This window comes from Opisthocomus hoazin, chromosome 4 (assembly GCF_030867145.1).
Source record: "Opisthocomus hoazin isolate bOpiHoa1 chromosome 4, bOpiHoa1.hap1, whole genome shotgun sequence".
NCBI classification, from domain to species: Eukaryota; Metazoa; Chordata; class Aves; order Opisthocomiformes; family Opisthocomidae; genus Opisthocomus; species Opisthocomus hoazin.
In genome coordinates, this window is record NC_134417.1 from 51,443,371 (window position 1) to 51,699,112 (window position 255,742).

Genomic DNA, 255,742 nt, shown 5'->3' on the forward strand with positions numbered 1-255,742 from the left:
CCACCACAGAGACTTTTGTGAAATTCAAGTCACGCAAACTGAGGGCGTTTGGGAGCTCCTCTGAGCCTGTGCAGCAGAACAGGCACCACGGCACGCTGCCCGTACGGAAGGGCAAAAACGTTCCCTCCACGGCTGCGCGCATCGAGCAGCGGCTCCATGCGGGTGCACTGGCTGGCTGGGAGCTTTCGGGTAGATTCCCTCCACTCGAGATATTCAGGGCCAAGTCTGTGGGATAAGACAGGTCTTTCATTTTGTAAGCGAACACAGGAACGCGATTCTGGTCATTTTTATTTCTATACTTTCGAATAAAATCATCATTATAGAAAATAGTGTGACAGTCTACAAGGAAGCATGAATAGCAAAGCTTCAGACCCTACTCCAGAGATTGTTTTTCATTATGCTGGGCCTTGTCTACTCTAACATACTTCCCAGCTCTTCCCAGTTCCAGCCATTGTGTCTTCCTATCTAGTTCTTTAGCACAGAAAAAATAAAACCGCATCAATAGTAAAATCCGGTATAGATCAGATACATTCTTTTGCTGCTGGATGGAACTAAGGAGATTCCACAGAAAACTAAAACCCTTAAAATGTATCTCAAGAAAGGTCCTGAAGACACTCTGGCTACACCACCCCCATTGAGCATTAAGCTGGCTTCCCTTGCCCTGCCACACTAAGCTGAAGCTGATGTCCTCGCTTGCCTCCACCTTCCTCCTTTGTCACTGATTTTTTTATTTTATTGTCATTGCTCCCCCCATCTTTTGTCACGCAACAGTACAGCCTCATCAGATCTTTTGCTGGTTTATCGCAGCCCCAGCCTGCAGACCTTCTCCTTCTACACAGAGCGACTGGAGTCAAGGGACAAAGGTGGTTCCGTCACACCTTTTGTATCTGTGCCAGCTGAAAAACTCTACGTTTGTATAAAAAATGAGTGAATGTCATTCAGTTCATTACCCCGAGCTATTGTGAAGCATGTACTTTTTTTCCCTAGAGCTGAAGCAGTCCTCCCTAGTGTTTCCAGAATACACCGAAGGTTTCTTAGAGAACTGTTTGCCAGAGTGGGATCCTAATTCGATAGATCCATGGGCACGAATTGGGGAGCCCCTCTGCAATGTGCTACCAGGGGGCAGAGCCAAGGTATCGGACGGTCGGAATAGCGAAGCTCATTTGCCTTCCTGCCCGGTTCCCTGCTCAGTCCAATTCACAGCTGTTGAGTTTTGCTGTCGCTTGTTAAGCTACCTAACTAAATTAATTTAAACTTTAAATGCATAGCATGTTTTAGCTGGATTATGAAGAGTTATACTTTTCTTTTTTTTGGGTAATCATAATGAAGTCTTCACAGAATCACAGAATGGTAGGGGTTGGAAGGGACCTCTGTGGGTCATCTAGTTCAACCCCCCTGCCAAAGCAGGGTCACCTACAGCAGGCTGCACAGGACCTTGTCCAGGCGGGTCTTGAATATCTCCAGAGAAGGAGACTCCACAACCTCCCTGGGCAGCCTGTTCCAGTGCTCCGTCACCCTCAGAGTGAAGGAGTTCTTCCTCATGTTCAGCTGGAACTTCCCGTGCTTCAGTTTGTGCCCATTGCCCCTTGTCCTGTTGCTGGGCGCCACTGAAAAGAGTCTGGCCCCATCCTCCTGACACCCACCCTTCAGATATTTGTAGGCATTGATAAGGTCCCCTCGCAGCCTTCTCCAGGCTGAACAAGCCCAGCTCCCTCAGCCTTTCCTCGTAGGAGAGATGCTCCAGTCCCCTCACCATCCTCGTAGCCCTCCGCTGGACTCTCTCCAGTAGCTCTTCATCTTTCTTGAACTGGGGAGCCCACAACTGGACACAGCACTCCAGATGGGGCCTCACTAGGGCAGTGTAGTCTTGCAGGTATTGCGCTGTGTACAGCAGAAGTCAGACTTCCAACCTATTTTAGTGCACCGTCCTTGAACCATCATCCTACCAGCTGAAGAGCAGAGCTCAGCTGGCTTCGCAGGGCCGTAGCTCCGTGGCTACATCTCTCGCTCGTGAACCGAGCCCGTGACACAGCGGGCACGGAGACACAGCCAGCGCGTCCCCCCGCGCTTTCCGAGCAGAACCGCGTTATGGAGGAGCAGCGCTCGGGAAGCTTTGACGCGAGCCGGGGAGCAGCTTTAATCCCCTGCCTGCCTCCGAACCCGCTTCTGCCCCGGCGGTGCGGCTGCCAGGCCGGCTGGCCGGAGCCACCGCGGCCCCGAGCAGCAGCCACGTAAGGGCCGATCTTGTTTACACATTTCTAAGGCGGGCGCGTCCCGTGTCCCCCCCCCCGGGCGGGCGAGCGGCGGCGGGCAGCGGGGCTCCCCTCGGGCCGGGCCGCGCTGCCGTGACAGCCGCGGCGCCGGGGCGGCCACCCGGCCCCGCTCGGCCCCGCCACCGCCCTCCCCGGCGGAGACGCGCCCGCCCGGGCCGGCCCCCGCCGGGTCAGCCGGGGACAGCGCCCGCCCCCCGCCGCAGGAAGCGCCGCGGCCGGCCCGGCGCCTCCCGCTCGGCGCTCGCCTGTGGCAGGTGAGACTCCCCGCGTCCCTCCCCGCTCCCGCGGCGGCCGGGGCCGGGCGGGCCGGGCGGCGGGTCCGCCGGGGGACGGGGGCCTGGTGGGGCGGGGAGGCCGCGGCGTGTGCTGCCGCCCGGGGGACGCCGCTCCCGCCCCTCCCGGCCCCGGGGCTCCCCGCGCCGGCTGCGGCCGCGGGGACGGGGCCGGAGCCGCAGCGGCGGCCCCCGCTGTGCCGCGTCCTCCGGTCCGCCGGGCGCCTTTACCGGTCACACGGGCAGCAGGCGGGCGCTGGGAAGGGCTGCGTCGCGTCCACCCCGGTCCCCCGGGCCTGGGAGCCGCAGGCGCTCGGCGGGGCCCCGGGGCCGCTTCCCGGGGGGCCGGGGGAGGCCGGGGGGTGCGGGTCACCCGCGGCCATGTCCCCGCGGGGTTGTCGCTCCAGACCGTACCCGCTGAGAGCCGGAGACAGACTGTGTGGGAGCCTCTCCGTGAATGCGGTAGCGCTGGGTGCTGGTCGATCAGCTCCTCCTTGCTGAGGCTGCGATAGATTAGTGAGATTCATTTATTATTATTATTATTATTATTATTATTATTATTAGACTAGGAAGGCACTTCCGGGCAAAAAAAAGAAACGTCCCTGTAACTTGTGCCCAAACCTTCTGACCAGAAAAGCAGTGTTCTGGTGAGAAAACGGGGCTTCCCCAGTTCCTGGTACTGCCGTGTGTTTTTTGTGGGGTGACCACTGTCATGACAGAAGGGTGCTCTGCTAGGTTGTGCCCCGGAGCGATGAGGAGGCAGCAGAAAGCAGAAGGAACCTCGATGAAGAGAAAGCACTGCAGAAGGTATCTGTAGGATAGTTAAATCTCAGCTCTTTCACATATTAAAGATTTTTCCCCCAGAAGCTATACCTGAAAGAAAATACTTCAGGGGACTGAGGCACTAAACCGGTTGCAACAGAAAGTGGAAAGATACTGCGTATCTTTAAAAAAAGTTAGTAGAGTCTGTCTGTGCAAGGAAGATTTCCAAAACGAGTAAGACTTGGTTAAGAATTCAGAGCACAACATCAAGCATGTTGGGCTGCAGAAGTTTCAGGTCTTGGTCTTTTTCATTGAATCAACAAACATAAAATGAAAATATACAGCTTCTAATCCAAACTTACACTGAGCAGCTGAGATAAAACTTGAACAGAATGAATGAGAAGGCATTGTTAGTAAAAAAGGGTTGGGAAATGGTATCAGGATTTTTTAGGGAAATGAAGAAAGATATATTGTCTCAGATTTTAAAAGGAAATCTCTTAAAAAATGAGGCCTCGCAGAAAGAAAGAAAGAAAGAAGGGGGGCCTGCTAATACGACAATGCTTTGCTTTCATGGAAGAAGCTGAAATGGAAAAGTTTTGAGAAAAAAAAGGCTGGGGAAAAAAGTGAGATCCAAAGAAGTGTCTTTGATAATGGTAGAAGCCTCTTATTAAAAAGAAGTTGAAGTGCTCCAGGTAACAAACATTTTCATAAGGCAATACTGGAGTTAGTTGACCAGCCTAAAAAGAGCCAGACAAAAAAGACAGGCACAGGTTAGTATTACTCAGAAAGCAGCTGAGACAAAGGAGATGAATTATGTTTATTTTCATGACACGAACTGTCAAAATCTGGATATCAGCCTGAGTAAGGCACAAAAAGATAGGTAGCCTGTACGAAAGTTGTGGATAGGGTATAGGGAAAGAGAGTGGGGAGCAGCGTAAGGAGGTGGCTGAACTGCTGCAGACCTTCCCGGAGACTTTCACCTGGGAGGGAGGGATGCAAAGCTGCCGTCCGAGGGAACTGTGGGCTAGTTCTGCTGTGTGGATGGCAGATGAAACTGGAACCCCAGACCCTGAGATCTTACTGGTTTGTTTTCTGGGCAAATGAAGATGCACTGGAGAAACCCGGGAAATTCTGGAATGTGCGAGGGGCTGCATTTCCAGGAAAGGGAAAAGGACTGAGGAGGAAAACAGCCGATACAGAACCGTGCATCTGCGCCAACTGGGGGATGTCAGGGTGAAGGCCAAAAAAGTTAAGGAGGGAAAACGGAAACTCCCTTCGGGGGCACTGCAAACCAAGGGTACTTATAGGAAATGCAGATTTTATATACATCTGAAAGAAAGACAAAAGATGGTGAGACGATTTCCTGGGGAGTGTTACCAACAAAGCAGCAAAGTGGTGCAGTTACGAGAGTATAGATGATTGAAGAAAAGGCGTGACATAAATAAAATGAGAGGAAAACCAAGATGTATGGAGTAAACTTCCTGACCTTTCCAGGTCAGCAAAGCAATCCAGTCACATTGGCAATCCGTCATAAATAATGGCAGTCATTCTAACAAAAGATATCCTTACATTAGGATATATCCTGACATAGACCTTACACTTAGGTCTGACCTTGGCTTCCTGAATACACACCAGTCTGTTTTTACTCTTTTTTGAAGTTCTTAATACTTCCGTTACAGTTCTTCAATTTGCATTTCAAAAAATGTGCTACAGAAGTGAAAACAATAATATCATTCCTAATCAGTTAATCTTTTGTACCTACTAGTTTAGCAAAATGTAAGGGAGAACATGTGAAAGCTATGAACCTGTGAAACCGGAGGAACCTATGAAACTCAAGCTGAAAGAGGGTTAGAGGTATGCAGGATTGTCCAAACATTTCCTGGTTTTTATATTAATGGATTAGTAAACAAATAATGGGAGGAAGAAAAGGATCCACACAAAGCTTTCCACCTATTAGCTAGAACATTGCAGTTGTCTGCCCTGTGATGCTGTAAGTCAAATGAGATATTGGGGGCTGTAGTATTGAGTGTGTTATATAAACGGTATCGTGAATTTGGTTATCTTTCTTCTGCAAATTAAAGCTTTAGCTGTAGGTAATACATGTTAAGAGGTTCAGTCTAGCCATTTTTGGGAAACAACAGCATACAAAAGCCGTGTGGTTACTTCAGACAGATGTTTTCCTTCAGGTTGCTAGAGGTGGGCACAAGAGAAGCCGTTGACTTTATTCTGTATGGCTAGGTCCTGGTGGTTACCCTCGATCGAGCTCACGGTAAAGTAAAATTCCTGGAAGTTTACCTGTCCTTCTGGTGAAGGTAAGGAGATTTTTGTCGAAAGGTTTGACTTCTGAATGACAGGCGACTGTTTCAAGCATGAGTTGAGGGAATGTAATACTTTGTGCTAAGATGAACTGATGAGATCTGATTTGTAAACTAGACAGTGGAAGAACAAATGGCAGGGAAAACTGAGCAACTAAAAGAGACAGGAAAAAACTTAGAGGGTTCTGTGTCTCAACAGTGTCGGTAAAAGGGCACTGGAATGGAAAACACTAGAAATAACTTTTGTGGCACTGGTGAAAGAATGCTGTATAACACCACCCACTTAATTATGTTAGTAGAATGACAGGTTAATAGAAAAAGGTTAATGAAAAAAGTAAAAGGGAACTGTAAATAAGTAAATCAATCAATAAATAATAAAATAACCAACTAAATAAATAAGTAAAGTGGGGACCATTGTGTTATGAAATTGCAGAACAAGTGCACATCTGGAATAGAAAACACAAAACCTATTGATTATATGCATGCACATTCTGTTCTCCTTCAGTCTGGGCAGGGTGTATGGATTTTGGTTCCTTTACAGTGTTATTTTTTCAATTTTTAATGACTGGTCTTCACAATAAGGATGCATGAATTATTTACCATTTTGAGATGTGATAGGAGATGCACTTAGGATCTGAGATCTGTCCAGTCCCATGGGATTTAGTCGGATCATCTCATTAGGTTCAGAGTCACTGCAGTAAGTCTAGAAATGTGCAGATGCTAAACATAATGCAGAATTTTAATTATTGTTTACAGTTCATTAAAATGCTGGTTTTGTTTGTTTTGCCTCCCTCTGGCATCTTCAAGTCCTAATTAATTCTTAACTGTGGGTGGTGGGATTGGGATTGGCAGCAACCCACACCGCAGGCAGCCCACCAGCCCACCTATGGCCGTGCGTGCGGCAGTACTGCAGAAGCAAAGGCCACGTTCTTGAGAAGTTAGATAAAGGTCGCTGTTGTTCTTGCCGCCAAGATTATTTTTATCGCGCTGTCAACATATTTGTTAATGTACAAACATGCAGGTGAGATGCAGAACACATGAAACTCATAAACAGGTGAAGACTTTCTATACGCATGAAATTAGAGCACTGAAGATGAGATGTATAGAAAAATGCTGAAGGGGAGCGAGTGTTCGCTTGACAGATTCAGGAACTGGCTGGCGCTGTTCCTCATAGCGAGCTGCTTAGTGACATTTATGACACTGATAAAGAAAATGTGTGAGCAAATATCATTGATTGGTGTGGTTCAAGGAGTGGCTATTTGGCACGTTTCTATGGAGGTGGTATTTCAGGTGCATAACCAGATCGTGATGGAAGGCTTTGGTTTTTTCCAATAATGCTGCAGTTGTTTCAGAGTACAATGAGGTTTTTTTTGGCTTAGAAGTGCTGCTGTAATTGGTTTCTAGGGCTTTCTTGATTTGACCTAATTGGACATGTTGAAAGGTTGCCAAAGTACAGGGTAGGATTTTGCCAGTTTTCCGTCACTGATTAATAAAGCTCATTTGGAGGATCAATTAGAATTCAAAAAATAAGATTTTGAACTGGAATTGTTATAAAACAAATGAATGCTGTTTTATTGATGGACATTTTCAATGTTGAATGATGAAACATGGCACTGTAACAGACAGCAAATACACTTTTTTTTCCTGGAGAATCTCCTCCCTTCAGATGATTATTATGTTGTTTCAGAAGTTCTGTAGTCAGGGTGGAGGAGTTTGTAATGAAATTTTGGGCAAAATTCGAATTGTTGTTTTTAAAAAATCATTAGACCATTAAAAAGTGGTTTTAACAGGTAAGATTTCCTCAAAGGTTTATTTCCTCTTCACAGCACTAAAAGTGAAAGTGCCAGCTTTCTAAAAGTATTTAGAAAGAATAAGTAACTGCTCTTGGTGTGTCTGAAGACCTAGTGGACTGAAAGAAATGAAATGATCTGTTTGGAGGAAGGAAAAGGACGCAGTGTGTGCCATCATCGGTTTCTGATCATACCCAGCTCCTCCCCAAGTTCTCCTTTTTATAAAGATAATTTAAAATCAACATGCAAGTTGTTCAGCCTGTCTGTGCATTTCTCATTTGTTTATTGCCCTGGTACATGAGCATAGATTTGGTGGAGAGTTTTTTTCTGTAATCAGAGGGCTGATTAGAGTGGGTAAGTTAACAAGCAGGAGGTTCCTGCGTGTTGGAATCAACTACCTGTCTCATCCATTGCTTGTTTATTCATGTTTCGCTCATTCAGATGTATCCTAAAGAAACGAGATACCCAGCTATTACGGTAGTGCCGGTTTCTAATTTGTTCCAGGAGTTTATAGCTGTGGGTCTGAGAGCACCAGGTAGGATCTGTAGGTGTTTCCATAATATTTCTCATTGCATTCCAGTTATAATTAGCTTTTTAATTTTGATGTGACTGGGTTTTGGCTGACCAGGTAACTATAAAAAAGTATAGCACTGCCGAGTGTTATGCTATGACTTGCTGTACTTACTCTTTAGAAGTCAAGCAAGAGCTTTTGCTGAAGTACTTCCGTCTTCCAAGATTTATGCACGCTGGGTGACACTGCCACTCTGCTGCAGCACGTTTGTACTGGGTAAGGTCACTTGAAAAGCGAGAGTTTTAACTCAGCTTGGCAAGTCCTACAGAGAGATTTTTCAAGCTGGCCTCCAAAGCATCTTCTGGGATTCCTGGCCCATCAGGTTTTCTAGTGGAAGGAACTACTTCTTTTTTCAGACACCATTAGCGTAAGGATCACAATGTGAAGCCCATAATCACACTCAGAAGACGCTTTCCTCTTGTATATTAGGCAAATTGTGTTTAAATCGGCATTTACTCAAATATGACTGTTGGAACTGTACCATGCGCTACACTTGGAGCAAAAAATGGCAACGGCCGTTCTAAAATAATAAAATCATGGTGCTATACCATTACAGCATTTCTGCTAGCACCGTGGTAATTTTTCTCTTCCATACCTTTGAAGACAACTTAGGAACCCAAATACTTCAGTGAAAACTCTGTGCACGTCTCTGAGTTATTCCAGAAATCCAGCTATTACTGGATTCAGGATGAAGATGGCAAAGTGATCTCATTCACTCTGTGTATTAGGCCTGCTAAAATAAAGCTTAGCAAAATACTGCTAAAGAAGGAGATGGGGAACGAATGAAAGGATGATAGTGCATTGTTTCACGTGCTTTCACTTACTGAAGGGAGTAGATGTCCTCATCTTCTCCAGAGAAGAGATACCAGGCTTCTGCGTTCTGTTCTGAGCTTAGTACAAAGGTGGAATCTCAATTCCTGGTTTTTGTTATTTTTACTTAGAGGTGGAGCTTGTTTCCCGGCATCTCTAGGTTTCTTGCTGTGTTTTCCATAGTAAAGCTCAGTTATGAAGAACAAGTTGATGTAGAATACGACGGGCTGCACGTTCCCTCTATTAATCCACCCACCCGCCTGGTAGTTGAGCTCCATATGGTCTTAGATTAGGAATGAGAGAACTTGCAAAGCTCTTGCTTCTGTCAGGGCTCCAAAATCAAGCCTCTCCCCAGTGGGTTTTAGCCTTCCCTCAGAGCAACCCAGTTACAATTATTCCAACTGCAGGAGCCTTTCCAAGCCCTAATCTTTTAACTGAAACCACAGTGGTTTGGGACAAGGGATCTGGTTTCAGTAGGACTTCTAGCCATCTCCCTGCTCTACCTCCTGTTGGAGCTGCAATCCCTCTTGCTTTGATTCTTCTTGGAAAAGATGTCCCTTATCCACCACTGAAAGGCAACTGCATGCAAAGCCTTTGGTGCTGTCCCACCCTTTCCAACTAGAGATTTTTCTGCAGGTCAGTTAAATGCTATTTCTTCTTGCCTGACCAGCTGTCCTTACTGGTGTGTCCATCTTACCTTGCGTCCATCCCATTCAGTATGAAGGAACAGCAACAGCTCTGAGCTAATGAAGCCTGTCATTTGTCACCTAGTTTTTCTATTAATATTAATTTATTAATGTGGCATTGCTTCTGCCGTGTAATTTTGTGAAATTCAAACTAGGCCTGTCATAATTTTTATGAGTTTTGGAGCCATGATTTCGATCACAAATTTTTCATCGCAGGTAGCAGTGTAATATGGCAATAATGGCCTCGATCATCTCTTTGGAGCGTGAGAGGTGTGAACTGCCGGTTTTAGCCCATCTAGCCCGGTTGCCTTTGACTGACTGACGAGTAGAGGATGCTTGCAGAAAGGCTGGAAGAAATAGGACGAGCGTAGGATTTCCTAACTTCTGGCAGTCAGAGGTTGTGGGAGTTTCCTAAGCCAGAGATTTCACTGGATTGCATCACCATGTTTACTAGCCATCGATAGACTTATCGACCATAAATTGTCTGATCCGTTCTGAACTTTCTTGAACCTCCACGTCATCCTTTGATGACAGTCCAAATAGCCTTTTTTAGTAAAAGAGCTTTTGCAATAAAAAGGAGAATATGCACAAATGCCTAGTCTAGAAGCCTGCCTCAGTGTAGGAGGGCTTAGACTGTTTTCTCCAATATTTTGTTGTTGCAATTTAGAAATGCAGATCTTAAAAATAATTTTTGGTGATAATGTAATCCTGCTGTTTCTCTTTCAGTTCGGATTTTTTTGCCCTTGTTCATTTGGTTTTGTGGACTGAGCACTAATGTCCTGTGCCATGTGTGTGCATCCCTGCATAACTTGAAAAAATCTCCCTGCTGTGTTTTTGCATGGAAGATCAAAAATGGATATGAACTGTGCATTGGAGGTTAGATGGTGCCTCTAGGTTTGTTTCTCTCTCCTTTGCTTTCCTTCCCTTCTGCTTATTTATTTTTCTTTCCTATTTGTCTCTGTTTCCATTCATTTCTCTTCTGTTCTCACACATCCGCTGTGGTTCCCCTCGAATTCTGATGGCGGGATGGAATGGGATCTCTGTGCAAAAACAAATTACTATTACGTTAGGTTATTTTTATGTTCCCCAGAAATCTCGAAACAGACATATATTGCACTGTATAGTAAAATGGAAATTGAAGAGGAGAAGAATTAAACAGCGTATAGTGTTGATGGTTTAGTATCAATTTTTCACAGGAGGCAGATGTTTGCCCCAGACAAAGACTAGAGGATGGTGGCCAGATACCTTCAGTTAACATGAAAATGTTTCAAAGTCTTTCATGGCATTTAGAGATGATTAGCCTTAGCTACCACTAATAATAAATGGAAACTAGTTTAAAGTCATTATACTCGCATACTGCCCGCTAGTTTTGTTGTGTGTATAAGCACTGGTTATCCGTGGTTTAAAGAGGGACCCGACAGGAAGCTTTCCTGCCGTACCGGCTTGCTGCTGGTAGTCTACAAAACGAAAAGGGACATGTATGCTTCCTGATTTCCACATTCCTTGTGAGGCTTTTAAAACAAAACGCTTTGAATTTTCTTTGTCTGCCAAAAGGTGAGATCCTCACTTAATCAGCAGACTCCAGAGTGATCTTAAACTACTGACGCGTTGTCCTGCTTTACCGTAACTGTTTCCGTCTTCAATCGCCATTTTCCCAGGCACTGCAGTACATGCAATTTCAGAGGACTGAGGAAATAAGAGGCCTGAGAAATTACAGATAATAAGAAAACCTGCATGTTTTGTAAGACCTTCCTTCAGAAAGCGGTTAGGAGCTCCTCTGTCCACCAGATAATGCGTGCTAAGTGGCCAAGTGATTCAGCTGCGTCCTTAGCTCATGTTTCATTGCCTGTGCTATCTGCCTGCTTGCGTATAAACGAATTAGTAACACCCTTCCTCAAAAAAAAGAGCAGATGAGACGTGTGAGAAGTCTGAGAAAAACACAGTCATTTGTATGTGAACTGATCTGCCAAGCAACCATTCGAAAATCAAAGGGCCGTAGGGAAAAACAATCAAAAGAACCAGTAACGAGGAAATCTGCCCGTTGATGGCAGATGCAAGATGTCCGTTATGATTGGAAAGCCCAGCTGAACTGAAGTTCTCCCCTGCCTGCCCACCCCCCAACTGTGAAAGCCAGACAAATAATACCTAGGATGAAGAGTAACTTGAGAGCAATAAGGGATAAAAAGCTGAAATCCACCAAGATACCAAGTTATGTCTTTGTGTTAAAACGCGAAAGAAGAAATACTGTTTCACTGAGAAGAGCCTTACGCCCTGAAGGACGTACAGATGCTCTTCCAGTTCATCGCGGAGCTGGGTTACATCCTACGCGCTCCTGGTCCAGCGCTCAGTCATTTGATGAGGTCAGTGGTGGGTTACTTTTTAACTGAAGGAAGTTTCCGACTCCTGTGTTTGTGAACAAAGTCATGGCCCGTGGGTCACTGATGCAGTGGGAGCTCAGTGCCTGGAGATGCCCTGAACCTCTGTTCTCAAGGAGGAGGAAGACGTGGTCGTTACATTCGTGGCTGTACAGGCCGTGCGCTCCCTCGCTCCGCTCCTCCCTCCCTCTTCAGTGCCAGCCCCGGGTCGGGCGGTACCGACGGCTCTTCTGCACGCCCTGCTGTTGTGCTGAACCCTCGTCCCGCGGCCTCTGTGTGAGAGAAGCGTTTGTGTGAGCGCGCGGTAGACGCAGCACAGGCCTGGTAGCAGCAAGGCAAGCAGAGATTCCCTCAAACTCCGGAAGGGGACAAGAGGACCTCTCTTTCTGCCAGGCGGGACTGGATGGTGAAAGTCACAGAGGGGTTAGGGTGCTGGGTTGCCTAAATCAGGGGCCCTCTGCTCCACGGGTGTCCACCATGCGCTGGACCTGGGCAGCTGCATTGCCCGAAGTCCAGCCCCTTGCCTGCTTACCGAAATGTGGTCGAGTTCCCTCCCGTTCCCTCACCGCTGCTGTCCTTCTGCACACAGGGGGGACTCACAGTCCACAGGCAGCAGCATCTTCTGGCCGCGCAGGTGGACAGGGGACCGTGTTCGTGTGAGGACCCCGGGGCACCCGTCCTTGTGTCAAAACACGGAGTAGGTGGCTAGAGGAGCGCTTTGAGATACTCTTGACGTGTCTTGTCCGAAAGACGCGTTGTCTGTTGCAGGGAGCTGGCGTCAGAACATACTACAAAGCCGTTCCTCTCATGTCCACAAGTACCTGCCGCCGCCACAGTGAAGGCGCTGGGGATCGGTTTCAGGCGGCGAGGACGATGATGCATTTCAACGCTCCCGTTCTCACCATCAGATGACTTTGTTCCCCTGCATTTTAGTCATTTCAGAGCGGTGCATCACCCCCCCCCCCTGCGGCTCACGCTGTGCTCTGCGTTTCGCAGCACATATTTATGAGATGGGGAGCGAAGAATGAAGTTTAACTCACGTCCTCAGCTAACCCCTAAGCGAGGGATTAACTGCCTACTGCATCCCAAGTATTAATCACTTCACATTATTTTCATTTTTCTGAAAAGTCTTTTACTTCCTTCGTGTGTCGGTGCACAGCTCGGTTTGAAACCACGGCCGTTGAGGGGCTGCCGACACCTCAGTCACGCCGTCGGCCGGACAGGGGACCTGTTGCGCTGCTTTGCGGGTGAAGGAAACGCCAGACGTCGGCGGGCTGCAGCTCAGCTGTCGAGGTTCGCTCTGGCTTCACGAACCTGTCTTCCTGGCTGTGGTAGAGTTAAAAAAAATAATGACGAGTTTTTCAAAGGATCACCCACATACACATGGTATGAGAGCTCTTTTCTTTGTTGGTTTCATTTTATTTGTATATGACTCACTCTTGGCAAAATGAGTGAGCCTCATGAGCCTGTAAAAATTCTGTTTGGATTAAATGATTTGCATTAAATGATTTATAACTGCAAGAAGGGTTTAATATTCCTGTAATTCCTTAAGGAAAAACAAACCGATCTTATTCTTCCAAGCAGCGATTGCTTTCACGCCTGTGACTCCAGGCGCCATCTTGCTCGCCCAAGCCGACAGCCACTGATGAGACTCCGGGTGCTTCTCCCTCCCCGCTCTCCCTGCCGCAGGGTGAGGGACAGACGGCAGGGATGCCTGGCCATCCCTTTCCTCACCCCGCCATCCCTTTCCTCACCCGTCCTTCCCAGCGTGGCCGAAGGCCGGGGAACGTACGGCCCTCCCAGAACTGCCCGCCGGGCTACGGGCAAGCGGCCGCGCTTGTGCTGGGCCGAGGCACGGGGGCCGCGTCTCCGGGTCTCGGTGTGTAGGACGGAGGCCCCGCTCGCCATCGTTCTCCTGTCAGAGTCGGGGTGCGGGGCACACAGCCCGCCTCATCCCCGCGGACTGCGGCGCCTGCCCGGGGCTGGGCTGGTTCCCGGGCCCGCAGACGCGGGGTCAAGGGGAGACCGGCACCGGGCGTCCCCGCAGAGACGGGGCCTCGGGGCGCCTGGCGGAACCCCCCGGGGCACGGCGGGCGGATCACCGGGGCATCCCGGCGGGACGCGCAGTCCAAAGCCCTTCGGGTGTCCGCGCAGAGCCACCACCCGCCCGCTGCCCGGGGCCGAGCCGCGGCCCCCGCGCCGGCGGACAGCTGGTAACGGGGCCGCCGCCGCCCGCGCCCTCCGTCAGGGCGACCCGCGGCCGCACGCTGCAGCTCCGGGCCCCCCCCGCACCGCGCCCCCGGGGTGACTCGGCGGCGCCCCGGGGCCCGCCCCGCCGCGGGGATCCCGGCCGCGCCACAAGTGGCCGCCGGGGGCGGTTCGGGCTCTCCGGCCCCGGCCCCGGCGCGGTTTCCCCCCGCCCCGCTCCCGCCTCCCGGCGACCCTCTGCGCGGCGCGGCGGGGCCGCGGGGCGCGTTGCGTAACGCCGCGCGGCGCGCGGGGACGCGCGGCCAGGCCAGGCCAGGCGGGTCGCCGCGGCCGGAGGTGAGCGGCGGCGGCGGCGGCAGCGGCGGCGCGGGCGGGGCCGAGGGCGCGCGGCGCGGCGTGCGCGCGTCCCCGCGGGAGGCGGCGGCGCGGGCGGGGGGAATCCGGGTCACGTCCGCAGGCAGACGGCGGCTGGCGGGAGGGACGCGGCGAGAAGCACCGCACCGCGCCCGGGCGGGCTGGCGGGCGGCGCGGGGCAGGCGGGCCGCTCCGCACCGCTCCGCTCCGCACCGCCGGTAAGTCAGCGGGGCTCCCGCTCGGCGGGCGGGCGGGGGTTGCCGGCGCCGCAGGTCGGCGTCCCGCGGTGCCCCCCCCCCCCCCAGCCCTCAACCACGTCGGGGCCGTTCCCCCGGTCCCGGGGCTGTGCGGGGCGCGCGAGCCGCGCTCCCCCGGCCCCCTTCTGTATTTAGCCGTCACCGGCGGCGGGGACAGCGGCGGCAGCGCAGTCAGACGCCGCCGGGGAGAGGGACCCGTCGGGGCGCCGGGCCGAGGGGTCCGGGGCGGCGGGAGGGGAGCAGGGGGGTGGGGGGAGCCCCGGCAGTCGCCGGTGTTCGAGTTAAAAAGCCGAACGCGTTAATTGTTAACGAAGCGCAGCGGGGGGAGGCCGGGGAGCGGTGCCGGCCCCGCGGAGCCGGGTGCCGGCGGCGAGGGTCGCGCCCGTCCCGGCGAGGGGCCGGGGTCCCCCGCGGCCTCCTGGGCGGTGCGGGTGGGGGGCACCGGGTGGAAATGCCGCAGAAACGCCGGCCCTGGCTCAGGAGGGCGACTCTGCCTGGGTGGGTTTTCTCTTCCCCGCGGTACACGCGTGTTCCTTTTATTATTTAGCACAAAATTCAGACGTTCGAACTGGGCCATCTGCCAGCGGTAGTGAGACAGTTAGCTTGTATTTACAAAACTTCGCCTGTCATAAATATACGTTTGGAGAATTGACAGACTCGGGATTTTTTTATAAAGCGTTTTGTTTTCCTTCTGCAGTTCGGTGCTGCTTGTGCGTTGAGGCCGTTTACTGGGTTTTGTAGTTCCTGTTTTCCCAGCTCCTGCTTCTGAATAAACATTTGAAGGGGGGGGGGGGGGGGGGGAACCCAAACAGAGCAAACCCCTTGCTCTTGATAAGAAATTTCCGTAGTAACAAGGTAATTTTCGGGAGACTTTATCATAATAAATGCAGTTGCATTAGTGAGCAGTATTGCCTTACCGTGAGAACCTTGAATTCTCTCCCTTACGTTGGGCTGTAAATAATAGAAGTATTTAAATGCATAGCCTTTTTTTAAAGTGAAGAAGCCGTGCTAAGCCACTGGAAGGTATAGCCCTTCGTTTTCCCATAGAACAGCTGTTCCAGGCACAATGACAACAAAAGTTTTGTGAAACTGGATGTGCCTACTTCCTTCCTCACAAGAATTTTTTTTCTTTTCTACTGACTGGCTCAAAATCACCCTTAACATTAGTCCCGGGACCCTTAAATCAGTTTCAGCCTGCCTTTGGTTTATTTCAGTGGATAACCTTTGGATGAGCTGATGTGTTCTGTTGTTACTTGCTAATGATGGAATAGTCTGCTCCTGACGTACCAGTCATGAAACTGAGGGTGCTGCTGCCGGATGGTCTCTGGGAGATTTAGATGTCCTAGGGCTCCGTGCTGGAAGGGGGAGGGTTTAGCTGTGGTTTGCATCGGCTTTTAACTGTGCAGACTCTGATGTTCAGAGCTGAAAGGGCTTGAGCCAAAGTCTGTTGAAGTCGATGGAAAATCTCCCATTGATTTTTAGTGGTTTTGGATCATGTCATGTATGAGCGAGTGTTGAGCACATCATGGCTACTCCAGATTGTTCGGTGCTTTTGAAATTCTTTGCATATCCAAGTCATTATGTAAAGTCAGGTTTGTTGTGCTGTCTCCTTCTCCTGTGTGGGAACGTTCTTTTGCTGAGTAGGAAGTTGTGGCGGTGTTTTTGTTCACTCTTTTATTTGCTACAGCATTAATTTTATTATCTGATCGTTTCCTGTTATGTGAGGACAACATGTATGCTTTTTCCAAATTCCTCCCAAAATGGGGGATTTTGGAAGAAGTGAATCTGCTTTTGTCGAAGGTTACTTACCCTGCAGACAGGTTTCTTCGGGTATTTTTCAAAGAGTTTTCGGTAGTGGGACATCAGAAGTTGTAAGACATGCTTTCTCTGATGTGCATATTGTACTTCCCTTGTTCAGTATATGGTTGTTTTCTGCTGCTTTTTTTTTTTTTAAAGGTGGAGAGGAGAAAGTTGTTAGTGATAACAGATGCTGGTGTTCCATAAAGAAGCTTGTAGAAAACACATACCTGTGGTAGGCATGTATCCTCTCCTGGCTTCCCTGTTGTTGATGGTGAGCTGGATTTTTCCTCTTGGCTATATGTAAAAACCCAGCCAAGAGAAAAGTAGGGAGGAGAAGGATTCCTAAACTTAAATCATGGAAGTTTGTAGGGAGTTCATTGTCTTGTGTAGCTTGTCTTGAAATTTGATTCTATTTGGATGGGAATCAAGAGATGAAACCTCAAAAAAGCCACCTTATTTGAGGCAGGACATCCTCCAGCAAGAATCTCGTTTGCTGCCGGAAGGGTGAGACCAGGAATTTTGGCTCCTTGGAAAAGGAAATTCTGTAGCTCATTATCTCTCCTCCATCATATTCTGGATTACTGATTTGGGATTTGCTTATTGCTAAAAGTTGAAGCAGGCAAAAGAGGCGTGCATATGAAAGAAGCTCAGGTGAATAGCCTGCGATGGGGGAAGGCATGAGAAGGAAGGTAGCACAATTTCTGGGAGTCCTTGTGTCTTGAGTTTCCTTCTAGGACTTGGGAAGTGCTAATTCTTCCAGGCAAGCTGATTTGCTCTTTGGTGGGAGATGGCTGTCGTGGCAGAAGGCAGAGCTGGAGTGTGGGACACAGGCTAGCTGTGCAGAGCTGCCTGTTTCTTCTCTCTTGTCCTTTGGCATGCTGGATTTCCAAAGTGCATGGGAATGTGGCCTCATGGGGAAGGGAGGAGATACCACTGGGTCCGCCTGCCCGCATGGGTCAAGGCAGCTCATCCATCTGTGGGTTTCCGAGAGCATCACCAGGATCTAAATTTATGAATTTAGGAAAGATTTTCTTGATATTTCCACGGTTTGTCTTTGTTCCTTCCTTTCCAAACATTGGAAATGGTTACATGTACCATTCTCTCCCGCGTGACCCCGTTCAAATCAATCAATCAATCAATAAATGTCATTCAGTAGCTCCTCAGGTTTAGGACAGCAGAATTCTGCTAAGTCATGAAGGTGCTCCCCTCCTTGTATCTGCTTAACTGAAGTAAGACCTTTGTGATTGAGGAGGTCTCTACTGGGAAATGCAGGATAGGCGTGTTAGTCCGGGGCTCTGCTTGTGTTCATTGATCCCATCAAAGAAGTTAGTAGGATAATTGACATGGCCACTAGTGTGGCATTACTGCTGCTGACACTTTTTGGACTTGTCATTGTGCAGTGGAGGAATACTCTGTCTTCTCAGGAATGAGCCAGGATTTTACAGATTTTACAGGGATAACCAAACAAGTAACACATGTATTACAAGAACCTTTGTTATGAAAATCAGGAGCGGACTATAAATAAACTTAATTTCTGTGTAAAGATTAAAGAATTGTATTTCTTCAGTTCTCTGTTATTTTGTTGGTTGTATGTGGTCCAAGAGGGCATTTTGAATAAAGTAATTGAATCTTGCAGAAGTTGTTTCTCTCATTTAATTTGCAACACGTGAAAGCATTCGTTTCCATTGCTAACCACCACTACTTTTACTTTAAACATGGTTATGGTGGGTGGACACTGCAAGCTAAAAGATCGGTTGAAAAAGTTGGTTCTGTTATTAAGCTTTTCAGTTTATGGTCACACTGCCAAAGTGCGTGTAACAGCCTGCAACTAGACAGGACAAAATTGTAAGCAAATAAAATGCCTTTTTAAAATAAGAAAATTAAGTTGTGTATTCAATTCTGAATGCTTTTGATCATAAAATTTCTCATTTTACTCTGACCTGTTGTAGCTTATTAGAAATTGAAGGTCCTATGAAACTTAAACCAATGAATTAGTCGAGAATAAAGGAATAAACTGCAGTTTAAAAAAATCCCTGTATATCCTGAAGTGTCTTAAATATACAGAATTGTAATATTTTTTACTGATGAACTAAACAGGCAAATACTCTTATGTTATAATTGGATGATGCGCATGAAAGCATTGTGATCATTCTAGATTACAGAACTCTTCTGTGTCCTCTGGTGAACCTAACCCAGTAAATTAGGGTTCTGTTTTCCATTGGAGGAAATAAAAGGACTGATTGTCAAGCTGCCTGATAGGAAGGTAGAAAACAGGGCAAGAAGATCAATGTCTCTTCAAGTGAATTTAAAGTCAAATTGTAAGCCTTTCCTTTGCTGGGTGAGGAAGGAGTGAAGTTAGTACATGTAGAACCAAATTACTTATATATGTATGCATACACAATGCATACTTTTTAAGCTTGGGTAGAAGATCATTAATTCTGCTCACCTGCTAAATGTTTTTGCCTATTCTAACACTGATGTTTGAATGCCTTCTGGATTACTTCATGGGAGGTGGTAGGAATGCGCTGTAAGCCACCGGTACAGCAACAACGTTCCTTGACTGTAGGATGTGCTTTGGATCAGCTGTGGTGTAGGAAAATGAAGGAGCTCTTTGAAGAAAGTTGGAAGTACTTTTGAACTCCATAAGTAGTTGAATCATCGGACACTTGCTCAGTAACTGATATCTTAGTGACATGCATATGGATGAACCATTTAAAAAATATTCACCAAAAAGATACACTTCTGGGGGGAAGAACAGCTGCTTTCATCACTATCGCAAGTCTGCTTCCTTGAGTCCTGTGTCACGTTTGCTGTCATTATCCGCATCTGTACAATGTTCTTGAACTCTGAGCCTTTTCCTTTCTCATGCTTCATGGATTTGCAGACCTTCACGTCTTTCTTCTACTGCCTTGGTCTTGCACCTCAGTCTCCCTTCGTACACTGTTAACTCCGTGCCTCCCGCCCATGACTTCGTGTGATTTCCCTCAACTCACCTTTGGCAGCTGCTTGCCGTGTGCTCCAGCCAAGCTGTGCTTCAGCAGGTATGGAGTGCTGCTGCTGCTGCTTGGTTTCCTAACTATACAAGGAATGAGCGCTAATAAGTTGAAGGTGTTTCTTCATTAGCATTGTTTGTTCCTCTGGCGTCTTGTCATTCCTGGTCCATTTGCCTACCTCCTTGACAGGTAGAATTGCCCTCATGTGACATCATACCATCTGTTTTCTAGCTTTACATTAAAATAATGTTATTTCCATGGTTTATTAACTTATGCCTGGCTCCTTTTTTTTTTTTTTAATATTTCAAGCATCTTTGTAAAAAATGGGCTGTGTTTATGTGCAAGGTGCTTCAAAGTGTAATTAGGAGCTGTAGCATTTCTTAGAATAACTTTGTTCATGGCTTCAGGAAATGGAAGGGTTTATCTTGAGCCTTCTCTTTTAAGTTAGGCGTCTTACTTGCCATACTGCAATTATTCTCCTGAAAAAGATAAGGTGAAACACATTATCCAGTTAGATAAACAGGGAAGGATTCTGTACAGAGTGGTATCCGTGTAAATCTGGAATGTACATGCCCATGCACATACGCTCTAAAAGAGTATTAGCCTATAAAATATTTGTGACAAATTTTGTTTTTAAAGCAAAATAATTACTTCTATTAAATATTAAAGTATAATTTTATTTCTGCGAATGTAGAGAAAATTGGATCACAGAGTACTTCCTACGCAGCGTTGAACTGCATGTAATGTATGTAATGTATGCCCGTTGCACTGATGTGACTTACTGAAGTGATTTTGTTTATTGAAGTGCTCTATGTGACCAGAATAAAACAGCTTAATTGGGCCAGAGGACTTGGATCCGCTGTTTAACTGCCTAAGCTGCTGATTATTAAGGTTATAATGTCAAGCACTGAGGAAAAGAAATACCGGAATCAAGGTTGATTATGCAGCCTTAATTCAGGTATCTTGGAGTATATGCAGATAAACCGAGGTTTAGAGTCCGCACATGGCACTGCTTCACTTTTCAGGGTGCTTAGCGTTACGGAGTAACAGTCATGTTTGAAAACTACAGTTCCTCATAACTTTATGTGAAACTATGAAACTTCTGAACATCAGATCACAGGGAATGCAGTTGGTTACCTAGAAAATGAGGAGCCTGCGGTCCTTGCCTGTAAATTGTACACACGTAACAGTAATTTGTCACTGGTTATTGTGAATTTTGAGTTGAAAATCACTTAGCTCTGCATCATGAAGGGATCAAACCTGATTATTCAACTGTTGTAAACTGTTCAGCTCACCCGCCCGACCCCAAAGTCCCCTGCCTGAGATACTTCACACTCTTCTCCTTTGCCAGAAATAGGATGGAGATGCTAGAGACATTTTGTTTCCTTGAAGAGTCCAGTGCATGGAGATGCCATCCTCGACCTCCCTTCCCCGTAGTATGTCCTGTCAGTCGCCCTGCTTGCTGGCTCTGGCGGATGTTGAAGGCAGCTGCCATGCTCCTGCTGCTCGCAGAGTGGTTTGCACTGTCCTTGGCTCCCTCTGACAGGGCCTTCTTGCCACCAAGAGAGATAAGTCAGTGACAAGAGTGTTGCTTGCCCTTGTGTTGACCGGATCCTATGCTTTTGTCTTCTCATCTTGCCGCGTTAGTGAGTGTTGAGTTCTGTGGTGGTGGTTTTTTGTTCCCTGTCCCACTGCCTTTTGGCATCTCCCTCCCTCGCCCCCCCCCCCACTCGGCAGTCATGCTGCGTACGTATATGACCACTGGCACGTGCTGTGAGGCAAAAATGGTGATAACCTACAAAATGTATGAAGCCTTCTTTGTTGCCAGGTAGGTTGCTGCACAAGGTACCATCTTGGTGGCAGCTGTGTTCATTTGCATTGAAATGTGGGAGAACCCAGAGACTGCTCCTGGGAAGCCCTTTTGCTTTCATCCTCTGCCCAGGGAAGAGGAATCTCACCCACTGTCACTCTCCCGGTAGGATGCAGGGAATGTGTGTGCAGCCATTCTGGCCATGCCTTTCCATTCGGTTGATGGTGGGGATGTGTTTTGCGAGGCAGAAGGATCTTCTACTGTGATCTCTTCAAGAGGCTTCATATCGAAATGCTCTTCAGTTTTGTGAAGGTGGAGGTGCTTTCTCTGCTAGGAGGTGAGGCGTGGGAGGGAATGGTGTGGCCTGAGCGGGCGAAGTGCTGGATTCCCTAATTCCCAAGTGAGGGAGGGCTCTGGTAGCACCCTCTCTCTGGAGCTGTTCCCTAAGCTAGCCCTGCTGGTCTCCGCATCCTGCCCCCAGTGATGTGAACAGGACAGCTTGCTTTGGTGTATGATACTTGGGAGGGGGACAGCCAGGCTAAGGTGCTTCTCTTCCTCTGCTTCTTCCATCTCCTTCTCTCCTCTTTCTCGCTTTCTCTTTAGGGCAGTTTGCCCATTTCTTCCATGGACCTGCAGATGTTTGCCTTCAGCCCTCCTTCTGGGGCACAGCTCAGAGTGCTGTCAGTGTTCACTGTTTCTGGTCAAACCTGGTTACGAGCGAACCTGTCAGCTGTGGTTGTGGGGTGTTTCAACATTTCCCCCCACCTGTCTAATAATAAATCCTTCATTGTCAAGCCCTGGTTTTGCCTTCTTCATGAGGGACAGAAGGGGTGGTGCTCAGCGGCCAGGCTGTGAGAGTGCTCTCATTGGTGTCTGTTGGTGAGGGGCTTCCATAGCTCCAAACCAGAGGATGTGGCGTGGATGGAGCCTTCCCAGCCCGTCCAGGTCACGGTTCTGGTCTGGTGACTGGTGGAGGGGGGACAAACAGGCTTTCCCCAAACTGCCCCAGACCAAGGGTTGACGTGCCAGGCAGCTGCTCTCCCTTGGCGTCTCCTGCTTTGCCCCAGTGCATCTCGGTTTGCCAGACTGCGGTCTGAGGGGCATGGGGTGGGCACTGTGGCCAGCTGACTGGCAAGGGGCTGAACTTCTGTAGGCTCGCTGGGCTGGCCTGGGGGAGAGGGCAGACCTGGCCATACTAGTTTGTGCAGCCAGGACCATACATCTGGCCTTCAGGCTCTGCACTAGCTGCTTTACAGTGGCTGCTTTACCTGCCATGGAGCTATGTACATAGAGAAATGTCTGTATACATAGCGTGCTTCCTTCTGTTTTCAGATGTCTTCAGATCTTCTAAAATACCTGATAGCTGGTAAATTGAAGAATCTGAATGAAACAAGTGTTTTTTTCCCAAATACTATAAAAATTTTTGTGGAGCACAAATAAATGTGGGCAAACACCTCTCCCCTACCTTCCCTTTCTGACTAGATTTTCACAGGGATAGCAGGGTTGATTCTTGTTGTAAGGTCCTTGCTTGCCAAATCACAGGTTCTGTTCCAAGGAGTAGGAGGACTCAAGTAGCTGAAATAAAAAGAGTCTAATATTTTGCGTATAGGAAAAAAACAGCCTTTGGCTACGTCTGCAGAAACAGCAAGACCATTTTGACTGGTTGAACACCAGCATAGGTTCCCCAGAGAGGCTGTGGCATTCTCCAGACTTGGAGATACTAAAAACCCAGGTGGACATGGTCCTGGGCAACCTGCTTCAGGTGACCCTGCTTGAGCAGGGGGGTGGACTAGACAGTCTCCAGAGTTGCCTTCCAGCCTCAGCCATTCTGTGACTGAAGCTTTCTGAAAAAGTTCATCTTGAGATGGGCAGTCTGATATGGGGAATTGCAGTTCACTTGGGCAGAGACGAATGAGGTAAAAAATAATTTTAGGTAGATTCATTTAATGGGAAGTGTAGAGCACACTTCAAAAAGAAGCTGGTCTGCCAGGCTTGCCCATAATAAATTCAGGAGAGTCAATAAAAATGTTATGAATTCATACTGAGATGTCAGAGCGCAGATCTTACTACTTCTGTCTACACAAACAACTTAAGCTGCTCTGTAGCTTCAAAAAGTGCCCTAAATGCATTTTCCATGCACACATCAAAGTTATGAGCTGACTTAGAACCAGAATTTGTGCTCTCACCTTTGCAAGTAAGGGGCCAATGGTCAGGATCATTGCCTTTGATCCTTCAGGAAGAGTCATATGGGCATAAAAAGTAGCCAATACTTGGCTGCTGTTTAGGAGTCATTTTCTGATCATGCTTTGCTCATAGGAATGTTAAGTGTAAAAAGCCAAATTTACATAAGCAGACTACTCCATGAACCCTTGCCCTCGCCTCTCCTTTGACCTTTGCTGCTCAGTTTGGCTCCCAGAGCTTTTTCAGAGATTGCTTTCTTGGGTTAGGTGTTTTTCCAGCAAGAAACCCAAATTCTGATAGCAAGAATGTGGTGGAATTGCAGCCACAAGACCTGAACTGAAGCAGACAGTCTTCTCTCTCCCATTACTACTACGCCAACTCACGAGGCAGCCCTGTGGGGATCGGTGTGGACGCTGGCTGGCAGCCAAGGCATGTACCAGACATCTCCTTACCTTTGCTCGTAGCTCAAGCTCATCCACAAATAGCAGCTGAAAATTCATGCCCATAATAGAAGTTCACGTCAGTTTAACCTGTGTATTGCAACAACACTGCAGGCTGCCTTTATTCTAAAAGTTTTCTGTTTATCAGTGTTTTTTACATGTTTTATTTTCTCAGCTTAGGAAGACTAGCAGGAAGGCTTGTCAGCAATTTACCTTGGAGATAGAAGGCAAAGGAGAAGTGGACTGCTGACAGCATATTGCTCGCTGTCTGGGCAAGCGTAATGTGCAGTAAGACAAAAAGCTTGGACTCCCTTTTGTGATGTTCAACTCCAAGCCAAGTTATAACTTGAGCTCAGTCTCCTCAAAACATGTCTGCGTTGATATAGCTGTAGTCCATCTCAATAGTCATAAGACTGCAGCTAAATTAATTGATTGATGGTGCAAGAAATATGTTTAAAGGCAGACCTTTACCACTCATAAGTCCAGATGTACAATATCAAATCTACAGTCCGTTTTTTTTTTTTTTAATGTTTTGTTGCTAAGGGTTTCTTGATACATCATGCCTAATCTTGTCAATATTTCTTTAGGTCTTGCTTCTTTAAATAGCTTTGGATGAGTGGAACATCCCATACTTTTGCAAAGATCTCCTGAAGTCAGTGAAAGCCATTTGTGGACATGGGCAGCTGAGAGAAGCAAATGTGTTGTGTGCCCTGCACAGCCGTAAGCCAGTCTGTGTTTGGGAAGGGAGAGTAGTGTAGTATTACTGTGTTTGCTTTAGAAAGTAATCTAATCTAAAAGAGCTTGAAACAATTTGCAAATTAGGATTGTGAAAACATAAACATTATTTTTTTCTTCTTTAAGCGAACAAGTATTTAAATGCCGAAAGAGCAGTATGCAGTCAGAATTGGAGAGATTCACCTTGGCAGATGTTGCAAGGCATGGGGTAGAATAGGGCTGAGCTTTACCTGTTGCTGTGTGAAGGTTAAGAGCTGCAGTCTCTGTTAGGAGATCCAAATTTCACAACACTCGGGTGATGGTGTAACAGGAAGAAGGGTGTGGGCAAAACTACAGAGCGACATATGAGTAATTCAAGACCTCACCTGTTTTCCCATCTGGAGAGCAGGGCTAAGTGGGGAAAGCAGATGGGCAGATCCGAAGTTACAATTTAAGCACTTACTTTTGCTGAGCTTATCTGTATTGAGGATAATCTTTGGGGATTCATGTTTCTTGCATGCTTTTTGTGGTTTTGGATGGATGTTTTTTAATTGAGTCAGAAAAAATGGTATGTGGTGTTACTGCCTTTATATACAATAGCAGAACGGCAAATCTGAGCTACTAGGATATAGCCAGCAGATGCCAGCAGTCTTTGTGATACCTTAGTGTTCATTTACTTTGGATATGTTTTCTTCGGTCGTGTTCCCAGTAGTGAATGAGCTACCTTTTTAATAATATGAAAGGGCTGGAATTACTGTCTCACTTCCATGTGAAAAAGTCTCCGTGAGTATCAAAGGCAGATTATGACCTTAAGTAGTGCCCAGAATTGATACGTCAGGAAACAGAAAGTTACGATCACAGCAATGATTTTTGAAATTCCGTCAACGTTATGTGCTTTGAATAAATACACATCTTCCTGCGGTGTTTGAAATCAGGGGTCAGGACACCAGGTATAAGTACAGCTGAGATTGACTTCAGTTGTTATTACTCTGAGAAATGAGAAAGGCAAGAAGAAGGGTAGGTGATACAAGCTTAGTATTTTCCAGAGTTCAGTAGTTTTGTGAGGAAAATTATCTGCTTACAGTGTGTTTTTAAGATAGAAATAATTTTATCTCTAGTACTAAATTTGGAATCAGTATACCTAGCCATCTACATCTGTTTATGTCAAGCCTAATATCTTGATTTAGGGATTAAATTTATACTGTGCTCTTGTTTGTGTTTCTTCAGACTTTGCTATATCCCTTGTTTTTTGGGGGTTTTTTTGCATGTGATGTGAAATCTCACTGGTGAATTTTGTTGTGTTCCTTGTTTACTAATGTCTTAGTGAAAAACTTGGCGAAAGTTTGTGAAAACTCAATATGAGAGTCCTTTTCTTATACCTTTATATGTCAGTTAGCCAGCGGTATTAACATTGAAAGCAATTAATGCTCTTCCCTTTTTAATCCAACAGTCTTCTAACTTTACGTAATTCAACAAATACAACAAAACCTACCAGATTAAGATACTGTACTCTTTTGTTGTCTCTGGCTGTGCAGCACAGCACATATTTTTGTATCTTTTGAACATTTTGTAGATCAATGTCTGAGTTTCTGGTAGTAAATACATTATATTTTTGAGTCAATAAATTTGGTTTTCTGTCAGCTCTTACCTTCAAGTTATGTTTCTACTAAATTGCCTGTGGTTAACATAAGAAATTAGGACATTATTAGGGTGTTGGCCTTATGTTTCCGTAACAGCTTAGCTACTTTGGTCTGGGTGTGTTGGCAGTAAAATTTGGTCTTCTTCTTGGACGTATAGGAGAAATAAGTGTTTTATTAGACCGTTATCAAGTTGGGGGAAGTAACTAGAATAGGTAAAACAAAGTAATAAAAAAAAAAAGAGGGAAAAAATTCAGCAATACAGGGTCATGCAGAACACTGTCACTTAGATGATGTAATTTATGGCTGTCAACAGAGGTCAATGACATCACTCTACGGCGATCCCAGCTCTTCTCAGCTTCGTGCAGCTTTCCTATGGCTCACATAAGCCCAGTCCTAGAACACTGTGTTCCTGTTTGTGTACCCCTCATTATTTATTTTTTTTTCTAACCAGAAGAGATTAAAGAGAAGAGAGTTCAGGAAGGAGTTGGAAAAATAATGGAGTGAGTGAGAGTGACATTAGCGAAGACTGCGAGATGGCTGTGTACATGTGTTGAGGATGGGTGTCTGAATTGTCTGAGAGTAGTTGTAAAGAGTGACTGTAAAAAGTGAAAGTTTTTTTTTTTTAAATTTAAAAAAAGGTTTGACTTACTGGAAGCGGTAGATCCAAGACTTTGGTCTGTGTGTGATGGTGTTTACCACCTTGGAAGTGATCGTCAGGAGTTTAAGTTGTGTAAAGCACCAGCAGCTGTAGAATACGGAATGGTACAACTTTGGTAGGATGGGGGTTAGGCAGCTACTGGAGTCCCCTCTTGTATGATCATTTTCTGTAGGTGTGACATGTGCTAGTTTTGAACACCTTTGACCTAATTTAACTCTAGTATAACAACATTGAGAACATGGGCCATTTACATCATGAAAAGAAAAAGGACAATACTCATATTTAAGTATTTCCTATTTTCAGTGTAATATTCTTTCTTAGTTTAACATTTGCAGTAAAGTAAACCAAAGTACAACAAAAACAGGATTCTGTTGTATTTGCCGAATGCAGGTGTATATAATCCTGTAAGTGCCATATGACATTTTAGATTTTATTTCATTTTTCCTTTAAGCTTCAGACTGGCATTAGAAGTGCCCTAAAGGAGTCTTTATTCTAGTTGAAGTGCTCCGATTGCACTCGTCTTTTCTTCCTTTTCCTCTTCTTTGTGATGATATGTTAAATTTTGACGATTGTTGGGGAAGAAGTACCATCTTTTCTATTACGATCACTGGCAGCTAAAGCTACTCAGTGCCTTTTCAGTGATCTTAACAATCATCAGTCAGCCAAAAAATGAGGAGTACCTCGTAGAATTGCAGGTTACGTGCACATGTGACCCTGATTCAGAAGTGTCTATAATTTAAGAAACTTGTAGGACAGGTTGTGTGATCCGTTCTGTGGTTGGCCATCTCTCTAGCTGTCTGGATTCTTCTCTAAAAAATGCTATTTAAAATGTTATGACAATTTTTTAGAAACTTGTGATTTAAAGTCACATAATTTCAAAAAACCTGAACTGTGAATAACTATATGGAGGTTGTAGATTGGTCAAAGCATGAGAGATTACATTTCAAGACCAATATGCTAGGAGAAGTACACAGGGAAGAAAGGGGAAAAAGCACTGCTGTCTCCATGTCAGAACCTCCGGGTTTGGTATATGTTCCTCTAGTTGCTCGGTACCCCAGTTGGGCAGCCGTCCCCAAAACCTGGTGGCCGTACTCAGCCTTGAATGAAGGTGTCATGGTAAAACTTCAGTGCTCTTCCCAGCTTCCCAAAGAAATGTAACGTTACTATTTCATCCTCATGAAATTTGCAAATATATCCTGGCTTCCTTGACTTCATAATGTAGCATGTCAAGTAAAGAGCGTTAGTCCTCACCTTTGGACAACACACACCCCTTTCAACTTTCAATCTTGATCTTTTCTAACACAGCAGTGTTTACAAATAGGGCAGGTTAGGTGCATGGTTCTTCCTATCTACACATAATTCCTTATTGTCCTAACGTTGTTTTTTTTGTTGTTTTTAGAATCGGAGTTGTTCTACTTTAGTCCTTACAAGTAAACATGTCAGAAGGGTATATGAAAAGCTGCAGTTACAGTAGAGTATGTTTATGATCCTATAGTCACTCCAGAGCCACTACTCTGACAGCTGCTGAGATGTCGCAAGGATCATTGGCTGTCGTTTAATTTTTCTTTTAAACTGCCGATGACCTTCGCAGGTGTCTGGGAGGCTGTGTAGAATGGCAGGGAACAATGTCTTGTATGCAGAGTCTTTAGAGATGGATGGTGTTTTGAATGGACATGATAGAAGCATATTTTTTAGAATCTTTATTCTCCCTTCATACTCTGCAAATGAACTTTTGGAGCCTAATGGTGAACTTAGAAACATATAAGGTAGCATTAGAAATAAGATGTGGATGTAACGTAGCAGTAATGAAGGGGAGAGTATTTTATCACTGTCGGTGATTGTCTGGAGGTGGATGCCCCAGCAGCAAATTATCAAAGCGCTAGGAAGTCATCTGACAACGTATGGTAAAAATGAGCAGTTTACCTGCATGTTATAATTACAGTGTTGGATTTGCAGTCCTGCTTTCCTGCCTGCTTGCCGATACGTAGGGTTTCAATGGTCTGCATTGCTTGTAAGGATAGTGTAGCAACCCATCAAGAATGACAGAATTGCTGTGGTGTGTTCGTGTTGTGTCATCCAAATAAAAATCCCTCTTCTGTTTGTTCCTGCATATATTTAAGATTGTATTTACCTGTTTGTATGCCTGTAAATGGTGCTTTACAGTCATATGTAAAGAGGTGATACAGTCTTTCCAAGATCTTCTAATGTATTTTTATCTAATTGTAGCTATTTTCTATAGCTTTTCTAAATTTTAACACTTTATTAGGAAAAAATACATGTAAGTGATTCAATTTTCAGTGCCGTCTGTTTACCCATGCTAGCAATTATTCTTTAACTCTGCGTGTTTGCTTTTTTAAGGATATCATGACTCATTATTTACTCATGGGTAATCATCTTTAGTAAACAGTGCATCTTGTGAGAGCTAATACAGAGCTTTGTGTGTATCAGTTAGACAGAGACCCTTCGATTCAAAAGTTCCTGCCAGCTGTCACCCCCACAGCTAATATCACTTCATAATATAGAGCTAGTTACAAAATACCAAAAATAATGTCTGTGTTTGGAGAAGCAGGAAAGCTTGAAAATAAACCAGAACTCAAGAACATGTGTGACTTCAGGGCTGCAGCAAAATATCCTCGGGCATATAATACTGCAGATTTCTATTTTGTATCTGGTATCTTACTGCTATGTTTGGTTGGTATTTTATGCTTTTTCGATTAATGAAAGCAAAAAAATTACATAAAATTATTTAATCCTGTCATTTTTGTGTTGTGAGCAGGAAATATACTTTGTCTCTATTATGAGTTACTTTCCTTAAAACAATATTCTAGGTTTAGATTTTGAATCATTCCCTGGCTGGCTAAGTCGTGACTCTCTCGTTTTGTTTCCTAAAGAAGTGAAAAGATTTAGCTCATGAATTTTTCACATAAACTACAGACATGCTGTTTGGGGCCAAATGCTGTCCTCAGTTACAAGTCGGTGTCGCCGGTTAGCTGTCTGAGTCAACGGCAGCGTTGTGAATGTATTTCAGCGTAGTATGGAGACTTAAATATTTTGTTTCTGTCGTGCATACGGGGGTAAGAATTAAGCAGATGATAGATAAACTGATTATAAAAATAGATAGGAAGTAGAGGTTCATTTTCCAGTCCAACATGCTGCTGCCAGTACTAAAACAAGAGTAAAACCATTACTCACTGCCCTGCGGGTACTGCACCCTGCAATGAATGAGTACCATATTTTTAAATATCTAGTAACATCATGAAAAACTGAAGTCGAAGCTGAAGTTCAGATCTTAATTAGTGAAACTGCCTTTCTTCCTTCGGTGCTGCCAGCCAGAAATATCTGATTGTATTTTAAACTTTCCAAAATGGACTTTGCCTTTTCACTGCTTAGGATCTGTCTGTGAAACCAAGAATGAGGGAAGGTGTAGTACGGGAGGAGGCTTTACGTTCCTTCATTGCCTGGTTTTGGGTTGGTAACATCCCTCCAAAGTTTTACTTTCAGGGCAGCCCTGACTCCTGTGTTCTTTCAGCCTCCCAAGATTTTTCTGTACTTTGAAGTTAGAAACCAAATTAACCTTTGACCAAGAATTTCAAAATCACCTGATGGAAAGCCCTTCCCTTTCTGCTGCCTGATAAATGAAAATCTCTCCTCTGCTTCTACGACTCAAAACGCCTCCGTAGGAAGGGCCCGAGGGTTTATTAATTCTGCGTAGCAGTTTTTCTGGATATTTCTTCTTTGGAGGCGGCATCCCCGTTAGGTGTTTGAAGCTCTTCCTTGCTTTTTCACCTGGAGAATTGAAAACTGGGCGAAAACAATTAGAGGGAAAATGCTAGTGGCACTACCGTGATGTGAGGGCCTTACCCGCAGCTGGGGTCTGCTGGGTAGGTACGAGATTGCTCTCGGCCTTACTAGCTTGAGACCTGTCTCAAAGAAAAGAAGAAAGCAAGCCCTAAGAAAACTAAATGGAAATACAGCCCCCCCCCTGTGTTTTTTATGCTGTAATGAGGAAGAAATTCCTTTTGCAGTGAGATAGCTGAAGGTTGTTTTGCTTCCCATTGCTTGTCTCGTTCAACAACTGTTTTCTGAGAAAGGGCAGAGCATCGGCTGTGGCTGGTTTCGCCGTCCTCTCCAGCCGGTGGGCACAGGCAGTCTCCTCAGCCCCTGTACAGAATCTCCGTGCAAGACGGAGAGCATTGTCTGGTATAGGGGAGCTGCTGTATTTTATATTTGAAATTCCAGTTACTGCTTCCCTGCGTGAGCATCGTGAGGTTTCTGAATGGGTTTGTTGGCGGTTTCATGGATTTCTGTCCTCCTTGTGTGATGCTTTTCCAAACTGTCCCGTGGTCCTGTCATTGGATGCTCACGGGCATGCTCGCGTGCTCTGCTCTGTCTCCGGGAGGGTTTCGTGTCAAGGGGAGAGCTGGGCATGTGTACCCACGCCTCGGCGAGCCGCCCCAGGCTGCTCAGCCAGCTGGTGCGGGAAAGCCAGGGGTTTCTGCTCATGATCCGGCTCCGAGAGCGTCGGTGTAGGGCAGCTTTAGTACCCTCTCAGGAGACGATGCGTACCTGGAAGGGACATTGTGTCCAGCGTTTGTTGTGGGACACGCAGCGTGGGAAGGCAGGCGTGACACGAGCGAGCTGTCGCCATCAGGAAAATGCAAGACAGGTCTTTTAAGAGAAATCATAAACGTGTTTGGTGTATAGACACGATAATGTATCTCCTGTAAGACTCATTTTCCCACTGTTGCCTAATCAATTTGGTACGTTGTTTTTGAAGGTTTGATTTCTTTTATGCCTTGCGTCTCCTTCTGATACTCAGATGTCTGGCTAATGAGATCTTCTGATGCTATGTTCTGTATTTATAGCCCTTATGAACTTGTCTTGCAAAATCACTAGATTTTAATCACTCTCTTCTTTGAGTACTGAATCCTAAATATGCAGACTTGTTGGCACTTAGAGAGCTTTATTTGACTATCAAAATATGTTAAAAACAAGTCAGTCTGTTGGAGCTGGCTGTCTTGAAAGGGTTAGGATTAAGGTGTCAGCTTTAGCTGGTGGCAGCACTGATGCTGTAGATAGATGGACAGAAAGATTGGGGAAGAATTAGCTGTTAATTTAAGTATCTTGGAGTTATAAACGGATGTTTTACCGGAGCTGGTCTGTCATTATCTGTTTTGCTGTTTCTGCGGGCAGTTCCTGATGTCTCTTAGTCTGCTGCTGAATGCCGTTCTCAAAAGCTTTTCAAGGACATTTGCTGCTGTGAAGGTAGCTACTCGCAGGTTCTGTATGATGCCTGGGTTATAAAAATGTTGATGTCTCTAACTACCCATTTCCTTGCTTTTTCACTTATTTCCTGAAATTTAGAAGAAGAAGTATTAGGGAATGACACTGGTAAAAGGGATTGACCATCGTCGATTTTTGAAATCCCAGCTTTTCTTTGTGGAATTTCCTGAATTTTTCTTCACCTTTTAAATTATTTTCTGTGGAGAGTTAAACTTGTCGGAGAAGTTGTTAAACATAGAATATGACCCATGCTAACCAAACAAATGAGAATTCTCATTGAAGCCTCTCTGAATTCATATCTGCATGGCAACATAAACATGGAACGGAAGAAAACAGGAGTTTTAGAAAGAATCTCAAGAATCTGATGTCCCCTTTCTTTTGCTGCTAAAATGTCTTCAAAATGGAGAGAAAGCTGAGAGGATGCTGGAGATAGGCAATATACTGTACAAAAGCAAAAGTTTAGCTTTTGGCTTGCATAAGAGACAGGGGAAAATGTCACTGCAGATTATATTAGTTGCACTAAATGCTTGACTATTAAAAGCAATTGATTTTTTTTTTTTTCCTGCTGTGCTGGCATATAGAGCTGCTGTCTTCTGTGCTGTACCATTAAACCAACACAATTCCAGCTACACTGAATATTTTTTTTCCCAAAAGTGTACATCCGTCAGTCACTTTACAGAACTTGCTAGGAATTACAAATGTAGAGGTTGTGCCATGAGGAACTGGGCTGCTATCGCACCGGTCTCTGCTTTTCAATGTCTTTCAATAAATGCAGGATTTTGTGCTGTGCAGTAGAAACGATCATATGTAAACTCAGGGCAAAGCAGAATTTAAGAGTTTTGAAATGTCAATTCTTCACGCTTTGTGCAGGCAAACTGCTACTTATGATAGTTTTGCTGGGTACTTTTTTTTTTTTATTTTGACCCTTAGCATTTGTATTCCATGGTATAAATATGATACGTTTGGTTTAAACTCCTGGAGGCACATTGCTTGAAATGGGCTGTGGCATACATGCCACCACGTTAAAAAAGTAGACAAGCTTTTGTTACCACTATTTTCATTTTTCTTCTAAAATACAGGCAGATGTTGTTTAGTTTGTGTGAAATCTAAAATATTACTTTTTTCCCCCATTGAAGAAGGAGGCTTATTTGTGTGTGTGTGTGTGGTTTTTTAACCTCTCAGTTGAAAATCTTTGCTGTGGTGTTTTGTTTTCGGAAAGAAACCAGCCAAAGTGGGCTTTTCGTTTTCTCGAAATCATGGTGCTACTCTGATAATACTTAAGGAATTTATTTTTTTCTGGTTTTTGATACTAGATACAGAATCTTAAATTTTCAAAAGTGACTCATGATTTGACATACGGCCATTTTAGAGTGCATAACCTAAAACATCTGAAAGATGGTGTTTAGTTCTTACTGGAAACAAGGTTCCATTAAAGACATTTCAGTTTGTTCAGCAAAATGCCCAGGCATCCAAAATCACCACTTGCATGTGCAAATACAGCTTATTAGATTTCCTTTTGGGCTGTGACTGAAAGCTTTTCATAGTTTGGAAAAGTTAGAAGATTAAAAGCAAACAAATTTTTACATCTATCCATAATTGCGTAACACAATGTGATGTGTTGATATTATAAATTGTGATATAATCTAATTTATTAAAAAACAATTGCATTATTGTCTGTATTCTTGCAAAGGGAAGGCAAACAGAATAACTGATGGCTAGACAGCATGTTAGACTTTGCTAAGTTTTATGCTACAGTCGGGCAGATGGTGTGGTTGCATAGCTGTAAGCTGTTATGATCTTGGTTTCCTAACCTCCAGACAATTCTAGCTGGATGACAGAAATCTTTAGAATTTTCTCTTTACAATCCTTACAGCACTGAATGGTTTTAGTGGCTGTTGCTCCTTTTTTGCTTTTAGCCAGTGTTGGTGCTGCTACCACCAGGTGATTAGGTGACAGCAAATGTCAGTTTTTCAGCCTGTGATTCCTTGGGACTGTGGCAGGGGAAGGCAGCAGGAAAGAAGTTGCCGAGTGTCCTGACAGAAAAGAAATGGGTAAATCTTAGGGAGCAAAATGTAAAACCTAGGAAGGGTTCTCAAAACAGCAGCGCCGAGATCGCAAGTGCCATTGAATGACAATTTATATATCAATAGGGAAAAGCGGAGCGCTGTGTTTATTCCTGCCAAGGAGACATTTTTCAGATTTTTGTCATCAGTAAATATCTGCGAGGATAATCTGAATCAGTACCTTGTCACCAAAATACAGCTACAAAGACCGTGTGTAAGCATGAGCTTGTTATGTTTCATTCCCAAACACTGCCTTTTCTCTTCATGCTAAAACAATGGAGAAAATCATTTGAACATCATCAGTAAAAAGGTCTGATTTCAAATAGGTGAGACTATCACAGACATCTTTTGTGTTTACAGCATCACTTTCAGCATAGCGTAAAATGAGAAATTAACAAATTAGGAGTTCACCATGGATACATCCTAAGGGACAGGTTTACAGTTCCTTATTGTTTTGACTAAAGAAACCAGGTAAAAACCACAAGGAAATCTAAAATCGTTCCATGAAACAGGCAGATGTTCATCAAAATAACCTGACAATAACTGTCAGCATTTGGTGGAAGACATGTTCATAGTTAATCAGTTTGATTCTTTGTTGATGAGGAAACCACAGAACACTCTGTCCAAGTTGTTAAAGATGCCATCCAAAATGCCGTCCAAGATTTTGATTAAAACAAAGTATGCCTTTTGCACAATGAGATGTTATGGCTGGATCTAATTAACAATGAACAATTGGAACCATGGGAGAACAAAATAATAATGATTCAGATTAGTTAGAGAGCTTTTCCATTACGTAGTCCATATGACCGAACCCAAACACAAAAGTCATGGATTTAGCCTGAAATAAAAAAGCCTGAAATATATTATAGGGAGCAAAAGCGCTTCTGGTTTGTAAAATGGAAAATGCAGAATTCCACCCCATTGTAACTTAGCTGCAATATTTAGTTGCTTTGTCATATTGTACTTCTGATGCATTTGCAGAAAAGATTTCCTTCCTTATAGCCAGGAAGCAAAAGAAGCATGAAAGCTGTTTCTGAACGAATTGGAGAAAAGAGAAAGTACGATATTTTGCATCTAATATTGCCAGTGGACATGGACTCACTCATCAGAGTGATGAGGCTGGAAGGCGATGAACCGCTGCCTCTCCCCTCTGTGCTCTCCGAGTTGCTTCTCTGCCCCTCTCCTCTACCAGCGGGCTTTGAGCATCTCCTTTCGCCACCAGCTCTATGCTGACATGGAAGGATAAAGGAGGTGATGCTACCCACTCCTCCACAGGTTTGCTGCACGTGCCCCATCCCGCTTCATTTCTCCCTGTGCGTTCCTCTCGCACTGCCTTCATGCAGCCCTATCTGGTTCAGGGATCCATGCCAGAAGTCAAAACCTTGTAATTAATGTATTTAAGAAAAAAAGGTTCTACACAGGAGACATATTACTCAGGGTATTGGCATCTGTTGCATTGGATCTGGATTTCTCTTGACCATCTAATTAATTATAGTGCCTGTCTCCATCAAAGCAATTAATAATAAACTAGTGTATTTTTTGATGTATATATAGCACTAGTAACTATTTTTGTGTGTTGAAAGGTAACCTTAAAAAATCAGTACATAACTCTGCGTGCTACTGCTGCCAATAATTAATAAATTACAAATTTTAAGCTATGATAACATATCACTTAGAGAAAAGGTTTGGGAAAGTAATTCCAATTTTTTTAATAACTAACAGTCAGATTCTCCCATTTTCAGTTAGTTTGACAATAAGACAGTGGGATGAAAAGGATCTCAGGACAACTTTATACAAAATGTTTTAACTTTGTTTGTGATTCCCAGCTCAATATTTTACTGTAAGGAGATGTAGAAATCTGCCTGACTTAACAAGAACAGAAACTGTGGTAGGCATCGATAACTAAATAAAGAATGTACACTGTATCATAAGATAACTTCTTGGCTAGATGCTGCTCATAGAATCATAGAATTGTTGAGGTTGGAAAAGACCTCTAAGATCATGAAGTCCAACTGTCAACCCATCACCACCATGCCTGCTAAACCATGTGCTGAAGTGCCACATCTACACATTTTTTGAACACCTCCAGGGATGGTGACTCCACCACTTCCCTGGGCAGCCTATTCCAATGCCTGACCACTCTTTCAGTAAAGATATTTTTCCTAATATCCAATCTAAACCTCCCCTGACGCAACTGGAGGCCATAACATGAACTATATCAAAGTGAGATATATCAAAGTGAAACTTAACATCCTCTTTAGTTCAGACAGTGGGATGCTTGAAGTCATCTTTGCTTTTGCATTTGTCTAGTCTGGAGTCGCACAAGCTGGCAGTTCGCTTCAGGGCATCCTCAGACACAGCTGTAGCTGGTGCAGGTCCCCTGGGGAATGCCGTGCAGCCAGCCACAGGTCTCCAGTGTGTAAGGAGTGCCTGTCCTTGGGAGGCTGCCAGTGAAGCAGTGCAAAGGCCCGACCGTGGTCTTTGTCCTTGGTGGTGCTCCTTGCTCAGTTGCTCTCCTGCTCGTGCTTGTTGCGCAACACGCGGCTGCTCGGCGTTGGCTGGTGGGGACTGCAGGCACCAGCTTTCAGTCTCTGCTCCCGTTTGCTGCCAGGGCTCGCGGCAGCTGACGTGCTTTGGCTGGTTGCTGGAGTACATCATCTACCTTTAGTGTGGTTTATTGCTTTGGGCTCAAAGTTTGCTCTGCTCATTTATCATCATTTGCTGACCGTAGAACAGATATACGCTACCATCTTCAGCCTACGTAGGAGAGCTTGGCAGAGGCTGCAGGCATCCTTTAGGGATGACAAGCATTTAAAATCCCTTTTATGGTAACGTTATTAAAGGGTCCTTAGTGTAAGTGGTGATAATGCTCAGAGGATTTATTTAAAAAAAATATTTTGCATGTAGTATTTCTTTTAATACATCGTTATCTGTAAACCCTCTCAGTATAATTACTGCTTTGTAAATCCCCGTTATTTGTTCTCTGTTTGTAACAAAGAATTTGTCTTTTGAGTTACAACTGCAAATACCTCACAAACCCGGCAGATGAGTATTATCTGTGATATACTGGTGGATAAAAAGAAGCAAATACCATTGTTTTTCTAAAAATACAGAAATGTAAAGTAAGCTTTTTTTAATGGAGCATCAAAAATGGGGAAAATACCACTTTTCCCTTTCCTACTAGTCGTGTATTTAGAAGTTTTCAATGTGCAAGATTGCAGTTTGAATTGGAGTACTTTGATAGATTTTTTTTGTTGTTGTTGAAATAAACATAAAAGGCAATTGTGACAGATTGGCTTTGATACATTACTACATAGTTACTAAATAAATGTCTAAATCTATCAGTTTTTCTCTTAATTGGAGTTTAGCCCAATTCCACCCTTCATAAACACTCTGGAGCTTCAGCATTCTTGACCTTAGCTCCAGAAAATAAAGCAAATATCATTTCTTAAGGCTTTTATCCTGTTAGCTTAGCCAGAAAATCTTCATTCTACAATGTTTTGAATTTAGTCATAGCTGGTTATCCCTGAGAAGTCACGCCATTGTCACTAGTGGTGTTTACCACCACCTCGTCACAAATGATGAAGAGAAGTTAGGCAGCTGCAGAGACTGCTTAAACGTAGCTGTGTTTCAGTGAAGATTTATATGTGCTGTATACACTGGGCATAGGGAGACATTTTGCAAAGCCCTGCTTAGAAATACCTGTTTCTATTTCATTGTCTATTTATCACATAGGCAACCAAACCTGCCATCTGAAGACCACTTCCCAGCAGAATTGCTGGCCTTATGATTGTATAGTGGTGTTGTACAATACTCCTTAAAATCTTTAATGTACCATAAATAAGAAATTATTCTCCTCTCTAACCTTGCTTTGCATTGACTTTCAAATGGCAGATTTCAATTTTATTTATTCTTAGGGTATTTTTCGTAGCTTTCAGAATGTATGCAGAGCTTAGGGACGTATCCCTTGCTCAGATCATGTGGTCTGTGGCCACAGTTCTGAACTGCATGGGGACAATTTACTGGGACACGTGCTATACATGGCACTTCAATGAGGGGCACGTGCCACACAGGTAGAAGAAAACAGAAGAAAGAAATGTAAAAAAAAGAGATCTGAAAGTCAAAACAATTAATGTGCTATGGACTAGTTCACTGTAATTTTTAATGTTTTTTTTCATTAAATGCATGTGCTAAACCTCTGCTTTCATAGAACTTTCTTGCTTTAATTTTTGATGGGAATTGCTATGAGAGCTGCATTCCAGCGTGCAGGTGTGATGGGTGTCATCTGCCATCCCAAGGAGCACGTGGCACCACCAACTTAGTTATTAGAAAAAGTGTTGGGGGAAAAAATAATGTGTTCTGTTGGACTTGGTGGAGGCTGCCAGGCTTTAAGCTCTGGGATGTGTTGGGCTGGGATTGGCACCCTGGAAGAGATGCTAACGTGACAAAAGCCTGTTGTGTTTTATTCCGGGACTCAGTAATGACATTCACTGGCTGGGGATATTGTGCACCAATATTCACTCTACATTTGTCCTTGGAGATATTAGCCTTTTTAATTCTGCTATCCCACAGAAGACAAACTAGGGGCAATTAAGATAACCATAATTGTTCTCGTGTCAGTGGGGTGATTACAAACAGCAAAATAACATGCTTTCTGATGCAAGGTTTGAAGATCCAAGTCTTATCTCTGCTGTAGTTTATGCTTACCCAGACATACAGACAATGATTAAAATCAGGCATCTAGTGTAGAACAGTCTGAATGTAAGGGTGAAATGTCTCCCCTTGCTTTGGCTGTCTCAGCTTGTCTGCCCTCTGGGTTCCTCTTCAGTAAGCTGAAGGAGGAGAGGAGAAAATCCCAGGGTGCTGTCTGCACCACCAGTCTTAGAAGAAGCAGCTTCCACCGATAACTGCAGTATATGGTGAAACACATGTGGGATGAATATCCCTAAGTCCCCCAAACTTTCTGTTTCACCACCTTCATATGTTGCATTTAAAGCTTGAAGGTTCTTCTCAGATTTGACTATTTTTAGGTTTTTGTGAAGTTTTGGGCAATACTCAGAAAAATGATGAACATTGATAGTTCAAAAATATGGATGAAGGCTGCTTTTCAACATCTTGATGCCTTTTCTAATTAGGTTCTTGATCTTTGGCGAGGTTTTCAATCCTAAGGGGAACAGAATGTTTCTCACTGGCTGAACTGTGAATTGTTGCACTTTGGTGTCACTGGGCTGGACCATGGAGAGATGAGATCCTTAAATACCTTTCAGAGGGAGAAAAGAATTGGGTTTAGGGCATATGATGATGTTATGCACAGAGAGAATAGCTGTCGTTTTCTGAAATCTGCTTAGCTCTCTTGAATTTTATGAAACTGCTGTGTTAGAATAATACATTAGCTTCTCTTTTTAATGGCACAAATAATGTAATTTTAAAAAAGAGTAGAGAAATAAATTTGTGGATTTGAAACAATATTTTGGTACTTTTTTTTTTAAAGTCAATTTATCTCCATCCTTTTTTAAGTCAAGGAAAATTGTGACATTAACATTCAGAATGTAAATAAAATGTACTGTAGTAGAACTTAAAGGTCTAGTAGCCAAAATATATTTTGATCTTGTTAATTCTTCATTCAAACAGAGAATTGTAATGGAAATGCAGGCAAAACAGGACTATGGACATTGCTGTCTGTGGGCTCACCATTTATTGGAGAAGATAATAGCTTCTGCACAGCGTATTTGTAGCATTTCCAGTAAAGCAGCTGTGAGATTTTGTTTCTTTAGGCTGGACTCAACAAACACGCAACAGCAGCAGTGGTGATTTTTGCTTCCTCGTTATTCTGCCTCTGAACAGTTAGTTTAAGCTACTTAGCTGAAATTTAAGACTTCTTAGACCCAGGCGGAGGACTAGCTTCCAAAAAATCATTGAACTTTATGATTTATATGACAGCCAGTCATCAAGAGCAATAATAAATGGTGAGTGAAGAAACTGGAACGTGCCTGCGCATTCAGCACTTCCCTGGGGAGAAGGACAGACATGAGGAAGTGGCTCTGTGACTGATCATGCTGGTGGGGCACTAGAACATGGACCACATGTTCCTCCTACAGCTGGCAGTTATGTGTGGGCATGTATAGCTGTGGGTGGGGTTTTATGCAGCTTTTTGGCAATGATGGTTAATTTTTAATCTGCACATATGCCTTGTATGGAGCTATTTTATGTGTTTTCTCCCTTCCAGCTATGATCTTGTCTTTGCTGTCCAAACATGGGCTTTCTTCTAGCCTTTTATCCTGCAAAGAGCATATACCCACATGGTAATTATGATTAGTGTTGCACTGGTAGTAGACATTCTCAGGCTGCATCTGTATGTCCTGGATTTTAGACTGTGCACATAGGTACATCTACAGCCTCCCTGCACCCACAGAGACTGAGTCTCCCTGAGGAAGCACCAAACAATCCAAGGCACGCTGTGTAGAGTTTCAGAAATGAAAATGCCAGTCACAGTTTAGACTTTGGCATGCTGCAGTCATGGCTTTTCACTCTACAAAAGTGCATGGCACAACTTGCTAACTACTGCAAGTGCTGGAACTGTGAAATCAAATGGCCTTGAGCCAAGATGGGGCAGGAAGAATTAAATTACATTTTTTGGCAGCAGAGTTCCTTGCATCTTGAGGAATAACTTTGCTGAGGAAGTTCAATGAGATTTTCTCTGTTGTTTTTTTCTTTTTTTCTGACTTTTTTTTTTTTTTAACTGACATGCATTTTAATTCTTACTGGGAGCTGCTAAACAGCAGAACTGAAAGCCAACTTATTGGAGTGGCTTTAGGAATTAATTTATTTCCAGATTGTGATTCTTGGTCCCCCACCCCTTTCTTTTTCCTTCCTCGGCTCTGATGGAGTGAGAACTTCGTAGCCTGTCGGGGTTTAACCCCAGCCGGCAACTTCACACCATGCAGCTGCTTGCTCACCCCCTCCCACCTGGTGGGATGGGGAGGAGAATCGGAAAAAAAAAGTAAAACTCATGGGTTGAGATAAAGACAGTTTAATAGGACAGCAAAGGAAGAAAAAATAATGATAATAACAAAATGTAGAATACGAGTGATGCACAGTGCAGTTGCCCACCACCTGCTGGCCAATGCCCAGCCCAACTCTGAGCAGCGATCGCAGTGCCCGGCCAACTCCCCTCAATTTATATACTGAGCATGACGTCGTATGGTACAGAATATCCCTTTGGCCAGTTTGGGTCAGCTGTCCTGGATGCCCTCCCTCCCAGCTTCTTGTGCACCTCCTCAGTCGATAGAGTGTGGGAAGCTGAAAAAGTCCTTGACTTAGCACAAGCACTACCTAGCAACAACTGAAAACATCAGTGTGTCATCAACATTATTCTCATGTTAAATCCAAAACACAGCACTATACCAGCTATTAGGAAGAAAATGAACTCAGTCCCAGCCGAAACCAGGACATAGCCTTTCCAGGCCTGATTGCCTTTCTGTGATCTTTTGTGAAAATGGAAATTGTGGTTGCTTTGCTCAGTTAGTCTCCTTGTGGACCTCTGAACATCACAGCATCCTGTGGGGACTACAAAAGTAAACTAAATTCAGGGATGATGACGAATCTATCTGGAGGACTGAAAAGATTTGCATCTTTTCATAACATTCCCCTTAGTTGTTTCTTTCCAATGGAAGAGGTCTGTGAAGGATTTCAGTAGACTAAAAGTAATTTTTAATAGGATTAATAGGATTTTGTTGGATAGTAATATATGTAGCAGAGCAGTGCCCTCATCCCTAATATGGTGTCTGTTCAAAGACTTAGGCAGAATATGTCATGTGTATCTAAATTTTGTGAAGTGCACTTGGATGCCTTTTCTCCTACTGTGTACTAGGCAAGTGCTGAATTGTTAGGAAAAAACTTGGTTTAGCTAATTGGGTGTATTCATTATAGGGATCAAACCCATGTTTTGGTTAATGGCAAGGTATGTTGCTTTATCTTCAGCTTTGCAATTTCTGCTAAAAAGCATGCAACAGAAAAGGTGAAATAATAATGACTGAAATGAAAAGGAATGCTTTTATGTGTACAACTCTGTGCAGTGAAGAATTTTCGAAGTCTGGTAAAGGAGGAAATTTTCACCTATGTCTATTCTGCTGTCTAATCAATTCGGCAGTATTAGTTTTCTGTAGTTCGACTGGAGTCAGTGTTGAGTCTTCTGAAAGAAGACTCGTGAACAGCATCCAGTAGCAAGGTACATTGTTAACACAATCTCTGTCAGTAGGATTTCTTTTAGTGTCAATTTTAGTATTTACAAAACAGAGTCATAAGGAGTTGTTCTGAAAAAGATGGAGCTTGCAAAAATATTTATGATTTTTTTGTCTGAATTGAAAGGATAATGTCAAATACCTTGTTGAAATTGCAGAGCGTTTGGTCACTGAGTGTAGACAGTTGTCTGCTTGGTTTAACTCAATTGTATTGAAGTGCTCTTGGGGCAGTCTGCTAGAATCCCTCCAGAGTGCATCCAAAGTTATCACATTTGGTGACTGGCAACAAGTACTGTTTTTACTGTAAAGAGTTTTACTGTATCTGCTTAGAGATATGACACATCTGAATATTGCAATGAAAATGTCTTTTTTTTTTTTCTAGAGATCTTCCCCTCCAACTAAGCAAGGAGGTCACAAAGCATGAAAGCAGTGCAAGCAGTTAACAGGAAACATATTTTTACGTGAAAGCAAAGAGCGCAGGTGAAACTCTCTGCCCAGGTGTCACAGGTAGATCAGGCAGGAAGCCTGACAGGTCTTCTGCAGGGACTGTTGAGTGCTTGGAGCTTCACTTACCTGGTGTGGTTTCGGGCACGCAGGGGTGGACGTTATCTCCAGTTCGACAGAAGAAGATAGAGAGAGGCTTCCTGCTGCCTGATGGAGAACAATAAAGGGTTGTTCTTTCTCTAGGGCATGGTCCTCTTGGACAATCGTCTACTGAGGCCATCAAGCTAGGCAGGCAGCAGGGCCCGTGAGAACATGTGATGGGAGGTGCTCGTGGCTCTCCTTATAGCTTGTCCTGTTATCAACAGCTAGATCAGATAAGGGAAACTTATGCAAACTGTTTCTTTAAGCATGCTAGGACTTTTTTTTTTTTCTGGGAGTCCTAAACCCTGCCAAAGTCAGCTTTCATTCTTCTTTTAAAAATACGTAGGATGAGTTAAATATGCTTCAAAGCAGCCTATGCTGTGAGTGTTTCTATCACAGAAATACTCCGCTTCAAAAGCTGTGGATCTTGTCACAAGTCCAGGATGACTTTTAGTCTTCTTCAGACTTGCCTCTGTACCTGCTTTGTGGTTAAAGCAGGCTATCCTGTAAGATATTCCTTTCCCTTCCCACAAAGAACCATTCTCGTCCCATAAACTTTGTGCGGTGAACCTCTGTAGCATTGGGACAGGTGAGTAATAAAGAATCAGTGTCATAGTATGTCCTCAGTTGCACTCTGGCTAGCTTCAATGGGTGTTTTGCATGAGAAAAGTACGAAGGATTTGGCTTGCGCTGTAATAGATCCCGCTCAATCCTGTTGAAACCCTGCGTAGCATTCAGTGATACAATACCTTGTGGTTCTGTCCCTTGATTCCTGCATGAAAAACCTTTCTTAAGTTACCTCTCGTGGGTGACCCACACCTAAAGCCAGACAGGTAAATGTGAAGTAATCTGGTGCTAATGCATGTTTTAGTAGCTGATTATCAGAAAGAGCTGTCGAAAATTAAACCTGTGGGGTTTATATGTATTTTACTAACTAATGAAATGACCGTATAGTTATTCCTCTTCCTTTGAAAGTATACATATGCAGATACTCCGCTGTGGGAAATCAGACATTGCAAATATCAGCTCTGATGAGCTGATTCATAGATACGAGATCTCATGCCTTTTCTCAAAATGGATGGTTAATCTAATTAATTTCTGCACTTTGGGAATGTCTCTTTTTTAAGTTTACGTGTTCCATTTCTGAAATAAGCTTATTTTATAGGTTTCTCATAAAATATCAGGTGAACACACACTAAACTAAGGGAAGAGGCACTCTACTATTCACTTAAGCTTTGCTTCCCTCAGATTGACAGCTACTCCTAGAAGACTCTTATTAACCCACCTGTCCCCCAAAACACAGTATTTTCATTGTAAAGCAGAGATTTCATCTCTTCAGCCATTGCATTGATCACGTTTTGAGGCCAAGCTTCAGGTTTGTCCTTGGCAAAGATGAACAAGGTCTCCTCTTGGTTTCCCCTCATCTGTAAATTTCTAACCCTACTGACTGATGGCTAATGAAGTGTATGGCAAGTGCTAGAGGTTGAGATTCTTCGCCTGTGACTCGGCATGATTTTCTCTGCTTTTCAACAAATACCACTAATAACTGTCAGATTTTATTAGACTTGGCTTTTTGTTTTCTGTTTCATGCCGTCTATTATGCTAATTTAGAAAATTAAATAAGATAAAGTGTGATTCTGTTCTTGCATATATTAGTGGCAAAAAATTCCCATTTACTTCAGAGTTACCAGAATCCAATTCCCAATTATAATGCTGATGCCTGCAAATAGTTCTCCTCGGTTGTAAAGGACTGAACAAAAGTCACAAAGAAATGAAAGGTTAATTAATATTTCTGCAGGCCTTGGAATTCATTGATTGTTCTGAATCATGCCAGAACTTTTTCGGAATAGTCTTAAGGCTTTTTTGTTTTTCGGGTTCCATGATGTACGTTAGTGAGCTATTGGCAAATGTGCTATTTAGAATAGCTTAGTTGAAGCAAATGTTTAATGAAATGGCTTGAAGCTTTCATTCTTCTACAGCTGCCACTGACCCTACCTGTTTTGGGATCGAGCAGAAAATAGCTGCTTTTAAGAAACCTTCCGGGCTGGGCAGCTCTTTGGGTAGGCATACTGCAATGCGAGTCCATCTTACAACAGGAAATACTGTGTCCAGTAAAAATAACAGCAATACAAATACTGGTCATAAAATACTGCTTGCAGTGAAAAGAAACCTAGAAAGTGTGCCTAATCAGCCTGCAGTTTGGGTGACAACTTAACTAGATCAGTTGTTTGTATTGATATTTCCAAAGCATTTGAAAAGTTTGTTTAGAACAGCTAGCTAAGATAGTAAATAAATAAAGGCCTCCACTCCAGAGTGTTGAGAATGATTAACTCTCCAAGCTAATGGAAATTTATTTCAGTTATGTAAAAAGAACCCCAGAGTTTTGGTGTTGATTGAAGTGAAACTAAAATAATAACTTCAGAAAGTACTTTTTACCAAATGGATCTTTAATACAGATTTCTTTATTCTTTTTCAGCAGAACAGAAAATGGAGCTCTAATAAGGTAAGATTTTTTTTTTATTCCACTTTAGTAAGATATTCAAGTTAATTGGAGGTAATTTTTAACAAATATGCTCAACATTTCAGAGTAGATCCTAGACAATCGTGTGGGTCAGTATGTCAAAGCACAAAAAGGAAAGGAGACAGTATTGCAGAGTGAGTGCAATGCATTTGCCTATTTTTTATTGTTACTAAGCCACTACTTGGTCTTTTAATCAAAGTAAGATACCTGCATAGATTTGGAAACTTCTTTCTGCCTATAAGCAATTTACAGGTAATTATTTTTCAGCAGAGTCTATAGTTTTCACTACTCAGTTGATTAAATTCTTCGCATAGAAGGAGAACTTTTTTGCAGTTTGCAAATGAAATATTAGAGTATGCGCCAATAAAATAAGTAGCTTTGTAGCAAATTTTTGGTTTTTGAGATGTGGTGGTGGGAGTTTGAGTTACACCGTTAAATAAAATAAATGCATCTGTAGAGGAGGAGTGAACTCTTCAAGGAATGAATACATCTTTTTCTTCTGCATAACGTGATTCAGGCTGCATTCTGGAAATGGGTTCTCTATGCATCTGCCAGATAAGCAAAAGGCAGGAGAAGTTTTTTCAATACATTACCAACAACAAGGGGTATTTAAAAAGGGGGCGTTATCTTTTAATGTCCTTCATTGCAGTGAGGATGCTGACATTCACGTGCAGTGTTATCTAGAAAATGAAGCAGCTATGTCAAATAACATAGCCAGGTGTAAGATAGCAAGTTGTTCTGACAGGCAGCTGCAGTGTGAACCTGTTCAGAGCATTACAGAAATACATAATTACTTTTCAGACACAGGTAATACTTTCAGTTTTAATAGCCATTCACAGGATACTGAGGACGGTAGGTGGTGTTGGCTACTGTTTTCTTTTCCTCCCATATTTGCCTGTTATGGCTTTTATAGATGGTTAAAGTAAAAGCTTGCAGAGCTGTTAGCTGGATTTCGTGCACCTATTTCAAGTCAAATGCCTTCCAAATGGAAGTGTGATTAGAAGGAAGGTTTTTTAAACCTGCTGACTTCTTAAACCAGTAAAAGTTGATACATCTGCATAAACTGGATTCCTGATTTGCAGAGGGGCATCCTTGGACCAGGGAAGAAGGAGGCTAAAAAAAAAACCAAAACAGTTAAGCTATGCAAAATGTAAACTGTCTGAAACCACAAGTGAGTAGAAATGTGAAAGATTAATGGAAAAATCCAGAAGTGTTGTGAAAAAGTAATGAGGTGTCGTATCACATTTTTTTGTTGTGGAAAATTTTAAAGTGATGTTGTAAATCGCAGACAATCTAGCTTTGCATATTCTTGCTCTGTATTAGTACATGGAGAGTATGTGCATGTCTTTGCAGTTACAGAGGTGTGTGCATATATAATGCATCTCCAGGACAGTGAGATGCTGCTGTTCTGCACCAAATCAGGGCAAAGGACTGAAAGCCCTTCTGGAATAGTCTGCTGAGGAACTTTATAATGTGTTGAGAATTGCATGGGTAATACAAGGATTTAGTAAATGCCAGAAAAACATCCTAGTTCTGAGCAGTCTTTGTACACTGATCTCATCAGCGTCTGTGATCCAGGGAGGACACAAGTCCTCCTTCTGTCTCCTTACCAGGATTCAGCCGTACAAGAACTGGGCAAACATTGCAAAAACAAATTAAGCTCGCTCTGTTTGTAGTTGATCACCTAACACAAGAGAGCCTTATGTGGAGCCTCTGAATGCTACAGTAATACAAATGTCGAAGTAATATGCCCAGGTAATATAGCATCACAGCAGTAGTGGAAATTTTGTTTCCCAGAGTCACAACTGGAAGTATTTTAGGGTACATATTGCTCACTCCTGAATTTCTGCCTTGGCAGTGCCTGCAGAAGTACTGGGTCATTCTGTTAGCAGGGCTTTTATGTGATTTTGGCGTGTGAGTAGTAGAAAACCACCTGCCATCAACCAACTATTTCTTTATGAGTTAACTACTGTATTTAGTAACTACTGATCCGGTTTGAGCTGGAATTTGTCAACTAAGTTAAACACTAAATTCTCCAGATTGTGGTGCTATTTATTCCAAATTTCGAGGTCTTACAAATGGATGACTGCTCTGAAAGCTGGAAAAGCTTGTTAAAGAAGATGCTCAGTGCCTTCCTCTTGCACTTGAATTGACTTTTGTCTTGTAGTGTCTGTAGTCAAAAGCTATCTACAGTACCACCGCAGCTGCTGTGCGTTGGATTCAGGAATCCCTATTTTGGTTTGCCAAACAGGCAAACTATTTATCTTGAATAAGAGAATTTTGAGATGTGATGTGGTTAGTATCTAAAAATATCTGTGTAGGGAGATAGGATAGGGCTCCAACAGACAAAAACACAGCAAGATAAGCAAGAGGAGTTCACGTTGCAAATACGATACCGTAGGTGTAATTAACCATTGGAAACGCTTAGAAAGGAATGTGGTAGATCACTCAGAGTAATTAAATCAAGATTACATCTCATTCTGAAATATCTTCTAGCAGAGTTACAAGTTCTTGTGCTTTGAAAGAAATTGCTGCATGAGGCATTATGCCCCGTGCCAGGCAGGAAGTCAGACCAGATTATCTGAAGAGTTGCTTCAGGCCTTTTAAATCCACATCTCCACCAACAAAGGCTCTTATGTGGTCCAGGCAGACACAGGATTTCCAAAATCAGAGCTGGAAGCAGGTCACTCTTGTTTCGATGGTGAAAGTTGAAAAGTCTTTGAGCAGATCCGTGAAGAATTGCCGTGGTGGGTTTGGCGCCTCTGAGCTTGCAGGTTTTGTGTGCTGCAGTCGTATGTACTAGTACCAAGCCAGTTTCTGCTCTTGTCTGATCGGTCCATAGACATGTCTTTCTCCATAATCTTCTAATATTTTGTCTGATTTATTTAGTAGCTTACATTTTGTATTGAGTCCACTGAAAAGTAGTAATTTATCTATGACGTTTATTGAATGCCTTCTGTGATATAACTCCAGTCCTGAATGAATGCAGAAATTTCTTCAGTTATTCAGTGAGCATAATGCCATCATCTTTAACATAGGCTCTAGTATAACCAAACTTAATATCCATATGACTAAAAAGGTCAGGGTAAATTTTTAGCAGACTATATAGAATTCCTAGTATAAAATAGTCAACTTTCCGCAAAACTGAAAAAGAAATAACTTGTATGTTTGGTTTGGGACCTACATGGGATACTGAGAGCGAGTGGAGGACACTCATCTTTCAGTTCTCATCAGCTACAGGGAAGTGCATCCTTGTTTTATTGGATAAGAGGCAGCAGTTCCTTTTCATAGAAAATGCATAAAAATCGTTGATCAAAAAAGTAATTTTATACCCGAAGAAGCATGAAACACTGTGTTGAACAAAAATAGTCATGACTCTTTTTTGTTACTTTGATAAACTCATAGATTAGAACATCCAAAATTAATCAGGAGTTACTGTGCAAAATCTTGCAAATGGAAGAATCTATCAAGCCGAGATCAGAATTATGCCATCCTATGGCACTTATGTAGCGTAGCGTCTATTGCAGGAATGTAGAATGTAACTCCACGGTAGTATGACAGGAGCAACAGCTAAGTCTAGTGCAGGCCATATGCATGCATAAAAAATTGTTCCGGAGAGTTGTCATGCAATTCTGGCTCTGCTGAAAGACCTGTGAGAAAGGTATTCTGTAAAAAATTAAGAAATTTAGTGGGGCCTGTGGCAATAGGAGAAGGGATAACGGTTTTAAACTAAAAGAAGGTAGATTTAGACTGGATATAAAGAAGAAATTTTTTTACAATGGGGCTGGTGAAATACTGGCACAGGTTGCCCAGAGAGGTGGTAGATGCCCCATCCCTGGAAACATTCAAGACCAGGTTGGACGGGGCTCTGAGCAACCTGGTCTAGTGGAAGGTGTTCCTGCTTGTTGCAGGGGGGGTTGGACTAGGTGACCTTTAAAGGTCCCTTCCAACCCAAACTATTCTATGATTCTCTGAAATTAGAGCTATTCAGGATAATTTGAGGGTGAGCTGTGGCATGTCCCAGGATTTCGTGTCCTGTATCCATGATACCCAACCTGCTAGCAGGTGGTGGGCACTCTGTAGCTGACTTGTCATTCCTGTACTTGGACCGTCCCTACTCCTCTCCCTCCCTGGACTAACCCATATGTATGGTTTATACGTGGCTGTGGGTCAGTTAGAGCAATGGCATCGCCCATTAATTGTAGTGGCAGGTAGGGCAGCCTGACGCATCGCTGGTACACGGGTGCCTGGGATAATGCAGTCAGGTGATGAAGGCACAGAGGTGATGAGTACAAAAACACACACAAACTCTTTCTGATACTTCAGGTGTCACTGGTAGAGGTTGACTTTGACACCTGCAGTCTAAACTAGAATCAGAAAATTATTAGATTAAAACAACAGGAGGGCAAAAATAGAGAAGAGAGATACCCTTGTGTTTGATAAGCCAAGGTAAGGTGGCTGAGATAAGCAAGTCTGTGTTCCTGTGCATGGAGGCTACATGGACATCCAAGGAGAAGAGAAAGGTAAGGGAGGGCAAGAGGTTGCAAAAGGATAAAAAAAGGTTAATTACACTTGCTGGTAGGTAAGGGATTTGCGGCTGTGGGGAAGTGGAAAGGAAAGATGGCTTTAGTTAGTCAGGAATCAAACATGTTTGGCTGGTTGCTGTGCAGTAACAGTTGTGATTTTTTAGTATGAAATTTCTTATGCACCATCTCTTTTGAAAATATATTACTTACCTACGGTTTTCACAAATTCCTGATAGCCATAATACTGACTGTGGAGAGTATTTAAAAACAAACTTCAGGTTGTTTTTTTTTCACATGGTTTTGCTACCACTGAGTCACTCTTAATGGATACTTCATTTCTGAGAAGGAGTAGAGGCGGCTGTGCCATGGAAGAAAATTGCTGTCTCCACTAGTAAATGTATTTGAGCTGTCAAACTGCTGCTGTTTTCTTCCGTGTGAAAGCTTGTGGCTAACTCATTTAATGTAAAGGAAAACAGTCTTGCGTACCACAGAAGAAACGCCTCTATGGACAGTGGTACACAAGGCTGCAAAATGGATTTTGGTTATCGCTGAGAGCTTCCGTGGCATTTCTTTCTATTCAGGCAACGCTGTAAAAGCACTCCTGATGACAAAGAGGAGGAGTTGTACTGAGGTCTGGGGAGTTCCTTTGGCTTGTTTCCAATGCACTGCTAGAAGAACTGCACTTGCTTTAAAAGCTCAGTTTTACTCCATTTAAAAGCTATTGAATCTTGTTTCCTGCACTTTGTTTACTTAATAACCCCTATACAAGAATCCGTGATTTTGCCTGGGTAACTTGCTGTTCTCTTCCAAGAAATACATATACCTTGTTTTTTATTTTTTAAATTCACATGCTGGGTTGGAGCACAGTTCGGTCTAAAGAAGTACCCTGGTGCTTACACTGTGCTGGCAGTGTCTGCTCGGATGAGAGTTAAGCGTGCTGTGCTCACTGTTACATAACTTTGCAAAATGTGTCGATTCAGTGAAATTCTGCTGCCGTGAGAGAACGGGAACATCGGGAATGTTCTCTCCCGCTTAATGGGAATGTGGCTTTTGGTGACTAGTACATGTGAAAAATAGCAGATTGCGTGTACGTGCTCGTTGATGGGGTCCAACTTGAACATCACGATGATGTTCAGGGCAGCAGGTCCTGCTGCTTGCTGCAGCCCTTGGAGGACAGATGTGGCCCCGGTAGCAGCAGGCTGGTACAGCATATGTCTGTGTGCTACCAGAAGGGATTTGCTGCGGGACAGGGTTTTGTTTTGAGTAACCTTTAGAAGACTGCTGCTGAAAATTTGCCAGGTTGGCCAAACAGGGCAGTTCCTGTCAGCAGAAGAGCGAGCCGTTCACTTTGCTACATCTGCTTCATTTGGCTGTGTGGTTTGTCCCACTGAACGGAGTGGGCTCCTAGGACCTACCTGTGGAGAAGAGAGGCAGGTAGGACAATGTGCGCTGCGTCAGAAATTCTGTTCGATTTTTGGCATTACGGAAATGGCCTTGCCCTCTGAAGGTGGTGGAAGGGTAGGCTGCTAGTCTAATTCTCCTACTTTTGTCATTTCACACGTAGCCCCTCTATTTCAGCCCTGAGGGATCCTGTTTACTACAGAATATTTCAGATTACTGTACCCTGCTACTAGCACTTGCCAAAGCCTCACACCCCCCCAACATATATTACTGTGAAAATAAGGATAAGAAAGTAAACTGAAGGCTGGGAAAGTCAGTGTTGACTGGATATTATTAGTCCTAGTCTCTCTGAGCAACTTGTATCCATTCTCTGCTTTTTGCCCACTTTAGGAGTCTGAGACTTCGTAGAAAGCCTGTCTAGAAGCTGCTACGGATCTAAATGGTGTTAGCTATATTTGCTTCTAGGTCATTCTCATTCAGCAGCATCCTCAGAGCAAGCTCTGCTTCTGTAGTTTGAATTTCCTCATCTGTGTCTTTAATCCAGTGCTCGCTCTTTAGTCACATCCTATGTCCGCTTGTCCTTTGAGTCCCACAGCTCTCCCCCCCCCCTCCAAGTCCAGGGTCTCAGTTGTTTGCACGGTTGTGCAGCTGACTCTGAATGATTTGATTTTGTCAATTGAGGTAAACAGACAGTAAAAACATACGCTGCAGCACAAAATGTTCTCTAATCACTTATTTGACAAGTGCAGTTTAATTATTTAGCATAGCTTGTAAAAGTAATGAAGCCCTAGTAACATGAGACTTAACACTCTCCTATTAATTTTTCCCTGAGAGGTGGGAAAAGACTGCTATGTTTTTGTGTGGAAACTGAGAGCGTGCAAACTAATGAGATTCGACGGAGAATATGTAAAAGGGGCTGGTGCCTTTCAGTGCTTCTTAATAGTTTCACTAATAGGTAGCAAATCCAAGAGCATCCCACAGTTAGACAAGATTCTGCCTGTGTTGGCAAACCAGAAGATACCGTCTGATGCTTTGCCAAAACAAAACAGAGTTTTCTTGGCCCAGCTGTATTTTTATTGAATGTGTAGCTTAGTAAGAGAAAAAGCCGTAAGTCACAGCGTTGCTGAAGAGGTATCATTTAAAATATTTTTCTGTAGTGTGATAAATTTCATGTTGCTACAAAATAAATATTTAATCAGTGCTAATATTTTTGGTTCCCTCGGGCAAGGAGAGATGTAGAAGTTCTACCTTTTTACTCAAGTAAGTGCAAATGAAATCTAGTAGGAAGTTCAAAGTAAAATGTATGTATGTCCTAGAGGTTTTTTTAAAATGGATTTTAGGTGCAGCCAGCCAGGTTTGATGGCTAATTTTGTTCTTGACAGAGAACAGTTTATCTCAAAGTTAAAAAGCCCTCCTCCCCCAAAGAATAAAAGAACCCGAAAAGATAAATGTAAACCAAACTGCAAGCGAGCATGCTTGTTTGATTGATTTGAGCTGTATGATCAACTAAAAAAATTACATTGGAAAAAAAAAGAAGAAATACAACCTCAAGTGCTTTGCTTTTCAGTCGCAAAGCTGCCTCAACCATGCCAGCCCAACTCAGATGACTGAAGGGGAAGGTCTAGTGACTCTCGAGAATGGCACTTACTGGTTAGTTTCTCATTCCTTGACCTTAAGTGATATACTGCGCTCTTTATTCAGGGGTCTGGCTAGTGCAATACAAAAGGATGTTTTGTGCTAGGAGTGTTTCATATCTGCGCTGCTCTGTGAAGGGCAGCAGCAGAGCTTGGCCCTTGGAGGGCAGGAGTTCTGTGAGCTCTGGGTACCACTGAAGTCGGAGTGCAGTTGGGGGTCAGAGATGGCTTCTGCGAAAGCCGCAGCTCCCGTGATCCTGGTCAGACAGGAGCATGGGAGATGAGGACTTAAATTTCTTCCTCCTCCTATGTTTTGACTTGGGATGATTTTGTTTGCAGAAGGAGCAAGGACTAAATGGATTCTGCTGTATTTTTTCCTTCAAATGTAAACTGCTGACTGGAGCCTCTTCTGCTGTTTTCCCTTTCTACTCAAGAGTCCGTAAGAGCTCTTCCCCAGTGCTGTGACTGGCAGACCTGTATTTGTAATGAATCAGTCTTGAGACAGTCATCATGCTTGCATTAAGAAAACTTTCAGGACACATCTGCTCATTAATGCTCTCTCTCTTCTGATCTCTTAGAAACTTGTTCTCATCCATCTAGGCATCAGCGTCTTTCATTGTCCTTTCACAAATTAATTTAAAAAACAGTCATCCCTTCCTTGATTTAATAATCACAGACAAAAAGCAGAGGTAAAACTAAAATAATAAAATTTCAGGGAGGGGGATTTGTACATTCTGAACTTAGACTTGAATTGCATGTGCACCTCACAGGAAAGCAGCAGATTTCCGTAAAGGTCACCCAGAAACCAAGGAAAATGTTCTCTGCCACGTCTGACTGTCAGCATGGAAAAGAAGTATTGAATTTTTGCTGATTGTGGGGATGTCAGGTTAAAACACGTCTTAGTCCTTTAGTTGTGGTAGATGTGTAGAGAGAGAGTCCTATTGAGCAGTTATGACAAGTTTTGACATTTCTGACTTCCTTTATATTAAGATGCTAATCATACACGCTATTAGTCTCACCCTGACTGGGGCTGGTTCAGAGGGCCTTACTTCTCACAGTTACACAGTGGGTTTGGAAAACATACAGACATACAGGGTAGTAAAAGATTCAGTGTAGAGCCACTTTAAAACACAATGACAATACAGTGAGCCACTTTAAAGTACAACGATGTCAAGACTTCCCGATAAGTAGCCACAATGCAGACGTTCACTAGCTCTGAATTTCTTGAGATATCGGAAGTTGTATTTTTCTTGCCAGAATTCCATTTTTGAAAATCAACTGGTTGGGAATTACTGGGATTTATGGGAAGAGCTGCGGCTTGGCTGGCAGCAAACGAGGAGTGAAAATGGCAGGGAGTGCTCACTTCTTTTGGCAACCTGTGCTCAGTGGGAAAATGGCAGGCTGACCCTGGTGGGTTCCCATTCTGCATGAGTGGATTCAATGTTCTGTGTTTCCAAAAGTTGTCTAAGGGTAAAGCTTTCACATATAGGAAAAAGCAGAGGTTAAAGGAGAAACTGATGCAAAATGTATTAGCATTCATAATTCTGTTTAAACTTCATTGTTCCCTGCTTGCTTGAAAGAAAATTAAAAGAGAACCTGCAGTGATTTCTTATTCTTAGGGGATCCTAAAAACTGGTTGATTGGCATAATATCGTACTCATTGTGTCGAAACCCTTTAGATCCTCTTAACTTTTTCTGCCTTCCTTAGAATGCCAGTACAATTTGCTCCAGCTATTTCTTAAATTAAGTGGAAATTACACAAATAGGTCTTAGTTGAAGCTGCAGAATGATTTTCACTCAATGCTTATGCAATGAGCTGGAGCGGCACAGCTGACCGGAAAACAGACCTTAACTCACATTTCCAGCCTGCTTTTCACTTCAGCGGCTTTTTAAACTTCCCTCTAGTCTTTGTGCATCATTTTATGTGGTTTAACTGAAATTCGGAGAAGAGAAAGGAAAATGAACCATGGACATGAAGAAATGTGCAAGGACAGATGAAGAGAGAGGTTTCGTGTAGGAGAGGGGCATGGAGAAAGCAGTGCTGTAAGAGCAGTTTGAGCAAAATGCTTGGGATGGCAAAGTGGCGTATAGGAAAAATCAGATTAACTGAGAAAGAATGCATGACAGGAGAGATGCGGTTTATTGGACTGGAAAAGTCTTCCTCAAGGACAGCAAGTGGCAGAATTCTCCAAAGGAAGTGTCTCTGTTCTTTGGAATTGAACACTTGGTTGAATGAACACTAGAAAATGCTGGTGTAAAACCTGCGCTGCTAGGGGTGAGCGCTTTCTGAACAGAAAGCCTCTTCTGCCTCTGTATTCTGACTTGCTTGAAACAGCTCCATGAGTCCGGATCAGACTTGGGATGAAACCATAAGGTATGTTTTCTCTCCCCTCTTTCTTTTTCCCCTAAATGTCGTTATGCTGCAGCTTGGCTCTGTCCACATAGGCTGCAGCAGACTGTGTTGCAACTTGCTTTAGCCGCCGCTGAATTTAGCAGCTTTTGGCTTTGTAAGCAGTGCCTTAGGAGAACTCTTGCTCATCTGTTCCCCGAGCCAAAGGAAAACTCCTCCAGTAGCTTTCCCAGTGTTTTCTCTGGCTGGAACACATAGTTACCAATTGCTAGGTGAAGATACATTATCTTTAATCATCTTTTATTTTTGTATTTTTAGTTTGTCCAGCTGACATATTCTAAGACATCCACTTTGACTAGAATGGTGAAAGAGACCTTTCACGATGGATTTTTTTTTTTCTTTTCCCTGTACCCCTTGTAATTAAATTCTCCTACTGGTGAGAAAACTACTGCTTTTCCTTGATATACATGTGTGGCAGGTAGTTGAATACTGAACCAGTTGGTCACATTTCCCTGTTAAGCATACTTCTTGTATTTTTCATAACAAAAGGATTTATCTTTGGAATCTTGTTCAGAAATGTCTTAGATGGGTTTCCTAGCCCTTCACAATTGGCTCTCGGGAAATCTGATCCTATTGGCGTTTAATCCGTTGCTAGAAATATGTCTGCTGGGAACTTCTTAAATAGGATCACAATAAACATTTGGATTATATTTTGCAAGTACAAATCAGTAGCAGATATTTGCATATTTGTTTGTTGAATTTCAACTTCCACTTCAGGTTAGATGAGACCTAAACAATTATACAGCACCTCTGGCAAAGAATTATTTTGGAAAAGCAAGTCAAAGCAACACTAGGAATTCAGAGGAAGATTTCCAAAGTTTTAAAAGGAACATGTGAAAGTCTTGCACTTTGTTTTATCTCCATAAATTTTATATGAAGTATTGAATTAATGTTGCAGGCTTTTACTCTGATACATCTTCTTTGTTGTTTTACTCTAATGTATCTTTCTAAACAATATTCATGGCAGCACTGGTCAGAGGCAGGGACTGCACCTTCATCTGCATTGTTAAGGGCAAAAATGACCTGAATTTAAAGCAAGATAAAAGGTTGTTATTTTTTTACTAGGGTATGTGGGTCAGTCTCTTCACTGCACTTGGTAACAGAGGCCGCATATAAATCTTTGATCTGACAGAAAGGTGTTAATAGGTTTTCTGCCACTGGTCCGGGTGAGGCTGGTGCAGTCAGGTTAAGTGAGACTCCCTGTACGGCCAACCTGACAGGTGGTGATGCGCTGTTAGGGACTCGGAGACGTTTTCTGGCAAGAAATGTCTAACTGTTTCAGACTTCATGGTGGTTTTATGATGATTTGAAGGAAAAAAAAACACCCCACCTTTCAAACTAATTTTCGCTTACAACCTAAATCAGTTTTAGGCACGGGTCTGCCAAGATTAGTAGGCCAGGTACAGCCGCGTGCTTCGGTGACCTAGCCAAGGAAATACCCATTTGGATGTATTCTTGGCCTACTTCGTGGTAGGAAAATCACCGCGGAAATTATGAGAGAAAATTAATGTAATTAATTATAATTAGTGTAGTGTTTATAGTGGATACATGTTCCAAAATCTTTAACAGCAGTGAAGGAGACTTCAGAGCTTTCAGGAACTGTAGATTTACAGGAGCAATTAGATCACTTAGGCCAACCTCAGATATCTTTTGGCATTTACTGTCCATTTGCATCTTTGAAAATCCACCCAGTTATTGACAATTAAATTTGATACCTGGATGCTTGTTTGCATGAAAGCAGCTGGCATACTCTTTCTGTTTGTGTCTCGATGTGCCTTATTTATTTAGCATCATTGCTGGATTTTAAGTCCTGGAGATAAACCAAAGTATTAAGGGCACAAGGCTTTCCTACAGTTCGTTGCTTGTCCTTTCTTGCATGTGTGGATATGCAGGAAAGCCGTGCACTGAAAGTGAAACTGATAAACTCCCAATTCTGAAAACAAAGTGTTATTTTTATTATATAATAGAAAAGTTCAGATGACACTCTGCTTTGTACTCTGTTCCTAGACATCCACATGTCCTTTGAAGATCTGTCCTTATTATTTGTTCTATAAAATCTGTGTTGTTTCATGGGAAAAAAACAATAAAATGCAGTTTAGATTGTATACTCCAACTCCTTAATATGGTTTCACACTTTGATGGGAATAAACAAGGGTTGGAGTCTGTACTTTGGTTTGCAAAGAGATATCCTTATTAAATCCTTGACCTGTGTTTTCTTTTTGGTCGCATGCTTCTGTGATCATTTCTAGTTTTGCAGAATACTCCAGTAATTATATTCTGTATCTGAGGTTCGTGTAAACTTTTTTTTTCCTATTTCACAAGCGTGAGGAGTTACCCTTTAGTACCTAGCCTCTCATCAGAAAATGAAGATTACTCGAACTGGGCTTATTGATCTCTGACATGAAATTCCTCCTATTACTTCTTTCATTTTCTTCTGTTCGGGTAGGCATCCGTTTTTCTTTAAGCTGTAGTAAAGCTTCAAGTACAAGAATTCCTGCCCTACATTGTAATTACTCTTTCTTCTTTTCCTTTCTTTGGTGTTTGCAGGACCAATTTGCAGTTGTCAGTTAATTAAATGTCTTATAGCTGAAGAAGATGAAGGAGGTTTTCTGCCTTTGGTCACAACTACAACTTTTCACCTAAGAGAGCTTTATTTAGGCTGGGCAGATAACTGCCTTTCAGATGTGGCAAAAAATTTAACAAGTCAGTGGCCAGAGGAAGCCAGCATTTAATTGAAATTTAGAGTCTGGATGGGTTTTATCTGGGCTGTTTGTTTTTCCTTGAAGGCAGAGACAAGGAAGGATGTGCAGTGATGCCGCACTGAATAAAGGATAGCAGAGAAGACACTGAGACTGGATGCAGGAACAGAAGGAGATTTACTTTATTCAGTGTTACCTGATAGGATCTATTTTTACATAGAAATGTCACCTGATAGAAGTCAGGAGAGAGAATATCCAAGTAGTTTAGACACAGCCAGAGGCAGACAGCTGGTGACATGAGCGAAGAGAGGAAGCAGTTCAGGTGATCTGAATGCACAGCTGTATATGAAAATAGTAGTTGGAGGGGAGAGGTCTTTGAGGAAGCTGACCACAGATGCATGTGGCTGTAATCACAGCGTAGAGGCTGGCACTAATTGGTCGTGGAGAAATCAAGTGAAAGACTGATTTGTTATGGTGGAGAACTCCTGAGAAAAAGGGAGAAACAGATGACAACAAAAAAGAAGCATGGAACCAGAAAAAAAAAGGCGGATAAGATGGAGATAACTAGAGACGTGAGGCTGAGGAGGAACAAGGATGTGATTAAAGAACTGGGGAGAGAAAATAGAAGGTAGTTGGGCAGCAGGGGAAAAAGGAAAAAAACACCCATGAAGATCTGTGATTCCTAGCAATGTGAGGAAGATGCAGATGTGTGTGTCAGCAGAGTGGTCTTCTGTAGGTTGAAGGACACGTCCATCTGCAGAACTTAGCTAGGGTAAAGAGTGGTGTTTTGTTTTCCAGGAGCAAAGGAACACCATACGGACACAAAGAAAACGGTCCTGAAGAAGAAACTTGAGACAAAGATCTCAGCATCCCTGTTGGAACAAAACAAAGATTAGTATGTCAAGCCAGAGAAGGGTCTCCTGAAAGCTGTGGCTGGTGTGGTGTCAGTAGAACTGTTTTGATCTCTGAGAAGGAAGGTGAGTGAATGACAAGCTAATGAAGATCTACAAATAGTCATGAGGAACTCAGGGTTGTGCATGCATTAAGAGGTCTTCCTGCAATGGCCATGTCTGTACAAGTAAATTAAACGGTGCTAGGAAGCATTCCCAGACCCTGGAAATCAATTGTCTCTATTGTTAACTGTCCCTGGCCTAGTTTTGGTTTATGTTTATGGGAACTCACCTGAACTGTTCCCAGGTGAATTTTGAAAGTTCCCTTGGGATTATTCCCACTAGGCAGTTTGGAAGCAGCCAATCTGCTTTGGAGGGTGATAGGATTTAATAGCATGGCACCTTTCTGTGCCAGTTGACCTCAACAGTCTTGAGCATGTTTCTTTTGCTTGTAGACATATGGCTGTAAATGGCTCAGTAGATGCAATCCCTTGGATACTTAGAACACCGACTGTCTTGGGTGCAAGCTGTGACAGGTAATGAATATGATTTCTTCTAACAAAAGGTTACTGAACTGAGTTGTTGATGTGCTCTCTCAGATTTTGTTTTGATGTAGCATGAGGACATTATGGAAGAGTTGGTTATACAGAATAAGCTTGGATGAAGCATGCATTTAACTATTTCCATTTAAATTTAATACAAGCATAAGCAAACGTAGGTCCATAAATAAGCACCTCTCTTTCTCACACAAGAACAGGCTGTGAAATTAAGGAAACAAGGCAGTGAGGTTGGTAGGTAGTTAAGTTGGCTGGACTAAAGAGCCTAGACATTTAAAAGGAGAGAAAATATTTTTAAAAGTACTCAAAACTTGTATCATAACAAGGCAAATATCCAGACCTGAATGGATAAGTAATGCAGCCACTGGAAAGATAAATAGGGATCTAGAATGGAATAGGGGTAATGTGAAGGTGATGGAGGCATGGAAATTTTACAGTTGTTGAAGAAAAATGTACAGAATGAAATTCCATGTGTTGCACTATATAGTTCTGGGCTTTGAGTTCAAGAACAATTTGAACTAGAACAGGTGCAGAAAGAAAAGCATTCCTGAGAGCCTCTGTCTTAGCAGAACAGGCTAGCAAAGTAAAGCCTGAGGCATGATAAGGTAGTTCCTAATAAATACGTCGGGGAAAGGAGTCCTAGAGAGGAAAGCTAGCTAATTAAGCTAAACAGTGTTGACACATGAACAAAGCTAATAACAGATGTCAGTTCTAGCAGAAAGCAGTCAATTGACTCTGAAACTAATCTAGATCATCCAGGTTACTAGAGGAGCAGCATGCATCTTAACGTGCGTTTTCTAAATGGGTTCACGAATGTGAGCTGTTCTTAACTAAACGCGCAGTTGGTGTTTTCTGAGGAACTTTAGAGACGCGCAAAGAGGAGTTACACGTTCCTTTCAAATGCCTTAGCTTCTGAAGAGCCAAATGCAACATTTTGGGGAAGGACTATACAGGGTGTTTCAGTGGTTCTCCTCCAGCATATCACCAGTCTTTCACCAGTGATCCCACTCGCGGTTCCTTTCCTCTTCACTTCTGCCCTTCAGATTTGCTCTGTTGTGAGTTGGTATTTTATAGGTTCTTCATGGCCCTGCCATCACAGGTGCTGATGTCCTGAATGACATGAAGTGTTCAGCTCTTTGGGAAATCAAGCCCACACAGCAAGCTGATCTGAAAGAGCTTATCTCCAGGCGATGTAGGTTGTGTCAGACCGTGTCAAACTGTTGCATTAGTTTTTTCACGGTGTGCTGTGTTGCTCGAGCAGGATTTCATGGAGAGCATTCAAAACTTGTATCAGTGTAGTGTTGGGAAATGTTTTGTTTGTGTGTGGCTGAACTTGAATGTGAGGTGATGATAATAATCCCAAATTGTGACAGAAATTAATTTTAATGTATTTTTTATTTCTGTTGGCTTTTACATGTTTCTATAAATACTGTGTATTTAATGAATACCAGACTGATGAATGTGGAAGCCCGCCTGTTAGTGTCTCAAAGGGAAGGCTTTCAAATAGAAATTGCCTTAAAAGTATAAATAGCAAAATCTCTATGCTGTATTTATCACTGACTACTTTATTTTTTCCTTTCATTGCGTCTCCCATTTTATTTTTAGTGATGCTTACTTAAAATAGTTTCCCTGCTTTCCTGTTGGTGATTAGAAGGCCACTCTGGAATCCAAGTGATTTCTAAGCCAGACGGTGAAGAACGTGTTCCTTACTTGACCAGTGTGAGTTTGAAGTCTTGTCTGTCCAGGCCTTCTTTACTGAAACATCAGCATAAAGTGAAATACATTTCTTTCTAGCTTTGTCTGTTCAGCTGATTTCACATGCATATTCTTGAGTTGGTTTAAAAATGTGATTCCAGTCTTGTTCAGGACTTCCAGTTCTTCTTATGTTGATGTTATTCCATGTCTGCCCAAGTTTGTAGCTCTGGTTTTACCTAACTTACTAGAGTTGATACCCTTCACTAATGTTACTATGTTGGCAGCCACAACATTTTAAATTTTTTTTTTATTCCACAAATTCTAGAATGTGCATGTGCTAGCGATCAGCTTAGCTGCACACGAAGTGATATGAACAGGTTAAAGTTTTGATGACCCTTAGGCCTTAGCTTGACTTCGCTGTTGCAACTGCAGCCTATTGTCTGCTTACTATTTGTGCTGTTACATCTTTACACATTTTTGTGTGTGTTAGCATGTCCAAAGAAGAGCAACAAGGGTGGTGAAGGGTCTAGAGAACAAGTCTTACGAGGAGCAGATGAGGGAACTGGGATTGTTTAATGTGGAGAGGAGGAGGCTGAGGGGAGACCTTATCACTCTCTATGACTGCCTGAAAGGAGGTTGTAGTGGGGTGGGTGTTGGTCTCCCAAGTAACTAGCGACAGGGTGAGAGGCAGTGGCCTCAAGTTGCATCAGGGGAGGTTTAGATTGGATATTAGGAAAAATTTCTTTACTGAAAGAGTGGTCAAGCATTGGAACAGGCTGCCCAGGGAAGTGGTGGAGTCACCATCCCTGGAGGTGTTCAAAAAATGTGTAGATATGGCACTTCAGGACATGGTTTAGTAGGCATGGTGGTGTTGGGTTGACGGTTGAACATGGTGATCTTAGAGGTCTTTTCCAACCTTAATGATCCTATGATTCTAAATACGTAATTTTAAAGTAGGGTTGAATCTAGCATGAGCCACACCACTGTTTGCTAGGGTTTGCAGGCCAAAGCTGATCCTCCAACACCACTTGCTGGAAGAGGTCTCAAATACATCACTTGGTTCTTTTCTCCTAAACTATCTCAGGAGAGGTAAATAAGTCTCAGCAAGGACCAGCTGGTTATCTATACGCTGCTTTAACCATTTCTGCCTGAAAATGGCAGGGCAAGCTGAAGTAGTTACACAGGAGCTTCGCGCAGGAGTGATGTTTACCAGACAGCGGCGTGGTCAGCCCAGTAGCTGCCAGTGAGGATCCACACTGGAGCATTCCTAGAAAAGGGTCGTACGGAGGGGCATGGGGTCTTAGAACAGAGCAGGACAGTGCCTGCTGCTTGGAGCTCTGCTGCACGGCCTCGTGACGTGGGCACTGACAGCCAGCAGCAACTCCTCATGAGCAGGAGACCAAGCACAGGGTCACCCAGATTCCTTACTGGTAGGTGTCCCCAGGGTCTAAGGTTCTGCTGTGCCCCATGGCTGCTTGGGCACTGTGACCAGACAGTGTAGAAATCCAGTTATTTAAGGCAAATAAGGTCACAGCTGGTTCCTTGTATCTCTGCACACTTTGGCCTCAGCCTGAAATACTGCCATGGGAAGGAAGTGGAAGGACGCAAAATGGGAAGTCTGATGGCAGAGAAGTAGGAAGCAAGTGGGCTGTTTTGGGTCCACATCAACAGCAGCAACAGGCTCCCTGGCACTTCAGTGACAGCAGCAGTTCCCTCTCATACCAAGAGAGATGCCTTTTCCCGTGTCACCTTATCCCAGCAGCCGGTAGGGCTACCTGTACAGGTGGGTGAGCTGGGCCCAGTGTGCACGTCAGCCATGCCCAGGTCTTTGCTTCTGTTTCATGCGGTGTTGCTGGAGTCCCAAGAGCAGCGGATCTGGAAGCTGAAAGTTGTTAGGATGAGCGATGGTGTTCCTGTCTCTGCCCAACCCTTTGCTACTGTAGTCACCCCCATGAGACCACTTGAACCTTGAAATTGATGCAGCTGTGGAGAGACAAAGAAAGGAGCAGAAGTGTGTTCTGCAGCTGCCTTTGAGAGGTGCAGGAGGCATTGCCTTTAGCTGGTTAGGAAATCTGTGAAACGGCCAGCTGCTGCTCCTAGACTGAAGCTGTTTTCCTGCCTTCGTCAGGGGGGAATATTTTTCCTGCCAGTAGGCTGTCATGGAGATGCCTCAGCTTTACGTCGAGCAGATTGCTAATGCGTCCAGGCAATGACAGGTAAAACGGTCTGTGTTCACGTGGCTCCGAGACTTTGGGGAATCGTGGAGTCATTCAGTCATTGATCTTTATATTTATACTTCAAGGCATGCCAGCGTCTGCAAGCTTTTCGTTAGTTTTAAATGCGATTTGTGTAGTTTTATTTTTATACAGCACCTTGGTATGCTTACTGTAGAAGGCTCTTAAAATAGGTGCAACTTAATGTGCTATTCAGACTTCTCATTAATCTGCTTGTCTTCACTCTTACCCAGAGGTAAAATACAAAGCCTACGGAGTGAGGAGTTTGGAATAAAATGATAGAAAATGGGGCTCTGGAATAAAGACATTTAACACTGAGGACTCAGGCTAGTGGTGGAGGAAACAGAACAGGATGTTCAGAAAGTCCAAGCCCTTTGGCATGAGTTAAGGAGCTTGGAAAATAAGCAGGGCTACAGTGAATTTGTGAAACAATGTTTGTCTTCCTAAACTGAATGCTGGAAGGCATCCATTTCACACTTCGCCTTTGCCAGCGCCCTGATATCTATTGTAGCACTCATCTTCTGGCCTCTTAGTTTTCAGAGAAGTATTTGACTTTGTGTTTAGAAGTTTTTTGTGCTTCCCACTCTCTTGTGGCGCGAACATGATCATGTTGTGGCTACGGGACTAAACTTTGGAGTCTTACTCTTTGGTCCTGCTGTTCCGCCCCGTTTCTGAGGTTTGTATTTTTATTGCAGCGATAGGCTTGAAAGACTCTGCTTCCACCTTGCTTCACCATTGCTTTATCTCCATTGGTAAATTAAACAGGGCCAAGACATTTTTCTTACCATTGTCCATATTGTTTAATTTCTAGCACATTCCGTGACATGGTTTTGGCCTGTGCCAGCTGGCACACTCCCAGATGACACCTGTGGCAGGATGGCATGGGAGAGGGACTGTTCTCGGCAGGCATTATTGAAAAGGTAACCGTGTTTTGCAGTGGAAAAAAGGGTGGAGATGCAGATTTGAGCTGGCAGTGACATTTCCCCCCTGAGCCTCTGGATCCTGGTGCATTTTATATGCCAGACCACTCTCTCTTGGGCTTAGGGTTTGAGGAGGATGCTGAAATACAAGTGTTTGCTTCCTAATTGCATCACTAGCACTGCTATCTGCAACAATATCAAGCCTCCTCCTGCTCCTCCCGGTGGGTCATCTGCTCAGGCTTACAGCACCACTTCCATAGCGCTAAGGTCTTTTCTCTTTGAGTAAGAGACAGGCTAGGGGCACAACTCAAGTTTTATATCGGGCTAGCAGCACAACGAAACCAAACCCTGTGAGCTCGAGTGAGCTTTCTAGAGAGCGGTCGTCCATCGATCAGCCCATTTGCAAGCAGAGATATACTAATAGCTCGCAAAGCAAGTGTTGTCACAGGCCCACAACAGCAAGTTAGATAAATAATCACAGTTCTGGTATGTATATGTTTACTTATCACACAGGGCCACGGTAGTTGCACATACAGATCGTACATTTCCTTGCACGCATGGATTTTTTTTGAACTTCACACCTACACTCTTCAGGCTTCATTTTTGACACTTAACGTGAAAATAGCTAGTGTTTACTTGCCTCGGTGGGACTTTTAGTTTGTAAAGCCCTCTGCAGTTCTGTGTTGGAAGGTATCGCTGAATTCCTGAGCACTGCTGGTGCTTTGGCTGAATGTGCTGTCCCGGAAATTGTGTGTATAACATACACTTATATAAGCAATATTCTTTGTTATCGTTGGTTGCTGTCTTTCTGACTTTGTTTTGTGTTGTCAGAGTTTTTAGTTGCAAATGGAGATGTTATTAAAACCATGGTCTGCCTCACTCACCGTTCAAAGTGTTTTTTCATTTAGGTAGTACATGATGTACTAGTAGGATGTACATCACTAGTAGCTGTAGGCTATGCAGACTTGGTTTTTTGTCCGGAAAAAGATAGGATTGGCTGCACAGTGAACGTGTATTTGGCATCAAGATTTAAGCTCCTTGAGCCGATTCTTGGTGCCTCTGGAGCAGCAATGGAAGAAGTCCTGAGTCGCTGGACTAACCAATATAGCTTTTCTTCATCGTGCCGCCTTGTGTACAGCGCTGTTGCTCTGAGGATTAGCCACACTGAGCAAAAAGGATTTTGTTGTGTCAGTGCTTGGGGAAATAATGTTTTTACAGGCTGGTTTGGTGGGCAGGTTTCTTTTGAGGCTAGCGAGGGCCACGATGGTAACAGTTATGCAGAAATTGTTACGAAAAAGAAAAGGTTGAGAGAGGTGCAGAGCCTCCCATGTAAACTCTGTTTACAGTTGTTGCCAGTCTATGCACTGCTCTCAGTATTTATTAGCTGAAGAGACTGAAAAGTCAATCTGGAAGGGATTGTGCTGACTACAAGTTTTTGTAGCCTTTGGTGGTGCCAGCTGCAAAAATAGGCAAATCCGGCTGCCGTGGGAGGACGTGATGGGGCAGCTCCAGCCCAACTGCTACCCTGGGGGCGTTCTGGAGGTTTTGGCTGGGAGCCCTGAAGTGCATCTCCCTGGGGAGGACTGTGTTGCAAACAGGCCTTGCCCTTCCCTATCAGTGAATTCCTTTGGCAGTAGGCTGGCACCAGAACACCTAAAAATATTTATGGTAAAGCTGCAATGATTTTTCCCCCCCTTTGATATGGGGATAAAGTTTGCATTGTGTTCATTGATTCATATCTCACGTATGAGTCTTTCAAAAGGTCTCGTTATAGCAGCCACTCATTAGTGGTGGCACTGTACCTGGCTGAAGGCCAGGTAAAAACATGTTTCTCAATTTCTTGCTCTTACATGGCCTAAATCAAACACTTAACAGCTCCCCGTTGACTGAAGAGGCTGTTTGTTGGTTGGACCAAGCCACTCTGTTTTAGGAAAAAGAAGACTGGAGGAGTAGCTCCTACTTTTCCTTGGAGTTTAGCTTTCTTAAAGAGCGGGAGGAGAAGAACTGAAAGGTCGTCTGCACCCCAGCCCAAAGGAATACCTTTGAAATAGGATGCGTGTTTACATGTATGAAGAGATTAGCGTTAGCAGTAACTTAGAGGTGATAAAATAGCCTTTGTGAATGCTTCCTAGCACTTTCTCTTCTCCCGTGGAATTACAGTCCTTGGTAGCTTGGTCAACGCACTGTGTAGGAAATGTTTTTGTGGGAAGGGGTTAATGCACAGGGAGAAGAGTCTGCTGAACAGAGCAAGCTTTCTGCTGCAAATTAAGAGTTTAAAAAAATTAAAATTACTTTATCTGTCATCCTTTTGCACTTTCTTAAATTGAGTTCATCTTTTGAAGTGAATAACTAATCTTTCCTGTTCATTTTATTTACTGAATTTACATAAGAAGGGGGAAGATGTTGGGATCATAAATGAGAAGTCTCAGTAAGAGCCAAACGCTGCTTCAGGCAGAAATTGGACCACAGCGAATGTAGATGGACCAGTGTTAGTTCACATGAACTAACATGAACTCACATGAACTATAATGACACTTAAATTGATGCTGAACTAAGTATGCAGGTCAGTGGGTAGGTCTCTCCGTCCCATACTGGAGCTCGTACTGGTGTATGATTTATTGCTTTTAGGACCTGTATTAGCAAGATTAAAGTCAGTGCTGCTTTGCCTGCCTAGCTCCTTCCTGAATGCAGGGAAAAAATGCTTGTGAAATCCTAAGCACACAAAAGACAATGAGAGATCCACACGCATCTCGTTGCAGTGGTTTTTGGGCTTTTCTACGCTTCCCTGCAGGACAAATTGCTGTGTTGCCTCAGCTTCATTAGTGTTGTTCAGGCATCAGTTACTCAGTCTCTACCCTTGCACAAGTGCCAAAAATCACAGATGTGGAAATCCTGGACGCAGTGATTTTTCAGTGTTCATGACGAAAAGGCAGTTGGCTTCAGAGATCAGAGGCATATTTGAATAAGAAAAAGCTCTTTAAGTGTATGCTTTCTTTGTAAAGGCAAGTGCTAGTTCAGAAGACCACAGTCAAGTGGAAGTACCCTCCGCTGGAATACTGGTCCCTCTGCTGCAGTGTGGTCTTGCTCCTATTCAAACGTGATGGGGTTGTTTGAGCCATTGAAGTTCATTACCCAGGGTTTTCATCAGCTGCTGAATTTTATTTGTTTTCCAGAGTTTGCTTCCTTAAAAATATGGTAGCGGTCAGTAGAAAAACAATTGAAATAAGAAGTGTTGGACTTGTTTTCTTTTTTAGGTGCTGTATGGTTCTATAACAGAAAAAAGGGTACAGATTATTTATTTTTATTCAGACAAGTAACTTGCAACAGCTGGAAAGGAAGGGGCACAGCCATGAACTGAAAATAAAATTTACAGCACAATTCCGCGTACGGTGTCGGGGAATCATTCCCATGCAACCCAGCAATGGCACAGAGATTTCAGGGATTATGTTCAGATTAAATGTCAACAAGACCTGAGCCTTGGCAGTGCGCCAGGAAGGCCATATGAGGAAAGTCCCAAACTTCTCCACCCAAATAAAATGTGTTCTCCTTAATACCCAAAATATGCTGCAAATGTTAACACAGCTAATGACCTGAGTTAAGAAATCCCATCATAACTTGATTTTTTAAATTATTTTTTAAACACAGATTTGAGACTTTTTGCAGCTTTTTGGTATTTAAGACTGTCACCAATTTTATTTGGGGGTTATGTCTCTACTGTAGAATTTTTTCCTCAGTAACATGATGTAAAGAAACATTAGTCTAAAACTTCTACAACTCTTTTAGACTTTTTGTTTTCAAGTTCCACATAGATGGAACAATAAACTGCTAATACTTCCTCAAGGATGATTACTTCCCAGAAATATGCCTGTTGCTTGTAACATGAAAACCAAGATATTACAAATCCACAGCATTTATGGGAGAATAGCTTATTATTGGGAGGGAATTTAAAAATAGATATAAATACATAGTTGGGAATTGTTCTTTCTTTTTTTGATCTGTGGTTGGTCTGTGGGTTCCAAAATACCTGTGGAATTATGAAGGAATATGCTGACAGTCTTGTACTGCATTGAGACTGTCTTCTTTTGGTTTAATTTGATCTCTGTTTACAGTAGATTGATTTTAACTAGAAGAGGACATGCTTACTCTGGGGGATAGCTACACATGGAGTTGTATGGCCTTATCTATAACACTTGAAATGAACACTCTATTAATCTATTTGCCATCTTTGAAAAAGCTGGAAGTATTTTAAAATTGATTTATTAATCCCTTTAGTACTCTAAATGTGATCCTACGACTGGATACAGTTAAGGGTATATGATGCTTTTTTACGTATCTTGTCATTTGCTCCCTAGCCCCAAACCCTGCAGTGGTGTGAGCACACCTTCCCCAAGCCATTCATGGGCATCGGGTTTTACGGAGAGAAGTTTAATACGACGTTTTTTGGATGCGACCAACGTGCTGAATCGCAGCTGTTGGGTTTGGTTTGCCAGCGAGCTGCAATATATGCTGCTTTCCTCCAAAATTGCCTCGTGTGAACAGAAGCAGAACTTGGGAGTCATTAACTAAAGCAGCTGATGGTTCCATGCATTCAGGACTCTGCCTTTCATTTCTAATTGTACATACATCCCATATTTGTAAATCTGATTTTAGGTATACTGTATACACATAAATACATATTTATGTATACATGTATGCCAGCGTGTGTAAACATATGTGTGTACGTGCATGCTGAATTTTATTTTCCCCGTTGTCCTCCTGTCTTTCCCCTCCTTGCCGGCTGCAGTGAGGCACAAGGGAAAGGAGGAAACTGTTTTAGCTGACCAAGGCCAGCGCTGCCCTGGGCAGATCTACAAACTGACCGGCGGTTTATTAAAGATGGAAGTTGGGGGATCACAATTAGAACTGTCAGGTTCTGGAAAGTGTCCTGGTGGTAATGGTGGGGTCAAAAAGGGGACTGAAAAGTCCCGGGAAACGTGGCTGGCTGCAGGAGCCGGGCGGGTGGCCGGGTGACCACCGGGGTCCCGACGCAGAGCCCCTGCTGAGTGGGGCGGTTCAAACAGATCCAGTCAGTTTGCTGTTTGTCAAGGGTATGGTGTGCAACCCTCAAGGGGTCAATACTTCTTCAAAGTGCAGATTTAGGAAATTGCAGTTTGGAAGTCAGTCCTTTAAATAATGTAAATGAATAAGGTAAATTCATAAATTATTTTAATGAAGTTAAAACACCTTGTGTCGTAAGACTTATTGTTCTGAATTGTGAAATTGATAGGATGTTTTCCATGACTTTTACTAGACCGTTTTTTAAACTACAGTCAGTGGAATTTTACCATCCTACACCCCGAGACACACAGCAATAAAGCAACCCTTATTTCCTTGTTGGTGTGAAGCTAATGTGACAACAAATAGTCTGTTAGCATAGGTTATTTCTTTGTACTACAAAACATGCAAATATTTCAATGATTATAGTATATCTCTATAATATTTTAAAAACATGATACAACATGTTTCTTTGATAAATTGAGTTACATAAAAGCAGCTTCACATATACATAATGCCTTTACAAAACACTCCCTCTATTTCAAGTTAAGTGTTCAGCTTGGGAATGTGTTCATAAAGAAACTTCATTTACCTTATTAAGAAAGACTTGTACATTCTCTTAAGTTTCAGATTTATTTTTTTTTTTATTAAAGAATCATTTTATCACTGTCTGGACTCCTGCCTGCCCAGGCTGCCTGAGGCTGGTGCAGGTTTGGTAGTTACAGTGCTGCTGAGTTCTGCAGTTTATTTGTGTTGGTTCATTGTTTATGAAGGATGCAGTTTGACTCCTTTGCACTTTTTTTCTGCTTCTGTGAATATTTTCCGTAACTGGATGTTTGTTTTGTAGTGTTAATCCTTAGTGGCTTGACAGTGACATGTTTCCCTCTAAAGGCTGTAAAACCATCAAAACTGGCATTAGCCCAGCAGGGCTCGCCCAGCGTTGTACCCGTGCCGCACTGTCTCGCCAGCATTTATTTATGCAGCATTGTTTTAAGGGACCGCGAGGGCTTTTGGCTCGGCAGCCACGCAAGCACGGTGCAGCCTCACGTTGCTGCGTGCCGGTACCTTGCTCAGAGGGGCCGGTGCCGCGGTGCCCGTGGTGCTCATGAGGAACACGAAGGCAGATGTGCTGCTCGGTACCTGCGTGCCAGGGCGGATGCGGGAACCTGGCCTGGGTTCCTCAGGGCGCAGGTCAGTGCTACCTGAGTACTGAGTACTTAGGGCTGCGTAGGTTTGCATTGGTTGTATCCTGAATTATTTGAAGTGTTTTATCCTGATACGAAAAGCAAAGTATGCTAGGGAGGGGTAGATATGTCTCCCACTTTCCCAGAGAAGGGAAAGATAGTTAAACACATACTAATAGCATAATTAATTTCCTCTTAACTCTGCAGCTCTGGCTGCACTGTCTCAAGGCTCTCTCTTTATAAAACCGCAGAGCGTTACTAAGCATCTGTTTGCTGGGTGAAATAGCCAGGTGTGCTTTGTGTGTGAGCAAGTGATTGTAGCCTGAAACATTGCTTCAGATGCTTCATGAGTCAGATCATTCATGATCGCAATAACGAGGTTATTCGTGGCAGGCTCCTCATTGTGAGAATGGTCCTTTGTTTGAAGTCTGTGTTGCGTATGTGTTACACTTCCGATCTGCAGATCGCTTCTCCGCTCGAAAACAGCACTGCAGTGGGGAACTGAAAGTGAAGGTCATTGCTGCTAAATTCAGGATGTTACTCAGTGCTGGAAATAATTGGGAAGGTTCATAGTTGAGTTATAAGCTTTAATCATGACTTTCGTTGAGATGGTACTGCTTCCTATTGTTCCTGAGGTTGACTTTTTATTTGTTTTTTAATGTGTTGGTGTTGTTTTTTTTTTAAACTCTGTCTGCTGATTAGAACTGGGTGAATCCTGCTTAGAGCGTTTAATTTCTTATGACCATGTAAGGGGTGTTCTCTCTTGATAGTGGTGGTCCTTTATGTGCACATACTTTTATTTAAGGAATGAGAGAAAAATCCAGTATTTCTTGAGTGCTTGGACTCAGCTTAATTTTAACATTTACCGGTAAACTTAGTTTTTTTGTAAAATGATGCTTGTTTGCATGGAATAACTGCTGTCAAGTCCCTATGTTACCAGGTGAGTATCTCCCACACCAAGGTGATTACGCTGTGTGGTGGAATCGTGACCAGACTATTTCAGGCTTAGGGCGGTGTTTTCTACTAGCTTATGGCTAGGACTTGTCTCCTGTAAGAGTAGACGGTCAGCCTGAAGCCAAGGTGAGTTTTGCTCCAGGCCTTTCCCCGAGGGGAGCATCCCTGTGTGATCGTCGTGTGCCTGGTGCCCAGAGCGGCTGGGGAGCTCGTCCCTGGCCAGGCAGGCTGGGGAGTGGGTGCCACCGGAGACTTCCTCCGCTCGCGGCATCCCATGAAGTTTGCGGGCAGGTCTGGTGGCTGCGTGGAGAGGAGGCAACCTCTGCCACCGCTGGAAAGTTGATGATGGTGATGATGATGGTGATGAGTCAGTGACGATAGCTGTACACAATATTCCCGCTTTCCTCTGGGAGAAGGGAGAGGCCATCCCAGCGTTGGGCCAGCACTTCAGCGGGAACCGCCTGAGCCGTTTGCTGCGGTAGAAGTCTAAAATAACCGTGTTTCCCGTGGAGAGTGTCAACAGCTTGTAACGAAAGCACAGAGCAAGCCTGGTTCCTGAAAAGCACATCAGAAACCAAAATAGTCCTTTTGTTTTTAATTCTTTGATGCCAGATTTTACTCTTGGAGCTCAGAGATTTCCTGGTGTTTTCATTTGAAACTGTACTGCTTCATGCAAGTGAACATGACTTAAAATAAATCCGGTCCAAGCGTTGCAGGGAATCTGTCCTGTGCTTGGGCATGTGATTTTAAATTTTTCCCACCAATTAATTACTTAATATCTTCTACAGGAGAAGATTGTTTCGGTTATCTGTGTTAGCTGTGAATTTTAAGCCCTGGTGCAAATTTGAATTCCAGGTCATTTTGTTGCAAGTTACCATAATATTTATACACTCAATTTCAATGATAAAAAAGCAACAGTTAATTGTCTGACAGGAAGAATAAGGCGTTTGACTGTTCTGTATTGTGTGGGGCGTTATGACAGATTTCTTTTGATTGTGTGGCATTGAAATTACACATCAGTAAGGTAACGTTACATTGTGTTATCTGTCTGCACTTCTACAAGCCATTTCATTATTGTAATAAAAGTCTACAGTAATCTGAAAGCCATTTTGTTATATATATGGTAATAATTACACACGTATGATTTTGTGTAGTTATACAGATCTACATTTTCTGCATCCTGTAGCAAGAGATAGGCTACTGTTAATCTTGAGATACTTTCCAGTTAACTGAATATAAAAATTGAATTTTTTACTGAAGGTTTTGGTGATCTCTGAAGGTATTCAGATTTTACCCATTTCAGTTTCAGCTGGCAAAAATGCTTTCACTGTCATTGCTGAGACAATCAAATTGGGTTTACTGAAACGGAGGTCAATTTTTTGAGGCTTACTTATTTACAAATGAGATTAAACGTGAACACGACTTAATAATATTGTTTGCCCTAAACAGTTGAAGGGTCAGTGTTTACTGCTTAGCTTTTCCACACATCTAGATCAGGGCTGCTTAAATTTCAGACTTTCATCTAGATTTGGACCATGAGTATATTTGACCTTGCTATGATTACATAAAGTTTCTCAGATGTTGTTGGAAATGTGGCATTTCTTGCTGATTTTTCCAGTATCTTGGAGAGTGGATTCACCATTCCTACTTGTCGAGATTGTGCATGACTCTTGGATGGCCAAGAAGACACAGATCGAGTGCACTACAAATAGCTGAGCAGACCTTAGTAAATTAACAGAGTAATGCAGATTAATATAGTGTTATCTTGTTATGTAGTGCAAAAGATTATTTTTCTCATGAAAGGCAAAAAAATGTGAACTGCCGGATCCTGTTCTCAGTGAACTCCTTGATATGACTGTTTTATTTACAAAAAAAATCCTGGTGTATTTGAGGAGAAACAATTTCTGTGTCAGTGTATCAAACCTTTGGTTTTTGTGATCAGAACTTAGTTCCCTAGTTTAATAGATATTAATTTTTTTGTTATGCTGTGCTGGAGGAAGCCCTGAGGATCTTACGTTGGTTGTAAGCATTGTGAATGTCAGAAAATATATTGGGAGTCAGGGATACTGACTTCTGACATTGTCCTCTATCTGTAAAAGTGAAAAATGAGCAATAATTATGTTGTGACTATAATAATATGTGTAAGCTTTAATTATAGAGATAGGAAAAGATCTCTTTGGAGTTACTAAGTATCAAATTTCAGTTGTCTCAATTCTTCTTATGTTTTGAGAAGTTCACAGATTTGCATTTGCAGTTTTATAGCAAATACCAGATTTTAAACTCTTTCCAGCAGGACCACTAACACATTCACTATGTGTTCACAACAGAGAAAAAAATCCTGAAAGAAAATCCTCCAATTTCCAGTTTCTGCAAAACTCTTAAAAGGAACAGTCACATGAAAATATTTTCTTAAAATTATTTGACAGTGCCATTCAGAAATGAGATGGTTTGTTGTCCTACTTGTTAGCTCAAGCACTACCAGATAATGATAATTCTTAGACCCGTGAGTATTAACTGCTAAATTTATTAAAAATGCTAGTATTTTATTCTGTTATTGTAGCTCTCCAAAGCAATCTATGTATTGCAAGGCAGTCTGCTCACGTTTTCTCTTTTACCATCATACTGTGCCTTTTTTTTTTTTTCAATTATTGTGTAGAAAAGGAGATGAAACTTTAATACACACCCTTAGTAAGGAAGTGTAAGGGAGAGAATAAGAGAAATTAGCCGTAAAAGCAGAAGGCAAAATTAAGTCTAAAATCTAAATAAAGCTCTTAACTGAACTTTGAAATATTTATCTAGATCAATGTGGTAACAATTTCCTCTATTAGCACTGTTAAAAAAAAAAATCTGGAATTATTTGCCCAAGGTTGAAGCATATCTTTGCTAGAAATGCGACATTGCTGTCTCTGGACCATTCAGTGGTCAATGTGGAACAATCATCTTATTCTTTACAATGGGCAGTTTATCTATATCAAAATTTGCTCCTTAAGATCTTCACAAATGCTGGGGAAAGAGGGACCTTTTCCTGTGTTTGGGGTTATTCCTCCCATACAGAAAGACATCAAAATATTTGTCTGCTGAAGTGTTTGTTCTCAAGACCTCTGGAAACCAGTCTTGCCGTGAGACTGAATTGGTTCATTGTTCCGCTTAGCGCTAAATAAATAAAACATCTTCATGCTTAGCAGGAATGGAAATGTATTTCCATGCTCGTGAACTTCTACAGAGAAATCCATTTGCTCTATCTTCAGTATAACAACAATGTTGACAAAATTTCTGGATGCCTGGCATCATTGTTTGCCATTACCAGAAGAATTTAGAACTCGTGGTAAAAGGCCATTACACCACCCCACAGTAAGGCTATGTTTCCTTATATTCCTCTATTGGAATTGTTCTGACTTTGAACAAGGGATGGTACCATGCTTCTGTATCATACTGGTGAAATATTTAAACAAAGTTACAAATGGGAAGAGCGGCTGTTCCAACTAGTTTGGCTGGGAGGCAACATTATTAAGGCTTCTGCATGTACACACCCTTCTTAATCACTGAAAATTTCGTAAGGTATTTTTGGCTTAGTGCACGAGCTTGGCTGTAGAGCTGGAGTAGCTGACCTTCAAAGCTGAAGAAGACCTTGAATTATAGCCAGCAGATTATGTTCTGTACACCGTAGAGATGGCCTGAATCGGAGCTTTAACCATCAGAAGATTTCAGAACAACGAGTAAAAGCAAACTGAATGCAGTTTTTGAACGTTTAGTCTTGATTTATTTTGTTAAACTATTGTGCTTGGAGAGATACTGGCCAGTCCATTTACGACAGCGCCAAAGTGCACATGGTCGAGGCAGATATCTTGGTAGGCAGAGTCACAAAAACCTTTTGGAAGCATCCTTTCATCTTGTGGTGCAGTGTGGGTGGAATCACCAAGAGATTACTGTCATTAACTACTCTCACGAGAGTCCTAACGGAGACAGCTTTTCAACACCAAGCCTGAATCATGAAGCATGCCTTTGATTGATTGCAGTCTCATGCTGGGGAATGTAACCAACGTCTCGGTTCAGCTGCCAACACACTGATGCCCAGCGATACTTGAGATGTTGCTGAGGGTGTTCCACTTGGCCTCCAGCAGTGGCTCTAGAAGGACGTCTCCTGCGGGAGGTGCACCCTAATGAATGTTGGGATGGTAACTGGAAACAGAGAGTAGAGTGTGGTAAGCCTTCTGTTATTTAAATTCATCTGAGAATTTGTTGGGGTTTTTTTTCCATTTTCAACCTCCTGCCTTTGACTTTTTCCTCTGATATAAAGAAGACTTAGAATTTTATGTAAAAGGGTACCAGACTGACAGCAAGGATATCAGCCACTTCTCACAGAAGTGGTAGTCTTGGTCTTCATCTCGGGCAATAACGGCCAGATGACCAAAACTTCGTATTCTTTCTTTAGTCTGTTTGACATGAAGATTAGCAAATCATAAAATGTCTTTTACTTTGGTGATCTCCTCATTATAAAATTGAAGGCTTCTTAGGGCAGTTCAGCGAAGCTTGCGATGCATTTCCTCTTGGATGAGAGCCAGAGGATTCCAGCATGGTCGTTCTGGCACAGTTGGTATGTTTTATAAAACAGGTGTCTACATGTGTGTAATAAAGCTAGTTATGCTGATAAATCCGAACAGATAATTTAAAAATATGTGTTACAGTGAACAAGGCTGGTGATTTACCGTGTCAATAAAACAAAATAGAAGCAGCATTTCTGTAATGTGTGTAATGTACAGTAATTCTGTCTGTAATGTAATGGCTTCATTGTGTGAGCCGTTTTTAAATTCCTGCTCAAGATGTTCTGAATCCAGATGTTCATGTATTTTTCTTTTATCACTATCTGTCTTTCAGTTAAAATCTGTAAAACTGATTCTCTTCTTGCTTACAGTGGTATCAGCCAGTCAGGTTAACCAACAACAGTCCGTGATAAAGGGTATAAAATCAATGAGGAAATGGAGAACTGAAGCATAAACATTTAAAATATATGTAGTAAACGAAAATTGTCAGTAGGGTTGCATTACTAAAGAGTTACTTTTCCAGGTGGTTGTCCAGTTTTTCTTTGAAATCAAGAAATCTTTTTAATCCTGCCTGTATCGCTTACATCAGACTGTTGCTAGCTGAGTTACTAAGACTCAGCAGTGCCTCAGGTATTCTGGAAATCTTAGAGAAATGGACTGGATGTTTCACTGCAATGTTTCATCATTAGCATTGCAAGTTTTGGGGCTTCTTTAATACATTTTCTTACAAATTTTTGAAGTCTCGTTCCTTATTTCAGATTAATGCTCCATAGGATTGAACTAATTATCACCATGTTCATTTGGAGTCCCATGACCTCCAGACAAAGGTCTTCAATGTTTTGTAAGGCCCATGAACAGCTGAAAAAAAATTAAGCTCAAATGCTATAACCTCCATGATTACTGATACTGAATTCAAAAATGAGGCTTTACAAGGAGGGGGTTATATTGCATTAGCAAAAGTTCTTGTAAGACCCACAGGGTATGTGGTAGTTTGGCCTCTGTTCCTCAAGTGCCTGAGGCACTCCAGGAGTTGCCTCCGACTCCAGGAAGAGCTAGCAGCTGTCCCTCAAAATTTCAAAGATGCAGAGAGAACTGCCACTGAAAGTCCTGGGTTCTCCACTGATTTCGGGTTTTCCTTAAATGTGTCCAGACTGGATGCCTTTAATGAAAGTGTGCTGAAGTTGAAGATCAGTTAGTCAGGATCTGTAGATGAGTATCTACATAGTATAACTATATCTGTATAGTATATCTATATAGTGTCTGTACATTCAGGATCTATATACAAGTCAATTATTTAAGGGGTGTGGCTTGCATAACACATTAAATGATAATCCAATCCCTCCTTCATTTAATGCTCTATTTGGAGAAGTCCAGCATCCCCAAGAGGCCACCTGGATGTGAGCTGATAAACGGAATAGTAGCAGGCTCTTTTCCCCTCTGTAGGATGGTTTGTCTTCACACGTGAGCCCTGAGAATAGGTCTGACCTTGAGTGGATTTATCCTACGTGTCTTGTCGCGGGGCAGTGCATACATTGCTCCTATTGCCTCCCTTCCTCCTCCCCAGGATACCAAGCCAGAGCTAAGGGTAGCGTGGGTGAATTAACACCTCTTCCACTTTGTTTTCAGACTGTTTTGACCAGTGTGAGTTTAGGAGCGTAGATTCCCCTTGGAGCCTGTCTGAGCTGCCAGGTGAGGGTAAGGGGGTTGTTCAGTGCGTTGTCTGAAACAGTAGATACACGAATCCTCTGCAAACTGGGAACAGCATTTCACGTAAAGCACTTCTTTTGTGTGTCCTGACTCAATGGTCGTCAGTTAATCGTAGAATCTCGTTCTCTTAGCTGTGTGTGGTCGGGAGTCTGCAGATCTAAATTCAGACTTCTAAAGAGCAGTAGGGTCTGTAGATAAAAGGCTCGATGCACATGCGAAACACTGTGAGAACAATTTATGCATTGTGCTTAGGTTGAGCTGTAATTACATTTTGTGACCAAGAGGAGGAAGGAAATATCTTTTACAGTGTTGGGATTTGTGGTGCTTTTCATGAGTTTTGGCACTGCAACAGTGTTGGGGCTCTTTTATTGTGTACTGCAAATCTTTCCTAGACGAGAGTAATAAGGATGAAAGCAAGAAAACCGTGATATTGATTGCTTAGAAGAGAGCCGTGTGTGATAATCCATTCTAAATCAAATGATGATATACAATAAATAAACATTTAACATATAGAAAAAAAGCATTGAGATGTCTACACTTTGGTGAAAAATAAAAGTGAAATACTCTTTCTGTGATACTGCATTTCCCTTGATTGTCCTATGTATAAATTGAAAATAATTGCTCCTAAATCAGTGAAATTATATTACAGCTCAACAAAAGGTGGGAATTAGCGTCTGCTACTTGTTTACTGGAGACCTGAAAAGTTCCAGTACCCGTTTTGAAGGCAGTGTATTTTGTGGTCTCACCATACCTGGCATTAATGTGAAGAGTTAAGAAACTGAAATTGATAAAAAGTGTCTATATAGCAATGAGTTCCAGATCTGATCAGGAGGAAGAGAGCTCGTGTGAATCAGGTTCCTACACTGAGAGCTGTAGGGCTACCAGTCTTCAGACATAAGTGGGTGATAGCTCTGAGAACAGGTTCCAGTTTAAAGCAAACACTGGCATAGAGGTAATCTTTGTTTGATGGCCCCATCCTTTCCACCTGGTAACAGAAAGTAGTATATTTAAACAAGCAGCTATTTGTCATAGTTTTTGTGAGTGTTTGCATGCATAGGATGATTTAGATTTTTATATACAAAATATGTGTAAATCAAATAACGTGTAAATTTGTGTGTATGTTCTTGTTTTTTGGTGATATCTACAGTAGCAAGTATCAATGTTGAACTCTATAGTTACTAGCAAGTCAACATGTAAAATAAATGCAACACTCGTACAAACATTCTGCTTACCGTTTTTATCCTCAGAAAAGTCCAAGGTTTTATTGCCTCTCTCAGCCAATGTATAATGACGCAGCATTTTCACTGCTGAAGAAGATAAATTTGTTATGCAAAATTTGATAATACTAATTAATCTACCTGTTTTCCTGAGTCTCTGCCCAGTTAGTGCGGTGTTGACATGGGGATAGGTGACCAAGCCTTAGGTGCCTGAACTTCTTGCAGTAAATCTCAAGAGCATACACAGGGCACATCAGGACATGGGTGCAATATGCAATAGATGTTATGCTTGTAGTATCTTGGACCTTATTTGAATAAAGATGTTGGAGGCTTTATGCCTTGCAGATTAAAAATGAGTGGAATGAATGAAGAATTGGACCGGAGTTGAATTAATTGTTTCAACACCAGCTTTCAAGTGAGGCTGGATTGAAATGACCCTGCTTCTGATTTAGAATTGTAAGAGTTTTTTAGAAAGCAAAACTCAAAAGTTTTGGGTCGAAAGTTACCATCTGGTTCATGGAGAACAATCCTGTGCTTTTGGCAATATCCACTGCATAAATACTCAGTAGTAATATGACTGGTGTAAAAATAGTTTGTCACCATATGTTAATGTCATGTGCTTCTGTGGATACAACCTCTAGGCTGCAGGTATGTGGCATTGGTAAAACAATGACACAGGCAGCAAATATGACACAGACCTGATCAAGGAAGGAACAACGCAGGTTTTACTGATGATATCTCCAGTATTCAGAAAGAATTGCACTAGTTTTTGTCACTGTAAAATACACATAGTATTAGCAAGACCCTTCATGGTAGCCTTGCCTTGTCATTTTTTTTCAGTGGTAATGCACGCTTTTTTGTACCAGAAAGGAAGAAACTAATTAGGTCCTTTTACAAGTACATGTGAAATACACAATAAATAAAATCTTATAAGAGTGCTACTTAAGGTTATAGTGTTCATCTGTCAGCCTCAGAAGAAAATTCCAATATAATCGCAGTACAATGAGTGCTTTATGTTATGTGACTAGCACAGGTATCATAATAGTTTTCCTTCTCTTGATATATCGGTAATTTACTGGATAGTGGCATGAGGTACTGATTTGTTTTATGGCTAAGAACGTAGAATAGTGTTAATGCTCCATATTCTTCAGACTGAAATGGTTTGGATGCCTTCTGTGTTTTATTGAGGTCTAGTGCTATATTTAAATGTGCGTTACCTAGCTGATTTATTGGCTTTTCATAACTGTGCCTGAACTGTCTCAAATACTCTCCTATCCCAAATCATTCAGTCTGTGTTATAGTCCCTTAGACACCAAGTCCTGACAGCTGCCTGTCCTGTACGATCATTTGTGCTTTTATTCTCTAATGGAAAGTGTAATTAGAGAGCAATGATTTAGCTTTGGTTTTGACATACACTTCAAACTTACAATACTCTTCTTTTTTCATCTGCTGCTGTCTTCTTATTCAAGTGTTATAAATATCTCTTACTTCTCTCCAGTTAACCTCCCAGCTCTCTGAGAGGTGGAATGCTGTGTCCGTTAGCCATATAAATGCTTGTTGTCTGGGAGGGGAGAAGAAGAGTTATTTCACTTAGTCAGCCTAGTGTGGGAATTTGGAGAGGCAGAATGTAATTAATTATCAAGCCTGAATTTTGGCCAAGGCTCTGTTAGACTGAAAGTTACAGTTTATTAATTTCTTTCATTCTTGTGATGATAGGAGGAGCAGGAGGGAAACAATAGAGTGGGATTTTATGCTGGTATAAGAGAGTTTGGACTCTTACTGGGGCAATGTGTTTCAGTTGTCACCGTCTTAAGCTGGACTGCTTTATGTGGCTGTGGCAGAAGGTGGGGTGTAAAAATGATAGGACAGCTTCGAATGAAATGATTTGCAGGGAAAAAGTGGTTAATTATACATAAATCAAACTCACGAAAAAACAACCAGAGCATGAAAGAGCTACAGTGCGTGCCCTCTGCCTTTCACAGACCATTTCCAATTCACTTGCTGCTTTGTGTTGCTTTTCTGAGGCAATTCTTTTCGCTTTATGTGCATCAACACACATTTTGTCATAATTTGTTGATGGTAACTTTTGGGCCAGATCTAGCAACTCCCTAGCAGACTATTGATCAGTTAGATCAAGTAGAAATCAAGGAGTTTCAGCAAAAGTTATTTTGTAAGTGTATTTTATTTGGTTCCCCTGCTAGCTCTAGAGTTAATTTTTGTAGGGAAGAAGTAGATGACAGTGACAAGTAGTAAGACTGAATGCGTCCAGAACTGGGACTGACTTTGCCCTCTTCAAGGAGCTACTGGGAGGAATCCCGTGTGCCAGGGCTCTCGAAGGCAGGGGGGTCCATGAGTGCTGGTCGCTCTTTAAACAACACTTCTTCCATGCACAGGAGCAATGCATCTCCCTGAGAAAGAAATTTAGCAAAGGAGGCAGGAGACCTGCATGGTTAAACAAAGAGCTTCTAGCGGAGATCAGGCAGAAGAGAAAGGCCCTTGGAATGTGGAAAGAGGGACAGGCCACTTGGGAAGAGTACAGAAACGTGGTGAGAGCATGCAGGGATGCGACGAGGAAGGCCAAGGCTCACCTGGAATTGAAGCTGGCAAGGGATGTCAAAAACAACAAGAAGGGCTTCTTCAACTACATCAGCAGCAAAAGGAAGGCTAGGGACAATGTGGGGCCGCTGCTGAATGAGGCGGGTGTCCTGGTGACGGAGGATGCGGAGAAGGCAGAGCTACTGAATGCCTTCTTTGCTTCAGTCTTCAGTGCTAAGACTGGCCCTCAGAAATCCCAGGCCCCGGAGGTAAGAGAAGAAGCCTACAAAGAGGACGACTTTCCCTTGGTCGAGGAGGACTGTGTGAGGGATTGCTTAAGTGATCTGGATGTCCACAAATCCATGGGCCCCGATGGAATGCACCCACGAGTGCTGAGGGAGCTGGCGGATGTCATTGCTGAGCCACTCTCCATCATCTTTGAGAGGTCCTGGAGGACAGGAGAGGTGCCCGAGGACTGGAGAAAGGCCAATGTCACTCCAGTCTTCAAAAAGGGCAAGAAGGAGGACCCAGGGAACTACAGGCCGGTCAGCCTCACCTCCATCCCGGGAAAGGTGATGGAGCAGCTTATCCTGGAGGCCATCATGAAGCAAGTGGAAGAAAAGAAGGTTATCAGGAGTAGTCAGCATGGATTCACCAAGGGGAAATCATGCCTGACCAATCTGATAGCTTTCTACGATGACATGACTGGCTGGGTAGACGAAGGGAGAGCCGTGGATGTTATCTACCTTGACTTCAGCAAGGCTTTCGACACAGTCTCCCATGATATCCTCCTAGGGAAGCTCAGGAAGTGTGGGCTGGATGAGTGGTCGGTGAGGTGGATTGAGAACTGGCTGAATGGCAGAACTCAGAGGGTTGTCATCAGCGGCGCTGAGTCTAGTTGGAGGCTGGTGACAAGTGGTGTCCCTCAGGGGTCAGTACTGGGCCCAGTCTTGTTTAACTTCTTCATCAACGACCTGGATGAAGAGTTAGAATGTACCCTCAGCAAGTTTGCTGACGACACCAAACTGGGAGGTGTGGTAGATACACCAGAAGGCTGTGATGCCATTCAGCGTGACCTGGATAGGCTGGAAAGCTGGGCAGAGAGGAACCTGATGAGGTTCAACAAGGGCAAGTGCAGGGTCCTGCACCTGGGGAGGAACAACCTCATGCACCAGTACAGGCTTGGGGTGGACCTGCTGGAGAGCAGCTCTGCGGAGAGGGACCTGGGTGTCCTGGTGGACGACAGGTTAACCATGAGCCAGCAGTGTGCCCTGGCTGCCAAGAAAGCCAATGGGATCCTGGGGTGCATCAAGAAGAGTGTGGCCAGCAGGACGAGGGAGGATCTTCTTCCCCTCTACACTGCCCTGGTGAGGCCTCACCTGGAGTACTGTGTCCAGTTCTGGGCTCCCCACTTCAAGAAAGATGAAGAGCTACTGGAGAGAGTCCAGCGGAGGGCTACGAGGATGGTGAGGGGACTGGAGCATCTGCCCTACGAGGAGAGGTTGAGGGAACTGGGCTTGTTCAGCCTGAAGAAGAGAAGGCTGCGAGGGGACCTTATAAATGCCTACAAATATCTGAAGGGTGGGTGTCAGGAGGATGGGGCCAAGCTCTTTTCAGTGGTGCCCAGTGACAGGACAAGGGGCAATGGGCACAAACTGAGGCACAGGAAGTTCCGTCTGAACATGAGGAAGAACTTCTTCCCTCTGAGGGTGACGGAGCACTGGAACAGGCTGCCCAGGGAGGTGGTGGAGTCTCCTTCTCTGGAGATATTCAAGACCCGCCTGGACAAGATCCTGTGCAGCCTGCTGTAGGTGACCCTGCTTCGGCAGGGGGGTTGGACTAGATGACCCACAGAGGTCCCTTCCAACCCCTACTATTCTGTGATTCTGTGATTCTGGGGGGGAGGACGAGCTATGTATCCACCGAGGCCTGTCTTCTGCCATGTTGTTGGGAGCACGTGCCACATCAGCCAGCACTAAGGGGAATAGCTTCACGCAATGGAGGAGCGGGGCTGGGGAGTAGATCAGTCTTCGACAAATACACCTCTTGTTAAGTTTCAGTTGTCTTCCTCTGCACTAAAATTCTTCAAATGTCATCTAATAGTTTCAATTATTAGACAAATCGGGCAAGTTAGATTTAGGTTAGATTATTACATAAATTATTATTATTTATCTAATTATTTAAATTATTAATTGTTTAAATTCAAGGTCCTAACTTTTCTGAATCTCTTGTTTTTATGTATTTGTCTTCTTAAATGCATGGTATGCAAAGTCCCAATATGTTTCTGTTCTTAAATAATACAAAAAAAAAATTCATACAGAATTAGATCTGTTTTTCTTCTGTCTGTCAGGAAATGCTTGCATTCTGAAAAGGCTGTAGCGTTGTGCTGTGTAATTGTTCTGCCATCCTTGTAAAAGAAGATGTACTTTGTCCTGTTAAAATGAGAACTACTTGAGACACCGCAATTATTATGAAACTGCAAATCATGTCTCTCCTGGGAGAGGGTGATGTTCGTCACTGAAGGAAAGTTGGCATTCATAAGCACATAATCAATGAAAACAGTGCTGTCATAGTGGGTACTGAATTGTATATGATATATGATATTGTACAGGGTAGGAGGAAAAGCAGGGTCCAGCAGCACAGCCAGTGTTCCTTTTCGCCTTCTGGCTTTTAGACTGATTCATCATATAACCAGCTAGTTAGGAAAGTGGAATTCACTGCTGAAAGGAGAATATGTGAGTAGCATAGAAAGTGAGCTGAAGACTGGGGGTGGAAAATTATAATCAATAATTTAAATTGATACATTTCTATGTGCATTTCTAGGTATAATCTCTGGGTACAACCTTGAACTCCCAGCCACAGAAAATTTTCTGCCTGATTTCATTCATTTTCATCTCTGGACCATGGTGTAGTTGTATGAGCAATGCCTGCTCTGTGTTGAGCAACCATCACAAGAAGGGTAAATGATTAACCAACACTTGCGCTGCCTTTCCTGCTGTTGCTCAAAAATCCCTGCAGAAATCAGTGAAAACCTTCTGAAATCCTCCTGTGCTGAGGCTGGGTACCCGTCCCGCTCACGTGCCCGCAGAGGATGGCGGTTCGGGGGTTCCCTGTCTTTGCATTCTGGCAGGGTGACCTTGGGCATGCCGTCACATCACAGCTGTGGTGGAGCAAAGATGCCGGATCTGGGTCTGAGCGGTGGCCGCTCCAGTGGCAGGGGCATGGGGATGTTGCCCACACCGACTTCGTGCTGCTACTACGGCTGGGTAGCAGGTGGCTGCGGAGGTGCGCGCTGGGATGCACGGGAGCTGTAAAGTAAACAGACTGTTTGCCTTTCCAGACGGTTTTATTCAACGTTTTGTTCTCAGTCGTGATTGGTAGCTCCAGCATCCTCTCCCCAGGACTGCTGAAATGAAGTTGTCTATAGCTGGATTTGTGAGGAAACAGGGAAAGTTTTTCAAAGGCATAAATTTCCTTAAAACACTCAGTAAGAGCTATCCGACTGATTTCTGTTTGAGGTACTCAGATGATCTTTCTCATTTTTTACAGATAAGTTTCTAATCATGGAAAAAGGGGGATAAGTTTATATACCCTTTAAAAAGAGGAATCTTCTCCTGGTAAACAGAGGTTTATTTCTGACTGCAGTTATGGGGATGCTTAGAGTGTAAATAACAGGATACCTGCGCAGAGGTGCCTAAATATTTAGGAGCAGCGTGTTGTAGTTGGTGTTGCAGAACGTTAGCTTTGCATTGTCCATTTCTGAGTTACCATGTGATGATGTCCTTTTAAGTGCATTTTGTTCTAATTTGGGTGCTGTACACACAAAATACACAAAGTTTATAAAATCAAGCGCGGTTATGCTACTGGTGACCCTGTCTGGCTGTTTCTTTTCATCGTAAACCATTATCCAAGTCCCTTCAGACAGCTAATTAAATCCTCTTTTTTTTTTTTTGACCTCTACTTCAGGGGATCCTACTCTCTGTTCTCTGCATAAGTGGTTTATATGGGCCAGGTATGCCTTCTTTCTCCTCTTTTTCGCAGGTTTTCCCCCGGGGAGCGTGGGTCAGCCCAATCCTGCTCTTGGTCCCATCTGACCTCTGTCCCAGGCTGCGGCACAGGCAGCAGCAAGGGCAGGGAGGGCGTCTCACCTTCCTCCAGCAGTGATGGCAGGGGGGCATCTCGTCTTCCTCTCCTCGATGGTACCCGTCGTTCAACCCCATATCGAGCACCTCTCGCAAGTTTGCAGCACCATCAGATTTGAACTGGTTTTAACTGGCCTGGCAAAAGCCACTTCCCTGACTGAAATGCACCTTCTGCCTATTTAAAACAGGAAGGATATTTGAATCCTTGAAGGAGGAGCTACCTGATATTATTTTCTCATTGTTTTACAGTGTCTTTTTTCCCTGGATTTTATCGTGGAAATCATTGAACAGTTTTGGCTGATGTAAGAAAAAATCACCTGAGGCACACATCCAACATGGAAAGTTTCAGCCCGAACGATAAGTCTGGCAAAAGAATAAGCAGGTGCAAATCGGATCTGAGGGGAAGTATTCGATAGTCCTTAGTAACAGGCTGTGTCACAATTCCCACCTATGTGTATTGAATTGGCAAGAACACTTCAACATGCATGCAACTTGCACACACTCTTATCCAGTGCATTCTGCTGAAATGCATATCATTTAATTAAATAATCCAATTAACATGCATAAGAATCACTCTGTCTTAATATGACTGCAGCTAATCGCATCTGTTGTTAAACCTGTTAATTGCTTATCATCTATTTTGCTGAGTTTGAGTTTTACAACAGCAAACAGAAGAACAAATGCTCGGTGTCCTTTATAACTATTGCTGCCACACATATTAGAAGAATTGCAAAATTTTTGTCCATCCTCAAAAATACACAGTAAATTTATCATATAAAAGGTCAGTATTTGAAATGTTATTGTGACATGCAAAGCTGTCCAGCAATTAATGATTGAGGGAAACAATAACTTAGCGGAAAGCCTTCAGTCTTCATTCTTCTGATACATAATTTTGGTTATTTCCATATTGCCTTGTTCTTAGTGGGAGTCAGAGGAAGGCTTTAGTTCAATATTCTCTAGCCCTAGCTAAGAGACTCTGTTGTGTTCTCATTATGTTTGCCTCACATAATCACTCACTGTTAATTTCAAGAATTTCTGTGTGTTTGTGAGTCCTAGACAATGAGCTGATCCAAAATGAAGTGTGATTCATTGCCTTCTGACTTTACACAGAGCTTTTCCGTGTGGAAAACAGCACATGAATCTGGGTGTTAACTGCAGCTTGAGCACAAATAACTTTCCTGCTATGTACAGTGCCTTCATTCCTAGGCAAGGTCAGTGATCTGGTCAAGTGAGGCTTTTTTGTTTGGATGGGCCTCTCTTGCCCACATTCCTTACAATCATTTTTTCCCTATATTCAGGTGTGCTTCCTGAATGAACTCAGTCTTTGTGGAGAGGTCTTGGTATTTACTGTTGCCACAAATTGGCGATGTGTTGCACCTAGCGTTAGTACTCCTAGGACCAGATGGGAAACGCTAGGGTGCTGTGGCAAAAGCAGCAGTGACCATGAACGCCTTTCCTTCACCTTGTTTGTTCTGATGAGTTCACAGTGTGCCACCGGGCTAAGGGATGCTGGGGCAGGAAGGCTGAAACTTCCCAGGGAAACATAGAGAAGGAAGGCGGTGTGCAGAGAACACTGCCATAAAGCTTATAATTTTTAGAGGAGCTGTCTGCGGGAGTGCTGTAGGCTTGGAGAAATTATGATCTCAGGAGATCGCTTGGCTGCACCCTGGGATGTTGTGGTGGTTTAATCCAGCAGCTGGCAGCTAAGCACCAGACAGCTGCTCGCTCACCCTTCCTCTCTGGTGGGATAGAAAGGAGAAATGGACAAATGGTAAAACTCGTGGGTTGAGATAAAGACAGTTTAGTAAGATACCAAAGGAAATACCAATACTGCTAATGATAATGAATGTATAAAGCAATCTATACACAATACAATTTTTTCCTCACCGCCTGACGATCAGTTGCATAGCCAATCCCCAAGCAGTGGTTGCGGAACCCGCAGATTTCATGGAGCTCACAAATTTTGTGGATTTCTCTGAACTCACGAATTTCACAGAACTCACCAAACTTGCGAAAAAAAAGTCTGACTTCACAGAGAAGTTTGAACTCCCGGAAAAGAGAGGACCTCCTGGAAAAGAGGTTCCTGCCCCCCGGCCAACCCCCATTTATAAATTGAGCATGATATCTGCATGGTGTCTACGTGATGTCTCTGTGATGTCTATGGTATGGAATATTTCCATTGACCAGCTTGGCTATCTGTCTGGCTATGCTCCCTCTCAGCTCCTGTGCACCTGCTTATTAGCTGAACATGGGAAACCAAGAAAGTCCTTGATTTTCTTAACTAAAACCATCAGTGTTATCAACATTCGTCTTGTACTAAATCCAAAACACAGCAGCTACTGGGAGGAAAATTAACTCTATCCCAGCTGAAACCAGAACAGAATATACCCATTTATGGGAAGAGTCTTCTCACAACGTTATAGGTAGAGCTATATAAATTTGAGTGGCCTAAGTAAACCCAGAAAATCATTGCCATAGCATTAAACAGTTTGATTTGGGACTTTGAGTCCAGGAACCTCTGCTACTTAGTTCTCTGGTAGGCATGGTAGATACTTGCTGGTTAGGGTGCACAGGAGGGAAAGGATTAAAAGAAAAAAAGTAAGTAAAGCATTTGGGAATTCAGTGCCTGAGCACAGCACATAGGATTAAAGCCTGCTAGAAACCCTTGACGAGAGAAAGGATGTGCAGTTAAAATGATGATTTATCATTTGGGCAAGTTCTTTTGGAAGAAGGAAGGTGGTTGACTGAATCTTCCGGTGAACATGGTGAGAGTGGCGGTGGTTACTTTTCTGGTTCCGCTCCCTGTCCTGACTTGGCCAACTTTTCCTCCTCTGCTAGCCTTTTCATGGTGGGCAGAGCCAAGGATGATTTTGCACCAGTATGACAGCACCATGCCTTGTGGTCACTTCTAATATGAACACAAATGATGGAAGAACAAGGAGGAGACAGTGGCGGGGCAGGGAGAGAAGAAGACAGAGTACAGGGGTACTGTGGCTGTTTTGTGGGAACAAAGGATTGTGTGTTAGGGGAGAAGCTGGCTCTTGTGTGCGAAAGGATTGTGTGTTAGGGGAGAAGCTGGCTCTTGTGTGCGTTGAGATCTGCACCACACATGCTGATGTGTGATCATGGCCAGTGACCTTGTCCCTGTGCGGGTCTGGATGTCGCAGGGGTTGAGGTTTGCCAGCCAAGGACTGACACTCTCGAGGAGCGTGAAGGCTGACTATTTTTGGCAGAGAATCCTTGCTCTTTCCGGAGTCACTTGGAGGCTTGTGGAGACCATGAACTTACAGTCTTTTCTGCTGCAGAGCTTTAAAGGTGGATGGCAGATGGAATAAGTTCATCTTCTGGTTATTTCTTTCCTCAACTAAACCTGCTTTCTATTTGTGCCTGCGTGAGCTCACTCATTTACATTCCCATACTGTGCTCTCTCTTTCTTTTTTCTTTTATTTTTTTCTGAAGTATCCTCCTATAGCATCCCCAGAATCCAATACCGTACTAAGTCTGTTCAGACACAGAGGGGTCGTGATACTTGTTCCATGTGCAGGCTGATGAGAATGTCAGCGCTCCCGTGGAAAGGGTCGTGACGGTCTGGATCAGGGATTTAAGCCTAGGCTGAAGCCTCTGTCCTTGCAGGTGCTCTCAGCTGGATGCTGGGTCATCAAGATGTCTTATCTGAACTAGGACTTCATCCGTAACTCAGCCTTTCCATGCAGGGAAAGGCATGCTAATAGGAACCAAATGGGCTGCTTTTTCCCAGCAGTGCTACCCAGCCCTGCCCAGGACGTGCCAAGGACCCAGAAACATCTTGTGCCTGCTCTTAACATAGTTCTGGGATGGCAGTGGTTGGTATTCCTATTCAGAGTGACAGATTTTTAGGTTCCCTTAATAGTTCTGCATCTAGCAGTCCTTGCTACAGTATACTGTAAATATATATGAAACCCTGCTGTGGTCTCCACAGCTCTGCAGTAACGGTAGAACTGTCCAGCCCAAGAGACAGAGCATTTTCCCCTAAATTCATTGCTCCATCTGTTTTCGGATTAACTGAGGAGGATGAAGGGAAAGAGCAGCATAATAAAACTCCTCTGTTGCATCACTTAAAATTCTCAGAAAATGTTTGTAAAAATTAATGTTGCTTCTCTTCAAGCTGCGGGGGGGCACAAGTCTTCAGTCAATTAAATCCTCATTTCTGGATTTTTTTTTTTCCAGCAAGGCTTCTTAAATGTGTTTGTGCTATTATGTGTGTCTGGTGTCATTTTACTAGCTAAAATAATCACACAAGTTTTGCATATTTTAGCTATATACTAGATAAGCAAATAATAATGGGAAACATGAAAATATTGTTCAAATTAGGAATCAAAAGTTGATGTAATCTGAATGTGAGCCACATGAGTCTGAATTGTCTGACTAGTTTAGATTGGGAAAATAATGGAAAGAAAACCTAAGAACATGTTAAATACCTTCTGTATATTACATTCGGTTATCCTGGATAAAGCAGAATATTATCTAAAACTCCATATTTCTTTTTGTGACGATCCTTTCCAGTCTTAAGAGGGCAACCAAGACAAAATAAGATCTGTGAGCTGCCGTTTTCTTTGCTAGCTATACAAAAGTTATGCTGGTAATTTGTTCTTGAGCAGGTGAATGTGTCTGTTCTTACTGTAGTCCTGATTTTCATTCTGAATAGAGATATTAATCTGGAAGGCTGTACTTGATTTGTGGACCCAACTGGTGCGATATCTATAGGCCAGATAGGAATAGTTTTATCTAAAGATACTAGCTCCTTTAATAATAAGTCACCCCTTCTTCTCAGTGTAGTTTATCCCACTACTTTTTTCTTCCAAGTCCACTGAGGGCCGGTATCCTGAGAAGACCTCCGTTCCCTGCACTTTATGTCTGACCTCCCAACAGTAGTACTTGTTTACCTAGAGAGATAATTGTTTTCTGGAGAGCATCCAGCTGATAACTTACTTTTTCATTAGACCCCTTTTTCCTATTAGTTATCTCCTGTTAGTTGATCTGTGTCATTTGATAAAACTAATTAGGTAATAAAAGACTGTTTCTGAACTCCTCCCTTCAATTTTGGCATGGTGAAATGTACTTCTTGGCACCTTGCTCTTTCCTCATAAAGACTGCCTTCAGTTGACAAACAACAGTCATCCAAAAGAAAACAAGGCAGTTCACGCATCCTCTCTTGATATATCCCTGTGCTGAAAAAAAGTAGTTCCTAACAAATTATTTGTACCAGAGATAGTGACATAACCTTGGCTCTGTTTTAGAGTTTTGCAAATGTTTGCGGAGCATCTCAAGAGACCAGGCTAAATATACTCAATGAAACCATTCAGCGTTCTACTAAAAGCATTTTGTTTCCTAGGACTTTCCTCCCTTCTGAAAATGCCCTCCCACAGCTGCATTACATTTATTAGAAGGTGATGCTGGTATGAGGTAGGAACATCACATTTTGTATTTTATTTTAAAATTTACCCTAATTTTCAGGTTTCCTTTTTAGATTACATACTTATTTTGTTGAAATCTCAATGGAAGGAAAGTTTATTATTAGCTTCAAGTTGAAGTATACCCATCCAATGAGAAAGAGGCTGATCAGGTTATGCTTCATAAAAATTTTTGGTGTGAAGGTTTTGAGGTGTTGTGATATGCAGCATTTCAAAACCAATTAGCAAAGAATTGCCATTTCTGTATGGCCAATGGCCTCCGCTACATCCAGTAAGGTAGGAATTGCATGAGGACACTGGTGGATTTTTTTCTTGATTGCTGCATGTGTGCACCTCAGGAGAAGGAAGATCTCAAAGCTTCCTTCGAGAAGAATATGGAATATGCTCTGCTCAGATGTGAGATCTGTAGAAATCACTGTAGTCGCTGTTTGTGGTGTTCCAGAACCTGGAGGAGAAATGCATCCAGGATCCTCAAGGGTCCAAACACCCAGCCCACCAGAAATTGGAGGGAAACAGTTGTCCAAGTTTCAGATGTTTTAGAAACAATAATCAGTTCATGGAGGGATGACTAAAGGCAGGCATCTAGCTTGGCTGATGCTACCTATGACCTACCCAGACTCATACAGGGTCCGGAGCAGCCGGTGGAGGCCAGGCAGGATACCTGAGGGCAGGTGTGGACAAATGAACTGAAGTTTTGCCTAGTCTTGGTCTCTATCACAGCATGATTTCAGCCTAGAGAAATGTCTATCGAAGCCAGTGAAATTAGACCAACAGAAGGATCTCATCAGGATCTGGCCTGTGTTTTACACTCAGAAATGTAATCTGTCTTAAAAGGCTGGCATCTACCTGTTCATTACTCGGTGTTAAATGCAGCTAGCACTTTGGTCAGGTCTGAAGAATTGTTTTGATATTAGTTTCATGTTTGCTGTGTGCTGGGTTTACTTCCATGTCAGAAAGATGTACTGTGGGGATGCTCAGAATCCATCATGCTTGCAGAGATTTGGAGTGCTAATCTTCAGGGATGCAAGAGCCCCAAAATAGCAGCATATGAAATTTTAAAATCAGTGGTATGATCAACTCAGATAGTACCAGTGTGTGTTTATAAGTGAATCGTGATAAATAAATTATGGGAGTGATAGTGAGATGCAGTCATAGCAATAAGAAGTGAGTTTTAAAAAGAAAGAAAAAATGAAGTTTGTGTTTTTGTTTGTCCTCATTAGATTCAGAAAAAGTTTTGACTTGCTTTCTGCCCCTGAACGTTTTTTCCTATCTTCTCCAGATGTATTTACAGCCAGTTCTGACTCAGGGGCATTTAGCTAAGATGCCTGAAATCGTTATTATCCTCTGGAGCTGCTGCTTTTCCTATCAGAAACACTCATGAGCTACTGCAGTTCATAACCTACCGTAATGTCAGCTCGAACTTCTGGCTATTTTGACTAACACACCTTGTATCTCAGGCAGATTTGGTTTTGCATTCCTAGCATTAAACATAAAGGCTTTCCAAGCAAATGCCAGTTACCACTGCTGGTGAATCGAAAGCATGGACCAGCCTGCTGCTGTGTCAAATCTGATAATTGCTTTTTACTCATAAGTGGCTCTGGAAATCCAAACAACCAAGCCTGTTTGTCCGGTGTGCTTTCATTTAATGTACTGTTTGCTTTCACTTCAGGTAGTTTCTCAGCCCTCCTGGCTGAAATTCAGTGCCACGAGAAGACCTTATCCAAGCCTTGCACGAATTGTTCCAGTGTCGTGCTAAGGGGTGCATCAGTGAATCGTGCCCTGCGTGGCGTGACTCGTAGCTTCCGTGAACAAATTCTCCAGGGTTATAGATTTGCTGTGAGGTAGCGTTGAGAGTCTCTGCCTTTACAGGCAGCCCTGTGGCGCCCGGCAGCGTGACACCCATTCCTCCCAGGATCCCTTCACTGTCTGGGCTGTGCGCTGCCCGCCCCAGCCCTGATGTGGAGCAGTGCCAGAGGTGCTCTTGCCAGCAGGCTTATGGCCCCAAACCAGGCACAGGTAAGGAGCAGAGGAGGCTACAGCCCGGTTTGCAATTGAGTTGCTATTGGTTTCTCTGCCTCAGCTCAAAGCTTAGCCGTGGCCTCTGCAGCACGCTCAAGATCTGGTCCACGGGAAGGGAGGGTGGCTGCTCAGCTTTTACAGCCGCAGTCCTGTCCAAGGCACCGCAAACATAAGCAAAGAGGTGCCGCTGAGCAGGAGCACGGCTCTGGGTGTCCTGGCAGGAGACCGCACAGCCCCTCTGCTGCTTTTTTGGCTGGGCAGGAGAAGAGAGCTCCCCTGCCCACTGCCTGTTTGTGCTGCCGACAGATGCTGCCTGTACAACTGATGAGATAACCAAACCTCTCCATCCCCACCAAGCTCACGTGCGAAGGCAATGTCCTTTAATATGACATGTCATTTTCATTGCATATTAAAATTAAGCTGTTAACATACTGTGGATTAAACCACTAACATCCACATTTTCGCTCGCATGGGGTCCACAAACACTGTCTATATACAGGATTAAAAGCGTAGATGTTAGCAGTGAACAAGGAGAGCTGTGTCCTTCCTAGCCAGCAGCCATGCAGCTGCTTCTCCTGAAGTCATGAGGAAGCCTTCCATAGTGCGTAAGAAGTTGCAGTGACTTTTGCAGGATTTCTTCTACAGTAGGGATTGCTGTTGTGACATTAGATTCTTTTCAGGTGTGACCGAGTTGTGCCTAGGTGAGGCAATTATTGTAATTTTTGTTGTGGATGAACAAATCGGAGAAATGCCTTAACCCCTCAGAAGGTTTTAAGGGGAAAAGCCACCATATTTCGCTGTTGTGCTAATGTGAGCTTTGCTGACATTTCAGGAGTGGATGGCATTTTGCAGCTAAAAAAAGCTTTCTTATGTTTGACAGAGCTACATGGAATACATATAAGACCTAAAATTTAGCATACCTCTTGCAAAGGAAGATTAAAATTGGAAGAAAAGTATACTAAATTGAGGTGCAAATGGGACGTGACAGTGACTTTCATCTATGCAAAATTTAAGCTAGAAGGCAAAAAATGCTAAAAGCTAAATAACAGCTAGCAGTAGTAAACAGTGTTTGTCTTCAAAAGGCCACAGGGATTTTCATGAATTTCAAAAAGTCCATAAAGGGAAGGGATGATTTGGCTTGGCTTACACATACTGCAGCTGAAGCAAAGCAGTTAAGTGACTGTCCATAGCAGAGCCAAAATGAAATCTGACTCAGGTATTCCTGGTCTCTTCCCGTGTTCTCCGGTTGCTTGACTGTCAAGGCAGATTGAGACCGAAATGCCAGGACGGTCTACAAGTTCTTAATGATTTTTTTTTTTTTTAAACTCATTTAGCAATTTGGTTCTCTGTAACAGACGTAATTTCCACCACAGATGCATAAAAGTGGTTTGAGCATGTCTGCTTCCAAATATATTCTATTTTTAGAAGCTGCAGAATTTTCCCCTGTTCTTACCATTTCCTGTGGTTTTACTCTGGCGCGTGATGGATGAAGAAGGCTATTTGTGCGATTAAGGTATGAGAATAGAAATTGTACGTCCTGAGTTTACAGATGCAAGTCAACATGGGATTGTCAGTCCTTTAAGCATACTAACAACAAGTGAACATCCTCATCTGTAAAAGAATATTTGTCTTATTAGAAGCATGTAAGAGAAGTGAGGCTGCACTGAGATTTGCAAAGCCCTGTGGGATCCGTGTAGGAAAGTGTCCGTGAAAGTGGTGTTAAATCAGTGACAGTGGAGAAACAGTACATTCACCTGTAATAAGCAGTGAGAGATTTAAGCTAAACAGGAACAAGACACACTGGAATGAGTGTTGACACACGGCGTTAATTGAGAACAATTAAGTCTGTGTGTAGACAAGATCTACATAGTCCATTTGAACTGCGTGGTATTATATGAGTAAAGGGTGCAGGATTAGACCCATTGTTTACAGATTTACCTAATGCTTTAAACTATGTGGATGAATGGTGTTACACAAATGTTAGTCATAATTATTATTTAATTATGACCACATGTTTACTTTGAACATAGTCCTGTGTTTAATATGTAGGAAAGCCAGGATGGTATTGCAGCTTCAGTGTGTGAGCTGCTGTTTGCCAAGCAGCGTTTTGCTAATGGCTTCTCCTTTCGTGTGATGAAAATGCATCCCTGGACTGTGAAATTGCACTGGTTGTGGTATGTAATGGGCAAACAGCTTTCATAAAAATACCTTCAGCTAGAACATTTTGAAACAGATGCATCTGAGATAGAATGCTAACTTATTAAGATTAATGCTATTAAATGTGCTGCTTGTGTATCATTCCAAAATATCTGAGACGCTAGTATTTCGTTCTGGTTACATTGAGAGTGCAGAAAGCAAATTTTGGATTATGAATCATAAGATCAGTAGTGCTACAGAATTTCTATAATTCATGTGTTGCTACTTGCATTTGCATTAAAATGTTTAAACTGTTGTAAAATTTCAGATTCTTTGAAGTTTAATCTAGTTTTTTTCACTTCTAAGCAGAATGCAGTTATTCCTTCTTTCACTCTGTGTTTTGAGGTTTTCGTTTGCTCCGATCTTTCACTTCAGATATTGTGAAAAGCTGAAGAAAAGTGGCTACAGATACAGGCAAGGAAAGGAGCTTAGCAGGGCTTTTTTAAAAACATTTTAATTTTGTTCTTTTTTTAAGGAAACTGATAAGAAATATAATGCTGAGGGGTGTATAGTATATCCTAGGTTACAGGAGATGGCATGCTGTTCTAGTCTTTTTACTAAAATAATGCTTTTTAGAGCGACTAAAGATAATGGAGATTGTTAGCCTTTTCTTTAGAATGCTTTTAGTGCTTTGAATAGAGATATCTCAGTCACTCCACGTGTAGCATTTTACAATGATTGTCGTGCTACTGAGAGGGGGAAGAAGACCTCTCTTGAGCACAGGCTGTGCACGTGGACTTCTGTGAGAGACAGCCTGGTTGATTCGAGAACTACTAGTTTTTTGTTTAACCCAGTACAGGAATCTCCCAATTCCTGACTCTCTCAGTTACGGAATCTCATACAGTGACTTCAGACCGTATTTTTCTCATTGTTTAAGGCATTTGTTTTTCCCTGTGGGCCTCCCCTGACCTGTTTGCCCCTCGGTAGACCAGGTTGTGAACCCTGCTCACTGGCATGTAGGAGACCCGTGAGTCTCCTGGCTCTGACAGGCTTGAGGTGACCTGGCACTTACCGCCTTCACCAAAAAAGCATGTGTTTTTCCTGTGGGTCTGTACTTCAGTGGCCAGCATGGATTCAGGATTGTCCTGAATGCCTCGTTGCTTTGGGGGAAGATGACTTTTCCAGTGCATTTAAAAAACCCCAAATATTCAATCATTTAGAATAACTGTGTGTTTTCTAAGAGGAAGAGGGGAGACACGCTGGTTCCTGTAGGAAAGAGGAAACTTTTTAAGAAGTCCTAGGTGTTCAAAGTTTACTTAAACCTTCTTTCACATGAAAAGACATTCTCTTCTAGATGACTGTTTCTACTTGAAAACAAAGTATTTCGGTAGAGGTAATTTATGTCTTCTTTGAAAAGATTTCTGAAAGGAAGCTTGGTTTTAAGCAACCATTTTGCCTCTTCAGTTTTTTTGGTGTAGAGATGAAGGTAAGAATAATTTGTGAAGGCAGTTTCCTTGCGAGGGCTTGAGTTTCTGCCCAAGGCTCAAGAATTCCTTTGCCTTCCTCTCTGTTTTTCCAGCCCTGCCGTACGACTGAATGTTTGACTATTATAGTGTCAACAGCTCCTTGTATTTTCACTTGATACAGTTGAGCAAAAGTTTTGACATTCAGCTGAAATGTTTGAGGAGCCATTACCAGCATAATTCTGCTTCTTAAGTAAATCTCATCTTGGTGCTTGAAATCTAAATGGATTAATATTTTTAATGTCTTGTTTACAATGCTGCCTATGAAAGCCTGTATTTGTCTACTTGCCAACCTTCCTTCTTGGCCAGGAACCGTTCTGGCGTGAATCTCCACGCTGGGCTCCCATCCATTTTCCTTGAGTCTCTCTGGTTCCCTCCCTTTTCCTCAGGGGCTCTCTGGAAGATTGTCAGAAGGGCTTTAATTTCTTGAGCAAGTCAGCTTTTTTTGACTTCTAAATATTTCTGCCCCAGCCCTGAATTTCAGAGTTTGTCAGCCAACCACAGATGGCTTGCCCTGGTGGTGTTACAAAAAACCACATCTTTTCTCACGTTTTGATGAAAACAACCTAAAAACAAGCCAGTGTTAGCTTTGCGAGTGGGCAGAAAAAGATGGTTAAGAAAATGAGAAGCTTGCGCTGTGTGTGCGTGTGTGTCTTGACAAGGTGCCCAGCAGTCATGATGGAGTAAAGGTGAGCTAGTAGATAACTCCTAATGTAGATTATATACGTTATAGCATGCTACAGTATTTTGCCAGCATAGCCATGTTAGCTGGGAATGCAAAAAAAAAAAAATCCACAAAAAAACTCAACCAAAATTTCGCAGTCTGATGGCAATGGCTTAGATATGATTGCTGAGGGTCTTCAGGGGTAGGCAGGCTCCCAGAGTAGGGTCAGAAGACTTGCTGAGTGTGACATAAGCCCAAGTGCTAAAGCAGCAAGCAAGTTGTTGGAAAGTAGAAACCAGGGGTGTATGATATCAGACTACATTACGGTAGAATTATGCAGCTGTAGGTATGGTGATCCCTCACTTCTGAGCAGGCCAGCAGATCCTCACTAGTGGTTATTTTGATATGTGATACCCTGATGCTAATCTAAGAAGGCAAATGCAAAACCAAAGAAACCCCAGCAACAATAACAACCCTTAGCCGAGCGAGGAGCACTTGGCAGCGCTCGCTGCCTTCTCAGAAACGGAGAGCGAGCACAAGCTAACGCAGTGACAGGGCGCAAGGTTTGCGTAGAGGGATGGATGGATCTTTGCACAGTCCCCTGAACTGGGTACGTGTGGAAGCAAGAGGTGGTGTCTCCGCATCCCAAGACTGAGACCGGTAATCAAACAGACCCCTGCAAAGCGATGAAAATTTCTGCTTGCTCTGTCTTCGAATAAGGCGGGAAGGTAGGGGTTCGCTGCCTGGTCTGGCGTTAGAGGGTGGTGCGGCAGGGTGGGAGCCCTGGAGCAAAGCCTGGCCGGGTCCCCGTTTCACCCGCCTGCCCCTGCCCTCGGACGGGCAGAAGCCGTCCCGTTGCCCTGCCATCAGCCTGGCGCTGGCGAGCCTCCCACCATCCCCTCCTGTGGGAGCTGGGCTCCAGCCTCCTGGGAGGGTCCCCCTGCGCTGGAGGTGCAGATGGAGGTGCGGATGAGAGCAGACAGCTGAAGCCCCCGTGTTCCTGCCCACGAGGGACATCAAGCAAGAGACGGCTGTAGCCCAGGAGTGAGTGAGTGAACGCGTGTTGGTGCGTGTGAAGTGCTGATTTCCAAAGAGATTTTAATTTCTGTTTCTAAATGTACTGTTTAGTTTTGAAAACATGGTATTACTCAAAATGAGATGGATTGACAAGGCAAAATAATCTTGACAATCTTTCATTACAGGTACACAAGATATGTGAGTATTCTTAATGTTCTATAAAGCAACGTGTCTTGCACCACAAAATTATAAAAGAAGTATAAATAGCAGGGACAAGAAAAAAGGAGATTGAGATTCAATGTGTGAAGCAACCGAGTGTTTGGCTACGCTTTATCAATTATTGATCATTCTGTCTGCTGTTCAGAAATTATCTGGAGTTGGGGATTCTCAGTATTTTATTTTTTTTTTTAAGTCTCCTTGCCTTTCTCAGGCATCGAGATGAATGTGCAAACATGAGAGTGTGAGTCAGGAAACATGCCAGCGGAGGTGGCTGCGTGAGCGAGTCTGTAGGTAAACAGAAATAAAGTTAATTGGCAGTTTTCTTGTATAGCACGGGCAGCTGAAGTCCTTCTCACTGGAAGAAATTTTCTTTTCCCATTATCCTTCAGCATTCTCTTGGAGGGATTGTCTCAAGGGAAGTGAGTGAGTCAGAAAATATGCCAAGTTCATGTCACGGCTGTTTCGGCATTTCTTTCTCTTGCTGGCCTCCAGGAGCTTTATTGGCAAGTGTTTTTAAAGGAAATGTTGGCACAGGAAGGCCTTATTGTTTATGTCATGAAAGTCTCTTGGCGTCTTCTGCCTTGTTATTTTCTCCCTTAAATGGGGAAATTGGGGGGGGGGGGGGGGGTTGCTGAGAAAGGAAAAGAGGAGAGAAGCAGGGTATTGACTTCCAGAGTGTTGAGGGTTGCTACCAAAACTGTTCTCCCTACGTCAGGATGTATCTTGGTGAGTCCTCTCTTTTCTTTTTCTCCATTGCTGCTTTGCAAGCTCAGCTGCAGCCAGTGGATCGATTTCTAAACGTATGTTTCCTCTTCGTGCTTTTCAAGGCGTAGCCTCGCAGCATTTAGAGAGCTTTTTGAAAGAGGGAAGCCAGCAGTTTTCTGGTGGGCTCCCCCTCCTCGACCAGGACAAGGCAGGGAGAGGCAAATGCCAAGCCCAGCCAGGGTCAGATCACTGCCACCTTCTCGCATGCAGAGCAGGGCTCTGTGATGGGCGGTCGAAGACATTTTGTTAAATTCTGTTCAGTTCTGTGTAAGGTTTGCATACAAAACACAACACGATTTACAGGAAAAAAATTAGGAACTTCTGTGGAGCAGATGCGGTGGGTACGGACAGGAACAATGGCGAGACGCGGCGAGGTCAGAAATGCTGCTCGTTGAAAACCAAAGCAGAAGGCAAAAGCATTCATTTAAATGTATACACATTCTTAAAAAAACCACAAAAAACTCACCCCCCCCCCAACTTATTCATATGCACTTAGGCAGTTTTGGCATAACATAAAAGCACAAAAAAAAAGAATTATGTCCAGTGCAGCAATAAAAGTTGCTGTAACCTATTACCCTCAAATTAGGTGAAAGGTGTGAAGCCTCTGAGGATGCTATTAAAGAATTAAATGTTAACATTTCAAATAATGTTTCAATATTTAATATTTTGTGATTTGGAAAGTGATATGCTTGTGGTATGTCATGGCAGAAAGTCTCTTTCTAAACCAAGTTTGTTTTTGTCTGTGATATTTGTGTCTGATATTTTTGTGTCGAGCTCGAAGGTACAGGATGAAAAATTCTTTCAGGTTAATGTAACAAAGATATGCTTTCACCTACAGAAAGAGCACTACCCTATTTCTTCTGGATTTGATACCAGCAGCAAAAAAATAAAGGCAAATGCTTATTTTTGTGAGCTGAATGTAGAGGAACTGACATCTAAGCCACTTTTCTTTGTACCCAGTTAAACTAAGGATTGTCTGTGGGATTAAATATCTATTTCAAGGCTGTGATGCAGTTTTTGTGATGTCTCTTCAAACACTAAGTATTTGTTGGTACATAATACATCTTTTTATTGTGGCGTCTTACTTGCATTTTGGTGATGCTTCTTTGGAATGCTCTTTTTCAAAGGAAAGAGAGATGATTAGTCTTGGCTCTTAAAACCTACATTGTTTCACTTTTCAACTCTTTCATGCGCTTTTGTTTTCTGACCTGCCTATTTGTGGGTCTACGCAAAAATTCTGTAGTGTATAATAGTTTAATTTGTGGAAGCTTTTCCCTCCCCTCCGCTTCCAGTTTTGCACCTTGATTTGCTCAGACCTTGCCTTCACTTTCTTTAAAAGTGCGATTGAAGAAGGTTACTTTAGAGTAAATGTTCTCGTAGAACATGCATTTCTGGACCTGAATATTTTTGGAGCTTGTTATTTTTTAAGATTTGGGATCTTATTCAGACTATTACAGGAAAAGTATTGGCTGCCAGCATTAGAATCTAAGGAACTGGACCTGGATATTGCTTGGAAAATGTCTTCAGGAACAGTGGCTGTGGCTGTTATATCCCTCTTTTCAAGTATATTTACCAAAATTCATCCATAAGAATTATTTTATAGAATTACAGCCATAAAAACAGGAAAAAATACCCCTTCTTGTAAGTGCTGGCTGATTTGTATATAATTTCTTTGAATGAAATGGATCTGTAGCAATATAGTCAGTTTTAAAAGGACATCCTAGCTGCATGTGGTGCATTACAAGTGAACCATTTTCAGTATGTTGTAATTGTTGTCTGGAATTAGGCATAAACTTTTTCTGTTTTTCTGTGTGTGCCTATACATATATCCATATCTGTGAATGTATTTGAATAGTTGTATGTATCTCAGAAGATAAGCACTGTAATACTTGTGGGAATATCACCATGGATTTTTCTTCTGTATTAAGAGTCCTGCATTTCTCTGCTTGAGCAGACAGAAACCTCTGTGCTGTGTTCCTTGCATCTCATGTCATAACATGAGAAAAACCAACCATAAAACAGGGTGTGAATAACTGTACTTCGGCCCTTGTCTGCTATCCGCTTTACCAGCCAGCCAAAATTCTTTAGACATGACAGTAAAAGCGCAATATTAAATCATCAACCTATACCTACCACTCCAATGTCAGATACACTGTGACAAAACTGCTTTATTGCTATGTGGGAGCACGAAGTGAAATACATTAGAGCTCTGTTAACAGAGTGCCACGATGAAATTTTAAATGCAAAATTACAATTCTCTGAATGAAAAGTTCAATTCAAAACCTTTTGGACTAGGTAAGCCTGTGCTAGACCCAGGGGACAGTTCCCTGATGACCCTGTTCTCATCCTGGCAGACTGCTCCGTAGTGAGGTGCCTGACGTTGCTGGAGCCAGTGGGTGGGACACGTTCCCTGGCCACTGGGAGCCGATGGCCTGGCACCCCTTGGCTGTGCTGGGATGTCCCGGCATCCCCAGCTGCACCTACATTTCGGCTTCTCTGAGAGGCTGCAGGTCCAAGGGGTTCCCCAAACTGAGTTTTCTTGAAACTTTGGCGAACAAGACATCAGCAACAAATACAACATCAGCAGGGAGAGGTTTTGTCAGATGTGGAGAGAAACTGCACACACAACTGCCAGACAGAGCCCTGCACCCCATTGTCTCCCAGCTGTGCTGTGGGTCACTCTGGGCTGGGTGCCACCATGGTGTCCTCCCCCTGCGGAAGCCTGGCCGCAGCCGATGGGTGCTCAGCTCCTCCCAGCTTCCCGCACGAGGGACGCGCCGCCTGCCACTCCTCACCATGTCCAGCTCCTGCTTTTACCTGGCGCTTGCCAGAACCTTCAGGTTTTTGAGACTTTGGTGTCCCTGCTGAGCTGGGCTGAAGCCGTCCGACAGCAGGAGGTGCGAGGCAGAGGGAGGAAAGGTGATGGTGGAGTGGTGCACAGCCACTCTGATAAATCTCATTTCCTTAGGGAAATGCATTGGAAGTGTCCTTCTCCTCGGTCCACTGAAGCTTGGAAGTCACCTGTGAACTTGGAAGCCTTCATTTTGGGCTACTCCATTGGTATTAGGCTTGTTGGTTTCCTTTGCAATGAACTCTTAAGAAAGCTACCCTCACCATTTTGAGAGCTTTACCCCCTCTCCCACACCTCCACTGATTTTTATTGCATTGGAGAAAGAAGGAGAGAAAAAATGGATATGGGAAATAATGATCTCATAATTATTTTTTTTTCCATAATTCATAACCGTTCATTTTCTGACAGCCAAACTCTGTCACATGTGTGTAAAAAGCATCATGATGAGCGCTATCAAACTACAGCTACAGTTCAGCACTGCAGCGTGGAATTAATAGGAACAGGGACTCAATTATAATTTAGGACTGTGTTGTTCATTGTGCAGGCTAAAGAGCATGGCTTAATGGGGAGAGGTCAACACTCGCCAGTCTGCCCGGTTCTCCAAGGCAGGCAATGCCTTGGGGAAAAATGTGATCCGGTTATAATGTGCTTGGATTTCCAAAATTTTTTGATAGGGTTCTTTTCTGAAGGCTTGTAAAGAATTAAAGCTGCCGTGCAGGAAAATTTCTGTCATGAATTAATAGCAGGTTCAAAGTTAGGAAGCAATGAGGAGTAAATGGTCAAGTTTTACAATGGAGGGAAGTCATCAGTGGGGTCCCGTGGGCATCAGTCCAAGCATCTGGGTGGTTCAACATATGGAGAAGGGGGGTAATATTGAAGTAATAAAGCCTGCTGGCAGTGCCAGAGTCAACTGGCAAGAGTTGCAGAAGGACCTGACAGTACAGAGTGTGACTGAGTAATAAGATGGCAGAGGAAATTCAGTGACGATAAATGTTAATATTTTTTAAAGGAGAAGAATTGCAGTCAGAGTGGACTTAGAACCACTTAGGAAAAAAGTTCTAGTGTTTAACAAATGCTCTTATAAAGGTAGCAGCTGGATGCCCATCAGAGGTCAAAAGCAAACGTTTGGAATTTTGAGGAAAGGGGGACAGAAAAAAATGCTATATTTTCTGTGTTTCACTCTACATAGGACTGCGTCCAAGTGATATGATCTTTGTTTTGACCTGTGAGATTTTTGTGTCTGTAATGTCAGAGCATGTGTAGCAGCACAATATTTTCCATCCTTATATGCAGCTTTTTCTGGCATGATCTAGAATCTGTGTAATACTGAAGATAGATGCTGAATTTTGTTCCTTTCTGTTTCCAGTGTTGATGCCTATCAATATTGTAACACTGTGATGGAAAGATCTAGCTATTAATCTTACTGGTAATTAAGAAAGAAACATATAAAGAACATATCTGAAAAATGAAAAGAGTAAAGCCCTATCTGTATGAAATCTTGTGCTGGGAAGAATTAGAAATGTGAGTAGCTTTATGCTGAATAGAAGCCCTCCTTAATAAATAAGGATAATTCAGCTGGGGAAAGTTATGTGTACTTTGCTGTAGTGTGGCTGTCTTCCATTATGTTTTATTCCAGGATGTGGTAGTCTCAAAGGACTTTTTGAATGGGTGGATTCAGATGTATGTGCATACAACTGTTACACCTATCAAATCCTGTATTTATTCCTTTATTTATTTATTTACCCAACAAAGCTTGTGTCTGTAGGTACTGAGCACCAGTAGCATGTCCATAAATATACAAAATTAACCAGTTTGCCGTAGGTACTTTGCAGGCACAATAACAGTTACATATTTTGTATATATTTCAGTAATTCTCTTAGTTACAAACTTGAGCATTAAATGTGGTACGCATGCTGCACTTAATGATTTCCACTTGTCCCTCCTCATCCGTCTGAAGATTTCAGAAATTTAATAGAAGAAAAATATACTAATCATGTGTTCATGAAGTCATTGGTCTTTGGATCATTTCTCTTATGGTTTTATATGATGTTAAAAGTTCCAAACTTCTGACAAAAAAAATTTGCAAAATTCTTTGTCACCTACAAAAGGCTCAAGATCATACTGACCAGACTGCTCTTCAAAATTGTGTAGTTGCATTCAAAAGCTTAAAAAGATTATTATTGCTTCCCTGATAGAAAAAAAGATAGGTTATGCTAATGTTGTTCTAATGTTCATTTAATGTACATATAGAAGTATTTAGTAATTTTACTATTTACAATATACTCCAATTTAAATAGAAAAAGATTGAAGTTGAAGAAAAGCAAAATAAACTTTGATTGATAATCAGTGTGTTTTTTTCATGGAAAAAGTAATGCAAAGATTGCCACTGTATAAATAGATTGTGCATAGTGAAAAAAAATGTTATTTCTGCATTACTTAATTTCTCATTTTTCTCCCTGACATTTGGAATCAAATGTTAGTCTGTAGAACAGATTCAAAATATCAGAGGTAAAACAAAAAGCTAAACTTTGTCTTCAGGATGTAGTTTCATTAACTTCATTGGGCATTACTCAGAGCGGATCCATTTTTAGCATATTGCATTTGCATACTGACCTTTTCTGTGCTGTGAATGAAAATTCATGCTGTGATGCGTTGATTAATCCCATAAAATAACATGTAAGACTTCATTTAAATATATTCATAGGTGAACAATAATGACACCTAATCCAATACAATAATAAAAATGTCTATTACAATGATTAAAATAACTCTAGATAGCTGAAAAACGTGGTCTTGCAAAGCTAAGTCTTATTTTCAAAAATGCTGACTGACATTCTCCTTCTGTCTTTGGTAGCTGTCACTAAAGTGCAGAACTGTTCAAAGTTTAACCATCTTAGGCAGGATAGATCTAGGCATCAGGTCTGAAATCGGGGAACACGTACATTTGCCTGTGTGCACATACTGACAACATTCATTTGGAAAAAATGTCAGCTAAAAACTTGAGACAGAGTAGCTACTGCAGGTGAGCTACATATAAATGGACGCTTTTATTCCTCTTTCAGTGCGATCTCTACCTAGTTTAATTTAAACTGAAAGCACACTTACTCCAGAGCAAATAATCTGGAATAGTTGATTGCCCTAGGTAATGGCTGAAAAATAGGTACCTAACTACATTGTCCTGCTGAGGTCCCAGCTGGAGTACCCACTCCAGTTTTGTATTGTAGGAGAGGTGATGAGCAACAGGAAAGATTCTAGACAAGAGTATCAACAAATGTCAAAGGTTTAGGAAGCTGGAGTTCTAAGTAAAGGTTTAGCAAAGCACAGCTGCTTGGTTTTGCGGAAAATTGCTAGGGAATACCATCATAATAGTTCTCGTGAAATGCATAAATGTTAGCTGTGAAGAAGAGGGAAAGATGGCATTTCTTGTGGATATAGCAGGACACTGGGAGTTGAGTTTATGGCAAGAGAACTCGCTATTGGGAAAACCACTCTCACTGAAGGAAGAGATGAGCAATAGAGGATGTTGCTTAGAGGAGATGTGGCATTTGAAGCTAGTGTAAACGGACCTGGATTTACAAGAGACATACACCAACTAGCAAACCTCCCTTAGTGCCACGCGGTGAGGTGTACACTTTGTCTCGTGCAAGACATGCTATAGTAGTCCCAATAGGTAACCTGTCATATACCAGAATTTATATAAAACCCTGTAAGATGAAAACCCTTTCAAACTATTCTGTCCTTTGCTATTTCTCCCTCCACTTACTGCAAATTCTGCTCATGAATTACCGCAGTACCCACCCTGCGAGCATGTCCGTATGGACAGACGAAGTAAATCCACCGCTGAACTGGAGCTGATGCCTGCATTGAAAGAATGAACTTCAGACTTGTCGAAAAGCTAAAAGCCCATTGAAAGCTGCAATTAAGTTCTTAACACAAGGCTTAAGGATGTTTCACTGCTGTACACAAATTGGGGAAGTACGTGCAGGTTGTACTATTTCAGAGAGGTTATTCAGTCTTTAACTTTCTGCTATGTTTCTTGGAAAGAGGAAGCAAGCTTTCCGTCCGTCACGCTCCAACATTCAATCTGAATGCCATTTGCTGTACAGCCCACTGTGGCACCTTACCTAATTAGCACTTGCTGCTTTTCTTTTTCTGGAGAGAATCGTGATAGCGGCAGACTTCACGTCTTCACTACCAGTGAGAGGGGAAAGGCTCCTGTAACTTATAACTGGTCAGCTGAGACAGTCTGGTTGCCCCTGGTTCCTAATGAGCAGCGCATGACACAGTGCAGAGTATTGGCAAGATTAACGAACCCAGATTTCCTTAACAGCAGACTGGCTTGTAATAGCAATACAGAGAAGGACTGAGAGCATTAGCACACACTCAGTTCTGTAGCATTATGCAGAAATGAAAATCCTTTGCAACCAGCTACAGAAATACACAAAAAAACTAAGGTTTTTATTTGCAAATCGGAATTCATGCAAGTGGTTGTGCACTGACTGTTGCTGAAAGACTGGAGCCCTAAAGGGGATATCTGCTATTGACCTCATTTTGGGAAAGTATTCCCATGTGGGAAAACAGATCAGAATATGCTCCCCTCCAAAAATGTTCCCAGTTCTCTTGGCAACATCCAAGGATATTTTTACTTAGAATAAGTCCCTGACAGTACTTTTGTGACATCTTTAACAGCCCCCCTCATTTTTTAACAAGAAAGTATTATCACATAAAACTCCTGAATTAAATAATAGTAATTCCGATGTCTTCTTCACAATGGATTCCTGCTAAGTTTTCCTCCTTATTGGTGAAATTGTTTTCTACACGCTATTGTTTGGAAAGCTAATGACACTTGCTCTGGTTTCTGACGAAGAATTTGCAAATACCAGATTTTCATTTGAAGTTTCTGATTTGGCAATACAAACAGCTCTAAGGAAGTGTAATCTTTTGGGTAATCTTTAAATGGTGAGGACACAGATTCATTTGAGTTGAATCACATAACCATTCAAGTCGTACTTTGGCAACTAAAGTGCTTAAAAACACCCACTGGTTTCTTTATATTTCCTGACTCTTAAGGAAGACCAGAAAGATGAAACTTCAGGAGTCTATATGAAGGGGGAATGAGAGAAGACTTAACAAACAGAATGTGGGCTTTATCCTACGTTCCTTCAAGGAGCTGAGCACCTGCACACTGGAGGAATCAGTGGCTTTACTTGGAGATCACAATGCTAAGCACAGTACTGGAGTCCTTTGTAGGTAAATGAATGAAGGTTTTGCTTTGTGGCATCTATTTCTCAGAGTCTGAAGGTTATTTCAGGCTTAGTTCTTGGGGTTCCTTGTGGCACTTACATGTGAACCCACTCCAGCTGCCCATAGCAAGAGATGCCTTGGAGAGGAGTGGAAGCTATGTCCCACCTCTAAGCTAGTGAATTTGGGCTGACTACGCACACTGTTGGAGCCAGGCAAGTCAGGTCCGTCCCCGTCTCCCGAAAGCAGGAGGAAATGCCTTGTGTACAACAGATCAGGTTTGCAGCACTGAGGCTTTCCCATTCCCATCTGTCATCTTTGGTTTGATCTCTGGCTCTGCGCCTCCTTGCTGGGTAGGTAGGATTGGCCACTGTGGGGGTCTCTTGGTATCCCTGCTGAAGCTATTCTTCTTTTTATATAAAATATTAAAATATTCCCTGAAACCACAGAAATGAAAATGTCAGTCTCTTCTGGGAGAAATCTCTGCAGCGTGTAACTGAAATCAGTGGAGTTGTTTTACATGGATTTAAAAAACAGAGCAAAACAGAACAAATCAGAAAAAAATATCCATCAGCTGTGAAAGAATACCAAGAGAAACAAATATTCCCCAGCATCAAGTGAGGGTTTATTTGGTGAATACATAAAAACGTAAATTTCTTCAGGAGGTGGATTACATGGTAATTCAAATGTTATAAGACGGAAGAATATTTCAGAAATCAGCTATCCAGTTCCAGAGCAGCAGAGACTTATAAACGCTGTGTAATTCTAGCCTGGTGAAATTTCAGCTGAAGCCCTTGGTCTCAGGCAGTGCATTTGACTTGTGAGACGGTGTACTGGTGGGGGCTGTGGAACTGCAAACAGGCACCGTGCTCCGTCTTCTCCTGAGTGGTGTGGACAGCTTTCTGCTCTAGACTGCTGCCTACCTTGCCTGCTGCCTTGAGCTGTCTCTGCTGTTGCATGAAAGAATATAAGCAGTGGGTAGAAGTTCTCTTGAGTTAAATGGGAACAGGACCAGGCTGTGATTCAGGATCAGACTGCTTGTCAGTATTTTGCTTTTGTAAAGCCCAGGTATTTCAGTTGGGAATCTCATCTTTATCCAACCCATCTGAAACAGGGAACAAATGACCGTTGTAAAGAGGAGCTTCACTTGTGATCATTCTTGTCTGCAGCTACCAAATGTTATATCTTGGTCCCAAATAAATTCTGAGTTTTACATCAAAAATCTGGAGAAGTGTGATTGCTGCTAAGAATTATGGAAGGGCATTCATCTGTATATTAATCTTCTTTTTTTGAAATTAAATCAGTGCAAGTTCTTTCCGTCTGATTTCATTAATTAAAAAACTCTCTGGGGAATTCAATATTGCCTAAGAAGAAACAAAAATAATTTTACCTTCATGTCAGAAGTTTTCCCCCCAGTGCAGCAGCAAAAAAAAAACACCAAACAAACAAAGGCAAAGCAGACAAAAAACCCATGCAGGTTATTTTATGTTATTGAGCTTGTAAATATGATTTTTGACATTGCATGTACATTGATCTACTTCCAAACTATTGGCTATTTCAGTGATGTAATAGGAATAAGATTTTAAGTGGCTAAAGAAAAAGCTCTGTTTGTTGGGATTTGCGCATCACTGCAATACATTAAATATCCCTCTGCATGAGAGAGGGTTAAAAAAGAATATATGGTACTGTTAAATATTCTAGTGGGCTGCTAAACCAAACAAGCAAAATGCTGGCAATGGCTAACATCCCGGATCCCAGATTCTTCCCAGGAGTGCCTGGATTCTCCAGTGTTATGCTGCTTTGTGCAGCTATTTGCATTTGTAGCATTTAACGGTGCTTTGCTGAGCTGTAAATGTGCTATGAACGCAGGAGGTGCTATTCAGTGGAGATTCAGTCACTGTCTCTGAGAAAATAGAACAGTTTTTCATTTAAAAAAATCTTGTGGGGAGTAAGAGGTAATATATTTAGTGAAGTTTCTGGGTTTATATCCACTGTAGATGCCTTGGTGTGGGGCCAGTCAGCTTTCTATCTGCACGCTGGTCTCTGGATTTTACTGTCTTCTCCTTAATGAACAAGCCCCTTTTTCTTCTTCTTGCCTGTCTCCAGTTGAGAGATGTAGGACTCCCCCTTTTTATTTTTGAGAATACAGACTCTTGTAGACGAATTCTTTTTCCCCTCTGGTATCTCACTTCGTATTTGAAGCAACCTGCAGAAGCCTAGCTGGCACCCGAAGGCAGCACATCTGCCTGCTGTAAAACTAAGCCTTAGTGATTTCACCCATCAGCATCAATAGTATGCACTCTGAGTGGGGGTGTTTGGATTTATATATCACTGAGGATAACAGGCTACATACTCTTTTTCAGGATATTTGGTGCAGCATCTAACGATGGTAATACTCACAAAGAAGTCTGTATGAAACTAACTGAAAAAAAGATTGAAGGGTTATTTTAGAAAAGTGCCAGTGGAAAAAACAATTTGAAAAGAAGAAGCTTCTGTTTTCACCTAGTCCCTATTGTCACAAAAATAACGCTTTCAATGTAAGAATGCAATAATTTTATGTAGCATTTTTCTGGAGAAATATGGGCGATTCGGTTTTATTACCCACTCTGCTGCTCATTGAATTTGGAGGCGTTGACTCCTTCTTTGGGACTAGGCAAGCAGTGAAGTGACTTCAGATGATTTTGCCAGCATACATATGTTGTGTAGAGTCATATAAAAATAATCGTCCCCTCCTAGCCAGTGAATTATGCTGGCAAAGCCCCTGATACATATGAAGCTATGCCAATGAAAAAATGCCATTGCCTCTGTCAGTTTAGCTGAAGCTATTTGGGGAGGTGATGCCGCGTTGGTGGGAGAGGGTTTCCTTCTGCTGGTGTGGGCATGAAGAGGAGGAGGTCGGGAGGTCGGCACAGGCACCACCAAGGTGACACCGGATGCTCCATCCATCTGCCTCTGATGTTCCCCTGCGTCCATCCCAGCCGGTCCTCCCCACCGCACCAGCAGGTCGGCACACACAGCATGCTCAGAACAACAGGCTTAGTTGGTTGGTCTCATTTGGGACAACAGGCTGCAGTGGTCAAGGGCATGGCCACCTGACAAGAGACCCTGTTTACTGTTATTTGCATGTCCTGTTACCCCATTTCTTCACTCTCCTTTTTCATGCCCTTGTACCTTTTTTCTATACCTCATCCTCCTCCCAAGTAAACAATCCACCCTTAATTGCTTTTTCCCTCCTTGATCCCATTTTTCCACATCCATCCCAACTTAGTATTTCAGAGACTGTTGCCTAGATAATCCTGGCATTAGGTGACGTGACAGGTCCTGCTGGCCCTGCAGGGTTCTGCTCTCCAACATGTCCTCTGCTTTCCCTGTCCCTCAGCTGTGACACTGGGACGCTTCTCACCAAGCTCCCCATCACCTGTCTGTGAAATCCAGCTATCCATTGCTTTTGTTAGCACCGTTGGCGGTGTTGCTCTGCCCTCCTGGCATCTCCCCCGGGGTAGGGATTCCCACCCAGGCTCTGCAGGTGGGTTGGGATCGACGTCTTGGATCCTACAGGGAGTTTTCAGCGTTGAGAAGAAAGCAGACTTCGGGCACTGCCATGGGAGCGGGAGAGTGGTGGCTGGAGCATCACGGGCATGGCAAGATGTCAAAGGGCAGCTGGGCTCCGGCGTTTGGCAGGCAGACCACTTTGTCCCTAAAGGTAACGTCCCTAAATAATGTATTCCCGTGGGCAAATATTTTGGGCCCGGTTTTGAAAAAGCTGTCTCGTTGACAGTGTTATTGCTTCCAAAGGGTACATGTCCAACATAGGATCAAGCTCTTTGAACCTGGTGAAGGAAGTACAGTAAATAAGAGGGTAAAGCGAAGGAACAAACTCAGATAGGCAGAGGAAAAGGCTTTCCTTTGTAAAATATGAAGGCCTGGTCCCTCGCCTAGACAGACTGCATAAAGTAAGGTAGAAGTTGTATAAGGTTGCAGGAATGATGGTCCTGGTAGGCTTTGTTGAGCCTACTCAATAAAAATGAGCACACATGAAGAAGTACAGAACTTGGCATGAGAAGCTCTTCTTTGTGTCCTAATGCGTGCTAGAGGAACGTGGTACAAAATACCTGATGTCAATAGAAAGACTCCCTCTGCTTCAGCGGGCCTTACAGCAGACCCTTATCTTTTCTCTTACTATCTTAATGCTGGCAGAATGGCTAATACAGAAAGATAGCCTGACGCTGACAGTGACATCTTAAATCTGCCCTGGAGGATCAAACAGAATAGTTATTTCTACAGCTGCTCAGGGTTTTCCTGAATTGTAGCCCATAACTGTACAAAAAAGTGTAAGACTGGATAAAACCAAAATGAAGAAATACATATAAAATGTAGTAACAGGATATATGATTTAAAAAAGAAAGCTGGAAAAGAGACACGTGTTTTGGCTGTAGCTGTTGACCGCAATAGCTCAGAAATAAGCCCAGAGTGGTCATGAATTCCAGAAAATTGATGGACTGGAGTGATGTCAGTTTGTTCAGGAGAGAATAGATGTCTGTGTTGCTGAAGCATTTCCAATGATCCAGTATTGTCAACTTCAAGCACTCAGGAACTGTGAGTCAGGCCCTTATTGGCAACTCTGCTTTTTCATTCTGCATTTTTAAGATTTTTTTTGTTTTCACTTTATTGTCTGTATGTGAGCAAGGACAGCACTTTGTCGTCCACTGTACCCTGGACTATAAAGCTGTAGTTTCTGTGCCTGTTGAGAAAATCCTGGTAGTATACCAGTCTCACTTTTGAGAGATCTACAAAGATGTTTTTTAAAAAAACCAAGCAGCTGGTTTTAAAACATACCTCATCCTGTTTCACATATCTTTTTTTCTATAATTTGGTTAGGATACCTCAAAGAAAATTCTAATTTTAAGTCATTATAAATAACTTCTTATGTAAGATTCTTCAACAACTTCATAGATACTAAAAAATAAGCTCTCTTTAGATGCTAGTACATTTTGTGCTTCCCTTATGATCAAACTGCTTCATCATTCAGACCAAAGTCTCTTAGTTAGTGGATGGCAGAACATGAAAATAAATCTGGGGATGCTGTCCTGATAAAAGTTTTCCCATAAAAAGTACAATTGGTTGCAAGTACCTTCCAAGGACAGTATGAGGTGTTTTCTCATTCTGTCAATATCTTTGGGGTTTTTCTAATTAATCTATTTGTCTGCTTTTCGTAGTACTGATACTCAGTTTTGATTCTCACAAAAGAACAACTGAGAAACCTCCATACTGTATTTTTTTTCCACAGGAATTTCACTGTGAGCTTTTGCAATCTCCACATATTGTATCTTGGCACAAAACACTACCTCTGCTTATGGTTTGCATCATTAAATATCAGATTGGCTGCTCACTGTGTTTATAGGATACAACAAGAAATAGCCTGTTAAATCTGGCTGGTTGGTAAAACTGGTGTTTGTTGAATCATTCTGCTACTGTGTTCCCACATCATACAGAGAACAAAATCCTGTAAAACTAATAAACTGTAAAACAGAATTAAAGTCCATGGCAAAGAATATGCCCAAATGTAGTAAATAAATTGAGAATAACTCTTCTGAAGTCTAGAAAAAGTGGTCCTCAAAATGCTGAGAATAGACCAGAAATGCAATCTGTATTTTGAAGTAAAAAATGCACGCCAAGCATACATAATAATAGCAATTCTGATGGCTTATCTGTAGATCTTCCTGGCATGCTGTTGGAACTGAGATGAGTATTATCATCTCCACCTTATGGATGAGGAAGCTGGGTTACCGTAAGAATAAATTTTCAACACAGAACATGAGGTAGTGCTGACTTCAATTCCCACTGCAACTCCCAGCTTTAATTATTTTTATGTGAGCTTCGTTTGTTTCTCTTCATTATACAGAACTTGTTCTTTCAGCACAAGGTAATTTGGATAACATTGAATGTAGATTAGATCCATATATTAATACTTACGAAACTTGTTCATTCTAAAATTGCTTTGATAGGTTAGCTCCTTCCCATCACTGGATGGGAAGATGGCTACATCCATAATTTAGATTAGTGTGTCTCTTTTTTAATATTTTAGTCTCGAGACACTGTGGAAAGCAACAGGTAGAGGATGTCTCAAATGCTTTTTTAGCATGCTTCCAGGTAAGCCTGGTGGTAAGTACATGGAACATCACTTGTGGGATCGTGTATTTCCACTGTCCTTTTCAATGTCGATGTGATGCTGCTGAGATAAATCATGGGAAACCTCAGTATCAGGAGTGCAGAGATGACATCCCGTTCTGCTTCTCCTGGTGCGAGTGGCATAAAAGCTGTCTCTGAGTGTCTGACTAAAATCAAACTGTGTAGTAGTTAAATAGAGATGACGCTAAATGGAGGAATGAAATCCACTGAAGAAATAGCAATTTCCATCTTATCTTGTGTTCAGGAGTCATTTTGCTTGTGGCTTCTCCCTTGGTTCTCTTTGGCTTCTTTACTGTCTGCATTTTCAGGGCAATTTTTCCTGAGATAAGCAGAGAACTCATCTGGTAACTTGACTTGGATAATCCTCACGTTTGTGCCTTCCATTCCTTACTAGCACAGTGCAACTATATGGACCTTTAGAACAGAAAACTCTTGAATTCTTGGAGTCTGTCCAATATGCTGCACGGCTGGGGGCACACCCCATTCGATTGCTGCCTTGCCCCTGGGGCTCAATACCAGCTCAGATTCAGTGTCTTCCTGCTAACCTTTGAAGTCTTCTGTGCTGGGTGTCTTAACGTTTGCTTTGGGTGGTGATTGTCCCTCCTCGCAGCTACATTCCTCAAGGATCTGTTCTTCAGGTGGCAGACACACGGGAGCAGAAGACAAAGATTGAGTCATTAGCGCCGTGGCTTTGGCGTTTGGTAGTGGAGCCCCCAGATCTGATATCCTCGGGAATGAAGTGCAGCGCCCAGTTTACCTGTTACACGTTCACACAAACAAAATTAGAAACTAGAAAAGAAAGAGACATCAGTTGGAAAATTGGCAGATGGGAGGAGGTGAGAATTATGTTTTACAAGAAAAGCCTGGCCCATTCCACTGACTCAGGAGAGCAAAGAAACTTGGATTGATACCCTGTCATGAAGCACTGGGGCAGTACGGTATTGAGAGTTTAATGAACTTAACAAAGGGAGTTGATAAGATTCTGCCACATAATTTTCTATGGGGAAAGTGTATCTGCTCATACTGGGGTTTTGCTCAGGACACTGGGAGGAGCTTGCTTCCGTACTTGCCTCCCTCTGCCCTCCAAGTTACCCTAACATTATTGCTTCAGTAAGCACATGCCTTTCCCCACTTTGTTATATATTAATGTATATTATAGGTATTATGTTTTTACCCCACGCCTTATCACACTGGTTTACCTCTGTTAGGAGTTGAATGCAGGCAGTGGTGAAACTGGAAAGATCTGAGCCTACCAGTTCAACAACTGGCAAACTAGGGAAAGCAAAAGAGCTGCAAATGTCCAACTCAAACCTCAAGCGAAACAGACAATGCAGCTGTTCTGCATTGCAATTTAATTTCCCCGGCTCGTTCTTTCCCTGCCGTTCTCCTGGGGGCTTGGGCTGCTTGTGTGTTGTCTCCAGCGTGGATCTCTCTCTCTGTGCTCCAACGCGCAGGCCACCCTCAAACATCTTCCAATAGTTTGGTTTTCTCTATCAGTATAAGCTTCTAGAATGCCTGCTCAAAGCCTCGTCATCTCAAGATGGGTCATATTAAGATGGGACATACAGTATTAAAGCATATTCAGAATACAGCTTTTAGGAATATCTTTTTGAGTCTTAATTCAGTTCCATTGCTGCGTCTTTGCCCCCTTCCCCTTCTCTAAGCAAACGTAAGCTTTCTGATTGCATCTTTCCTCTCTCTACAACAGATGTATCCGTTTATTGAGCTTTTGATGGCTTCTCTTCGACAGGCTGCACTGTCCCTGAAGGCCATCCATAGGCTCCTCATTAAAAATTTAAGTCATCCCTTCGTCCCCTGTTCTCCTTTGCATCGTTATCCAGTCTCTCATCTTCCTCTGCACCTGCAAGCCTTGTCTCTCAGTCCAAGTGCCAGCAAAGCGAGCGCAGAGATGGGGTGCTCTGCTGAGGTATGGTGCAAAGGTGAACAGAGACGGGGGTGGCACGGTGAGCTTGCCAGTCACACTGCCCGTGGAAGCGTGGAGTTACCGAGATCGGCGAGGAAGATGTTAGAATGAATGCAGCGGTAGAAATCTGGCAGCAACAAAATGGCGCACCAGAATCTTTTAGCTGTGCACTGTGTCTTGGTAGCCCGTACCCGAAGGTACAATGCATAGATGACGTAGCAAGCTGAAAAGGTTAATTACAGCTTTGTCACTGGACAGAAAGACTGTGTTTTGGAAGGGTTACTTAGGTATTATTATGGTGTTGTCTGTAAACCCCTGTAATTTATACACTTGCTTTTTTTCTGGTAGGAACAGGGAAGAAAATATTTAACATATACGCTAATCTTGCATATTAGTTTTGTTAATGAATTCTCGGAACAAAGTCTATGCAGGAAGTTCAGCTTGCTGAATCTGTCAGCTTTCGTATGTGTGGTCTTCATTTATTGTTTATTTGACCCCTAGTTACATTTAGGTAACTCAGCAAAGATGTGGACTTGGGTTCTTGCTGGAAATTTATTCTCATGTCTCATCAGTACTAGATTCTTGACTTTATTTACCACTAAAGGGAAGACAGACTTTACCAATTCATATTGCTGTTCTCTAGAACATATAGCAAGCACTTTTTAGTGCCTTTCTTCAGTGTTTAAGGGTCTAAATACAAAAGAAAGTTATAATGTATTGTGTTGCCTTTAGTTTCTTTTATCTCCCAGTACAAGATTTATAATCTTTAAAGGTGTTTTAGAAACCTTCAGATTTTTTTTTAACAATGAAAAGGTAATTTCAATGCACAGAGTCATAAATACCCTAGTTTATTACAAAAGGCATAAACCCATACTGTGTTCATCCACGGTGCCGTTTTAGGAGATGGGGTGGACCTCACCTCCCACCCCTTGCAGCCATGGGCTCCTGCCACTTGCTTTGTGCCAGCCGTGCTGCTCGCCAGCCCCCTCGCAGGGCTGAGTCAGCTCCCGAACCCAGTGCAAAGCGAACCCAGCAAAAAAGTGGGTATTTTCAGGAGGGTCAGCGAAGTGAGTCAGGTCGTGCAAGGGGAAGGGGGTGGCTGTGCTACAGAGAACAAAATCTTTTATGTCTAGCCTCAGTTCTTATGGTATTTCGTATGAAGATATTGAAGTGTTGTTGACTGTTGGCCCCATACTTAAAACTCCCATGTGTTAGACTTTCTCTGTTCTCTTTATCTGAAGTTCAGCTGTTAGGATAAAGTTGTGTTGCATTTCACAGAGTTTTGCTATACAGCACAGTAAGCATTGTGATGATAGGCATTTTCTAGAACGATTATCATAATTATTCATTTATTAAAAATTATTTCAAGAAAGCAAAATAATGCCCAATGTGATCTATGTACAAGGAATAAAAAAATGCCCTCCCATATTTACAGTAAACTTTCAACCATTAGAAATATGCCATTAGAAATTAAAATCACATCACCTAAGGACAGCAGCTTAACTCTTCTTTATCTTCAGCAGCTTCACCAGTTTTGCGGAGAGCCACTTCTAACTCAGAGTAGTTCAACAGCTCCCCACTCATGACCCCATATAACCATACCAGGAACTAAATAAACCCTACTTAGTAGCAATTAAAGTGATTTAATTTAAAACACAATGACAGATGCATAATGGGTTAATTACAAAATAAGTAATTAGCAAATAGGATGGAAAAGGTTAAAGGTTGTGGACTTTCGTTGTTTGCTTGGAAGAGGTAGCAAAATCATCAGCGATTAAACTTTTTTTTTTTCTTTCTGGGCCTGATTCTATTATTGTTAACTGTAAATGAGGCAGCAAACAAGAAGGGAGGTTTGAAAAAAAAAAAGGAAGAAATCACTGCTTTATTTGACATACTGAAAGGCTGTTGTTAACACTGAGGCTATGTGATTTGTTTTCAGTCTGCACTGAAAAGTAGGTTTGTGTCTATAATGTTTCTATTTAACATTAGGATATACGCCTGTTCTGAGAAGAAGTAGTCATCGTCTCTGCGCTCTGCACTGGGGCCCCAGTGAGGTCAGGAAAAAGGGTATAAGGAGTGGTAGAGGTTAGAGCACACGTCTTAGAAAACTGCCTGCCTTAAAGAGCAAATGAGCAAATTATTTGGTTGGGAATATGCCATAATGTGTTTGTTCTCCACAAAAAATGAAGATCGAAAGGAACAGGATATTAAACAGGGTAATTTCTGAGCTGTGAAAATCCTCAGCTGAAATCCAGTTAACTTTATTCAGTGCTGGTCATATAGCCAGAGCCATTACAGAGGGTGCAAGCAATTTTCTGTTAATATAAGCAAAATAAGAGCTTCTGCTTCATTTTCACAAGTATTATTCCTTCTCTCCATGACTCCTGTCTGCCCAAAACCATAAGCAAATAGGCTTTTAGATCGTTTTAATACAGTCATATTTTATGACCACCAGCTTATTGCCAGGTAACTTGAAACTCTTTATTTATTTATAATAATTATAAATATATTTATGTATCTATAAAACATGTGGTTTGTATTTTGAAATTTCAGAGGGGATGTTTGCATAAACCTTTCTCCAACTTGAGCATAATTGTTACTGAAGTCACTGAATTTTTTCTTTTGAAAAATAAGCCTTTGGGTAAACCTCAGAAATAGCAATATGGGCTTCTCCATTTCAAAATATCAATTAAAACCAGGCAGGAATTCTCCTTTTTAAATATAGCTCTAACCTAATTACATGTCCACCAGTAACTATTAGCATCATTTAACCAGATTTCCAATAACAGTCACATTCTTCCCTCATGTCTTGTTCTGTTTTGAGCGTGGTTGTCATGTGCTCACTTCCCTGTCACTTTGCCAAACCATAATAGTTAACTCTCAACTGATACATGTCAGTCTAGCCCCTTAATCATTTGACTTTACTTGACTGTCCCTCCTTTTCTATTATTGGTACTTTTTTGTGTCTTCATCGTGCCTCCAGGGATGTTACCTGCCTTACTGCTTGTCCTAAGGCCTGAATCTGCACATCGGAAACGCGCTGTCCCCTTTTGGTGCATACCATGCTGTCAATGTCTGTCTGACACCCATTTCCCTTGAGCTGCTTCTGCAGCGGCAAGCGATCGCTCCAGGACTAGCAGTTTGACTCGTAGGAAGGATCTGTGCAGATTTTTAGCTAGTCTTTGTCCCCCTACCATAGGTTTTGCCGGCTAGGAATATAGATTTCAGAAGATAACTAGCTTTTTGTTCTGGTCCATTACCTTAATTTTGCAAAAAGTAAGCTTCTTCAAAGTTTTCCCCCAACTGTAATTGAATTTAAGCCATACATTTCAGGTCTGGAATGTGTGTTGAACATATCAGAATTTAGTGGGTTTGCAATCAGCTATCAGTTTTTAGGACAAATAGATTCAGGTCTGGAAACTCATCAAGTCACATAATATGCAAAACCCATGAAGTTAAATCCATAGCTGTAATATCATCTCTGTTTCCTTTTCCAAGGGTTTCTGCAGAGTTCTATATATTTACGTACTGTAACTCAAGGCCTGCAATATAGGCAATGACTTTTCAATATTTAGAATTTATTTTTTAAACTAAGTGGTGACTGTCTGAAGCTCTGGTTAAGAAAAGCAGAAAGCCTAAAGCTGCATTAATTCTGCTCTTCGTATCTGAACCTCTGAAAATAGCTCAAAAAAATGCCAGTACCAATCTTTAGGGTAATACTTATCCCTATTCAGAGTGACATTTGTAGTTTAGAACATACTCATTTCTGCTTCGCTGATTTTTTAAGCACAGCGTATAGAAGATGCATGGACAAAATGCATTCTTGTTCACAAGATTCATCCAGGTATATCCCCTCCTGACATTTAGAAGACATTCTCTTTCTTAATCGATTTCATCATGAGGGTGGAAAATCACCAGTTTCTGTAAGTCTTGAAATTCGGTATCTTTGGGATTATCTGATGTTAGCCAGTTGTAGAGATTTACCGGGTAATTCAAGACAGCCTTCATTTAATATGCGCTTCGCAGTGAGTAATAAGAGAAATTAGCATCGAAGATAAACTGTCCCTTGTTGAAATTTCAGGGAGAGCTAATGTTTCCTGGGTTGACAGAACAAAACAGACAAACAAGAAAAGTTTTACGTCAAAGCTGTTGTTTGGATGAAACTCCCATAGGCAGAAGAACGAACGGTGAGCCTTGAAGTGTCTCGAAGGCACTACAAAAAACACAGGAATAATCCCATAAATACAAGGTCTTTTGTATTATCCCTTTGGCTTTTCTATCATCCTTGGCCCTCCAGGATCCTTGCTCAACTGGGTATTTATGCAAGTAGGTAGGAGTCTTTCTGAATTAAGGCCTAAATCTCTGACGGTTAAAACATCTCTTAATGCACAGTTACAGATCAGCTACTCTTTGGCGGATCTGGCTGGCTTTCTCTGTAAGGCTTCATGTTAAGAAAGTCCCCCACGGGGAGTAAAATGCTGGTTATCAAAATAGCGGCCGAACAGGACTGCTGCTAGTTTGTGCTCCTCTCATGCCCTCCTGTGTACACATGTAGTAGGCCAAAGCAAAGTGCCGGAGAGCTGACATTCTGCGAGGGGACGAAGTAAAGCAGAGAGGCAGCTGTGGTCCACTACGCTGACTGTGTTTTAAGCCGAATAGAAGCAGATTTCTTAGAGCCTTTACATCTTAGAGCCAGTCATCAGCTCCACACCATGATAATGAGTGATTTGAGATACTCTGTAAGTGAGATAATGTAATTCATTTCTGTAAGTACAGAGCGAGAGAAGCGTTCTGTGTTCAGTTTTCTGCTTGATGCCCAAGTGGTTTAAAGGTAATGTTGCAGCCTTCCCCTGCATACTTTCAAAGATAACTATGAGATTGCCTTTCAGGCTACTAGGAAACAGGCAGAAGTACTAAAACTCTTTTTCTTTTTGGTTATGATGAAATCAATTATTATATTTTCCATTAGCTTATAAAAGGATGCATTTACTCAAATACAGTAAGACATTAAGTTCTGATGAAATCATAAAAACAACTTCTATCTTGCTTTTCTTTTGCAATACCACATTTTGTGGTGCTGTGTCTGTTTTCTGTAGCTACTACATTTGACACAACAGCTTTGTCTTTCAGCTGGTGCTGCAAACTGTATGCCATAGCCAACCTCTCACCAGTGTGGGACTACAGGAGGAATTACTTTGTCCATCTAAATTAACGTTGTTCATCCTGCAGTTCTGCTTATTGAAACACAAGTGCTTTCAAAAACCTGTGAAGCGGTGAGGTTATTGTTATAATTTATCAGGCTTCTTGTCGGCATATAATAATTTTCTAGCTTTCATGCTGTAGAATAGCTGCAGATGCCCACACAGAGCTGAGCACATACCATACTATGCTCTGATCCTGACTGAGGCAGAGCATCTGTAATCTTGACTTGTTAGTGCTTAGCAATTTTTAGAGTATTTAAGAAGCAAGTTAAAATAGGAAATTCTGAGCCTAAAAGGTAAACCCAGTGCCCTATTCTAAAGAGCACATGTTGAGCGTCTCGTCTCTGTGTGAGGAGGAAAGAACAGGATTACTCAGAACTGCTGGACGTCCATGTTGGGAAGCTCAGTAGCTCCTTGCCTTTCGATGAAGTGTTTCAGGATAGACTGCAGATGTTTGTACAGACAGCGCACTGCGGGTTTGCTTTTATGCTTTATTGCACCCTTTTATGTCCTCATGAGTTGAACTAGTCGAGCAATAAAAAGCATGAGTCAAAGTCCACTGCTGAGCTTGTGCCTACAAGCCGGTGCTGATGGGGGCTTTTCATTAAACCTGTCTAGAAAACTAGATAGATTTTTATTTCTCATATGATGCACAGTGGATTAGCATGTTTTATGAGGGAGAGAATACTGCTCTGCTCATTATATAGCAATATATGCTTTATAATGAGCATGCACCATAATATAGCATGCACCGTAAGCCATAGCCTAGTAAATTTTTCACTGAAGATGTCTTAGTAGAAAATCCTCTGTATAACTCTGCTCTAAAATACTAATTTTGCTTTGCTGTTAAGTATTGAAATGTTAAATACTGAAACAAATTTTAAAGTTCAGTTAGGCTTCAATACAGCCTATTGGCTACCTTGTCATTTTTTCTGATGTAGAGTTGCTGATGTTCGGATTTTTCACTGAAGATGAAGTTAAAAGTGAGAGCAACTTTTGCGGAGGGAGTTTCCAGAACAAGATGTTCAGATGATACATCCCACAATTCATCACCCCCAAGCTGAGATAGCCCCCAAGAAAAACAAAAGTGCTGTAACTTGTGCCAGGGCAGAGCGTGAGGGACCGGCATCCTAGGGCGCTCGGTCTAACGGTGCCAGACCTTTCCCCTGCGCCCCGTTACAAAACCTGTGGGCTCTGCTGTCCCGCTCTGCACCCTCGCCTGCTCCCCACTGCATCCCAGGACCAGGACAGGCTTCCCCCTCCCTCTGGGTCTGCCAGCAGCCCTCCCTTCCTCTGGGCCAAGGCCCCTCTCCCAGCGAGCCAGGAACAGTCAGCGTTGTGTAGGGTGCTGTATAAGGGTGCCGGGGGCCAGCTGGGGATACCGGGTGTTGCAGGGGGCGTTACGGGAGGGACTTGTGTAGGTGAGCCAGGTAGCCCTGGGGCCCTCTCTCTGGCTGTTGAAAGGGGATGTCAAGAGACAGCCCAGTGAAGAACTAGGAGCTGGATGGCTTGTCAGAGCTTCTGGAAGGTGCAGAATCCTTTTTCCTACCCATTCCTGCCTTGGGAAGAGACCGGACGCAGCAGTGCTGCTCCCCACTGCTGCCTGGGGCAGCCGCTTGCCAAGTGGGAAGGGAAGCCTGAGGCTCACGGGAAAGCGTGGGTTCGTGATACGGACAGGGACTGGGATTCAGACCATAAAATTACTGTGCCCCTGGCCTAGGGGAGACTGACAGCCACCACCTAAACCTGGAGCAACAGGGTAAGGTTGAAAATGCCCTCATCCCCTGAGCAGCAAACCCTCTATACTATAGACATCAGTTAATCCAACACATCTGTGTGAAGGAGGAGGCACTTGGTCAGAGTGGGAGAACGCATTGATTAATGTTAGTTCATTAATTGCCTTTCATTATGGGAAAAGAAAGTAAGTGCCGTAGCTGGCAATACGGCTTGACAGTGTTTCTAGACTGGAGACCAAAACCTGAGAATTAATTCCAAATACATTGTTTTCAGGCCAGAGGAGATGATGATCCCAAAGATGTCTTTTTTGATATGGGGCAAAATAGGATTATTTTTTCCTGATGCAGGGCTGTAGATCTGAAAGACAACTCAGTATTGGAATGAGCATTTTGCTACTTGTGTTTGAGTTATCCAGTCTGAATGTGAGGACTACCTTGTTTAAAAAAAAAAAAAAAGAAGAAAAAGTGGGGTTGAACTCGAGTGATGGAGAAGGATTTGCACGCTGCCTGGTCTGCTGCCTCGGCTCTCCGGCGGGGACATCATGTGGGATGCGGAGGTCGCAGCCTCTGAAGTCAGTGCTGCGTGCTCGGGGCTTGTGACTCAGAGCCATGAGACCTCAGCTAGATCTTTGTGGGCAAACGAGGGCTCGACACAAAAAAAGATAATCTAATGAAGCCCGCTCCCTGTGATGTTAGCAAAGCTTAACCATAAAAATTGTGTCACTTTTGGCAAGAAAGAAACTTATTCTGCAACGTCCGTGAAGACTCCCAGACATTATTGGCCTGATGTGGTGGAGCCTCGCCTGTGACTCATCTGTCTCCTTCCCCGCTGTGCCCGTTTGCCTTGTAGACTCTGGAAAAGAATCTGATTTCCTCCAGCATTTCCCGCATCTGTGCCTTGAAGAGGAGCTTGCTATGGTGAATGTAGACACCGCTTACTCTTCTTGCTCACGTAAAGCAGCAGCCTGTGCTGGGCCTTCAGAAGGCAGTCGAGGTTTTGGGCACCAGAATGGGTAAATAGTCCTCTCCTTCCACAGCATTTACATCCACGTGCCACACTCCTCAGAAGGAAAAATAGAAATTACTTCTGGCTTATAAAGCATAGGATAAAAGCATCCTTTTAAAAGCATTTCTGATACGTTTGGGAAAATTATTAAAACCATCTTCAGGTAAAAAGCGGGTATTACAGGCGGGCTCAGTTACTATGATTCTTTTGGTTGTTGCTAAACCGAGGTAGTGGAGACGCTAGCTGGGCAAGATGCCATACAGTCACGCAGCAACACCCAGACCTGCTCCGATAAACTTATTTTCTAGACAGATACGGGGAGAAAAAGAGGATGCGCACCCTTCATTTTGAACTCTGGGATTCAGGAAGGCTGTGCCAAAGCCAGATCCATTAGCGTAACGCTTTAAACAAAAGACTATCTTTTCCTACAGTCATTTCATAATTAGTTTTTTTGCACAAGTGACAGCTGCCTTCATGCCAAGTCCAGGCCTCATCAGGGAAAATGGCAAAGCTCCCAGGATAGCTAGAAGTTTTCTCTTTATACAGAATTCATTGAAGAACTTTGTTCTTTCTCCTTTTTTTCCCCTCCTTTTTAATAGATTGGTGCAAACCCAATAATTTTAGGATTAGTAACAAATTATTTACAGGAGGGGCAGAATTTTTACTTAAAATGCTCAATTGTTTACTTCAAGAGCACTTGTGTGTCACTGAGTCACCAAACCACAGTTAAATTCTGGGAAACAGCTTATTGTTGAGTTTCACGAGGTCCCATGACATGGTGAGATGGGTCAGAGTCTGATTTTAATTGGAGGCCCAATCTAAATTTGTATCCTCTTTAATCTTTTGATTGACAGGCTGTGAAGGATTTTGAAGTTCCACAAGATGTCAGTAGCAGAGGAAAGATCTCGTAATCATTGCCTCCGGTTGTATTGTTCATACATGGGAAACACCAAGCGGAGTAGTTGCTTTTCCCCCAAGAGTTTCAGGAGATGTGTCTGTTCCGAGCAGAGCCCAGGCAGAGCGCCGGGTGGTTTGCTTGGGAGAAAAGCCAAGGAGGGAGAAATACAGTGCAACGTGTCTGCTGGAGGAGGTTTTACCCGTTCCTGCTGTAAAATGTTTGGTAGGCTTTACTTGGCACTTGCTTTACAAAGACAGTAAACATTATGGCTTTGGGGGTTTTCCCCTTTTTTCTTAGGTTTTGGTTTTTTTTGGAGGGGGGGGGGGGTGTTTTGTTTTTTGAGTCATGAGGCAATTCTGAATCTTGGGGTATCGGTTCATTTCGTTTAAAGATTTACCAGCTATGCCCGGTTACTGCGACGAGGCACGAAGTGATGGCAAAGATAGGGAATACACGACGGAGCAGACAACGGAGCTGTTAATTCGGAAGGCCGAGATTTGCGTGGAGAACCGCACTCCGCCCCGCCCGGTGCCGCCGTGCGCCCGCCCGCGCTGTGGGCCCTCCCGCTCCCCTCCCGGCTGCTCCGGCGCGCCCGCCAGGGGGCGCCGCCGCGCCGCACTGCCCCGCGCGGGGCCGGGGCCGGGGGTCTCCGGGGGAAGCAGCGGGCAGCGGGGGAGCGCCGCGCCCGCCGGGCCGTCCGGGAGGGCGGGCAGGCTGCGGTCCTTCCTTGCGCCTCACGGCCGGGCAGCCGGCCGGCCGGGCTTTCCTGGGCTCGGGGGAAGGCGCTGGCTCCCACCCCGTCTCGAGTAACGGGAAGCGAAGTGGCGCCTGAGGCGAGGGGCCGGGGCGGTGAGGGGGCGTCCCGCCGCCATCTTGTGGAGCCTTTGTAGGGTGACTGCAACTCCTCGGGTGTCTGAGCGCCCCAGAGGGTTTTCGGCCCTGGCCGGAGAGGGACGGCGGGGGGGCTGTGGGTGTGTTGATGAGCTGAGGTGAGACTGCGAGGCCGCGTCCCAGATACATTAATTACACGGTAGATGCGAGTGCTGCAGTTCACCTGCTTTCCCATTCTGGCGCCTAAACAGAGCAGATGTGCTCGGTGTCCTTTCAGCCTGCTGCTGGTGGAGGATGTTTATTTCGAGGACAAGGAAGGGAAACCCTCCCTCTGTGAAGAGACACTGGTAGAGAGGAGATCAGAGGCAGGGCTGTGGTGCTGGGTGAAAGAAGGAAAAACCGAAAAGTTTCTTAAAGTGAAGACCAAGGGATGGTTTCTTAACATAAAATGTCGATCAGGACAATGTAAGGGGGGTGCTAGTTCTCCAGGAAAATGTCACTTGCACGCTGACAGTAAAAGATACGCATTTCCTGATGATCAGTGGCTCTGACCCTGAGCTGGTTTTCCACTGGCATTAGTGGGGTCAGTTGTAGGGCTGGGATTTCTTATTTAAAAATTCTAATGAGATCTCGTCTCTATTCTGGAGTAATGCCTTTAGGATTGTCTCCGCTTGGATTGGATTGGATTGTCGGTGCTTAAACTAGGGAGTGAGCCGGGATCACCCAGCTGGCCACAGTGTTTTGGGCTGGGATGGCGGAGCGAGGGCATGGTGCCTGTGACACCTCTGTCTGAAAAACGTTATGGCTAATATAAATACAGATACTGCTGAAGGAAGGTGCCCTGACTGGTATCAGTGATTTTCTCTCCTGACAAAAAATTGGCTTGCAAGGCTTCGGTCTTTGCTACCAGACAGAAAAGGAGTATAATCAATATGTCAGTGTCTATGTATGGACATGTGAATGGGGGAGGCAATCTAAATATTAAAACTGTGACTTGAGGATGCCAAATCCAGTTCTTCACAGCTACCAGTATCTCCTTAATAAAACAGAAGATGCCATTGTTCAAAACTTTAGTAATAAGTACATATAAATTAGTTTTCTACCAAATGAGTAAAATTACTATTTACATCTCCAGACTTTGTAACTAAGTTGGTAGACTTCTGAGTTTCGGGTGATTGAAGGAGAGTCGGTGTAACTGTAGACTGAGAATTTCTAATTCCTTTGAGTCCTTTTTCTTACTGAACCTGAGACTAATGGACATATATGATTAGAAACTAAAGTAAAAAACAGTTAGCTCCTAAATTTACATATTAGACCTAAAGGAGCTTCTGAAAAAAAATTAAAGGGAAGTGTTCCATGAAGTGAGCAGAAGCATTTTTTTTCTGCATCAGTAGCTGCCAGCTTTTTGACCTTGCTTCCAAATCCCTGTTACCCACAGCTCCTCCAGTCCACCATGATTTGGACCTGACTTGCATTCATTGCCTCATGCAGTTCAGCAAGTTGGATTGAATCTAGTGTGTTAAGCCATCAAACATGGACTGTGGTATCTAAGATCCAACATGTTCCATCCTGTTTAAATGATAATAGTATTCTGCAGATTTGCATTTATGGACATATTACATGGGGGTTTTTTCCTTTTTTTGGCAGGTGACTTTGGTGACAGAAGAAGAACGAGAATGATTACATATCCATAACTCCCAGCAGTATGTCAGGTAACTGTATTTCGCAAAAGCTTCTATGCAATATTTCTTGCTTTGCTGGAGTGATTATAATTAAATATTTACTGCAAAACTTTTGCAAGTTCTGAATGCATTGGTGCTGGAAATTGAAATCTTTCCTCTACCCAGAGCATAGAGATGTGGGGCACATAGTAATCTTCCCCAACATTTTTCCACTTAAACTCTGATGCTCCTTGATTTTCCTTCAGAAACAAAGTTGGATTGTATTTGAAGCACATGTTCCAACTTCAACATTTCTCCTGAAACTGCCAGTACAGTGACAGTTTCTGCTGAGTATGTTGGCCTAAGTTACTTTGTAACATGGACATATCCCCTGAGGTTCAAAGTGAGATGGTCAAATTCATTTTACATAGATTACCAAGTACTCTTCAGATAATAATTGACTGGGTCTGCAGGTGGACTGGAGATCCAGAGATGAAATGACCATTAACCATTTTAAGTCTCCTTAACCATCTTATCCCTGCCAGTTACAAAACATTTGAAGACTATACATAAATTAACTGTGTCGAAAAACCCATATATTCTAATCCCAGGAGAGGGTGTCTAAAAAGATGCAGTTATTACATGGAGATCATATAGAAAGCTAGAGAATTTCAGACTTCCAGAATTTGTTTTAGTATTCATCAAATTTCGTAAGAAAATAAAATATTTTTGCTGATACTGTTTGTCAATGCATATTTCAAGAGCCAAATGCCATAAACGGGACCTTTTAAAAGCCCGTTTGTAAAATGCAGCATGTGCTACATAGGGAAAGTCATAATAAACAAGACTGAATTCCTGGTGTTACACTCCAGGGACGGTTTATTTTTACTGACTGGGCAGATCAAATATCCTTTGCCTTAGAAGGCTCCCATCCTTTTGTATTGGCCAGCAAGGGGTAACAGCTGCATTCACCACCAAAGCTGGTCTTTTAAGTTTAGGGTCCTAGATATGAGGTGGAGAGTAAAATTCATGGGGAGAAACAGAGGAGTATTTAAATGCGTGCTTTCATAGTAAAATGTGTTATTTGATAATATGCAAAGATGTGTCATTTGACTTCTGTTTTTATGGTTTCTCTGTTGTCCATCGAAGCGGAGGTTAGGCGCAGATGAATGTAAGATCGAGGCAGAGGGCATCGAGGCTCTTTGTGGAATAAAGTTACCTGACCCTTTTGATTGGTGTGTCAGGCTCTGGACTAGCATCACCACCACATGAGGATGGGGAAGGAACTGGTAGCCTTAGGCTACATTGGCAAGGAGTGTCTTTGCATTCTTCTGCAGGCATGCTAGGCATGATAATTTCATTTAGCAAATACCTGGTTTTGGAAGCATTTAAAGCATTGACATGTAACTCAATCTCTCCAGCTCGCTGATGTGCTCTGTTCTGTCTCATAACTGTGTTTTTTGACCTTTTACTACAGGGCTTAATTTTGGTGGGGTTTTGGAGGGACTGATTAGGGGCTTGTGCTATGCAATGGCAAGAGATGGAGAAGGAAATGCAGAGTACGCACTTCATCCTCACCTTGTCCGTTGGGGGTGTAGCTTCCTATGGTGGGGCCTTTTCTGGAGAATTCCCACTAGCACTCTAACCTGACCTGTCTCTCTAGACTTCCCTCTGGCTGGGCAGCTCTGCTAAGCTCAGTGGAACACAAAGCCTAATTGGAAGGACCTACATTTTCTGCATTTCTTTTGAAAGAAGTGGGCTGAACAAATATGTGCTAACAAAATAATTGCCAAGTGAAAAAAAAGGTTCATTGCAGAAGATGACTGTTGGTACAGCTGTAGATGTCCAGCACTTTTCATTATGAGCAGTTTATGTTTTCTGTTTCTCACTATAGGAATTAAATTCCCCACATGAGTGTGAATGTGAAAAGAAGCATGGATGAAATAAAAATCTTTCAAACTCTATAAAAAAGCTGCAGAAATACCACCATCCAGAGCCAGAAAGGACTCCTTTCCTAATGAATGAAAATGAAAGCTTAGATTCTGTTACTCAGTCACTGGAATATGAGAGCAGAGTCTAATCCAAACCCAAACCAGTTGCGTAAAATAATAGGCTGTATTATTCTGATTTTTTGATACAGAATTGCTTTACCCATATGTTACATTTTTACTGCAGTAAGAATTTGCCTCTTGTAGGCACTGCCCAAAAGCCTCCAGTTTCTAGTGCAATCTAGGTAAGTTTTTCTGACAGAAGATTGTAGAATTTGGCCTTTGGTAGTAAAGTTTAGCTTTACCACATTTTGCAGTTGCCATAGGAAAAATACTAATATTTTGACATCTCAGCTTTAAAAATACATACTGGTGTGATTATTTTATGGCACACGTCTGTAATTGTATGTGCTTATGGCTTTTAATAAAGCGAGAGTTCAAGTTTTCCAAAACTATTTTGGGAACTTCAAAGTTATGGGTAACGTGGAAGGATTTCAGAAGTGTAGAAGCCCTTACTTGAAAGTGAATGAAACAAAAGATAAAAGCAAAATGAATGCACCAGGTACAATTTTTTGCATGCAAAAAGATAAACTGAAAGGCAAATGTTGAGTTCATGAAGTCCAAACTACTCTTCCTTTTTCTTAGAATGCAGTCAAATAGAGTTCACACAGCAATACAGATGGAGTTAATGAACACCTGATGTTGGGTACTTGATGACATTTGAAGCTCTCAAGTGGAAAGCTGGACCTACAGGTGTTGTAAATACTGTGCTTGTCAGTATACTTTTCAACTATGCCAGTTCTAAGTGTCAAAACTTGCCTAGCCAGTTTTATGTACACATAACTCAGATGATGACCAAACATTGAGTTAAAGGGATGCTTCTGGAGAGGGGGAGCTGGACGTAGTATGTCTTGCAGTTGAGTGCTAAGTCTGAGACAGATGCATTCTGTTCTCGTAAACTGAAGCTAAAATAAATAGTTTTCAGATGAGTGATCACACACATAAAGGTAACAAAGCAAATCTGAAAGTTTAGCTTTCCTGTTTTGAAAACTTTTTTTTTTTTAATGTTCATTGTCTTTTGTGATAAATGCTGCAGCAGATCTGATGCTTGTAAAGAACAACATAAAAAATGCATTTAGGGAATGTGAGTAAAATATGTTTGGGTTTTTTGTTTTTTAGATAGAAATAAGTGGAAAATGACTGATTGGATGCTCCCCCCAAAGTTCCATCAGCAGCTTAGCAGTTGACACCAACAATTACTGTCCACAGAGTAATACCTGAGAAAAAAAATTATAAGCATTTTTAAAACTAGTACTGTCTCAGCAATAGCTGTAAGTCTTTCTGCCATACTTTTGCACGATAAAATAGAAAAACTAACAATTTGGAAAGTAGTATTTTCTCATTGAGAAGATAGTACTTTCAAATAAGTATGTAACATAGTTCATACAAAAAAAATTATTGCTGTCTAAATACTCTAGTGAAGGTTCTGGCTTTAGCATCACTATTCACTGGTCACGGTCGTTATTCACTGGCAATAACCTATCACTGAAGGCTTCCTTCTGTGCATTTTCTCCCAAAATGCAAGACAAGCCTTAGACAGATCTTCATCTTACTTCATTTACTGGAGTGAGAACTGAAGAAGGAATTCAAGAATGGGTTCTAAAAAAACAGGAAATAGTATTTGTAGAGTACATTAAATCTCATTAATTTCATTTTCATGGCAGGTGAAGATAGAATTTAAAGAGTATAGTGGCGGTGTCTGTGAAGTCTGTGGCAGCTCTTCAAGCTGGCTTCAGTAAGGCCAGGATTTTACTCTGCTTTTACTTGGAGTTTCATAATCAACTCAGACATTGTGTTGCTACCCTGTAATAATCACACTGTTCTATTTGGTAATGACTGTAAAGTTAGATCAAGATAGGAATTATAATAAAATTAAGTGCTTACATTAGGGAATATAATTTAAATGTCATAAATGCGTACTTTCAGTAAGTAGAATTTAATATGCAGCATTTCTTGTAACAGGTCACTCATTTGGAGAAGAAAATTAATCAGCTTTTGTGCAACAAATCCATTTGAAAAGCAGTGTCTCCAAGAGTGTTGCACGGAGTTTCCAAGAACTGGGAAAAGCAATAGGATAGGAAAAGTACCACCTTTTCTTCATGAGTCTTTTCACTGTAATGCTCATTAACCTGTAAACTTGCCATTAGTTCAGATGGAGAAGAGTTTGTTGTGTAACATCAGTTGAGAAATTATTTCTCCTGAATTTCTATAATGATTTTCCTAAGATAATTTAATTTGACATACATCACTGTCTGACACTGCTTGTCCACCAGACCGTGATAAAATCCGACTAACTCAAGTGTATTATTTCTTTTAAGTAATGGTCGTTTTAGAAGGACAGTAAATACTTTAATATAAGGTTTTGTTACGCCAGGGTTTAGCAGCTTTGTAATGAGCTTTTGGGGATTTTCAAAAGGTTAACAAGATTTATATTGTAGGATGTTTTTGCATGAAGCTATGAATCACTCCATGATGGCTCTTATTACTTAGAAGCGTATTTCTGAATATGCAGTTAAAAATATCGCACTTGTTAAGTTCTAGGTTACAGACATTCTGTTTTAATTTTAACTTTTTTGTTTGAAACTTTAATGTTTTAAAAAGTGCTTTCAAAAAGTGCTATATGAATACAAAAGTTTCAGAAGGCAAGTAGTCTGTATGACATTTTGTAAAGTTTCAAATTTTTATGCAATTCTTTAATAATGTGTTGGGGTTTTCTTTCCCATCATGGGGGAAGGAAAAGGCTCTCTAAAGAGTGGAGAATCATGAAGGTCTTATGTTTATGTGTTTCTAAAGGTGTTTAAGTTTGGTATTTACAATTCATGGATAGCTGCTATATTTTCCACAGAAGATGCACACTTTTTTCAAAAAATTGGATCTGGTTAGATTTCACAGAGAAAACAAACAGGTATTTTTTTTTTAGCTTTGCAACATCTGCTAGCCATTTTCTTAAGTATGTTTTATTATATTAGTGCTGATATTTTTTTTCTGTTTTTGTTTTTTTCAAGAATCCATCAGTATACTTAGTCCCTTTCTCTAGTTGTTTCATTTAAACCAGAGGTGCTTCTTTTTGTTAACGCGTCTTTCTGAAATTTGTTTCTGATGGGAGCAGACTGCTGTGTTTGAAATTTTGAGTATCACTCTTAGCCCGTGTAACACTGTTTCACTGCTGCCATCAGTTAAAAGGAGAGCGTAGTGTTGCCAATATATAACATATCAATTTCTCAGGCAAAGACCTTTTAGAATGGTTAATTAAAAAAACAAAATGCCTTTGTGTTTTTTCTAAGTCTTCTCCACTAGCCTACAAAATAAAACACTCTCCTTTGCTGTGCTTGCCACAGGAGTTGCAGTCTGCCATTTTGTGGTCTTCATCAGCCTGACCACAGACTGCTGCTTAGTTCTTCTGATGGCTCTATGTCAGAGCAATGAACTTACGCTACTTGTCCTTGATCTGCAGCCCTCTACGTAGAGAGGACTGTAATTGTTTTATGCCAAATGTAAAGCTGTCGATGAACTATAGTACCAGTCAGGGATTTTCCGGTTATTTCCATGTAAACAAAATACCATTTACAGTCCCGAAATGCAGGTCTGGTGATGTTCTTTAGGAGCACCAGATCTGCTACAATGTTTATCATAAAAGAAGACAAATGTTTAAGAAAATGTTTAAGGGTTGTAAAACATGAAGGCCAGACTTTCAAATCTGCTTGGTTATGTATGTGATCACATGTCTGAAAAACTATTTGGACCTGTACCGAGCTTCAGTTTATTTCAAGTTTTAAAAAATTCTCTCTTCACATCCTAGTTTGTCTGTCTTTCTGAAGAAGCCTTTGACTGCATTACTTTGGGGAAACTGTATTTGTTTATTTATTGGTTTTTGTCTTTCACAAGTTACGTATTCGTCAAGACTTGTAATTTTAGTAACTCTTTTTTTACCTGACCATTGCTCAAACCTCATTCCTTGAACAAGAGGTGTTATTTCAAGATACAGGGTCTCTCTAAGCAATTCTAGGACTAAAATAGCTTGAACTGTTTCATCATCTTGAAAAAAGAAAGAGCTTCAATTATGTTCACATATACCCAGGATTTGCTGTTAGTAAACAGTGGCCAGATATACTGTCCATTCCTCGGTGGGGAGAGGTGGAAGGTCCGATGTGGGATTGAGGAAAGACCGTGTGCATTGATTTGAAAGCTCACGGCGAAAGCAGTACTCAGAGTCAAGATTTTACAAAACAGTGGTAGTGATTTGTGGACATGATTTGAGTGATTTCCGAAATGGTTTCACTGTAACTTACACATTTTTAAAGATCTATTTTATGGTATTTGGATCCATAATCTGGAAATGGTGTTTTGGCTTCTCACTTTTGTTTTAGTAGGTTCCCAGGCATTAAAAGAATTACCTAACATAAAATGAAGAGAGTAAAAATCCACTAACATTCCCATATTCATACACAGAGTAGTCTCAAAATGAGTTGTGGAGAGGTGGATCACAGTCTGTTGGGCGTCAAATTAGTCAGTTTAAAACAGCGGGAGGTGGTTCTGCACGTAAAAGAGAGACAAATACTGGAACTCCTTGCCAAAGAGTGTTGGGAATGCGAGAAGGGTACGCAAGAGGAGGCTGGGCTGCACTGCAGAGAGGTCCCTTGGGTGTTCCTACAGTTTAGATATGCTGCAGGAGCTTGGGCAGTCCCTTGGGCTGACAGTAGCTGGGGACTGGGAGGCTGTTGGTGGGAACTCTCATATATGCTTGCTTTGTTCTTACCCTTCCCTGGGTATGTGCTTGTGGCCTCTGTTGGAGAACAGTAACCAGGCGAGCCCTGTGGTTGGAACAGAGCTGCCATGCTCAGGTATACCTTGCTCAGAAAAATTCCCTCCTATGTGTCGTACAGAACGATGAGAGGGGTCAGATGCATTTAGCATCTATGGGACTGTATTGGTTAACGTCACCTTTCTAGTTCCATTGTGTATCCTGGTATCTTAATGCTTTTTCTCGTATAGCTTTGGTCATCCATTTCTTTCACTATTTCTATTTTACCTGTAGCTGTCACAAGATTCCATATTCAGGTACACAACTCCTGTTCATGTCTCTAAGGAGAGGGTTTCAGATAGCTGTTTATGTAGCAAAACCCAGAATCATTTGCTTCTCTGTGCTCAGAACCTGCCTCTGGTTAACTTACAGATGAGCTGTCACATTCTTCTGGTTATTGTTTTTGTTGGATTAATTTTTCCTTATGTTTAGAAATTTGAGCATAATGTCAAGCCTAGGTTCTTGATGAGATAAGTATATGTCTAGTATTACTTTAATAGTTAATAGAAATTCAGTGTTTTTAAAAAGCGATTACACTGGTTCACACTGAGGAGCTCATTAAGGTATCTGTCAGCAAGAACAAGGATAAAGCTATTACACTGTACATTGCAAGTTTCTTAATGTTACCTATTCTTACATGTTAAAAACACTTTACAAAGTTGTTGTAATAGCTGTGCACTCTCATGGTGATGTAATCTTTGTTGAAAAGATTGTTTGAAAATATTGAAACTTAATTTATATTGAAGGCCATATTCTAAAATGTAATATATAAATATTTTATAATGTTGCCACTGTTAAAACGAGTAACAGTACAACAGTGCTGGATTAATCCTGGCACTCTGCTTCCACAAGCACACACATACACACACATTTCTGAAATCCTGGAAACCACCTCGTGGTTTCGGTAGACATCCTGTTCCACCTGCTAGTTACAGTACCTTTCTCTCGTTGTACGCTTTTTTCTTACAGTCATTGTAATTTTTACAGTTTAAAATTTAGTAAAGAAATCACATGTTTTTAAAGGTTTTATTTAGCACATCGTATGAAAACATGGTTTGCATATTTATGGAGAAGAATCTGGCTAGTCTGTATTAGCTGTGCTTCATCCTTCTGCTTATTTAAGGATCACATGCACCTAATTTAGAAGTTGGGAAACTACACTGTAAAGTGTTTCTGTGTTTGATAAGGAAGAACAGGAAGAAAATGCTGTGGTGTTACTTGGGAGGAAAGGGAAGGAAGGGAAAGAGGAAAGGAGAGGAGGGAAGAAGCAAAATAAAGGAAAGAAAATAAAATGCTGTGAACTGACTGCAATGTTAATGAGAAAAAATGGAACCTAAGCCTTATGTGGCACAGGTAGGTTTGTCATTCCCAGCACAAGCACGCATGAAAACTCTACATGCTTAGACTTGCAGTTACTTTGTGTGCTTTAAAACGCTTGTACAAAACATGAATCAGGTTTTAATTTTGCTGCAGTTGTAGCTTGCTTTCTTTTTTTTGTTAAGTCACTAAGTAAAAATCATCTGGCGTTGTTGGACTGGCTCCGTACAAAGCTGGGCTGCTTGATCGACCTACTGTGCACCCCTCAGCCCTAATCCTGATTACATTTGCCTTAGTTGATCTCTCCGAGGCCAACCCATTTCAGAGTCCTTAGATGCTTGCATACTTCAGTGTTTAAAAAAACCAGTGAAGTGCTGTTGCCCTTGCTGTGCTGTTTTCAGTAAACTTCAAATATGGGGAGAGGTAAAGCTTCTTACCAGAATCACTTTTGTCAGTCATTTGTTTTGCAATCAAGGGAGTTAATGACAATTCAGAGACTGCTAATATATTCCCCTACAGCTAATATTTTGGTCAGCCGCAAGTTGAAATTCTTACAGGCTGTGATCAGTTTTGGAATGTAAAATAACTGTGTTGTGAGAGGAAGGGTCTTTGTAACTGTAAAAATAGCAGTCCTCTGGCATCCCAGAACTGTTGATTTACCTTTTGCCTCGAAACTAAGTGATAGCCTGTTGCTGAGGGTGAAAAAGAAAGGTTTGTACTCCTGAAAAACATGTGAGCAATGTAGACTCTGAGGAGCAGGGACCGATTTGCCTGTGTGGTCAGACAGCAGCTTTCATCACCAATGATGTCAGCTGGAGCTCCTGCAGTGTAAAGCAGGAGCAGTGGTAATGGCGGTACCGATGTCAGCCCTGCTTGTGGCAGGGCAGATCCCGAGCTGGGAAAAACGGGTGGAGCTCTCGGGGCGCAGCGGGGAGGATGTCACGCGGTGCCTCTAAGGTGGTTGTGGTGAGCGGAGGGAACAGGCAGCCTTTTCAGTGTGCTTTTGGGGCCTGTGCTGTGCACACCCAGTTTTTGGCAGGGTCCTAGTTCAAGATGGGGGCACAGCTCGTTCCAGCAAGAAACGCTGTCCTCCTGGCTGGCTGGCTGCCACCTCCCTTCTTTCTGGGCAAAACGAGCTATGACTCCCTTCACTTGGGATGTACTAAAGAAGGGAGAGGCCTTTTGTATCTCTTCCTTTACCACGGTTGGCAGATAGTAGTGGAGAATTAATGAAAAAAAAACGTAACTAAGATGAAAACAAATGAATTGTTCCATTGTTTTTATAGTCCTTTATATACTGACATTCAGATAACACTGCGTGTTTGAGAACAGGCCAACCTTTACAATCACTCGTTAGGAGTCTTTGTGTTGGCTTGTAATAAACAATTTCTGAGGGATTCTCCTCGCCTGTCATTTTAGTTTAGCTCAGTGGGCACTTCATCTATGAAAATTTTTCTACTTTCGTAGAAGAGCCTTACCTTTAAAGACACTCTGATGGGAACTTGAGAAAGTGTTTTGAACTCCTGACTGCTCGGATTCCAGTTATTGCTATGATGTGCTGCTTTTGTATCTCTGAAATTACTTGATGATTCCTGTACCTATGTTGACAAGAAGAGCTCTAGGCCCTTCCTATTAGTCCCTCTTCACTCTGAAGCGGGGCCTGTGGTTTTAGTCATGATTCATCCCAGTAGGCTGTTTTCCACCTTGATTATAGCCATTTTAACAGTAGCTAGAGGGAGAGAGAGATGCTTCTCTGACAATTAGGGAGCTCAGGCAAAATTACATTATCATGTTTTATCAAGAGTTTTGGTCTGAAGAAAACAAGGGCAGATGTAGGATAGTTTAACTGCATTCTCTGTTGCGATAAAAAAAAAAAAAGAAGAAAAAGGCTTTTGGGAAATATAGGCAAGATGTGTTAAAACAAAAGAAGCAGAATAAATGATGTAGTCCTGTAGTGAAATTGTAATTTAACATTTAAAAAGCTGAATGGTAATTTAGGACATACATATCTGCTGCACCACAGTACAGGAAGTAGAAGAAAAGGAGACAAAATAGGAGATCCCCTCTGTGGTAATTCCTTACAACTTAATCCTCATCTAGCAGAATTTCGGAGTGAAATGTCCCTGGTGACTGAAGGGAATTTGTGAAATAACATGGAAGATTGTAAAATTAAATACACTGTAGCTAGCGTAAGAGGCAAAATAGTGAGACCAATTTCAGAGGGAACTAAAAGGAAAAGAGAGGACGAAGCTGCCTGATGTTGGGTTAGCCTTTGTAAACTCTGCCTGGGCAAATACAAATGATGGAAGCTATAGTAGCATCAGTTTCTTCTCATAGTTTAAATTTGTCCAGAATCGTATTTTAAATTCCCACAGATGGTTTGTCAACACAGAAATTGGAATATATGTTTGAGTTTATTTTTTTTTTAAGTAAAGGTGGGTTTTAGAGTCCCTTGCTAAACATAGAAATCTGTAAGCCTTGTGTGACATCCTCTCTGAGCCCTTGGGGAACAAAAGTTTTACCATTGCGGTGAATGTATGTTTTTTGATTAAAATCAAGCATAAAGCAAATCTGCATAATATAGGCTAAAAGACAGCAAAGATGGCCTTTAATATCAAAGATAAATTTAAGAAAAAGATACATAAATATTTGCCTGACAAGACTGAACAGCCTAGATTATGAATCACTGCTCATTTCCAGGAATAACAGCAAAAACTGAGTAAATGAGCATAGAACTGACTTTTTTAAACAAGGTCAAGAATTGTGTGGGGTCAGTGGTCTGCTCAAGAAATCAATAAACCATAGAAGTATCTATTTATGAGTGAATTATAGACATTCCTGTATTTTTTTATATATATATATATATATGTTGCACATGCCTGACTCCTGCAGTTGTATAAAGATGCAATATTATCCATGCAGGAAAATAACTAGAACGTGAAGGAAGACAAGGAAGAGAAGGGTAGCCTTTACAGGGAAGTTCTGTGCAGCTCCCGAGGGTCTTACGAGAACAATCCAGTCTCTCTGTCTGAGCTTAAATTTACTATGAAGTCTAGAAGATCTAAAAGTGTTCAAATTATGAAAAAAAGGTTTATATTCTGTTCTTTTGATTTTTTAAAATTGCCTAGTATTTTCTGGGTTACTTTCACTATTCTATTTTAAATCTGATTATCCTCCTACAAGTGATTTTCTCTTGCCATATTACCTGCATTTAGAGTTAGTTTTTAATTTTACAAAGAAAACTAAGTTGGAACTAAAAGCAGATCTATAAAGCCAGAAATAAGTAGGTAAGTGCAAGTTCTGTAGTTAACTTACCTGCCCTGTGCCTTGAAGTCTGTGATGCCAGGTAGTTTCTCATACAAATTCATGTTATTGATGTCCAGCTGAGATACAGGGAGTAGAAGGAATGGACTTCAAATATCAGGTGAGCTTACACTCCCAGCAGAAAGAAAGATACGCATTTACATTTCAAATTTAACAAGGTATTGAGGAAATCTATATATACAATTGGGGGTTAACACAGGATAACAGTATTTGATACTAACAATAATTAAGTCTTCTGAATATGTCATATATTAACAATGTTTCACTTAACAGCAGTCTTAAAACTTTTATAAATAGCAGTAGTATGATATATCTGGTAGCTGCAATGCAAATTTATTTTTAATCATTTTTAGCAGGATAGTACTGACTTAGTATGCACTTATTTACTGATATGTATACGAATTACTTTACTGAGTGAAATGTATGTGCAATTAACTCTTAGGTCCATTAAAATAGCATAATCTTACTGTGATTAAAACCACAGTGGATATCAGTCATCACATGTCTGGAATTTGCTATTTTCTATATGCAAGCTGAAAAGCTATTTTGTATTTGAATTTTGATACTAATAAAATAAAATTATTTCGTTTAAAGTCGAATATCATCTCTGATGTGTTGTTTCTATAGCATTTAGTTTTGCTGCCCAAAAATAGAAAATGGGCTATATTTAGTTTTAGAGATTTATCACCTATTGGTGTCTCAATTTCTTCTATATCAAAGAAAAAGTAAATTTGCCTGATCGTTGTGACTAATTAGGTCAAATCATGCAGCTTTAGTGTTGTTCATTATCTGCCCTGGAGCTGAATGTCCAAACTCCTGTGATAAAATTAGTGCCTCTGATACTCCACTGTGACCACAACCAGAGAAAGGCAGTAGGTAGCAAACGCGGCACTGCTAAGCATGCCCACATAAGAATGTCACACTTAGGTAACAGAGTGTCCCTCAGGTCAGCCTGCGATAAGAGCAAGTCAAACAAGGCTGAATCCTTGATGTTTTGTGTTTTAAGTATCTGAAAATTGTTCACGACCAGCCTCGACCTACAAGACCTCAAATGATCATATGAGCAAGGCAATAAATTGGTGGTAACTCGCCCTGAGGCCCGTGTTGTAGTGGTGATGTTGTGAAAGTTACATCTGGTGTCAGCCTGTCCACGTAGATCTGCCTGCTTGTTCAGGCTTCACAGACGGGAAAATTTTATCTTTGCTTGTGCCGAAGGGGAACTATGGTGGCTGAATGGGCATGGCTGAAAGGCTCTGCGTCGTGTCGGTGCGGTCGAGTGGAGATGCATGGGAATACCACGCCAGCAGGAGAGCCGGGGAGCCACTTGCTTTCCAAAACTCCACACCTGAGCAAGATTTTGGCCATGCCAACAGTTTGTAGCCCTGCAGTGTTTGCCAGACATCCAGGACAAGGCCTGCTGTCATGGGACAGACTGATGTACCTTCCTGGCAGAAGTCAGAAATGGAATGTAGTGGGCATAACGGAAAGCCATTTGTGTAGGAAAAGACACTCCAAAAATTATGATACGCAGAGGAATGGACAGCACCTTTCGCAATGTCGACATGCTTCAACCTGGACTAGCACAATTTTACAGCCAGGCCATGCAAAAGCAAACTTTCAAGTCATGTCAAGTGCCCAGGAATACCAAAAAGAAGAAAAAAAGTGTAAAGGTAACTGGCATTATTATGCAGAGCACAGCGAACTCTGTACTGAAAAAAAAAAAAAAAAAACAACAAATGTAGGTTGTTCTATCTTTGTTTATGGTCAGGGGTTTGGCCTTGGTAAAAGCATTATTATGTGGGAGTTGTTTTCCTGTTACCAATTTTAAAAATTTTAATAGCTATTTTATTTCTGCAGGGATAATTGTGATTTTTAGTATTCCTTTTTACTCAATTTAATAGCTTTGTAAAGAGCCCCAATGACAATGTGAGGAGTACTTACTGGCGTTTTATGTGTGATACCTAATAGAAAATAATTTCTGTTCCTTTAGCCCTTCAAAAATTTATTTCTCTCTCTCTGTGCTTTTGATAAGCTGATCAAAAATCTTTTCTGAACCTAGCCTTTTTAAATAAAGCATATTTTGGTATATTAAAAATGCAAAGGCAAACAAAAACATTCTTTTACTACTTTCGAGGTGTTCGTCTCTCACCTGTGACTGCAGTGTTTGCCTTTTGTGCTTTCTTATTATTAACCATCCCCAAAGCCTCAGTAAGTGCACATACAGAACTCAGATAAATGAAACTTCTTGTTGGGAATATTCCTTGCCTCAGTAGTCAGATGAATAAACCATTTTCTTTCAGATTGTTTTTTGTTCACATCAGAGCAGCATTGAAAGAATTCCTTTTAGAAGTCACAGTTGCTTAGGTATTAGCACAATTTAGTGCTGGAGTTATTCCTTTTTAAACTGGGATAAATAGTTCTTTATTGTTCTTCGCCTAAAAAATAAATCCTCCGTATTGAGAGGAAGGGACTACAAGTTGTTTTCTTTTACTTAAGTCCTGTGTCACTCCAGGAAGAAAGATTACAGTGTCAGGAAGGATATCACCTCATGAAAAAGTTAAACTGGTCTAAGTACCTGAGTTCTTTAGATTTAGATGCTCTTTACCTCAGAATGCCTCTTTGCTGACAGATGTCAGGTGTTGATCGCTTTAACGTCTTACTGAGGGCTGTTGGAGGCTGCCAAGCCCAGACAGTCCCACCTAGGAGTCTGGTAGTTAGGTTGTGTCAAGCTACGTTAGCCAGCTTTCTGCTCGGCTCTGTTTTTGAACAAATGGGACTTTTTACCTTGAAGTTTTCATGTGGAGTCGGGGTAGGGAATGACTCAGAAAAGGTACATGTTTGAAGTATTGGCGGTTACTTTCTCAAAAGATAAGCTGTGTAATTAACTGATGTCTGCCAACAGGGTCTTCCAATTACGAGATGTGGGGAGACTTAACAAATTGGGTTGTCTGGGTCATAGGTCTATAATTACGCTTCGCAATATTTGCTCAGAGACCATCTTAAGAGTTGTCAAAGACTATTGAAGAATTTTGTTAGCCAGTTTGTTGGCAAGCCTGTCGAGGAGCAAGCGCTTTCTGACAGGAGCATGTGCTACCTGCGTGTGTCGTGAACAGTGCAAGAAAAAGCAAGAACGAACCCTGGATAATTCTTGATCATGAAAGAGCAAGCTCTGTTCTCTTTTAACCAAATTTATTCAAGGTGTCAAATATTTTCAGGGAGAACTGTATTTGTAGTGAATCTGAACATTTAAATATAAACTATGACATTCTTCGTTATCCAAACAGACTAATGAGTCTGAAGTGTTTCAATAAGAGGCACATCACACTGGCATTTTATGAGTCACATACAAATTTAGTGATGTGTCATAACCGAGGTACAGCAGGTGTTGGGAGAGAAGTAGTTTTGGAGAAAGAACTGACTTAATACATGTTGAGAAAAGGGGTGTGCTATTGTGTAAGATTTTCCTCAGGTTTAAACCAGGGGCAGCTACTTTGGAGCTTGCTGCATCTGTTGTAAACCCACAGAAATTATTTTATGCCGGAAAGCTTTAGCTCTTTTTCCCTCAACTGCATCACTTGCTGTAATAAATATAGTGTAGACAAAATGACATTTTTTAACATCTTTTATTCCACTGAGACATACTGCAGGAACTGTCAAATGCTATTGTAACTTTACATCACTAGAATTCCATAATTCTACATCCTCTGTGATTTAGTCCCAAGTAGAATTTTGAAAATAAGACAAATAGTATACAGATTATGTTTTCTGTTCTTGTAAGTGCTCAGTATCATTTTGGAGTGTGATGTTTGAGGTTTTCTTAGTTCAATCCATAACACTAAAACCCAGGAGGGTCAGAACTGATGTGATAAGCTGGTAGCTAAATTTCTCTAGCAGGAAGTTTGCATAATCATATATTTGAGGGACCAGTCTGAGCCTCTGATCATAGTACGCAAAGTGAATGAGTAAGGTAGTACAGGTATGTACATTAAAGAAGTGGTAACTCGTCATGTTGACATGGAGATAGCTGTATTTGAAAAGTGATGTGTGTTGCAAAAGCCACATTAGTACTCCTGCTCGAAAGTTGTTGTAATTTTCAGTATTTTTTTTTTATGATATGAAAAGATATGGACTGTCTGGGATGTGTCCCACTTTATGTGGTGTAAGTTCTGAAAGTGCAGGTTTGCCTTCTCCTTGAAAAGCAGTAATTTAATTTTTTTCCCCCTGTAACCTTCATGAGAAGTGGCTGAGAGAATGGAGGCAATGAGAAAATCTGTAAATAGGAAAAACGATGCTCAGAGAATCATAGAACCATTAAGGTTGGAAAAGACCTCTAAGATCGTCAAGTCCAACCATCAACCCATCACCACCATGCCTGCTAAACCATGTCCTGAAGTGCCACATCTTCACGTTTTTTGACCTGCAGGGATGGGGACTCCACCACTTCCCTGGGCAGGCTGTTACTCTGTAACATGTAAAATACATATTATAAAACTAGGAGCTGATAATACAAATGTAACAGAACTGTGAAGAGTTTAGAAAGCTGTGTTTAATCCTTGCAACTACATGTTCAAACGTGCAAAACTTTTTGACCAAATACTGGATTTTTATTCATCTGCGTGCATGCAAAGTGCGAACACAGCCCCTTCCATGGTGAGCCCCTTCCATGGGTCCCCCTAGGACCAGCACTGTGCCCTGGCTGCCTTGGGTGCTCTGCAGTACCTGCCGCCTGCTGACGCTGCGAATCTGTGAAAACCGCTGCGTAGGGCAGCCTGTCTGTCTGTCTGCAGCCCCCTGAGCTGGCCAGGGCTCTAGACCAGGGGTGCACGGTTTGTAGACCGTCGGGAGAATACGACTCCTGTGGGTAACACACCGCTGGCACAGTCACCCGCGTAGCAGAGGTGGACTGCGCTGCGTGGCGCTTCTCTTTTGTGTGTCTGGCGTCTCGGGTGGTCAGGGTGTTCGTCGGGAGGATTGTCTCCAGGAATACTGTCTTGTCTTCATATCTCTGCGGGTCCATTTCGGTGGTTTCTATATCTGATGGCTACTGATTTGTAAGCCACAAGAGCCGTGCAGCTTAGTGGGGCGTTTGGTTGTTCGTAATTCAAAGTTTTAGTCGGACTTTTTAAAACAGGGGTCAATGAAGAGCTGCGTGGCGTAGCGTAAGGCAGTCTCTCCTGCAAACACCGCCTTGCAGGCATTCTCGGCCTGGCTGAGAATCGTGGAATTGTAGAATCATAGACTTCTTCCCACCCAGGGTAACATCACTGACTGCACTACAGCTAACTTCTGGTTTACACCAGGGTGAGTATCTCAAAACCTTTGGGGCATTCAAGACTCAGGTTCAGCAACTAAGATCTACTGTCTTTGATACAATGAACTGACGCCGCAGACTGTGAAGGGTGCAAGCTTCGGATCCTCTCCTGTGCCGCAGCATCGAAGCTTCGGGTCTGCCTCTGGCCTGTTTGCTCACACCGGAGGTTTTGTTCTGCTCGTGATTCGGTGTGCTCACCAGATGGGGCACTTGTGGACTAATAAAATGACAAGCGTGATATTACGTTGCTGCAGGCAATGAAAGCTCAACATAACATGATTTAAAGACTCCGATATTCAAATCAGAATACAAGACAAAGAAGAGCTGTTAATACTATTTTCTAATCCGCTTTCAGACTTTTGATAAAGAGCCCGTCTGACTGTCTTTTCTCAGATGATTTAATTCAAAGTGATACCTGAAAAGGACCTGCAGGTTTGAACCCTAAGAGATTAAAATGAAAATATTTTAGGAATATTTCAGTTTTAATAGGGATGTTAAATCTTTGCAGTCTTTTTTGAACTGATTTGTTTCCAAGGGAACAACAATCTGCAGCGCTATAAACCTCTTTAATGTTAGCACATTATGGGTAAGGAGCCTCCGTTCCCTGGCAGTGTTTATCATTCTCTTTTATTGTCGGAAAAGGCTCTCATTCATTTTTCTTCTTTTCTTCATTCCTCACAGTTTCATGTAATTTAATTTGCTTGCAGCATTGCAGTAATTCTGACAAAAGTAGTACGTGTGACACATTTCTAAGCATTATTGACATAGCAATAGAAAATAAAAAATGTTTCATTTTGGAACAGAAGGTAAGTCACAGGCTGTGCCACGTCGAGATACCGTATCCTCAGATGCCATCCTGTTTGGGACGGCTCTGTCTACACACGGTCTCAGTTCTGTTTAGTTTTTCCATTAACAAACCTAAATCAATTCAAGGGGGGAAGAACAAGAGAAGAGAAAATTTGTAGGAGTTTCGACTCCTCTGCCAAAACAAATCCACATGGGGAAAAATTCCCACCAAGAATTTAAAGCCTAGTTCTCCAAAGCTTTTCTGGGTGGTGTAAAAGTATCTAGGTATTCTGCTCTGCTAGCCTGTAAAATACGGCTTCACGTCTGTGCAAGTCCTCGCATACATTCCTGTTTGCTGTACAGGAGATCGTTCTGTGGTAAACGAACAGCCCCCGAATTGCACCTGTGGAACGTTTTCATTCTGGGGAGCATGGAGAGGTAAGCTCGGCAGGTTGTATGCGTTAGATTTGTGTGTACTATCGTAGTTCCAGCTGATCACATAAATGGGGATGGCCTGCAGAGTTTCTTAGGAAACACGGTCGGGTTTTTGTGAAGTGCTGAACATCCGTTCTTGAAAAATCAGATCTTGGCTAAGACATGCTTTTTATCACAGACAAAATCACTGTTGTAAAATCTAGGTCATGGGCCTGAGCTAAAATGAAACCTAACTTTTATTGTGGGCTTTTTCATATTGTATTTCACAATGGTGTTTGCTGAGTTAGGTCTTCAGTAAAAGCAGCATGAAGAATGAGGGTTCATTTGTGTTTTAATTCTGGGATTTCGATAACTGTTAGTGCTCTTAATGAAGTAAGATGTTAGTTTAAATTGTCAGAGTTTTATCAGAATAAGTTGATTTTGGAAGCAGCTTCATTGACTTCAGTAGAAATGATCTTGATAGAGTTCATTTTGACTTACCAAATGTATTGTTTTCTGAGCAAGTTAATAAGGAATGTATGTTAAAGATGCTTCTTTTACAGTTAGAGGGGTGAAAAAAAATCCAGCCATGGATTTTAACTTTTCTGATCTTCAGAAGTGCTTGTCTTAAATTCTGTTAGCCTGCACATTAGATACTCATTTTTGGATAGGCTAGTTACAGCTGTATGTTGGAAGGGGGAGCATTTCTCCGTCAGCTCTTTGCATTAGGCTGAAACACTAAATTATTGGATAAGGAGAAATATGTACATGCCCAGCTCAAACCTATGTCACTGCACTTTTGAGGACCATTTAGGTTTACGTTCATCAGGGTTGTTAGGTGTATGCTTAAGATGCTAGATGAAAAAGGGCCAACCTACGTGGTAGTTTTGGCAATCCTGTAGCTTGTTTTAAATGAGTGAAATAACGAAACTAAGAGCTAATAATCAAATCAGTAATAATTCTGCTTCCTAATAATGAGAACAGACAGTAAAGAGGGATACCATCTTGTTACTGACTTCACAAGTTTTACCGTATTTTAGCTGTGCTGTAAAGAAAAAACATTTTGCCTGGTAAAAACCAAATAGCAACTAATAGAAGTTAAAAAATGAAAGAATTTATTTTAGATGAAAAAGAATGGCTGATTAAGCAAGGTATATTAACTGTGTTGAGGTTTGGGGTGCATTAAGCAATTATAAGATCATACAGTTTTTGTTGTAGTGGCGTTGACGTGTTCATAGCTCATAGATAGAGCCAAAACAAGTGAAAACCCCTCCTTACTCTACTGAGTCTGTTGTTGAAAAAGATGTATTTCTTTAAGTACTTCATTACTGAAGCATAAAAGATAACAAAGCAGAATAGCAAAGCAATTAGCTTATTGATAATATTTAAGCAGTATTGTTTTTGCTGATTATACTATTTTGAAGTTTCCCACCTGTTGAACTCAATAGAAATTACCTCCCCGAGTCACTGAAGTTTAGAAAAGCTGCTTTCCCATAAATGCATTACCAGGCAGTGGGGAGGATTGTGTATGTGCGGAAGGCTGGGGAGATTCATGCATGTAATTCTGTAAAACAAAATCAATAAAGCTGATGACAGATTAAGTTGCTAAATTTTGTAAAACTAGACTACTGTTCGGGTCATCAGCACAGCACTATTGGATTTTCTATGGTTTAATGCTGAAAAACAGGATTATTGATTTTAGGATTTTCAGCGTATCCCCTCTGGGAGTTCTTAAGCAGTCTTCATAATGCTTCACACTTAAGTTGACAACTACAGTGACATAACTGTGTCCTCGCCTTAGTAATCATTTTCTAATCATATTGGAAAAGGCTGGAAATGGTTTATAAAATGATTATTCCAGACAGACGGGAACAGGAGAGTCGTCGGGACGTGGCTTCTTTGTCTGGTGGTCATTGCTACCTACCTGCCATCTTCCCTTGGAATTAACTTACAGTCACAGATTAAGACCTTTGACTGTCATAAATCTGCTTCCCAATATGTTTGACTGGCAGGGGAGTTCACAAGCCGCCCCAATATAAATAGGATTTTAGCACATCAGGTGCTGCTCCAAAGTAAAACGGGCTGTTTTGCAGTCGACTTTGTTGGTTTATATTCATTGCTCCTCTCCCGTTCCATGTGTATGCATGCCTGCGTGTGTATGCATGTGTGTGTGTGCGTGAAGTAGAAGCTGAGATAGGGTAACAAAATGAACTACTGTATGCAAGAAATATATGAAGTGCACCCAGCAGCTGGTAGCAACTGCTACATGCAGTCCACTGATTATTGCACATATATCGAAGAAAATCAGGGTTACGGCAGTTGTGATGCTCAGGTCCTGCACAATAACAACATATATATGGAACAGGCCTGGGCGGTGAATCAGCCTTATACCTGTAGTTACCCTGGAAACGTGTTTAAAAGCGAGTACTCTGACATGGACATGGCCCTGAATCAGTACAACCAACCTGAATATTTCACCGAAGAAAAACCTACTTTTTCTCAAGTGCAGTCGCCATCGTACTCTCAGAAGAAAGGTAGGGGCAATTTATTTAAATAACGAAACAAAAAAATTCGGTTTTTGTTTTTGTTTTGCTTTAAACTTACAGTTGCATCAGTTGGCTCAGATACATCTTTGGATCTGAAGGCTGCCTGTTCAAAACTGAAAGCAGCAGTAACATAGGTTGCTAGGTGATTGTAAGGTTTTCTGTGAGCGATGAGGATTTCCAAGCACTTTTTCTTAATCTGTAAAATACATTTTCAGATATATTGCTTGTTTTCTGCTTTCTGGGGCTATTAAGTTCATTTGCTATTCACCAGTGAGCTAGATAGGAAAGTTTCTCTTCTGAAATGTGGTCATTATATATTCTGCATCTTAAAGCTGCGTTTCACATTTGTGTGAGTCCTCGTTATCGGTAAGTGTGAACTCTGTTTGCTCAGCAACTCGGGCAAAATATTTTCAAAATAGAACTGTAAATATGTATGGGAAAATGATAAAGTTCAATAGAGTTACTGTCTTTTAAGTGAAAGGCATGTAGTTTCTGATTATGCAAAGCAAAAAAAGAGTGAAAATTCAAGAGTATGTCTGTGCAAGAAAGACTATTCTGCATCCGAAAAGTTTATCTAATCAATATGTTTTTGAGAGATAATCAGAGCGCAGTATCTTCTCCCTCAGGGTTAAATCGTTGCCTGGTTTTAGAATGTATTCTTTTGCTTTCAGGTAAGCAAAGCAGAATCAAAAAGAGCCCGAAATACCAACAAACACTTGGAAATGTTTTTGGTGTTGTTTGTTCTGAACTCAGACAAGAAAACCGTTGCATACAGAGTATACATTCTGTGTGTTTCTTTAAAATCACATTATTAAAGAATAAAAATACAGTCTGTTGTACCAGCACAGTGTCCTTTTTCTATTAAGACCAGATTTTCCATGAGTGTGCTGTAACTAGGTAGAGAAAACACCATTTACTACTTTTAAAGTGGCTTTGTAGTAAAAAGTAGACTGTTTAATCTTGCTAACTACGTTGAGAACTGAAATATTTTTCTTTGTGCAGGCAATATTCATTAGCACTTGGTGTAATAAATCTATATGTTCAGTAAAAAAGTGTCCTCATTTTGTACTTTGAACAGCATTGTAGTTCATCATACATGAAATATTTTTTAAAATCCTGTTCTAGGAAGCTGTAAGAACATGATCAAATTGCAGACTAAATGTAGTTGTGGGTAATGCATGTTTTTGTATTGTGCAACATTTTAAATGCTTTTTAAGGCTATTTATCTTCTATTGGGTTTTAACTAATGAATTTATAACTCTTATGTAGACTTTCCTGTGTCTTATTTTTGGTTAAAGAAAAAGAATACTCAGGATTAACTTAGAGAAAATAAAGACTTACTCTTGTAAAGACAGTGAAGGAATACATTTTTCATAATGTTAAAGGTTATAAATAATAATTGATACACCTAGATAAGACCTTTAGGTAAGTTATTTCAGTACTCAGACACCTGACATCTGCTCTGTTTAAAGTCTGTGTACTTGTTTGGTTGAAAGAATACAGAGTTGTTTTTGAAACCTGCTTGTCTGCCTTTGTTTTCTGCTACCTCAGTTTCGCTAAGAAGTGGCAGTGAACTTTGGTGGAAGCCAGCTCTCAAGCAGGCTTTTAATTGATCATTCATGGAGACTGAGCAACGTGTTTTGGGATTCTTTAGAGCCTTATTACTGTGATAATCAATAAAAAGTTGCCTCCCTTCTGTCAAACCTTTGCAAATGCTAAGTTTATTAAGCAGAAGAGATCTAAACTGCGTGGGACATATGCGTCTTCTCTTTTTTTTTTTTTTAATTTCCATCTTTTAACCAAGCTATCATAAAACTAACGAATCTTTTAATCCTGTCCTAAGAACAGAAGGTTCTACACAGGGCATTTGTGTCTGTATTGATCCAGAATTGATTGGGTAGGGGACGAGGGAGTTTGTTAGAGAAGCCTTGGTAATAGCCCATTAAAGCAAAATTAAGTCCCTAAGCAGGTGTTCATGAGGAGTCATGATTGTTGCAGTTGGTATTTCTGTTAGTCCCCTGAAATTTGTAGTAATCTCAATAATACACTGTTCAAATCAGGTTGTACTTTACGGTAGCACATGGAGTCTTGCCCTATCAAAACTTTTGCTAGTTATTAAATGGTTAAAGTCTTCTTTTCCCTCTGGGAAGAAAAAAACATGAACATTTTATATGCTGAAAAAATTACTATTTAGGAAGTGGAGTTTAATTACTTCTCTATCTTTATGTCATTTTAAAAGAATTCAGAAAATAAGTTTAAAAACAGGAACCAAAGACCACAACAGCGTGTCACTAAAGGAAAAAAAAACAAGTATTTAGAAAGTATAGCCAGTTATTCTAAAATATAAGAAAGCACTTGAGCTGCACCAGTTATTACAGTCCATTAAAAACTATTATTTCCCAATTATCTGTCACAAATTCTCATGAAAGACTTGAATTTTAAAGGAAAAAATTGTGCTCCAGGAAATCAAGAGGTGGAGGTGCGGTTTTAGCTTTGCATCTCTTTGTTGCTCCGTTCTCCTTTGTGCTGTAGTGTATGCTGTTAAAAGGTCACCACACCATATTTGTGCAGGAGCTTACTGCTGTATTAAGGAAGCCCTTTTGGGTCCGATCCCGCCACAGGAGACTGGCAACCAGATACACTCTGTTTTCTGCGGGAGGCTGTGAAACCTGACGAGTGGAACAGGGCTCATCATCGTGAGAATGAGGTGCTGTTCCCAGTTGTGTCCCGGAGAGCTCAGACTGGGGTGTTTTTCCCCTGTGACGGTACCGCCGGCCGTGGTGAGCTCGCAGGGCTGCGCGTCGGACCGGGGATGCTCCGGGGGACCCCCTGCCACCCTGCCCTTGCGCAGGGGCTGGGCAGCGAGGCTGAAGTGTCCCTGGGTCTCCTCACGCTGCCGGTACGGTGATGAGGAGTGGTACCCAGTGACAGGGTAGAGGTAGTGCAGTCGGGACGGTGCAAAAGAAATACGCACAGAGGTCCAGAAACCTCCGTGTCCCCACGTTTGGTGTGTGCGCGGCATTTCGACCTTTCGGACAAGGCGGGAAGCAGGTCTGCAAAGTTAAAACTGAGATGGGAGTTGGCTTTCACTTCTCTTTGCACGGTCATCTCCTGGACAAAGCCAATGAAAGATGCCTGCAGGTGTCTATGAAGTTAGACTTGAAGTTCAGGCTCTGTGGGGGCGGACGAGAAGTAACCGGAGGCTGCCCCCCAAACCAAGGCTTTGCGGGCAGGAATTCCTGAGTTGGGCTGTGGAAGCTCCTCAGCCCTGCATCTCACCTTGCTCCCAAGGTGAGGTTAATGCTGTCTTTTAAAGGGCTCTTGGTATGATGGGTGAATGGGGTGAATGTCATTATTATTTCCCTTTACATTTTCTCAGGCAGTTTGCATGCAGCTCAGAGCAGGTACGGTGTAACTGCGAAGTACGCGAATGAATTACTCCAACAATGTCTTCTCATCAGCACAGGGTCTGTCTGTGCATATAGTCAATTTACAAGAACACGGAGCATTTGTCATCTTTGGCCTTTGCAGCAGGGCAGCTCCCAGTATGTTAACAATTGTTTGGGGCTTAAAAATGATTAATTTTGCTCCTGACCACCCATCTAAGGAGATAGCACTGATCAGAAAAATTGTGTGTTATTCAGCGAATCAGTATGCATTTCGAATTACAGGTTTCTTTTTTTGATAAAAATGTCAGTGGAAAAAGTATTTTCAGCTCCTTTACTGTAACCTTTCCACAACCAAATAAGGATGGGAAAGTGAACGAAGGCATGCTTTGCCTTTGCATCAGCAGTAAAACTGATGTTCAGTGAAGCTTAGATTTCTAAATAAGTTACTTGCCATACTAAGCTATGGTCTCTAAAAACATTTAAATCATTTGGGGAAAAAACAAAGCATCGCCTGACTCTAACAGGGGTGCATTTTGTACCTGTATTTGGTAATGGATGCAAGTATAGTAGCGATCACAGCAGTTTAAGTGATAACACAGTTTGGGCTAAAATGTTTTCAGCACATCTGTGCGAAATGCACTACGGTTGGAGAAGGTTTCTGACCCAGCCCAAAGAACAGGGAACATAGATACAAAGGAACAGGATACATAGAAAAGTCACTGAGGGAAAAGAGACCATAAAAAATGTTCCAAATTATATCTTTGCAGAATCTCTTGCCAACTTGTAGTAATTCCATAAATCAAAGAATGTCAACAAAGACCAAAATTGCAGACAAGCCAGCCAGCTAGTTAACAAGTAATGTGTGAATCTGTTTAACAACGTTCTTGGTGCTTCCAAGCTCGATGGCGAAATAAGCAATTTTTCTCAGTGAGAGTAATTTAAAGAAAGTGGGAAATAAGGATCAGTGTATCAGCCCAGCGTTTCAGATCAATATTGGTAATACCACAGATGAGAATGGAGTGTGCTTTTCTCACTCAGCTCTGTGCTTTCTCCGATAAACACTCTTATTTTAAGCTTTTTTCTACACAAGTGTATCAAGGATGATATCTGGATGGCTCTTGTAATTTTTTATAATTTTCAGATCGGTAGGACAACAGTATGAATTTTCTTTTCAGTTCTAATGCAGTTGGGGATTCTCAAGGTAGTAATTAATTTCATCTTTCTCATTTTCATAGTGCAGTGTCTAGTAAGTGAATACGAGCTTACTGGTAAGTCCTCAAGTCCTCATTTTAGTGAGTGGTCTCTAGTCACGAAAACCATACCAGATGGGGGAAAGAAAGGTTTCGGGGAATATGTTTAATACATGGATCTGCCAGTGTACAGTGAAAATCAAAGTACTGAATAATGGTCTTAAAACACAAATGTCTTTGTGCAGTAGCAAAAAGTGCCTTTTTCTGCTTCCAAGGTATAAGTCTATGGTGGATCAGGAACCAGCTAATAAAGAACATCTGGTATACAGACATAATTTGTTTGCATTGGTCTCACCCATATCCCTCTTTGGTAGTCAAATACGGTTTGGGTCCTAGCATTTTTTTAAGGTGTGGTTTAATCCCCAAGCCAATATTACGTTACCTGTACAGAGAGAGACCTGGAGATGTAAAGTCTGTGCAATCATACTTTGACAAAACTGAAATCAAATCGGTTCTTTACTTTTTTCAAAATGTACTTTTTTTTTCAGTGTGTGCTAGGTACAGAGGAAAAAGCCAGTATAATTTTTCAAGGGTTATTTTCATTTAAATAGCTTTTCTTTGCCTTGGCAGGAGGAGGAGGGGAAGCAAGAATAGCCACCAAGTGTCTCAGTTGTGTCTCTCCAATCCGTTACACTGTGCAGGGTCGCATATACTGCTTTAAGATCTCATTCCTGCAGATGGTAATTTGAGAGTGTAGGCATACAGTATTAATGAAGCAGAGTACCTCAAATGACTGCATAGGTTAGCATATCTTGTTCTGTCCGTATAGCTGCTGCGGCAAACTCATTGCGCGTTTTCCGATCGAAGGGAATTGTTTCTTTCCATACCTCTACAACACTACAGTTACGATTTAAAAGATATTGTAAATCACTGTCAAGATTGGTGATAATGGATTATACAACATATTCTTCTAGATAGGGGCAACTGGTCCTGCTGAGGACTTAGCCTTGCCAAGACGGTAAGATTAGGCGGACTGGCAGGTGGGAGTCTGGGGAGCACAGGAGTTGCTTTAGGCTGCAGGGGTAACACCAGGCACGGCAGGTCAAGGTCGTTCACTGGTGTTCTCCACTCAAAGCAAAGACCCAAGGTGGGCTGCGGAATAAACAATGTCAAGTTATACTTGACAACTAGTTAACTTTGAGGGTCATATGGGATACACGAATGATAGTCCATGAGGACGCTTGAGTACAGCAGACAGAGGCTTGAAAAGCCAAGGAACGATATTGGTTATTATTGTACAGTGAGATTGGTGTTGCTTTTGAACAGTTCCTGTTAGCTATTTGTTTAGTAGGTTTTGACCAAGAAATAAACGATGAAATGTCAACACCAGGAACAGGAACCTACCCAATGTCCCTGTGAGATTTGTCATCGGATGTTCTTCCGTAAGAGAGCATCTCGGTTACTCTGTCCAGACAGCATCTGCTTCTTCCACATTAGAGTTTTTATTTTTGGTTCAGAGTTACCAAACACATAAGAAGCCAAAGTAGTTGCTGATGTGAGAGACAAGTCCCTATTATTGTGCCCCTCCTCTTTTTTTCCCAAGGAAAAAAAGGAGTGAGGGAAGTCTGTTGCTCTGCTTCTTCCTCAGACCATCCAACAGACAACTCTGCTGCCATCCACGGCTTCCCCAAGAATCTCCGTTGCACTTTTCATAGCTTCTGTGCTGGTACCAAGTTCAGAAAAACAGTTGAATTTTCTTCTGCTGATATTGTTTCTAACTCTGAGTAGCAGCAAAAATGCACTCAGGCTGCTTATCTGCACGTCTTACAAATGAAATTGCACTGAATTTATACAAGGGTCAGACTGCATATTTGCAGCTACTGGAAAGTATTTAGAGAGGATGTTACAGTTTGTAAGAACTGAATGTAAGTCCCCTTATTCCTCTTGGCATGATGTCTGTTTGTCTGAATTGTATCTTTTTAAAATACTGCTGGAGTTCCAGTTTTCCTGCTTTCTAACAGTTTCTGGCCCCATTAGCTATTGGAAGGAGGGTTAAAAATATACAGAAGTGTGGATATCCCTCTCAGATTTGTGATAGAAAAAAAAAGATGTTTATTGCACGCTTTTATTGCCAATGATTTCTTGGGATAGGATTTTTCTATCCGTGTTTCCTGTTGAATCAGTAGAAGGTTTCAAAGTGTGTGCTTACCTTGTGACATGGGCACAATCCTACATAAGCGCGATGAGGGTAATATTTAACATTTAAGTAGCTTAAATAGTTGGCACTTAACACTTCCGATGCAGCAAAATTGGGAATGTGGTTGCATGTAAGGATGCTGTTTTTAATTTCTGACTAGGAGTGCCTGGAGGAGATTCCTCTTTTCTGCCAGATTGGAGACTGTTTCCTAGGTTGGATGAAGTCCTGAAACTCCAAGAAGGAGATGGACACCAGTGGTTGCGTGCGCAAGCTACCATATATATTTAAGGAAGTGGTTTCGAGAAGTGATTTCCTGCTCCTCCAATAGAACAAAGCTGCCATTACATGAGCAGTGCTAACCAGATTATATACTTAATGAAATATCAAGGCATTTAATTCAGAAGTAATTCTTGAGGAAGCACGCCAGGGATACTGAATTTGGGAGGACGTAGTCTGCACTGCGCTGAGTCTACGTTTCATGAATAGCAGTAACCGGCACAGCAAGAAGCCATTAACCTTTACAAGAAATTCAGTGGAAAATCCTGCATCCCTTTGCTGACTCTGCTGCCTCCTGTACCGGCTCCGTGTTGTGTATGTGCATGTGCAGAGGCAGGTGTGAGCAAAAGGGGGGCGGGATGGAGATAATAGCCTCTGCTAATCCCCCACTGGCATAATGTCCATTAGGAGTCAGTGATGTAAATTAGAGTCGAGACCCTGCTGTCTCTCTTGCCTCAAGGTCACAGAAGCAGTTCCACGTGTCCACCAGTCTTTATCCAAACACAGCTTCTTCATCATGGAGAAAAATCACCTGAACGTAAATCTGATCTTGTGCTGTAGACTGATATGGTACATCAGTAAGATCTCAGCTGACTCCCCCACTGCCTTTTCAGGTGCCAGTAGGAGTACTGGCAAACCTGACCTGCAGGTACCCGGGCATGGCTTCAGCGTGCTCCTGCTTCCCGGCATTACAGAAGAGGGATATATGTTCCTCTGTAGTTTGAGGATCTCGTAATTATGCTCAAACTAGACGTATGAAGACAACCATACAAATACTTCCTGTCTGCTCCCTTCTTTACTTTCTCCTAATCCACTCACCAGCCCCCAGAAACTTCAAGTATTTTAAGCTCAGTTAATTTCAAGTATTTTCTCTCTGATTTGGGCTTTTCTTTCTGGAGAACCTCTGGCAAGTATAGCCTTAGGAAGGGGCTTGCATTTAAGCTGTTACCGAGGTGACCTTCTGGCATGTTAGTGACAGGAAGATGACGGCCACCCCTCTAGAAGCATTCTCCAACAACCTTCTGCTGCCCTGAGTCTTGTTGCTGGTTGCTGGTTGCCCTCCATGTGACTGTGGTGTGCCGAGTCCCCGAGCTGTACCGAGCCAGACTGCTGTGAGGGCTGCATAAAGACAGCAAGCCTGGAGTCTAATGTGAGGTGCTACAGATGGGTTCCGCAAGCCAGTGGCAAGGGATAATGTTACAGGCAGCCACATCCAAAGGACTCTCCCTCACTACACTCATAAATTACATTCAGCCAGTTGTCAGATGATGCAAAACTGGGAGGAGTGGCTGGTACACCAGATGGGTGTGGTGTTGTTCAGAGTGACTTCAGCAGGCTGGAGAAATGGGGTGAGAGGAATCTCTTGAAGTTCATCAAAGGGAAATGCCAAATACTGCACTAGGGGAGGCATAATAAATGCAGAAGTACAGGGTAGAGAACGCTTTGCATTTAAGTATTTGGGCAGCAAGTTGAACATGAGCTAGCAGTGTGTCCTTGACTTCCTTGACACAAGGAAGGCCAACAGCATCCTGGTCTGCATTAGGAAGATCATCACCAACAGGCTGAAGGGAGGTGATCCTTCTCCTCTGCTCAGCTCTGGTGATGCAGATCTGCAGTGTTGGGTCCAGTTCTGGGCTCCCCAATACACAAAAGACATGGACATACTGGAGCAAGGCTCGCAAAGGGCCACAAAGATGATGAAGGGACTGGAGCATCTGTTGTGTGAGGAGAGACTGAGAGAGCTGGGACTGTTCAGCCTGGAGCAGAGAAGGCTCAGGGGGGGTCTTATCGATGTGTATAAATACCTGATCCCTTATCTGATAAGAGACAGAGCCAGACTCTTCTCAGTGGTGCCCAGTGACAGGACAAGAGGCAGTGAGCTCAAATACAGGGAATTCCTTCTGAAGACAATAAAATAATCTTTTCTGTTCACTATGAGGGTGACGAAGAGCTTGCACAGATTGCCCAGGGAGGTTGTGGAGTCTCCATCCTTGGGGATGCTCAAAATGCTCAAAAACAGGGTCCTGGGCAACTGGGTCTAGGTGGCCCTTCTTGAGCAGGTGTGTTGGACCAGATGACCCCCAGAGGTGCCTTCCAACCTCAGCACTTCTGGGATTCTGGCAGGTATTTACTACACTTTAATAATCTTATGCTGTTACACAAATAGTTTCACTTTCCTCTCTCCCCTCAAGATGAATCTGAGATCTGTGTTACAATCTTTAGAGAGGTTTTTCAGAAGGAAAACTTCTGTATTGTAACTCCATTAATTATGAGTGATGGGAACACTTATTTTGAAAGTTTTGTATTTCACCCTGTTTAAAGTTCACTTTAGTTTAGAATTACTTTTTGGTTGCCATCAGAATTGTTTTGGTTTTTGCTCAAATTGAAAATATGTTTGTGTTATCAAAACAAATGTCATTGTGGGCAAAGAACCAAGCATTGCCGATGTTTTTCATAGCAGTAATATTTGATTTCACTTGTTGGGTGTCTGGTAAACCACTTCAGAAGAGAAAATGTCATTCTAACACATGCATGTAAACACACACACACACATATATTTGAGTGCCCACGTATTTTGCCGTAAATTCAGGCTTTATTAAACGTTTCGGCAGAACACACCCAGGTCAGGTGTGATCAGTACAGCTTGAGCTGTCTGTTGCTGGTACTTCTCTAACCACACCTGCAGAGCTGTTTTGAAACAAACTATCTCCCAGTGAATACATCTTACTGCCAAGTCCTTGAGTCACCCTGCAGCCTGGGGTCTGGTCTTCAGGATACAAGTATATGAGGTTTTTTGTGAATTGGAAAAGGGAAATATATTGTATGTCTCACTGTTATTTTATTTTTCCACATCAAAGCCTTTGAGGTAAGAGAAATATATTTATTTTTCCGAGGTAGTATTTCACTCAGGAGAGAACAATCATGTTCCGACTTCTCCCTCTTGACCAGTAGATGCTGAAATCATCTGAAAAGTAGAAGGTATTATAGACTATGTTTAAATAAGTCTGTAACGTAGTATGAGCTTTTGTTTCAGGAAATGCAGTGAGTTTGTAAGTATGGGGCTGGTGGACAGGATCTGCAGTGCATTTTAATATAGTATTTTTGTATCGAATGTATCGTACCATTTTATGTCGAGTTTACATGCCACATCCTCTTTTTCTTTACAGGGTATATACCCAGTTACTTAGACAAGGATGAGCTATGTGTAGTATGTGGGGACAAAGCCACCGGATATCATTATCGCTGCATCACTTGCGAAGGTTGCAAGGTAAATGGCACAGTGGGAAAGTGGGAATCAGAAATAGCTCTCCAGCTCCTCCATTATACAGGCTTCCTGAACTGTGCTGTCAAATAAAACAAAGACAGATTAGAAGCGAATAAGAACATCCAGTACTGATGATAAGCCGTATCTGGCTATGCTGCTGCTCTTCATATGCATGAGGAATATAGTTGGTTTTTTACAGTGTTTGCTTCTGGAAAGAAAATGAGAAATTTAGATTTCTGTTGTTACTGTTTAATTGGTAGCTTTTACATTTCCATTTTTTCATGTTTCTTTGGCCGTGTTCTCAGACAGTGTACAGCAGCATACTCCCAGCAGCTCCAGTGAAGCTGTTTATGCAATAGCTGAGATTCTGCCTATGGCCACGAAGAGTCTGTAGTGATTAACAGTGTTCCAGTGCCTCTTGTTGTCACTGTGAAGAAGCAAAAATCAAAATCGCTTCTACGTGTTCATACAACAGTGACATCCGTCATTTTGGGGAGCATTGACACCCAGTTAAAACAGTTTCAGAAAGATTTTGACTTCTTTAGCATATTGAAATGTGCTTTCAGCCTTAAATTGCATTTCCAAAGCTACATGCAAAATTAAAAAAGAGATTGCTTTGGGCAAGTAAATAAATAAAAAAAAAAAAAAGAGTAACACAGTCAGGCACATTTTACATTATTTCACTGCCATAAATTTGCCTGAATAGCTTGAGATCCTGTAAGAAAGCTATTCTTTCCTGCAGAAAATAAGAAGTGATTATGTTTTTCTAAACAAATTGGACCACGTATGTCATGGATTAGTGTCATGGGACTAAGCCACAAAAGTCGTATTCTGTTCATCTGCAAAGTCTGGGATATTTGGATCTGAGATTCTGGGTTTGGATTGGCTTTAGAGTTCCACATCACAGTGACTCTTGTGCTGAAGTAGTTCCTTCAGTGGTACAGCATTGCCCTAAGTTACATTTATGAAATGCGTAAAGACCTAAACATCCTATGCGTAGCAGGTTTGTGGTAATATTCATAATGGGTTTATGAACATGCATACATAATATGTATAAAAACATATTTATATCTGAAAAAAACTGGAACTGAACAAGTGATTCTTGCACATTTGCGTCCCATATACCAGATGATAACAGTACATAAAATGCACGAGTAAGACTTAATTCAGATACAATGAGAAATAAGCGACACTGTGGCATTATGAAATATCTTTTGCTCCCAGCTGAACAGCTATAGGTCTCACCAGTTTGCTACTAAGGTTTTTCTTACTCCAACCAAAGTATTTCTTTTTATGCCTACCAGCTATTTTAAAGATACAGCATACAAAATCTACTTTTATCTTCAGATACAGTTCTTCTGTCAGATGTACAGTATAAAATAATGCTTAGGTGCACAAGGAACTGAGCTAACAATTTGCAAAAAGTAATTAATTTCAATATAGTTGGCTTACAAACAGGCCGGTTTGGTTTGGTTTGGTTTGTTGCTCTTGCAAATGTATTCATTGTACAAGATGCATTTTTTTGTGTGGATAATTTCAGCCCATGCCTTGGAGCATCTGCATACACATTTCAAGTTGTATGATTTATCAGCAAAGTTATATGTAATCAATTCTCAATGAATTTGACATTTACTTGTTGCTTCCACTCAAATTCACTTCAGTTTTGCAACAACATTAATCAGGACTGACAGCCAAAAATTTGCTTTGGCAAGCGCTTTCATGAACAAAGCATCCTCACACATGATTTCTGAAGAGTAGACTGTAAGGAATTTAAACACAAATAAACCAACAGTGAGTTCTGACATCACTGAAATGTTTCTCCGAGCTGTACCCATTGCATCTGTCACTATGTAGGTGCACATAAAGGAATTTAGGAAAAGAGTAGGTGCCTTACAATAAAATGTGCTTTCTTTTATTGGTGAAAATAACACATCTGTGGCAAAGTGGTCGGACAGATATGGAGGGCGGCTCCCTTATGGCATTGTATGTAGAGATGATCAAAGAGCTTTTTTGCAAAAAGTTTCTGAGAAATGCGAAGAAATGGGAAGCTGAAATATGCTGGTCCCAGCACAGCTGGTGAAGAGCCTTGCCATTTTAAAGCGAGAGCTACTTTAAGTCCCATGCAATGATTAGAAAACAGAAGTTCAGGACCACTTTCTGGGATTCATTAGAGATGTTTCCATCTGTTGCTGTAACTAGAGATTACGCCATGTCCCTGGATGTCCAAAGCCATCTTTGATCTTCAGGGAGGACAGGGGCAGGTTGTGTCTCTAGGAATTCATCAGAAGGCTGAGAGTGGATCCACGTCCAGTTGTTGGGTAGATGAGAGTTTGAGACCTGATCCAAACTCTGCGTGAGAATGTCTTGCCTGTGTCTTACTGGATTTTGACTCAACCCAGCAGGTCCCAGTCTTGCAAGGGCTCACACACATGCTTTATGCAACTCAGTTTAATTGAGATTTCAGGTCTTTTCATTATTAAGGAAGGAAGAGTTCTACTCTTGGTTCGAGCTGGATCTTGTAAGACAGAACTGTAATAAGAACAAGGCTCTTTATTGTCTTTGCAGGAGTTAGGAGCTCAAGCTGAAATACAGACTTATCTGCGTGTCTTAATTCAACATTCTGTGTTAAAAGAAATTACACACTGCTATAAGATTTTACTGGGTGTTATTTAACGTGATTAAAAACAGACCTTTCGTCTAGTGATGTGAAGAGACTATTCATTAGATAAAATCCCAGCTGAAGAGACTATTCATTAGGTAAAAATCCCACCTAGCTTGAGTTTTGCCATTGTTTTCACTGAAACCGAAGCCATTAATGGTGGCCTCAACCAGGGTCTCAGTGTGGTCTCTGTGTCAAGGTGGTCTCAAGCTGCATTGATGAATGTAGACAGTCTCAGTGGTGAAACCTGAAATTAAAGCGAAGTCTAAATTTCTTTCTTTACAGCTTTTCTTGTCCACATTACTGTGGTCTTGGGAAGTTTATCCAGCTCTTGCGGAAGTCAGTGACGAAAGTCATGTTGAAATTAGTACCAGGATTAGGTCCATAAGGTTCAGAGATAAGTTGTATCTGATTTCTTTACCTAAGGCCGGGGTCTGTAGTGTGTTATAAATCAGTCAATTCAGTGGAGCTACATTAGTTTGCATGAGCTTAGGATCTGACCTCATATCCATGTTGCAATTGGCAATATAGATATGTATTAGATAGATAGATAGATAGATAGATAGATAGACAGACAGACAGATAGAATAGATTTAGAGAGAGAGATCTCTTTTTTGGTGATGTTTGTTTTTAATACAGAGGTCTGTGGTAAATATGAATTTCTCTTCTTAGAAATATGGATCATTTTAAAATTATGGATCCATTATTTAGAACCAAACTCAAAGATTGGGTAAATTGTGTTTGCAAAATTCTTAGTTTTACCTGGATTTGGGTGGTTGGTTATTTGGCTTTGATGGAAAGTAGGGATTAGAACTCTTTGTGCTTAATCCTTTAGTAGCACATACACACCACCATTCTTACTGTTTGCAGAAGCTACCCTTTAATTAAGTATGCCTCTTAATATCCCTCAAAATGATTATGTAATTTAGAAGGGGCTCAAAATAAACTCTCTAGTTCAACTGCAAAAAAAATAACACGCAGAAACATAAGACTTAAAGAAGACATATTGACAGTATTTGTCCCTCAAGACAGCATTCCTTATGCCTTTACTTACGTAAGACGTCTATGCGTTTTTAACTTTTAGGCAGCAAATGTTTCATGAAACTCAGAAAAAAAATGCCATCCGCTGTGAAAGTGGCTTGCTCTTTCCCTCTCTGAGAGTTTCGTGAAGTATGTTATCTTGCATACTGAAGTACATTCCTACCAAACCAAAGTGGCTCCCAATTTGAAAAAAATGCGCAGTGCTGATGCTTTCCAATGTATTTGTTTACTGCACTTTAGGGTTTTTTTAGAAGAACCATTCAAAAAAACCTCCATCCAACCTATTCCTGTAAATATGAAGGAAAATGTGTGATAGACAAAGTAACAAGAAATCAGTGCCAGGAATGTCGCTTCAAAAAATGTATCTTTGTTGGCATGGCAACAGATTGTAAGTATATTTTTCTGATTTTCTTTCTTTTCTCTTTTTTTTTGATGTGTGTGCTTGCTGAAAGTGTGTTGATTGGTGAAGACTGTTAAAGCAGAGAAGTGCCAGCACTTTTTTGTTGTTAATGATTTGTACCAGAGAATTATGCTCATTGCATCAAACCACTCCCATAGAGGTGTAAGTTTTTGTTGACCCTTCACCAGACTGCACTGTCTCCTGGCCTTACCAAGCTGAAGAGCAGTAGGAATGTTCACTCTTTGGAGAAGAGGAGGTAGAAATACATCTGGATGGACACTTTGCTTGAGAAAAAAACATCTTGTTTAGAAAATTCTGGAGGATGTGAAATTGAATGTCATTGTATGAGTCATCCTGCAGTTGTTTGTTTTATTTTTAGCCCTGAAGAAGTTATCTGCTGCAAAGAATTCGACTCTCATTCTAAAGAACTAGAACATACGGCTGTAAGATTAACCCTTAGGGGTCTTCTTTTCCTGTCGTTGCACAGGGATTTACACCGATGACTTCACTTAGTGCAAAAGGGAGGAAGTCACGTAAATCCCCCTGTGCATTAGTGTTAATGGTTGTTGCCGGCGCAATCCTCTGCAGAAGTGGCAGGAAATCAGGCCCAGTAAACAACAGGAAAATATTCTAACTTAGTATTTTTCATTGGCAATGTAATGTATAACAGCATCTTCTGTCTAGAGGGCAATAGAAGACATGACACAATATCATTTTAGCCAGGTAGACCTTTGGGAGTGGGGCTGGAGAACGCCGGGTCACCAGTTCGCACCCAGCCCCATCGGACGCAGCGAGCAGTGGTGAGCATCAGCCAGGTAGCTGCTGCACAGAGCGAGAAGGTTCTCCGAGGGTGGTCCTGACCCGCAGGTGCCAGTGCCATGAAGCCGGTATGGCCTTCATGGGCTGCACCGACGCAGGCGCCCAGGAGCTGTCACTGCGCACGGCAGACAGGCCAGCTAAGCCCAGCTCGAGAAGGGTTTCTCCCGTCTTTGAGTTGATGTGCGTGAACAAGAGCGCGTAAGCAGGGCTTTTGTTGCTCCTGTCTGCCTGCCACCACCTGTGGATCAGAAAGGTCCTCCTGCCATAAAGCAGGCGAATCTGTTTTCAATGGCCTGTTCACACTGGTATGGAAAACGGGATAAAGACTGCAGTGCTGGCCGGAGATGTGCAGCCCTGGGGCCTGTGTGTCTGGCATTGCTGGGAGCAGCAGGGCTCTAGGGGAAAGCCGCAGAACGACACCGTTTGTAGGGCTTATGGCAAGAGCCCCAGGCAAATTGTTTCTGACTGTGTCGTGCAACAGGTAGTTGAGCCACCTGTGAGTAAGACCACTCATCTATGTACTCTTACTTTCTTACACCCAAATTACCTTCTGCTGGCTTACAAGAACACATTTACACAATTCAGAGCAGTGAATGTGCTGATGCTACTTTAAAGGAAATAAAAGTGCATCTTTCCCAACGTGGATTACTCCAGATCTGTTATAGGAGCACTCTGAGTCCTCACAAAGCTTTTACGTATTAGTTTGGTTGGTGGAATAAGCCACTGAAGGCCATGGTAGTTATATGTCACGTTACCAGAAGGGTAAGTGGTTCTTTGCAATCCAGGCTTCTGAGAAAATGAAGTTTGGAGGGAGGAATGAGAGGACTATGTCAACTGTGGGTCTTAGCAAAGTACTTATTTACTGATCAGTTAAGGTCCTTGTAATCAATTAGTGCCTCAGGCATACAAAAGAGCAAAGTTCAGTCAACCTTAAAGAGCTTCCTGCCATTTTTGTGTGCTTTTCCCCCTGCTAGTGGTGTTGGATGACAGCAAGCGCTTGGCAAAGAGGAAGCTGATAGAAGAAAACCGAGAGAAGAGACGTCGGGAGGAGCTGCAGAAAACAATTGGGCACAAACCAGAGCCAACGGATGAGGAATGGGAGCTCATCAAAATTGTTACTGAAGCACACGTGGCCACCAATGCACAAGGGAGCCACTGGAAGCAGAAAAGGAAATTTCTGGTAAGGACTGTAGACTTTTACGCTGCCCTTGGAGTCAAGTTCCTTCCTTTCTTCTGAAGACCCTTCCCAATACTGCGAGCCCAAAGCGGGCCTATCTGCCAGGGTATTGACATACATGAAACATGGACGATTTTTATAATTACTGCTTGCTTATTCTTGCCTGAAGCTCAGTGTTTGATCAGACCATGTATTTCAAAAGATAAACAGCATGTTACTGAGTTAAGGCTTACCCAGCTGGATACTTTTAATGTGCTATGATTAGAAAAAGCAGAAAAATTATTTCATGCCTAATTAAGAGCAGTAGCAGTCTATAATGCATACTATGTCTTTTTTTATATGTTACGTCTAAGGACAGTTTTCTTTGTTAGGGACTAGCATACAACATATTGTAAGTGTTAAAACAATGTAAAGTTTTAGGTGAAAGCTGATATTTTTTATCAATAACTAGTGGTTTTTGCTTCCTTGTTCCAAAGTGAACATATTGATTAAAATAAATTTGGCAAAGAAAAATGAATTTCAATGAAAGTAGGATAATACATACACTACAGCACTGGGGTAGCAGACTACAAGACGGCTTAAGTTTTCAGCCTGTAACCAAAGATCAGAAAATAAATGATGATGTGTGATGCTCAGCCTTAGAAAAGGATTTATTTGATTTTTCTAAATCCATTTTTGAAGGAAATAAGTGCAGAATATGAAATGCTTATACAGCACAAAAGACGGATTATAGACTGTATGTCAGGAATACACAGGGGTCTTTAACAGTCTGTGTAGACCAAATCAGATAGACAATATTCTTTTTTTGCAAGCCTAGGCTCCTGCTGCCTAATTCACCATGGGAATCTCAACCCACTGTTAAATCGCTAAGCAAAATTATATATTCAAACCAGCTGATCCCTTGTATAATGGTTTGTTAATTCCAGTGGCACTGTCTGAATTTCTATATGAATGGCTGCATGTTCATAGTAGCGTGCAGTCGGGAAACCACAGCCAGTGACCACTGGCAAGAAGTACAAGAGCACTTTCCAGTGATGCTGCACGGCAAGGTTTGCAGTGCTGATTTTAGCAGACCAAGAAGGAGCTGCAGTAGGGCATTCGGTTACTTAGGCAGGAAGGCTGTTCTGTGGGTGTCGCCTGGTGTACGATAAAGCATGGGGAGCTTGAAGTTGGGGCTGGGAATGAGGACATGGACAGACAGCTGGGAATGGGGACACAGGAAGAAAGCTGGTAGGGACTAGGCCACGTAAAGTGTGGTCATTGAAGGACTTTGGGCTCTCAAGACAGCCACTGTGGAGGGGGACCCTCCAGCAAAGGGTGCCCAGAGGGAGGGTATGCGATGGTGTCATGACAGGGCTGTTGGGAGAGGAGAAGGAAGGGCAGAGGCAGGGGTGGCAGCTGTAACGGGCGGTTCAGAAACCAGATGTGACTTCCACAGCTGGTTCCTAGGCCAGACCAATCTCCTCTCAGTGCAGCCCTTGCTGCGAGGCTTCCTGGTTCTTTGCAGTGCTCGCATGCTGAAGCCCAGTGGTTTCAAGGCAAGTGTAGGGAGCTCACTGACACCTTGCGGTGGGCACAGAAGGAAGAGTCAAGGATGACCTGCCAACCCCAGATGGAGAGCTTTGAAAGCCTGCTGCCAGAAGCTGTTGAAGAGCAAGAGGAGCTGACTGCACGCCCCAGGAGCTGTGGGTCGGTCCTTAGGCAGCTGAGGCCAGTTCTTCAACAGCAGGAGCTCCTTTGAGGTCTGGACCTCTTTTCCTGTTGAGGTGAGTTAGGTGGCAAGGGTTCTGCAGCTACATGCGCTGCTGGAGTGTGTTAGCTTTAGCTAGTGACCCTGACTTCTTTTGCCTTCCCTAAGAAAATGCTGTGTTCTTTCTTTTTCTCCCTAACTATGTTAAGCATGGTTTTAAGCATTTGGTCTTCTTGCTTGGAAGTGATGAATGCTGTTTATCAGGAGCACACAGACAATGTGGTTTAGTTTCCCAAGATTCAGGGAGGGAGGGAGCCTAGAACTGGGATTACTTGAGTTTTTTAGCATGAACCGTCAGATAGTTGAGCTCAGTCCTCTTCATTGTTCCGTTACAAATGGTGCTTGCTTAATGAATGCATTGCTGAGGTTTCTCTTGATAAGAAGTTAGATTTGGATTCAGATTGGTGACAGAGCTGTGGAAGGATCTTTTATGATGTGTTGCTTTAAAAAACTGCCGAGGACAAGTTTTTATTATAGGCAGCACTTTGAGCACCTCCCCTGTTTAAGTGCGCTTATATAAATGCCATGAGGTTCATCAGTCTTAAAGGCTGCCTTCTCTGGGTTTTACCTGGTTTTTGACTCTCTAATGTGAACAAAATGGAACCTCTGCATGGTTGTTGTCAGGTCTTTTACAACCGCAAAGCCACACTTAGTGAACGGAACAGCTTTGATGTGCCTGTTTTTGAAATACATGGTAACATTGATGAGCTCTCATAAAACCAGGTGAACAAGCTGAAGCGCAGTGGGAATAAAAAAAACACTCATCACTGATTCTGCTTGAAACTATTTCATTGTATATCCCTATTGAAATCTTCCAAATACAATTTTTTTTCTCTTATGGAGAAGCTGAATTTCTGCAGAAGGTGATTTTCAACCAGAATTTCACCCAGACGAATTCAAATTCTGGTCACTCTATCCAGACTAGCTTTGTGTTAGCCCGTTCTTAGTCATCAGTTGGTTTAGCCTAGTTTTGGGAAGAGGCCTTGGCAGCTGCCTGGACCTCTGTGATACCAGGCAGTCTGTTCTGGGGAGGATTTCAGAACTTCAGGTAGGTGAAAGAGCCCAATTCTGCAAAACTCTCAGTGTCGTCTTGGGGGTAACAAGTCACCTCGTCTCCGTTTGCTTTTAAAGGAACTTGAGAGTTCTCAGCACCTGTAAGAAACAAGAACACGCCTATATTTTTAAGCAAAAATGCATAAGCTACACCCACAAAACATTCAGATACAGGCACAAGGAAGAAACTACATATGCACAGAGTGCAGCTGCCCACACAGGTTGGGTAGCAGCATGCCAGTCACCCATGTCTCTGTGCAGTCACCGTTTTCACAAATGCCATATAAACAAATTTGCATTTTGTGGCATAGTGGGCATTACTTATAAAGCAAATAGCGTTATTTTTTATTTTAACATATCTTCCCTTTCCGAGCAGGAAATTTCAGGAGTATAAAATACTTGCACTAAGAGAAATTGTTCCTCTGTTTATATCCTTAGCCAGAAGATATTGGGCAGGCACCAATAGTTAATGCCCCAGAAGGTGGGAAAGTGGATTTAGAAGCCTTCAGCCAGTTTACAAAAATTATCACACCAGCGATTACAAGAGTGGTGGATTTTGCCAAAAAGTTGCCTATGTTTTGTGAGGTAAGAAAACTTCCTTGCACTCCTCATTTATATGCCTGTTGTTAAAAAACTGTTCAAAATACTGCTGGCATGGAACTAAAAAATTCACTATGTTTAAAATCAGAAAAATTAAGAGACCCCAAGTAGATGGGACTAGATTAATCTGGATTTTTATGAGGGTTTTTTTTGCTGTGATTACTGAAATCCTGATTTTGTTGATCTAGAAGTCATCGTGGTTCATTAGAGGTGGCCTTGACAAAGCAAACGAGCAAACGAGCAAAAAGACACTGTCTAGAAGTGTCTTTAATAAGTTTAATCAGACCTTCCAGCACACCATTCCCTCTGTGCTTTCTGGCTCCTTGACAGGTACAGTGTTGTGGAGTTGGGTCTATGCAGTAGCAAATTCTTCACGTTCAGGAAATCATCCCTATCCAGGAATGGCACTCGCTTCATTGTGTTCCCTAGGCATGCTCTTCCAGAATGGGGAGGTTGTGCATAAAAGAGTCTGTAAGAGTAATGGATTGTCATTCTAGGTAGATACTCACATGTAAAATATACAGTAAATAGACCCAAATAGACTTGGTTGCACATAAGGAATACAGAGGCCCTAGGCTGATCTCATTTACACCAAGGTATCATTTTTATTGAAGGACTAGACGCAGTGGCTGATGATATTTTTTTCCTAACTTAAAAAATGTTACCAGAACTGCAACCTGAAATAATATTTCAGTCTTAATAACCTTAATAATTTTAAGTCTTGTGAGTCCCTTAGAATCCACAACCATGGGATTTTTAGTATGGAAATATCCCCAATCTGGCCATGGAAGGATGCCTGCCTGCTCACCCGTGCTGCAGAGCAACACTTGACTCTTCTGGTGAAATGCCAACTGAATGACATTCACAATGGGAGTGACCATGGTCAGTGAGCTCATCGGGCGTCCCAACTTGGGAACAGTGTTTCCTTGTAATAACTACACATCAGTCAGGAAGGAAGTTTAAGGCAGCCATAGCATTTTACTCTGTGGCTGGCAGCTTTCCTTTAAGGTCAGTCAAGGACAGCTATTTATGTCCTCTGGCACCTACAGAACAAGAAGAGGTAAATATCAACGGTTGGCATAGTGTAAATAGCTCTCCCTGGCTAACCTCAGCACTGGCTCCATCAGCCAAGGCAACATGAAATAGTGGCCAAGCATGAAGACTTTAAAATAGAAGCGATGTGTCCATAGATCAAGAGGCCCTCGCAGCTTTCAGTGTCTGAGGGAATCTGTCTCCTCTGATTTGGCGTTTGTTGGTGGGAAGTTGCAGTGACAAACCAAGGTAGTCTTTTTAATTTAGAAAGCTTTGCCAGTCACACACAGACCACAGTGCTCGTCTGACATCTCCTACCCCTCCTGGCTACCGTGGGCCCACTTGTGTCAGGGCCGGGCAGGAAGCATGGATGAAGAAGTCAAGGCGTCGCTGGGCGTGAGCTCTGCAGGTCATGCAGCTCAGCTAGGACGGGCTCCGTCTGCAGCTGAGCCTCTGTGCAAAGCTGACACCCAGATACGGCAAGGCCTGATGGCAGAGTGAGGGACAACTCCTCGTGAACGCAAGGGAATAGGACAGCTGTCCTCCCAGCTGTCACAGAGCTCCTGCGGTAGCATGAAGAAAATGACAAATGTTTCCTTTTTTTTGAAGGGGCACCGTCCTGTTAACTTTATTTCATTTATGTTTTGTAACACACATCTTTTTCTTAGAAGCAACACTGTGTGGGCTGTGGATTCATTTATGAGAAGAAGCCCTCCTTTCTCCCATAGGACCTGCAGAGCATTTAAACGTTATCCCAGTTCTTCATTTCCACAGAGGCTCAGGCTGTAGTTTAGTAAATCTCCGTGAAGGAGGTCAGGGCCTCTTACATATCTGCAGCCCCTTTTTGTGCTTTCTCTCTTCTTTGGACACATTCACAAGCCAGCAAAGCAGTGTGAGTGCCCATCTTAATGCATCCGTTGGCCTGTGCCTCAGAGCAAGAATCTAATCCCAGAGTACTTGAAGTATAAGAAATACTCATTTACTCCTCAGCATTTCTGCTGTTGTTTCCTTCTTGCATTTCCTTCTGCTTAGAAAATGAAGATTGAGGAGCTCTTAAGTCTGATGTGAGTTTAGGTGTCACAGGCATCAGTGTTGGGCAAGGCTCTGTAAATACCCTGCTAGGTAGCTCAGCTCAGCTCAGTTCCGTGGTGCTGCATTACACGTGGTGGCTGCCAGGATGTCCCGCCGAGGTGAGCACCTCAGGTTCCTGCCTTTTGCTTTCTCTCCCTGCAGAGGCAGAAGGAAGGGACAACTGGCAGATAATCAGTCACATCTGTTGACCACACTCCTGGAAGGTGCTCTGGTAGCAGCACTCAAGTGATGAGCATAGGCAGCACTGAAACCTGCGTAGTTTGGAGCAGAACTGACGTTCAAGCCCCACGTCTTTGGTAACTGCTGCTGCTGGCAGATAAAACGTGAGGCTTGGCATCTGTGAAACTGTGTCCTTCAGAGTAAGGAAGGCCTGTGAAGGATGGGCACAGTCAGATCACCGCTAGCATAAAGAAGTTTTGGGGAGGTTCAAGTAGGAAGAGAAATTCTCATTGGTTTAATGGCTCACCAGTAAAACAGCTGAAGCATCATGAAATATCTTTTCCACCATTCTTCCTTCTCTTCATTTCTCTTTTCTACTCCCTTCTCCCTTTCTTTCATGTCCCTTTTTTCTCTGCAGTTACCTATTCTGATATCTCATCTGATTCTCCTCTGCTTTCACACATCTTTTCTTTCTTTCTTTCTTTTAAATTTTGTTTTTATTTCTTACTCTGTTTCTTTCCCTACTTCATCTCAGCAGCGAAACAATGGCATTGCCGCTGGGTAGCGAGACTGCCACTGTGCCGGTGCAGCGTTCCCCACGCTGCTGCTGAGCTGAGTGTGATCTGCAGAGAAAGGGATTTGCCCTGAACAGGATGAGTCATTTTTCTTGTGTATCAGACGCTTTACACCTGAAGTTGGCATTGCTGGAATAATAGCTGCATGATTCAACTCCTTTTTTTCTGACTGGGGCTGGCTTTGGGCTTAAAACTCTTCTTTAACAGGAAACTGCTTTCCACTTGTCTGGCATCCACTCTACATCATTTTACACTAAATCAATGTATTTGCTTTGCAAGTACACAGTAAACCTGTAGTTGGTGGTTTTTTTTTTCATTTTGAATTGCAATTCAGGTAAATATAAAAACTTTATATGAATCAGAAATGGATGGATTTTTGCCTTCTTTCAATCCAAGTAGAAATGAGTTGCTTTTTCATATAAGTGACTCTTTGCTGTTCATTTAGTGACAGTCTCAAAATAGTCTTGGTGGTTTTTGCTATCATTGAATTACCTATGAAAACAAAGAGGTGCTTTACAGAACACGTTCTCCTAATGTGTGAGCATCCTGGTGACACTTCATAAATACAGAATCTACCTCCACTAATTCAGGCAGCCTCCCTTTTTTAATGTGGTGGAAAAGACAACTCTAGCTACGAGCCCTGAAGATCACAGCTTGTGCACCGGTGTAAAAGCTGGAGCTATACCACAGATTTTCTATCTGTCTGGCGATAATGTAGGGAGTCCAAGGAGATCAGCCTTACTAGGCTAAATGTAGCTGAATAAGTTCTCTGTTGTTTGAATGGGCAGTGAGAATTAAGAGTACATGCCCCAGTGATTGAGGTATCTCTTCTAGATACAAAAATTTATTTCATTCCTTTTATTTAAAAAGCAGTCCACTCTTATGGACCCTCCCAAATGTCTTTCTTTTCCGCTGGTAAGAAATAAGCATGGCTGGCAGTGAGTTTAACTGGGATGGCTGAGGTCTGTACCAGCACCAGTTCTAGTTTGTTCTGTTACGCTAAGTTGTAAGCTGAGGGAGCTCAGGAGTAGAAGAGAGAAGGGTAAACAGCTGATAACGGTGACCGCTGCAGCAATCTCAGTTAGATCCACCCCTGATGGGAGACAAAACCAATAGTACATGTTACCACCAACCCGGCACCTGACAGGTCTGCTTCACCCTTCACACTTCGTGAAACGTTCTGCACAATAGAAAGCTTCGTTCTGCAAGTTTATTGGACTTAACTTTATAATGCTCCCAGAAACCGAGTGGTCCCATGGAGAGCAGAGCTGCTGCAAGTTGGGTCACTTCACCTCAGCGTCTGAACCAGCTTGGTTTGCTTTGAGTATCTTGCCCAGGACCGCTTGCCTACAGCTGTGTGATCACTAGATTTCCTAAGGGTGTGCGGGAGTGTTAACCTGCCGGCGGTTTCTGGAAGCAGGAGTGTGAGTCTCGGAGGGTTCTGCCGTGTTCTGGAACCAGTTGGTCAGCAGCGTGTTTGGAGGGTAGCTGCGCTGTGCGAGGCAGTGTCCTAGGGTGTGAGTGGCCACTTCGTGCTCATGGATTTATTGCAGTCGTAAAACCAACTCAGTTTGAAAAACACATCTTTTTCTTTACCGTTTATGATTTTCTGCAGCTGCCATGTGAAGACCAGATCATCCTTCTGAAAGGCTGCTGTATGGAGATAATGTCCCTCCGAGCAGCAGTTCGCTATGACCCCGAGAGTGAGACTTTAACACTAAATGGGGAGATGGCGGTGACAAGGGGCCAGCTGAAAAATGGGGGTCTTGGCGTAGTGTCTGATGCCATTTTTGACCTGGGCATGTCTCTCTCTTCATTTAACCTGGATGACACCGAGGTTGCCCTTCTTCAGGCTGTTCTACTCATGTCATCAGGTGAGAACAGAAATACATTGGGACCTCAACCATTTCGAAACTCTTTAGTCTTTGTCGCAAGCCTCTTTTAAAAAGAACTGGGCATGTTAGATCTTGTAGTGCTGACTAGAGTAATGTGGGAGAAATTCTCTCTCAAAATCCCAGTGCAGCTTGGAACGAGTTTGGTGAGCACTAGGAAAAAAATTCAGGGTAGTCAGAGAGAAGGGCATAAAAGCGGCTTTGGTAACACACCTTGCTCAGTTTAGTACCTGGGGAGGAGGCAGGGATGATCAGCAGAAAGAAATCAGGCCTGGTTCTGAGCCAATTTGCCTTGAATGAAAAACTGGTAATTTAGCAACAGTTGTCCGTGCAGTAAGTTCCCTCTTCCCCTAGGTACTGCCATGTGCTGGGCGGGAAGTGCAGTGCGTACACGTTTCCATCATTCTCACGTGCTCAGTTTGACCTGCTGAATGGCACCACCACTTGCCAGTGGGCCTTTGAGAGCCGTGCTGTTTCCCTCCAGTGGGACCATTTGCGACTGGTCTCTTGGTGGTGTGATACAGAATCAACAGAGACCGTTTCGTATGAGTTGCAAAGCATTTCTTCCCTGCTCAGATCGAGTATGTTTTCGAATATACTTCCACTGACTGTGCCAGCCCAAAGAGGAAATTCCATTCTTGGGCAGTGGCAGATTTGGCAAGGTTTTGGTTTAAGACCACTTTGAAGACTGGGTACTAAATAACAATACACAGACAGTGATTTACAAGCATGAGCTGCATCTGAGACAGAAAGGTTTCCACATTAATCACAACACAGTACTTGACTTTACCAATCAAAACATTTTGATTTCTTTTTAGTTCTCTGCACAGCGATATACAAGTAGGGGTTTCAGAAGGCAGTCCAGAGGGCCAGCTTTCCCAGAAGTGTCTGCTGAAGAGTGACTTGTGAAAGGAGCTTTTCCAGCACCCGTCTGGGTGCTGGTTGAGACAATCGGCCAAACTTTTGGCCTTTGTTGTCCCTCGATGCTCCGTTAACAGTTTCCTTTGCAGCTCACGTGTGGATCAATGCCTTGGTCAGAGACTGCAGTTCTTTCCCAGAGAGCCAGTTCTGTGGCTTAGATATCTGGCAAGGATTTTTTTTTTGTTCCTTATTAGTTGTTTTACAGTAAGATATAGATAGAAGCCTTAGATGAGATCAAGTATCTGTTGCTCTCGTCACTGCAAGGAACAGCTATGCTTTGAATGGGCAAAGCAGGCAAAGGATGAAGAAAAGGATTATCTCCTTGTTTTAACAGGGATAGTACTGATGAATCAAGTGCAGAGGGTCAAAGAAGTTGTTTGTGACAGAGCCAGATGTCCTTGGTCTCGCTCCTTTCTTTCGTAACAACAGAATTGTCCTGTTTTTCCTGATTTATGATCAGGAATTCATTAAGGTAAACGAGTAATAACGACAGTTCTGCTTCTTTGTATCTGCAGATCGCCCAGGCCTTGTTTGCGTCGAGAGGATAGAAAAGTGTCAAGAGGGCTTCCTCCTGGCATTCGAACACTACATTAATTACAGAAAACACCACGTTGCACACTTTTGGCCAAAACTGCTGATGAAAGTGACAGACCTGCGAATGATCGGAGCCTGCCATGCCAGCCGCTTCCTGCACATGAAGGTGGAGTGCCCCACAGAACTCTTCCCTCCGTTGTTCCTGGAAGTGTTTGAGGATTAGAGAGACTGAAGGGGTTCTCCACGCCCCCGTCGCACTACTGGCTGTCATTTCATCCCGTTGCCCGGCTCTTCTCACCTCTGTTTGTTCTTCTTTCGTTCTCTTCTGTTTCTTGAGGCGGGGTTGGGGTTTTGTTTGGGTTTTCATTTGGGGTTGCTGGGGGCAGTTGTATACACATGAGTGAAAACATCCCTTTAATGCGGGTACTTGTGACTATTGCAATTTGTTCTTCAGTCCTTTGATGTGAATGCTTTGACAGCTTAACAGTGAAAATACAAACAGACCAATCTCATTCACCAGCACTTGCGTGGTCACCAGCTCACACACGTCATTGCTTGGAAAATACAGGAGAGAAATTGAAGTGGCAGAAAATAAATTGGCCTTCAAGTTAGAACAGCTATTGTTAATTTGACCCTGGCAGTTCTGGCTGGTATTACCTCATTTGGCAGTGCATAAGTGACCATTTCATGAGATGAAATTTCTAGTCTTCACAGTTGTTTCTGTTGTAACAATCACCATTATGATCTAGGATCTTCATCATCATCACGATCCCATCATTATCTGAGGATTGTTCCAGCAGATACAGTTTAACTATGCCCCATAAATCAAGTGCTTAAAATAAGGCAGCATGTTAGAAGGGACTGACTCTTTTTTTTTTTTTTTCCATGTGTACAAGAAAGTAAGATCCTTCAGTTCTTACTACATTTGAACTCCAGGTAACTTCGCTGGAAGGTCTGTTGGAGTAAGGAGGGAAATTTGATCCTCTGAGGTGCTTTTGCTGAGTGGAGAGGTCTGATTTTTCTGAGGTGTGTGGAAAATTCAGCACTCTGAAGGAGAAGGCTCTCCATCAGGATAGCAGGCTTACCTCGGAGTTATTCAGGGATGTGAATGCTCATAGAATGAGGATAAGGAGAGCGAAACATACAGGGTGACCTTCAGATGGGACAGAAACCAACTGCGTTATTAATGACACTCAAGACTGTACAGCTTTATCCCAGTGATACAAATAGTGTTGCTTGGCAGTAATCTTTTGTTTTATATATATATATAAAGTTTATATGCACATATATATATATAATTTTATATATATATAATACAAATCTTCAGCGGATGTCTTAAACTTATTTCCATATTTTTATCTTCTCTCTCTCTCCTCCTCTCACCTTCTCCTGTGCATGTGTGCATTTATGTGTGTTGATCAGCTAGGTTCTCCCTCTTTGGGGTCTGTATACGTTTCATTTGGCTAGATTCTCTCTTGATTCCTTCAATTTATATCCTCTAACTGCACTAGCAGGAACCAAACTGAGCAATGACAGGATGTCCTGCTGCCGAAATCTGCAAGCCAGTACTCACAGTCCTGGAATGTTTGGAGGCCAGTGATGAGGGCATTATAGGTAGAGGTTCCTCTCTGTCATCCATCTCCATTCAGGGGTGTTGTCCCTCGGTTTTATAAACTTGATATTAAACCATTTGTGTGATACATCAAAAGCATCCTTCTGTTCTTCCTGGGAACCAGAGACTTAGTTCATGTATTTCGCACTTCCTCATACCCCAATTTCTTTCGTGTTGTGCATTCATTTGTATCAGTTTCTTTTTCTACTATTTATTGATATGTTTGCCTGGCAAGTCAGTGGGCATTGTTAGGGTAGACATGTTGACTTTCAAAGCTTATAGCCCATATCTAAACCCATATGTTACGTGTTTATTCCCTCATGAAAACAGGATACTCAGGAAAACTTATCTTGTAGGTGGAACACAGTGTGTGTGTGTCAGGTGTCAAACTCTTTCCACCCCTCTTTCCCTACATCATTGATAAAGCATTTTGAGTGCCATTGGCTGTGTTTTCAGGGATATGGAATCTTGTTCTCCCTGTTGTTTGATACCATATGCACCTGTGATGACTTGTGAGCACTGATGTTATCACTTAGGGGTTTGTGCCCATAATTTTGTGAGAACATAAAACACAACGGGGTGCTTAGGGGTTTTTGTGCAGTTAGCAAGGAAGACAGACCATTGGAAATTTGTTCTTAAATGTCTACTGAAGTTGAAGAACGTCTGTTGTGGGCTGTGTTTGCTCAGTCTTGAAGCATATGTGTTAACATCAGTGTTTATCCAAATTCTTTGTAGAGCACCATGTCTTGGGGATGAGGAGTTAGAAACTTTCTAGCTTTTTGGAACAAGAGGCCAGACAATGTGATGAACTCACATGCATTCATGCAGGATCTCAGATGAGCAGCATCCATAGTCAGTAAAGAGTGCAAGGTATCTGTTTTGGGGGTGGCTTGATAAGGAACTGGTGGCATATAGGGAAAGGAAAACCCAGCTAATCCATTACTTGCATCTACACCCACAATGGCTTGTGAAGAAAAGAGAAATGCGCATGTCTTTTGGAGTTCTGTTCTGCCATGGATCTGAGCGTGGAGTTCCTCCTGGAGCCGGTGCAGATATCTCACGTTTGCTAAATGTGAGCCTGAGTTAACATACAAGCTTTTGTCTGTGCTGTGGATGAGACCCGGGAGGAAAAACAGCACGTTTCTCCTAGTAGTAGTCACAATGGTCTCAGTACAAAGTGCATGATGCTTTGTGTATTTCTCAGAGCTTGAGTTCCAGGAGTTGTGTTGCTGCTGGAGAGTTTCAGTTTGTCATTAAGGTCAACAGTTCTTATCCTTTGGGCTATAAAGAAAATCAGTAGCCTCAATGTTGATTATTTAGGTGGGAAGTCATTACCCAACAGTGACTTAGCTCATAACTACTGGGGCCCTCATAACTAGCTTTTGAACACTTGGGATTGTCAGGACTGCATTAATCAAAAAATAAGATCAGAGGTTAGAAAAAAATCCGAGAGCTGCTGGATTGACTTGGGGAAGCAGCAAGAGATGAAACAACTTGAAAGGCCCTGGACAGAACTGCAGTTTGAGACAGTGCTGCCAATTAATGCTTTGCTCACTGGCTGCTGTGAAATTTATTGCTCATACAGGAACTTGTCCCCCAAGGTCTACCACGGCAAGTTAAAAAGTTTTAAAACAGCCTGCGTAAATAAATGGGTGTCTGAATTCAGGCACCTAAGCTGTGTTTAGGCGTATAAGCTAATGGCCTGACTTCCCAAGATGCTGGTGCAGTTGGGAGTTGTGCGTAATCAGGGTTCTGAAAATCAGGCCGCATTCCTTGGGTGATTGCAGATGGACCAAAGTACCTAAAATCAGGCAACCAGCTTTGACAGGTTTGGCAGTGCTCTAAGCGGTAAGAACAGATGTCAACATACTTTTCTAGCTTTTTAGATGAAGTTGGAGTCTGGCACTGATTAACAGAGGGGGATTAGTAGTGTTCCTTGATTGAAAACTAAAACCAAGCTCTTAAGTTTGATGGATTTGATGCACTGACATCTAATGGCCACTGAAAACTAAGACCAAGCTCGTAAGTTGGATAGATTTGGTGTACTGACATCTAATGGCCTCTGATCTCCTGTCAGGCTTACTTTGTGTGACTTCTTTGACTCCCTCAGTACGACTCCTCATTTATCTGATCACGAGAGCAAAACTAGATCACGTGAGGCTGCTCTTCTAGACTCTTACCAGTGGATACTGACCTCAGTTCTGCAAAGACATACTTACTTTTAAATACAAGTGGTCTCAAGCCATTGTAGGATTGAGCCCCTGGACTGACCATCTGAGTGACAGACATCGGTACTGCAGTCAGCGCCCTTTGTAGTAACTGGCCTTCGGAGTGAAATAACGAACATGCACTTTCCAGTGCTGTCCAGAGTCTCGTTTCTGATGGTGCCGCGTAACTCTCATGTCTGCTTTGTGGTCTACGTGTGGGTCTTACATAGAAGACTCTTCCTGTCAAACCTGATTGTCACCGTTCATGGCTTTGCCCTGGGTAACATGTGCATTTAGATACTCATTTCATGCATAATCTCAGTTATTATATTTATAATGACATATATAGTGCGTGATAATGGTTTTTGTTTACATTTTGCCAAAATGTAGATGTTAGAGTTAGACCTCCAAGGTCCAAAATCATCCTTGAGCAGACCGCTTGCTTCTTCAGAGGCAGGCATCAGAAAAAGGAAAAAGCTGTCCAGAAAGACCATTTATATCAGAAATCTGCCAAGACAGGGCTGTTGATCACAAGCGGAGCATGTCATTGCTAGTGATGTATTTTTACGCTATGGAACTCTAACCTGTATGTGTCATATTGACTTCTTGCTGCATGAATCATAAATTATAAAAATCCGTCTTACAGTTTTGAGATGTAGCCAGCATTCCTAAGGCTAAACCTTTTTCACTGACAGAATCAAAATCCACAACCAAGGAACATATTCCTCTCACTGTGAGAGCAGTTGAAAGCGTTCAACATTTATCTTTTCACAAAGGAGGAGGTGACAGGACCTCTTAATGTGTCTTGTTATTGTGATCATCTGGAAATGATTGCCAGACGTTTCCTTTTGATATAGCAATGAAGTGATCCGTATTTAAATTTTATAGAGAGAATTTTATTCTAGTGTGATAGAGATTTATTTTCCACTTAAAGACTCAAAATGGTGTGAGCACGTTTTTTTTACTATGGTATATTTTTGCTTTAAAATTAAAAACAAAAAAAAAAGGTTTGGCCTTATCACGAAGTTTTAGTGTGTCGTATAGATGTTAGCAAATGCAAAGAGTGTGCATTATTTGTGTGTATCCACATTGACTGATGTCGCCTTCAAAAAGCAATATTGTGCAGGTAATAAGTTGTGTGTGACTGTCCATTGCACAGTTTACCTTCTTTAAAAGCTAACCTTGTTTATGCACAAGACAATCAAATGTAAATCTACATCAGCACCCAGGTGTAGATTAAATTATGTAAATTACTGAGCACAATGTAAAACATTAAAAGACACTTTATTTAATTACACATTTAATGTTGGTAAAGATAGTATCAGGGCATGAACTAGCTGACATACTGTAATTTCTTTTTCTCTTTTCCTGCTTCCTTAGCACTCTTTGGTTTTGGTTTGCTCATAAATACATCAAATTAGTCATTCATAATTTTTTTGAAGAGAAGGGTGGGTTGGGTTGTTTATTTGTTTTCATGAAGTTGGTTGGGAGGACTTCTTCCTTTGTCTGTGAGGTTTGTGGGTTTTGCTTATTTGGTTTATTTTTTTATATCAGTTTCATGCCCTGAGGGTAAGGCAAACATTACACCGTATGGTAAAAAACAGAGTACCTTGGATGATGTATTTTTTTGCAGTGTTAAGAGTTATGCTAGATTGGTAATATTTTTTCAGCCTAAAATATATTAAAAAAAAAAATCTGTGATCACATATGTTTTAAACTATCTAAAGAGAAAATTTGTATATTTGGGGGAAGAAAATAATTTTTACATAGCTTTTGTATGCAGATATTAAAATGTAATTATGAATATAGTGGGCATAGATAGCTGTGTAAGCTTGAATTCTAAAAAAGAAAAAGATTATAACTGGAAAGCGGTCCCGGTGTCTCTTTGTTGCAGGCTGTTTCGCACACTTCCAAGCTGCTGGAATGGGAACAGTAGGGCCCAGAGCACAATGTTGTATCGACTCCAACCTGCTCATGTTTCTGTCCTTCTGCATCGCTTTCATCACCTACCTCATACCTTATCTCTTCTCCTCCCCTCCCTTGGGCACCCAGCCAAAGACTTTCATTCTCCACCGTTCGCAGCAGCCAAACTTAATTCGCTCCGGTGAGCGGACTCCTGATTTATGTCTCACTCAATTACATTTTTTAAGGGAATGCCCTTTCTTTCCTTTTCTGTTCCCAGTCTAGATGGGGATGGTGCGACAGGAGCAGTAGGCTTCCAGTCTCGTCACACTTCCCATACCTCAGTCTCCTACCTGTTGGAGAAGTCTGCTTGTTTAGATGTTCTCTCTAGTCATGTATTCCTTCACACTTTTGATTTCTCCCCAAGTTTTTTCATTCCCTTCAGGAAGAAAACCAAGACCCAGAGCCTGGATCCAAAGTCACTGCTTGCCCTGCCCCAGACGGGAAACCTCTTTAAGGCTGTTGCTTCACAGTGATTTCCACAGGCATTTACTGGGTGACCACCAGCTCCTGCCCCTGGTCCCCTTCCCCGTGAGGCACCGGGAGCCTTTGAATGGGTGCTGGGCTCCCCGACCTCCCTTTGCCCGGCGCCGGCGGGAGCCCCTTCCCCATGGCAGGCTCGGTGTCCCTGGGGAGCGCCGTGCCAGCACCCCGAGTGTTTGATCCTGCTGATGCCCACGGGAGCAGGGCCTGCCTGCAAAGGCAGAAGATCTGTCTGAGGAGCCCAGGGGAAAGCACGAAATCCGTGCTGTGCCTGAAATGAAATCCCTCCAAGCACAGCGGTTCGGGCCCCTGAGTGGGGAAGTCCTGGCAGAGCCTGCGGTGGGGCTGCGTGGAACCAGCAGTGGTGTGGGCTGCTGGGGTCCTCCAGGGCCGTCTCTGCAGCCAGGAGTTGGTTTGCTGCACAACAACTTGTTTACTCGGTGTGGAGTAATGGTTCTGTTCCCACAGACCCCAGTGCATCGGCTGTGATGCTTTTGGGCTTTGTTTGTAGTGGTGAAGTCGGTGTTTTTCAAAATACAGCGTGAGGTTTGTGGAGAGGAGCAGTATTGTGGCAGCCATGTGTATTTGCTTCAGTGCATATTTATCACTGCAGAGAAGGACATAAAAGATGGTTGGTTCTCCCCGCCCCCCGCCAGCACTGGCACTGCCAGCAGTAGCGTGTTCTCGGTCTGTTGTGAGCTGCCTCGTGCATCCCGAGCCTGTGGTTGACCGTACAGCCACAGTTTGTCCTGCCTTCTAAAGACAGTGAGTGAGGGTTTTCTCCCCTTGAAAACTGAGACACGTCTGAAGGGTTTTCTGAGTGTCAGATCAGGAGTTTAACATTAAGCTGCCATCTGTCCTGTACTTGTGATCATGTGTGCTCTGTGTATTCCCAATAGCATCAATGGTTTCAAAAGGAAGCACATTCATATTAAGAGCGACTGCAGATGCATCACCTTTGAAATAAGTGAAGGATAAGTACAAAAGTCCCTCCACTGTATTTTTCGTGTTACACTGCTCCTTCACAGTTTACTGGGTGGAGAAGACTCCTTTCCAGACTGGATCACAGAGCATCTCTCTCTTCTTCTTTCTCATCTCTATGTCTGGGGGGGGAACATTGACTCTGCAGGTACTGAGTCAAGCTGCCTAGAAGGCACAAAGAAAGATGTGCCAGAAAACCCTTTTGCCAGGGTCAAGAAGCAGATTTCAAGAAAAACTAAAAAAAAAATGAGGAAACCCCTTTGAATCATTTTTGAGAGCTTTGAGACTTCTGAGGTCAAGGAGTACTGAAAGACTTGTGGCAACCCTGAGTCAAGAGGTCCCAAAGGGAGAAGAAAAGGCCCCTAGGTCATCCTGACCTTGTGATGCCTTGGAAAAATCACAAACTTGGAAAAGTGGTGCAAGTTCAGCACTGCTGCGCAGAACCAGGGAGGCCTTCCACAGGGAAAACAAGGCAATCTGTAGTGGATTGTGTTTGGAAAACGCAGTGTAAAAAAGTAGAAAAGGACATCAGAAAATCACAAGCAAAACCATGAATGAGCAATTGCCCAAATGCTGTTGGAATTTGAATCTGCGAGAGGCTGGCTGAGTGAGTATGGGGGTAGCTTTAAGCAGTGTCTCTCTGAACAGACATGCTCTAGTTGCAAGAAATAAAAGCAGTTTTGCAAAATCCCAAGAAAATCAGTATTTAAAGGGAAGAAGTATGCGTTGTATGTATCTGCAAGATCTTTTATATCTCCCTGCTCAGAAGTAGGAGTAAAAAGGGGAAGAAGTTGTCTTTGCTGGAAAAACTACAGAGGCAGAAATCTTCACTGTCTGATGTAATGTTTAAAATGGAAATGAAAGCTTGGGCATACTTGAATGTGCATATAAAGTTGCAGTAGGAGTTAGCTAGGGCTGAAAACACACGCAGAGTAAAATCTCAAAGACATATTCTCCACTGTAAGGAGCAGGAGCCCAGGAAAATAAAAAGTCAAAGACCTGAAAAAAACCCACAAATAAACCAATATCGGACAATGAGACAATTCATGGCAAGTAGATAAAGCACTAAAAAAAATGGACACTGATGAAAGAAAGAAAGAAAGAGGAAACAGCCTGTTAGAAGAACAGAAAGATCAGAACAAAAGGCGTGCCCAGGGGTGAGCAATTCAATGTGCACAGGGACTTCACATGGTCCAGACAGTCCGAGATTTGTTTGCTCATGATGAAAACATGCGTGCTGGCTTTAGATTATTATTCTCTCTCTCCAGAATTAGCCTTCTTGGGAAAAGGCAATGTAAGCTAACCTTAGATCAGCATTTACTAAGGTGCAAGAGAGCAGCTGTGACAACTGCAGGTAATGGACTTTGGATCTTTGTTAAAGAGCGTGGTTCTGGCCACATTTTGCACCAGGGCCTGCTTAGCCTCTGAGGACCGGTGGTGTCAAAACTGTAAGGAAGGTACGGAGAGAGGCTGAAGGGTCAAATATCTGCTTTCACACTACTAAATTACAGGCTGGCATCCTTCACGCTGAGACCCTTATTTTATGAAGAGTGAAGTATGCTGAGTTCTTGTGTAGTCAAATTTAAAAAACAAAGCTGGAAATAATTAATGGGTCTGAGAGGCCAAATCTTGTGCCCCATGAAGTCAGAGCTATAGGTAATGGCACAAAGTGAGAGCCAGGCTGTGGTCTTGGTGAAGTTGTTCCTTGCTCCTGTGAAGTGTAGAAGGGATCACAGGTACTGTCAGTTGCTTGCACAAAAGGCACAAGAATGTCTTTGGTGACTATAACACAAAAATGTGATCCATGATTTGAAAACAGCACATCTTGGTGAAGCTGGTCAGAATCAGTGGACGTGAGCAGCTGAGAGCCTGCAAGATGCAAAAGCATGAACATATCAGAGGACTGAGTCAGAGCAGGGTTGGGAACGTGTGTCTTGAGATGCTTGTATTAGCAGGAGTTCCTTCACTTCTTCTGGGCAGGAACAACTGCCCTCTTCAAAGGCTCAGAGGATCTGACAGGCATCAGCTGGCAGCATCCCCCCCTTCCTTCCTCACCCTCTGCCAACAGCAGCAGGTAAAGGTTTTGCCTTGGAGCTCCCCTCCTGTGTCCCCTGGGTCCCCTCGGGCTGAGCACAGGGGGTTTATCAGGGCAGCCTCTAACGCAGCAGTCTTTGCCACATCTCCCCATCTCTCAGTGGAGGTCTCCTGTGCTCCCACTGCTGATGTCTACAGAGCAGAAGCCACAACCTTCTGCTAGCCTCTTTGGGCTAGTCTCCTTTTCAGACCCATTTGCAGGAGAGATTGCTGTGGGCTGGAGAGCCCAGTTGGGCTGTCCACAGCGAGAGCCCGGGCTGGCTGCCCTTTCCTGTGGTGAGCCCCTGCTCCCTGAGCTGGTGTGAAGCCTTGCTCCGAGACGGCCACGTCTCCCAATGGAGAGCACGGGGCTTGGACCTTGGTACTGGATGCAAACCCTGAGTACGTGGGGCCATGCAGGGCCTGATCCTGAATCTTTCCGCCCCCAAACCCACCCCCCACAACAAGAAAGATGGGGCTGACAAGCCAGTCTGCAGAGCAGAGGGGGAAAGATCTTGCCTGTCACTCCCAAGGAAGAGTTCAGCAGAGTTGCTCTTACCCTGCGTGCGTGTCTGGATCTACTGTCTCCTTCCTGGCGTGGCTCATGCCTCTGTGCTGCTTTGGCAGCCTTCCTCCAGGGTTTGTGCACCAGGAGAACAGGGGCAGCCCACACTAAATCTCTTCTGCAGATCTGCCCGTGGCAGGAGCAGTCCCTGAGGCAGCTGGTGAATTCCTGTGGGCTGTAGGGAGACAAAGCCTGCTGCTGGAAGGAGCAATAGGCCTTTAACCCTTTGTGGCCAGGTTGCATGGCTTGCATGCCCTGTGGCTCGTGTCAATCTTGCCCTTTTGCCACTGTGCTCCTCCCGCCTGAGAAACAAGCAGAGCAGCTTTGCCTGCCTGCTGCATGATGGAGGTGGGGACATTTGCAGGGGCTTCCAGGAGGTGTCAGAGCAGGGCTGTGAAACCAGCGTGCAGCAAAAAGGCACTCGAGATGGATGGCAAGAAGTACAAGGAAAGGACTCCAGCCAGCACTTGGGTTCTGCATGTCAGGTTTGAAAAGCTGAGTTAAACAGATCTGTCCCAGCCCTGACTCTGCTGACCACAAGGGCAAGAGCTTCTCTGGACAAGATGCAGCAGCTTGGCTTCAAGCAAAGCAGTGGCAGACAATGTGCTGGAGGCTCCTGCTAAAACTGCCAAGTGTCATTTTCTCGTCTCCATGATGTCCAAGTTGCCTTTCAAATGTAGAAGTTGGTGCTGAAAGTGCAAGTTGCTGCTCTGTGGTGGCACCTGAGGTAAGTCAGAAGTGACCTGTGCTCCCCAGCCACCAGGAGCTTTGAGACCCATCTCTCCACAGTCAGATCCATAGTCAGGGGGGGCTGATGCCATCAGTTCAGTGCAGAGAGTGAAGTCTTTCACTGTGCTCTGGATGATCCTGGTGGTCCCAGCTGGAGCGTGGTTGTGGTTTTTTTCCCCAAGTCTGGGCATTTCACCCCTGTGACTCGAGTCCCCATCACCAGACATGCTTTGGCCAGGAGGCTGTTCAGGGAAAACGCGTTGCCAAGCTCCTCAAGGCACCAAACATACCATTGCTCTTTTGCTCTTGTCCATGCAGATGTAGCCTGAGGTACTCCAGCGTGGCCCCAGAGAGCATGACGTGACCTGCATTCGGCTGCGCTGTGCCAGTGGGTAGGAAGTAGGCCATTTTCTCTGCGTGTGCCTTGAGGAGCTGGAGGTGTGCAGCATGTAGTGGAAGGGGAGCCTCTCCGAGGGGTATGCCGGTGAAGCTGCCACAGCGCCCAGAAGCTTTAACCTTCTCCTGGCAGATTCAGGGTTGGTATGAATGAATACAGCCCAGCCCCCTGCAAAGCGGTGCTGAGTCATGCTAAATGAGGCCCTGGCTCTGCTGCAGGAACAAAAAAAGCCAGGGCATGCCCGTGGGAAGGAAACACCAACCTCAAGCTGCTTAACCAAGCAGAGAGCAGAGGGACACGGTGGGCAGCTACTGACTGTGTTGCGGCACCTTGCCAGGTAGCTGTGCGCGCCGGCGGTTTGGCTCGCCGTAGCTGGCAGAGAGCATCTGACCTATTCCCAGCCATGCATGAAGGTTGAGGGCCCAAGCTGCAGCAGGAGCTGCTGAACAGAGGTATCCACACTGCTGTCGCTGGAGGTACAGGAAGAGGGAATGGGCTACCAGCTCCAAGAAGGTGTCTAAGGATGACAAATAAAATTTGTGGACACCCTCTCGCTAGATGTCTGAGGTGGAGAAGTAGCCAGCACCCCAAATGTTTCAAAAGAGACTGAGGACAAGGATATGAGCAACGGGCTTTGCCAGGGTGCTGAGCTACCCGCTCGTGGTTAAGCACTCCAGGCTGTCCTCAGGGGATCTGACTTAGGTCTTAGTAGTGGAAAAAAGTGGTGGGATGAGGAAGATAACTTGGTCTCCTGAGTCCCAGAGCACACACCCAAGCTGCTGGCCTCTCCTTCTTCCCAAAGTGAGCTCTTTGCTCTCAGTGTCCACTCACCTGGGTCCAGCCCTGAGGCTCCCCCATGGGACAGAGCAGCTGAGCACACTCTGCTACGGCACAGCCAGGTCCCTCAGAGGGGAAGCCCATCTTTGTGACTGCCTGGACGGTGAGCAAGGTGCTTTTCCATCCAGTCAGCGGCTGCTTTTATCTATCGTGTGCAGATCATCTCAGTCCTAAACACTGTTCTCTCCATGAGTTAAATCGTGTCAGGAGGGGAGGGTTTCTCTGCCACTGCCAGGTCAGTACCTGTCTTGCAGCATGGTGAGAGAGCATCTGATGAGAGGGACTGAGGTAGAGTGTCTACCAGGTGGTGCTGGAGAGCCCACCAAGCTGCTGTGCATGGCAGTGCCCAGCTGCACCTGATGCTTTGCCGGAGACATGGCAGCCTGCAGCTCGGAGAGGGAATGCTTTTCCCTGCCTGGCACATCCAGTTCCTTTCCTGTACCCCAGCCTTTGCAGCGTGGGGAGGACAAACAGGCCCACAGCTCCCATAAGTGCCCTGGAAAGGTGGCTCCTGACAGCAGTCATGCATTTCAATGCAGCGTGCGTGCAGAAGAAGCGTACCCCAGAGGCGTGAGCTTTCCCTGGAAGTCCTGCTGACACCAGAGACGGGGTGAGGGGCACCAGAACAGACTGCTACTTGGCAGGTCAAGAACGATAGAGCTGGAGCGATGGTCGCAAAGTTCTGCCTAAGGAAACGGGTGGTGACAACAGGGACAGATTTGGTGCCCCTGAAGCCTATGTGCAAAGCTCAGGAGCAGTGTTCTCTGTCAGGAGTCTGTAGCACTAAAATGGGCACCTGGTTGTTATAAAAACCCGGCATTCACTTGTCTGTTCTCCTCAGAAATATCCTGTCACCAGAGTCTGCAAGTTGTCAATACTGTTGTCAAGACCCAAGGGAGAAACAAGAGTCTGTGGGAGAAGCTGTTCTGGCCAGAAGGAGAGGGGTTAGAGCTCCCTGCAGACCATGTCATTGCACAACTCAGCACAGGGCTAAAAACCCAAACTGGGCTGATCCATTTCCAGTCTATATCCTCGAAACCCTGCGCTGAAAGCTAGGTGCTGATTGCCCTTTGAATCAAACCTCTTCTGGGGCTGACTGTTTCTTTTGGGAGCCGAGGACAACTTCAAGTCCTGGGCTGCCCTGCACTGAGGACAAGGGAATGCATCGGGCTGGGAATATCCGTGGTGAAATCCCCACCTGCCTCGAGCATCCCATGGGCATGCAGCCCTGGAGCCCGGAGCTGTTGGAAGTGCACTCCGGCACTGGCTTGGCTGCTGGTCTGATCTCAGGGTGGAGAAGGCACACGGAGGCCACTCAGGGCGCAAGGCATGGGATCCTTCTTAATTTCTTTTTTATTTAAACTTTCAAAAATGAAATTAAGTAATCATCCAATGTTAATTATACCTTGTCACATTTCTAACCATGCTGATCTGGTCTGATTTGCCTTTAGCCTTGGCTTCAGACAGTTGAAGGCACCTACACGCTATTTTTCCCACGTGTTTTTTCCTTAACTGGGGATGATGATAGAGTTTCAACTTCACAGCTCCAGGAGGTTGATCCCAGTAATATTTCCATTCTCATCAAGGAAGTAAATGAGATTATTTTTCCTTTTTCTCGGCTTCAGAAGAGACTTAGGAGATATTTGACTTCTGCAAAGGCAGGTGAGCCCCTCTCAGCTGTGATGTTTTGAGTCTGCTGCAGGTGAAACTCTCCTGCTGACCTAGATTTTAAGCAGAGAGGTTGATCAGCAATAGGGAACACTTGTCTGCACTGACCATGTGGCCTTCACTCCTACGGCACATATACGCACATGCCGACTCCTGAGCATTTTCTTTTTCAGCATGCAGTAGGAGCTCCTGCTCTGGGATTGGAGGTCATGTGTCAAGGTTTTGTGAGAAGGAAGGCTGTTCTGTGTGGATTCCAGTGCTCTCCATAGAATGGAAACTGCTGTCACTTGATAAGTACTGCAAAATCTTATATTCTTTGTGAGAGGGGGTGAATTTTTCATATTTCATGAGTTAATGATCAGTTATGAAAACCTCTCTCTTCTCTGCTGTTGCAAGCTGTGGGATGGCTCAAGGCTGCATTATTCTTGGACCAGATTTGAAGTAGTCTAGTGCTGAGTATAAGAGCATACTCTGACCTTTAATTTGCTTTGCCCTAATTTTAGAAGTTGATGTAATATTACTCTATTAAGAAATCTGCTTGTTGCCTTCCCTCTGAGCTTCCATCGTGTCCCTGAAATTGGTACTGAGTGGTTTGTGCTGAATTTTCCCTTTTTTCCTCTGTCGCTTCAGGCTCACTGGAGGTAGGGCGCCAGGAATAGTTTTTGTATAATGCAGAGTAACTGATGACTAATAATAAGACCCAAGACTTGAAACTGTTTTCATAATTCCCTTTCTTGAAAGGAGAGCTTGAAAAAAAAAAGTCCATTTCCCTCCTTAGTGTGTATATGTGCATAAAATGCCTTATGTAATACAGAAATGTATCCTTCTTCTTCTTCTGCATTGGAGCATCAGTATCTTAATGATTTTTAAGTGCAAATAACTAACAGATGAAAACTACAGCCTGCAGTAAGTAAACAGAAAGCTAAGTGAGATCTTAAGGTTTGTCGAGTTTAAAGAGCTGACCTAACTGCTGGTGATGGGGTTGGGTTCAGGCCTAAAAGCTATTCAGAAATCAGGTGGCTGTAGAGAAATGCCCTACTTGCATAGAAGTCAGCCATTCCTGTGATTTGTTTCAGTGGTGCTCTTTCTGAGTAAAACTTTTTTATTTTTTCTTAAAGTGGGATTAACAGCATTGAGAAGTAATGTATTTGTGTAACGCTCAATGAGAGCACTTTGGCCTTTTTTGCAGTTTTTACAAAGCGCAGTGAGTACAGGGAAAGGTTTAAAGGTCCAGTCTTGCTAAACCTTTACCCCTGGAGCTGGGCTTACCCGTGACAGCATGAACTCGTCTCTGGCAAAGCTGAGCCCGTTGAATTTTGTGTATGGGTTGGACTTTGTTGAAGAAGCACAAAGAGCTGTGTGGAGATTCTGCCTGTGGGTCAAGCCGTGACCTAGGTACTAGTTTAAGCTATATTAAATCAAGAGCATTTCTTTTCCCTGGTCATCTTGGCTTGGCTGTGCTGACTGAGTGAAACCAGTAAAAGCCAAAGGACCAGAGATACACCTCAGCCTGGCTGAGCTGGTTATTTGCACCCACCAAATGGGTTGCTAAGGTCCTAGCAGAGAGGAACAGTGTCGCTCTGACCTTAGCAACGTTCACCCCAAAACATACTAAACTGTGAAGTTCTGTGGCCTGGGCTGACAGTTGCTTCAAGCGTTGGAGAAGTGATGCCTGTGCGAGGTCTGCATCGCCTGGACGGTGGGTACAGGCCCTAAGGGCACTTGTGTTGCACTTGCTGTGTGACTCCTGCCTTGGAGCCCGCCATCCTTTCCTCCACAGAGAGTCCCGCTGCTGTCACTGAGGCGGTCAGACACTTGCAGAGTGTGCGAAGACATGAATCTGGCCCTACTGTGGTATTTCAAAGGTGATAATTCCTACAGGTGAAAAAAGGCCATGAAAAGAAATGTGTTGTTTTATATAGAAAGATGCTCAAAGAGCATGAAAAGTCAAGCATATACAATGATCCCTGTGGGGGAAAAAAAAAAATAAATAGCTATAGGAGACTGAAAATGACCCTGTCTGAAAAACCAGAGGGAACAACAGCAGCTGGAGGCTGCTTGTGATCTGTGCTGGTGATTCGCGATGGAAGAGTGTTTCCCTGCCCCGACACGCACCCGAGCAGAGACTGCTGCTGCTCTGAGTCACAGCACCCCACACCACCCAGCCCCTCCACAGACCCTGCGTAAGGGCACAAAACCCCAATACAACTGGGTTTTACAAACCATCTCATTTGGTTCGAAAGCCAACTTTCTAGCTAACCCAGTCTGAAACCTCATGTTCCAACCAGCCCAATGCACAGTCACAAATGAAGATAGAAAATAAAGTGGATTTCACTGAGCCCTGATGTGGTGACAGCAGCCGGCGTGCCTGGTCAGACCATGCCAACTGTAGAGCAGGGCAGAGCATTTGCACCCCAGTTGTTAATGACGTCAGGACTCTTCCCACATGGAAAGGATGGTGCATTCTGCTATGAATGTTGATTTTGCAACTGTAAGTGGTAGCTTTTGTGACAGATGCACCGCTGAATAGACGCAGGGAGCCATTTATCATCTAAAATTTCTCTGCTGAGAAATATAGCCTGGCTATGAGTCTTGATGCACCAGGGTTGCTGTCAGAGCCAGGGTCATTTTAGTTTGATGCTGCACAGGCTACTTTGAACCTTTCCGCGGTTCTTGTAGCACACAGATGGTGTGGACATGGGTGAGGGAGGAAGGAATTTGTGTTGCCAGAAAAACATATGATATTCACAATATAAACATCAGTAACACACTTTGTAACTGGGCCTGCAGACAGGCTGAGCTTGTCCCTTTGAGGGGTCTAGGCAGAGGAGTGCACTGAGCAGCTCAGGTGGCTGTTTCCTTCAGATCTTAATTTGTGACTGCACATTGGGCTGGTTCGAAGATTACATTTCAAACTGGTTTAGAGAGAAAGCTGGATTTCCAACCAGATTAGATGCTTTGTAAAAACATTCTTCTTTCCAGCAGTTTTCTTGATTCTGCAGCTCAGGCATGCTTCTTCAGATATAATGTTGCAGTTTAATCTGGGACCATAGCATGAGCCTGAAAACTGGGAAATTAACACCTTCAGCTGGAGGAACCCAGGAAGTGGTTTTGGAAATACAGCCATAGGATCACATGAAGCTTGTTGATAATGATCTCCCTAACCAGACTACCTCTCTCATTCCTCGTCATCTGGCTTCTTTGCACAATGCCAGGAGCTGTCAAAGGAGCTCCAGGCACTGAGTCCAACCTGTGCAGGAGAACAGGGATGTGTAGCATCCCATGCCATGCCTTGCTGGAAAACATCTCTGACACTTCTGATAAAATAAGTACAGAAGAGAGGGGAATTGAAAGCTTTCTTTCAGCTATCTTCTTTTCAGAAGTACTTTGCCAAAGCTACAAAAGTCACAGAAAGAAGAAAAAATCCAGCTAATCTAAACTACAGCACACCCCAGGATGAGGAGGTTGCCAGACCGTACAGTGAACAAGATTTAGAAATTACCTACCAGACTTAACCTTCTGCCTCCTCTCTGCAGGCTTTTGATTTCACAAGTTCGTCTAGGAAGATTATAGTTTAGATAGAGAAGCTTTGCCCAAACCAGTAGCAAAAAAAAAACTGGAGAGCTGAAAACCCCTTAAAATGAAAAACAGGAAACTCCTACACCACAGGAATCCTGAATGTTCAGTTTAGAGAGGATTCACTGATTGGAAAATGCTAAATACTGACTTGAGGGTTATAAAAATGATAAATGTTCAGAAAAGAGGACAAGATCAATTTTTCAAAAAGAGGAGGAGTGAGGTAGTCCAGCTAAAGCGCGTGTTTTGCCCGTCGGGGGGGAAATCTGAAATTCTGTGACTATACGGAAAGCCGGGGATAAGTGTTTAAAACTTCACAGGGTGAGGAACTCCACTGAACACTAGGTTGAGTGTGACCTCTAAAGCTTGAAAAGGGATGGTGACGCCATGCCATAAAGGCCAGAAAATGTCCATTTACTTCCTTCCAAGTACCAGACAGTCCCTCCAGAGGTGGGAACAGACCTCAAATGCCTGTCACAGCCTCAGTCATTGCTGCCTCCTCTCTGGACATTGCTCAGAGCTAAGCTGAGGACTGGTGTTTGTGGAGGGCATCAGCGAACTCTTCACTCAGCCCCAGGCTGGTGCCCACCTTGCTGCTCGTCAGGACGCTGGCCACGAGTCGGGGTGAGGGCTCTGGTTTCCAGGAGCAGAGGCTCCTGCTCACTGCTTGCACAGCCTGGAGGCGAGGATCTGGCATTGCATTGACAGGGAGGAACACCCTCATCCTCTTCCAGGGGCCAATGAGCTTTGCAAAGCCTAGGGTCAAGCTGAGGAGTATGGGCAGGACTAGCAGGAGGGTTAGGAAAAGGAGCAGCTGCCACACCGCATTCCTTCCTGGCTGTTAGAAGACCCCCAAATTCAGGTAGAATGCTGCGATGCACAACCTTTTCTGAGCTCTCGTGCCCTTTGATGAGCCCACCTGAACCCCAAGTTCAACACCCTGCACAGCCTGACACCACTGACCTTTCACTGCACCTAAGAGACAGAGACAGTCTGGAGCTCCTGCACCACATCCTGGTGTGTTCACCTCCATGGGACCACACAGAAATACAGTTCATCAGCTCCTCGTTTACCAAACTTATATCTGATTTTTGCCACCAAGACACAGCCACCTGCCCCCAAAACACAGGGGAGCCCAAACCGGCCCAGCACAAACAGGAGACATCTCCAGCCTGAACTGCAGCTCCATGAGCCTTCCTGGTCTCCTTGGACAATTGTAGGCTTGTTCCTCCTATCCTGGGCCCAGAACTCAAACTTGTCCTCAGATCCAGCCACACATGAGAGGGAGCAAAACCATCAATTTTCTAGCTGAAAATACTAATTCCTACCTGGCCTGTGCCACCACAGGGCCACTTTCCAGCTATTCCAGGTATGCAGGCCCAATGATCTGTTTTCATCCCAGCCCTACACGGTCTTCGAGCAGTAACAGAGCCCATGCTGTCCTTCTGTATGTGGGGAAAGTAACTTTTCTATTTTACATAGTCCTGTTTATTCTGTTTGATCCTGTTGATTTTTATCACTAACTTCATTCTGCTTTTCTATAAAATGCGATGTGTTCCTTACAGGCAGATTTAATTTTAGCTTTTTCTATTTGCTTTCCTCGGCAGGGATAATAGAGTACTTCTAAATTCTACATAAAAGTCCTGTTGCAGCCTGTAGTAATAAATTAAAATGCTCATCACATATGGTTTGCTTTTATGATGCTGTGGTCATACTCCTTCAGAGTGGGATTTATGCAGAAATAACTGAGTAAATTAACTGTGTAGGAAATGTTAGGTAGAACTTAATAATGTCCTTAACGTGCTTTTGTACTTAAACTTTTAATCTTCAAAGCTGTAACACAAAGAAGTTCCTGTTCTTCCTCACCTTTTTGTATGACAGGATAGCACCTGTTACAGCCAGACTCTGTGCCAGGCTTGCCAGTATCTCAAGAACATGAAAATCACAGGCTTCATCAGATCCAGTGTGTTGTTGAAGGAGATGCCCTTCCAGGTGGGCATGGGCACTAAACTGCAGTCCCCCAGTACTCTGGCTTCTCTCCCATTCTGCCGTCTTGCTTGTAAAATATACTCATCGACAGACAGCAGACTGAGCCCACCAGCCTTTTCTGGTATGTGAGGTCACTGACCAAAAAAGAGCTCTCCTCTCCGTGCTTTCGATATGCTTTGAAGAAAAGTAGTAGGCTGGAGCCAAATGATAGTCTGTTCCCAGCGTGTGAGATCTGAGAGGTCTAAGGAATATATGGGAAGAACTGGTAAGACTTTGTTTATATGCCAGTCAGTACATGTCCTCTAAAGGAGACCTGTCTTCTAACCTTACCTCACTAAGCTGGAGCAATTCAATACGAAGAAAAATCACATAATGAGAAGGTACAGAAATGCCAGAGAGCACGTACACTCTCAGTGATAACTCCTGATCATTGAAGATCATGACGTCAGAGAGTGATGTGAGTTCCCTGAGCTCTGCTACAGCAATTAGAATAAATATAACACAGAATCAGAAGCCAGAGGAGCTCCTACTATTAACATTTCTTTAATTAAAATGTCCCATACATATGGACAGGAAAGGAAATAAACATACTGTGGGGAAAGAGTTGCTAATCTCAGCACAGCACAGAGAAGGTGTTTATAGTTTGGCACCCTCTCATTTTTTCCTCTTAGGGTGTTCTGTGTTCTACACCGTAAATACATTAGGTCCTTTCTTGCTTGTAAGAAATGAATTGGAAAAAAATTTTTTAAAAACCAAAAAAATTAAAAAAATATATCTTCAGTAAAAAATATTGCTGTCCCGATTCCCGACTTACTTTCTCCAACGTACGATTTAAAAATTCTGACTTTGAGCCCTTTTTTGCAAGCCACTCAAGGCGTGTTCCATTTGCAGCGTAATCTGGCGCCACCACGTGGCCGTTTGTGTGATTGCTGGTCTACAGCTGTAGCTCGGAGGGTACAAATCGCAGAATCACAGAATGGTAGGGGTTGGAAGGGACCTCTGTGGGTCATCTAGTCCAACCCCCCTGCCGAAGCAGGGTCACCTACAGTAGGCTGTAGAGGACCTTGTCCAGGCGGGTCTTGAATATGTCCAGAGAAGGAGACTCCACAACCTCTCTGGGCAGCCTGTTGCAGTGCTCCGTCACCCTCAGAGTGAAGTTCTTCCTCATGTTCAGACTAGGTACTGTAATAAGCCAAGAACATCACATTTTCATTGGAGAGCTATCAATTCCTGTAATCCATGTCACTGTAATACCTATGGAACAAATCATGTTGGGGTAGAAGAGTTTCAGAAATGCAAACTGTTTGCCACAGACCAATTTCACAGCCTGCCAGATACTGGATGAGGTATGTAACTGTACAAATGTGATGAGAACTTGAAAAGAGTGTAGAAATAACCGTACTATGTGGCCTTTTTCATATAAAGGTCTGAAATGGAAGGCTGCTGACACACATCCATGAGGCAGGATGTTCTCATACCTATCCTGCACAACCATTTTTTAAATAAAAGGTACTCTGAAATAAATGAATGAGGAGGTTGAATACCAGGGACAAACTGTGCATGAGACAGTGAAACAGATTGCTTTGGAAGCAGTGTTTACGAACTCACTCAGAGATCCTACACATAACCTCTCACAACTATAGAAGTGTGGAGAAAAACAGATGTGCTTAGACCTAGAACTTGCAGTAAGGTGTTGGCATTTGATACTTTTTCAGCCTCACTGGTTTCCTAGTCAGTTGTAAATTTTAGACAGTGGGATTTCCTTTTCTACTATTATTATTTGCACTTTAATCATTTTGCTTGAGGGAGGCTATGGAAGAGTTGAAGCAGGTCACTTTTTTTTTAGCCCAGAGTTGTCCTTCAGTGAAGAACTATCAGAATGACAAACGATAGGCGGCACTGACCAAAGGCGTGCAGGCTAGCTGTGAAATTAACTGTTGCATACCCACGCATACGGATCTGCATGGGTGCACACGAACACACATACAACAGACTGAAAAGATGTATAGGCCATTACAGATGAGTTTAACATCTTGGCTATCACAGTTCTCTCTGTCATGCTCCCCAGCTACAGTGGAGTGTATCAGACTGTATGCATGGGCTCACACATAGGACTGATCTGTGTGTTCTCAGCTACGTGTTCCTTTGCAAAGACTGCAAGAGCTGAAAGAGACGGGGAAATTACTCAGCGTGCTCAAAGGAGATGAAAGTTAGAGGAACCATGAGACAGAGCAGACAAACTGCCTCCAGAAAGGACAGAAAGAACTTCCCGGACAGGGCTAGAAAGACAGACACTGTTGCTACTCAGAAAGTCACTGAGTTGGCTGGAGTGACATCTGCTAAGACATGGTAATCAGGATAAGAACAGAGGATGCTCTTTTTTTCCTTGAATTTTGTCCCTCTGAAGAGCCAGGAAAGTTTTATCCTGTTTCTTTCCCAGGCTCAGTCCAGAATTCTGTCCTTGGCGTGCTCAGGTGTTACTTGGTTTGGGTTACAGACAGGTGGAGTGCTGGTCAGTGGGAAAGGCAATCCTTGGGATTTCAGGTAGTACAGTAAGACTAGCAGCACCACATTCTGCTGGCCCATCAAGAGAGCAACCTAGGGCTAAAAAATCCCAACTATACCAGACTGAAAACCGAGTGTTGAGGAAACAGCATCCAATATGCTGACCTAGGAGCAGGGCTCTCTTTCTCACATGATGCCGGTGTGTGCACAGAGCACAGTTACTAATATTCCTGTTCTTTACATTGCACTGTGCCACCGGCATCCAGGTTTCTGCGTGCGTTCATTATATGGTTAACCTTCAGCTCCCAGATTGTGACAGGTATTACAACAGCAGCTCTGTGCTAGGATGCGCTGTTTTACCTTTGTGTGAGATGCTTTCTATTATGTCAGGTTTCGTCATCAAGGTCCAATGTACAGATCAGAGATATTTTTGTTTCATTACACCGCTGTTCTACTTTGAACTGCATAACCACCAGGATAAATGGGAAATAGTGGAGAGCCACATGGTTTTAAATCTTTAATAATTTAGAAGTTTTTTAGAAAAGTATTTTCAAAACTACAAATAAAAATTGTTTTTATAATTAATTTCTTTTTCAACAGTTACCGGGGCGTAAGAGGAAGAAATACTAGAAGTTTATTGGCCATTTACTTATTGAATTCTGCCTACAGTCATGCAGGGACAAGGTTAGTATGCTTATGTAAGCTTATGGGAGGCTTCTTGAGGCATGTTTTGTGTTGCAGGTACTGGGAATTTTGTGTTTGCTTGCTTCTGGCTGCGTGTTTTATTGCTGCTGAGTAATGGGGGAAGTGAGGGGTTTAGTGAACTGATGGGTGATTTAAAGATATACATTCCGTGGAGGAATTCAGAAAAAGTGAAGTGCAAATTTACATTTTATTGACTCCTGTTTCCCCCTTTGCTCATTACATATAGTAACTTTGTACATTACTATTGTATTACTAACAATATCAGTGTAACTAATGGGTATATGTATTTTTGTAACAGTGCCATGGGATGAGGATATACCCGTGGCATTCTAGATTTTATCTGAACTTAGACCAGTGTGTGTTAAAGTAGTAATAATAAATTATGTCTGAAGTAGAAGAGACAACTGTATCTGACATATATAATAACCTCTCTGTATATTTTCTTCTTTGTAATTTCTTCCATAAATAGATCAAAATGTTCATTCATCTTTTACCTAGTTATTTACACTAAGCTGGTGAATAAGTAAAAACATTTTAGAATAGATCTGTACATCAAGAAGACAGTGATACAATTAATGTAGCTATGATGGTTTAGAGCATATGCATTTTACGATAATGAGACTTATGTTGTCTCATATTAAATTAACTCCTGCTTCTTTGCTGTTACTGCATATGTGCTTTCAGTTGTGAAGATGCCAAAGTATATCATTGAAAGAAGAAACATAAAAAGTAAAAAAAAAGAAGTCCAGAAAAATGTCAGCCATGGGAACTAAAATGATGTTCTGTAACTCCAGAGGTACCTGACAGCACCACAGTCCTATTTGCCATTCGCTAACCAGTCTCTCCTTCCATCTGGAGGTGGGAAACATGTAAGTGCCCTTCCAACTAAGGAGAACACTTTGCGGTATAATTATGTTTGATAATACACATGGCGGTGTACTATGTTTACTTTTTTCCTCCATCCTCACACTTTGCACCTTGTTGTATCCATCACAGTTTTCAACCTATCTCTTGCTTTGATAAAGCAGTGACATATGGGTCACATCTACAATCCTGTCCAAGCTGAGCTACCCTGATGGTTTTACTCTGTCATCGTCATTGCCTGACGCAGGGTGTGAGGCAGCTGAAGTAATGGGAGGGGTATCTGAGCTGAGTTTCTGGGGGATACCTCGCTGCCTGCATCAACAAAAGTCTTGCTTTGAGTCACACGTGCTTGGTGGCCCTTCTGCCCTGGTCATTCACCAAAAATGAACTGACAAAACCAAATACAGTGCGTCTAATCATTTGACCTGACAAAGCCATTGAAGTTGCTGCTGTTACTGAAATTAGTAGAAATATTTAAATCATGTTTTACCAAGGGCTGTATTACCAATTTCTCTTACAAACATGCAATAGAAATGTTAGAATTCCACTTCTTTGAAGACTTTGATCATGGAAGCAACCAAACCAACTAATTAACATTGCATAGGACGTTTCAGATCCAGCCTCTTCCTTAGATGCGAAAAAAAACTTTCTGAGTTAAAAGCACTTTACTTACAACCTTTAGCAGCACATGTTGGACAACAGCAGATAGCATCAGAGTCAAACTCTGATGAGAAGTGTCCGGACTTGTCCTAGAACTACAGCTTTGTTTCCTGTGTTTAACATGACTATATGATGTAACGCTATACACATGACTTAGTAAAGTGAGATCAAACCTGAGCTGATGTTCTGTCTTTTAATCCTCCACCAACTTCAGTCGCTGTAACAACTCTTTTGTGACATGAATACACCTACCTGTAGTAAACTAATCCAGACAAAACGTAGCATCATCTTCATACAGAAAAAAACATGATTCTGCTTACAATAGAGTCACGAGCTAGAACTGCTGACTACTTGGGAAGATTTGTTATAAAATTACCAAATAATACACAGGAGGTAGCTTGCAGATTAGCTAATCACAGAATCACAGAATAGTAGGGGTTGGAAGGGACCTCTGTGGGTCATCTAGTCCAACCCTCCTGCCGAAGCAGGGTCACCTACAGCAGGCTGCACAGGATCTTGTCCAGGCGGGTCTTGAATATCTCCAGAGAAGGAGACTCCACAACCTCCCTGGGCAGCCTGTTCCAGTGCTCCGTCACCCTCAGAGGGAAGAAGTTCCTCCTCATGTTCAGACGGAACTTCCTGTGCCTCAGTTTGTGCCCATTGCCCCTTGTCCTGTCACTGGGCACCACTGAAAAGAGCTTGTCCCCATCCTCCTGACACCCACCCTTGAGATATTTGTAGGCATTTATAAGGTCCCCTCGCAGCCTTCTCTTCTTCAGGCTGAACAAGCCCAGCTCCCTCAGTCTCTCCTCGTAGTGGAGATGCTCCAGTCCCCTCACCATCCTTGTAGCCCTTGTAGCTAATACAGTAACTAAGAAATACAGAAGATTAAAGTTATGAGTAATCTAGAAATGACCACAATTTGATAACAGTTTGTCAGTACCATTAGCACCAGAAGTAAGAAAAAAGTGATGGGAAATAATATTTTATTGTTAAGTGTGCTTTGAGGCAAAAAAGGAGCGAGTAGCTAGGACTGCCTTTGGATAGCCAAGAGGATAGCAATCAAGCAGAGTTCACTTAATCCTAGTCAGTGTATTCGTATCAAGCAAACGGATGACTAATGTCTAAAAGACCTTATCAGGGTTGCTAGAAACCACTAACTGCTGGCTGGCCAAAAGCAAAATGTGTTAGCCATAAGTGGGGCAAAGTTTACAGAGAAAAATATTATTTTGGTTAGACCAGCTGCTGTTTGGCTGGAAAAACTAGAAAGCTTAGTCTGACTGAATTATTAATCAGCTAGATAATTTTAGAGGCAGTAGTTTGCAAGGGGACACGTGAGGATGTTAGTGCCTCTTGTACGGAGGGATGTGTCTAACTGTTGGGGTAAAAAAGAGTGGAAGGTTTACGGGGTGTTAGGATGAAGCTAATTGTACAGTATTATAAAGCCAATATCTGCTAAGCACTTGTTCCTTAACATCCGGTAAAGTCCTTTTTTCCCCCAAGCTTGTGGGGCGTGGGAGGCTTTTTGAGGTTTGCTCGGAAGGAGGTTGGTAGATGTTTTTAGGAGCTAGGAAGAATGAGCAGGGTGACAGAAAGGAGAGGAGAGGGAAAGTGAAGAGAAACTGAAATGCTGTTTTGGCTTTCTGTGACATTATCAACTAAAACAGAGGCTTTAACTACCTAATTTGCTCATCGTTTTTCAACTTGAAGCCTAAGAAATGGTGTCTCTTTATGGTATTGTTTCATATCTCAGAAAAAAGGGATCTTTCCACTCGATAATGAAATGCGTTCCCACAGCAACTTATTTGACAGAAGGAAAGTGAATCCTAACTTTTTCAATGTAAATCAACAATAAGTTAAACAAACAGATTTACACCACTGTAAAGGCTGTGCAGACAAAGCCAGTGATTTTGAGCTGAAGAAACAAAAAATACAGAATCTTCCAAGGAGGCGGTACACGTAAATAGATACATAGCGTGACTGTGGTTTCAATTCTCAATCCATAAAAGGCCCTTCCAGTTTGAAATACGTCCCTGCCCATGGTATGGGGGTTGGACTAGATGATCTTTAAAGGTCCCTTCCAGCCTAAACGATTCTATGATCCTATGTTGTGGGTAAGTATCTTTTATTAACCTTCATTTACATTTGAAAATTCTGTACAGTACACTTTTTTTTCTGATTAGAAAGGAACTCTATGCAGTAGAAATTGTTTGCTGTCCAAAGAATGTTGTTGTTCATTAAATTCTATCTTTTTTCCTTTAAGGACTTCCACAATGTGCTGCTTGAAATGGTGAAATACTTGGAAGTGAAATGGCGGTTGATAGTAACAGTAATGAGCCTTCTCATCTCATTTCAGAGGTCTGCCAGCAGTCTGACAAAGCCATTTCCTTAATGAAAATGGCTCCAGACAAAGGTAAACAAATCTAAGTAGAAATTAGGCATTGTTTCTAAAACATAATTACTGCTTTTGAAGTAATTGTGAAGTAATTTTCACTTATTATCATAAAAAGAGTCCATTAATGTCAATAAAGGATAAACCTTTTGAATGGAGATGCCTAGCAGAAAAGAAGAACTCGAAGATGGGCTTTCTTGTTTCTGCAGTCTATTTTCATTATCTACCGAGCAGTTCAATAGAGACAACTATTGTTCAGTGGTGCAATTAGTATTTATGTAATCAACAGCTGTTACAAAGTAAAAGATGTAGAAAACCTATTTAGAAAAACAGATGTGGCCTGCAGCTAAAATTCCCAAACTGCAGTAGTTTAGAGGAATTCGCAATCAGTAGTCCTTTTACAAGTTGCTTTCTGGAGGACGTCTTAAACAAGGATTATTTCGGTTACTACTACTGGGTCATACAAGTCTTTCCAGAAAATTCTTGTCAGTCTAATTATTTACAGGTTCCAAGTATGAACAAAACTCCAATTTTTTTTTTTTGTTTTCAATTGTAAAGACATACATCAGATTTTCATCAGGACAACGTATTGTCAGAGGTGGAGAATGTTTTTTTCAAGTGAAGAAGAGAGACCATTTTACAGTATGTTACCATAACGCGTGTCTACTGGACATTACTATTCAAAGACGAGAACCCAGGAAGTACGTTGTGCGTGTGACTTGTACCATTCAGAGACACCTGATTCAACAGGACAGTTTTCTAACTGAAGGGCAATTGGACTTGAAAGTCTAGAGAAGTGCACTGTAGGAAATATAATTCCAGTATTTGCCTAAGATATATCCAGGATAAAGGAGTTGGAAGTAGAGGTTGAGAGACCTTAAGAAGATCGATGTTAATATTTATTCAATCTTACTTGTAAGTTGTCTCTATGAAATACCGCTAGGAGTTCCTGTCTGGCACCTTCACAGACATGGTCTTTTAAGATCCATATTTGCCTGAATCATCCTAAGTCCATAATGATACAGCATACCTTACATTTTCGAATAGGAGAAAATTCTGAGCCATGTTTTGGCGTTGTCAGAAGTGCTGCATCTCCTCAGCACTTCGAATGCACAGAATTGTCTCAGAAAGCGAAGACCAAGCAGCTCCAACAGGCATGGGAACTTTGCCCTTACTACTTCTCAAAAGGCAACCTTGAAAAGAAGCTTAGTGAAATGAAGCTGAAAGGTAAATCCACCGAACTATCTTTAAATGCAGGCTTGAAGGGAGAAATATTTAAAGATGAAAAACTCATTCTTAATTAAAACATTTCCAAAAGGATTGGGTAATAGCAATACAGAGCAGTTCAAGCAGAAACAGACTCCCTGCACTGCCAAATGCTGTGTTTCACGGTCTACTACCTGTTGGAGAAGGTCTTCTCATTCAGATGTTCTCTCTAGTCATGTATTCCTTCACACTTTTGATTTCTCCCCAAGTTTTTTCATTCCCTTCAGGAAGAAAACCAAGACCCAGAGCCTGGATCCAAAGTCACTGCTTGCCCTGCCCCAGACGGGAAACCTCTTTAAGGCTGTTGCTTCACAGTGATTTCCACAGGCATTTACTGGGTGACCACCAGCTCCTGCCCCTGGTCCCCTTCCCCGTGAGGCACCGGGAGCCTTCGAATGGGTGTTGGGCTCCCCGACCTCCCTTTGCCCGGCACCGGCGGGAGCCCCTTCCCCATGGCAGGCTCGGTGTCCCTGGGGAGCGCCGTGTCAGCACCCCGAGGGTTTGATCCTGCTGATGTCCGCAGCAGCAGGGCCTGCCTGCAAAGGCAGAAGCTCCGTCTGAGGAGTCCCGGGGGAAAGCACGAAATCCGTGCTGTGCCTGAAATGAAATCCCTCCAAGCACAGCGGTTCGGGCCCCTGAGTGGGGAAGTCCTGGCAGAGCCTGCGGTGGGGCTGCGTGGAACCAGCAGTGGTGTGGGCTGCTGGGGTCCTCCAGGGCCGGCTCTGCAGCCAGGAGCTGGTTTGCTGCACAACAACTTGTTTACTCGGTGTGGAGTAATGGTTCTGTTCCCACAGACCCCAGTGCATTGGCTGTGAAGTTTTCGGGCTTTGTTTGTAGTGGTGAAGTCGGTGTTTTTCAAAAAGTAGCATCGGGATGTTTGCAGGGGCTTCCAGGTGGTCTCAGAGCAGGGCTATGAGACCAGTGTGCAGCAAAAAGGCACTCGAGATGGATGGCAAGAAGTACAAGGAAAGGACTCCAGCCAGCACTTGGGTTCTGCATGTCAGGTTTGAAAAGCTGAGTTAAACAGATCTGTCCCAGCCCTGACTCTGCTGACCACAAGGGCAAGAGCTTCTCTGGACAAGATGCAGCAGCTTGGCTTCAAGCAAAGCAGTGGCAGACAATGTGCTGGAGGCTCCTGCTAAAACTGCCAAGTGTCATTTTCTCGTCTCCATGATGTCCAAGTTGCCTTTCAAATGTAGAAGTTGGTGCTGAAAGTGCAAGTTGCTGCTCTGTGGTGGCACCTGAGGTAAGTCAGAAGTGACCTGTGCTCCCCAGCCACCAGGAGCTTTGAGACCCATCTCTCCACAGTCAGATCCATAGTCAGGGGGGGCTGACGCCATCAGCTCAGTGCAGAGAGTGAAGTCCTTCACTGTGCTCTGGATGTCTCTGGTGGTCCCAGCTGAAGCCTGATTGTGTTTCTTTACCCAGATCAGGGCATTTCACCCCTGTGACCCAAGTCCCCCTCACCAAACACGCTTTGACCATGAAGCTGTGCAGGTAAAACGCATTGCCGAGCTCCCCAGCTAACCAAATGTACTCAGGAGTGCTTTGATCTGGGACAACAGCAAATGCTGTGAGACTTGGGACATTTCAAAGCCTGGGTTGGTCAGTGGAGCAGAGAGCAGAGGGACACAGTGGGCAGCTAACGACCCGCTGGTGGTTTGGCTAGCAGTAGCTAACTTCCCCCAGACTTTTCTGATTGCCCTTTGAATCAAAGCTCTTCTGGGGCTGACCGTTCCTTTTGGGAGCCAAGGACAATTTCAAGTCCTGGGCTGCCCTGCACCGAGGGCAAGGGAATGCTTTGGGCTGGGAATATCCGTGGTGAAACCCCCACCTGCCTTGAGCATCCCATGGGCACGCAGCCCCGGAGCCGTTGGAAGTGCGCTCTGGCACTGGCACTGGGGCTTGGCTGCTGGTGTGATCTCGGGGTGGAGAGGGCACACGGAGACCACTGGGGATGCAAGGCGTGGGATCCTTCTTCATTTTCATTTTTATTTAAAGTTCTATTTTAAAAAGTCAGCGGTGATATTAAGTAATCATCCAACATTAATTATACCTCGTCACATTTCTAGCCATGCTGATCTGGTCTGATTTGCCTCTAGCCTTGGCTTCAGACGGTTGAATGCACCTACCCACTCCATTATTCCCACGCATGTGTTTTTTTCCTGAACTGCGCATGATGACAGTGTTTTCAGCTTCAGAACAAAGCTAACAATCTGCCCTGTTTTTTCTTTTTTTTGAATGGAAGGAAGATGGTAATAAGGATTTTAACCAGGAGATGTGAAGACAAGAGAGGTGTCTGGGACAGGACAAGAGGCTGGACTAAGAAGCCAGATTTCAGAATTGCTTTCATGAGCCACCAACTTCAGTGCTGCACTTCTGTTCAGCTAGTGCAGCAAGCCCAGCCCAGGACTACGTTCAGGACTACTTTTGCAATTCCCCTGATTTTACTAAGGAAGTAAAGAAGACTGTTGTTCTTCTTTTTTTCTGGGCTTCAGAAGACACTTAGAGGATGTTTGATGTCCACTGGTCGGCTCCTCTCAGTTCTTGAGGTTTGTAACAGTCAGCACTGAGAAGGGAGGAACCCATTTTTGTGGTGTGTCTGCTGCAGATGAAATGCTCTCCTCCTGCTTAATGTGAATGTTATGTAGAGATTTATCTGTAGGGGAGATACTTGTCTGTGTTGACCTTCTGTCCTTCGTTTCTATGTCTCACACACATGTACACCCTGACTGCTGGGTACTTTCTTTCTTAGTGAGGGGTGATAGCTCCTGTACTTGGATGAGAGGTCAGGTGCCAAGGTTTTGTAAGAGAGGGGGCTATGCTGTGTGTATGCCAGTCCTCTCCACAGAATAGGAACCACCCCTACTTTAAAAGAACTGCACTTGAAAAAATTTATAATCTTCGTTAGACAAGTAAAGTTAGCCTGTTGCTTTTGCAAAAAGCCAAAGGAAGTAAAAGTATGGATGTTAGTAAAGCCTGACTTTGCCCTTGAAGCAAAGCTGGGATTCGTGACTTAGAAGCTGGGTGCTTGATCAAATCGTGGCAGCTGTGGGGCAGGGAATTTGCACCTCAGTTGTTCAAAATGTTCTTCTCACATGAAATAGTTGGTTATTATGCTGTGAATGTTGGTCAAGCACCTAGGTAGCATAAACAATATCTTTTGCCACAGACATACCGACATATTGATGCAGGGAACCATTTATCATCCGAAATCTCCCTGCTGAGCAACACAGTCTGGCCGTGAGTCCTGATGCCCCTGGGTTCCTGTCAGAGCTACCGTAAGGTCCAGGATGATTTCAGTCTGATTCTGTCCAGACTTTCTCATACTGCTCCATGGTTCTTGCAGCACACAGCTGGCGTGGATATCGCAGGCTGTCTGAGAATCATGTGGCATTTTTTAAGGCTGCGGGCAGATGACTATGCCCTAACCTGCCTTTGAGCTAACGGAACGGGACATGAGAAACCACTGGTCATGACAAGAGCAATTGCCAGACATGACAGCTACCAATGTGAGAAGCCAACAAAAGTTACATATAGCGCTGTGAGGAATGGATGGATTTCACAGATGGTTAAAAGTGAGGAATAACCAGACATCACAGATAATTGTAAGGGAGGGTTGGAGACCTTCTGAGGAGTGGAATCTTGCAAGGCCTACAGCGCCTATGTAAGAATACCAGTAATGTCATGTAAGGTCAAGATATCTACGTATCGTTACCAGAAGTACAGAATTTGGGTATGTATGTAGCCAAATTTGGATTGAGGGTGGAAAACATAATTAGGGGTGGTTTGTTTGTTTGGGAGAAAACTGAAGTGGAAAAAGGAGGATCAAAACATGAGAAAAGAGGTAATAGATGTAAATTATGTTATCACAGCTGTCCATGGGTACCTGCCCTTTATTACTACAGAGTGGAGCAGGACAATTAGCCAAACCTGTTGTTCTGTTCATATGATGAGCGTTGGACTTGTTTCCACAGTCAGGAGGCCCCGGGTGCATTCAGTTGCCAGCAAGAGAACAGCCAGGATGGACAAATCGAGCATCCCAGCATCACCATGTTGATATCTGTTCCAGGTCTGATGGTATCAACATCACCCTATCAGCCTAACATCAGTATTCACACTACAAACATTGGTTACGTACTTCATAACAGGTTGATTTCGCTGCTTCAAAGTGCTGTGTGTGTTTTACTGACTCATCTTGGAAAGTCTCTTGCTACTCAGCCAAGATATAATGGGGAGAGCAATGGCAGTCTCCAGGCAGGGTCTGTAGAATGAAGCCAGTAGTTGTCCCCTCTGAGGACTCCAGGCACAGAAATACACTGAGAAGCTCAGATAATTTTTACGTTGTTTCCTTTGGATCTTCATTTGTGACTCCAGCTAATCTAAACTAAACTACGGCAAACCCCAGGACAAGGAGCATGCCAGACTATGATGAACAGGATTCAGAAATTTTCTGTTCACATTTACCCTTCTGCTTCCTCTCGGCAATCTTTCGATTTCACACATTTTGCTAGTTTAAATAGAGAAGTTTTGCCCAAGCCAGTAGCAAAAAGTACTAGAGAGCTATAAAAAATGTGAAGTCCTACACCACAGAGATTTCTGGTCATGTGCTTGGTACATGTTCATTACTGCACCCTGTATCGTACATTCTTCTTACGGCGCTCCAGGTCTGGAAAATCAGTCTTGCTCGTTGCCTTGCTTACCTGCTTGTCACAAAATAAGCATTGAAAAGGGAGGACAGGCCTGTCCTGGCTCAAATATATTGTCTGTAAATGGGAATCTAGGAGTGTAGTTCAGTGGGAGATCGAATTCCTTGAATGGGGGTTTCTTCACGTATTTCTTGTTCAGCCCCTGGGCCTCGACCACACCAAGTCAATTCTGTTCCCAGAGCTCCAGCTTCTCTGCCTGCAGGTCCTGAGGCACACCAGAAGGTGAAGTCTGCACCACCTCTTACCCGCTTGTCTCTCACCTCCTTTCAGTTCTGGCCTGGGTTATGCAGTGCACTATGCTTCAGCATTAATTAAGGCTGAGATAAGAAGGGGATTGATGATGAGGGGAACTGGAATTCAGGAGGTTCAAAGTACATTGCCACCTTAGCCAGGGATTCTTCTGTGTGATCTTGGGCATGGGTCTTCAGCTAGACTTTATGCAAAATGGGAGTAATATATCCCTGCTTTCCTGGAGCACTGATGTTACAGAAATAGCACAATAGTCAGAGTCTTCTTTACTCCTTGAAGGGCAGTGTAGGACAGCCTGGTCTCTTCCATATGTGTAACACTGAATGCCGCCCTCGGATACAACATTGTTAGCAAAACTCCCTGTAATTGCCTGAGTCAGTTTAGCTTGTTTGAATGGATTACTCTGGATGCTGGATTAAACACAGCTCATTTTATCAGGCTTTCCTAGGCTTTCTGACAGGGTAATTAATAGCAGCACACAAAAAGTAGGTTTTGAATGGCTCTTGTTGTGAAACAATTGTAATGATGAAACATTTTCATCTGAAGACCTGAGGACTGAGTCTATAGAGTGTTAATAAAATTAATTGAATGGAGTTAAAAGAGTCTCAGGGAGGGCAAGACCTTTCCTTCTGGCAAGCGTAGGTATTTCGCAACTGAGGTGTGCTGCTCTGACAGAGGAGTAGAAGCAATGAAGTAAAAAAGGCGGTTGGTTTCCAGGCAGAGAGTGGTCTGGTCCTTGTTCTCCAGCCACTTTTTCATGTCTACAGCAGACAGAAGTGTCTTGAACCCCTCCATCTCTCCCTTCTCAGTATGCTCCAGTCTTACTGGCACGTCTTACTGCCAGGAACGAGCCGTGTGGAACAGAAAGTTTGCTCCTGCCTCTGCTGTATTTGGTGGTTTTCTTCCACAGGTCAAGTAACATAAATTCCATCCATATTTTCCCTGTGATTTCTTGGGTTGTTGTATTAATGGGCGTGTATTAATGCTGAGGAAGAAATGCTTATAGTATGAGTTTTAGGGTCAGGATGTACTTCTGATTATAGTAATTGATGGCTGGCAGTGCTGGCAGGATGAGGTCCACAGCTAAGTCTTAGAATGAGCTCATTATTCTGCCATTGAGGAGACTGCATAAATTGTCATCACTCCATCACTCGTTTTATCTCAGGAAAAGATTAGCCTCCTCATGAGACTGGCATCTTCATGCTTGATGTGAGACATAGCACATAGAGTTGGAGGAAGGCAAAAAATACTACAGGTTGAGTGTTGGTGGGAAGTGAACGTGTGGCAGCATGGAGCTGTTCTCTGATCTCCACTAGTGTCCTGCAAAGGACAGCAAAATTATTTCTGCCCTGCAAGTACCAGGAAAATGGAGGAAGCACAGGCATCATGAACAAATGAAGGAGGGAAATGAAACACACAGGAAATAAAAATTATTGTATTTTTTTATCCCAGTTTCTTAAGAAGCCTGCAGTCATGTGCTCTCGCTCGCTCTCTCTGTCTCTGTTGATTGTACCTTTCCCTCCCATCAATAACTTTTGAATCTTGGTGTTTTCTAGAGGAATTGAGATCTCAAGAGTGCCTGTCAAGAGGCCTCAAGATGAAGGAGAGGCCCTGTTCCCCTTACTATGGTAAAAGATGAGCTCAGTGCTTATTAAACAGAAAGGCTTCCGTGTGGGAGGGAGAGAGTGGATGAATGTCCAGATTGTGGAAGTGCTTCAGTTAAAGATTACATGAAGTCACAGCTAATTATTGTCAACATGCTTTACACTTTTTGCATCCCATGATATATTCTGATTAGGAAGCATGGAATATATTCTTTAGCAACAATTAATAAGGTCAGATAAAATATACATAATTTAGTTCTAAGGCTGTTGGACTGACGAGATGAAGGTATAAGCTTCTGCAGGGTGAAGAGAATGAGAAGAGGAAAAGGAGGTTAACAAGTTATTTTAAGACTTTAGGGCCCATATTAAATTTGTTATTTACGTTCTTTCTTGATAAGGATGATGTGAGTGGTTTACATTACTTAGGGGTGCCACACCTCAGTGTTACAAGGGCTGCCAGGAAGGTTTAGAAGAGGAGGACTTCATGGGTGAACTACACCTCCAAAGTTTCAAACTGTTAGCTGAAGGGTATGCTAAGGAGCATGTGATCTACGGGCTCAGGCAGCTGTGTAGTGGTTTTGAGGGATGTGTGGCATCCAAGTGGTAGACTTCAGAGTCTGAAGAGGGATTTGGATGCTTTTGAACTGTATCTAAATATTATTCCTGCACAGTTTTGTGGTTTCAGGAAGTTCAGGGAAACAGTTTACCTTTGAATAGCTTTAAAACCCGACTGTCAGGTGTATTTTTATCATAATTTACCCCAGCCTCCAAAGTGTTCTAGGTACTCTGCAGATAGGTAAGAAGGCTAGGGGCATGATTCAGCAATCTTTATTCACTTTAGCAGCCTCAGCCTTAAGGCTTACTCTTCGCTGAGGGATTTATGGTCTCCTTAGAGAAGGGCCAGCTAAAGAAAGGAATACAATAAAGTGATGGTGTGGGAAAACTTAGTTGTGTCTCCCTCAGCCAGCATCTTCTGGTTTGATCTCACTTTGCTGTTAATTTCTATATTTATATTTGGCATCTTTCTGAAGTGCTTCTTATCACAATGGAAGCACAAATCATGTTAATTAATGAGAGTAGCAGCCAAAAAAAATAGGAGCTAGCACTTCTTTGCCATAGCCAAGAGCTCTTGAAAAACTTGTCCTTGACATTGTTTTGACTGAACAAAAATTAGATGCATAATCACTTGATTGACTTGATCTTTCTTTCTATTACACCGATGAAAAGTACATGGCAGAAGTTCTTAGCCTTGCACAACTGTATTGCCACATACACACATTGCTAAATAGCCAAGCATCATCTTTTTGACTTGTCCATCTATCACTCAGGGCATTGAAATGACTGAGGTAGTCCACAATAGCTTTAGCATGATGGAGAAAAAACCCTTCCTGCTGGTGTAAAATCTGTCAGGTGCAGAATTAGGGTATGATCCTGTGAATCACCACAGCATAGCTGGAGAACCCATGCGTTCAAAACCTTTAGTGACTTCTTATACTCGTATCTGCAGTCATCCAAGGAGTATGAATTTAATTAACCCTCTTTCTGACCTCAGATAACAACTCATGCTGCTCACTGTGGGATGCTGTCCCCCTGGCCACACTCCAGCAGCCAGGTGCCAAGAGACCATGAGTCTTCTTCAGTCTCAAGTAGACAACAGTGCAGCATGTAGATGCCCAGCTCGGCAGAGAAGGTTGCAACTAGCAAAGCTCTCAGTGCAGGCTGCCTGGTGTATTATTGAATTCATCATCTACCAGTCATTCAGTGGTTGCTCCCCAACTCTCCCAAAGCAGCCAGACATTTTCTTGTGAGCTCAGATCTAACAGTGGAAGAGAAATAGAAGATTTACCACCAGAGTTTATTCAGTTCCTTCTTCATCTTTAGCTGACAGATGTTGAAAACTTTGTGTCTGGCTCAGTCACCACCAGCAGCAAAGCAACGCAACTGGCTTATCAGGGACATGTAGTTGTTCTCCTAAGGATAAGAAGATGATTCTTATAGCTTCTGAATAAACCACCTGTTGCAAGGGTGTGGGGTGATTATAACAATTTAGACAAAACTAGGTAAGTATTATCTTCTCAAATCTTTGCAAAACTTCTTGGAGCTTTTGAATCTTCTTTATATGAGCCAGAAATTGCCCTCTGAATGTCCAAGGGTGGGAAGGTTGGAGATCAATCTTCTCGATCTTGTGATATACACACCAAAAATTCTTTGGGTGGCAAAGAGCCATGGGAGATGTACCGCAGACCACAGAGATCCAGAAGAAGGGGGAGATGGCAGCAGGTCCCTGCATGTGGAGTGAAGGTGAGCAGAAAATATGGCAGGGTTTCAGAGGGGTCTAGTTTGAAAGTCTCTCTTGGTTTTCTTTTCCAGCTGAAGGAAAAGGCTGTGGTTATCCAACAGCACCAGCACAGCCCTGTGACAGACATGTGGTACATTGCCATGGAAGCAGTTTCTGAACTGCAGATCAGGGGGCAATACAGGAGTCACAAGGTGTCTGAAGGACAGACTTTCCTATCTATTCATCTTGAAGCTGAATCAGGATTATATGTAAACAAGAAAGAAAGTAAACTGAGTTTCCCCAGCAGCAAAAGATGTAACCTGAAGATTTTAAATGCAAGCCTGGTCCTGGAGAACCACTTACAAACTTTCTTTAAATCTTTGCCATCGTTCAGAGCTGCTGTCTTGGCGTGAGTTATATGGAGCAAAACTGGGTTCTTGCTCTCCCACATCTCCAGATGATCTCAGTGATTTCTAGTACAGTAGTCTGGTGTTGAGTCAATAGGCAGAGAAACCAAGACACTTCAGATGGTTAACTTCGCTTAAACAGCTTAAAAGCTGTACTGAAACAATTGGGTCTGTGGCATTACAGAGCTGTCAGTCACATACTGTTCAGTTCTTGGCACACTGTGTTTCTAGGTCTTGATTCTTTTCCTCTTCTTGATCATTTTATCTTTAATAAAATGCTATCTGTTGCTATCGGGCATCCTGGACACAAGTTGGACTCTCCAAGCAAGCACAAGAGCTGCCTGTGTTGCTAACTCTTGCTGGTGTCGTGGGCCTGGTGGGCTGGGAGAGGCTGCAGAGGAACGCGTACGCTGAGGAGCGGGCAGCGGGGTCAATCAGCAACGAGCAGGCAAGCGCTAGCAGGGGGGAGAGAGCTCCAACAGCCCCGAGTCAGGTAACGTGAACTGCAGAAGGTGGCCTGACAGGCAGGATGTGGTGGGGTGGGGTGGGGGGCTGAAGCTGGCCGCACACTTGGCAGCTGGCTGCTGGATGGCGTTTGGTAGGCGGGTGAGGAGCAGGGAAGGAGCGGGTGGATGACCGGAGATGCCGGAGGATCAGAGTGGAGGGCTCTGCTCTTTGGCCAGCCAGCAGGTAGAGCAGGAACAAAGTCAGCGGTAGAAGACACAATGCAAAGGCAGTTACCTCGTTTGGCGGGGACGGGAGGCACTGCTGGATGTGGGGCTGCATAGCAGGGCCAGGCGGACAGGCACAGCACCGCTGAGTTCCTCTTTTCTCCCAGCTAAAGCCCAACCAGAGCAGACTCCAGCAGCCTCTGGAGCTGTGGCCTGGCATGAGCATGTTAAGAGCCGCTGTTCATGGGGCAGTGAAGATAATCCACGGTGCTGGCTCTGCAGCTGGGATCTGTCGTACACCAATCTCTCTTTACATCTTCCTACTCAACCAAATGAGCTGGAATTAACAAACACAGGCCATTTCTGGCAGACTAGGCTTGCTGTTAATTAGAGAAAGGGATGGAGAGGGAAAAAAATGTTATCCAGCTCCCCCCAATGCCTCTTCCCTGTTTTTCTTTACCCTTACTCTTGCTGGCAGTCTTTATGCCCTGTCTGCCAGCAGTGATAGAAAGGTTATTTGATTCTGTCTGCTTTGTCTTGCAGGACAGACATCATCCCCTGGGAAACCTAGCAGTTGCTAGCACTGCAAGTTCATGCCTACATGCCCACAGTTGATGATCTCCATCAAGTCCCAGGTGCTGGAACCATGTGAGAGAGAGAGAGAGAGAGAGAGTGTGTGTGTGTCTGTGAACATGCACACGTGTGCGGGGGGGGGGGATGTGCATGCTCACATGGTGGCTGGGCAGGGGATGGGGAATCTCTGTGTTTAAATGTGAAAAAGTTAAACTGTGAGCCCCTGAGGTTTTGGAATTAAAAAAAAAGAAACTCCAAAAAAGGTGGATCCTAATACACAGCTAAAAATAAAGTCACCAACAAAAGGGAGGAAAATTAAAGGTATCTCATATTATTATTGTCAGGCCTCAGACAGGAAACATAGAGGCTGCTGTTGAGCCCAGTTCCGTAAAGGGCCGCTTGCTCTTAAGGCTCATGCCCTCATTTTTTTCTCGCTGAAAGACACTGTAGCCCTGAGGGGAGATGAGGGGCAGGAACAGCGAGCGGAGGCAGAGACTGTACAGAGGAACGGCTTTGATACACAGGCTCTAAAGCTGCAGCATCCCCCACCCCAAGTCCGCAGCACCAAGAGGGGTTCAGCAGGCTACGTTGTGGTCCCAGTTGTGCTCAGCAGTGATTTAGGGCTCTTTCCCTCTTTTAACTCCCTCCTGCTCCCTCGCCCTTTTCCAGGGCCTGTGCTGGAAGCGTGGTTCCTGTTTGCTGGGCTGATGCTCTCCCCAGCTCCAGTGCAGCGGCTGCAGTGAGAAATGGCTGTGCATCGCTGAGCAGCTGGAAGAAGTTATTAACCGAATCTGGCATCTGAGCTGAACTAGGAATGCATCTGGGTGGCTTGAATTGTTCTTAATTATATTTTTGTTTTATTGTTTTCATTTCGAGATGTGCTCTACCACTACTCTCAGTATATCTCTGTGCTGTACATTTCCTTTGCTTCCAGCCTGGGGTAATTGCTCCTTGTCGTGCTGTGTTTGCCATTTTAATTTTTTATCAGCTTGGTTACTTTCCTTTCTTTTCCCCTTTTGATTATTTGGTTATGTCATTCCCATTTGCCCTGACATTTCAATAAATTCACTGCTACATTATCTTTGTCCCTAGAGCTGCAGTTTATCCTTCTCTTCTAATGTCTCTGTCTCAAAGCTGGATATAAACTGTTCATTTTTGCCTAACAGCTTCCCTTTCGGGCTGCGGAGCGGTGCTGCAATCCTGGTGCCAGAGTGCCCTCTTCCAGAAATCCTGGGGAACAACACAGCTCCTCTCCCTCGGGGGAGGAAGGAGAGCCGAGCAGGAGCCCACAGCGCACTGTCCGGACATAGGTTGATGCCTAGGTAGGGTCATAGAATCACAGAATCATAGTGTGCTTTGGGTTGGAAGGGACCTTTAGAGGTCACCTAGCCCAACCCCCTGCAGTGAGCAGGGACATCTTCAACCAGACCAGGTTGCTCAGAGCCCCGTCCAACCTGGCCTTGAATGCTTTCAGGGATGGGGCCTCCACTACTGCTCTGGGCAACCTGTGCCAGTGTTTCACTACCCTCATGGGAAAAGATTATTTAGATAAGACTAGCAGAAGGGATGCTGGTGCACATGCTGTGTAGGGAAATGATGGCTATTTTTGGACTCTGCGTTTTCAGAGTGAAGGAATGCCCTTTATCTGCTGGGGTTTGCACTTCTCTCTCTAGCTGAAGTGCTTGTGTTTTTCTCTGGCATGCTCGCTTTTTGACCCTGCCAGCCAAAAAGCTGCCAGGAAAGGGCTACACTGGGCAGTGAGCCCAGCAGTGGGCTAGGGAGGTGGGCTCTGCTCCCGTGCACTCACACAGTGTGTGGGGAGCTCGTCCTCCCATGGGAAAGCACTGTCTGCCTTTGCAACAGCTCCTTCCACCCCGAGCAGCCAGTTACCCTTTGGTCAAGGCTTTGGGCTTTGGCAGGCACTGAGAAATCTTGCTCTGTGGATAAAAGACCGCTCTAAGCTGGGCAGTCAGAGAATCACAGAATCATAGAATCATTAAGGTTGGAAAAGACCTCTAAGATCATGAAGTCCAATCATCGACCCATCACCACCGTGCCTACCAAGTCCACCCGCTCACGGAGGGAACGGCTTCTCTCAGCATCAGCAGAGCAGCACGAGTGGAGCATCGCACCGGCCTCCACTTTGGCTGCTGCCCAGCAACACGTGGCTGCTCAGCCTAAAGGGGTCGGTGAAGATGAGTTTCGTGTGAGCTGATGGCCTCTGTGCAGAAGCTGGGGGACACAGCCAGGCGCTGGAGCCCCATGTCTCTTCTGCGGGGGCAGCAGCCTCTGTGGGAGATGGAGGATGGATAGATGCTGGGGGCAGAGGTGAGGGGGACAGAGGACCGAGATACTCTCTCAACCTGCCTTTTTGAAGCTTAGTGCTTACCTTGTCATTACTCTCCGAAGCAAGGTCCTCACAAATGGTTTGGTTTCTGCACCAACAAAATGACTAAAAACTCGAGCTGTGGTTTGAGGTGTGAATTCACTCCAGCAGCCCTGTCTACACAGCCCATCCCAAAGTGCTTGCGCTGGAGACATTCAAAGCCACAACAGGGATGCTGAGCCAGACCTTCACGTTAAAACTATTCTCAGCAGAGGGGAGGCTGTGGTCACGCCTGCATCACGAGGCAGCGTGAAGGAAACACACTGTCCATGAGTCATTCGAGGGAGGTATCCACTCATATGCTTCATTCATAACTGTAACACTAGATTTAAGGTGACATTAACAACATTATGCAATACTTTTTTTTTAATGTTATCAGACTCTATTCATACACGAGAAACCCCATTTTCCTGCAAGGCACTCTTTTTAGACTTTAACAAAGTCCTAGTGTATTAACAAGTTGAGCCACTGGAGTCTTGCTCTCCCTGAAATCTTTTAGCACATCCGTAGGAGAGAAAACCCACCCTGGTAGCCACTTGTTCGTAAGTTCCAGTGCAGGAAGGTCCCTTGCTCATACACGGCAGCCCTTCGGCACGCTGGGCAACACAAAACCTCCTGGCAAGGCTCTCTCAGCCTTCAGGTAACATTGTTGGATGAAAGCCCACGGTGTTCACACATGGTAAGCACTGTGCCATGCAGTGAGGGAAGCTCAGGCAGAGAAAGGGTGTCCAAGCGCACACAGCGAGTGAAGGGCAGACTAGAGACTGAAACTCAGCTGTGCTGCTCTAGACCTCGCCTTTACTGGACCAGTTTTTCATTTTAGGCCACAGCAGCATTGCAGGCTCCGAGGTTGAGGCAGCGACACATGCTCCCGAGGGCACCTTCCCGTCCCTGAGCCAGCCCCGCTGCCGAGCCATATTTGAAGGCCAAGCCACGACTGGAGAGTCCCACCACAGGCAAGTACAGCGAGGATATCAGAGAATGCGAGCACTTTGCTCTTCGGCTCCAGAAGTATTTTTAAAGCTCCTGACCTGTTTGCAGGCCTGCAGAAACCTGGCAGGTGGGAAGGAGCAAACACAGGGACCTTCTCCATGACTTGAAAAGAATTACTAGCTGTGGGTGTAGTCACCTAGCCTGATTATCCCCACCCATCCCGTGTTTGTCTTTTCCACCAGCCCTTCGAATGTGACACTCTCTTGTCTTGGCTCCAGCACATTAGGAGGCTTTTTGGGGCCAGATGTACGTTGTGAGCATGGCCCAGGAGCTGTGGTCCCACAGGGCAGCTGGGGAAGGCTGATGTCCCTCCGGCGCAGGAGCAAAGGCTGAGCCCGCGTGACTCCCTGCAGCCTGTTTGTTTATGCCAAGGAATTTTTGGCTGCAGGTGCCAGGTAATTCCTGGTACCGCTGGCAGGCGATCCTCCTGGCTATTTGCAGCAGTGCTTTCATTCAGCCCACCCACGTCCACGCAAGGCTCCTGTGCAAGAACCGCCCCGTGCAAGGACTGACATGAAGTGAGCTACCCAGAAAGATTTGCCTACGGTGAAATCAAAACGTGACACCCCACTTCTTCTTAGCAATGGAGGAACCTCTCCTACGGTGAAGCACCTTTAAGATAACCAGTACTTTCATGCCCAAGTTTATCACAGCATTTGCTGCGTGTAGATAAGTGAAAAGCGAGCAGCCATGGGCTGACAGAACTGGGTTTTCCCATTATATCGTTTCAGCTCAGCTCTTTTGCGAGGCACTTGGCAAATGACTGTAAATAATTATGACCAAGTTCCCCTTGTGAAATGTAAGAATCAGTGCTTGTTTTCCAATGCATTAACCCAGCAGTTCTGCTTACACCTCTTAGACAGGGGCTAGCAGGACAGATGCTCCCCTGCGGATGTTGGGGGGGGGGTCAGCTTGGCCCCACACCAAGCTAGCAACAAGGGGAAGCCTGTGTGTGAGTGTGCAGAGGGAAAATGCACACTGCACGGTGGGAAATAGGGCTGCCAAGCCACACACCGTTAAGCAGCACGAGAGGAGGCCAGAAAGGTTGCTGCTATGCAAGGACAAAAAGCTAAAAAGAAAAAAATCCTCTGTGCAGCATGGACTGATCTCTGCACCACAAGCCAGCCTAAGAAGTACTAGCTTAGACGTCGTGGAAATGCAGCATTGTTAAATAACTCGTGTCATCTGCCACTGGGGACCCAGGCGCACGTGTTCAGTGGCCTTTTACCCATGTGTTTACTCTCTCCCGGAGCGCTGTGCAGGAGAGAAGCCAGCTAACCGCATGTCACATCTGTGCACAGACCTGGGTTGCTTCCCGGGTCTTCTGCATGTGCATTTGGGCCCAAGGAGCAGAGAGAAGGTGACCAAGGGGTACCTGAGGTTCTCCTCGAGATCCTCCCGTGTTCTGGGACTGTGCAGGAACCCAGCCAGTCTCCAGCCTAGGGCAGAGGCAATCTTCAGTTGTGTGTTGGTGACTGAACGTGCTGACGTGGCACAAAAAGGGCCATTAGAGTCAGCCTTGTTTTATAAACCATCACCACCACTGCTTATGTATCACACAGCTTTGAGTAGCTGCACTAAGTACATGAAAACCAAGGCAGCAATTACCCAGCCTTGCAGCTGATCCAGGGCTGCCTGCATGAGACCCATGGAGCATCACACATGGTGCAGAAGAGCTGTTATACAGCATTAATGCAGCAGGCCTTGCTAGGTGTGCTTCGTTCTGAGCTGCAACTTCTGGGCCAGATGGGTTTTTAACGTGTTGTATTTGCCTCTGCCTTTGTACCACCTTACAAGTAGCGCTTGATGCTGTTGCATGAAATAATCTGAGCCACATTCTTCTTCAGCTGAGGTATGGCGGGGGGGGGGGGTTGAGCAGAGAGAAGGACCCTTTCAGAAGACACTCCTGCCGGTTTTAAGGATGTAACTTCACAATTAACCCCCCTGAGGGTCCTCCTCCACCAGAGGCAAAGGCACTCCCTAGGAGCAACCGTCACGGCTAAACACGCAGCCTGCCCTGGGCATTCAGGCCAGGCAAGATGGAGTGTTTCTGTAGCTAGAGGAGACAGCAGGGCTCAGCTCCCTGTCACTGCGAGCGCTGCCTTACACCAGACGGGCTAGGGTGTACATTTGCAGCAAGCAGAAGCTGCTCTGTGAAGAGACCTGGCGCGGCAGAGCAGTGTCTGCAGGAGGGAAGCTTTGCTGGCGTGGGTGGTTGGACTTGTTTGCTCCCGACAACCATGAATGTGCAGCCCTGCAGCCTCCACGCACGCCTGCTCAGCTCGTCTCTCTCTCACAGGCGATGTGGCTGTGTCCTTGACCAACTTTCCTGCCCAGCGAGCACAGCCTCCCCAATCTTTTCTTCCGAGCTGTCCGCTGCAGCTCAGTTGGCTGTCAGGGCTAGGTGTCTCCAAGCTCCCCCGACCCCTGCATGTTCCTCCTGGCCCACTTCAAACCTCAACCTTTAAAAAAAAAAAATTAAAAGAAAAAAAAGCAGGTGTTGGCTGATGAAGGCTCTGGCAGCTGCTCGCTGTACTCATCAAAGAAAAGGAAGCACCAATGATTTCCTCGAACGAGCTCTTTCTACAATCAAAGTGCTCTGCGGTTGAGCTGCGAACGCTGGTCCCCCCCGCCCCACACAGCGCCCGTGGGTCACAAGCACGAGCGGGCGGCAGCCGGCTGCCCACCCCCCGGCCGTCTGTACTTTCGCCCAGCGACGCGCAGACCTTTGTTCGCCTTCCCACACTCACCCTTTCCTCGCGGGGCGAGGACAGAGACGGGGCAGGCTGCCGCAGGCACGTTTGCACTTCAGTTGGTGCTGCCAAACCCAAGCCCAGCAAGCTTCCCATGAACGAGCGCAAACGCTGCCTGTCCCCATCTCCACAGCATCTTGCCAAACTGGGAGGGTGGCACAGGCGGGAACGGGATTGTGTTTTCACTGGGAAGCATCCCTCCCGTCCCCCCCAATGTGCTGTGGTAAGGCTCTTGCAGCCAAACAGGGAAAGACAACTCGTGGCCCCTCCGGCGCATCCCAGCGAAAGCTGGAAGGAGCTCTTCCCAGGGACCTCCCAGAGCCAGGGACCTCCATGGCTTGCGGCCCCGCTTACGGGGGCTCAGACTTGGTGGCAACAAGGCAAGCCATATGCAAACATGCCAAGAAAAAAGAAAGCAGTTTTGTGCTGTTATTTTTTCCAGCGGTAGCAGTCATAATTTTGTTTCTGTTTTAATTCTGGGTTTTCTGGTATTTTTAAACACCAGTGGATACAACATTTCCTGGAGAAGCTTTTCCCATCTCCTAAAACAGTAAACACTTCAAACTAGGAAATCAATCTGGAAAGATCAAACAGGTCTCAGCCCTTCATATGCTGTTTTCCATCTACCTCTCTTATAACCTAGCTTTAAGACTGTCTCTGCCAAAAGCTAAACCGTATCCTTTTTTTCAGTTACAAAGTTAAATTCTTGAAAGTAATGAAAGTGTTTAAAATAACTTTCTAGTTTAATGACACCACCCAAAAAGGTCCACGAACCGTAGTAAACGAAGCGCACCAGAAATCGCCGTCCAGGCCCCCGGCAAGGCAGAGCAGCAGCACGGGCGGACTGAGATGCGGGCTCCCAGCCGTCGTGCATCGGCACAGCCCCGCGACCTTACAGCAGCTGAGGTTCTCATCTGTTACTTCTGCTTCGCTCACCTCTGCGTGCTGTCCTCCCGTCCACATTTCGTACAGAAAATTAGAAAGAACACAGAAACGCAGTTTAGCTTGCTGACATAATGCCCATATTTAATCTTTCAAAACAAGAACAAAATCAAGAATAAAATCAAGAATAAAAATTTCATTTAAGTCATACAGTACATTAATCTTTCAGCAATGACCCAATCTACAGTACTCAAATGCCTGGCATGAAGTCTATTATCTCAGCGTTTAACAAGTGTATAACCAGTGACACAGTAAAAGAAGAGCTCACGATACACGGCTAACACGATGAGTTTAGATTCCCTCCTAAGAGTCCAGCTAGGGTTTGTCATACGTGGGTCACTTTTGAACCGTACTTTAATCAACTTTTTTGTTCAGTCAATCCGTTTGGGGCTTTTTTTTCTGTTACATGAGTTTTTCCCATTATGTACAGGAAGATTATTTCAAATGAAATTGCACAAGTTAGAATATCTATCTATAGGCATACATGGTCAATCTAACTAAAAATTTAATAAGCAGTAATTACTCAGTCCTGGTTATACATTCCTAAAGGCTTAATAATACAGTTTTAAGAAGAAAAAAAAGTAGTAAAACAAAACACAACAAAACGCAGTTGTAGGGTGGCAATCTCTGTAAGAAGCCTCCTTCCCGCCCAAAACAGCCAAGGGTTAACCGTACTTCCCATATTTGAAATGGGGTCTACAAAGAAGTCGTTTCAGCTCCTAAATAACACAAAACGTGACTGTGTCCTTTCTAAGGTCTGAATGGTTCAATGCGTAATTCAGTGAAGCTCTCAAACCAGTAATACTGGTAGGATGCAGCCTGCTAACAGAAATTAGGACAATATGCCCCGACAGCGGATTTGGACAGCAGAACTGCATGCGCTAAGGGGCCATCATCCCGTGGCTGAAGCAGCCTGAAGCAGCAGTTCAGCTCTCCCTTCGGCAGCTGCAGAGCAGGGCAAGGGGTGGGCTCTTCTGCTCCTCGCTCAAGGCTAAAGCCGAACTTTCCCCGACTCTCACTCCAGTGCCTGCCCCCTTCTGCTCTCGGCCCCTCATCCAGGACCCCTTACCATGTTCCGAGGGGAAATCCCTGGCCCAAAGGCGACGGGAGCGGTGGCAGGGTGCAAGCCCCCCTCCTGTGCCCGACGAGGAGATGCTCTGCAGCCCGGCGGCCTTCTGGCTCCCGGCGTCAGCCACCGCACGCATCTCCACGCGCCAGCAAACGGAGGTCGCTCCCTCCGCAGAGTGGCGTTGCCAAACGCTAGAGACCCGCAGGGCTACCGCTCAGGTAAGTCAACTAAACACAAAGGTAATGGAGTATCTTCTTCCCACATTAGCAAAACATAAACGTAACTAATTAACACAACTGCTTTGACTTTTTTCAATCTCTGTTTTCTGGTGCCAGGTCCTGCTACAAATGGAGAAAACCCATAGAGAGCCACTTTTTCCAGAATCTTAAGCCTTGAGGATCTGCTTTGCAATTTGCTACTGGCATAAACAACAAAAAACGTCCCATTTGTTTGTTTGGTTTTTGTGGGTTTTTTTAAGAAAAAAAAATCCAGACCTTCCCGTGCACCTTCTCTGCACATAACACGCACACGCACCAACGGAGAGCTCCACAAGAACAGGCACGGGAACCACAAAGCCCACACTGTGAAAAGACACGGGGATTCTCACATTCCTGCCTTCAATTCTCATCTAGCAACGAAGCAGCAAAATGATTTATTGCAAGAAATGAATGGTCACAGAACACACATACACCCAAACGCAACCATGGATACATTTCTCCCATATTTTTTTTTTCTGATAGATGCTGTTATTCATCTGATAGTTTCCTTCTGGATGTGCTGAAGTTTTTGAAGAGCATCTGGTTGTTCTCTAACCTTTATCAGAATGTAAGAACCTCAGTGGCAATGGACAATCAATCAGTCTCATTAGTGCCACAACCAACCATCTCCACGAGATTCTGTACGAACCCCTTTCGGAAGTTGAATCTGATTCTGCCCCTTTGGTGCCACTCTGTGGTTTTGTGTTGTTTTTTTGTTTTTTGTTTTTTTTTAAATTAACAAACACAGCATATTATTGCAAATTTGATGTTTTCTAAAAATTAGAAATGCTCAGATAATTAGTTCAGCAATATGCAAAGTGCATCTATTTGGTTCTTTCCATAGATCACCATCTGCTGTAAGTTTAAATTCCTTCACAGTTTAAAATATTGTGAAGAAATTATATGTATACTTTATGTATAGAACTATTTATATACGTACACATATATACACACAACTCTGTACTTTATATAGCCATAAACACTCATTACTTAACTATTTATATTATATACACATGGCATGAACACACACTTAGTGAAGAGGTGGTGCAGGCTGAAATAATTCCATCCGGTTTAATGGAATAACAAGAGTGAAACCATGAGTGAGTTACCAAGAGACACAGACACACATCTATTAGATAAGTGAAAGACCAATTAAATCAGCACTTCCATTTTCCCGTTAGCGCAGGATTGTTCCCACCCCATTCCATGCTCCGTATGCACATACACAGCTATTTTGCGTTCAGTTTACGTGAGAGGGCAGCGGTGCTTCTTTTTTTCCCTAAATGAAAGAACAGTCCGTATTTACTCGGGCTCACCGCAACCTCTTCCGCAGCAGCGCGGCACAGCTGGGTCCGGACGTCTCGGGGGGCTCCACGCGCTGCGCCGCCGCTCGCTGAGAGCACCTGCTGAAGCGTTATTGCATGGTTACGGGACAGCCACCGATCGCTCGCAGTCTGAACCCTCTCTCCCCAACAAGTGGTACAACTGTATAAATACGTATTTTAGCACAAAACAGTTTAACACGAGGCAAGTCCAAGTACAAATGAGACCTAAAGGCCTACGGGTGAACTTTAAAGGCCAGGAGTTCTTCAGAGTGCATGTTGTTTAAGGAACGCAAGTCAGGTAATTTCAAAAGAAGTTTTGTGAAAATAGAGGCTTCATTTGGGTGATTTTTCATGATTAAGGTCCTTAATGCACGGATTAGTGTTTCCTGAAGTGCCTCCACAGAATTGACATTTTCTATTCCGGAACGATCTAAAGAGAAGGGGAGTGAGGGGGAGAGAGAGGGGAGAGAGAGAGAGAGAGAAAGCAAAAAACAGGAGGGAGGGGAATCAAAAAAAAAAAAAAAAAAAAAAGACTGAATGGATGTAGTTTGTAACGTAAAGCCACTGCAAGAATCATTCACTAAAATAACTATCACAAGAAAAATTAAATACTTATGCCAGAAGTTTCAAACTCACGCACCAGAAGACCTTCAAAAATTATTTAGCATCAACTTTGTAAAGCATTAAGCTCATGCCGAACTGGCTGCGTTCGGTCACCTTTTCTGCAACCACTTACCCATGTTTCCAGCAAAGGACAGGCTGAAGCACACGCTTAAATATTTTGCTGAATCACAACCATCAATGCAAGGAGAGAGGCAGGGCACACGGAAGTAAAAATTTCAGTCAATTCCCAAGGCTGGACATAGAACCCTAAACACAGACTGGAGGTTCGTGCTTGAGGAGGAAATCCCACTCAGGGTGAGCCACACTCCTGTCTGCACAATGGGATGGGCAGGGGCAAAAGGAGTACAAGCCTTGACATGACCGGGCACTACTCCTGAGTGCGTTCTGCAGCACTTACAAAATGAAACATTATGCACCCAAAAATTCCCAACTGAGGAAGAAAAGAAGAAATTCAACATCAAGAAAAATACTATGCTTTCACATACTGCACTCAGCCCACGCCCGAAGCATCTCTTTAGCGAGAGCTGTATTTAAGAACATGCCTGTTGTCCTTAGGTGGAACCCACGTAAGCAGCTTAAAAGGATGAATTTTCAAGCAAAACATCTCACCTAATAACCATGCACAGTACCCGTTTTTTCCAAGCTGTAGCCTCTCTTCTTCAATGCTATGTAAATTCAGCAGGGTGCACGCATACACGAGTGACGGACATGAACAGAAATGTGCTTTGATGTGCACATGTACTTAGGCACCTTGCAGAACTGGGACATGGCACGACAACAGCTTTCAGGAGTAGCACTGAGTCAGATCGTACAGTCGAGTGGGAATCCCTTCCTTCTGCTGTGTCAGTCCAATCAGACTTCTCCGGGGAACAGAGTCGAGGCAGCCCTCCTGGACTATTCAGTGCAGCTCCCCACCGCTATGCGAAAAATTACTGTATGACCCACTTCAGGATCCATCTTCAAGCAGTTAGTGTGTTTTGTTCCTTCAGAAAGATTGTTCCAGAACCTTCGGAACTTCGATTAATATAGAACAATGTTTATCAGCACATATTCCCCTCCTCTGTGAAGACTGTCCTTTAGGTTTGATAGCTGCTCTCCACGAGAGTGCGAGTGAAGAGATGCCTCTCTGCCTTGATTTGTTAAACTCTCTATCCCACTTGTCTCCTGCTTTGCAAAACCTTTAGGTTTGCTCTCTCCTGAGCAGGGACAATGACATTTGCACAGAATATGCCAGATGAGGTTTCTCAAGAGCTCTGCACAGTGACAGCGGTACTGCCTTGCCCCTGAAGGCAGAAGGCAGCAGTCCAGTCTTTCCTGGCTGCCTCAGGTGAGCTACTGTACCCTCCCCTCTTCAACTAGTCCAAGTCTCTCTTCTCCTTCTCAGTCTACTTCCAGTTGCTCCAGGTAGCCAGCAGAAGTTTTTGTTAGTACTATCCCAATAAAAGAGAATAGTAGAGGGTGAGTATTTTATATTCTTCTACCACGACACATCACCCTCAATAAAGAGATTACCTAGTCTCTAGATCAGCACAAACCACTTTCAGCTTTGCTTCCACCTTGCTTCTTCCTTCTTCAGTGACCATGATCCATCTTGCTGTCTCCCCTCCATCTTCAACACATCCAGCTAACTGACGCCAGGGTGAAGCATTCTTTTAGTTTTGGAATGGTATCAAGGTAATTCCTCAGCACCACTAGAAACTGTCCCACAGTCCTCACTGTATGGCCCTGCTTTTTCTTTCTTTGCCACATGACACCAAAGCAAGAGGATGTACAGTTACACACATTCCTTGCTACTCTCCCTGCTACTTCTTGCTGCACATTCTAAATATCCCTCATAAGAGTGGTTATTCATCCAATGTTATGTGGAGAGGCTTCTGACAAGTGTTCTCTCCACTAGCACTATTCAGAGACCTACGAACATTTCCTTTTTTTCCACTGGTGGTTTTTTGTGGGTTTTTGTTTGTTTGTTTGTTTTTTGTATTTTAAATAACTGAAAGTCTTCTAAAATGATTTTTAACTATTGCAGCATGGTATTTTATATTCTGGATCAGTTAATCAGGATTCAACAGTCACACACTCCTGTCTGCTTCTGGAACTGATGCAAACCTGAACTACTCCGCTGTCTTCCTTTCTGTCTTCTCTTGAGTAACTTCCATTCTGAGATGGCCTTATTCTTCCACCTTCAGCTCTTCTTCCATATTTTGCCTTTGCTTGCATCTCCATGTCATTCTTTCCAATGCTGTTCCTCCGTTCTTCCTCCTTCTTTATTTCCTTCTTCAATTCTCTGCCTCCACCTTATGAGAAATGACTCTCTGGGTCTCTCCCCTTCTTGAGAGGTGCGGTGCAGTGGATCTGTCTTTCAAGATCTGTTTAACTGACAGATGCCCACAATCCTTCAGTCTACAGGCACCTTCTCCTCCCGGCAAGCCCTTGCACTGCGAGCATCTCCCTCAGGAGCTCTGTCAGGGGCACTTCCGTTCTTCTTAGGCACCCGCTCAAGCGGGAAGCCTGCTCACTTACTCACTTTCGCAAGTAACAACTGCGGCATTTCAATTCAGTTGCAAGCTACAGAGTGAAGCTGACCCAAAAACTGCTCGACTCACAGTGACCATCAAGGTTATTACTGTGTCTGGAATACAGCACAAATGCAGGTTGGGGCCCAAATGCTAGAAGACCAATGAAGATGAGCTTTATAAACCTCTGGAAGTATTTTGTGAAGACATCCAGGAAGGCTGTGATCAGACTGCTCATCAAATCACAAAGTAGCAACAACTTCCAAAGCCATGACCTGAAAAATCCTCAGCAGCTGTGAAAAGCCTAAATGCCAAACACCTCTTTTTGTCCTGTTGCACAGCTCTGCTGACACTGCACGCTGGGCATGTTACACACCATCCCCAAGCTAAGCCCTATGGGGAGCTAGCAACGTCACGGAGCAGTGCTTAAAAGTCTGGGGGCTGGGGGGGAGGCTGGCTCTATGCTAGCAGCACATTTAACAGAATGATACAGACCCTTACATTCAAAACAAGTGGCACAGGGACTGTGATATTCTAGGGCCCAGCAGCTGAGCAAGCAAGAAGGGCTGTAGCCTAGTTACAACATTGCACATGGAGAGAACAGGCCTGGTTCTCAGTCCTTGTTTTAAAGGTTGTCTCCAGTTCTCCTCAGTTTATGTTCTGAAAGATCAAATTTGTAAAGCGGAGTCCGGAAAAGTAACTAAAACCCCAGATTTCTCTCTGCTACCTGAACATTTTCACCAACAGACTACAGTGCCACGCTTCCCTCACGCTGCCATTCCTTCTCGCCTGTGAAGGTCACAAACTCTGTGCCACCCTCTGCTCGCTACCACCGCTTACAAACTGCAGAGGCTACAGCTGCTCCGTCCTGTGCTACTACATTTCGGTTACGCCCTGCACAAAGCTATGTGACTGAACTGTCCTACCCTGCCAACAGAGGCTTCGTGTCCCTCCAGCACAATGCATGGGGTGCCCCTCCCTGATAAGAAAGACGTGGGTCTAAACCACTCGTGGGGAAGAGATGCACTTGTTCAAGCAGTGAGTGGGCCCCAGATGCTGGCTCACTGTGTAAGCAGCAGGCACTACGAGCACTCCTGCTAGCTACCCCTGGAGAGCTCCTTCTCCACCAAGCAAGAATTCTGCATCTTGTATTCCAGGCATTATATGCAGAGCTAATGTGCCTGATTTGAGGCTTTAGATAATACTACAGAAGTAGGTGCTTAATCCTGCTTTGAATCTGGGCCAGGGTGTTCTGTATATCCAGGGACTGAAAGGAGATACAAGGCCGGTGAAGATGTTAGTGGATTGGCAGACATTTAGCGCTAAGAAGTCACGATGCAGATGAGCAGGGCTTCTTGCTGACATAGGCAGAGATCAAACTGTTGGATTTAAACTTAAGTAAGATACGCAACAGACTTCAATGACGATACTTGGAAGTAAAAATACCACCTTATCCCAAGACTTAGGCTGTGCAGGTCAGGAGCAATTTCACTGATGCTGTCCTGTGAAACTTAGACGAGTCAGATAAAAAGCTTCTAAATGGCCATCGGGCAGCTATGAGATGTATTTTTGCATTCTATAGAAAGCAGTAGGAAAATGTAAGCTCATTGTCACATTTTTCCAAAAAGCAGTATTAGAAAGAGCAGGTATGTAAAAAAGTACATTACAGGCTGCTAGTAGCTTAAAACCTACTAAACTGCACTCAGATGTGAAATAACAGGGTATACATTTTACAGGAATCTTTTAATAGAGAGACATATTCAATATTTGGCCAAGGTGCAAGTTAACTTTCTCTCCTTACCAGCAGATACCAGGACAACCGCTGTAAACAAACTCATTTCCTCATCACTAAGTTGCAGGGCATTTAGCTTCTCACTAAATTCAAACATCGAGTTGAGCAGATCACCAGCTCCCATTGAATGCAAGTCATCCACACTGTACTTCTTTCCACTCAGGAAGGTGACGGTACGCTCCTTTGCGTCAAACAAAGATGCAAACCGTACCATTAAAACCTGGTGAAAGAAAAAAAGAACAACAAAACCAGATAAATATAGGTGGATTTCTAGAAAAGCCAAAGAAAAAAATAAGCCTTTTATCATTCAAACTGTCTTATTAACCGCTGTACAAGCATTCTATACAGAAACCGTTAGCATGCTATTGAGCTGTAATAAACAGTGCAAGCTCTGGCCCAGTAGTCCAAGAGAAACAACACAGGGAAAAAAATTAGTGAGTGCATGCAGGGGAGAGGCTATAGCACATGAAAGGGAGGAAAATTAAAATTTAAGCCTCAGATAGCCTGAGCCACAAAGACAATGCCATTCATAAATACGCCAGTAGTACAACTTGCTTAAGCCACCGAACAGCCAGAGGCATACGTTAAAAGAAAGGTTTTCTTGGCCACACTCATGAGGAGCAAAATGAAGGTACTGAACCAGATTTTCGCTTGGAGTAAACTGGAGCAGCTCCATTGAAACAATGCTGATTTACACCACCTGATGACCTGGCCCACTAGGCATTCTTTGGGAAAGCACCACGCCGCACCGCTGTACCCACAGGAATGTTGATGAGCTCTGGTGGAAACGAGCCACATGTACAGCCTTCAAAAGGCTAGGGAAGCAGGGCTTGAAACGGCACCTGCTCTGTAGCGGCAGCTGGGAATACCCCTTTGGGATAAGCACCTGGGCTGGAGCAGTTGGCATGTGCTGAACTTACCCCTCTGGGCTGCAATTTCTCTTGTGGTTTCTCAGTCGTACTGCAAAACGTTCCCTCTGGAATGGCTTGTAAAGTTTCATTTGCTCATGTTCAACAACCTTATTTACATTTTCCAAGATCTAAGTTGCACATGACAGCCTTCTTACTTGGAGAAAATGAACCAACTGGCATTGGTTAAAACCTCAGACTTGCTGTAATCTCTTGGTGCGACAGTCATCTCTACTCACTTACTCTACATAACTGCATGAATTTAAAAGTTTACTACAGATGAGAGGAGAACCAGGTTTTCAGCAAAGACTAGTGCCTCTGACAAGCTTAAAAAAGGAGGGTTCAAAAAAAAAGAAAACGCTTGGTGTTTGAATTCTCATTCATACATATTACATGACCTGCTCCCAAATTTTCACAGCCAAATGACATGCAGCAATATTGACGGACAGATCAGCACTACGTATTATTCACTTTTGCCAACTAAGCTATATGTTTTTGATGACAATAACTACAGAGTACAGAAACCTAGGTGCAGAAGCCCTCAGAACACAACAAAAGGAGACAAAGGGCAGACAGACAAAGCTGAACTTGTGCATTAGCAGGGACCCACCAGGTACTCAACAACCTTTAAGTTCAAAATGGTATTCCCCTTACAGAACTGGGCTTTAGAAACATCAACTTCAAACAACGAGCAACCGGTATTAACGCTGGTATTCAAAACTAAAGCCCATGATGTTGTGCTGGCTCATACTAAGGCAAAGACCTCGCCTGTAGATTTCAATGTCACTGTTCTAACCCAGGGAAGAACAGTTTATAGACTATGGCACAGCACATGATTTCACTTCAAGCCAGACTCCTATTTGTGCATGCTGAGGACACACCTGATCAACCCTACCACCTGACCATAGCAACATGAGCACATGAAAACCTCCTCACGGGCAAGTGCTTGCTCACTTCCCCACCACCTGCAGCCAAATTACCATGTGAGTCCGGAGAAACCGAATCACTACCCCAATGGATCCAAGGGGCTTGGTAGCTCTACCATCGACTACATTTGGAGTGGGGGGCTTGTGGAGGTGGGGGAGGACCCGCTCAAATCCAGCTGAGCTCCTTCTTTTATGCTCATTCCTGTTTCTGAGCTGGGTCCCATTCGAAGCCATGCAAATGCCACCATGATATACCAAGCTCCCCAGTACTCCCAGTTCCAACAAGGCTTTTTAGCTTACATGTGTGTGAATATATATAGCTACGCTGCTCCTGCACCAACATTGTCTCCATGTGTCTTCTTAGCCCCAAAATGAACTAGCACTCCTTGAGTATGAGCTGCTGGTGAGCACAGTGCCGAGACAGCTACACAGCAGTGTCCAAGGGAGCCAAAGCAGGCTCGGAAGCAGTGCTTTTACTCAGGTTCCTCTGTTAACATGCAGATGTTGGGATATCCCAGTTTAGTTACCCAGCAGACACAAATGGCCTTGTATGCACCAAGCTTTCAGGACTGTTTTGTCTCTAATGCAATGGTTTCATTAATCCTGTTTCGGTTTTTTTTCCTCCATCCCATTTTTTGGGATTTTTTTCTGTTGCTAAGATGCCACATAGGCCTTTAACTACAGGTACCAGCTCACTAACAGAAATCATTAATGTTTCTTATTTGTAAGCAAATAGGGATAAGCATGCAGCCATACATTAGTATTAATTCCCCTGGATACAGAAACCACCTTATCAGCAGCGCGTGTAACTGGCAAAGAGGCGTATGAATGAGGCTTGAGAAAAGCCTGAGCTGAAGAAAGGCCAAGACAAAACATTTTACTAGCAAAACGTGAAGATGTGGCTTTACGTTACAGGAACAGTTCAAGCCTGATTTTCCACCCTCCTTGAGGGCACTGGACAGTATACCACTTTGCAGAGGAAGGAACCCACATTTCTATGTAATGTGAACAGCAACGCAAGAGGCTGTAGCTGAAGAAATGAAAATACAGCCCTTAGTTACAGGAGTTGTAGATGAATATTAAAAGCTCAAGAATAACAGCAAAAAATACATGACAGCAAAATAGAAGAAAATAGAAGAAATCAAGAAACTGACAGGCTGCAGGCACCAAGTCTTCCAGTATAACCTGCACCGTCCAGCTCAACAACCACCCATTTTAGAACCAGGCTGTATAAATGCAGATAAAAGACCTGACACACTACACAAGAAATGTCTTCAGGTAAATACGAAATCCAGCACCCCTCTTTGAAAGAATAAAGCAAGTAAACAAAAGCAAAAGCATGACCAACCCTGCCCTCCCCAGAAAAGCACAGTAACACTGACTACTTGGGACCTCAGCTCCTCTGGTCCTCTACGTTTAAACCTCACATCTGAGCACATAAAATGTGCGTGCTCTCCAACAGACACAAGAGTCTCGAAGAGCAACTAAAACCTTAAGTAAAAGTCCCCCGGTGAAGGTCACTGATTATAAAACAGCACCCAGCTCCAGTATAATTTCCATTTTAACACCACTAATTCATACATAGGTCATGACCGCAAGTGGATGAAACGAAACACGAGGACCTTGTGGGATTAGTCTAGTCAGGCTGCAGCTGGCACATGGTGTCTACAGAGCTGCAGCAGTACAGCTAGTTATCAGTATTACCGTGTTGGAGATGAAGGCTTCAGCAACTCCCAGTTGCCACCAAAGGCTCGTGGCAACTCGTCAAGATGGATGCTTTGGCTTTGGCAGGGCGCACAGTGGCAGGAGGAAGGACACACAGAGCAATACACACATTCCTCTACAAAACTGGTAAGCCAACAAATAGCTTTCCAAACTATCCACCCTTCCAGACGCAGTCTGCTTCTCTCCAGGCTAAGCAAAGGTAGCTATCAAAGTAACCGCTGCTATCCAAACCAAACAAACTCCTCATTAGTTATTTATTAATGCCCAGGGAAGAGGAAATGGTAGAAGGACTGAGCACTTTTGACCTAGTTGGAAGAGGGACAGCTCACCAAGATCTGACCAAACAGAAGCATTGGACACCATCAGCTTAAGGAAAGCTCAGAGCTAGCATCCACCAACAAGCTGGTTTTGCCCGATATCACCCAGTTCTACTTATTTCTGTTCTTAAGGGGGTCAGACTGACGCACAGCTTGTCAGCTCCACAACACACACACACACAGAGTGGTCTCACCTCAAAGGTCCCAGCCTTCAGGAGATTAACCTGGTCGTGTTGAGAGAGATCTCGGAAACCTGGGATGCGCTTGGCAAACTCCACCACTTCCTTCACTGCAGGGGTAAAACTCAGGGAAAACTCTTCCCAGACTTCATGGCCAGACTTGTTTGGGTCCACGTGGGGAGTCTTACTCATTGGGCAGACCTGATGTTTACAAAACATACACAGAAAACCGCTCTTAAAGACATCATTCCAAATACTGACAAACATTTGAAGGAAGCAGGTCTGTGCTTCAAGAAAACTTTGCAACAATGATGCACAGAGAAAAAAAGATCAGTATTCCTCAGTCAGCTCCCAAAGCAACCAGATTTCTCCCTCTCCCTTTAAAAAAACACATAAACAAACAACAAAAACCCATGGCAGCCCATTAGCAATCTGTTCCTAAATTCGCTGACCTTGGAAACTCCGACATTGTTTACAGCAAAAGACTTCAGAGAACCCAGGTTACGCTATTCTTCCCTGATCTCAACTCAGACCTGACACCTGGATTTCTCTTACTTGTATTCTCTCTGTAATCTCACCATTAACCACAATTTCACAATCAATCGATTGTAATCTCACAGTCACTACTACATTCATTCTTATCTCTCTTTCTTGTTTTGCAGGCAACTAAAGTGATTCAGTCAAGGTGACAAAGGTGTCAGCACCAGAACAAGGAACAGAGCCTTGGTTTCCCGCAGGTTCACACCCTCATTACCAGGATAACCTTCCTCTCCTACGTGTTTGCTTTTACTTGTATCACTGAAGGAGGACCACCAAGGAACTGGTATTCCAATTTTGCTCGGTCACAAGACAACAAAACGCTCTGTCTTTTATACAAAACACACAGCGATTTTTTGTAGAAAAGTCTGAATCCATTACAATGAGATCAGATGTATCAGTTAAGGCTGACTGCCAATAAATTCCCTCTGCAAAACCCAACCAGACGCTCTGAGATACTTTTGGTTCTGCTTTCGAAAATTTACATCTTTTAATGAAGTTTAAACCTTTTAATATTCATTTCACCTGTCATCATCAAGGACGAGAATTCCTTTAAGTATTCCTCACAAGTATACTGAACGATGTATGTAATCCTGCATAATGTCAGCAAAGCAAAGAGAAAACAGTGCAATAGATTAGTAATTCCTCAGAGCTATGCTGCTTTTGCAGGGCATCTTGAATTTGATAATTGCCTAGCCATTCTTTGCATGGAAGGTCCTAAGATTAGAAGGATACATTCAAGAACTACACTGCAAGAATATATTTAACAGGTAGACGCGCACGTGTGTGTGTGTGTTTGTGTGTGTGTATTTGGCAACTACTAGGGAAAACAAGATTGAGATAGATATAAATTTCTGGGGGTTTTCTTACAAAATACCAGTTACTGACTGGGCAGTCAACATGCAGAAAGCTCTCCCCTTTCTCTCTCCCCGGAAGACTAGGATGGAATTGTATAGATTTCATCATTTAGCTGTGAATCACAACATCATTTGTGCGTCTGAGGACAAGGCCCCAAACCAAATGATTACTTGTGGGGTAGAGGAGGACCTTTCTCATAAACTGAAAATCATAAAATATTTTGGCAAAAGGAAAGGTCTAGACACACACCCAGAAGCACAGCAGACACTAACCACTGCTCTGTCCGTGATCCTGCAATGGTTCACCCAAGTATGGTTAAAAAGATAGTGCTCTCTGAAAATAAGGAAGGTCTGATTCAGCTTGGTTTCTCATCTTACCATGGTTTACCCTAGCTCCCAGGCACTCGGTTCTATGGGGAAACTGCCACGTTCCTCTCCTGTGTTATTATGTTTAAGTTCTCTTGCGAGACCTCTGCCCAGGAGTCTTTCCTGTGAGAGGAGTTGTCAGCTTGTGCAGTCACTAGCTCTCTTTAGAAGGACCTCTTCAGGAACGACTTGTTCCGCTTTTCTGGTTGAGGGGGTATTGAGTAAAAAAAAAATAAAACCCCTGAACATCTGTCTCCATAGCAGTTCAGAGTCTAATTACACTCCCTTACAGCTACTGACTCATTTTGGTCAGAACCTGCTCTCATCTAGTTCCCTGGCAAAATCCTTATCCATGTCAGGGATGCAGGGGGGGGCCGGCAGTGCTCTGTCGGATTCGGGTCGGTTTCCTCATTGCCGGCTGCCTTAAACCTCCCTGCAGCTGCTATGCACAGGTCAAACTGACTGGTTAGGCCTCTGCAGGCAGCACCACTCCCTGCCTGCCCATACTGACAGGTTTAACCTCTGCTTCTCAGGAGTGCCAAGAATGCCACTGCAGTGACTCCACATACTTTCCCTGCAAGGAAGAAAGGTTGGGAATGATTATTATTTGCCATCGTGTAGTGCCCGGAGTCTGCAATTAAGGTCAGAGCCTGCTAGTGATGGCATGGTCCACACACACCAAAGAAGAAAAAAAAACAACAAAAAAACAAACAAAAAAACAACAAAAAAAGGAACTACAGCATCAAAACAAACAGCCTTCACTGTGCAGAGACTTTCAGAGGCCTTCAAGAACCTGTGAAGAATTTATACAAACTAGGAGGAAGAAAAATACCGGCAGTTCGAGTACTTCAGAAAGGTCAGGGGCTTGCACTTCTCAACAGGAGCACAGGATGAGAACGGGGATGTTATGTTCTCTCATCCCAGGCGGTTCCAGTGATAAAGAGAAGGACAATCTATTTTAAGGGGCTTACAGAGCCAGTTGCCTGAATGGCAGAGAAACAGCAGGTGCAAGGCAAACGGGAGGGACCTGTTAAGGCAAGGAAAAAGAAGAACAAACCCACAACCCATATGCAAGAAAACAGGAAGCATCCTTGTTAAGAACTCAGTGAGAAAATGCTCTGGAAAAGTCATCTAAGGTACCCAGCAGTGTGTTCAGAGCCTCACTTGTGTAAGTACTAGAGGGAAGACCCTGAACTTCTCTCAAGTGGTTTAGCTGTGCATCTTCCTCCTGCCTCCGTTCAGATCTGAAGATGTTCTAGGGCAGAAGGAGGCATAGCCTGTGGGTCTCACTGAGCCTGTATTTTATGCTGCCTGTAACAGAATCAGCCTGTCCCCATTAGAACAAAACAAAGCAAAACACACCCCACAAAAAAAACAGCCTACTCAGCAAGAGAGACTTCAGAGTACACTAGCAAGGCGTGCAAACAGACTGGCTTAAAATCCTAGCCCTGAGGTGTCATCCCAGAAATTTGCTCAGAATACCTTTCAGGAAAATACAGCATATCTGACTGTGCAGATTATTTTAAAGTGAAGTCTTCAAGAAGACTGAGTAAAGAAGGAAATTTATAAACTCTTAACATCTATTTCCAAAGTCAAGCCAGTTAAAAAACCCGTAAGTCCTCTTCAACCGATGCTCTTTGACAACAGTCTGCTTTCGGTTTGCTAAAAAATGAGCAAAGAAACCCCATCGCTTGTATGATCACTTCAAACCCTCCCACAACTCGAGCCATTATTCCCCTTCATCGCAACATGCGCCACCAAACTTGCGTCACTATGTTTAGTTTCAGCAGCTGTGCCAATTGTGCGCAGCTTCACCGACTAAAGAGGCACGGCTGGATCACACCCATCACTAAGCCTTTCACTAAGTCAAATCAAACGATTGATATTGGTATACCAGATGCATTCTTCCTCCAGTGCTGCAAGAGTAAGTGGTATTCTTGTTTGGAGAAAAGCCATCTTCTGGGATCCTATCACACAGTCGCTGAGTATAACCGCTGGTGAAGTTCATACAGTGGCCACTTGTGAAACACATGGCATGCCCACTCGGGTAATGCATTGCGCTTCTCCCTTTGTACTGTCCACCAAGGTGCTGCTCACTTTCAGGGTACTGAGGGCCACCGAGCCCGCTAACACAGTGCTCGCTGCTCAGGATGTACTGCTCAGTGGTCTTTGACACTCTCTCCCCACTCTGCGACTGCATCATCTCTGCTGGGTTTTGGGACTGTTCTTGGTTGTACATGAAAGTGTCCTTGTGGGCCCTAGTGACCATGCCGATCACTTCTTCCTTAGCCATGTCAATGCTGGGAGGGGGAGAAGGGCTTTTGATGGTTTCCCTCTCTTGTTTGGGCTTGGAGGAAAGGCCTTCTTGAGGTGTTTGATCCTGATGTTCTGTTAATGCTTCATTGGGTAAGTGACCACTGAACTGACTGTTCATCATGGTTTTCATGGCACTCTGCATTTCAATCAGCATCCTCTGTTTTTCACGTTTGGGAATACGGCCAAATCGAACAGCTACCAAGGCGGTGAAATGAAAAGTGGTGGGAAGAAAAAAAAAAAAAAATAAAGTCAGTCCTCAAAGTGTTAGCACACAGACACAGAGAATACACACCCCAATCAAAAATCTTGCCTTTTAAGGGAAGACTTTAACTGTTCTCCCCAACACTACGGCAGGGGTATTACCACTGAAGTCAAGAGGCTTCCAGGGCATATGATAGGTGTGAGATATGAAATGTATGCTGTTGTTTACATGATTTACATACAAAGAGAAGGCAGTTCTAAAGCATACAATCTCTAAAGCCTTTTCCCATAAACCTGGCTATGGACTATACACACAGTTATGTTAGTTAATTGTCAAGCTTTAAGACTGGATCAATTAAATTAGTACAACTTTGTGAGCTGACAATTAGTTGAATGTAAACACAGTTCATATTTGAATAGGAAGTCCTGCATGACAGCTCCTCATGGACCAATTACATGACTTGCCAAAACAGTTAAGAGAATCGGTGCCGAATGAAGCTTACCTTGGCAAATTTTCCTGATAACTTTGGCTTGAGAAGGACATTTTCTGCTGGCAAGGGGATGGGCATCATTATGGCTGCAGCACTTTTGACCCTGTCCTAGGGAACCTACAATTGCCTCTGCCATCCTGTCCAACCACGGCCTTACAAGGGCTTATAACCAGTTTCGACTGATGTAATTATGTTCACGCAGTAGTCCATCATTAATGTAACTAAATATCTTTCATTAAAGCAGGTGCAACCTTATGCGCAAACAAGCGCCTAGGGGATGAAATAACTCCTATGCACGACAAGAACTCAGAACAATTATTTAAAATAAGTTTTAACACTCCACCCACTAAATTATTAACAGCCCCAGATTCCTAGTTCTTGTGAAATAAACACCCAGAGAAAATTAAAAAGTGAAACAGAAGGAAGAGTTCTGGTTTGTGACAGTAAGTTGCACCAGACTACACCTTCAGCATTACATTTTTTAAAAAGTCACAAGGAGTGGATAGCCAGCAAGGTGCTCAGAGACACAGCTCAACATTACCCTTTCCTCCTTGCCTTCACCCTGCCTCCAAGAAAAGAAAAAGAGAAGAAAAAAAAAAAGCTCATCCATGCACCCAAACCTAACTCTTTAGGCTCTATAACGATTACTCTAAGGCTATCAGCTTGGGCAGAATCCCCCTTCATTGAAAAAGCAACAGTAACAAAACAAAAGACAAGAGTCTCGTTCAGATTCAAGCAGGACACAGCTATAAATATTAACTCCTTAACACAAAACTGAGACTCTTGTTACAACCGTCCCGCTAAGAGACCACTGCAGTGCATCCCACTGCATCAGCCTCCAGAGCCGGGAGGAGAGCTCTGCGGCCAGTATTACGTTACCAGTTCAGGAGAGTCATGGAGCAAGAAGGCAAGCTGATCCAAACGCTCTCAGACAGGGAACCTGCCCTGACAATACGGCTGGCTGCATTTCCAGCCATCAAGACCCTTAGCAATCAGTTCTGAGGTGGGCAGCAGATGCCCTCTCAGAGGATCACCGCTCAGCAGAGGAACGTACCATCTCTTGACATCCCAACAGACAGGCATTTTTTGAAACGACACTGCTGGCATCTGTTCCTATTCATTCTCATTATAGAGCAGTTGTTATTCTTCAAGCACTTCTTATACTGGATGTTTTGCTGAATGCTTCTTCTGAAAAAACCCTGTAAACAACCCAAATAAAAAAAAAAAAACAACACACAACTTATTACAGTGCATGTCAAATCCTCCTGCCAAGACTCACCTCTCCGCAAGCACAGAAAACCCCACTGCGCCTCATCGGCTGCTTCAGAGCCACCAGCCCCAAGTGACTCGCTACTCCTCATGACCTACCCTCCCTTCGCGTGTGATCTGTCTATAATGCAAACTAGTTACGATTTCTAATTATAGAAGATGCTAAGTTCTCCCTTGCGTAGTCAGAACCTAAGAGCAAAATATCTCCAGTATTACTTTCATCACTGTACTGACAGTTTATAAGGTATGCCCTCCATCTCCTTTGACATCAAGTGCAAAAACGAAAGTCAAAGTCAGATCTTTTTTTGGCAGCAAAACCATCCTGTTGCACCATATGACCTTCAAAGGCGATTCTTTCACATAACACTTCAAGCTGATAAACTCCTTCACAGAATGTAGCATTTGCAGCGTTACGGTATCAGAAAACACAGATCTACTGAGGCGTGAACATGCAAGCACCCAGTTCTGGCTCTCCGGGTGGTGAACAATTGCTTTTCCAAAGCTGTCTTGCTCTGTGTCCCAGCCCAGGTGACAACCCACGCCCACTATCTCTTAATACAATTAACATTCACATGTCTTGCGTGACATGGTCCTTATCACCTCTGTCTCCAGTCCTTGTTCTCTGCCGTGCACTCCAGGTCAGGCAGGACTGGACAAGGGGCGAGAACAGAAAGTACTGCAGAGCTCGGAAAATGCTGTGTATTGCCAAGTGGTTTGCCTTTTCCTACAACTTCTACGCTGTCTGAAACTTCTCAGATCTAACAGAGAAGCATACCAGTCTTTTTTTAGCAGTATCACCCTTCTTTCCCTATGGGAAGAACTCGAGCATTTCACCAGCAGAAAGGTGAGCAGAATATAGCTCACCTTGCAGCCCTCACAGGCATGAACACCGTAATGAAATCCTGAAGCGACATCTCCACAGACTTTGCAAAGAAGAACCATGCCATTAAATTCTAGAATCAGAACAGAAAAGTCAAGGGTGTAGAAAACCAATGACAACCGCAGGAACGTATTTCCAGCTTCTAAAATCTGGACTAAAAGCAAAATACCTCAGGTCAGTTCAACATACAAAAAAAATACAGCAGAGGAACAGACAACCAAGATGCACACAAAAACCCTGAGCAGTTCAGAAGATACCAGTGCAAGGGAGGGGGGGAAAGACAAACATGAAGCACTCAACAGAACAGGGAGAAAGCACGGATTCAGTGCACTTTCAATCACAGTAGCCTTACACGCAACTGCAGAAAAAGAAAGTCTGCTACATTTACGGACTTTTAACAGGACCATTTAGTTAACTAGGCTACCAAAGTTGGGGCTCAATCTGTTTTTCCATCAGGACAAGTAAGCCCATATAAAGGCTACAGTTTCCCCAACTGAGAATAAACGTCTTTTCTTAAAAATGGAAATATTAAAGGATACTTTATTTTATTATATATAGTAAACAAGCCATACACTCTACCTATTTGATAACAGCTTAGGACCGATCACTCAGCCACATCTACATGATCTTTAAGGTCCCGTCCAACCCCTACCATTCTATGATTCTACTCATTTGAGTGTATATCCAGAATGGCATGCTTGCACACTTGAACTTGAAAAGCCGTGTAAATATGCTCACAGTTTGGGTTTTTTGAGTTTTCCCCCACCTATTTTATTTCAGTTTGTCAATAAAGGTTTTTGCAAGTCCTAAGTGCTGGTCTAACAGTGGTTTCACTGAAGCCAATGGAAATTTTACCAGTGACTTCAGTAACCACAAAGTTACCTTAACAGTGAGCAAGAGACAGCTGGAAACACTCCCATAGAACCATATTCTGCCAGAACAGTAGTTTATTTGACATTTGGGTTTCATTTGTAAAGACAAATTAAAACTTTTCTTTTTCAGGTTTTGGAAAAGAACCAAACCACTAAATTTCTTTTTTTCTTTTAACCAGAGCTAGTACTGAGCTAAAAATGTTACCTATCTATTTATCTATCCATACATCTGACCAGTTTACAACAGGTTTCATCTTCAGGAACCTCTGCCCTGATAACAAAAACCTAGTAGCTATCGTATTCTTAAGAGGAAGTAAAGGTTCTTACTAAGAACTCAGGGGAGGAACTAACATAAAAAATACTTTTAAGGCAGAACAGTTAGATACTTATTCTAGCTCCAGAACAATTCAAAATGATAAAACAATTCTGCCAGTAAGAGTTCAGCCTTCAAAAGACTAGTCTAAATTCCAGCTAAGTATTTGTTGAAACACTCGTTCCAGTACTCATTTTGGTTCCTGCTCTTCCAAAACTGTTCAAATACAGTTCTTTATCGTTGATCTTTCCGATTAAAAAAAAAAACAAAAACAGTGAAGCAAATAGCTGGAGCTAGATTATTAAATGCACTTTAAAAGGCTATCCTTTAGTTCCAGCTTATGAGTACTTTATTTTTTTACATCCACAGACTAAGACTTGGAATCAAAAAGATAACAGTCCCAGCTACAGCTAGGTAAATATAATGTTTTGGTAATTTATTTATTTCGTTCCTCAAAGAAATTTGGGGGAAATAAAGGTGAAGGGGCAGAGAAGGGAGTATAAAAAAAGAGAAGCAAGAGTTGCAAGACAGCTCCATAAACACTCCTGAAGGCAACTTCTGATTCCTATTACCTTTACTTCATTGCATCTTTTTAACCAAGTGTTTGATTTTTATTAAGATCACTTTTCACTAGTGAAAATCTGAAGTAAAGCTAGACTGTATTTACGGACTGTTTGAAGTTAGCAGTGACGGGACCTCCATCTATCAGCATTTTGGGACCTCCACCTATTAGCATTTGTATGGCAGTACCGCGTGTATCACTGCACATATCACGCAAAAAGATAAAAACGGAGGCTTTGCTATGTGCCCACACACTGAAGACCTGGTGGCAATACATGGGGTTGTAACATATATAAGCAGAAAATCTTGGTTTCAGGAACCGGCGCCAAACGTACTTGTGACTCCATTATGGCCTTTTGTCAAACCAGCAACACTCGACTGGTTTGTTTTAATAGTCTCCTCCAGCCGATCGCTCCTGGGTGCCCCATCAGAGGCCTCGCTGCTCCGGCCGCCACAGCCGCCTTCCGAGGAAGAGCTGTTGGGAGAAGACGGTACGGGCGAAGAGGACGACTGGAAACCGCTGTCTGAGCTCTCGCTGTGACATGAGGCTGGGCTAGACGCCGAGCTTGAAGAGCTGATGTAAGCTATCACACCCCCTAAGGCAAGAGAAAGAGGCGGCCTGTAGTGACATAACCAGCAGACATGCACCGCTGCCATGTGAGCCATGCCATGACCCAGCACCACCAGACCCAGCCGTCACGTGTTCCTGGGCGCACTCTTTTCCCTCCCTCCCTCCAGCTCCCTTCTCGCCACTCGCTTCCAACGGCTGGAATCCCCACCTGCCCCATCCCCTCCTCCCGTCTCATCAGCCTCCTCCGACCCACGCCAAGGTGGAGCGGCAGGACCAACAGACAGAGCAACGAGCCACGGTGCCAGCAGGACGGGGCGGCGGGGAGCGGGCACGGGGCGACGCAGGGAGGGTTCCCCCGGCCACCCTGCGAGCAGAGCTCGCCTGGAGCCACAGCAAAGACGGGATCTTGCAGCGCTGCAGAGCCAGAATGCAAACAAGCTAGGCTGGGGACAGAAACAGGGCAGACAGAAAGACTTCAGGCAGGCTGCACGCCAGCAGCACAGAAAGGAAGGGCTGGGAGGTGCTCACGACGCAGAAGGGAAGGGGGTAAGGCAAAGGAATAGCGCACCAGCCTGGCCAGCCTACCGAGCGCCATTTGTCCAACTGCGAGCCTTCGTAGCGTTTCTAGCAGCAGCCAAACTCCAACTGCCAGGCTGCTGTTTGCAAACAGTCTCTGTCCTGCCGCCTCTCGCAGCCTGACACACTTGAGAGCCCCTCAGATGAAACAGCTTTTTGTCCTCAGGCAGACCTGGGAGCAGTTCTGGCTTTTCACAGGCTCCTTTTTCTTGCTTGTAAGCAAGAGATGTTGTTTCCACTTTAGTTGAGCCTGTCTCCAAGACTCAGCATTTCAAAAGTCAATATGAAAACATCTGATATTTCACACAAAAATTTCAACAGCGAAAGCCACACCACTGTTCAAACAAACTACACTCAGCGTCTTCTCCGTTTCACGCCCGTGGAGCCTCTTCGCAGACGACTCGGGACACTGCAGCAGGGACCTCCACGCACCAGTAAGAACTGAAAGCTTTAAAAGGGCCGTGCACTGGCTTCCTTCGGAGGAAGCAAGCGTTGGGTGTCAGCAGAGCCCTCGCTCAGCTGGGCTGGCACGGCAGGTCGGGGCCGCAGCCCCCCACGTCAGCCACCGGCTCCCCACAGAGCAGGGCTGTCAGGCCCGCGAGGCAGCGGTGTCACACAGCCCTGGGAACGCCACGGCTCGCAGGAAGAAATCCCGACTTAGAAATTCTCATCGCTTCTATCAGCTATAACCGTCCTCTTAGCATTTCTGCGCCAGTTTCACTAGCCCATTTCCTCTTTCACGTTTAATTTTTTTCTGCCAAGGAAACCACCACCACCACCACCCTGAACAGCGTGCAGCCGCGGAGCAGCAGTCGGACCCAGTGGCTGCGCGACGCGTGCGCTACGCACCGACTGCTCCTTGCGAAGTGCGCGTGCCCCTGCACCCCGCCACAGCAGCTGGCACCACACAGATTCATTTTTTTTAATTTAATTAAACCCCCATGCAGCGTAGCATGTGTCCAGGATTGGTGTTTTGGAGAAAGGAGGGTTGCAAGGGAGATGGGGCCCAGCAATGCCATGAGAAAAAGACGCTGTCAAATGTGTGCTGGTGCAAGAGGCCACCTCTGTGATGCAGGTGCCACATTTTGGCGGGCTCCAGGTCACAGCTCACAGCCCACCAGGTCCCAGGTGGGCACCGAGCTCCTCTGTGGGCGCCGTCCTCATCTGCAAGGGGCAGAGCGGGGCACGCGGACGCGGCCCATGTGGGCAACACCGCGTCTCCCCACGCCGGCACCTCACCAAGCCATCTTTAACCCCTGCCTCACGCAAAGAGACGCTCGTTTCCCTCGAGGGTCATGCCAGCGTCGCAGGGGAGCGTGGAGAGGGCACGTCCATGGGGGGGGGGGGGGGGGGCGGGGCGGGGGGTCACCCCTGGGCTTTTGACAGCCGGAGGAGCCCCAGGCGGCTGGGCTGCCCCCGTACCCCGGGGAGCCTGGCGGCCCTGCCTGCGCCACAGCCAAGATTCCTGAGATTTTTTGCTATTTCAGAAGTCACGTTTCCCAGCGAACCCTGTTTCTGCTCGCTCAGCAGGTCGAAGTGGAACCTCGCGGGTAGCACTCGGAGCAGGGCGCTGAGGGGCTGGAGCGTGTCCAGAGCAGGGCAGCCAGGCCGGGGGGGCTGGAGGACACCTCCTGTGAGGGAGCTGGGGCTGCTTAGCCTGGAGAAGAGGGGGCTGAGGGGGGACCTTGTCGCACCCTGCAGCTGCCTGACAGGAGGGTGCAGTGAGGCGGGTGTTGGTCTCTTCTCCCAGGACGAGAGGCAATGGCCTCACGCTGCGTCAGGGGAGGTTTAGACTGGATATTAGGAAAAATGTCTTTACTGGCAGAGCGGCCAGGCACTGGCACAGGCTGCCCGGGGCGGCGGTGGAGTCCCCGTCCCTGGAGGTGCCCACAGAACGCGCAGCTGCGGCGCCCCGGGACGTGGTTCGGCAGGAACGGTGGTGCCGGGTGGCGGCTGAGCGCGGTGATCTCGGAGGTCTTCTCCGACCCCAGCGATGCCACGACTCTGCGGAGGGAGCCGGGAGGGAGCCCGGTGCCCGGCGGGGCTCGGCGGCCCCGGGTGCGCGGCAGGGCCGGAGCTCGGCGCGGGGCACCCGGCGGCTGTCGGGCCCGTGTCCTCCGGGAAGGCGACGCGGGGACCCCAGGCCCCCCCGCCCCCTCCCCGTTACACAACTCCCGCCCGCGCGCACCGGGCCGGTCCACGTGCGCGCCCCGCGGGCAGCCCCGCCGCCGCACACGGCCGCGCGCGTGCGGACCCGGCGCCCCCGCCGCAGCACACACGCTCCCCCCCCCCCCACCCGCGGCCTGGCGCGGCGGGGGCGGGGCCACCGGCGCCGCAGCGGCGCGGCCCCACGTGTCCCCGGCGCGCCCCTCCGCCGCCGCCCCGAATGTAGGTCACCAAAACAGCGGCCGCGCGCCCGCCTCACGTGTCCGCGCCGCCAGCCGCCCCGCGCCGCCGCCCCGGCACGATTATGCAATCCGCGCGTCACCGCCCGGCGCGGCCAATGAGCGCGCACGCCGCGCGGAACGTAAACACAGGGCGCACATGGCTCGCCCGGCGGGTCCATGTGAGGCGGCGCGCGGCCGTCCCGGCCACCGGCGGGGCCGGATCCGGGCAGCGCCACCGCCCGGCCCGCGCGCCCCCGCCCGGCCCGCGCGCCCCCCCCCCCCCCGCCCCGCCCGCCGGGACCACCGGGCGCAGCCCCCCCCCCCGGCCCGCGGCGGCCGCCCCCGCCGCTTACCCGCGCTGACTTCCATGGCGGCGGCCTTCCTCCCGCAGGGGCAGGGGTGGCGCCGCGCTGGGCTCCGCCGGGCTCCGCTCCGCCGGGCACGGCCGGGCTGCGCTGGGTCGGCGCTCCCCCCCCGGCCCTACATGCGGGAGGCGGCCGCACTGTCGCCTGTCAGAGCGGCGGCTGCCGGTCCCCGCCGCGCCGCCCGCCCCTTTACAACAAAAGCGACCGGGAGCCGCGCACAGTGCGGCACCGCTGCGCGCCCCGCCCCGCCCCGCCCCGCGCGGCCGGCCCCGCCCCCGGCCGCCCCCCTCACCCAGTGACACACTTTCCGCGCCGCCCGGGCCCGCGGGCGGCCGCGCTCACGTGCGGAGGGCGCGTGCGTGCGGGGGGGCGGGGGCACTGCGGCGGCGGCGGCGGCCGGGGTGATCGGGGGACGGACGGGCGGAGGGGCGGACGGACGGACGGATACCCCGCCGGGGTCGCCAGCGTCGGCCGGGCCGGGCCGGGCCGCGCCGCGGCGGTGCTGGCGGCGGTGGGCTGTGCCCGCGGGGCGCGGTGGCGGGCGGCCGTGTCAGCGCCCGTCGGCGGGCCGCTCCCCGCAGGAAGCGCCGCGGCCCGGGTGGCCGCAGCCCGCCAGCGCGCTCCCCGCCCCGGCACGGCGGCCGGCGGCTCCGCCGGGCCCTCGCCCATGGCGGGGAGAGGCGAGGTGCGGGGCAGCCCCGTCTCTCGCTGACGGCCCTCCCTCGGCCCCCGGGGGGACGCGGCGCTCCCCGCAGCGTTTCGGCCTCCGGGCCGAGAGAGGCGGCGGGGTGAGGCGAGGGCGGCAGGCGGGTTCAGGGCGGCTCGGTGTCGTTTACCGCCTCCCGGTTCGTGTGGGTGCCCTCTCCCCCCGCCCGAGGTGCCCAGCTCCCTTCGGGCCAGCTTCCTCGCCGGGGTGATTTTTCCCGGTGTCCTGCCCGCGGCCGGGAGGCCTCCAGCGTTCCTCCTGGTCCAGCCGCAGCACCCGCCGCCCTCTCCGGGCCCTCCGTCCCCCAGCCCTGCTCTCCTACGGCGAACGCTGCTCGTCCTCCTGGTGTCATTCCCAGTTCTCCTCCTCAGACCAACCCCAAACCCCAAAAGCTGCGTTGCCCACCAACTCTCTCGCACGGCCCCTGCCTTCTCGGCCGGCCACCGAGCAGTGCTGCCCTCCCTGCCCTGTCCCTCCCTGTGCTGAGGGCACCGGCCTGGGTCTCTGTCTCTCGCTGCTCTGCCCGGCTGCTTGTCCTTGTGGACCAAGCATATGGATCTGAGGTGCCTGAGGTTAACCTGATCCTGCCGCGTCAAACCTCTCAACAGCTGACGCTGGCCAGCAAGCTCAAAGGAGACGACACTGCATAAATCAAATTCTCGTAGGAAACCAAGGTGAACATCGGGAACAACAGCAGAGCAAGTCCTCTCTCTCCTTGCATTCTGTGTCTCTGGGATATTTTGTTTTGTTATTTCTGGATTTTAGCAAAGCAGATGCTTGTGCAACATTTACTAACCGGTGGGTCACCGACGCTAGATGTTCACTGAGGCTGCTAAAAACCCCACAGAACTAGAGCTCTTGGTGTTGGCTAAGGCAGGAGACTCCAGTTTGCAGGTGGTGGTGGAAGCACTCAGAGATGAGAATGCAGGCACTGGCACTCAGACCAAAGGTCCACCTGGCCTGCACACAGCCTGTGGTGCTCAAGGGAGGCTCCGGGTTTTTCAGGTCTGTGGACTCCATTCCTGAGAGTGGCCAACAAAGGGAAGGACTGCTGCTCCGCTTCCTCTGTGGGCAAGGACAAATGCTGCTGCTCCTGCCTGGCGGGACAAATGGGAAAGGCGACGTATGCGGCTTCGTAGGGTGCTGTAGGGAGAGGCCATCACACGATTGCTCCCAGTCTCGATCTCTCCTGTTTACGGCCAGGACAGGACTTTGTCCCTCCCAGAAGGATTCCAGCCTCTAATATCTTCTACCATCTGCTGCTAAGACTCTCAGGGATCATTGTAGCAGTTTCACCCTGCTCTTGCCTTTGGCGCTGCACTTTGCAGCCCTGGAGCCGCCCCCCACCATCTTCAAGAAAGCCTTTGTTTTGCTTCTGCCTCATATCTCAGATCAGCCCCTTCCTTAATGACCTTGGACTGCTCCCTATGCTCCCATACCACATCCTCTCTGGTTCCTTCCCTGAGGTGGCTCCCCACACACGTGTGGGCTGCGAGAGCCAAGCGCTTCTCTTAGGAATGGAGTATGGCAAAAGCAAGTAATGGGCCCACCACCCAGCCTTCCACTCAGGATCCTCGTCCACAACATCAGAGGAAGCCAAAAGGTGTGTTTCCTGAGAATGTCCAGCAAGTAGAGCTGGCTGTGGGTAGCCACAGGATGGTGCAACCAGTGCAACTCCCATCCTGGAGTTCCTAATGGAGAAGGTCTCAGAAATGGACCTGTCCACTCCTGTGCTACAGGTCTGCTGGTTAGCGTGAAGGTATGGACTGCCACAGTAGTCCGTGAGAGGCACTTCAGTGTTTGGAGGAGAAAACTGTCTTAGAGATCGTCAAGGTTTTTATTCTGCCCTGTAACCTGGGGGAAGACAACGCTCTGCCAATGGGTTGCAATACGGGAGCCAAATTTTTCGTGGACCCTCTTTTCACCTCCCTCTTCCAAACCCTACGCAAACACCTGGTATAGTCACCTGTGGCTGTGGGTGCTGACCAAGTTGTTACACCTGGACTTCTTGAGAGGCTTCTCTTTGACCCGTGCTTTGGCCCTAAAGCTCTCGTGTTACTTGCCGAGCTGTCACTTTGCTTCAAGGCGTGATGCTCAGTGGGTTTTCCCTGCTCCCCACGAGGAGACGTGGTTCCCCCCGTGTTGTTCACCCCTCTGTACAGGGCAAAACAGATCTGGCGTTATGGAGAGGCAGCGTGCTGCTGGCAGTCCCACCAGCGTGGCACCTCTCCAACCTGAAGGGCCGACGGGCTTTGGGACGACCACCCGAAGAGCGATCAGGAGTCCCTGTGTTTGGTCAGTCCTCTGAAGCCTTCAGCCTCCGTTTGCTGAGGGTGCTGCGCTCTGCAGAAGCCTCGGGGCTCTGGGAAGAGACTGAAGTGAGGCATTGACACGTGAAGGGGCGGAAGAGGGGAAAAAGCACAGAAGGTGGGACAGAAAGCTTCTACAACCTCCTTCCCACCCCTGGGAAGGGAACTTGTACGGACCAAGTTCATACAAGTACACTTCTCTTAGGTGAGGCAGCTGATGCCAAACCTGTCCTTCCATTTCCAGCTTCTGTAAAGCAAAGATGATACCTTCAGTGACTAGCTCAGATATTGCCCTCTAAATGTCATTGTAATGATGGCTATAACCATGATTTCTTTCCTACATTAATAATATAAATAGCAATAACTCATCCAGCTAATCTCGCCTTCCCACCCCTGGGAAGGAGCACAGACATTTCCTCCTCCTGCCCCCCGCCCCACACACGTGGAGCAGCCAACGCCGCATGTTTAAATCCCAGAGGCCGCAGAGCGACTCCCACCTGTGCTACAGACTCTCCCACCCCTGGATGGGAGACGGCACAACGGCGTTGCGCCAGCTGATGCTGACTTAACTGTCAGGTGCAGTCGGTAGCTGGACGGTGGGACAGGATGCACTTTGGCCACCTCACCAGAGGTATGTGGAGGCCGATGACTCTTTTTCCTCAGGCCTGAAATGCTGGCGGTTGCTCAGGCGGGGACAGAGTGCCTGCACCTTTCTGTCCCTGTGGAGAGGCCCTCCTAATCCCAGTAAACATCCACACACCAGCCAGGAACGTGGGAGTTTCCATCAGCAGGCATTTGTCTGCTTTTGGACGAGTTGGATTTCTTCAGTGCCTGGCACATTTACAATAGTATTAATTTGATCCCCAAACATACACTTTGCAAAGAGAAAAAATTTGTTTACATGAAGAGTGCCAATGAGCAGCATCTTTTCGTGCCCCGACAGCTCCCGATGTTTTCAGTTTCTTTGTTCCTTCTTACCTCAGGAAAAAATTCCTAACCTCTTATTTGTCTTTTTGACTGATGCTCAGAGCAGCGCTGACATTTGCACAGATTACGGTGAGTCCCAGTCCTCTTCCCTGGTCATTTACAGCTTACGAGGGTTTACATATAATGAAAGTCATTTTTCCCCACAGAAAATACTTTCTCCCTGTTTTTCTGTCTGGTCAGTCGGTTTGACGAGATCCTTCTGAAACCTTTGGTAATCTGTCTGTCCAGAATAATTTGTGCTCCACAACTGCGGGGGGAACTAGTTCATACAAGTGCACTTCTCTTAGGTGAGGCAGCTGATGCCAAGCCTATCCTTCCATTGCCAGCTTCTGAAAAGCAAAGATTTACTTGCTATCTTCAGTGACTAGCTCAAATATTGCCCTCTAAACGTCATTGTAATGAGAGCTATAACCGTGATTTCTTTCCTACATTAATGATATAAATAGCAATAACTCGTCCAGCTAATCTCAGCCTCGGGAAGCCAGTGGAAATTTTTCAATCGATTAGAGTCAGCTTGGGTCAAGCCCTACACAGTGTTTTCTGACCCCTTGCCCTAGTTATTCTCCATTCCTATTTTGCATATGTATCTAACTGTTCAGATTGTTGCCCTTTTATTTTTCCTCTCTGTTGAAGAGAAATCCTGATAAGGAGGTCCCAGAGGTCTTCATCTTGTCATTGCATCCCTTCATAGGCTTGAACGTGTGCAGAACGTTTTAGGAAGAAGCAAAAGCTAAATATAGAACGATTTAAAGCCTACCCATTAAGGGCATGACTACATGACACGAATGCAACTAGCCTAGGTACCGGGAGCGGTGTAGTCACGGAGCTAAGTATAACCGAAAGAGAGGAACTGGCTCACAAATCGTTCCCCCATGTTCACACCCCGTCTCTCAGTGCCAAATACCAGAGCCTTGGAGGAAGATATAAAAGCTCGTAATAGACAGTTATATACTGATTTACCCATAGGGTAACTTTCTTCCTGATTCAGCTCTTTAGCAGTCGGTTTATGGCCTGAAGCATGTAACACTTCTGCTTTTCTCTCTTACCTAGTGTTATGGCAGGTGTGCCTTTTATTCACATAAATTGATAATATGAGTGGCCTTCTAGGCTGGTCAAAATAATGGGAAACAGCCTCATGCGGTATTGACACATTACACCCGGCCTCAGCTGCCCCTGCAGGTTTTAATGGAAGGCGAGGACTTGGACCTTTAGTCCAGAAAGACAAAGCATTAATTTTGCATTAATTAAGCCTATATGATGTGGCAGCAATATCAACGCACAGCTTTTCCTTTTTGTGCCATAAGTTACTTAATCTGCTGGTACATCATGTATTTAGCCAGAAATAAAATCATCAGCTAGTGAAACGAAGATGAGAGTATTTATTGCTTGATGGGCCAGTCGTGATTTTTGGAGAGAAGCAGAACGGCGTGTGCAAAGGATGCACAAGGCACTACCCTTTACTTTGAAACAACGAGACCAACGTGACTTAGCTACAGGTGGTTTCTAACGACCTGTTGTACTGCCTCGGAGACAACATCCACAGCGTCGTGTTGAAGGCACGCGGTCAGCAGACAGCGGCTGCCTTTTGCTCTGACACCTGCCAGGCTCTTCTCCCCCATCCAATCCTCGCCAGGGCCCACTGCGTTTCTCCCGCTGGTGTCTTCCGCAGTAAACACCTTTCTAAGACTGGATTTTCTTCTGCCTCTTTCCAGCTCTCTTACATCGCAGCATCCTGCAGAGCATCTTATTTCAAAGCACTGATGCTCACTAGGAAGTTAGCTGAGCTGCAGGCGGCCAGCGATCACGTTGGCATTGCGTGGCACTGGCGCGGTGCTGGCCACGACATCCCCGGCGTGGTGGCATTGCTGTCACTGAATCAAAACCATTGCATCAGAAGTCGCGTAGCTCGGCTCCACCATTTCCTTTCCAAATCTTCTGGGCCACCAAAACATAAATCCAGTTTGCTTTTGCTCTTTGCAAACTGTGTCAGTCCTCGGAGGTATGTAGTATAACACAAAAGCAAAGCTCAGTCTTGGGCATAGCAGAGGTGCAAATGATGCCTTCTCCTCATCTCGGGAAAACTCTGCAGATCTTATGGAGGGGACACAAACTCAAGAAACGTCACCCACAGCTCTTGCAAGCTTTGGCATTTCACCCTTGCCTCTCTCCTCTGGAGCAGCACAGGTTTATTGTGATGACTGGCATATTTTACAAGGAAAATCCCAGAGAAAACTCAGCTCAGTCATGAACAGAGGCAAATGCTACCTGTATCTGGTCACTAAAAAGCCGAAGACTGTAGAAAGCGAGCAGCCTTTTGTTACAGGTGCCCTTGGTCCCTGTGCATTGACCTCAACAGAGGCCTGCCTTCTTCCATCCAGACCAAACAAAGGCACCTGTATTCAAATCAGTAAAATTTCTCTGGGGAATAAATCAAAACGTGTTTTGGCCCTGAGAATTATTACCTGTAACCATCCAAAGGACAGACAGCAGCTTAAGAGCCAGGACAGCTTCAGACTTTCAGCAGCTCCACAGTTTTTTTCCCAATGTTGTCTCACCTTGGCTAACTCGGAAGTCAAGAGACAATTTAAGGCCTAATCCTGCAAGGTGCTGAGTTGTATCGGAAGAGGACGCATGACACACCATATCAGACCTTGTGTCCTCGCTGATTAGGCCCAACTGGTCAAATTCTTGTTCCGAAATGATGGCTTCTGTATTCTGCTAAGAGCCTGAAGAGTTAAAGTTATTAACCGGCTTCAGAATAAAATGCATTAGGAATAAACATGCTTTAGGATAAACCTATTAAATGGATAAAAATGCCATTACTAGTGGTGAAATATGATTGTGTGACCTTTTAAATAAATAAGCCTGCTATGCACCAAATTATGTCAGATAATAAGCTTTATACATGATAAAGTCATGCAGTGGGTCTCAATCTTCAGGCGATATTCAATGAAATACCGCTAGCTGTAAAGGGCTTCTGAAATGTTACACTAAAGAAAATTTCTTCCAGCTATAAAAACTTAACTGTTAAAACAAATGTGGTTTCTCTTATAAAATCCTATGCAAGGCACTGGTAGCAAGAGTGGAAGCTTGCTAGAAACAAACCTGAGGTATTCAAACTATTTTGCAAATACACAACGCTTCTTAAAATAACTCAAATTCCAGATAAATCTGGAATAACTCTACTGAAAGCAAAAAGGGTTATAATTCTGTAACGCCAGTCTAAGATCCAAATTGTGTTTGTAGGGTCTTAGAACCATGTTTATGGGTCCTACAAATATGTTTGTGGGATCTCTCTGGGTACAAACATTGCTGCAGATCCAAACTAACCTACAACTGTAATTTTGGCACTCGTAAAAGCAGTGGAAATACTGAGCCCTCTGGCTGGCCTGAATCTTGGGGCTGCCTGCCTTATGCCTCAGCGACTGTTCCAGATGAGTCCTGACACGGTGATATTCCTATTAAGGGACCGTGCGTGTTTGGTGTGATGGAAACAGAGCCGAGCTTGATCAGCGGCGTGAATGCAGACAGACATGCGTTTCGTCAGGTTCAGCTACCAGCCTCATGCACAGCCAAAGTGGCAGCAAATCAGAGTAAGAACTCTCTGGTCTAAACCGTTACAAATAAGAAGGAACGAAGCAAATCCTCTCATTCCTTCTAGCGATCACGGCTGAATCAACAAAACCTCCTGGTGAGGCACCCACAGTTTTAATAAAATCGTCATGGTCCCTTCATCTATCGTTACGCAAACATCAGCGAATACATGCGATTCCCAGCTAGGGTCTCAAACGCAGCTCCCAGGACTGAAAATACTCCTGGAACTCCCTGCCACAGTCAGTTGTCTTCTCCAAAAGGTGACATTGAACAACACATCAGACGTTAACAAAAAAGGAGCATTCCTGTTTCTTCTGGGTTTTTCTGAGCTGGGAGAACGCAAACCTTTTTGCTGAGGATAGGAAGAAGCTTATTACCCTCCAGCTACAAACACTGGCCATTTTCACCAGCTCTCAGTCCAGTACAAACTTTTCCAGGAGGGGCACTGAAAGAAACATAGCATAATTCAAGCACACAAAGGAAGCCCACTGTGCTCCAGCTCCCAGAAAGCAACACGCTCGCTCTCTGAACCTCAGCCATTTCAACTGTGAAGAAACAGGTACATTCTCCACAACTGGTTTGAGTGCTTTTACTGAACAGAGCAAGACACGCCGTGATAAACACGACTTAAATGGAGCCACTGCAAAGGAATGGGTGGCATCATGCGCCTAGCAGTGAAATTTTATCTTCTCACCCTGAACAACTGTAGCACAATGTCCAGAAACAAAGAACAGGTCTGTTCTCGGCAGGAGCTCGGCTGCATCCAGAGAATGCCTCCAGGCACGTGCCATTTTGTTTTATCACGAAACTGGACAACTGTAAGCATAAATCTGGCAGAGAAGGCACATCACCAGTGGTGAAGGACAACTGCTGGTTATATAATGCTGCCAAATCCTTGATACAGCAGTTCTCAGCCAGCAATTGCCTTGCTCTGAGTCATCTGGAAAGTCTCTGGTTCAGTGAGCTTCCAGGAGCAGGCCATCAAAACAGGTTGTATTTCCACTTCCCATTTCAAATTACAGGAGGCAGCTGTGAGTCAAGGCAATCATTTTCTCTTTATCTGTGTTCGGATGCCGTCCCGCGTACGGACGCAGCCTGCTATCCTGCTGCGCCCATGGGAGTTCCCAGCTAGCTCTGGACATCGCAGCTCGCAGCGGTCCTGGGTGGCTGTCGGTCCAAGGGCAACCACGGTGTGAGGACATCCTTACCCTGCTCCTCAGAGAACCTGAGCTGCTACATGGGAGGCTGGGCTTGCTCCTTGCTCACCAGCCTTTCTCTAAACACCCATCGCTGGCCCCTGCCAGAAGAAGACACGGTGCTCGGACCTCTGGACTGGCCCTGCATGCCTGTGCGTGGCCAAATGCCACATACTCACCCCAGTCACCAGAGCCAGGTGCTCAATTAGCTCACACTTTTTTTTTTTTCCTTCCCTTTGAGGGAGTGCCAAGTCTTAATCCGGTCCCGGGTCATGGGTCTCAGCGGGACACATTACACTGGGTCTATCTTTGAATTAGGAAGTCTCCCACCTCGAAGCTGGCCAGCTTAGACCTACCGCTCTCCCACCTCCTCCCCACTGCGCCTGAGGGACAGCTGGAGTCAGCTCTTCTGACAACAGCATTGGCACACAAAGCTGAGCAGCTCATTTTTTACAAACCCAAACGACTACAACTTTGGCAATCATCTCGCTGAGATTGAACAACAACAACAAAAATCCCCAAGTCAGCAGCAAGCAGTGCCCGGTTGCACAGGGCTGTCATGAACCCAGGAAGAACGAGGTGGGTCAGGTTGGGTTGGCTGATAGGTGCCAAAAGAGCTGGCCCAGGGTGACCACTTCAGGGGCCAAAAGGGGGGAAAGATGGAAGGTAATTGCTTCCCTGGTTCTCCGTTCCACTCCTCTGCGGCCGACGGAATTGCTTCAACCTTTACTGCTATTAGAAAGTTCCTATGAAAGGGCCGTACAATTCAATACTCGAACCGTAATGCGATCAATATGATTTTAGGACAATTTGCAAGATCTGCAAAAACCACCGAGTTTCAGCGGACAAAATTCCAGTTCTGTAGTTCATTTTGGCATACTCATAATTTGGCTAAAATAATTATTCAGGCTCAAAACAAATCTCTTATTTCCTTATTTTAAAATTATTTTTCTTAAAATAAATTAAAACTTCAGAATGTTGCCGGAATGGCAAGATCGTCTATTGGAGAGGTATTTTAAAGTTTTCAGTCCCAAACGAATGGGACCATCACGGCAGAAAATAGAACTCGTGTATGCCATATGTTTTCCATAGTTTTATGATTCTTGTATTTTTATTAAACTAGCCAATGAAAATAATAACTATAGCGGAGTTTTTCATTTAGCCTCAGGAGCCAGAACAGTGATTCAGTTGTTCACAGTGGGTTGTTTTCTTTTCTCCTTTTCGGCGACATAAATCATAAATCTAAGAACTGGGTTTCCAGTGTAACCCATCACCGTAATTAATTTATTTTGTGTTTCCCATGGATATGTTAGAACTGTTGCTTTAAAATTACTGTTTGGGTGAAACCCAAAACCCAAGCAGCAAGTATAATCGAAATTGTGTAGCACACATAAAGGGCATTTCTAATCTTCCCAGTACAAATCACTGGCCTTAACATGAAAAAATTTGTATCTCACTATCACTTCATATGAGTTTTTAGTCTCTGCCTATTAAGAAAGGGCGACCAGACATCTATCAGAAATAAAACTACCTACATTAAGATTGGGAACTAGACTCTCCAGATTCGATAGAACCAAATGAATCATGTATTTTGTACAAAGAATGTATGTGTAAATCTATTTAAAAAAATCAAGAAAGTTCCTTTCATTTCCACTGCCTTCCCTAAATTTATAAATAATATCTGTCCTTGATTTTTATTGTGTAGCTGAATCTTACTTTGTTTTTTTTTCTGTAAAATAGATCATAAGCAGATGTTCTCCATCAACACCTGTAACAACAGCTTGCAAAGTGAAAATAATACAAAATTTTCCATTTTACTTAAAAGCTTTACTGTGACTTTGTTTAACCGTGTATTGACAAAACTGCTGTCTAAATAGCTGCAAACAACACAGCAACTTACAAGTCGTCATCATCTTTATAGATGGCTCTGAACGAACTGAAAACCCAAAGCTCAAAACACATTACTGACAAAGGTTGTGTAACTCGCTATCTAAACTCATCTGACTAATCACGAAACCCATGAGAGAGGCAGGTGGATCGTAACAGCGGGCGAGTTGAAGGGCCGTGATTCTCATACAAGGAAAGGCTTCAAATAATTGCTTGTTAGTCACAGAAAAACAATGCTGGAAGAAAAATGCATGGACGAATGAATGAGCGAACACGGGACTAATGAGCTACTTCCTCCCCTCTGCGTACGAGCTCCGTACGAGCTCCCCGGGGATGGCGGCTCGTTTTCGTCACACCTGCGAACGCAACGCGTAACCGGCCCTTGGCTTCTGCTCGCTGCTCTGCCGGTTGGCAGGCGGCCTGGTGCGGAGGCCTGGCAGGCGGAGGGCTTCGGCGTAGGACGTCATGCCTTTCACAGCCCACGGTGCGCGGCGCCGACTGAGGACCGTCCTTCTGCCCCTGGGTCTGGCGGAGTGCAGCCGCTGCCCAGGCTGCTGGGGTTGCAGATTGACGCCAGAGACGCAGACAGGCGGAGGTAGGTCTGTGCTGAGGAGACTCGGCTCCGGCCGGGTTTGTACCCCGGGGACTGCACCACGCAAACTTGGCTGAGGAACCCTCTGGAGCCCGCCTAGCTGCAGCCTCCGCTGCAATGTGTTCCCGCCACCGGGGTACTAACGAGCCCTGCTGGAAGCCAGCTGACCGTCACCTCGTTTTTTATTCTCCTTTTTCCCTTCCGTGTGCCTCTTGACTCTTGTGTTTCCAAGGGAACTTCTCGACTTGCACGTGGACGGCCAGCTTGGGTCCAGCAGCCCTTTTGCGACAAGCTGCAGGCTGCGTAACCCCAGAAGAGACAGCTGGAGTCTGACATACCAACTAACCAGGGGTTTTCTAAAGCCTGGTACCAGGAAGGCAATGTGGGGAGCCCTGAGCGGGCTCGGAAGGGCACTACCCTCCTTCTGAGAGCCAGCGTTGATCTTAGCAGAGCCAGGCTTAATCACTCATCTGCTCCCACCGAGCTCCCTGATCTCCAGGATACCCCAGCTCTCCATTTCGCTGAGTGATGGAGAGTTGACAGCGTTTAATGAGATTAAGTGCCATCTTCATTACATAGAAGCCTTTAATTATAGGATATCATCGAACACCATTTGATACCGAAGAAATGCATGCTCTCCTAAATTTCAGGCAGTGACAAGGTGGCCAGAAGAACTGGGTTCCAGTCCTGACTTTGCCAGAGGCCTCTCCCGGCGTGTGAGGTAAGGGCAGGATAGCCGCTGAATTAAAGGTTGCGTAAGCAGTGTAGCTCAGGCACTTCCTAACTTCAGGGAGCGAGACTTTGCAACCTAAACACTCTGTATGTAATTATTAAATTAAGGCTGATTCAGAACCTTGACACACGAAGAGAAGAACAATCCACAGGCTCTCCATCCTTTTATACAGCTTTACATTTTAAGCAATGCCTTGAAAAGGATTGGATCAAAAGGTGGTTCTTGCTCAAAGCCCCAGAAAAGAGTGTCTGGTTCAAATACAAATTGCTTTTTTTTTTGTGGCTAAAGCAATGTTTCCATCACTCTGGGTATTTTGGCTTGACACTTTCAGAACTAGACCTGTGTGTGCTGCAAAAGAAGAGAGCCATACAAGTGCAAAAAAGATGGTGTTTTTTTCCCTTCTTGGAAAGCGAGCAGATAAGAGAGTAGGAATCGGGCTCTATTTTCAAAGCCTAGCTTTTTAGTTCATTAGCTAGACGGGACCGTTCACGTGCACTCTTCTCACTGGGTCAAGGCTAGCGAACAGCCGCTGCAGTACAAGGACCTCAGAGATAAGCGAGCAAACCCAGATACGACTCTCCTCCACCACTAACTGCTTCATTTTCAGAGCCCCCCAAAATCACCAGCGGCATCCATTGACCTTCTGCTGCAAGGAAGGAGCCAGCTGCCCCCTCCACCAGCACCCGTGCCGACAGCAGGCAGCGCGCCGGCGTCCCTCGCCCAGC

General features: G+C 43.9%; 2 protein-coding genes across 22 annotated transcripts; one reads left to right on the forward strand and one right to left on the reverse strand.

Annotated features, from left to right (window-relative positions):
• Positions 1-2,213: 2,213 nt before the first annotated feature.
• THRB (thyroid hormone receptor beta) lies at positions 2,214-179,467 on the forward strand. 19 transcript variants are annotated; one of them, XM_075419009.1, is made up of 11 exons: positions 14,541-14,634; positions 45,560-45,583; positions 59,070-59,248; positions 59,617-59,697; positions 127,199-127,263; positions 157,979-158,079; positions 162,017-162,164; positions 163,970-164,175; positions 167,414-167,560; positions 172,049-172,307; positions 173,762-179,467. In XM_075419009.1, exons 5-11 carry the CDS (start codon positions 127,257-127,259, stop codon positions 174,001-174,003), a joined length of 1,110 nt encoding a protein of 369 aa, XP_075275124.1. In that variant the 5' UTR covers positions 14,541-14,634; positions 45,560-45,583; positions 59,070-59,248; positions 59,617-59,697; positions 127,199-127,256; the 3' UTR covers positions 174,004-179,467. The 19 variants fall into 19 exon arrangements, with proteins under 19 accessions (XP_075275128.1, XP_075275125.1, XP_075275127.1 ...); XM_075419010.1 differs by lacking the exons at positions 14,541-14,634; positions 59,070-59,248; positions 59,617-59,697 and adding exons at positions 2,482-2,527; positions 5,546-5,619; XM_075419016.1 differs by lacking the exons at positions 14,541-14,634; positions 59,617-59,697 and adding an exon at positions 2,487-2,527.
• A 39,412-nt stretch (positions 179,468-218,879) lies between these two features.
• Positions 218,880-243,202, reverse strand: NR1D2 (nuclear receptor subfamily 1 group D member 2). Of its 3 annotated transcripts, none has more exons than XM_075419018.1 (8): positions 243,002-243,202; positions 239,450-239,710; positions 237,353-237,441; positions 236,274-236,418; positions 234,106-234,722; positions 230,467-230,652; positions 226,406-226,616; positions 218,880-221,897 (listed from the first exon to the last, which is right to left on the reverse strand). In XM_075419018.1, the coding sequence occupies exons 1-8, from the start codon at positions 243,015-243,017 to the stop codon at positions 221,701-221,703; spliced, it is 1,722 nt and encodes a 573-aa protein (XP_075275133.1). In that variant the 5' UTR covers positions 243,018-243,202; the 3' UTR covers positions 218,880-221,700. The 3 variants fall into 3 exon arrangements, with proteins under 3 accessions (XP_075275133.1, XP_075275134.1, XP_009937094.2); XM_075419019.1 differs by lacking the exon at positions 243,002-243,202 and adding an exon at positions 240,271-241,484; XM_009938792.2 differs by lacking the exon at positions 243,002-243,202 and having other exon boundaries at positions 239,450-239,771.
• Between the last annotated feature and the right edge of the window lie 12,540 nt (positions 243,203-255,742).

Bases quoted from the DNA above. Each gene is read 5' to 3' on its own strand.
- THRB (XM_009938790.2), top strand. From the start codon at position 139,925: ATGGTGGCTGAATGGGCATGGCTGAAAGGCTCTGCGTCGTGTCGGTGC. The intron at 164,176-167,413 runs GTAAGGACTGTA...TTATATCCTTAG, and splicing joins AGCAGAAAAGGAAATTTCTG to CCAGAAGATATTGGGCAGGC. The intron at 167,561-172,048 runs GTAAGAAAACTT...GATTTTCTGCAG, and splicing joins AGTTGCCTATGTTTTGTGAG to CTGCCATGTGAAGACCAGAT.
- NR1D2 (XM_009938792.2), bottom strand. From the start codon at position 239,771: ATGGCAGCGGTGCATGTCTGCTGGTTATGTCACTACAGGCCGCCTCTT. The intron at 237,442-239,449 runs GTACGTTTGGCG...TTCTGATTCTAG, and splicing joins AGGCCATAATGGAGTCACAA to AATTTAATGGCATGGTTCTT. The intron at 221,898-226,405 runs GTAAGGAGAGAA...CCTTCTCTTTAG, and splicing joins GGTTGTCCTGGTATCTGCTG to ATCGTTCCGGAATAGAAAAT.